Below are 226,437 nucleotides of genomic sequence, written 5' to 3' on the forward strand. Positions count from 1 at the left end.
GAAATGATAATTATTGTCTAAAATAGTAGTGTTTAATGAATGCCAAATGATCCAGACTCCTAAACTCATTATTAATCTGTGAATGATAAAGAAATTCAATCAAAAGACATAAAGTATTTCAGAAACATATGGCGATTTTGTGAACTTAACTATACATTATAAGACATTGGATGATACAGTTTGTACCCATGCACTTATGCACTACCACACACTATACACGTTGAACAATATATTATATTTCAACTTTTCATGTTCAGGATGTTAATGAAGGTACGTTTTGGATCCATACTGTACCTTTCAAATACATGAGGAACTAAAAATTACTTGCATTTAGCTATGTTTTAAAGTACATCTGAAATACACTTTAACAAACTTTGAATAATAAATCTAATGAATAATCACATTCGTTTCTTTTCTATAACTCATGTTGATAGTTTGCGGAAACTCTTTACATTTTAGACTCTCTCTCTCTCTCTCTCTCTCTCTCTCTCTCTCTCTCTCTCTCTCTCTCTCATTGCTTTTTACAAAAATCTTGAATGTTTATATAAGAATTGATACCTTTTTGACTGCATTTATATAAATTTGTTAAAACCCGTAGAGTTATATGAATCACAAGGGCCGTGTTTTACAACTGAAAAGAAATAAATCAATCATTTTTTTTTCATAAACGAATTAATGTGTCGATTACATCTAATAGCATTAAAATAATTTATGTTTTCTCATGCGGCACATTCTCACCGCAGCTCTGTTTTTGCTGTCTGATAAATGAACTCAGCGCTTGTGAGAGTTAAAATATGTCATAAAGAAAAATATAAAAAGAAAATTATAAACAACATAGTATGGGATCAGACCAAAAACAAAATGTTAAATAATTCATCAACATGCTGATCCCCTTAAACTACAGAACAACAATATTGTGGTCAAAATTGTATACGACAGATATAAAACCAGCAATAAGATGGCACCTCAAAAAAATATGCACCAAATGTGAATTGGCTAATGACTTTTAACAATTGTGAATGGTTCGTTCTACAAAAATGATATATAATGAGAACCTTTACATAAAGTTGTATATATTTACAATGTTTTCAGCTATCATTAATTTTTTCCATCTAGATTATATCACCAAAAAATTGTTAGGCGGAAGATGTATGGGGCTGTGTACATTAAAAATTCCTTATTGAATGTCATTCTCATTTTTACAGTCAACTGCCTCATTTTGTGTTTACAGCACATCAACAGAGAAAAACAGTTGTTCAAATGATACATGTACACACTTTTTTAAAGCGTTTCAAACTTTTGCAATTTTGTCTTCCTCAAAAGCGTACAAAACAGGCTCATACGTACATGAATTAATATCAAATATTATAGTGCTTGCGATACTTTCCCGCTGCATCACATTACGATCAAAGCCTGGATGCGTGAGATCTGTGGATACCTCCGTTGAAGAAGTATATTTGTGACTAGGTCTAGAATCATCACTGGAACAGTAATTTTTTGTTGTCTCGTTGTTCGTATCTTTGAAAACTTGTCGTTGCTCTCGTTGTGGTGAAATGTGTTGAGATGTTCTCCGTTTTGTAACATCTCGATTTTTTAGTCGCCAGATGACAAGCGTGATAAAAGCTGAAACAAAGATGGATGACAAGACAGAAACGGCAACAATAACTGCCATAGAACTTCTTTCGGCGTTGTGTTGCGTCATGGTTGTGTATAAGTAGCCAGAGCTCTGGTTAATATCTAAAATCAGAACAATTAAAATTATAAGTACCAGATTTTATTTTTCTCGCTCTGTTAACATCTTATGGTTAAATAAGAAACTTTTATTAATTTTCTTTTTTTATATATATTTGGTAGATCCATTTTGTAATCAGTTTATTTGTTTATCCGTTTGAATTTGCGGTTACATACCTGTAGAAACGTCACATCCAGTGGTGAAATTGCATTTTGGTTCGATACACTGACACGCTTTTTGACAGTCTTTCCCGTAGGTTGGATATCGACATCTGTTTACACATCTGTTACCAAAATACCCATTTCTGCAACCAACTGTTGAGTTGTTTCATTAGTTTATTTCGTAATATTTTTCATTCTATAAATACCCCCCAAAACAACAATTGTTTTCAGAACATTCGATACTGAAACCAAACATTGATACAATTGAATCATCTCAAGATATACACGTTTGAGTTCTTTCTGTCCTTCCTACAGATTATTTTTAACGCATACATGCATGTACAAGTTAAACTTGATCCAGCAAGTTTATTGTGATGTTTCGCAACTTAATATGATAATATACGTCACAAGCAATATGAATGTCATTTCCATAACTACTGTTCTTATCGTTATTGTTAGCATTATGTATTTTATCTTCACTGCGAAACATTTAACACAGTCCATAAATGTGCAATGCAGTCTGGATAATCGGGACTAAATTCAATTAGATAAAACAATCAGGTACCGTCTGGTGAAAAACACCCCGTGGCGATGTCACAAAACTGCTCTTTGCACTCACAGAACCCCTGACAATATGTTCCGTAGTTAGGATAGCGACATTGCTCTGAACAATTTTGGCCATGATATCCAGGTAAACAATCTAAATTCAACAGAAGTTAAAGCAAAGGTTATCTAGTAATCTCGGTCTCAATTAATTTTATATGTTTTATTTTTCAGAAAAAAAATGTTTTCAAATATAATTCAATACAGTTATACTTTTACATATTACTCTTAATTTATATAAATACATAATTGTAAGCAACCATGTACAGTACCGATCAGACTCAACCTAACAGAAAGTAAACCCCAACTAAACCCTGGGTTTACTTTCTGGATTTAACCTGGGTTTACTTCGGGTTTAGTAAAGTGGACCCAGAGTAAACCCAAAGTGGACACAGAGAATAGACCCAGTCAGACATATACCCCTGAAAGCAGACGCTAACTGTGTATTCGGAATATACAAAGGGTAGGAATTACAGGCAGTAGGATGGTAAAATAAAATACTAGTCTGCTTCACACTTCAGTGCATACATTTTACCTCAAAAGCAAATTCAAAGTAAACCCAGAGTAAACACAAAGTAAACCACGAGTGGACCCAAATTTTCAAAAAGTTAACCCAGAGTAAACCCCAAGTAAACCCAAAAAGTAAACCCAGGGTTTAGTTGGGGTTTACTCTGGTGTTAGGTTGGGTCTGATCGGTACTGTACTACGTAATTCATCGAATATAAAATGTTGTGTTTCAATCTAATATCTTATCAAATTTCTTTGAGTAAGTGTATTATCTATTGAAAAAAATGAAACATTACCTTCATTTTCAAGATTTTTTTCTTCCATTACTTTAAAGCAACCAGTCCTTTTTCAAATGAATGAATTTTTAGTTCAAATTAAATTCATCAAAATCGGTAGCCTATCATTTTTTTGCTTTGTCTAGTTTTTACAAACACGGTGATGTTTATAATGGTTGTATATTAGAACAAACTAATATTGATTTACAAACAACTACTACAATGTGAAGGGCAGAATATGGTATGGGAGGCTTTACCCACAAAAGCTACAAAGAGTTTAATTATATGCTTATAGATACTAAATAATCATAATAATAAAAATTAGATAATGAAGTACTCATACGATATAGAAATCATAAAGTTAATGTGAGGTCAGGAATAATATCTTTAGTTAATTTTTTACTTGTGTAGTCATGCAAATTTGAATTCAAAAGGCCAAATACGTCAAACAAAAAAATGTTTTTAATTATGTTCAGTAAAAAAGAAGGCATCTGCTCATGTATAGACGTTATGAATCATAAAAAGTTGTTGGAGAAAAGTATTTTGTGAAAACTAATTTTTTTGTTTACTTATAAAGATATGCATTTGATATGTTATAAGTTATTTATTTTACCTTTATTTGACTTTCCCCTTTTGAATTGAAAATGATTTTTAGATTCAACAGCAAAATTAAAATATTTATACTGAATTGATAATTTAATGCACAACTTCATATTTGGGCATATACATGTAATACATGTTCAGGGGTTGATATAAAATTATCAATGTATATATCATAATCAAAAATACATGTAACAGCCTTACCTTTTGAAGCAAGTATATATGAAAAGAGAACAGAACAACAAAATATGTGTGGTATCCATTTTGTAGAAAAAGCTACCATCTGTTTACGTTATGGTGTCGTTTTTCCTTTTTTAGGAATACAGACCCAAATCTATATCCGTAGGAAACTCAAATTACAGAGTTTGGCAATAATTCAAGATCCTGTTTTTTACTTCATATGGTTCTTGCAAGACTACATTTTAATGTATATTTTCCCTTACATTCTTCTGTCACGTACATGTACTTACATACTAAAATTGTAAACACAATTATTTTTCAATAAAAGCAGCACGTTGCCATGTATATCAATATATTTAATTCAAACATTTAAGAACTGTCTAATTAAAAATCCACACCTGCTGCCAATGGGTTTAACAATAAATTGTTTAAGGAAACCGGTCTAACTTTTTTCCTATTGCACAAGGATATTAGAAAGAGAAATACTCTTTTTTTCCGTAATGACTAATTACAGAGAACTAACATTTGTTCGTTTTTTTCACTTTTCAAAGAGCTACATGTAGCTAGCTAGAAATTTGTTTTAAAAAAACACCCCCAGAAGAACCCCGATGATTATTTGACCCATGTAAAAGGCAGAAAACGTTAAGGCATCTCAAAATGTCATAGTATACAGTTGTTGACTGGGGTCTCAGGCAACAGTTGATCTGTCGGACCGGCTCGCAAACTGTTGCCCAAGGCCGAAGGCCGCGGGCAACAGTTTGCGAGCCGGTCCGACAGATCAACTGTTGCCCGAGACACAGTCAACAACTGTTTTGTTATACCCCTTCTAATCAATAACACGTTTCGCGGAACGTGATGTCACCGATCAACAGTCTTTTTTAACAGTCAATTTTAACAGTTCCAATCTAACAGTTTCAGTCCAACAGTCAAAATGCTGGACTTTTTTTCGTATAGAGTTATATAGTAACTGTTTTACAGGGGTATAACAATCCAGTCTGTTGCTAGTTGGTCCAACTGTGTTAGATTTGTAGCTAGACCTAATCCAACTAAAAGTGTGCAAAAACGTTGACACGAATCTTGGCTGTACCTTTTTATGAAGTTTGACAATTTTTTGCATGTACCAGCAGTACTATTCACAGGTGATATTCACCGATTTATGTACAACTGTATATCAGCGAAGAACTCTTACTCTACTCAGCGATGAAGAATATACGACGACTACACAGGTTAGTTGGCAAAGTTTGGATCGTACACATTAATGGCCATAGATAGTGCATAGATGGGACATTGTTTGGCTTCTAAATAGATAACTGATTTTACCCTTAAATGATTTACAGGGACATTTTAATCGTACGGACTAATAACATTGATTTTTTACTCTGATTTAATAAATCATGGTTGTCTAAAACATTTCTAACCAGAGCAATGGTTGAACCCCAAAATTATTGCCAGGAACATTCTAATCGCCAAGGCTACTATCATTGATTTTTCAATCGGATTTAAATGTCAATAATGGTTGTCTTAGATATTTCGGTCAATTGTTTCTCGAGATATTCGACAATGTTCTATTTATTATAATTACTAAATCTTGATATTATGTTCTATTGTGACACAATAAGACAAAGCGGATGGGTTATATCAAACCTGGAAAAAAGAGCGCACAGCTTTGATTAGTGGCGGAAAGAACTACATCTTAGTCATTTTTTTTTGGTAAATACAATTTGCCAAAGTATCTGATTTTAGAACTTCAGGATGATTCTAGCTAGTCACACAGCTATGTAATTGACTTAATATACTTTGGTTGTAGGATTATGGTATTATATAATTGCTGAACTGGTCACAGTTCATTCTTATGAATTGTGATTTTTTCTTTTTTAACTGATAAATATGTTTTGCATGTATGAAAACATTAATTAGCTTCAAGCAACGCGTTAAATTTTTTCTTAACTTTATTTAAATGAACAGATTTTAGTGCAATTTAATTTGTTCCATGTAATCAAGTGTCTTATATCATTATGATAAAGGTCTTGAGCTTGAGGTACACGTTTGTAAATACAAAAAGGACTTTGTTAGCTTATAGAATGACATAACATGCAAGTTTTAGATTACAGAAGTTTTTTATTTTTTTGAATACAAAGTTGATAGAGTAAAGGCATTAAATAACAAAAATATCTAACACTAATACGGAGTAAAACTTTGATCTTGACACATATTCTTTGTTTTCTTATTAGTTAAAAACGTAAACCACATTTGGTATTCATTTTTACAAATTGACTAGCTTCAAACAGGCTACAAACAGGCTTCAGTCGACGAAGCGATTTCCGTTTGTACATGTAAAAATGCATTTCAATATGCTGCACAAACAGGAAGATTGTGCATTTGAGAATTAAATGACATTTCCTTGTCAGAGTACCTACAACGTCTATAAAACTGCAAAATGCAATAAATGAAGTTGTAAAATACAATTATAAAAACACCAAAATTATGGAAGTACTTATATATTTGTACATATTTACAGCAATTTTAAAATACCCAACACATGTAGAATACCTAAGAAATCGTTGAGTTTCCGAAAAGAACATTGACTTTTTAAGTTAAAAATATTTAGATTTAAGATAATTAAAAGATATTCTGTTTTGCTTGCCTACAATTTGCTACATTAGCTATAAATGTCTCCGACAACTAACTTGGTTTGACTATAAGAATTAATAGAAACACTTGATATGCCTGTCCATGTTGTGATTTATATATAACATTTTTTATTCTTTGGGGCGAAATTAGCCATGAAATTTCAAATACACAAACTTAATTATGACCTTAATCAGCCAATAAACAAATAATTGGAACCTGGTATTAAATACAAGCAGTGTTTGAATAAATTGCAGTAGGCAACATAGACATTATGGTGAAGTAATTCCAATAAAAATGTATTTTGATGCACATTTTAAAGAACATGTATATACATTATTCAAACCCTAGGCCACAAGGTATCAGAGCAACATTAGAAAAAATTATAAATCTATTAATCCTAGAAAATTTCATCTGCATCAGAACAAGCGGCTGATACTTTGGCTCCGTTCAAAATAACAATATGGTATTGTATAATTATCAAATCATGGAAATATATGGAAGAAATTTGTGCGAGTTTATTTAGATATAAAATCTAGTTACCATATCTTAAACTGTATCGAATGTTTTGTGCGATAGCATGTGTTTAACTGCACGGATACACAATATGTACTTATTCATAATTTATCTAATAGAATAGATATGGATAACTGGATCAATGAAAGCAGTTGCAAGATTACGTAATTAAGGGTATGTGGGAGGGAAATTTTATTGTTCGATTCAGGAAACAGGTGAAACCGAAGATTAGAGACTCTCGCGTATGCTACGATTGAAGATGTGAAAATTATAGTTCTTGATTTAACGATGTGAGAGTTATCGTTCTTCCCCATGATTATATGCGTGAAATAACAGGGTTTAGCCATTCTAAAGAAAAACTTCTTATTGATTGTTTGACATTTTTTTTCAAATTCTAATAATGTCATAATGTATAATTTCCAATCTATGAAACTTGGAGTGAAATGTCAAGAAACTTAAATGTACTGCTCTGTTCACAAACTTACTTCTCAAATCAGAATATTAAACTGTTCAAAAACTTGAACTGGTTAAGCGTATAAAGAAAACTGATAAAAAAAAATTTTCTTTCTTGAAAATCATGAGACATACAAAGATTGATACTCATAAAAACTTAAAGTGTAAAATGTTCTTTTTTTTACCCTCCCTACTGTTTATACAATTACTGCCTATTCACATACAATGGCATCAGAATTTTTACATGGGGCACATTCCCGTTGAAACACTCTGAAATGTCATTCTGGGTTATTTAGGCTGGTGGAGAGCTCTTTCGGCGAACTATAGAAATGACTGAGTCTAGCATCGTCATTGAAGCAGTAAGTGTTTGCTGCCCCCAGCGTCGTTGCTTTGTTCGATGTCTGTTGTTCTTGTACTGGAGAAGACGCTCTCATGATTGTTCTATTGGGTCGTTTTAGTCGCCAGATGACAAGTGAGATGATAGCTGACATCAAGACAGAGGACAGGACAGATACTGAAACAATGACCGCCAATAATGTATGTCCTGTTATCTGTTTCACCATTGATTCATGGGATTCTTCCGACTTCAAGTCATTATCTAAACAAACGACAATTGTAACTTTAAAATTACATTCACGGTGTACTTTCTTTGCTTTCTATATATTTTAAATCTTAGACAATTGGCATTTTTTAAAAAAAAATAACTCTACAGTTTTTTTTCTTATTATGTTTTTGTTAAACTTTAAAAATGTTGATAAATGTATTGTTAGTAGCATACGATTGAAAGTGTCACATCCGGTGGAAAAATTGCAAGCAGATTCGACACATTCACATAATTGTTGACACTCTTTTCCATATGATGGATATTGGCAGCTTTTTTTGCATCCTTTGCCAAAGTATCCATCCTTCTGAAAAAGAAACCCATCAATATAAAAATTAAACAACAACTCCCGTTGTAGGTAAAATACATAGATCATTTTTGTTGTTTGTTTAAAGGGGCATGGTCACGATTTTGGTAAAAAAAAAAAATATTTTTCAGATTTTAATGTTTACAATGCTTCAGTAAAGCATTTCTAATAGGCAACCAGTATGCGAGTGTCATTCGTTGAGTTATAGGTGAGTTATATAGCTATAAAATCTTTGCTATGTAAACAAAGATTTTGTTTACATTTTGAATGTTGAAGCGAAAATTGCAGTTTTAGACCTAAAAATAATGTGTCAAACGTTAGGAACTGTTTATTTATGCATAAAATATATAAAAAGATAAACAAATCAGCTTTAAAAAGGTTATTTACTGGTGTAAAGAACCGATGTAAACAAAAAAACAGCGCACCAGCTTTATTTAAATGTAATTTAAATGTAATTTTTCCATACAAAATTTCTTAATTTTGGAAAATACAAGTCAAAATATCAGATTCAAGTCATTGCTAAAAATTTACACGCGATACATTTAAAACTATTTGTATCAAATATGTTCATTTATTGCTGAGAAACACTACACACGGAGACAATGTTTCTCTTCCCCCTCTTTCAAGGCATGAAAGTAACATGAAAATATTCATGAAAAGCTTTACTCCAGATAAGACTTTGAACATGTTTGTCAGTGTAGTCAACACACATTCAATAAGTGTTTTATTCCCTCACATTCTCTTGCAATATAGCTCCACTTCAGATAAATGATCCCAGAGGACAATGATTTTCTTAGTTAACTAAGTATTTCTTGAAGAATATTTGAAGAATATATCATTTATATTTTTTTTCTTATGCATAGGTTAAAAATTTTTTTTTTATTTGACTAATAGGCATAACCAATTTTAAGAATCATGACGCCATTGTTAGCTGTAGCAAAACAAACCAATCCCATTAAGGTCAAGATCTAGTAAATAATTCCAGAGTGTGTTTTTGGTACTTAAACCACTATTATAACACAATAAATTTTTTAAATATTTTCTGTACTTTACAGGTTTAAAGGACTTATGTAGAAAATGTGACAGTTTTTTGTCATTTTATAAAAACATGAATAAAGTAATCCCGATACTCTATATTCGGTTTGACACCAATTGAAAGGAGGGGTTAAGATCTTCTTTAATGCTGTTTTTGGAGAGACTGCAGCCATTCTAGATATATCTCATAAGTCAAAAATGGACAAAACTCCGAGATTCGTTACCATTTTCTTCGTAGTACATAAAATTAACAGTTAAAAACATAAATTGTTCGTTGTGTTAACAAAACGGTAAAGCCCAGGTCGACCCAAACAAACAAAGCTGTTACACATTTTTAAAGCATCAATGAAAAAAACACAGATAACCTGGATTTTATAAACCTGTGGGCATCTTGACCTTAAATGAAAATAATGATATTCAATTCTAAAAACGATAACGTCTCTATAGGTTTTAGGTTAGTTGAAGCTTTCGCATGATCGTATGATAGTGTCATTATTTGTTTCACTTGTTTCAGAACATTATGTTGTACTGAAAGTTTGAAAAAAAAAACTTTGCTGAATTTGGTTATTTTTTATTAAATATTTGGGCGACTTAAATCCCAACATCAAATTTATAATTATACGTTCTTGATAGCAAAGACGTTACAAACTTAAAGTGGATATTTATAAAAAGGTAGCTGGCACAAACTAGTATCTTAAAACGAATCATACTATATAGAGAGTGGGTGAAACTAGATGAAATTCCGCTTCCTTTTTACAAGGAAAAAGCTACATTGAAAAAAAAATTAGCGAGTTTTACAACTTTAACCTCAAATCATTCTATGAGACATGTTACAAAATAATAGTTCACTTAGTTCCTAAAGTAATATATTTTGTATGGCTTTGGTTACACTTTTCATTAAGTAAAATAGGGAAAGCAAAGTATAATTTCTTTTCAAATGGAGTAAATTACGCTAAACGTAAAGTCAAACGAATTAAATCATATTTTTGGAGTCTTGTTTTATTTTGATGAAGGATTTAAACTTTAAAAAGAAAGGAAAGTTGTACCCTTTGGTGAAAAACACCCACTGGCGATATCACAAGACTTTTCTTCACACTTGCAGAATCCATGGCAATGTTTTCCGTAATAAGGATAATGACATTGCTTGAAACAGTTATAACCCTGATATCCTGAATCTGCCTCTAAAAAGAGGAAACAATTAATTTCAATTAATGAACCTCTTTTATTATCCGATAATTAGCTACACTCAAAAGTTTAACTAAATTTTGATTTTGTATTGATAACCAAGGACTTTTTTCTACATATTTGAATAAACCTTTACTTTATTCATAATTACTGTTTTCATTAGAGTGTTTTATAAATGCTGCGTTAATGTACTTATCCCAAAATTCATTAGCAAGTCTTTTTGATAAGTGTTTTGCGCAAATCACAATTAAAACTAAAAATTTATCAACTAAGAACTGATTTTGTATTGATAGCCAATGCCTTTTTCCCTACTTTTTATGAACCTTTAGTTTTTGTAATTCTGTTTATTCATAAATTACATTATAACTATGTTCATAAAACGTGTTTTATGAATGCTTGTTCGAAAACTTATCCCAAAACTTATATACATGTATATTTTTAAGCGTTTTGCACCAATCTTAAGAAAAACATAAGTTTTGTTGATCTTAATAATGGTTTACAGTTAAAAAAAAACCAAATGTACCGTCAGCTGGTGAAATGCATCCAGTGGCGACATCACACAATTTCTCTTCGCACCCACACATGTTTTGACAATCTATTCCGTAGTTAGGACAGCCACATCTCTCTGAGCAGTTTCGACCGAGATATCCTGGAGGACAGTTTGTTTCTAAAACGAGGAAAACAATTACTTGCGTTTAAAAAAAAACAAACATTAATTATAATAAAACTTATAGTAATATCATATCTAAAAAAAAATTCCTGGTTAATATTTTGTTGTTGGTTATTTGTGCATTATAATTACATGTAAATACGTTGAATCCGTGCCCCCGGTCACCGTTTGTGGGTTTATAATTCTTGATTTTTCTATTTAATGTTTTGACAACATGTACATGTAATATATGTATAGATTTTACAACTGTTTATTCTTTTTTTTCTTTGTTATTTTAAATTTAGTTCAAAATGACCTTCTTTTTTTATCTTCCCTCCTAATATTTACTGAACATGCATGCAAAATTAACCTAAAATTGGATCAATATGACAGCAAAGAATGTCTCTTGCTAGTATAAATTAAATTTCTCTATCAAAACCAAAAAAAAGAAATCAAATACATCATCTGAGGCAGGTATTGCAGTCTATACTTAAATTGCTACATATAGTACATGCATTACAGATGTTTGATCCACCTCTAGTTTATCGCGGGGAAATATAGCACGAGAGCACTGAGACGTCATCTATGACCTTTTTTGTCTTTCTTTATTTATCTATTTATCTCGACTCCATACGAAGATATGGAAGCATGTAACAAATCTCTTGGGTCTCGCCAAAGCTTGTGCTGTACTCAGAACGTGTCTTCAAACCTCAAAACACCGTAAATTACGAGTTAAATGTTGGCCATTTTTGGCATTGCACCACGGGTGAAAACATTAGGGAGCATTATGGGACGTAGACAAAAAAATTCGTTTGATGAATCTATAGGTTCAGCTTGTGTTTTTCCTGCGCACACTGGTTCTTAGAGCTCGCCTCGCTCACCAGCGCTCGCTATAATTACTAAATCTTGATATTATGTTCTATTGTGACACAATAAGACAAAGCAGATGGGTTATATCAAACCTGGAACAGAAAAAGGGCGCACAGCTTTAATTAGTGGCGGAAAGAACTACATTTTAGTCATTTTTTTGGGGCAAATACAATTTGCCAAAGAATCTGGTTTAGGACTTCAGGATGATTCTAGCTAGACACATAGCTATGTAATTGACTTAATATACTTTGGTTGTAGGATTATGGTATTTTCTAATTGTTGAACTAGTCACAATTCCTTCTTATGAATGGTGATTTTTTATTTTTTAACTGATAAATATGTTTTGCATGTTATAATAATTATACTTTGTCATTAATTAGCTTCAAACAACGCGTTGTGTTTTTTCTGAGCTTTATTTAAATGAACATATTTAATTACAGTTTAATTTGTTCCATCTAACCAAGTGTCTAATATCATTATAATAAAGGTCTTGAGGACAAGTATAGAGCTTGAGGTACAGGTTTGTAAATCCAAAAAGGACTTTGTTAGCTAATAGATCGACATAACATACAGAAATCTTTTTAATTTTTTTAATTACAAAGTTAATAGAGTAAAGGTATTGGATAACAAAAAATATCTAACACTTTAACAGAGTAAAACTTTTATTACATTAGTAAACTTTGATCTCGAAACATACTCTTTGTTTTTTTATTAGCTAAATCAAAATACGTAAACCACATATGGCATTCATTTTTACAATAGACTAGCTACAAACAGGCTACAAACAGGCTTCAGTCGACGAAGCAGTTTCCGTTTGTACATGTATGAATGCATTTCAATATGCTGCACAAGCAGGAAGATTGTGCATTTGAGAATTAAATGACATTTCCTTTTCAGAGTACCTACTTCTTCTATAAAACTGGAAAATGAATAAATGAATTTGTAAAATACAATTATTAAAACATTAAAATTATGGAAGTATTTATAGATTTGTACATATTTACAGTAGTTTTAAAATACCTCACACATGTAGAACATCTAAGTAATCGTAGAGATTCCGAAGAGAACATTGGCTTTAAAAGTTTAAAAGTAAAAAATAGTTTATATATATATATATATATATATATATATATATATATATATATATATATATATATATATATATATATATATATATATATATATATATATTTATGGTAATTAAAAGATACTTTGTTTTGTATATTAGCTATAAATGTCTCCGTCAACTATCTTGGTTTGACTATAAGAATTTAATAGCAACACTTTAGATGCGTATCTATATTGTGATTTATGTAATTAAAACATTCTTTTTCTTTGGGGCAAAATCATCCGTAAAATTTCAAATACACAAACTTAATTATGACCTTTATCAGCCTATATACAAATAATTGGAACGTGGTATATTAAATACAAGCAGTGTCTGAATAAATTGCAGTAGGCAACATAGACATTAAGGTGAAGTTATTTCAATAAAAATGTATTTTGATGTACATTTTAAAGAACATGTATATACAACCCGAATGCACAAATTATCTGAGCAACATTAAAAAGATTATGAATCTATTAATCCTAGAAAACTACATCTGCATCAGAACAAGCGGCTGATACTTTGATTCCGTTCAAAATAACAATATGGTATTGTATAAATATTAAATCATGGAAATATATGGAGGAACTTTGTGCGACTTTATTTAAATATAATATATAGTTACCATATTTAAGACTGTATCGAATGTTTGTGCAAGAGCATGTGTTTACCTGCGTAAATACACAATATGTACCTATTTATAATTTATTATATAAAATAGGTATGGATAACTGGATCAAAAAAAGCAGTTGCAAGTGATGAAGGGTATGTGGGAGGTAAATTTTATTGTTCGATTCAGGAAACAGGTGAAACCGAAGATTAGAGACTCTCGCGTATGCTACGATTGAAGATGTGAAAAATATAGTTCTTGATTTAACTATGTGAGAGTTATCGTTCTTCTCCATGATTATTTGCGTGAAATAACAGGGTTTAGCCATTCTCAATAAAAACTTCTTATTGATTGTTTGACATTTTTTTTAAATGTTAATAATGTCACAATGCATAATTTCCAATCTATGAAACTTGGAGGGAAATGTCAAGAAATTTAAATGCACTGCTTTGTTCACAAACTTACTTCTCAAATCAGAATATTAAGTGTTGCATATTTTGAACTGGTAAAGCGTATAAAATATACTGATCCAAAATAACAGGGTTTTTTTCTTTCTTGAAAAAACAAATGAGACATTCAAAGATTGATACTCATAAAAATTTAAAGTAAAAAATGTTATTTCTTTTACCCTCCCTACTGTATATACAATTACTGCCTATTCAAATACATTGGCATCAGATTTTTTACAAGGGGCACATTGCCGTTGAAACAATCTGAAATGTCATTCTGGGTTATTTAGGCTGGTGGAGAGCTCTATCGGCGAACTATAGAAATGACTGAGTCTAGCATCGTCATTGAAGCAGTAAGTGTTTGCTGCCCCCAGCGTCGTTGCTTTGTTCGATGTCTGTTGTTCTTGTACTGGAGAAGACGCTCTCATGATTGTTCTATTTGGTCTTTTTAGTCGCCAGATGACAAGTGAGATGATAGCTGACATCAAGACAGAGGACAGGACAGATACTGAAACAATGACCGCCAATAATGTATGTCCTGTTATCTGTTTCACCATTGATTCATGGGATTCCTCCGACTTCAAGTCATTATCTAAACAAACGACAATTGTAACTTTAAAATTACATTCACGGTGTACTTTCTTTGCTTTCTATATATTTAAAATCATAGACAATTGGAAAAAAATTTTAATAAATAACTCAACAGTTTTTTTTTCTTATTATGTTTCGGTTAAACTTTAAAAATGTTGATAAATGTATTGCTAGTAGCATACGACTGAGAGTGTCACATCCGGTGGTGAAATTGCAAGCAGATTCGACACATTCACATAATTGTTGACAATCTTTTCCATATGATGGATATTGGCAGCTTTTTTTGCATCCTTCGCCAAAGTATCCATCAATACATCCTTCTGGAAAAAAAATCAATATAAAAATTAAACAACCCTTACCAAAATGAATTGTTTGCGGCAAATTTGCAGCAAACTTGCCGCAAATTTTCGGCAAACTGATTAGTTTACCAGAAAACTTAAGAACTTGTTTGCCGATCTTTGCCAGTAGTAGCGAACTTCTGGTAAACCTCCTTTATTTTGCCAGAAGTTTACCAAACACCCAATTATGTTTGCAGCTTCTTCACCAGAAGTGGCAAACTTTTGGCAAACTCCTAAAAATTTGCCAGAAGTTTACCACAAACATTTCTTCTTTTTTCTCAGCTTTTTTTCTTCCGGAGCTTGCCAAAGCTTTACCAGAAATAAGACTTATACAATTTCATACACATTCAGCACAACTTTAAGACTGAATGAATTGCTTTTATAATTTTGTATATTTGTATAGAGAAAAAATAAATCTAATTAATATTTTCCGATTTAAGTTTTATTCTAAGATAGTCTCGATAAAAATGTTTATTATTACAAAAATAAGGTCAACTTTAATCGCATGATCCTTCATAATGAACACCCCCCCCCCCCCGCCCCGACCCTACGTATTACGTGAACACCAACCTGTCGTTCTTTTGTTATGCTATATTCTTTTTTCCTACGTTCAAATATCAGTCAACTTGGATTTGAGTATCTAAACCGCTTGATGTTGAATCATGTAGATTAAAGAATTTTCCGTAACGTTATGCTGTTCAGTGTTTGTTTCTACTTTTACTTTTGTTTCAATGTTGAGCTACTACGCGCGCGCTGATTGGTCGATCAATAGCTAGCCGCCAATTTTCACATTCGATGCTGCCATGTTGTCTGCCATCACCGAGATGGTAAAATGAATGTAAAATAAGGGTATAAAGGCTGTGCACAAGGTAAAAGAAACATTGTCAATGGAGTGTTTACTTTTGGAAAATCCACGGCTAAACAGAGGACGAATATAAGTGAATGAATCGAGTCTCAACACCCAAGGCCACTGCATGCACCATCTGTATGCTCATGAGCACGTTTTTGAAAAAAGTAAGTGAAGTAATAAAGACATATTTGTTGAATGGCAGTTTAAACAGTTATTGGAATATAAAACGAAAGACTGTGATCTTTTATAATGAGTTTAACAGTATAAGGCCGTCCCTATGACAATGCGGGGTGGGCAGGGGTGTTAAGGAAGCATATGGCCAATTTAGCGTCTTATTCAAAATCGTGAAATTAAATAATTATTTTGAATAAGATCAAAAACTTAGTATTATCCTTTAAAATAGATGTCAGTGCAATAAAATCGGGTAGTACATAACTGCCACATTGGTGCATTATCACGTGACAACTATGAATAGCTTGCGTATATTCCTTAACATAAAATAAGGTAGAACAACACTACCCCGCGGTTTCAAAAATAAAATAAACATACCAAGTGAAAGCAAAACATCTCAGTTTAATAAAAACCGCTGCTAGAATCCTATGTTTTTCCTTATTAAAAAGTTATTTATCCGGTTCTCGTAAAACCTTCCCAACTTTTATATAGTTTGCACGGAAAACGGCAAATTGCATCAAAACAACACACAACATGGGATTCTAGCAGCACTTTTCAATTTAAGCATTGATCAAACTAACGATACGTATAAAATTTCAAGTTCAATATATACGGGGTAGTGTTGTTCTAGTCGGATTTTTATATCGAAAACAACGACAGAGGAAAGCCTGGCAGAGAAATAAAAGCAAATATCCATACCTTTTAGCGAATGATTGACAAAACTAACATCTCCCCCAGTAATCTTATGTTCAATTCTCAATAAATCACACCACAATACTTTATGAGAGTTCTTAGATTAGTTATATGTTGAATATGTTTACAATGCTTTCCGATCAAATTCACACGACATTCAACTTTTAGTCATGACGTCATCAATGTGTAAACCTACGTAATACAAACTAATTTCTGGAAAAAAATTGTCTTCAGTATTTTTCATTTGTTTTTTATCTACGTTTCGTTGCTTAGATATTTGAATATGTTCATGATAACTAAGATTTGTGATTTCACGGAATTACATGTAACCCATATGCTTCCTTAACACCCCCGCGTGTCGAATCAAGCAAAACGCTCGTTATTGACATCGTTGTGGTGCATGAACAAGTAAGTGAAGTAATGAAAACATGTTTGTTGAATGGCAGTTTAAACAGTTATTGGAATATAAAACGAAAGACTGTGATCTTTTATAATGAGTTTAACAGTATAAGGCCGTCCCTATGACAATGCGGGGTGTCGAATCAAGCAAAACGCTCGTTATTGACATCGTTGTGATGCATGAACAAATAAATTAAATATGAAATTTATTTAAACAACGCCATATTTAGGAAATTTTCATTACATGTATATAGTGTATAAGTACATTTTATATGATTAACATTTTTATTACCTAAATAAAAGAATTCATGTTCTACTCACATAGTCAGAGTTAGAGTAGGCCTAGTGCAAATTTGTAGCTTTATATAGATTAATAGATTGAGTAAGGATATGATAGGTTAACTTGTTTGTCTTAGAAACTGCTTTAAATTTGAAAACAATTGTGCTTATATGAAATCCATTTATCTTCCCAATAGGTGTCTGCCTTGGTGACTGGGTTACACAGACCTAAAGAAAACCAACTAACTCACTGATTTTATGATCAAATGATGCAACCAAAAAAGAGTGAAGACAGAATTTGTGTAAGACTTACGTAGAAAAGCATATAAACAACAGTGCTGAAGTCTGACCATTCCATTGTGGGCATTATTGTGATATTGGGCTATTTGTGTGATAATGTTTATGTGTGAAATTAAATCGGAGAGCACGTACAGGAGACTGTCATAAAAAAGACATCGAGAATGCCTTAAATAAAGAATCCGTGATTAATTGTAACATGACCAGTGACCGTGCAGGGCTTAATTGTGAACTACATGGTTTGAACTTCGCTCATTGTGAACTTTTGTACAAGTCCATCTGTGCATGCATGTTGTGATCAAACTGCATTCAAGTTTATCGATCTGCAGCAACAAATCATCACCTATCGGTTGAGTACTATTTGTCAAATTTCATTATGGTTTGTTCATCATTTTTTTGTTCATTTTTAAAATTTATAAAATGTGTAAAATTTAAAGTTTATAACTTTTGTCCTTCATCTCTAATTTTGCTGAAACTGTTTAAGACTTTAAGTTAAACATCTTTGTTAATCACCAGTAGAAGTTATTTGTTATTTGATTGAAAAGCATAGTACATGTATTAGTAAGTTATTATTAAATGATTATTAGTGTTTATTAATTGTTTTTCTTATGTTGTAATACCTTAAAGTTGCTATGTTTATCTGTAAGCTTGCGGCAAATTTGCCGCAAACAGTTTCCCAGAAGCTAATTTGCATACGAATTCTGTACTTGCCGCAACTTTGCCGCAAACAGTTTGCCAGAAGATAATTTGCATACGAATTCTGAACTTGCCGCAAATTTGCGGCAACTGTTTGTCGCAAATTTGCAGCAAACTCTCTGCAAATTTGCGGCAACTGTTTGCTTGAGGCCTTATATTTTGGTAAAAGAACAACTGCCGTTGTAGGTAAAATACAAAGATCATTTTTTGTTGTTTGTTTAAAGTGGCATTGTCACGATTTTTGTAAAAAATTATTTTTCAGATTTTGATGTTTACAATGCTTCAGTATAGCATTTCTAATAGGCAACCAATATGCGAGTGTCATTCGTTGAGTTATAAGCGAGTTATATAGCTATAAAATCTTTGCTATGAAAACAGTTTTTGTTTAAAATTTGAATATTGAAGTGAAAATTGCAGTTTGAGACCGAAAAATAATGTGTCAAACGTTAAGAACTGTTTATTCATGCATAAAATGAATAAGAAGATAGACAAATCAGCTTTTAATAAGGTTATTTACTGGTGTTAAGAACCGACGTTAACAGGAACAGGACACACGCTTTATTTACATGACAAAGAAATGTGAGCCCTGTATCTTGCGTGCTACTCTATGACTGACTCTCAAATTTCATTTGATTACTAGAAATGCATTCGTCAACCATTGTAAATAATAAAAACAGAAAAATAAAATTTGATCAAAATCGTGCCCTTTAAATTAAATAACTAAAATGAATGAAAAATGAAGATCAGTAGCATATCGTTACCCGATAAAGTACAAGAGAATGTGGTAAAATCGTAAATATTATTTCTCCATACAAAACTTCGTAATTTTGGAAAATACAGGTCAAAATATCACATTCAAGTCATTGCTAAAAATTTACACGCGATACATTTAAAAATATTGGTATCAAACATGTTCATCTGTTGCTGAGAAACACTACACACGGAGACATTGCTTCTCATTCCCCTCTTTCAAGGCATGAAAGTTATATGAAATATTCACGAAAAAGCTTTACTCCAGATAAAACTTTGAACATGTTTACCAGTGTAGTCAACACACATTCAATGTGTTTTCTTTATACCCACACATTCTCCTGCAGTATAGCTCCAATTCAGATTAATGATCCCAGAGGACATTGATTTTCTTTGTTTACTTAGTATTTCTTGAAGAATATTTAAAATCATTTCTTTTTTTTCATATGCATAGGTTAAAATTATCTTTTTATTTGACTAATAAGCTTAACCAATTTTAAAGAATCATGACATCTTTGTTAGCTGTAGCAAAACAAACCAAACCCGTTATTGTCAAGATCAAGTAAATGATTCCAGAGTGTCTTTTTGGTACTTAAACCATTATTATGACACAATAAATTTTCTAATTATTTTTCCGTACTTTACAGGTATAAAGGACTTATGTAGAAAATGTGACAGTTTTTTGTCATTCTATAATAAACATGAAAAAAGTAATCCCGATAATCGATATTCGGTTTGACATCAATTTAAAGGAGGGGTTAAGATCTTGTTTAATGCTGTTTTTGGAGAGACTGCAGCCATTCTAGATATATCTCATAAGTCAAAAATGGATAAAACTCCGAGATTCGTTACCATTTTCTTCGTAATACATAAAAGTTAACAGTTAAAAACATAAATTGTTCGATGTGTTAACAAAACGGTTAAGCTCAGGTCGACCCAACCAAACAAAGCTGTAACACATTTATAAAGCATCAATGAAAAAAAAACACTGATAACCTGGATTTTATAAACCTGTGGGCATCTTGACCTTAAATGAAAATAATGATATTCAATTCTAAAAACGATAACGTCTATATAGCTTGTAAGTTAGTTGAAGCTTTCGCATGATCGTATGATAGTGTCATTATTTGTTTCCCTTGTTTCAGAACGTAATGTTGTACTGGAAGTTTAAAAATAAACTTTGCTAAATTTGGCTACTTTTTATTAAATATTTGGGCGACTTAGATCCCAACATCAAATTTATAATTATATGTTCTTGATAGCAAAGACGTTACACACTTAAAGTGGATATTCATAACAAGGTAACTGGAACAAACTAGTATCTAAAAACGAATCATACTATATAGTTAGTGGTTGAAACTAGATAAAATTCCTCTTTCTTTTAACAAGGAAAAAAGCTACATTGAAAAAATTTTTTAGCAAGTTTTACAACTTTAACCTCAAATCATTCTATGACACATGTTACAAAATAATAGTTCACTTAGTTCCTAAAGTAATATATTTTGTATGGCTTTGGTTACACTTTTCATTAAGTAAAATAGGTAACACAAAGTATAATTTCTAGTCAAATGGAGTAAATTACGCTAAAAGTAAAGTCAAACAAATTAAATCATATTTTTGGAGTCTTGTTTTATTTTGATGAAGGATTTAAACTTTAAAAAGAAAGGAAAGTTGTACCGTCTGGTGAAAAACACCCATTGGCGATATCACAAGACTTCTCTTCACACTCGCAGAATCCATGGCAATGTTTTCCGTAATTAGGATAATGACATTGCTTGGAACAGTTATGACCCTGATATCCTGAAGGACAATCTGCCTCTAAAAAGAGGAAACAATTAATATCAATTAATTAACCTCCTTTATAATCCGATAATTAAACACACTTAAAACTAAAAACTGATCTTGTATTGATAGCCAATGCCTTTTTCCCTACTTTTTTATGTATCTTTAGTTTGATTTATTCTGTTTATTCATAAAATACATTATAACTATGTTCATAAAATGTGTTTTATGAACGCTAGTTCGAAAACTTATCCCAAAACTTATAAACATGTATATTTGTTTTACACCAATCGAAAGGAAAACATAAGTTTTGTTGATGGTTTACAGTTAAAAAAACCAAGTGTACCGTCAGCTGGTGAAATGCATCCAGTGGCGACATCACACAGTTTCTCTTCGCACCCACACATGTTTTGGCAATCTATTCCATAGTTAGGATAGGGACATCTCTCTGAGCAGTTTCGACCGAGATATCCTGGAGGACAATTTGTTTCTAAAACGAGGAAAACAATAGCTTGCGTTAAAAAAAAAACCAAAAATTAATTATTATAAAACTTATAGTAATATCATATATGTTTCAAAAATCAATAAAAGTGTTTCGATTTTGTATTGTTTTTATTTTTTGTTTGTTTGGAGGTGTTTTTTTTTCATATTCTTATTTTCTTACAGTTGCATATAGTAATAAGTTAAAAAACATTTACATTTATTATCTTTTTATGATAGTGTTTTTAAACATGGCTAAATAACAAATGTCCCGGAAAAGTATATGAAAGTTTCTTTTGTTTATTGCACCAATTATAAATTAAATCTAAAATTCTTTTTTAAAAAACCACACAAATTGGTGCGTGTCCAAACACAAAAATAAATTAAAGTGTACTGTCTGGTGCTATGCATCCATTGGCGATGTCACAGAGCTTCTCTTCGCACTTGCACAATTCCTGACAATCCCTTCCGTAATTAGGGTAGCGACATTGCTCTGAGCAATTCCAACCCAGATATCCTGGATAGCATTCTGCAGTATGAGGAAAATAACAGCAAAACAATAGATTGCTAGGCAGTCTCTCTCTCTCTCTCATTTTGGGATGGGGGGGTAAAATACCATTATGTCAATTTTCGATATATTACCTTAATATTGAAACAAAGCAAGCTGATTACAATGTTTCTTTTGGCGGGACGGTAAATTGGAAAACAAATATGTGTGCACTAAAAATTTTAAGTTGAAGATTATTTACCTCGTCTCTGTCATTTTTTTTTATCTAAATGAATAACGGCAACAAACATATAACCTTAAAATATGTAATATCCTTGCATTCACAGTATATACATGACTAAGAAACGTTATAAATTACAAATTAAATCAAATCATTTAGCGGAACCTGCACTCATCATATTTTTTTCAGGCATGAATTATTAGCCACTGATGATACTTATTACAATGTCTTAAGACGTAAACTAGTTACGACGTATCGGCTATAACATACTCAACAAATAAAAATAAAAGCACGGGTCAACATTGTGAATATGAAATACAGTTTTCAAAAGCATAATTTTGCTACGGGTCTTCGTTACAAAATTAAGAAAGTCATTTTGATAGTTTATTTTACGTAAACGTGGATTCAATGAAGATGTATTAATACAGATTAAAAAAAATACGAACAACTTATCTGTTGAAAAAATGTTGAATTTGACTGTAAATTATCTTTTAAAATAATCTTTTTAAACGATATTCCAATTTAAGACTCTTTTTCGAAAAAGAGTTTGATTGATATGGTAATATCCAACTTCATAATAGACATTAGCAAATGACACAGAATTTTCAGACCAAAGGTATAAACACAATTTAATAAAAGAAAAAAAAAAAAAAACAAAGATGCACTTTTCTTTAAAACCATCCTTTACCTTTGCATTGCAGGTGTTTTTCGTCCCAAGTTCTGCAACATTCAGTCCTGTATTTATATATAATGTTCTGTACATATGCTAAGAAATTAACATGTCTTTCATAATCTAAACTGTCATAAACACATTAACATTTTACTAGAAGAAAACTATTATTTAAATTTGTGTGATTTTATAATCTTAAAAAATAACTGGTGTTACATGCACAATCTTACCTCTGACGGCAAATATAAATGAAAAGAAAACAGAAGAATACAATATGACCACCATCCATGTTAATTTTCGGTTCGATATCATACAAGGTTTAAGGCACCTTCGTATTTTATTTTTGTAAGGGTAAGGAGCATCAGAAATATTGATCGTATAATAATTTCCGCAAATATATACAAAATACAATCTGAACAGTGACCTCTTCGATGACGTTTGAATCGATAGAAAAACATTCACTTGTATATCTGATGTTTAATTATTTTATTTTTTCCTGGTCCGCCTGTTGAACCTTTTCCTGCTGTTTAAACGTACTTGAGTAACAAGTTGGGTTGGTGTCAATGTCTAATTAAAATACGTTTCTATACGGTTTTAAATATATTTTAAATTAAATTATAGTTTTACAGTTTAAGTATATGATATTATATTTACTTATAGGTATTTCATAGCTCTATAGAAACAGCCAGACTGAAATCTACACGCCCTATTTATCGATTGGTTGAAATCTACAGCGGCTGAAAGTGACAGGACCGAAATTGACACGCCCTGTTTATCGATTGGTCTGAACCTACAGCGACCTTAGTAAAATCCCGGACTGCACGAAATAATCATGACGATACCAGACTCAAAGTCTCACAGGAGACGATTTGGCTGTTTCTTTTAGCTAACGTACTTTTGTACATTAACAGTAATTTCGTGAATTTTACTAACTTTTCATAATCAGTTAATTAATTAGTTAAAGAAAGATGTTAATAAAAACAATAAAATGCTTTCTTTGATGACTCATGTGGGTTATGAAGGTAGCGATCATTGCAGGAAAATTTTACATAACCCGCTAACGCGGGTTATGTATTTTTCCTGCAGTGTCGCTACCATCATAACCCGCATGAATCATAAAAGAAAGCATTTTATTGTTTAAAGGTAGAAACTGTCCATTCCGGGAAAAAAGAATTGATCATTGTTCAGAATGAACAATTTTGTGCATATATGTGACCTACAACATTCACTTCTGTTATAAGAGTGGAGAGTATAAATTAAATCATCTTTAGACAATGCTGAAAATTCTAATAAAACCAAATGTTGCAAAGCATTGCATTCATGCTGTGAGGATGATGTTTACTCAGAATATAAAAAAAACGTATTGATGATAACGGAAAACCATTTAGTACATGTATATTTTTCAGAACTTTAACCATGGTGATATATTTTACTTTCAAAAAACTAAGTCAATAACCGGTATTTTTAGTATTAAGATATATATTTGTAGATTTTTTTAAATGAAATTGTTTAACTCTATTTATTCACTTTTTTCTTTCAAGATTTAAAGGATAGTGTTGCTTAATAGAGAGAAAATTATAGTTCCGGTGGAAAATATTTCAGTTTAAATACCTCTAAAGAAGTTCTACTCAGCCAGTTTTTACTCAATTTTACAGCAATACGAAAATTGATATAACTAAAACATTTAAAGTAAAACAAAAACAACTTATATTGTCTTTTTCTACTGCCATTTACATGTTTATAAGATCAATGATTTATATTTTGAAATACACTTATGATGACTAATAGATAAAAAAAAATTTTAAGCTTTGTTATTAAATTTCTGATGATTCTCTTATTTTGGAGGGGGGGGGGGGGCAGAGTAAGGAAAATAATGTCAAATTTTCCTTTGTTCTGCCTAATGACTTTTTATTTTATAAACAGTGTGTTTAAAACTAAAAAATTAACATTAAAAAATATACTGATATTTTAATCAAAACATTAATGTTGCAATAAAACAGTATTATAATAAATTATTTGCTAAAATAAAATGAAAATACATTTATTATGGAATGATACAACCTTCATATTAAAATATAGAAATTAATATAAGACATCTTTAATAAACAAAACTCAATCTATTCAAATAATATTTTAAAGATACAGACATTAACATGCATGCTTTGAACAAATTCTTCGATAGACAGGGATCTTTAAAAAATTCTTATCAAAGCCCATTTTCATTATTGACATTTTGTATTTAGCACGACTGTATTGAACTTGGTACATATAAATATTAAAATAAAAAAGAATATAATATCTCAAATTCTTTGTAGTACATATGATCATTTTTGTTATAAATTCTTATTTTCAGATAGAAATAACCACATATAAACTGCCTTAATAATAATATTACAACCTGTTTTAACAATTGTTTTCATTGATACACTTTCATGGGTGGAAAATTTACATTATAACAGTTATATTATCTACTTTGATGCAAATAATTCATTCCAAAAGTTGCTTTAACAATTCAGCAGCCTTTCGATTTGAGCATATGTTTGCTACAATGCATATACTGAATAGATAATTATGCAATTTCACTCCCCATTTCACTCAATCTAATTAAAATTAGACGTTCTTAATCCGCTACCGCTTAAGCGGCCTAATTTTAATTAGATTGCATTTCACTCTCCATCGCCTTTTGTAGACTCAACAGACTTAATCAGTTCAACAGATGATATATTTGCTTCTTCTTCCTCGTCGTTGGTTTCATTCTTTTGTGCTGTAAAATAGATCAATTTATCTTATGTCTTTGAAAACTAGATTTGTTTATGCATGCACTGCTACAAATTAAATAGGGACTTTGTTTTTTGTACTTCTGAACACAAACTCTATTTTTGATATTTCATTCTTTGGTCGATTGATTATCTTTTTTCGGAACGCTGTCAAACGATAATTCATGTTTTATATAAATTATGTACAAAGGCTGTTAAACGGCATCATTCTCCGAAGAAAAGGTAAGGTAAAAGTCAAACCACAAAAATTGCAGGCTAATAATATCACAATTCTGTAAAATAACATAACGTTCTATACTGCATTGCTAAAATATAAGCATTCACTATCCTTAATTTGAGAGGCAGGGGCGTCAGAAACTGAAATTAAAATTATTAAAAAAGAAATAGCTATTGCTATAAAAAGTAAGACAAATTTAAGTTTTATTACGGTAAGATAAAGTTTCAATTTAATTCTTTGTTTAATCAGGATTTTGAAGAAAAATATATTGTTAAGTATATCCCTTTATAAGCTAAGACGGGCTGAAGATTGACTTTATTGTATTATATTGCGACGTTCGATTGAATGTGTGGTGTTAGTGCGATATCGATGCAAACATTTAATAAGTTTTGAAAAGACTTTTAAATCCTGTAGTTTTCCCAAAGCAAATAAAACAAAATCGTCATAAGATGTGTTTGTGCTTTGGATTTCAAACTACATATATGATCACAAGGAACGTATATATGACTCCTAAAATAAGAGATAAGAACTGCTGCCAGTGGACGGGGATATGACTAATACTGAAAGAAGATTTTGGAAAAATTAAAGTACGCGGACAATAGGTTATATAGGACATGCTAGGAATAATCTTCAAATAATCTTCAAATATGTGTAATAGCATGTGAACGTACAACGTAAGGGCTTTTTGAAATTTACGTTTAAGCATAACAATAACACACTATTTGCAAAATAAAAACATAATCATAATCCCATTACAATGTAATAATCAAATTCTATTATTGAACCCTATCGCTCTGATAACATTGTTCGCTATAGCATCATCAATTACGATTTTTTAACAGTAACAATGGCCACTTTTTTCTGTTAGTCTTTTTGTTCTTCAATGGTTTTCTTGTGCCAAGTGCTTAAAACTTCATTAGACCTATTTCTCATTTGTTATTTATCTCCCAATCAAATAATACTATATTTAACTACCAAAGTCGATCTTTCAACAATAATTTTAAACATGACTTGATTCAATATTAAAAATCTTTTATAAAATATAACAATTTAATAATTAAACTACTGAGTATGAAATCGCGGTTCAAGATAGATTTCAATGAATTGATTATGTTACCTCTTGAGTCTTTCTCGTTTCTTTGTGGACAGTTAAAATGTATCCAACCAATCTTGTATCCCAGAAGAACTATTATCACCAAAATCATCGATATGCACGCAAAAATTGCCAATAAAACAATTGAAATAATTGGAGTGGATTCATTTCTATAAAAATGAAAAGAAAATGATTTGGCTTTTAAAGAACATGCATAGAGTTCCTCGTCATGAATCGAACAAATGTAATTATATACTGAAAATATATTTTTAATAAAATTGGGTTTGCTAAAAAATCTTACTTTTGTAGATCAAATCTTGAATGAGCTTCAACATTTTCACCCGCAGTCTTGTAGCACATTTGGTCTAAAAGAAAACATGTCATTTATTCTTTTTTTCTATTTTATGTGGGCAAGCAAAGCACAATCTTCCTTCCACACAAATGATAGACATAATGAACAAACAACAGTAATGTCAGAACTTTTAAGCAAAACGTCACTACGTACACTTGAAAGATTCATTGGATGGAAACCTTGAAGGACAGGGAGGGTCGAACTTTGTACAGTCCAAGCGCGGATCGTTAATGATTCGTTTGTCCACCTCACTGAAACGGGCGCAGTACCCTAAATGTAAAACGTAGAAGAAGTAGAATGAAATGATGCATGTAAATGCCAAATAAAAAATAGATCGGTCAACTTACTGTACTTACTGTAGGTTTGTTATTAAACAGGACATGTATTTTGTGTAAACTATTTCTACATCAGTAAACATGATTACATGTACCAGTAATTTGCACGGAAAATCTTTCTCATAAATCTCTTTTAGTTTCGAATCGCTTATTGAACCATTCAAAACTTAAAACAGATATGGATGAATTAAAAAAGCACAGGAATCCAATTCAACAATATTTATTCATTTTGCTCTGAACAATTCACAAATATATTCATTTGGTATTATGTACGAGAAACAGCTTAATATCTGCACATCTGTAAACCATTCTCTACTCTGCTCAAACTAGGTCAAAACTGCCATATTCATTGACAATTATCCAAATAAAGTAGAAAAAGATAATTTTAGGGCTTTTTTTTATTTTACTTGAACTATATTGAATTATGCTTTATTCACAGCAAAAAGTAAAAACTTTATAACATGTAGCTTTTTTTGTATATGAGTATGTTCTGAAAGAATGTATATCAAGATATATATTAACAGAAAATCTTTATAGCAATTGAACTTTGAATATATTCAGTTTAAATTTTGTTTGCTTTAAACAAAAAACATCAATTTCGGTGTTTTTACATTAAAGAATGATCTTGCTAAGTTTGATATAAAACCTACCAATATATAGGGCTGGTATTTCCAGGAAAATACATTATAATCTCTTTGAGTGAGAAATCAAATTCATCCAAACACAAAAGGTCTACTAAAAATTCGATATACTCACCGTTCATAAAAAGCACTGGTGCACACAATTCTAATAGCATTGTTGCTTCTTTGTTGAGGACACAATGATATGCAAAGGTATCAGACTTTGTAGTACACGTTTGGACCTTTCCTATATCATTGCAACTTTTTCTTCTTGCTGCCGATGACCATTCCATGGCATTGGAAGGACAGCGGGACACAATGGAAACTGTTGATATGGACTCGGGACATATATTCAATTCCAGTGACTACAATTGCAAGTTAAATGTTGCATTTGTGGTTTTTAAACTCAAAACACTCAAAACTGTTTAATTGATTAAAACTTACAACAAGAATAACACTGGCAAAAACTGTAATCTGTAGTGCAGACATTTCTATTAAATGCTAATCATCCTGCTTAATGTGTGCTAAAATTAAAAAAAATTAAAAATAAAAACATGTTTTGAATTTATTTCAAAAATGATTTGATTGTGAAAATTAATGAAGAGTAATAATTAATTATTGTTACTAGTATTCACCACATGCAAGACGTAAGTGAGGAATTAAGCTCTATAATAATAACAAAACCATGTACCTGTATGGTTTGATTCTGGAATCATTCATTTGCTTACGTGCACTTGAATTGGTTTGCACTTCAGAACTTTAAATGTGTCCGAAGATAACAAGTAAAGATATTATGTATAACAATTTTTACTAAACGGAAACACTCTTTTTGTACCTTATCCCTCTATGCTGATAGAATAGAACATAAGTTGAATTAAAACAGTTTCAATACCGAAGAAAATCAAATTGGCATATCACATAAAATTAAACGTTTACTTCAACCTCTTGCTTTGCCAAATTATATATGAATTACATTTGGCATATGAAGTGGACACTTAGGGAATGAACAAATAAAGATTAACGAGCGAGTGTTTTGTTTTTAGTATATTCTACTTGTAATAACGATAATACTTACCCCATTAATAGCAATTGTAAACGTGCTCTGCAAAACCGAAAGTACAAAAATATTGGAAATACCCAGGTACTTTCATTTTCCACGAAATACTGCAATTGAACTAAGATCTCGTTGGTGTTAAGTACAAGTTTTTTTCACATCAATGTTTAAAATATCTTGTGTCTGCATCTCTAAAAAGAGTAATACAATGTACGTATATTTTGGCCAAAATTAGTTTTACCAAATTATACATACATGTATATATTAATATGCTAAGGTTGCTTTTCTAATGGTATGTGTGTAAATGCAGAAAAAACATCTGTCACCTAAATACATGACAATTGCATGTGTTTTTCACATTCATTTTGTTTGAGGCTAAGATTATATACATTAGATAAATTCCCAATCAATTGTTCACTTATGGACAAGGCAAATATCATTAACTAGGCTATCTAGAAATCGAAATATAGAAACTAATCATGAAAATATTGCTGATTCAAATTTTATAGTATTTTATTTCCATCGCGTAAGGTACAATGGCAAAAATGTTCGATAGAATTCTCTATTTTACTGTGCATAGGTATGATAGATACATTATAAGTATTTTCTAAGGAGATTTGATTGTATTCATATTTGTAATGGCAAAACCAAACACTGTTCTAAACTATTGTTTTAAGTACATATTACTATTAATAGGTCCGATTGAATGACTTTTAAACGTATCGTGTAGCACAAAGTAACAAACAATTATTTAAATGTCTATTGTAATTAATGTATGTGTTGCTTACTACATGTATGTCCGTTTTTTGGTGTTTTTTTGAAGCGTTCTATGCGCGAAATATTTGTTGTTAATCAATGGAAACTTTACAAACAAGCAACACGGAATGTCGAGATTTGAATACTCGTAGATAGTAAAAATGTCCATCTAAGAATTGCTTCAAGAGTAACGAACCTATACACCATATGCTATGTTTGTTACCCTCATACCAGCGCAAATTAACAAAAGAGCATTTAATAAATTTCATCGTTAAATTAGTATCTGTTACTGTATAGCTACGTCAAATGATGCATGATTCGACGGAAAGTGTCATGGATACCTAGAGTAATATTAATTTTACATCTATTATGTTACGTAGTGATTGACAAGAACGACAAATTTCATTCTTTTATTCAATATATGTTGATGCTTTAAAAAGACAGAAAGAAGTATATAAGAGTATAAAACTAGTTTTCTTATTCAGTTCTTTGTAGCTCTGAAGGTACATGTAATAAGCGTTACTTAAATACATTTTATTCCTTTGCTTTCTTCAAAACACTATTCATTTGTATATAGTCGTTTCATTGCTTAAATTACACGTAAGGTTACATAGAATAATTATATACAATCATATATATACATTTATCTAATATATACTGGTTTTTGTCACGATTGATAGTGAAGAAAAATGTTCATTACTGAAATTTGAACAGGACGGCGATATCATAATACTATTCTATAATCTAAACGTATACATTCTTTGTGATTTTTACAATCTGTTATTGAAAAATTCAGACATTTTTTTTTCACATAAAGGTTATATACAAAGTAGTTTTGGGAGTTCCTTTTTCGATTACGATGTCATTTCAATACAGATAGTTAAAATTCACCTGAAAACAATAAATTCGGGAGACATTTCCCCACACTTGAGCTAAGATATGCTAACAAACACTTCGTGATCAAACATCTTGGTATCATACCGGTACCATTTTCATGGTCTTTTTTTAACATTTTAGGATATTGTATCTCTATATTGTCGTCATACGTTTTTACGAATACTGCAAACCACATACTTTTAACTAACCAATCAAACTTTTGGAAAAATATTTGCCTACTCTAACAGACATGTACGTTCGAGTCTTAGATGTACTAAAGATCTAAGTCATTTGAGTCTCCATAAGGACCAGCATTTTCAATGTCACGTCTCAATCTCTCTCTCACTGTGGTTAGGATCTCTCCAAGCAGATTTTTTCCCCTCCATGTCAGTTTATTCCAAGCCTTTGGATCGTTTTCGGATAATCCTATCCCCCATATTTGGTCATATGGGCTAGCCTCAACCAGGGTTTTGGGATGTGTCCAAAGCAATTGTTGCTTTAATTCTTCATTTTGTGAAAACTGAAAAAAAGGCAAAGGATTATACATTCCCTGTTTCCTTAAATGTGTTTTCTAGTGATTACTGCAGTTGATGTCATGATAGTATGATTTCATTGTTATGCAATTTAATTCTCATTTTAATAAAAGTAGTGTTTGGGGGATGGGTTTTAAAAATATCTTTGTATCATGAATAAATGATTTTATTTTTAGAAAAATTAATAATAATTGCTTAAAATCTAACAGATAAATTGATTAAATCTTTAAATAACGAATTTCAAAAGCCCTGATATCACCAAAATCGGATTTTAAAGCTTTATCTAATCATTACTGTAAATCCTATCTGAACATATGGCCAAATTGTCCCTTGTTTTGTAAATTTTTACACAATTGGAGTTACGAATAACATCATTTAAGTACGTCAAGAAACAAAATACAATTATTTGTTAGATTATACATATGTATGTGTTAACAATGCAATGTTGTGTATATTTTAACAATACCTTTTCCATGTTTCCTATCTTGACAATTTCTTGACTACAGGCTCCCCATATATCTTGGTCAAAGTTCTTCACACGTCTTCCCCGCTTCTTAATTTCACTGGGGTCATCTAACGTCATGATGGCTTTCGCACTATCTTCGTCACCCATTATCTCTGTTAGTTAGAAAAATATTCATAAAATACTAGTATATGGTTGAGTACTTGTTTCAGAATTTAGAAATAAGTTTTTATGCCTAATCACGGGCAACTTTTAAATTTTCTTTTGACATCATGAAGTAAACTCAGTGAATTCTCTTACTTTAAGGTCAGACGACACGTTCCTCGAGAATTTTTTTTGTATCTCCTCGTAGTAAAGAGTTCAAATAAAAAATATTAATTTTTTAATTATCTTAAAAATGATTAAAATTTAATTGAATGTGGTTATGTGTCTAGATGGCCGAGTGGTTAGAACCGTGGCCGCTTACTGCCAGAAGCATATAGGTTCTAGAGGTCGTGAGTTCAAAGCCCCGCCCGGCCGAGATACAGTTCCAATATAGTGAATTTTACTGTGCTGTACATGTATTTATTTTTATATCAGCAATTCAAGTGTACTTTCAAGAAGATTATATAGGAAATTGCATACTCTAGTATTTTGTAGAAATGCCTGGTAAGGTACCTTAATTTTTTGCAAGAAAGCTTGTCAAAATAGTAGTAAACCATCAACAAATTCCTGGTAAAAATTGCGGAACGTGTCGTCTGACCTTAATTTGATATGTGGTGAAAATCTAAACCATTAGAAATTAGGATAAATTATTCAACCCTACAGCTTACAAACATAATACCAAATATCTAAATTTTAGAAATTGAATATTTTTCCAATGTTTCCTTTCATATCGTTTTCACTTTGAGTGGAAACAGTCCATGAGTGCGCATGACTATCAAAGTAAAAAAAACAAATTGCGGGGACTTTGTATGAACTTCTTGTGAATGTTTTGAGATAGACCTACTGTTTTACTCGGCTACGTTTTACACACCATACAAACCTTTGTATTTAGACTGTTAAGATTAGTTCTTTTTAATGTTCAATGCATTTCTATGAAAAATTGTATGGTTACAAAAGTTTTATTTCAAAACATTTAGCCAAAAGACATTACTATTTTGTAATTGACTTATTTGATAGATAATTAAGTTTGGCATTTAGATGATCTGACAAAATAAAGATGAAATATTTAAATACATATCTACATCCTTTATTATTCGAAAGGTCCCAAAGCATGCATTACTACTACATGTAAGTGGTTTTATGTCTCTACATAAATAACAAACCTGCTTTTTGATGCATTATGTACTGCTCAACACAGTTATATTTGATTCCGTCAATCACGAATGTGCATGGATACCACTGACTAAACACTGAATGTTTCTGCCAAAAGTATTCGTATTTCTCTTTCTCGTCTTCCAACCTATATCTGTCTCTTTCTCTGTCAACTGAAACTATAATGATTATTCATTTACCTTCACAATGAATGTTACCATTTTTTAAAAAAAATTACACTAACTGTTTTGTTCTTACTTACTAGGTTTACTTTCCTTGCTTTTGTTTGCATCGGTTTGGCCACTTTCAACGCTGTAAATAAGTATATATGAATAACAAAAAGGCCAAGGCTGTTTTTTTATTAATTGTATCCTACTTTTTTACGGAGAAATCAACAAGATTACGACTTTCTTCTTAAGGGAAATTCGACATGATCTTGCATTTCTTAGAACACTTGACTTAATAAGTCGGGTAGAACAATGTCGTGGACGTTTCGTTTTTGCCATCCTCATCTACTTAACACGATAAATGGGAAGTTTTACAACAGGATTCTTGAACACAAAGATATCCATTACTATCGAAATTTTTAGTAAAAAACGGCAAAAATTGGAACCTGTGAGATAGTTTTAAAGACAAAACTCCGAAATGATGACTGCACTTGACCCCCTATTTTTGGTCCTTTTTCGGTCACCATTGTTACATTTATTACTCGCTCAATTCTAACTCGCTTTTTTTTATAGAGTTTGGTCAATTTTCAATGGAAAGTTAATGTCTTTAGGGGTTTAAACTGCGTTGCAATAAAATAACTCGTTGATTTGTTACCCATACTGCTCTGCAAATATCTGGAATTTAGACTTGTCTGCCATTGATTGAAAATAAGATTTATAAATTTGCATAGAGGGTGGAACTTATATTGCAATAAGTGGTCTAAAATTAGAAAAGCGATACAGTTACTATAATTGAACTCTCTCTCTCTTTTTTCTCTCTCTCTCTTTTCTCTCTCTCTCTCTCTCTCTCTCTCTCTCTCTCTCTCTAAAAATTCCCCCTATATTAATGTTTATGACACTTTCCCAAATTGCAGTAAATTTCCGTCAACTTCCTATGAAGCAACATTGACAAATATTTTCAATGTTTGGAATATTTTACCCCCTTGAAAGTCTGCGAAGTGGGGAGTGGTTTGGTTGTTGTAGATAATACAATCATGACTCATTTCCTGCTAATTCAAATAATGAACATTACTATTACCTTCATCACTATTACCTAAAACACTAAGGGTATCACCTACATAATACTACCTGATCCTAACCCCACAAATACACTCGATATTAGTATACATTTATAAAGAAAATAAGACGCTTTTGAGATAAATATTATATGTGTATATTTCTGCCATTGGACAAATAATATCATCTACATTTAGCAAAATGTGTGCTACCTTACACGCCACTTGACCGAAATCTAGTAAGTTAAATCTAAAGTTAACTGGGTTAAAAAATGACGTGGTGAATTATGATATTTAACAGGTCAAATATACTTTTTGCAACAAAGAACGCAAACACAAGAAGAAACAGTTTTTCTTTTGGTTAACTATGAGATCATGTATATGTATTGATCTCCTTTTAATATATATCTCTATATAAAGATATACAACTACCTTTAAATGGAGAACAATAGACAAACATGCGCTGATTATGTAAGTATGTATAAGATAAGAAGTGGGCATCCTATGTCAGAGGAAAATGTAATGACCCCTACTCCGCACTTTGTAAATGTGAACTTTAAATGAATGTAAATACATAAAGTTGCAGTTATAAATGTAATGACCAATTCCTACAACCAAAGGTAATATGCTCATTATTTAAAAAAAAATTGTTGCAATCTTTATCTCCTAAATTGCAGTCATTATTTATCGGGAAAAATAACGTGATAAAGAAATGATAAAACGAGAAGTGACAGCGCCCATGATCTGATAATTTTAAGAACATACTGTAAATGTATTATATTTGGTGTGTAAGGTATTTGGCGGAACAAGTTAGCCAAGATTTTAAATAATACATGAATGTACCTAATCTTATATATTTATGAATAGAATATAGTGTTGTACTTGATTTAACTTAAGCGACAATCCGCCTAAAACGCTAAAATCATTCACAGCTAAATACGATCCACAAAAATTATTTCTAAGAGTTCTACTCCGAAGTAAAGTCTCAAATTTATCATTTTTTTTTCTATCAAAACCTTTGGAGAGAAATGTTCCTCTAAAGTTATGGTATCATTAAGTAATCATTCTAAGTGATGGAAGCAAAAACTCGAGAAAGAGTAAAATGTTTACTAATAGACCGCAATTTTTTAATCAAATTTTAAAAAAAATCTGATTAGCGATGTAGATCAACCTAATTGGTCCTTTTCTTTTCAATACATGACAAATAACGTTGAACATTGCGATTTACATATTGTCATATACTTCCATTGTTCTATCCATAATTAAAGCTAAATTGTTCTGCCACAACGGAATTATCATAAAGGGTACAACCATAATATTATACATGTATATGAATGTGAGATATACTTCAATTACCATTTTTCATCAATGAGTCCCTTTCTTTCATAGAAGTTTTCTCTAGTATCTGAAAAAAGACACATTGGCCTGATGAGTGAAGATTGCAAAAGTCCTATTGTTATATTTTTTAAGAATAACATTTTTACCAGTTTATTAAACTTGTTAGACCCCAAATTATATTTTGATTTTAAAAGATCATTCGACAATGAAGAAAAGTGTTAATGCAAGGTTATTCTCATTTGAAGCAAAAATAAATGTTATTTTTTTATGTCATTTTATCTATAGTTTGAGAAGGAATACACGCTCGGATCCAAAATATTTTCCAGGGGGAAGGGGGAGGGGGTGCGACAGTTTATATTTCAATTTTTTGTTTGGGGTGCGGGCTCCAAATCATATATTTGACAATTTTTTGATGTAATTTAAATAAGACTAAGCCATACTACAGTCATGGACATGAATAGTATAGAACAAAACACAAATTAAAACACACACACACACACACACACACACACACACACACACATGTGTGTGTGTGTGTGTGTGTGTGTGTGTGTGTGTGTGTGTGTGTGTGTGTGTGTGTGTGTGTGTGTGTGTGTGTGTGTGTGTGTGTGTGTTTATCGGTTTATATACTTGTCTGACTATGTTTTCTTTCTGTCTCTAGTGAAGTGAATGTGATGTGTATACCCTGTGATTTTAAAAATAAGTTATCATGTAGGCTTATACGGAAGCCCATTTAGGACCTATCCAAAAATATTTTTGAATTTGATATAACGATTTCTTATAACCCAAATATATAAAGTTTATTCAAAGAACTTATGGTACTTATGCATGCATTATAAAATAATATTGAGGAAAGGGATATGCAGAAATCTATGATTTTTGTGAAAGATGAACATTTTAGTCAGTGATTGTTATGTTTGTTTGTTATTTAATGTGTTAATGAGGGAAATAACATTCATTTAGTACCATTTTTAAATAAAAAATTTTGAGTTTTAGTCATGTTAATGAAATAAGTTTATCATTGTAAGAAATATTTGGTTATGAATGATTAACTACTGTCATGATGAATTATAAAGAAAATATTGTCCCATCCTATACCCTGAATTCTTTATCTACATTGTCTCACTCTATCCAACTAAAAATTGAGTACTAGCCTACGCTGAGATGGAGGGGTGTTTCATCCTATTGGAGTTAATTGGGGCTTAGCATGAGGAAAACGGGGTTAAGCACTGACCTTCTGCACCTTTATGCCTCGGACAAGGATTTAACTAACAACCTATTTAAACCCACCCAACGCATCCTATCCCCAAATCGGTATTTTTTCTTAAGTTTGTTAAATAAACTCTTCTGATTTTTATATAAGATTATATGTTTGAATTCTATTTAAAAATATACTACACAATTTCTTATATCTTTTCCAAGCGTTTAATATGTAAAACGAATCCTAGAAATCTGTGACATTTTCATTGCATAGCTTGATATTTGAATTAAATATTTTACTTCAAATGTTCATCATATCATTTCTATCTGCAGATGTTTCTCTGATTTTATTGGTTGAAGCTAACACCCATTTTAATTCCATCTTTAAATATGCATTTATATATTATTTATCAAGTACGCGTACATTCTATTGAAAAGGTACCTGTACATAACATTTCCTTAAATCTTTTTGCATATAAAAATAACTCTTTGCTTCAAAATTGAATTCTTAGTCTTCTTTGGTGAAGATTAGGTTTTTTATGACATGTTGTGTTGTATTGTAGTAAGAATCACCATATATTCTAATTAGAAGAGCTATATAACAGTAAAACTAAAGGTATCATGTTAAGATCTCATGCAAAATGGTGCGAAGAAGGAGAAAACTCAACAAAATATTTTCTATCCCTTGAGAAAAGAAATTATAAAAATAAGCGTATAGATAAACTTGTAGTAAACAATACAATTCTGAAAGATATAAAAGTTATACTAGAAAAAGAAAAAAAATTATTTTCAGAATTTATATAAATCATCTGAAATAAATGTAACTAAAAATGAATTAACCTTTTTCAATAATTTAAATATTCCTAGAATATCTGAACAAGAGACAAAGAAATGTGGGGGTGAAATTAAGGAATCAGAATGTCTTAAAATTCTATCCGACTTCAAACTTAATAAAACCCCAGGAACCGATGGCTTTCAGGTAGAGTTTTATAAATATTTTTGGAGTGATATCAAAGACTTAGTTCTTGAAAGTATAAATTTCTACATTAAAAAAAAGTGTATGTCATATGATCAAAGAAAGGGTGTCATCACTCTAGTACCCAAAAAGGATAAAGACAGAACTAATTTAAAAAACTGGAGGCCTTTATCCCTTCTAAATTTTGACTATAAATTAGTGGCAAAGGTGTTAGCTAACAGAATCATTGACAGTTTACCAAAATTAATTGATCCTGATCAAACAGGTTATATAAAAGAAAGGTTTATTGGTGAAAATATCAGAACCATTTCAGACCTTATTGCATATACAAATTTGAAAAATATCTCAGGCTTGATTTTACTAGTAGACTTTGAAAAAGCTTTTGATACAGTTGAGTGGTATTACTTAGAAAAAGTTCTTAGTATATTTGGGTTTGGAAATAGTTTTAAGTCATGGGTCAAAATTTTATATACTAATATTTCTAGCTGTATAATTAATGATGGATACACCTCAATTTTTTTTCAATTTAAGGAGAGGAGTAAGACAAGGCTGCCCTCTATCACCATACTTATTCGTATTATGTGTAGAAATTTTAGCATTAGCAATAAGACAAAATAAAAACATAAGAGGTATCAAAATAGGTGAAACTGAATTTAAAATCAGTCAACTTGCTGATGATACAACTTGTTTTCTTAGTGATGAAGAGTCAGGTTATGAAGTTCTCAACATTATGCAAAGGTTTTATAAATTATCTGGACTAAAAATAAATTTGAATAAAACAGAAGCAATCTGGATAGGATCAAAAAGAAATTATAAACCAGGCACTCTGCCAGTAAAATGGTCCAGAGGGGAATTTTTCTCCTTAGGTGTTTGGTTCAGCAGTGAAAATGAAAATAACGCTGTCGACAAAAATTTAAAAACCAAATTAGAGGATTTAAAAGTAACCCTTAATCTCTGGAAAATGCGTAATCTATCACTTTTAGGGAAAATTCTAATCGTGAAAACATTAGCGTTGTCAAAACTTGTATTCCTAGCCTCTGTCATTCCAATACCAGAAAACATAATTAATGTAGTACAAAAATAAATAAATTTTATATGGAATTCGGAGATCCCTAAAATAAAATATACTATTAGCTGTCAAAAGTTAGCTGATGGTGGACTAAAAGCTCCAAATTTTGAAATTCAAGTTAAATCACTTCAAATAAATTGGATCAAAAGATTTTTTAGTGAGAGTGATGCAAAATGGAAAAAATTAATAAATGCTTTTTTTAGTAAAATAGAAATTACTGATCTTCTCTTAACAAGATGTAGCCTGCCAAGTTTTCCAGCAAAGTTACCTACCTTTTACAGAATGCTTGTGGTTTAACAATTTTATATGCATCGACAATAAATCAATCTTTTTTTCTGAATGGTATAAAAATGGTATAATGTTTTTAAAAGATATTATTAACAATTATGGTTCTTTCTTAACCTTAGATGAGTTTTACGAAAAATTTAAATTTAAACCCTCTTTTCTTCAATACAACAGTCTTTTTTCCTCTATCCAAAATAACTGGAAAAAACATGTCAAAGACAAAACACATCCTCCCCATAGCGAAGGGAATATAATGCACTCCTTGTCTGTTCAAGGAAAACTTATACCATTGTGTGAATTAAAATGTAAAGATGCATATTGGATTTTAATTAACAGTTGTAAGGAAATTACTCTCTGTATCCAAAAATGGTCAGAAATATTTGAAGTAGAAATTCCAGTCTCTGATTATAAAAAGATATTTAATTTACCTTTTCAGTGTTGCACACAAACTAACGCACACTCTCTTCAGCTCAAAATATTACACAGAATCATAGTACATAACAAGTCGCTTTCTAATATGAAATTGATTCCAAGTCCGAACTGTAACACAGACAACTGTAATGAAATTGACACTATACATCATAGATATTTCCAATGTAAAAGCATACAAATTTTCTGGAAAGATCTAATATATTGGTGGCAACAACATATAGAAAATGTCAATCACTTAACAATGCAAGATGTCATATTTGGTATCTACAAAGTAAAAAATGTTCCACTAAATTATTGTACTTTACTTGGAAAATGCTTTATACATCTAATTCATTCAAAATCTCCTGGCAAACAAATTTAGTTCATTGCTTTTAAAAATTTTCTAAGAAACAAACTTCATGCGAAAGAAAATTATCTTTGTTCGAAGAATCAAATGCTCATTTTTTACGAATTATGGCAGCCAATATTATTTAACTTATAAACTGTAGTCTTTCAGTATTATATGGATTGTCTTGATTGTTTGAAGATTGCTGATCAATGCTTTCTACCATGTTAAAAACTAAGATGCATGTATATTTAGATCCATGTTAATATTTTAGCTCCATGTCCAAAGTACTCGTATATTGATCTGTTTCCATGCTATTTATCATTTATTTTATTGTGAAACGTTTTGAATTATGTTCTAAAAATATATGTACCATAATTGTTGAGCCAATAAAATATTCACTATAAAAAAAAAAAAAAAAAAAAAGAAAAGAATCACCATATATTATCTAACGTTATTTTAAAAAAAAGAATTTAAGAAATCAGTGATTTTTTTGTTTAACTTTTTTGTTTTCGCCCTAAAAATGACAAAAAGGGTGATTTTTAGACAGAAAAAAAACACCAAAAAAAATATCAAAACATGAAATGGGGTTTTTCCTAACCCATGAGTATCGAAAAAATGTAATAAGCTGACAAGACATCTGCTTGATACATACTTATAGATATTAAGTGATAAATCATAGTTTCTATCTTATATTACTGGAGTATTCAATGTTGGGGCTTTTTTTCATGCATACAAGTGGTGCTTTGTGTCAGAGTAATCTCTCCTTTACTTTTCTTTTCTTTTCTTTTTTTTTCACCGGTCGTCTTTGATGATAAACCCAAAGTCATCTATTATCAAGATGGTGTTTGATTGACAGTTTGAAGGCTTAAAGCTGGGTCATGTTTCACAGAAAAAAGCAATCTATGTTAAAAAATTAGGACCCCTGAAACATTTCAAAATAAGGTTTCAGCCCTCATTGTTAGTTTACAATTACATGATTTACCACATTTCATTTGTAAAAAATAAATGTGTTTTCGAAGAATCTTGTGGATAATTTTAATTAAATCTCATTAAGATCTTTTTCTAATAACGTTTGCTTTTTACAAACCTCTATCTCAAACACTAGAATATCATTTGAATATTATTGAAGTTATGATTAAAGAAAACTGAAATTTTTAAAAGACATACCAATAAAAGCATAATTATGTTTAAATAGTTCTTCCGATTCTTATAATTGTAATTCCTTAATAATTCATTTTTTCCCGAATTGTTTTCATCAATACCTCACCGTTGTGTCATAAGAAAACCACTTTTTTTAAAATAAGAATTTTTAAAGTCTTTATTTAATTTAATAAATTAGAATTTAAAACAATCCCATTAGAAACAAAATAAGCTTAATATTTATTGTCCTGGTTTTAGGTAATATTTATTCTTAGCTTGATTTGATTATTAATTTGAACTTACCTTCATGTTTTACCGACTTTTCTCTTTGATCATCAGAATCTAAAAGGTAAATATAAAATAGAGAAAATCAAAAAAGTAAATGTTAGATAGGAAACAATTATATATATATATATATATATATATATATATATATATATATATATATATATATATATATATATATATATATATATATATATTTATTTATTTATTTTTTTTAAAATCTTATATGGTAGGCAATTATAATGGAGCCCATGAGCCACATCGTACATATTGCGTTTGCAGTCTTCGTCAAAAAGTCAGACTGACTATGAATAAGTGTACTTGCTACTTCGACAAATTGTGAATGTAGAATTTTGAGTGACGCTCTGTTACATGTACGATGCCGATCCACAAACATGATCCTTCGTGAGTAGTCCTAAGCCTTGATAGTTTATCAATTATCAATGCTCTAGTGTGACCTCTTGACCCAGTCTGCTGTCATGCAGGAATAAAAAGATTTGCTCAAAAAGTGTTATAGAGGGGAAAATGCTTGCAGTAATAAATATTTCTGTAAAACTGTTGGTTGATTCGACATGGCTTGATGATTTTAGATCTGACAGCGCTTACATTAAACTTGTTATTTAAATGTGATTGCAGTATTATTATGTTATATGATATGTTGCTTAACTCAATGATAAATTATTCTGTTTTGCATAATGTAATTTTGAATAATCTGAAAAACGTTTATACAACAGAAAGTGTACTTTTCTGGACGTAAATAACCTTGTTTTGTCCGTCCTTAACTATTTTTTCTTTTCTTTTTTAAATTAGTTTATTAATTAACCGAATAATTAACCGAAATTAGTTACTGTTGCAAAAGAGAATAGAACAGCAGTTTTTGTTTAGAAAAATATACTTATACTTTCAAGAAACAGATGTTGGACTGCTCATTTGCATGATGGGAAGTTCACCAGTACTAGTGATGATGTCAAACAACTTCAAACAACTGAAATGCCTATTGCGGATCTTTTACAGCAGATGCTTTTATTGTGTCAATGAAATGAAAAATTGTGTTTTGACTTTGATGATGCTAATAAATCTGACAGACACAGACTGAAAGATTTTATTAGGGATCACCAAAGCACACATTCGAGAAAAATGGTACCCATTGGCCTCGTAGTTTACAAGAAGAAGTTAAAAATATTAAATTGTTAACGCATGACGGATGACGCACACCACACGATGACAGATGAAGACCAATTACAATTGCAATACATGTACTTAAAATACACAATTGTGTCAGTACTTCCAGTGACGACCAGCAGTTACCCCGATCAAACAAAACAGCTTAAACACATTTACATACACCGATCTCTTATTTACAGCTATTGATGACATCATATTTAAATATTTAAGAAAGATCTGATGGCTAATTTGTTGACCACCCTGCCTCTATAACTCTATTCCCCATGAAGCGTTTTACCTTTTACCCCCTAATGCCACGATATGACGCGTTGGTCATTTCCCTAATAACGACTTATGCTGCGTCTATAGAGAAACTCAATATGATTTGTTTATTTTACTTGTGTGAATCAAAATTTAGTGGCAAATAACATCTAACAGTGTCTACCTTACACAGACGAGTATATACAGTCAAGTAATGCAAGGGTTTGAAAGATATCACGTGACAAACACACCTATGACGTTTAAAAAATGGCGGCATCAGACGAGTATGGCAAAGATTTGTTAAAGATATTATAGACGATTCTTTGTGCTAAAAATTACCACTATCTGATTATGAAAATGTTCTATCCAGTTCCTTTGAAGTTTATGACAGGAATCTGGTTGATAAGCTGTTAATTAATGCTAATTCAAAACACTTTCATGGCAACAACAATGGCGGCCTCCGAATATCGGCACATGTGCATTGCGGCAGTCAGGGCATAAAGAAGGAACTATTTTGAAGTTCTCAAATGAGAAGTAAACATTTCGGTAAATAAAGTAAGAAAAATACATCAGATACAGTGAACATATTTTAATTACAGAGAAAAGAGGAACGTTCCTCGGATGCTTTATATAGCTTTTATGTGGAAAAAAAAACAAGAGAGAAACTAATGAAAGATTTTACGCTCTTCTGATGCTTTATATAGCTTTCAGATACAATGTACAGATTTCATGTAAGGGAAAATTAGCTACGAACGTTCCTCAGTTGCTTCGTCAAGATTGCTGTTAAGTAAAAAGAAGAACGTTCCTCAGATGAAATGTAGAGATGTTAGTTTTGGTGAAGAGGAACATTATTCTGATGCTCCATAAGGTTTTATAAGGACAAGAGGAACCTTCCCCATTTTAAAAGTATGTTTAATGATTTTTTATTTCTAATTTAAAGATCAATAATTCAAGAAAATTTAATAAAATTCACAGGCCGAAAAACAATCTTAAAGCAAGTCCTTAAAGGTGGCTTAAAGGTGGCTTAAAGGATATACAATCTTTAAGCCACCTTTAAGTCACCTTTAAGCTGAGCTTATAGGTCCTTAATGTCCAAACTTTTTAAAGTCACTTTACAGCCATCTTTAAGCCACCTTTCAGCACCTTTAAGTGGCATTTACGATCCCTTTAAGTTGTCTTTACACCATCTTTAAGTTTCCTTTAAGTCAAGTTTGATCAAGCTGAACAATAAAACATAAATTATATTAAATGCAAAAGCTCTTTTATAGGGATGGTGATCCGAGTGATTTCCAAGGCAAAAGGGGAGGGGGGGGGGGGGGGGGCTGGTGTTACAGGCGATTTTAATTGTCACTCCATTAAACACAGATCGTTATCATCAACACCGCTCCGATTGACACAGATTGCCGCTATTTTTTTTTTTTGGTTTCAAAATAATTGTAGGGGTGAGAGCAGTCTCTGTATTTAAATCTGAAATTATATAAAAGTATGTTTGTTTCCTATTATAAATTAATCGGTGAAATCTCTCTCTCTCTCTCTCTCTCTCTCTCTCTCTCTCTCTCAGTTCATCCGTTTATTAAACAATATTCAGAGAAAATAAACAAAAAATGCATGATTTAATTTAATAATCGGTTTAAGGTATGTATTTTTTTTTTACAATTTTAATTAATTCTAGGTCTAATTCTAGATCTGCTAGATACATGTTAAAGATGAAAGACTCTCAACTGCCTTTGTTATATCAGGCAGGATATTACTGCTTTGTTTGTCTAGACAGAGTTTTGTTCGTTTGTGTATATCTAATTAGAGTCTATTGTTTGTCCTACTTAAGAAAACCCCAGGAACTAACACAGAATATACAAGATATACACAACAGGTGTGTCGTGTGCCCATGTGCACGTCAGGGTTTCTAAAGACGTTGAAATCTTAGTATGTAGGTGTATACAATAAGTCTAGTGAATAAAAGTTTACTTACATTTGTAAATCATTTTGAAAGTAATATTTCCTAACTTTGGGTTTTAAAAATGTTACGTCTACAAATTAAAGATACATGTATGTAAAAGTAAAATCTAGAGGCTAATTAATTACCGTACCGGTGATCATAAATAGGGGTTAATTATTTAAATATATGTATAAGGGTAAATATGGCAAAACCGGGCTGGTACATCATACATTTGTATGTACAAGTATATGTATACATCATTTGCAAGTGCCACATGCAGTAAATACGTCACCGGTAATTGGTAGTATTGTTTGTTATAGAATTGATAGTCTAAAAACCATGTATTCAATTAAATATTTAAACATACTGGAACGGCGCCGTGATCATGAAAACCGGGAAACTGCGTACAACTAATACCCTTATAGTTTCAAAGCGTTTAATAAAAAAAAATGATTTCATCTTCTTCTTAGCATTTCATTTAACGTATATATATACTCAGTTTAAATTTATTAACTAAGTTGACCTACTAGTAAGCCGAACGGTTTCCATTCAGGTATAATATTTTTTTTTCACTGAAGACCTAGTTCCGTATTTCATTCTAAATAAATGCATGCATGTAATTTATAAATATAAATTAGATATAATTGATTGTTACAAACTGAATGGAAGTCAAAATCTTTTTAAGTAAAAAATACACATTCAATACATTGATTCAATATCTACTAATATATAGGATATAAAAACCATTAAAAACATGTAAGTTGCCGTGGCGCAGAGGGAGTGAGGTGATGCTTATAAACAAAGTGTCCCGGGTTCAATCCTCGTCTTGGGCGTTTTGATATAATTTGTTTCATTTTATTTTCTAGAACAAAACCGTTTTCTATACCTTTTCTATCATAAAATTAATACATTTTGTTGGTAAATTAATCACAATATTGAATTAAAGATGTTTTAATGGCTTAAAGGTGGCTTTAAGGTAGCTTAAAGGTGGCTTAAAGAAGTTTGGACATTAAGGACCTATACATTGTCCTTAAAGGTGGCTTAAAAGTGGCTTAAAGATAGGCTGTAAGCTGCCTTTAAGTCATCTTAACGCTTTCTTTAAGCCACCTTTAAGCAACACATATGGCTTAAAGGTGGCTTAAATATCGTCTTTAAGCTAATATAGTATTTCCTGCAGAAATTTGATTCAGGCAGGTAGTTTAATTATAGGAAATTCAGATTTCCTATCGGATTTTATCAAATCCTATCGGAATTGAAATTCCTATAGGAAATTGGAAATTTCCTATAGGAGTATTGTTTTTCCTATGGGAAAAATTATTTTCCTGCAGGAATTCATTTTTAAAAGGTAAATATTTCACCTGACAGGTGAGATACAATGATAACAAAGGTGGTTGTCAACTCTTTAAGCAACGGTCTATCATATGGCATATTTGATTTATGCAGCTTAGACGGGTGCAAAAATGCCACCTTGGCACTGGCATAGCTATCGGGAACAGTGTTATATATATATATATATATATATATATATATATATATTTGTGTGTGTGTGTGTGTGTGTGTGTGTGTGTGTGTGTGTGTGTGTGTGTGTGTGTGTGTGTGTGTGTGTGTGTGTGTGTGTGTGTGTGTGTGTAAGCACCTGAATACCACTACACGAGTATGAATACACAGGTTTTATCCCACTACATTTTTTCTTCCCACTACATGCACCCGTGTAGTGGGAAGTTAAATCGTTCGGAAACGTTATTTCTCATCGTACTTGATTCAAAAAATATAAAATCCTACTATGTTTGGGTTTCCGGTGTGTATGTGAAATTTTTGACACGCATCGTGGAGTCCATAAGAGTACTTTACACACTTTCCTCCATTGGATATAAATAGCGCATGCGCAATCGGAACTTCCTACTCGAAAATGGAAATAATTGTTTACAGTAAGTATCATTTTTTTCTTCGATATCTAGGGAATTATATCATTCTATTCTAATAGATAAATCTGGTAAACGACTATAACAAGGTCAGGCATTGTCTTTCCTGTTAAGTTTTTCACTGATAAGAGAACACGAGATCTAATTTTGACATCATGCGAATGCCATATTCATAATCAAAGAAGGGATCGTAACTTATTTAGAATTAAAATGTGTTTATTTTATTTCAAGATTTATTTAATTATGGAACAGATTATTATTTATATTTTAAGGGATATATCAGTACCTTCTTAGTGGCCGAAATTCGGCCCCATTCCTAATCAGAAATAGGTGATATTTCCTCAATTTAGCGGTTTTTTTTCCCAACTGGTTAACACTGAGTCTATATTTAATTCTTTTAAATAAATACTATGTATTAAAAGCAAAATATGTGATCTTTTAACCTCAATCAGCATAGCTTTTATCATAATACCTGTTTAAAAACATTCTGTAAACATTGCCAACTTTTAATCCTAATTTCCTCTATCTTTCTAAAAATCATAATGCTGTGTTCTGTGGAATCATTATGCTGTTTCCACATACATGTACTTGATTGATATACCTTTTCAATTGTACAATTTCATTAAAAATACGGATGAATTACGTTACATAATTATATTAATACAAACATATTAGGAAAAGTTACTTTAAAAAAGTGATTTAGTAGGAAATACTGATTTGTATCATTAAAATGAAAAGTATGAGTTTTCTCATGGGGTTAAATTTCAAAATAAATGATATTTACTTAAGCTAATGGTGATTATTTTTTAATACATGTATTGGTACGATCTGAGATAAATTTGGGTACAGATAATGATCCAAAAAGATTTAGAGGGTTTCCTAAGTGATTAAGTGTACAGATTGATTTTAGATCGTTAAAATGAAAAGTACATGTTTCAGGTTTGGGGTCTAAGTTCAATAGGAAAGGATTTTTACTTAAACTATTGATGATTATTCTTAACATTAGTGTAGTTTAGGATAAATTAGGGTACAAATATTGATTGAAAAAGATTTAGATGGTTTCCTAAGTGAATAAGTATACTGAATTCATAACGTTTAAATTAAAATTATGGGTTTCTTCATGGGAGTCTAAGTTCAATAAAAAAGAATTTTTACTTCAACTAATGGTGATTATTTCTTAGTATTAGTGTAATTTAAGATAAATTAGGGTACAGATATTGATTTAAAAATTTTTTTTTTTGGGGGGGGGGGGGGGGGGTTCCTAAATAAATACTATATTGATTTTAGAACGTTAAAATGAAAATTAAGGGTTTCCTTATGGAAGTCTAAGTTCAATAGGAAAGGATTTTTACTTAAACTAATGGTGATTATTTCTTAGTATTAGTGTAATTTAAGATAAATTAGGATACAAATATTGATTTAAAAAATTTAGGGGGGGGGGGGTCCTAAATAAATACTATACTGATTTTAGAACGTTAAAATGAAAATTAAGGGTTTCCTTATGGAAGTCTAAGTTCAATAGGAAAGGATTTTTACTTAAACTAATGATGATTAATTCATAGTATTAGTGTAATTTAAGATAAATTAGGGCACAAACATTGATTGAAAAAGATTTAGGGGGTGTCCTAATTAAGTGATCAAGTATACTGATTTTATAACATTAAAATGAAAATTATTGGTTTCCTCATGGAAGTCTAAATTTAACAGAAAAGGATTTAACTTACACTTATGGTGATTATTTCTTAGTATTAGATTAATTTAGGATAAATAAGGGTACAAATATTGATTGAAAAAGATTTGAGGGGTTTCCTAAGTGATTTAGTATACTGATTTAAGAGCGTTTAAATGAAAAATATAAGTTTCCTCATGGGGGTCTAAGTTCAATAGGAAAGGATTTTGACTTAAACTAATGATGATTATTTCTTAACATTAGTGTAGTTTAGGATAAATTAGGGTACAAATATTGATTGAAAAAGATTTAGACGGTTTCCTAAGTGAATAAGTATACTGAATTCATAACGTTTAAATTAAAATTATGGGTTTCTTCATGGGAGTCTAAGTTCAATAAAAAAGAATTTTTACTTCAACTAATGGTGATTATTTCTTAGTATTAGTGTTATTTAAGATAAATTAGGATACAAATTGATTTAAAAAATTTAGGGGGGGTTTCCTAAATAAATACTATACAGTAACTGATTTTAGAACGTTAAAATGAAAATTAAGGGTTTCCTTATGGAAGTCAAAGTTCAATAGGAAAGGATTTTTACTTAAACTAATGATGATTAATTCATAGTATTAGTGTAATTTAGGATAAATTAGGGCACGAACATTGATTGAAAAAGATTTAGGGGTGTCCCAAGTGATCAAGTATACTGATTTTATAACGTTAAAATGAAAATTATGGGTTTCCTCATGGGAGTCTAAATATAACAGAAAATGATTTAACTTACACTAATGGTGATTATTTCTTAGTATTAGTGTAATTTAAGATAAATTAGGATACAAATATTGATTGAAAAAGATTTAAGGGGTTTCCTAAGTGAATTAGTATACTGATTTAAGAGCGTTAAAAGGAAAAGTATGAGTTTCCTCATGGGGGTCTAAGTTCAATAGGATAGGATTTTTACTTAAACAAATGATAAATATTTCCTAGTTTTAGTGTAGTTTAGGATAAATTAGGGTACAAATATTGATTGAAAAAGATTTAGGGGGTGTCCTAAGTGATCAAGTATACTCAGTATACTTGATCACTTTCCCCTGCGAGATGATCATGAACAATTCATGATTTTCCCTTGAATGATTCATGAATTATATTCATGAAATGTTCATGAACAGTTCATGAAGATCCCATGAACTTATTATTGGACATTTTAAAGTCATGAATTTTTGTTCATGAAAAAATGTTGATGAATATTCATGAATATAATTTTTCATGAATAATTCATGAACAGTTATATTCATGAAGCTTCATCATTTGATGAATGTCCAATAATAAGTTCATCGGATCTTCATGAACTGTTCATGAATAAGTTTAATGAATCTTCATGAACTGTTCATGAATATCATTATGAATTTTATCCATGAATAATTCATAAATAAAATTCATGAACTATTCATGAAAATTCTTACCTTCTACATTTTGTATATAAAAAGGTAAAATCTCCTAAAAAATCAATTATAAAATACTTTATTAAAATGAATTGAAGAATAATGAGACAATATCTTAAGTATCACATAATTCTTATGTACTGACTATCACTTTAAATAATCAGCAAGTTTAATAAAGTTGTTTTAAAAAACAACAGGCAATGATATCAATACTAACTCATTAGCTTTAAAGGAATGTTACAATATTAGAATTGACATACCAATATGCAATGATTTGAAATATAAGCGACATTAGAATATGATTACTAGTTGATAACTATCAATATGTTCTTTATGAAATCTTCCTTTGTTGCATCTTCCTTGCCTCTGCTCATGTTGATTTCACTTGTATTCCATATATTGCAATGTGCATTTACTGCATGGTAGGTAAAATGCCCCATCCTTTAAATGATTATTTTCTACAAACCCAGAGTGTCATGGTGACAATACTTCTTGGTGGCAATTCTTCAGGCTTCACATATAGCCCCTTCGGTAGCAGAAGAGTTGTACCTCTGTACTGTACAAAGATAATATGACAAATAGCAGTATAACTAGAGCCGAGCTCGTTGCAAAGCAACGAGTAGGTCTTCCGTCGCAACTTCGTGTCGCGAAAGGATTGTCCATCAGTTTGATTAAAACACCTCCTTCTCCTGACACTTGTCAGAGCCTGACAGACCCTGTATTGATAAAAGGTCATCTTTACACGACCATTTCTTCTTACCAATTAGAGCTTTAGAAAATTGATTGGAACTCTTCAAATGGAGACCAAAAAAAATAATCCATGCCTGTTTTCTATGTAACCTCTAGATTGAGTATTGCACCACTCATTAAACAGATAAAGGCATATCTTTGCTAAGTAGGTGTTTATTTAGATTGTATGCAAATGTGGAGGTCAAGTGGAAATAATCTGTTATTGATACAGGTCTATCAGAACCTGGCGAGTGTAAGGAGAAGGGAAATGGTTTTTAATGATACTGGATTATCAATATGATAATAGTAAGTTCAAGAAATCGAAAACGAGACTCAATTGCAAAGTATTATTTTCATACCAGGCAAGTTCTTCGTTTAACTTACTTTAAGTTTAGGATAACTTTAAAAAGTACATCATTTATGTACATATATATAATTAATTTAATTATAATAAAAGTGTGGATGTGGCGGTGGGGGAAATTTTCTAAGCGTTAACTTAAGGGAAATTTTGGTTGAGAGAAAGGGGGCATTGCTTCCACTGGACCATCTAAAAGGTACTGTTAGCAAGCTCACAAATGATATCCCCGCTAAGAAAGAAGTCATTACTCACGTGTTTCTCTATTAGAGAATAATGGATGGTTCGTTTTCTTTAGTGAGTCAGACAAGGCAGGGTATATTTACAGGTCACAAGTAATCTTTATGTCAAACTCTAGCTTTTACTCATTTCCATTAATACAAGATATGACATATGTTTAATATGACTTTGAACTTGCGCAACTGACCCTGGGTCAAGTTCATGACACATCATCGGTCATCATGAATCTTTACATGAAATAGAAACTCCCAATGTTTCTCCTTAAATGACTTGGGGACAAATCATTACACACCCTCAGGTCATAAGCAATCTTTGTGTGAAGTAAGAAGTTCCAAAGTGGACCAGAAACAAATTTTGCACTTTTCCTGCCAGTGACCTTTACTTTGTCCAAATGACCTTGGGTTTAGGTCATGACGCTTCGTCAGGTAATGAGTAATATTTATATAAAGTAAGAACACTTCCAATGTTTCTCCATCAGAAAGATATAGACCGGACATGACGTACGGACGGACAAGGTGATTTTTATTTACCCCCCCCCTTAATTTATTTTCGTGGGGTATAAAAATCCTTTTCGCCCGTTTTGTGCGGCACAAAAAAAACCCTATATTTTTCAGTTATTTCTATCACATCACATATAAATATACATGTAAATGTATGATTTGTATGCACATTTGAGTTCTTCTCATCATCGTCGGAAAGGATAAGAAACCCTTGGGGTCCAATAATGTCTTTTCATGGGCATTTGTCAATTTGCATCACTAAATGATTTCCAAGCGGTAAGCTATCAAAGCTTTTGAGATGTTACATGTAGATATTGAATTTCTATAGATTTAAATTTAACGTAAGGAAAAACAACACTTTTTATACAAAAAAAATCTAAAATAGCTTTATGTACGCGTACACATAAATAAGAAGATGTAGCGAAAGCTATAAAGACTTTATTTCTTCTGTTCTAGACTTTTTCAGAGTTAACAATCTCCCATTTTGACAAGCTAGATGAAAAATAAAATATTCCGCTGAGTTTTAGGTCACTTAATCTGCATGACAACCTCATACTACACAACTTCAATGATTTTTTTTTATCAATGTGCATATACATGTAACAATAAGTAAAATCCCCAAGAACAAATATCTATCGCAATTAAATGCATACATTTTTGGGAGGCAGAAAAGTCGCTATATTATAGTCTGCAAGTCAATTGAACTACTACAATTATTTTAAAAAAATAAGAAACTGTCGACACTTGCAGTACTCTGATGATTTAATAACGATCGACCGACTTTATTGCTTAATGTAGTCGTATATCATTACTAATCATTCTAATCCTGAGAACGAATTTTATTTAATCTTTGACTTAAAACTGTTAACTTATAAACCCAGAGACATAAATAACTTATTAAGTTATTTATGTCTCTGATAATATATATTTTATTCTGTTCACAACTATAGAAGTTTAGCGTGTTCAACGGGTTAATTGTTTAGCCACATTCTCAGATTACGATATCGCACCTTTAATGTGAGGTTGATTGGCATCGAATATTTAGACACTTATTGTTTAACAATTGACCGATGCAGTGAAAGCACCCTTCCAAATGTTACTCAATTATTTATCAATAATTGCTGATCTGCAGCCCGGGGGCAATATTCTGAGCTATGTGCGCTGACGCGACAGGAGATTTTCGGTCGCACGTGGAGCGGATTGACTTAGCATAGACTGACCGAATAAACACACGGGTGGGAAAGTGACATACATTGAGGAGAAAAATGTACACATGTTAAGTAGTCGCCAAAAATAGGTCTTCGCCACATTTTGAAAAAAATAAAGCCCTTGCACTGTGATCATGAAACCGATAAAATCTAAACAAATCTTGTTTAAAAACTCATGTAAACATTCTAAAAATAATCACTAAATTCCTCAATTCTGGACAATTCTTTTATCGTGTCAGCCTCTACCGCCAATCGCAACTTCTCGGGCCTTTTCGGCAAGCTCGGAAAAACACTTCGAATGTATTACCTAGGCGTCCATGACAACCCCCCCCCCCTTTTTTATAAAACTTGATATAATTACAACACATTTTGATCTGTTGAGATGCGAGCTATACTTCTTTAAAGGTATCAATATACACTAAAATATAACACAGAAACGACATACATGACTTCTTGCCGATACTTTTTTTAATGGGAAGCGACTCCATTTTGTATAAAATTCTAACATCCGGTTATGTTAATACACTCAAGGTGTTTTTCCAAACTTGCCGGAAAGGCCAGAGAAGTTGCAATTGTCTCTACCGCATGTGTTAATTTGATATTTGATTTTTTATATCCTGCCTTGAACGTTTGGGGACTGTTTCGTTTTCTAAATTCGGCTAAATAATGCTTCCAATTTTGAGCTCTCTCTCTCTCTCCTCTCTCTCTCTCTCTCTCTCTCTCTCTCTCTCTCTCTCATTTTATGTGCAACCTTATGAAGACGTCAACTACTTTCTACGATATCTATAAAACATCTCGAATAAACAAATAGTTGGAATCGTACAAAATATCAATAAACATGCACGAGTGATAAAGTACATGTAGAAGAACACGAAGCTACCGCGGATCACTTGTCCACTCGCGCGGGATCTCCTTGGCTATGTTCTAGGGGTGATCATCATTTTAAGGTTTAATCTTTGTGGTTTTTCGTTGTTTATCTATAAAATTATTAGTACATGTATAGTTTTTAGAACATTTTAGAATTACAAATTCACTATTGATTTATGTCTGATGATGTTTCTGATTTGGAATAATATCGCTTTTATCAATTTTTAGAGGGGCTTCTCAATTCACATTCTAATGTTTAATTAAATAAATTGAAGGTGAACAAACTTTAAGAACATAAAATTGAAACAGTTCTTGTATATATATCTTGTTATTAGATAACCGCTGACCTATAGGTAGTGCAGCCGCGACCGATTTCCTCGGCCGCGGATGAGGGATCGGATAACTTACGTTACACACATAGAGAGCTCAGAACCCAGGAAGATTTACAATGTTTGCAGTATGATGAATAAACTCTAATTAATATAAGTTTTTCCCCCTTTAATCCCAGAGTTGATCTATCTGTCTGACACTGCTTCAGTTCGAGAATGGCATTGCTTTTATGATGAAACAGAACGATTTCTTATTGACACTCTATCGTTTAATTCAAATTAGGAAGAGTAAGCTTGAATTTCACTGTGTACGATTCTTGTGTTTGCAGCTAAATAAAATCACATATGACAGACGCGATTCTTGTGTATTAGATAACCGCTGACCGCTAGGTAGTCCAGCCGCGACCTCGGCGATCGATTTTCTCGGCCGCGGGCGAGATGGGTTATGTAATGACGCACACAACTAAGAATTTAGGTCGATTTGAAATGCTTGCAGTAAAATGACTCAAATCTATTTCATGGAAGTTATTTTTTTTTTAAATCTAGTTTATGTATCTCACTAGATAAGAAAAAGAACGTTTATATTTTCTCGTTTTTGTTTTTCTTAACGGTTGTCCACTAACTAAACAGAGGTGACTCCAAAAAAAGGCTGTAAGAAAAACATGTACACGTATACTTTTTAGACACTTTTTCAAATGAATTAAAGCATCCCGTATATGTTGGTACACTTTCAGCTGTTAATTTATGTACGTTATGCGCACGAAGACGATTCGCTTACTTACCAAATGAATACAGGTACATGTTAACAAGACAAGCTTTTTACACTCATATTACGCATTACCGGTACAAAATAATTTTGTAACGACATTGATAACACAATAATGAACAACTTTTATATCGACAGCTATAACGAAATATTAACCATTTTTGAGCTAAAAAACGAAGACTTTTATGGGCTCTAGGCCCCTAATTTAAGGGGCCAGCCCTTTTTCAATGGTGTCAAGTGAAAGCCCTTGATATTTTGCACATATTTTGTTCTATATGTGTTTAGAGAAATTTTTAAACTAAAGAGCTACATAACAAAAACACAACCAAAAATCAGCATTTTTTGAAACACAAATTCAAATTAATTTTTTGAAACTTTAAAGGAGGAAAATTGTAAAAACAAAACTCGGAGGACAACGTTCAAACTCTCTATTTTTAAGATTTGTGACTTTTTAACACATGTTGTGAGCGGTTTCAGAGCCTTTGCGTGCACAAGAATGCCTATATTTTTGGGAAAAAGGGGAATAACTCGGTACCGGAAGTGTTGATTTCAACGATTTTCCTTAGATATTGAGAAATAGTAACTACCAATATGCTCTGAAAATTTGAACTTTATAGGACAATAAACAAGCAAGATATTTGAGTTTTAAAAAACGTCTAGAAGAAAAAAAAGAATAAAAAGAATTACCAACAGAATCAGTACAAGGTCTTCCGTTGAAAACGGAAGACCTTAATTATGACATGTCGTTTAAAACATTTGGAACATCAACTAATCATTGAATCATTTCATTTAATTCTTATTTCAAATATTTTTATCAAATGATAATGCTGAAATTGCACTAGAGCTTAAGAATGAGAGTGCCTACCCTAGAAAAAGTGATATCGCAGAAAAATAAAACAACTCAAGATGAAACAAGATGAAAAATTCAGGAGAAAACATAAATAGGCATTATGCCTGCTGTTCAATCCATTTCAATGTATCTATATACTCGAATAAAATAATTCTTTAATTTATTACGATGAAACTATAACTGTTTTCAAATTTGTAAATGATACTGGCCATTCTATTAGAAATTTTCAATTACTTACAATAGCATTTACTTATTACTTACTGAAATTTATGTTCAATGATCACTATCTTTAGGGCTGTCCAATATTCTGGTTTCACTGCATAATTCTAGAGTAAAAAAAAATTGTATCAACTCAAATGACATCAGCATATAACTTTACCTTGTAATTGCACCGATTTAGGTATATCAAATGTGTAATTTATTATCAATTATGTAGTTAAAACTTATAAGTTAGTCAAAAAAGAATTTCACTACAAATTAAAAACCGCCATTTTGAAATGTTTGAAAAAATGAACAAAACTTAATCTTACGTTTTGACTCCCTCATAAAAGTTATTTCAATATACATGTATACATACTAAATTACCTTTAATACCATTACTTTGAACTACATCTGCTGCATTATCTTCTTGCATGTTTCATGCTTAATTAATCCATCGCTCATGTTGAAGATCCGTCTGCTTTCATTCAAAACGCGTAATCACTGGGCGTAAGTGACGTAATAGAATCAAAACAACTCGCTGACTGTGTATTCTGAGACTCTTTCATTTAGTTAAATAATGTTTTTAACATATGTTAATAATAATCAAAAAATATCTTTAAATGAAACTAATTATAAAATGCTTAAGTTTTCATTGATTGAAGAAACGTACGATTTAATATCGTTCGGTTTACACAAGTTGTGTCTGTTAAACTTCAACCCCCTTCGTTTTTGAACCCTCCAGGTTTTGGAACTTAAAAAATAATTTACACTCAATTAAATATTCTTTCATACTTTATTTCTATAATTTGCATTAATGTTTTAAAGTAATATTTTCATTAATGCTTATCATTAAGTTAATTGACAAATTGAAGTTAAGTGTGTTTTTGTAACGAAGGCGAATCGACATGACACCTCATAAACAATGGCGGACTCCTCGAAACTCGGAGTGTAGTAACGGTAGTTGTCTGAGTTTTAACAGCTAATCATAAATGAATTGTTGGAAGTTCTCAACGGAATATTTACGTAACGGATTTGTAACTTCTTAGAATGAATCGCTTTCAAATGTGTGCAACAGTAATGCCTTTTACAAAGAAACCGCAAAGGTTCTAAACTCGACGGGGTCCAAATTTCAACCGAATGTGCTCGGAACATTTTCTCTGTCGTTCTCCCAGGAACAGACGCACTTCGTCTTGTGTGTATTTATGCTTCTATGATAGACTGACAACCTACCACGTCTTTAATAAACTTGATATACAATGTACTTCAAACAAGTTGGAATTCAACATATACTAAATTTTTTTTCCAAAGAAATATGCAAAGTTTTAAATTATTTCACTTTCTCAGTTTAGTTTACAAGATTTTTAACAACATAAAACAGCCATAATGTATCATCTGCAAAGACTGATTATTCACTAATAAATTATGTCATTTTTAAAAAAAATATAAATTGAACAATGAAGAAATTAAGCGTCAAATTTAGGATCTAGTACTGACCATTTGATCATGATGTCTGAGACCTTTGCTGTTGTCAATGAATTTACATGTTTCTTAGAATTGAATAAATAAAGTATAACTATAATATATCACATCTTTCTTTTTTCAAAATTAAAGATGCCACATTTATATAGGTGTTTGCATGAATACTCATGAATGTTCATGAAGCCTGTGTTTTAATATTAATATTTTAAGATGTATAATTTTTTTTTAAAAGATAGTGTTCTGAATACTAGAGTAAACTATGTTATTTATAAAAGTATTTGAAATTAATTATATATTTCGTAAATTAGAACTTCATGAAAATTCATGAATGTTCAATACCTAGAACTATTGAATACCAGGTATTTCCTGTATTCTTGTATATTCATAATCTGTTCATGAATTACATTTTAAGAATATATTCATAAATAGAATTCATGAACCACCTTTATGAACCAGTTATGAACCAGTCATGAATACATCATGAAACTTCATGAACGGTTCATTAAAGTTCTTAAAATCATGAATTTCATCTCGCAGGGGTAGGAGTCTGATATTATAACGTTAAAATGAAAATTATTGGTTTCCTCATGGGAGTCTAAATTTAACAGAAAAGGATTTAACTTACACTAATGGTGATTATTTCTTAGTATTAGTGTAATTTAGGATAAATTAGGGTACAAATATTGATTGAAAAAGATTTAAGGGGTTTCCTAAGTGAATTAGTATACTGATTTAAGAGCGTTAAAATGAAAAGTATGAGTTTCCTCATGGGGGTCTAAGTTCAATAGGATAGGATTTTTACTTAAACTAATGATAAATATTTCCTAGTTTTAGTGTAGTTTAGGATAAATTAGGGTACAAATATTGATTGAAAAAGAGTTAGGGGGTGTCCTAAGTGATCAAGTATACTGATATTATAACGTTAAAATGAAAATTATTTGTTTCCTCATGGGAGTCTAAATTTAACAGAAAAGGATTTAACTTTAACACTCATGGTGATTATTTCTTAGTATTAGTGTAATTTAGGATAAATTTGGGTACAAATATTGATTGAAAAAAATTTAAGGGGATTTCTAAGTGATTTAGTATACTGATTTAATAGCGTTAAAATGAAAAATATAAGTTTCCTCATGGGGGTCTAAGTTCAATAGGAAAGGATTTTGACTTAAACTAATGATGATTATTTCTTAACATTAGTGTAGTTTAGGATAAATTAGGGTACAAATGTTGATTGAAGAAGATTTAAGGGGTTTCCTAAGTGAATAACTATACTGAATTCATAACGTTTAAATTAAAATTATGGGTTTCCTCATGGGAGTCTGAGTTTAATAGGAAAGGATTTTTACTTATACTAATGATGAATATTTCTTACCATTAGTGTAATATAGGATAAATTAGAGTACAAATATTGACTGAAAAAAATTTTAAGGGGTTTCCTAAGTGAAAACATACTGATTTTAGAACGTTAAGATAAAAAGTATATGGTTTTCCTCATGGGGGTCTAAGTTCAATAGGAAAGAACTTTTACTTAAACTAATGGTGATTATTTCTTAGTGTTAATGTAGTTTAGGATAAATTAGGGTACAAATATTGATTGAGAAAGATTTTAGGGGTTTCCTAAGTGAATAAGCTGTATACTGATTTTAGAACGTTAAAATGAAAATTATGGGTTTCCTCAAGGGAGTCCAAGTTCAATAGTTAAGAATTTTTACTTAAACAAATGATGAATATTTCTTAACATTAGTGTAATTTAGAATAAATTAGGGTACAAAAATTGACTGAAAAAAATTTTAAGGGGTTTCCTAAGTAAAAACATACTGATTTTAGAACGTTAAAATAAAAAGTATGGTTTTCCTCATGGGGGTTTAAATTCAATAGGAAAGAACTTTTACTTAAACTAATGGTGATTATTTCTAGGTGTTAATGTAGTTTAGGATAAATAAGGGTACAAAGATTGATTGAAAAAGAATTAAGGGTTTCCTTAGTGATTAAGTGTACTGATTTTATAACATTAAAATGAAAATTATGAGTTTCCTCATGGGAGTCCAAGTTCAACAGGAATGGATTTTGACTTAAACCAATGGTTATTTTTTCTTAGTATTTATGTAATAAAGTATAAATTAGGGAATAAATATTGACTGAAAAATATTTAGGGGGTTTCCGAAGTGAATAAGTATACTGATTTTAGAACGTTGAATGAAAATTATGGGTTTCCTCATGGGAGTCTAAATTTAACAGGAAAAGATTTTACCTAAACTAGTGGTGATAATTTTTTAGTATTAGTGTAATTAAAGATAAATTAGGGTACAAATATTGATTGAAAAAGATTTAAGGGGTTTCCTATGTGATTAAGTATACTGAGTTCAGAACGTTAAAATGAAAAGAGTGGGATTCTTCATGGGGGTCTAAGTTCAACAGGAAAGGATTTCTACTTACACTAATGGTGATTTTTTCTTAGTATTAGTGTAATTTAGGATTAATTAGGGTACAAATATTGATTGAAAATGATTTAAGGGGTTTCCTAACGTTAAAACATTATAACGTTAAAATGAAAAGAATGATTTTCCTCATGGGTGTGTAAGTTCAATAGGAAAGGATTTTTACTTAAACTAATGGTAATTATTACATAGTATTTGTGTAATTTAGGATAAATAAGGGTACAAATATTGATTTAAATAAATTTAGGGAGTTTTCTTAGTGATCAAGTATACTGCATTTATAGCGTTAAAATTAAAAGTATAAATTTACTCATGGGGGTCTAAGTTCAACAGGAAAGGATTTTTACTTAAACTAATGGTGAATATTTCTTAGTGTTAATGTAATTTAAGACAAATCAGGGTAGAAGTAAAGATCCAAGAATATTTATGAGGTTTTTGGAGTGAATAAGTAAACTGAATTTTTAACGTTGAAATGAAAAGCATGGGTGTCCTCATGGAGGTCTATTTAGTTCAATAGGAAAGGATTTTTATTTAAACTATAATGGTGAAATAGGTTTTTTTTTTTAATAATCAATTACATGTACATAATGTATACTGATTTTTTCAAGTTAAAAGCAAAAGATATTGGTTTCCTCATGGGGTCCAATACTTTACAAAAGGATTATTTTATATACTCACGCTGATTATTTCGTTGCATTAATGAACTCAACATGTACATGTGTAACCAATATTATTCTTCTTTTTTACATTTTATTTTAGAGACTCAAAACCAAAAATTTTGTTTGCAAATAGTGACTGATGTGCCTTATGATGTAGATGTTGGATATTGTGCTTTTCCAGGTAATGAACAATTTTTTTCTTACTGTAAACAAACACATGCTTAAGGGAAAAAAAGAAAGAGGGATATAGAAGAGAAAGAAGCTTTATTTGTACTTTAGTGTCTATGAGTAATACTTTTACATTTGATCTGAGTGAGCTGAATCAAATTCTTTATATATTTATATATTACTGTATACAATATATATGATTATTAAGAAATTAAGAATGAACAATTAATTGTGAATGATACTATGCATATCTGAAATTTTTCTACATTTTCTTTTAAGAGAAATGGCCCAAAATGGAAAGCATATGCAGACAATGACTGATATGTTTTTTGATGCAGATGTTTAAAATGACAAAAAGAGAATTGCTATGTGTGTGTGTGCATGTGAGAGAAAGAGAGTGAGAGAGAGAGAGAATTAGATTGAAGGGGAGAAATAGTGAGATGACTTAATACAACTAATTTGTATAAATGAAGTAATTTTTCTATTTAGATATTTTACCTGAATGTCACTACATGCGTGTAAATAACTAAATATGTCAATTGGAAAGAGAGAGAGAGAAGCTGATAGACACTAAGTTTGATTTAAAGGAATTAGGTTTGAAGGGAGAGAGGAAGAGAGAGAGAGGAATTATTGAAAAAAAAAATGGAAGCATTTTTTCTATTTGGATATAATACATGAATGTCACTACATATGTATAAATAACCAAATGTAATGTCTATTTGAAAAAAGGTCAGAAAACTTGATAGAAAATAAGAAACAAAGGAATTAGATTGGAAGGAAGAGAGGAAGTGAGAGGACTTATTAAAACTTTTTGTTTTAAGTGAAGCAATTTTTTTCTATGGAGATACTTTACCTGAATGTCACTACAAGTGTGTAAATAACTGAATGTTATGTCAATTTGAAAAAGAGAGACAGATAACTTAATAGAAAATATGAAAAAAGAAATCGGATTGGAAGGAAGAGAAGAAGATAGAGGACATGTTTTATTGTTCAAATTAAGCAATTTTTTCTTTAAAAATGTTTGCCTGAATGTCACCACATGAGTGTAAATAACTAAATATGGTGTTAATTTTAGAGAGAGAGAGAGAGAGAGAGAGAGAGAGAGAGAGAGAGAGAGAGAGAGAGAGAGAAGATAGGAAATAAAAGTTGAAGAAATTAGAGTACAGGGATTAAGATAGGAAGTGAGATGACAAATTTCAACTTTTTGTATAAATAAAGTAATTTTTCTATTTAGATACTTTACCTGAATGTCACTACATGCATGTAAATAACTTAATGTGATGTCAATTTGAGAGAGAGAGAGAGGGAGAGAGAGAGGAGAGAGAGAGAGAGAGAGAGAGAGAGAGAGAGAGAGAGAGAAAAGTTGATAGAATCTAAGCTTGATTTAAAGGAATTAGATCATAAGGGAGAGAGGAAGGGAGAAGAATCATTAAAATTTTGTTAAAATAAAGCATTTTTTTTTTCAATTTAGATATTTTACTTAAATGTCACTACATGTATGTAAAAAAGTAAATGTGAAGTGTATTAGAAAAAGTCAGAGAAATAGATATAAATTTAGAGATAGAAGAATTAGATCAGAAGACAGAGAGAAAGTGAGAGGACTTATTACTTTTTGTTTAAGTGAAGCACTTTTTTTCTATGGAGATACTTTACCTGAATGTCACTACATGTGTGTTAATAACTAAATGGAATGGCAATTTGAGAGAGAGAGAGAGAGAGAGAGAGAGAGAGAGAGAGAGAGAGCAAAATTAATAGAAAATAAGAGAGAAAGAAATCAGTTCGCTAGAGAGAGAGAGATAGATAGAGGATGTATTAAAACGTTTTATTCAAATGAAGCAATTTTTTTCATTTGACATTTTTAGCCTGAATGTCACTACAGAAGTGTAAATTACAAAATGTGATGTAATATGAGAGAGAAAGAGAGAGAGAGAGAGAGAGAGAGAGAGAGAGAGAGAGAGAGAGAGAGAGAGAGAATGAGAGAGATGTCAATAAGAAATAGAAGATAAAAAAGTCAGAGTGGAGGGGAGAAAGGAAATGAGATGACTTAATGCAACTTTTTGTATAAATGAAGTAATTTTTCTATTTAGACACTTTACCTGAATGTCACTACACACGTGTAAATAACTAAATGTGATGTCAATTTGAAAGAGAGAGAGAGAGGTTGATAGACACTAAGTTAGATTTAAAGGAATTAGATCAAAAGGGAGAGAGGAAGGGAGAGGAATTATTAACATTTTGTTTAAATAAAGCATGTTTTTCAATTTAGATATTTGACCTGAATGTCACTACATGTGTGTAAATAACTAAATGTGATGTCTTTTTGAAAAAAGTCAGAGAAATAGATATAAATATAGATCGAAAGGGAGAGAGGAAGTGAGAGGACTTATTAGGTACAACTTTTTCTTCAAAGGAGGTAATTTTTTGTTGTTAATTGAGATACTTTACTGAATGTCAGTACATGTGTGTTTATAACTAAATGTAATGTCAATTGGAAAATAGAGAGAGAATTTAATAAAAAATAAGAGAGAAAGTAATCTGAGTTCGGTAGAGAAAGAGAAAGATAGAGGAAGTATTAAAACTTTTTGTTCAAATGAAGCAATTTTTTCTTTTGAATTGTTTTTGCCTGAATATCACTACATGAGTGTAAATTACTAAATGTGATGTTAATATGAGAGAGAGAGAGAGAGAGAGAGAGAGAGAGAGAGAGAGAGAGAGAGAGAGAGAGAGAGAGAGAGAGAGAGAGATATGTCAATAAGAAATAGAAGATAAAAAAGTCAGAGTGGAGGAAAGATAGGAAGTGAGACTTTAATACAATTTTTTTGTATAAATGAAGTAATTTTTCTATTTAGATACTTTACATGAATGTCACTACACGCGTGTAGATAACTAAATGTGATGTCAATTTGAGAGAGAGAGAGAGAGAAAGAGAGAGAGAGAGAGGAAATATAAGATAAAGAAATCAGAGTGGAGGAAAGATAGGAAGTGAGACTTAATACAACTTTTTTGTATAAATGAAGTAATTTTTCTATTTAGATACTTTACTTGAATGTCACTACACGCGTGTAAATAACTAAATGTGATGTCAATTTGAGAGAGAGAGAGATAGAGAGAGAGAAAGAGACTAAGTTAGATTTAAAGGAATTAGATCAAAAGGGAGAGAGAAAGAAGTTGATAGAAAATAATTAAAGCGGAAGAGAGAGAGGAAGTTAGAGGACTTATTAAAACATTTTGTTTAAAACAAGGGATTTCTGTTCTATTGAGATACTTTACCTGAATATCACTACATGTGTTAATAACTAAATGTGATGGCAATTAGAGAGAGAGAGAGAGAGAGAGAGAGAGAGAGAGAGAGAGAGAGAGAAATTGAAACAAAGATAGAGACAAAGACCTTTGCAGAATGTAGAGAGGGAGTGAGAGGACTTATAAAAGAAATGTGTTCAAATGAGAGAGAGAGAGAGAGAGAGAGAGAGAGAGAGAGAGAGAGAGAGAGAGATCATGTAGAACATAACAACAGCAGCAATATTTGAACACTTTTATATAGGTCAATTATACATTTCTAAAAACTTCCTTGTATAACTTAACATAACCCTTTTTTATAAAGAGTGAAACAAAGTAAACAAAATATTTTTGTTATGTTTATTGTTGTCTTATGCTTTCAGGAAAAATATCCAAGCTAAATGAGGTTTCCTGAGAAAAGTGTTTGTCTCACATGGAAAAGTCATTGTCTAAGATTATACATATTAAGGTAAATGTATAAATTAAATGTTATTTCTTAAAAAGAAATAAGCACGAGAGAAGAGAGAGAGAGAGAGAGAGAGAGAGAGAGAGCGAGAGAGAAATAAATAAAAAGAGATGAAGAGAGAGGGGAGAAATAAAAAAAAAAGAGAAAGAGAATACAGAGAAAACTTAGTTTTCATCAATATGAAGTTAATTCATCATTGATAAACCTGAATGTCACTAGATGTGTGTCAAAAAGGGGATAACAGCATGAAACTGAGATAAGGCATTAAAAAAAATGAGAGATAGGGAAAAGTTAAAATAGATAGAGAGGGAGATAGTTTGTGAATTTAAAGTTTAAAGTGAATTTTTAACTTAATGCCTCTACATGTGTTTTTCATTGATAGTTATGAGAGAGAGGGAGACAGAGATACAGAGAGAGAGAGAGAGAGAGAGAGAGAGAGAGAGAGAGAGACAGAGAGACAGAGAGACAGAGAGAGAGAGTGAGTAGTGATACCTTTTAGTATTGCATAAAATCTGAAAAAAGAGATGAAACACATTCTCATATTTATATTTTGACAAGTATTTTTGTGTTGCAGCACCAGTGTTCAGACATAGGTTAACTTCCTAGATAGACGATTGAGGACCAATAGTGTCAACGGAAAAAAATCTACGCGATGAATATTGCTTTAATCAATACTGGTTTAGAAATGATAATGAAACTCTGGTACATTTTTTATTGATCGTGTGGTTTTCATGTATTCTCCCAAAAATGAAGATATGAGAGAATTAATACACTTTTTACGTGTACATGTACGTGTAAATTCAGTAGCATTGAAAGTTGGGTTATACAATGTACATATTTTGCTGTTTTAATGTTCCTAAACGATCATATTGCCTTGTTCATATTAATATTTAAATGTTTTAGTAATACTCAATAAAAAGTCAGAGTCTAATGTAATGTCTTAATTACTTTCATAATCATTGATATTCCTTTTTATTTAATGGATCAACATCACTACGTCAAAAAATACATGCGCGGATCCAAAAAGAATTCCAGGGGGGTCGGACGGTTATTTGAGTTTGTCGTGGGGGGGGGGGGGGGTCTTAGGCATATTTTTGGTAATTTTATAATGTAATTGCATGTAATTGTAATGCATTATCTTGTTTTTGTATATGCCTTGCAATATTATGTAGATATAATCAATGTGATTGAGCATTTTGGTGTGAATAATTGCATGAATATTTATATCATAATCTGTAATTTCACCATTAAAACTAGTGCTCTACTCAGAAGTTGTGCCGTCATTCTGTCTTTAAATAATCATACAGCTTTGGCTGAAAATGAAAGATGATGGATGCTTGTATATGCGTGTGATATACATGTACATGTAGGTTAAAGGGGCCTGTGATAGGATTTCTCTTTCAATGACTAAACTGCCACGGTCCATTAGTTGTTCTAATAACAACATTTGGTTTTAGCTATTCAAAAATCAAAAAAATAATTGAAAAACAAATAATTGGGTTTATTCAAAGATTTATAGGTTTGTTACATGCATTTTGAAATATTTCGCACTTTGAAAAAAATTCAAAGTGTGTTACTAGTAATTTTGGAACCAGTTAAACGCGCTTTTATTTTTTTTTTTTCAAAGTGCGTTGATATCGTCGATATTATAAAAAACTGTTCAGGATTTGGTCCAAATAATTGATACTTTTATTGACATACAATAACTGATTGTTTTATCCTTGGTTTGATATTGTTTAGCTCAATGGGATATATTTAAAAAAAAAGAACCCAATGCATTCTCAGCTTACTTTATAAACAGTTTCTCGATTAGAATTTTTTTTCTCATAAGCTTACGTAGTTTGACAATTTACACAAGAACAAATCAGGAGTTTTAAATTATCCAAATATGACATAAACTGCATCGCGTAGCAATTGCCTTTTTCCTTTTTTGTCTATGCATCAAAACTAATGTACTTCTTATCTGATACATTGGGCTATGTCAGAAACGTTTACTTCAAGTTGCTGAATATCATACGTTTTGGATAGAAAGATAAGGGGTAGGCAACCTTCTTCCTGAAATCAATTACTAGTAAATGATGCACTGTTAATTGACCTGTATGATTGGTTAACCCACACCCACCCCCGTTCTCAAAGACGGTTAATGAGATTTACTAGTGTTAACAACTCATCATACAATCAGCGAATTAGAAATTCAATTCCAGATTTTTCTATTTTAACATATTTTTTTAAAGTGCGTTAAGTGTTTCGATAATAAAAAATGTTGAAGTTCCTTCATAACGCATTTTGAATTTTTTTTTCAAACTGCGTTAACTTAGTCCTAAGTTTAACGCGTTTTTTTTTTTAAGTGTGTACTTTTCTCAAAGTGCGTTGCCACATACGTTATTTAAAATCCACTTTAAATCACAAAACTTGTGTGCTATAATTCTTTAGAAACTGTACAAAGAATGTATGGTGTATCAAATCATTTGATAATGAGAAGATGGGATAAATAAGTAAAATTAATGTAAGTAGTCAGTTTCATGTGTGTATTTCAAACCTGACAATGTAGTGAGAATCATGTGTGTCTAACTGGTGGGTCACGTGGTCTGATGTAGTGGAGTTCAGGGGAAAACCCAAATTTTTAATATAATGAATTTACGAATTATCAGCCCCCTAGGCTAATAAGAGTAGACAGTCTTTTATAAATTTGCTCAAATTTTTTCTTCACGACCCCTAGAAAATAGTGTAGTGACTTTCTGGTGAAAAGTCATGTGTAGTGAGTTTCATGTCTTTACGAGTATGTGTGTGTGTGTGTGTGTGTGCGCGCGCGTGCGTGCGTGCGTGCGTGCGTGCGTGCGTGCGCGTGCGTGCGTGTGTGTGTGTGTGTGTGTGTGTGTGTGTGTGTGTGTGTGTGTGTGTGAAATAGAGAGAGCATAATTGTTTTAAGACGCATGTAAGGTAGCGAGACTGAATAATTCTGTCTACGAAGTTATTTAAATATAATAACCATAGTTTAGTGTGTTATAATTGTAGGCATTGGTTAACTCAAACTATTTATAGTTTTTGTTGGTTTAAAGCATCAACTTGGATTAGTTAGAAAATGTTCCTTTACATTTGGATTTTTGTGCGCTGCTTTGTGGAATCTAAAATCTCAATTAAATCTCATTTAAACTTACTTAATCCAAACCCACAGTAAAAAAAAAAGAAGCTAAAAAAAACTTGCAATTTACAAGAACTAAATTAAAGTGCGTCCTTTATAATCTTACCTTTATCATAACTAATTCCTATGCTTACATCAGTTTTCTCGATGTCAGTCTCTTTTGATTGGTTTATATCCTTACTATTCATCATTTCTGAAGGAATTTTAATTGTTGTTTGATCTTCATCTTTTTCTTCCCCTAAAATTAGAATTTTATCGTTAATACTATCGCATTTAACAAAAAACTCAGATAAATACAAACATGAACAAAAGCATTTGAGTTAGTATGTAAATGAGTAGCATTTTCGCTGAGAAAGTATTTCTGAATATATTTTGTAACTTTCTAATCGGTTAGCCGATATAATGGTAAGCGGTTTCAAAATCAGTAATTTGTTAGTCGTTTTAAATATAAAAAGTACATTTTAACGCAACTTCATTGTAAATTTCATTTTATATCTTTCGAAAAATTTATATCGAAGATACATGTAAATTGGAAACAGTTAAGGCCCTGGGGCTAAGACTTTTAAAACAACCTGTTCCTACCTGTCTGTTTACCATTTATCTAGTCAGCGAATGATATTAAAGTCATTGTTGAATACCGTTACAATGATAATGTAATTATTGTACCGACTTTCTTTGGGTTTAATTTACATGTTTTCATTTACAAAGACATTATTTCATTTAAATAAAAGCAAATGCTTCTGTCTTTATAGAACATTTACACGTAAGTACAATCATAAAAGATAAAAACTTTAAACGGAACATCTAGAACTTTTAAAAGGCAAACTTTAATCGACCTTTGCTGATCACCTTTTACTTTCTAAGTTAAAATCGCCACTAAATTGCAAGGAGGGAAATTGTTTTGCAACGGTTTGCTTGTTTATTTAGATTTTTTTCTTGAAATTAAAATAATGTGAAGTAATATAATTGTCAAATATCTAAAAATATTCCTGTCGTGCTTCTTGTAGCATTAAAGACAGGAACATGTAATTAAAAAATGATAATATTCACAAATTTGTGTACTCGATACGAGTATTCGGTTCATGGGTCAGAATGATTTGTGATTCCGCAATCGATTGCCATCCCTGATATTTTCCTGTGTCTGTTACAGTCACTGTAACTTTTGAGTCGTGACAATTACTTTAAATCTACCAAACTTACTATTTTATTAGTGCCAGTGCATGGAATAGTTAAGGTGTTTAAGTACAGGTTCACGTAAGAATCAGGCAATATCGAAATTTTGTGATAAGTGATAAGACGCAAAATAAAACGAAATTTTACCCAGCAAGAAACTGGGATGTTTAGAATGTATATGCCACATTATTCTGAAATATTCCGTTTCGTTTTTGAATACGGGCCCGATATATTGACAACGCGCTCAATTTTGACCCCGTGCAAGTCTTAGTAAAATAGCATATATCAAATTACTAAAAACAGCAAACCTTACGAGAAAAATTGATTATAAATAGTTACTAAACTCACTCAGCACAATGATTTCCAATTTTAAAAAGTATTGAAAAGTTTGAGTTTCGAGTTTAAATTGCCGTTAAAATTAGCAAATTCGAGTGAAATCTGATTGTCTTTCTTGGTTGATTCATAATATCGTCGCTAGATGGCGCCTCGTTGCTACGTACGCTAGTGCGCGAAAATGGAAGTTCGAGAAGACTACACGGTTTCGGGACACTACGCAAACAGTTTCACAAGTCTGTATAAAGCCGATCCAGGATAAACAACTCCAGTGACCTTTTGTAATTGTTGCAGAGACATAACAAGACATCTGCAAGGTTTAAAACTTAGTGATGGCCGACAAACAACCTGTCAACCCAGCCGCGGACAGCGATGGAAGTCATACCCCAAAGAATCACATTATATACAGGTACATGTATATTATTGCATATCCACGCTATTCATGTTGAATGAAATAAGCTTTTTCAAACAGTGATATAAGTTAACTAACAACTGCAGTGAAGTTTTCGTTTTATTGGCATATTTCACTACATGTATCGGTGATCATAGTGGTTTTCCCCGAATCTATTTTTAGAACATCAAGGCGATTGATTTTGGCAATTATCCGGACACTCAAATATAACTGCATACTTTATGAATGTATGCTTTCATCTGTTCATTTACAAGTCTAATTATAAAGCGTGCGTTGTTATAACTTATATTCATATCTTGATTTGAATAAATGTACTGCAGTAGCCTTACACTGCCCTTTGTTTTCAGATACATTGAAAAATGATGTATCTCTACAGTACATGTGTATTAGAAACTAATATATGTTCATGCCTCAATCAACAATTGAAACAAAACACCAGTCAATCTTGAATGAAAAGTTCCACATTGTAGGTTTTTTTCACAGCTGTTTTCATTGTGGGGTAAAAATAAGGTGGGTTTTTTCCCTCACTAAACTTGGGGGTATGGAACACCTGTCGGTATTGATGTGGATAAAAGTATATTATAATCAAAACAATTTCACTCTTTTAGAAATTTCTTTTTAACAATATTTGACCGATAATACAATTTTATAAAATAATTGCAAAGGTTAAAATAATGATTAGGTCATTTCCACCCCCTCAATATATACCGGTAATTTGCTGTGTTCCAGTAGAGATCCCCACCCCTAAATGTACGGGTACATGTAAATTCTTTGATACAGCTCATGATAAGACGTGGCGATTACTTTGGTATGCAAATGCCCGGGGGTTATCTCTTATCCCATATTTTTATAATTCATTGGTCAATTTACACCCCACCCTTAACAATTATATTTGTTGCTGGTATTTGAAGATCTATTTAATTTATGTAATGGTTTGTCAAGTATCCCCTGTTGTTTTTCCCTATTCCAAACCATTCAGTGTATCATAAATGGTCATGGGTTGAGATCCCATTGCAGAAGTTCAAATCATCTTTGATTAATTCATTTAAGATTACAATGATTTAATAGCGTCTAATAGGGTTCCACAATTGGCCCTACATTCAATTTTATTAACATAGACCAACCCACCCAACCATCAACTTTTCCTATCTACTGATTCTTTCTTCTCAGACTGGAATAGGAATCAATGTTTTATCTAGGCTTTATTGACATAATTGGTGTATTAATATTTATATGTTGTTTTACATTACATATGAAAAGTAACAATATTTCTAGTTTTTAAATCTTTCTATTTCAGGGCTCAGAACTTTGACAATCATAGACCCTGTCATAACATCAAACTGAACTGATGAGGCAGAATATATCTTACGGAATGTTTCAACAAGCGAAAAGTCGAAGAATGTGTTGACTCAGTGCTTAATCTGATTGCACCAGGGCAATCAGAGAAATTAAAACAATTGATTATGTTAGGACCTAAAACAACTCCAACAGATAAAGAGCTTACAAACTACATGTATATGAGGAAATAACTAACATTGAACTTCACACTCAAATTTTTGCAATGTCAAAAAACTATGTTAATATATATAACAGTAATAAGATGTACATGTATAACTAATTTATGTAGAAGATAAGTGCATATATGTATGTCCCTTTCTCACTGATTGTCCATTTTACATGTATAGAAAGAAGAAAGAAATTTTATATCTCATTACTTCTAGAAAAAGTATGTGTAATTAGCATTAAGAAAGACAAATTTAGCTGCATGGTTAATAACCAAGGAAGACAGAACAATAACTAATGATTAAGTTAATTGAATTTCTAATATAAAAAAAAGAATCTCAGAATGCTATGATATTTATATAATAAGATAACTAGTGAAATACTATGTACTTATCATGATATATCATGATTTCATCTTTAATTACTAATATTTGTATTTATGTAATTACCATGATGGTAGCTATACATTATTTGGACTACATACAGTGTTTTCCCCAGAAATTTTTTTATGCATGGGGGGAAATTTGTCAGAGTAGGTGCACGGTGCAGCGTTAAAGGGCCCACAACGGGGCAAAATCACTTTGAGTAAAAATAATATAACCATCTGATGAAATGTACTGCATGATATGCACTATAATTAATGCATTTTCATGAAATTCATATTTTGTATTTATGTAATTACCATGATGGTAGCTACATTTTTGGACTACATATACATGTATATAGGAATATTCTAATAGCATAAATTTGTATACACAGCATTTACCCAACTGCTGCACATTCATATAAATGTATGCACTATTTTTATCCCCCCTTCGAAGAAGGCGGCCAGTCCACCAACAGTTACCATTCATTTTCTTTGCAGGGGTTCCACATTTTGAAATGAAATTTGGTATACAGATTTATCTGAATAAGATCTAGGCAAAGTTATTTTTTGGGTATGATTGAGCAATTTTTGACCTTGGAAATAAAAAAAATTCCAATTATTTGCATTTTCTTCTCAGATGTTTCCAAAGGAGGGGGTATAATTGTTTCACAAACATGTCTTGTTTGTGTGCAATCGTTCACTTAGGATTTTCTTTTTAAAAAATTGTAAACTTTTAGCCTTTCCAGGGTCCAAATTGAGGGAAAAAATCAATATGTAATCTTTTGGTTGATGTTTGATATAGCCATCTATAGTATGTGTGATGCATTTTGACATGTATGGTGTCATGTATATCCAGTTATTCATGTACAACTTGTTTATTATATGTATGACTGGAAGTCAGTTTAATAAAGTACTTGTTATGGTGTCACACGTGTTTTCTACATATGGTTGTTTTTATTAAGTATACTACCTTGTAGTATATCTAAAAATATAAAGGGAGTGAAAAATGCTTATATGTCCCCCCCCCCCCCATATAGTCTACAAACATATTCTAAATGAATTACAGTCAAGTCGTACCCGACTCGCACCAAAACCAACTCGTACTCAAATGATCAGGTCGTACCCAAAACTATGTGGTTCACTCGAGTCCTAGTCCTAGATCTCAGTGTACTTGAATACGGGCAGATCAATATTTATTATAAGAAAATAAAATGAATGGCTTTTATTCGTATGTTGTTATGTTTTGTATATTATCGATAACATTAATTGTATAACAAATTTAAAAGAATTTGTTATAAAAATCTAGTATACTATTGTTCTGTACTTGAATGCAGACGGATCAAAGAATGATTATGAGTAGGTTAACTATCATCAATTAAAAATAAAATTAATTGCTTTATGTGATTCCGTTCAACCGATCAACCAATGAGTTTGTCAGCACAAAATAAACATGCTGCTCATAATTAAAAAGAAACACACATTTTCATAACTTTTGGAAGATCAACATGGTTCGAGAGAGGTGTGTTTCCTGCAAGAAAATGGAAAGTAAATCACTATATTAGATATTGTTTTATAATTAAAACATATTTTTTTGAGTAATCAAATGGATTAGGCAACAGGCAAATTTAATTTAAAGTTAAATAAAACATTATTAAATAACGTAACATATGAATGAAAACTATTGTATTTTATTTTCTTAGTATAAATATATTTTTCCTGTGGGTACGAGTTGACTAGTGAAGTCGTACTCAAATATTTGGGTACGAGTTGGTTTGGGTGCGAGTCGGGTTGGGTACAACTTAACTTGACACCTTCTAAATTTATATATATCAGATATGAGCTAGCCTGTTTTACTGTACATTGTAATAGTATAAAATATATTTATTTTTGATTGGAAAGGCTGGCCTAAGGGTCCAAATAATATGATAAATTCATTTTAATTGCTTAATATGGTGTACATGGTATTTAACAAATCTGCAGACATCTTTGTTAAAAAAAGAATTGTGTTATTTTTTTAAAAGTCAACATCCCTAACAACCTCATTTCAAATTACGTAAAAATAATATGAATTCCTCAAAAGTACATGTAGGTTCAGGTATTATTGACCACCGAGACAAACAATATTGTATATAATTTTTTTAATGGTTGTACATATTACTCACTATAACCATGATGATATACAGCAGGTCGGACAGTTAATATTGTTCCTTTTCCCTGTTAGTTATCGTAAGCCTTGCTAACTTTGGCTACTTCCATTATTTTTTGATATACATACTTATATATTGTTTTAAGACTTGTGATACATCATTAAATATTGTTGAAAACTAAACTTTTGATAACTTTATGAACGTATCTTTTAGAAGTCTGAGAAAATTCGGTATAAATTTGAAACACAATATTTGGTATTCCGATCCCGATCAATAATGATGTAAGATCACATTTTCACAGGTAATGGGTTAAAACAATAACATTTACACATCAATGAAATCAAAGTCTAATCCTTGTTTTAAAATTAAACTATGAATATGCAATATAATTATATTATTACTCTTAGATACATGTAAAAATGATAAAGATTTTTAAAATTTTGTTAGGAATCCCACATGATTGCTTAGATTATGTAAACCGTCTGTTAATTTTTCAAAACTTTTTATTATGTAAAAAAATATTTCAGAATATCCTTTATTCATTTATTTATAATACACAGTCATATATGTTTGTTGTTTTTTTTAAAAAAGACATAAAAGTGATCGTTTTTCTCTAATTTTAAAGACTGTATGGCTCATTATTGTCGTGGTTGCCATGGAAACCAATGGGATACTACATCTTTAACATTAGAAAAAAGAAGAGGGCATTGTCTTCTCTTCATACCAACATTTTTTAATAAATGAATTGACACTGAATTTCTGAAAATCCTGTCAGATCTTCATACCATAGTGTTTTCATTGTGTTTAAAAACTGTGACAGAGTGGATCTATTTTTAGTAACACAGCTTCACAATTATGCACGATTCACTAAAAATTTTATCATTTTTTGAAAACACTTATATATACTGTTCTCAAAGTAAATTATCATCTCAATATGAAATATATGACTTATCACTGTTTGCCTGATTCTTACGTGAACCTGTACTTAAGTTCACAAGTTTAAAAAAAAAATAATATAATCCACAAACTTAAGAAACTTCTTTAAAATCCCATTCAAATCACATATCTTGTATAATTCCTATTTCCAAATGATCAATCACATACTTTACAGTGAAAAAAAAATCAAAAACATATATGGCTTATAAAACTAATACAGCAGTTATCTTTTCTTTAAATAAGGTTAAAAAATGTGTGACAAAAACTTGTTTTAATCTTTTTCAATATAAAGGCGTACATAAAAAATCCTGAGGAGTTATTAATAAATGAATAAGAAAATAATAGCACGATAAGAAGTTACGGTTAAAATCATTAAATAGTACTAGTCAAACAATATCCAAATTCTCTTGACAAAGATATCAAATGAATCAATGTGAAGAATGCATATTTTGTTGTGTAAGGTGTAATAAAAAAGGTTTTCCCTCTGCCTCATTTTCATCATTCTTTATGCAAATAACTTTTCGAACTACAACAAAATTATGATGCTTGGGTCATTAAAATTTATACAAGGAATTGGCCAGAAATATCTAAAATTTACTCTCTGTATTCTGAACTTCAATCTGAATATATTTTAAATAATCGGAAGGAAAAAGGCAAGGGAAGCAGAGAAGGACTGTAATCTGCTTTGATCTCTATAAATAGATTACTCATTTGAATTAATATATCCCCAAAACATTTTTCGGTCAGTACATTGTTCTTAGTTTTCGACAATTACATGCAAAATGCCATAACATTTTTTCTCAAACATTTTGAAATAAATTTGCATGCGTAAAATCATTTTAACATGATAGTCACATTAAAAAAATCTCAAACACTAATGAAACCAAAATTCAAAGTGCTGAATATGTTTAAAGAAATCTGGGAAGTAATGCTTATTATATCAAACTCAAAAGACACTTTCCATGGAAATTAAATAGTTATTTTTTATAGGTTTTTTGATTCAACGAACCAAAAATGCTACCACAATGAACCTTCAATGAAACACAATGAAACCTTAGTGAGCGTTGATGTACCCAAAGTAACACTGTAATATACACTACAAGTACCGATCAAAAGATAATTAATTTTAAAAGTTTGGTATGGTGTTATATAGTGGGTATATCCCTCTGACTTTTTTTAGAATCGGTTGAACAACAAAGTAGTGCCTTTAAGCGAAATAGTTCCTATATTTGCAGAGTCTATATACATTTATTGGGACATTTAAAAGCAAAATACTTGAAATATGTCAGAGAGAGGATTTGCAATTTTAAAAGCAAGTATCAAAATTGAATTATCATTTGAAGGCAAGAGTTGAAATTGTTTGATGTATACCCTTGTGAAATTCACTACTTTTACTTTCATTTTTTTCAATACCGACGCATTTTGCCGGAAAAACGAATCACGAAAGACTTCACACCGAGATATTTAAACAGGAGAGATACAATTGATATGCTGTCATTCAAGAAGTCTTTCGTTGCTGAACAAAAATTAGGGCTGGAAATATGAACCTTAATGTTAACATTCCGGACTATTGAAAATGCATTAGTGGACTATATTCTCGTGCCTTTTCCTTCAAGCCATCTTTCCCCCAGGAAAATGGCTATATAGGAGTTCCCCACCTTGGAAAAATTGCTATATAGCAGTTTTTCTGCCATGGAAAGCTGACTATATAGTGGAATTTCCCTCTCTTTAAATTCAGATTACCCCCAAGAAAAACCTACTAGATAGTAGATGTTACCCCCTGTTTTACCTTCCGGTCATGTTTATTGCGGACACTTTATGGCAATACTTTGCAATATCTGAGATGCCATATGTTGATAATTCATAATAAAGGGTAATAAATGCATTAATACATAGTAAAAAATGCAAGTTTTTCACCCCTGTGGTGAGAAAATGCCTTTAACACATTTCTCTTTTATCACCCTTTATTTCACCCTTTGTTGTACCTTTTTTTGAAAGACCTTGCACCTTTTATTTAGATTTCGGAATACTTCGGATCTTTCTGTGTTTTTTCTTATAATCGATGCATATCTGCACTTTGGACTATGACGTTATAACAAGAACATTTTTTTAAAGAAGACGTCACAATACATTTGAGCTTTTAAAATACGCCGGTTTTGAGAAACTTCACAGAAAATATAAACGAATTATCTATTCAAAATAGGATATAATAGGATACAATGTCTAATATTGTAATCAAGTTTTAATTTTTTTTAAACTAAAGTTTTACAAAGTCAAACGTTGACTTATTTTGTCTTATTTTGGAAGAGAAAGAAGGCACAAGCATCTACTACAAAAAGTTGTTATACGTTTACACGTGAAATTTCAGGTTTAAAAAACTGTGGAAAACACATAAGGTCTGTCGTACGGCAGGCAACTTCATCAGTCACGTCGCTTTATAGGTGGGGGACAGGGGGCCCGCCCCCTCCCCCACTTTTTGGCGCAAATTTTTCTCAAATTTACATATAAAAAATAAAGAGATGAACAGTGAACAGGTATACTACGAGCACACCCCCCCACCCCCCACCCCTCAACGAATTAGGATTTTCACAATATTTTTGGAAAGTTTTATTTTTATTTTGTTAAGATTTTTTAATGTGTCTCCCCCTCCCCCCTTCACTTTAAAAAACAATGCTACATGTACGTTTATTTAATTCAATGTGAATTCATAAGAAACAAAAAAAAAAAAAAATGACGATTCATTTGATTTCGATTGTTGCACATGTGCTCATAATTGCATTTGTATGTCCAAAATGTTAAATGAATAATACTTATCAAATCTTAGTTATGAACAAAGAATAATTCTTGTCCACTCTGATTAAAACCATAAATGCCATTTTTATCTACTTTTAGGTGATACATACCTTAGAATGATATCAACTATCTTGCCTGAAAAAAAGGTCGACACTGTTACGGCATTATCGATCCTTCAGTTCTTCCAAAGACTCTTTAAAACATGGGTTTAGCCTCGACCAAATTGCACTTATTACAATTATTAACCTAAATTAAGTTCCATGTAATCCACAATATGCATGTTCAATTTTCAAAATTGTCTACAGAAAAATAATTAATCGGCAAAACAAAACTTAACCTGTACAAAGGAATGCAAATTTAAATGCAACCTTGAAGTCAACAAACATCGATTTTAATCCTTACTGGGTTTCCTTTAATAATTTTTATAAAAACTGAACCAAAAACGTGAGGGAGAAACCTTACTACGGGGGAAAAAACTACTATATAGTAGATCCCCCTGGGGGGGGAGGCTACTATAGGGCAGGTTTTCCGGGGGGGGGGGGGTACTGGGGGGGGGACTGCTCTACAACTGTATCCTTGCTCATTTTATGGATAACTTTACCTGCTTTATTGAAGATGCATGTTAAAATTTTTGAAGTTTTTAGTTAAAAGTGTATGCTTTTTATATGCCCCATAGCTCCCCCATCATAACACAAACTCAGAATTTAAACCAAGGACTCATGCCTTGCAAAATTTGGTTCATGTTCTATTTTACAGCATGCCTTCTTGATATTGGAAAGGAACGATTAATGTCTACTTGCCATACATGTATGAACAGGCACCACCCTCCCTGCTGCAACCCTCTGAGAATACCCTTTAAAAATACCAACAAATCATCACGGAAGTTTAATATTTTAACAAGAGGATATCTTTTAAAAAATAGTTCCATGTTAACATTCGGACAAAAGGGGTCCTAACGTAATATCAGAATTCCTGACATTGAATGTTGTTAGGGGTTTCCTTCATCATTCTCGACATGTACTTAGTTTGTTTGCTAAATTTCCAGTTCAGCCCTAACCTTTTGCAATTGTGTAAAGATTTCCTGATTTATCCTTGCCATGTACTTAGTTTGTTTGCTAAATGTCTAGTACAAGATAAGAAATTAAAAGAACATTCCATGTCCACTATATAGCCATTAGACATCCGAAGCAATAAAGTTCGGTAAATATCTTATTTTCTCATCTTTATAATATACACATTTCCTGTTGATATATAAGGTTAAAGTATTTTTTTATTTTTCCCACTTGTTGATTATTGATGGCTAAAGCCCAAATACCTCCGACATTATACCCTTAACTTCCCCATTTTGGTTGAGAATACTTTGCTTACAAAGAATAATTAATATAGTTGTTTGGGTTGTAGAGAAGACTGTTTGTGTCTCATAGTTTATGCCACAAGGAGGGGCGAACCCAGATGGAACAGTGAGTTAGCATTGTCCTCGCACTGATGAAATATGACCATGCAGCGGTAGGTTAGCGAATGCAGAGCATGATTGGTACTAATTAGTAATCTAAGTGTGCACAGGATAACCATGACGAACCATACATACGTAATGAACTAGTAATATTGGATATGTCGAATCGATTATTTGGTATTGTTATGCTGTAAATGTAGTTATTATGACAAGTTGAAAATTTGACGATATTTTAGTCAATTAGCGAGTGTTCATTTTGACAGTTTTTCTATTCTATGTAAAAATACTATTGAGATTGTAAAATGTGTCGTTTTATCTGTCAATTAAAATTGAGGTAGTCAATAAACTTACAAAAAATTGTCATGTACGAGGGTCAACCAAAAAATCAAGGATAATTTGGCTACCTCTCATCAATTTTTCATCAAAGTTATAACCAACAAATTACTTTTGTTTAATATTCTAATTAAATATTAACAGATATTTTATCTTTTTGGGCTGTTTAATGTCCAAAGTTTAATTTTTGACATATTTCCACCCAGGAGCATTTTCAGAGTTTGCATAGGCTTTATTTCGCGTTAAATCTATAATGTTTGTAGCTCTCGTTGCGCTGTTACATCCGGCGACGTTAACATTTTCAGTCAATTTAAAAAATGATCATCTGTCTTTAATATATAACTACTCAAAGAAACAATATATCTCGTCATTAATTGGCACATAAAATAACATGACAATAATTCATTTGAGATTACAATATTTGCTTTAAAGCCCAAGAGAGATATTATTTTCGACATTTTATGGTTTATTGTTGACATAACACATTTTTGCAGGATTGAACTTTAAATAATTTTTTGAAAATAAAGGAATATTTTTTTAATTTTTTTTTTATTATTAATATTTTTTTTTTTTTTCAAATTTTTGGAAACTTATGTTAAATTATATCTACGAAATTTATTTACACATGGCGTTATATTAAATGCATGTTCATGTAGCTATGGTGAAAGTTCATTGGACCTCGTACTTGGCTTAAAACGTAAGTTTAAACGGAAAACCCCTCTCAGAAAGTACATTAAAGTTGACGATAAGTTGAGAAAGATCATTGAATTGCATTATATATTTTTGATTTTTAAAAGTCGTTTCTGGTGGTTTAAACGTAATCATGATGAAGTAATTTGCTCCCATGCGTTTCGATTTCATGGAAAGAAATCAATTGCCCGAAGTAGTGTAAAAGTAGTGTTTCTGGTGCAGATACCTTACAATATGCTCCTTAGGAGCTTCTGAGGAGCCTCTGATCTCATTCATAAGCATAGCAACACCAATGACGTCATCCATAACCATGGAAACACAGACCTCAACATTATCCGTTCCATATTTAAACCCCCATCATTTATCGATTAAACGAAGAGGGTGTTACTGTGTACGTCATGGAAAACTCCCATTTGGGGTTCCAAGAATCCTCTTAATAGGTTTGGCGGTCAACTCTATTACTTACAGTTGATTATCCATGGATTCCGGAGCTTTACACATATTTGAAAAATAGAACAAACATGGGGGGGGGGGGGGGGGTTGAACAATAAAATTATAAAGGTCATCGGGTGAACAATAATGGGGGTTAACATATGAAAAAGATGATGTTGGGGTCTGTGTTTCCATGGTTATGGATGACATATCGATATCGAAACACACTCTTACATATATACAGCGTAACTTTTGCATAATCGTTTATGTGTAATAATGCAACATATAGTGCGCTTAAGGTTTTGTTTACTTCTCTTTATACAGGAATCAATTGGAATACTTTACACATTCCTGCTAGTATTCCAGTGTCATAACAAATGCATAGTAATATTAAATTTGATGCGTTTAGTAAGATTATCATTACATGTACACGTTTGGTTCTCCAAATGACAATTTAAAAAACTCTGATCCGTGACAGATTACCGAAAGAAGAATTGAGCGCATTTTAAACACACTGTGAGCAAACTCTAAGCGTTTTAAGAATGGTTAGTGCGAATGGTATTTGAACAGAGGGCGCACAATTGTTAACCATGAACGCTCAAAATGCACTATGAAAAATAATACGGAAAGCAAATGGTAAGCAAACGCAAAATTTTGAAAAGTATATCGTTCGAAGGACTATAAAATAAGATCACCTGGGTGTTTTCTGTGTCTTGAAAATAATTGGACGTTTATATATATATATATATATATATATATATATATATATATATATATATATATATATATATATATATATATATATATATATATATATATATATATATATAACTATAACTATATATATATATATATATATATATATATATATATATATATATATATATATATATATATATATATTTATATATATATATATATATATATATATATATAACTATAACTATATATATATAGATATTCTTTTTTTTTAATATTATATCATAAAAAATATATCATCATATATTGCTAAAAACAAAATTACTTGGAATCATTGTTCCCTCCTCTGTCAACACGAACTTGTTCACATGGACATCTACAAGACCTGTTGACTTAATCCTCTGAAGATCATTATAATTAGCATTTGCCAATCTTTTGAGAGGTGTTGTTTTCCCAGCACCACTGCATCCAACTATAATGCTTCTAGCATGGCGATCAGTTATCTTCTCTCTTCTTAAAAACTCTCTTAGTTCCTTTACAGTTTCACCTTTCTGTTTATTTCTATACTCTTCGTCATCAAGATATGTACCTATTAAAATAGAAATAGTCTATATGATATAAAGTGTGTGTTGAAAAAATATTGATTATGTTTTCCTTGATAAAAAATGTTATATGTTTTATGACACGTGGTGATATATTACGCTGGTTTATACTAATAAAACTAGCAAAAACTATATTCTTTTTAAATATTCATTCGAAAGTCAAAGTATTGTTCAGAAGAAGATATGAACGTAGATTTACATATTCCTAATATCCACATTCAGCCACTTGTGCGGAAATGAAAAATGCAGATTTGACTTTGAGATATTGATTTTTATTTAATTATTTAATGTTTAATGAAACATAAGGTACCTAACTCAAATTCGATGGAATACACCCTTACGCGAATCTATGTCGAAGACCAACTTTCTTGTTGATATCGACAATATCACACACAAAGTGACAATATGGACATCAATATCGACAGACACTGTTCAGTTGCAAGACCAGCACGATATCGACAAACCTATAGATAAGCCCTGTACAAATTTCGATAGTTCTTGATTATGTTGTGCATATATGCGAATTTATATTGACACGATATCGTCGATACCGACACCAAGATAAGACAGCATTATTGCAAAATAACATCTAATATAAATGATGTTATGAAACTATTGTAGGATGATATCGATATCGACAAAAATATAGATGTATTGAACAATTAAATGTCCGATATAATTGATTACAAAATGTACATGCAAATCAATATCGTTACGATGTCGTCGATATCAACACCAAAGTACATGTAAAACAATAGCAATGCCTAATAACGTATAAATAAAGGTGTTTTAAGATTATAAAATGATATATATTGATACAATATTGCCAATAGCAATAGAACATAAAGAAATGCCTAGCATAAATGAGAGATAACTTCATAGCTTCAATTGTGTACATATAAGATTCGACATCGATGCGATATTGTCAATATTGACGATATCGATGGAAATACGAATTACTCATTTGTAAACTATCTAAACATAAAAATATGCAAAATAAAGTTTTCATAATTATGGTGTTTAACGATGGTGAAATGATATCGATGCGATATCTCACAATGTATAAAATGCTTTATACAGATAGAGCAGATAATCATATCAGTTTTATAATATTGAAATTAGTTTTCGATATCGATACAGTATCGTCGATATCATTGATATCGATGCTACATCGTGTCTTGGACATAATGCATCCATGAATCCTTAATATGTTAGCTTTCAGACGGAACGCAATGGGTACTGCGTCTTCCATTTTTTCTACAAAAAATTATCTACATAATTAATATAACATGCTTACATTTAATGCCTTATGTCTGCATAAACAGTATTCAAACACTTTGCATATCGAATAGAAATATCGTTTCACACCACGAACTGAAATGTACGGGTCGACAAAGTGTGCGTCATTTGATAAAGTATTGCATATGGGGTTTACCAAAAGTGGAGTATATCGTAGATTTAATAGGTAAACCAAAGCTTTTATCTACCAGATAAGGTTTTACTCTCTGATTTTTTTTTACATTTATCAGCATACATTAATATAAAGTTGACAATTCCTAAAATTTAAACATGATGCCCATAGGCCGCATCACTTACCTGAACAACAGTTCCTTTTATTATTTTATTGCAGTTTTTAAATTTTTAATTTATCAGCATTTTCCCTATACACTTTTATCTTAAAATTGTAGCATTAGAGTTCTTGAGCAGATTTCAACATTTTCCCTATATATTTCTATCTTAAACTTTGAACTCCTTTTGGGGCCCCAGTATTAGTTCTTGGGTCATGATTTAAACAATTTAGAATTTACATTATTTGAGGATGCTTGCATAATTATCTCACAAGTTGTAGCATTGTATTTCTTGAGAAAAAGATTTTTAAACATATTCCCATATATTTCTATATATATTGAAGTTTTAACCCCTATTGGGGCCAGTATCAGTCCTGGGAGTCACATTTTTAACATTTTAGTATTTTCACTATATTAACAAGCCTCGATGTAAATATTGGCATTTCAGGTGCAGTGGTTCTTGAGAAGAGTTTTAAAAACACTTACTCACTATTTTCATTGTTCCTCAATGATCTCGCATTTAAAAAGGGTTTTACCTTAATTTTATCAATTAAGAATTACTTTCCTATTAGGATATTTTGTACCAAATTTGGCATTATTTGGTCCAAGGGATTATAGAGAAGAAGTAAAAATGGGAATAAATTACAGACGGACGACGGACAACTGTGACAACAGTGGCCCAAGGGTCACATCGCTCAACTGAGCAAAAATAATCATAACTCTTATCAAATCAGTTTTGTCTAATGAAATACAAATTATCTAGACAATTTGGTATAGTTATTCTTGTTTTAAAAAGATCTGTATATTTTATTATATAAATGATGCCTCTTTGGGAGGATAACAGTTGAAATTGAAACCCTCAAGAAACCATTCTTAGCCGACGTGAACCGTCCACCACCATGGCAATCATTCACTGACCCAATAACTTTCCCATCATGAATCTATCGTTTTCAGTCATTTACATTTTTATATACATGATTGGTACAATATGACGCGGTAGTATGCTAAAATATGTCACAGAATTCAAATGCTGGGGTTTTTTTAAAACTTGACTGTAGTGTTACTTATTCCGGAAATATTATATCTGCGCTGTTTGTATTTTGTATTTTATGTTTGACCCACATGTTCCGGATAAGTTGTACAGTGTACATGCAACGGGTAGCCAAGCAGGGCTGCATTTATTTTCACATACTCATTTGTTTGACAAGCATTGGAGCACAATGGAATTTAATCACTCATACACACATCAATAAAGGTTAAACTACTGCAATTGATCTTGCTCAGTTGTTGTGAAGGTCATAGGCAGCATAGTTAAATTCCATTTCCAAATTGCGTCAAACAAGGACGGAACCCCTCAAACCCCCCAAGAGACGGAAGATTCTACAGAACAGGATCGTGTGCGAACTCTTACGGAAAGGGGAGAACAACATTATGAAGACAAGAGGGAACATCATAAGGACAGAGTGGAAAAGGCTTGGACCAGATTTCAAGAAACGTTAAACAGGATTTCTAATTGTGGAATCAATGATGCGAATGACTTGGAGTTGGAGTTACAACAGAACTACCAAGGTTATAATAAGACTTGTTTAGACTTTTTTGATTTTCTGAAAAGAGAGAGAACAAAAGAAAGCATGAAAGAGTGGAGAATCTTTGAACAGTCATGTGCAAACTGTGAGAAGATTTTCAAGGCTGCAACGACGCAGATAAAAATCATCAAAAATGTGGACGCAAAGTCGGTCGCCTCGTCATCTTCAAGGAAACTAAGAGCCACCATAAAATTTGAGGAAGTTCAAGCCAAATTGAAATTAGCAGAGGAAGAGGCATCAATTCAGAAGAAGAAAGCAGAAATAAAACACAAAAAGGAAGAGGAGCAACTTGACGCTGAGCTATCGGTTCTTAAACTGAAGAAAGAGTCAGTAGAAATGGAGGCGGAAGTTAAAGCTGCTTCTATCTATGATGAAGATGAACGTCCTCCCTCTTTAGCTATTCCTGTGGACCAAACTCGTACTGAGCGATATATCACCGAACATTTTTCCCATCAACCGGAGAATGTTATTCAGCCGAGGACTGTGAATCCGGTACCCATCCAGCACAATTCTGAAGATAGGACCGAGCCATATATGGCTGAACATTTTTCCCGTAAACCAGATAATGTTATTCAGCCAAGGACTATGAACCCAGTACCCATCCAGAACAATTCCGTATATAGAACAGTGCGTGTTGTTCACGAACATTCTGTCATTCCCAATCATGACAACAAAGTTGCGTCAGAGTTGACTTCCTTCCTTCTAAAGAAAGACCTACTAATGACAAGGCTTTCAACATTTGATGAAAAGCCAGAGAATTACTCTGCGTGGAAGACTAATTTCAGGAGCATCATGTCTGAGCTACATGTGAGCCCGTCTGAAGAAATGGATCTACTTATTCGCTGGCTGGGACCAGATTCAGCTAGACACGCTAAGACTATCCGATCATCACTAGGCTCTGATCCATCGCAGGGAGTTAAGAGGATATGGGAACGTATGGACGAGCGGTTCGGTGCCCCGGAAATGGTGGAGGCATCCAATAAGCACAAACTTAATTCATTTCCAAGACTTGGGAACAAGGAGAATAAAAAGTTATATGAGTTAGTGGATATTATGATAGAGATTGAATCATTAATGGAAAATCCGCATTACTCCACATTACTATCATATTTCAACTCTTCCTCGGGAGTTTCTCCCATCATCCACAAGCTTCCTTTTAATCTACAGGAAAAATGGACAACGAGAGCGGCAAATTAAAAAAGGCAACACAACCTATCCACTCTTCTCCTTTGCATTGGATTTTGTACGTGAGTTGTCCAGAATTCGCAATGACCCCGCATTTTTTCACATTGAGACTCAAACAACTACAGGTAAACCATCTACCACGTCACGCATGACTACAGACCAGAGGTCAGTGATTGTCCGGAAGACAGATGTCCATACTAACACTTCAGGGCCTCCAGACAAAGTGTGCCCGATACATTTATCAGATCATTCTTTAAACCACTGCAGGGAATTCTCAAGATGGGATATGAAAAAGCGCAAGGACTTGATAAAGAAGAAGGGCATCTGTTTTATGTGCTGTGCATCAAATAACCATCTGATGAAAAACTGCAAACACCCCATACAGTGTGAGAAATGTGACAGTGAACTACACCTAACAGCACTGCACGTTACTGAGTCCAATACTAGAAGAACAACCTTCAACAGTTCAGAAACGGCAAACAATTATGGCGGGGAGGGAACAGAGGTATCCTCTAAATGTACTACACTCTGCGGCTTTGTTAATGGTGGACGCTCCTGTGCTAAGATCGTTCTAGCGAAGGTATTTCCCACTGATCGTCCGCAAGATGCTGTGACTGTGTATGTGTTGCTTGACGACCAGAGCAATCACACCCTAGCGCGCTCTGAACTTTTGAACCAACTTGGGGTCACATCTGACCCTATCCCTTATAGACTTAAATCCTGTGCTGGAGTGACTGAGGCATCTGGGAGAAGAGCAGTTGGATTCTGTATTCAGTCTATGGACGGACTTGCTTATCACAAGCTGCCACCCATTATAGAGTGTAATGACATTCCAGATAATGTGATGGAAATTCCTACCCCAGAGGTTGCCCGTGCTCATCCTCACTTACGACACATCGCCAATGAACTCCCCCCAACCCGCAAAGATGTCAGCATACAGCTCTTGATTGGTAGGGACTTGGTGGACATACATCAGGTGCAAGGTCAAGTGACAGGACCCTCAGCATCTCCCTTCGCACAAAAGCCTTGGATGGGTGATAATTGGTGACGTTTGTTTGGATGGTCGTCACAAGCCGAGTGATCTCAGTGTTCTTAAGACTAACATTCAGCATGATGGTAGAGGGACAATATTTACTCCATGCCAAAACAGTCTTCATGTTAAGGTTCAAGGCCCTCTAAACAACGGATCTTCTCAGACCCTAGATTTTAAGGGGGATAGTGTGTTTTACACAGATAGACATGACAACAAGATTGGAAATTCAGTAGAGGATCGAGAGTTTCTATCAATGATGGATCAAACGTTTCATATGGACTCCAGGGGAAATTGGACGTCTCCCCTCCCCTTCAAGAACACGCGTCCAACCTTGACGAACAACAGGGCTCAAGTTTTCAGACGGGCCATCAACCTAGACAACAGTTTGAAGAGAAATCCTGAAAAACTAAAGCAGATGTGTGAATTCATGGAAAACATATTCAACACAGGAGCAGCAGAGAGGGCACCAGAGATACCAAATGGACACGAGTGCTGGTACATCCCAATATTTGTGAAGGTCATAGGCAGCATATTGACGATGTCAATTACTGACACAAAGTTAAGAAAAGAGACCATTTACTTCAAGGAATTACACACACACACATACGTACGCACGTGCGTGCGTGCGTGTGTGTTTGTGTGTGTGTGTGTGTGTGTGTGTGTGTGCGTGTGCGTGTGTGTGTGTCGGTTTATCGGTTTATACTTGTCTGTACATGTGCACGTTTATCTACGTGTATGTGACTATTTTTTTTTGTTTCTGTCTCTAGTAAAGTGAATATGTGATGTGTATACCCTCACACCGTACAACCGCTTTGAATCATTTCACTCAAGTGCCGTGTGATACATTCAAAATTGTTTGTTTACATGGACAGCAGACATTCACTGGGGAAAGAAATGTTCTTTATTGTCAATCTTAAACAAATATTAATCTCATAATATTTGGTTAAAAGTTTTGTTATATAGGGTTTTTTTTATGACTAGTCTTGTTTTTTCAAAAAGCGTTGTAACATGAAGAATTTCGAGTCATTTTATAAATGCAATGTTGGGGCAAAAATGCAAACTTTGAGGTTTGGACACTTAACAAACTAAAACGGCGTGTGCTATCGAAATAATACAATAAAAGAATATTAGCTTATTATCTAAGCTTTACATTGATATTTGCAAAAGTTTCTATAATTCATTCTTGTAGCTGCTATATTAATTTAAGCAACAAACCCTCGAATAAAAATGATACGTTCAACGTCCGTTGGATGACACAGTTGAAATATGTTTTTAAACCAGTAACGATACAGTCATTTGTTTGTTTAGTTAAAATCAGCCAAAATGACATTGCTTTATCGCCTCAAGTAATACATTTTAATTGGGATAGGGAGTATTTGAAAATTAAAGAGACAACAACATTATATCTAGTTAAAAACTAATGAAAGAATAATTAAACATTATGTACTCCTTTTATTGCCTGTTAATAAACGTTCTCTGTTAAATTAATCATGACCTCGCGAGATGAATTTAAAAAGTAAACAGGTATGGCTACTGGAAGTGTTGACGGCAGAAAGACAGTGCAAAAAGTGAACAAAAAATCGGTTTTTTGCAAGCTTCTATGTAAACAGGTCAGTGACACAACAATGGATTAAGTTGTTTTATTATACTTTATGTAAAATACTGAAATCGGATTGGTTTAGACGCAGTTGTTAATCCGTTCTATTACCCTCAGCGTTAGCAACACACTTGGCAACGGGTAACACAACGAATTGTTACATGCGCGTAAATTATACGCGTAAACTTTGTCGTAGAATTCACGTTATTTCTATATAAAAGCAAAAAAGATTTTCTCTGAAATTGAGACATTCATTTTAATAAATAGATAGTGCCTGTTTGGAAGGGTAACAGTTGAATTTGACACCCCTCATAAACCATTGTCAACCTCCGCTTCGCATCGGTTAACAATGGTTTTTCGGGGTGTCAATTTCAACTGTTACCCTTCCAAACAGGCACTATTTATATAATGGGACACTATCTATGTAATGAGACACTTCCATATGCATGTTGTGACGTTTTATTAAATGAAATAAACAATAAAATTAAGTAAAATTTGATGAATAGTTTCTTTCACAGTTTTGCAACCAAACACCGTAGCGCAGTGGATCAGAGGATTTACAACAAATTTGCATGTCATGAGTTCATATCTCTCTAGGAATTTTGATATTTTTACTTTTCCAAACAAATTTAAACGTATTTTTTACTAAACAGTACAATTTGCACATCTAAATTGGGTGAAAGTATTTTGATTACAATGTACTTCAATCCACATTAATATAGACAGATGTCCCATACAATCTTAAGTTGACTGTCATAGAGGGACCCAGAAACAGCCTTAGAGTACTTTTGGCTGTTTATTTTATTTAGCTGTAGATAAAGTTTAAAAGAGGGCATTAATGTGTTTAGTTTTTAAATTTCAATACCTACCCTATTGTAAGGAATGATGAACTACTCTAAATAAAAACATTATAGCATTTGACATGTTTTTTTGTAAATCTTAAACTTGCTTTTCTTGTACAAAAAACAAATGTAGTATGACTTCCTAGCTCAATTACCTTTCCCGTACCCAATAATTTTACAAATCTGATTTAAATCACATCCTTGATCCGCACCTCGTTTTTTATTGTCGTTACACGTCTAGCGACAAAGAAAAACAGCGGACCCAGAAAGTGGTTTTATTTAGGTTTAATAATTATGAATCCTTAGTACTAAATATGTACATAAGGAGGTACTAGTTTTTCCAGACTTTAATTTTATTCTGCATTATTTAAATCAACACAAAACAGTTGTTCAACTTGCCACACTCTTTTTATTTTTACTTACAAAATTAGGATCCGGGATTAAGGTGGAACGACACATCATCACAAAATGGGTGACATTTGAACGAAACATTATTTCGTTTTATTAAAGTTCTGGGCTTTTGATGCGTACAACCCGAGTTAAAACCCCACAGGGGCTTTTGTTGTTGCTCACTTATTTGAATTTTTAAGATATTATTTTGTATTCCCCAAACTGCAAATGTTTTGCTCATTTGACATATGTACAGTATATTTATCATTATTTCTTTATAATCAAATAATTCACTATTAATTTGAGTGACTTTATCGAGGTGTGTTATTTCACCTTTATTAGAAATCAATTAAACAAGTAAACAGAACAGTGCTGCTATCGTGAAAGTTGACAAAACTATCCTATCCTTTCCTATCCTATATCCTGTATCCTGTATCCTGCATCCTATCCTGCAAAAAGCTATATCCTATCCTATCCTATCCTATCCCATACTTTCAAAATATAGGAATGCAAGTTAAATGAAACGAAATTTATCAATTAATGTAGTACTCAAAATGAATAATTAAATCTTAAAACCGAATATTCATCGAGCGGGATAACTTACTTACCTGTGCTACGGTAAAATTAAATCGTACGCGGAATGGACACAATAACGTAAACAAACAGGTAAGCGATTCGATTTTTGATTTAATTATATTTATGCATAAAAAACAGATAAATAACTTCGATGCTCTTTTTGAGGAACTATTTAGTCACATATTTTTATCAATTTATTTTCTTATCACATATAACTGAGCGTAATTCTCATTATTCGAGCGATTCGTTCGGCGATAAATGTAAACACGATCTGAAAATAAGTAATTCCTTTAGGAAGTTTATATCGTTTATAGTTAAACCACTCGGAGTTATTTTTAAAGTAAAAACTCTTAAGCATTAATAGGTAGCTAACCTTTATTAATTCGATATGTTCAGGTTAATATCGGACAGAAATATGCGTCCCTGGTATTGGGCATCGAAGAAATTATATGAAACGTGAAGCAATGTATGTTTCTTGTATACATGTTTATCTTTGAAAATGCCAAATTGGACGTCTATGAATTCAAGCTTTTATTAATTTGCAGACTTTAAATGAAGTAAATACAGAAATCTATTTCTGACGTTGTCAATTGTTGAAACGAATTCTCCCAGTAACTCCGTACTTGCGTACGAATTGACAAAGATGAAGCGCCGAAATTTTAGCTCGCATTAATGTTATGCACCGCGTTCTTCATATATTAATTATTCCTAAATGGTTTAACTTGTAAAACGTATTAAATTAACATTGAAAATACATTGTTTAGCCAATTTTCGTTTCGCAAAATAACTCTGAAATTTATACTCGAATCTGATTGGCTACAGGATGCAGGATAGGATAGGATAGAACTTAACTTTTACATTTCTATCATGTATCGTGCATCCTGCATCCTATCATATCCTATCCTTGTCAACTTTCAGGATAGCAGCACTGTACGACCGTTCATTGTACTCAGTACGTTTATAGCTTTGTTAACTAAAGAAAGAATGCATACATTTATCAGGTTATTTGGAGAAGTATTTATGTCGCGTTTTATTGTATAATATTTTACATCCACCTAGTATGATTTCCTCTACTTCTTACGGAAATTGATTGTACACTCATAATGTAGTTCTGTACAAACTGACAGGAATGATATCTACATGCCACGTTTATCGATTTGTTGAAACCTTCGGCATCACTGGCTGCACAAGATAATCTTGCTGATGTCTGATTTAAATTCCTATAGAAGACATTTGGTTGTTTCTTTTCTCTAACACACTGATGCACATGAACAATATTGTAGTTAATTTTACAATTAATTTATTAATTTGTTAAAAGAATAATGTTAATGTTAACAACAGAGTGGGTTTTTTTAATTATTCAAGCAGGTTATGCAGGTAGCGATCATCGCAGAAAAAATGCATAACCACTAACGCATGTTAGGTATATTTTCTGCAATGTTGCCACCTTCATATCCCTCATGAATCACTAACGAAAGTATTTTACTGTTTAAATATAAACTTGTCGTTAAATTAATACAGTTATTAAAATTGTATTAAACGTTAAACTTCCTTTTTAAACCCTATAGTAATTTTGTGCAATTTGTCAAAAACACCGAAAATTAATATTTATCTATGTAAAACAGAACTATTTTATGAAACGTTTAGTCATAACAACTTTTGAATGTATCATCATACAACTTTTGAATTGATCATTGTGACAAGGACAACGGACTTTGAACGTTGTTTTTACTTCTTTTCTTCAAGGGTGTGTTGCTAAAATTAAAATAACAGCTACAGGAAAGAATTATCAAAACTTTTGCGAATACCAATTTAAACCTTAAAAAATAGGCTAATATTCTGATATTGTATTATTTCGATAGCACACGCCGTTTTAGTTTGTTAAATGTCCAAACCCCAAAGTTTGCATTTTTGTCCCAAAATTGCATTAGAAAATGGCTCAAAATTCTTCATGTTACAAATCTTAAAAAAAACAAGGCTGGTCATAAAAGAACAACCATATAACTATACTTTAAACCAAATACTATGAGATTAATATTTGTTTAGGTTTGATAATAAAAACATTTCTATCCTCAGTGAACGTCTGCTGTCCATGTAAACAAACAATTTTGAATGTATCACACGGCACTTGAATGAAATGAATCAAAGCGGTTGTACGTTGTGACCCTTTCGTTTAAAAATGTGTTTTCAAGTAGGCTGGTACGGAAGTCCATTGAGGATCTAGCCAAATATATTTTTGAATTTGATATAACGATTTGTTATAACCCAAATATATAAAGTTTATTCAAAGAACGTATAATACTTATGCATGCATTATAAAATAATATTGAGGAAAGGTATATGTAGAAATCCATGCTTTTTGTGAAAGATGAACATTTCAGTCAGTGATTGTTATGTTTACTTTGTTTGTTATGAAATGTGTTAATATGGGAAATAACATTCATTTACATGTGTTATGTATTGTGTTAATGAGGGAAAAAACATTCATTTAGTACCATTTTTAAATGAAAAGTTATAAAACATTTCCGGAAATAATTGAATATTAACGTCTTTTTATAAAACAACCTTTCTCTTTTAAACTGAGTTTTAGTCATTTGAATGAAATAAGTTTATCACTGTAAGAAATATTTGGTTAAGAATTATTAAATACTGTCATGATTAATTATTAAGGAAATATTGTCATATCCTATAAGCTCTACCCTGAATTCTTTATCTACATTTTCTCACTCAATCCAACTGAAAATTAGGTACTAGCCTACGCTGAGTTGGAGTGGTGTTTAATACTTTGGAAGTTAATTAGGGCTTAGCATGAGGGAAATGGGGTTAAGCATTGACCTTCTGCACCTTTATGCCTCGGACAAGGATTTAAACCTATCCAAACCCACCCAACCCATCCTATCCCTAAATCTGTAATTAGGGTCTTCCGTTTCGAACGGTAGACCCTCTTGTTATTCTTCGGTTTCGTTTTATTAGGGTCTTCCGTCTCCAACGGATGACCCTCTTGTTATTCTATTGTTTCTTTTTCACTGTTTTTATTGTTATTATTATTATCATTAGGGTCTTTCGTCTTCAGCGGATTTTGTCAGATATTCTATTTTTTGGAATTTTCATGTTTTTCAATTTTAAAAATTAATCGTACGTATTTTACGGTAATTTTCCTGAGTACGAAACTGAAATCCGTTTGAAAATATCAGACGATGCATTACAGAGATATCGGGTTTAAAAATTGATTTTTCCGGAAATTTTGTTTCCGCGTCCTTGGTTTAAAAAATAGCGTAATGTGCAGAGTGAAATTAACCAGACCAAAAACAATTGTTAAGTCGTACATGAACACATTCGGATTTTTTTTTGTTAAGTCGTTTTTGAAATCGAAAAGGTTTTTGTTAATTCGTACTAAAAATCAATCGGGTTTTCTTAAGTCGTACCAGGAATAATTCGATTTTTTCATCTTTTTATTCAAGTTACTCTTGTTATTGGTTTAAGACCTCTGCTTCTAACAGGAACTTCCAGCTTTACTTCCGACATTATCGGAAGACCCACTCGTTGCTTTGCAATGAGCTTTGCTCTAGTTATTAAGGTATTCCGTCTTCAGCGGAAGACCATTCTATTATTGTATTGTTTCTCTTTCACTTTCTTAGGGTCTACCGTTTTCAACGGAAGACCCTCTTGTTATTCTTCGGTTTCTTTTTAGGGCTTTTCGACTTTCGGTCGAAAAGACCTATTGTTTTCGTTCTGTTTTATTTTGATAATTCTTCTCAACAAAGTTTCGTCATGGATTTTTTGAAAACGGAACAAAAAAATAGAAATTTAATGATAGATTCTTTTAGAAATTGATTAGTTCTCCCGTATGTCCCTTTTTGGACTTCCGGTCTATATACTTCCGGTTTACACATGCAAAAAACAAAATATAAAAAGGACCTTTGTATCTATTTTATTTTTTTGATTATAAACAAAGAAATTTTGGATTAAGATACTTCATAGTATGATATACAAAATCGTAAGCGACAACTTTTTTGTATCTCTTGCTGTTTTTGAGATATAGGCTTCAAACTATGAAAAAAGGGGGGATGAAAAAAATAAAAATTGAAATAACCACCAAATCTTTTAAATGAGGAATGGAAAATATTAAAACGGTCATAATTATCATATATGTAAAGTTTCGTTTGAAACAATTGAGAACTTCCGGTTTTATAAGTTGATAAAAAATCGTATATGGGTGTTTTAATGTTAAACTGAATAAACGCGTGCCACTTTTTCTCAAACAGTTTTCAAGTAAATATTTCCATATTTAATATTTATATTGAGGGCCCTAATTTGCATACCGGAAAATGTTTTGAGATAAAAATTTTGAAAGATAAGGGATCCAGAGGGGTCAAAGCTAAAAACAACCCATTGGCTGTATCTTTTTTATTTTTCATCCGATTTTTAAAATTAAAATCATTCGTATTTTGATAAGTCGTACCGGGAATAATTCGATTTTTTTCATCTTTTTATTTTAGTTACTCTTGTTATTGGTTTAAGAGCTCTGCTTCTTACAGGGACTTCCAGCTTTACTTCCGACATTAACGGAAGACCCACTCGTTGCTTTGCAACGAGCTTTGCTATATTTTTTCTTACGTTTGTTGAATAAATTCTTTTGATTTTTATATGGTTTAAAAAATATTACTACACAATTTCTTATATCTTTTCGACGCGTTTAGTATTTAAAACAAATCCTAAAAATCTGTGACAATTTCATTGCATAGCTTGATATTTGAATTAAACATTTTACTTCAAATGTTCGTCATATCATTAGGTCTTTCCACCTTTCAGGTGAAAGACCTCTTGTTTTCTTTATGTTTTTTATTCTTCTCCTTTTTCTTCTTCTTCTTTTTTCTATTTAGCTCGGGGTGACTTTTTTATTATCAGAGTTATCCAAACAATTTAAACTTTATGTAATTGCTCATTAAAAGTTTTGGTACCAATTGACCCTGTGTCAAAGAACTCCCAGAACTTACAGAGTTATTGCCCTTTGAGAAGGAAATGCTTGTTATCGCTACTCCTCTAAAACCATAAGTGATAGAGATATGGAACTTTTACCAATGTCTTTTTTACACTTAGAGGGTTCTTCAATCTATTCATACCGAAAGGATCTGAATCCGCAGTACAGTTAAGGCGGCCAATAAAAATATCGGCACATTTTTGTGATGAAAACACGTATACTTTAATTCAACTGGCATGTCCTTCTTAAAATCAATTACAGTTTCTGAAATGCAATATATATCAAAAATATATATATAACAGTACAATATTTTATGTTCATAGTGAACACGTGATATGGCAGTCGCATGGTACAAGCATATGTATTTGTGGTTTTGAGGTCATTTAAAAAATTGAATATCGCAAGGGCATAATCATGTCAAAATTCACAACAGAATTATACAATAACTTGATGTTATATCGTAGATTTTGAAAAACGGTGCGAACTTTATAAGATAAGAATATTTGTTAGTAGAAACCGTAATTTATATTGCATATGTTAAATAATTTTGAAGGTCACATGGTTAATTTCATTAACAAATAATTCATTTGTAAGATTTTACAAAGATCGTAGAAGTTTTTAAGTTACATAGCATATTTCAAATTCACATGTAAAAGTTTTTCAGGATCATGTAAGTGTATGCCCTTGCAATGAAGTGATTTATTTAGGTACTCAGCTTAAAGATATACGATATTTTATACAAAACCGAGGTTGCTTCTTTATACGATGCATACTTTTAACAAAATGAAAATAAGACTATATAGGTAGCATTCTACTAAAAAAAATGTTCAACAAAATATCCATTTATAAGTTTCCGTTAGTCTATTAAATTTATTTTTCTTCGCTATAAAACTGCATAATAGCCTTCAATGACTTAACTTATTGCGTCATTTTTAAGCATATGACGTCATATTTTGTAGTACAGCGAGAAAGACATCTCGCTTATTTTTCAGTGTTTACGATATAACGGACATCAAAATTGTAAGTAATAGCATTTGTTGTTCTCAATTAAAAGATTAGTATAAGTTAAATTTGCTAATAAATATATTAATAAGTACTTTCGAGGTTTGTAATATACTGTGATGTCATAATGCACATTTCCCGTACTTTTTGTCTAAACGGAGTTTATTGACAGCCTTAACTGTGCTGCGTCCCCCTTCAAGTAGTTATTGCCCCTGAAAGTATTTAAATTTTCATAAAATCACTTCAAACTTCTTTATTATTTATCATAGAGACTTCGGACCACTTGGGATGGAAGCGTCTACCTTGGCCGAACAAAATGACATAAAGGTCAAAGGTCAAGGTCATTTAAGAAGCTGTTAATTAATGAGTTTTTATATCTCCTTTGTTAAGGATGGTAGAGAAAAACATTTTGATGGATTTAGTAGGACATCTTAAGACAATTTAAAATGTAGCCCCTTGGCTCATACTTTTGAATAATTACAGAGTTATAGCCCCTATTGTACGAAATGCTTGTTATCGTTACTCCTCTGAAACCATAAGAGATAGAGACTTGGAACTTTTAATATTGTATCCAGTACACTTGGAGGGTTTGTACAAAGACAGCAAGCCTCTAGAGCACTCTCTTCTATTGTAAGTTAAATCTATTTCTATAGTATTCGCTTGATAATAATAAAAAATCTCTTTAAAAACCAATTATCAATTAATGGCTTCGTGGTTTTCTCATTTTATAGTACAACATGTATCATAGGTACTAGCAGGGATGGGGTAATTGAAAAAAGTATTTGTAATTGAGTGTAATTAATTACATTTTTAAAGTAATTGAAAGTAATTTGTAATTGAGTCTGTCTTCAATTACAAGTAATTGAATGTATTTAAATACATTCCAAAAATATTGTGTATTTTCAATTACTTTTCAATTACATCTCAATTACTTTTTTTCCAAGTTTAAAATATAAAAAAGGTGTCTTATAATGATAAATAGATTTATACGTGTTTGGCATGAACTTTTGTTTATACAATAATTAAATGTCCCATAATGTTTCATATGTTTAAAAAGCATAACACACTGCCCAGGGCAATGGGTAAAGATCTAATTTTTTGGAGGTGTGAACTCCTCTAATACCCAAGAACCCCCATTGATTTTAGACTAAAGGGAGTCAAAATATCTCATTCTAATTATAATTTATATACTGATATGCTGTACTACCGAAAGTTGTACTTTCTGAATAAACATAGTTTTAATATGTGAATAAATTAATTCACTATAGAGAAAATATTATGCAGAACCAAAAATGAACTCAATGAAACTTAACGAATTTAATGTTAAGGAAAATTGTTCTAGAAATTTTCAAGAAATCTGATCTGAACTGAACTATACAACCTTTAAAAACATAACCGTGCATAAAGCTCTGTATATCTTAATGCTGTTAATATATGTATATGTTCTCAAGATTTAAAATAATAAAACTAAAGTATTTGAAATGTAATTAATTACATTTATCAAAGTAGTTGAGAGTAATTAATTACATTTAAAAAAATCAATGTAATTGTAATTGCAAGTAATTGATAAAATTGTCAATGTATTTGAAAGTAATTAATTACTTTTCAAAGTAATTGACCCCAACTCTGGGTACTAGTATAATAATTTTTTGTATACCTTATTGAGCAATCTAGCAATTCATTAAAAATATTAGGTGGAAAGACCTCTATTTGTTCGAGAACAATTAGCCTACTAGTTTTTATCTGAAGTTGTTTCTCTGACTTTATTTGTTGAATTTTAAACCCATTTTCATTCAATTTTCAAACATGCATTTATATATTATTTATCAAGTACGCGTGCATTCTATGTAAAAGGTACCTGTACATAACATTTCCTTAAATCTTTTTACTTGTAGTAAGAATCCCCATATATTATCTAATGTTATTTAAACAAACTTGTTTTAAAAAAATCAGTGATTTTTTTGTTTAACTTTTTAATTTTTGCCCTCAAAATGACAAAGAGGTGGTTTTTAGATTAAAAAAAACAAACCATGGATGAAATGGGGTTTGCCCTGACCCATGAGTATCGAAAAAATGTAATAAGTTGACATGCCCTCTGCTTATTACATGCTTTTCGATATTAAGTGATAAATCATAGTTTCTATATTATATTACTGGAGTATTTAATATTGGGGCTTTTTTCATGCATACATGTGGTGCTTTGGGTCAGAGTAATCTCTCTTTTATTTTATTTTATTTTTTCACTGGTCGTCTTTGATGATAAGCCTAAAGTCATCTATTATCAAGATGGTGTTTGATTGACAGTTTGAATGGTAGAAGCTGGGTCATGTTTCACAGAAATAGCAAACAATGTTAGAAAATTAGGACCCCTGAAACATTTCAAAAAAGGTTTCAGCCTTCATTGAAAGTTTACAGTTACATAATTTGCCACATTTCATTTGTACAAAATACATGTGTTTCCGAAGAATGTTGTGGATAATTTCAATTAAACTCATTTAGATATTTTCCATTAACGTTTTACGAACTTTATACGAACCTCTATCGCAAACACTAGAATATCATTTAAATAATATTGATCTTATGATTAAAGAAAAATGAAATTGTTAAAAGACATACCAATAAAAGCATATGTTTAAATAGTTCTTCCGGTTCTAATAAATGTAATTTATACTTAATAATTCATTTTTCCCGAATTGTTTTCATCAATATTCACCGTTGTGTCATACGAAAAGAATGTCGTGGTTTTAGTTTTTATTTATTCTTAGCTTGATTTGATTACTAATTAGAACTAACCTTCATGTTTAACTGACTTTTCTGTTTGAGCATCAGAATCTAAAAGGTAAATAGAAAATAGAAAAAATCAAAAAAGGAAATGTTGAATAGGAAAACAATTATATATATATTAAAAATCTTATATGGTACACTATTATAATGGAGCCTATGAGCCACATCGAATATATTGCGTTTGCAGTTTTGATCAGGGTTTGTATAAAAATTCAGACTGACTATGAATAAGTGTACTAGTATTGCTACTTGGACAAATGGCGAATGTAGAATTGTTAGTGACGCTTTATTACATGTACGATGTTGATCCACACACATGATCGTTCGTGAGTCCTCAGCCATGATCGTTTATCCTCGCTAATGATGTAATATTGAAAAAAAAATGAATTGATAAAATTTGGTAAAAATAAACTTGTTTTAACGGAGCTTTCCAATTATGTCTGAATATATGTGTGTTTTCAATACCATACTTGTGTACATAAAAAGGTAGTGAATCAGATTATCAATGCTCTTTTGTGACTTTTGACCCAGTCTGCTGTCAGAGAGGAATAAAAAGATTTGCTCAAAAAGTGTTAAAGAGGGAAACACATTTGCAATAATAAATATTCCTGTAAAACTGTTGGTTGATACGACATGGCTTGATGATTCTGACAGCGCTGACATTAAAACTGCTGTTGAAGGACGTTGTTTACTCAGGGTTTGAGTTCTCAAATCCGGATTGTTAAAAAGTTCAATTTAATGAGTAAAATTTGTTTTAAATACTAAAAGTATTTATGAAATGAACTATTATTGACATAAAAATCGATATTTTTACTAAATTATGGAATTAGGCTCTGACAAAGTTTGACTTTTAGCAAAGCAGAGGAAATTCGGATTAAATTTTTCAGATTTTGTTTTCACTGAAATATTTTTGATAGTACTATAAAATTAAAAGTTAAGATTTTATTTGTTAGTCAACATAATTTTGCATATTTTCTGTTGGTTCATCTTGCTTTTTCGTTTAGATAATCGTATGGCACACACTATAAAAATATTTAAAAATGCCTAAAAATGATAAAAGACACCATATCTCAAAATTTTGATCATTGACCTCATATAGATTTTATGCCAGGAGAGAAAGGTCATTTTACTTAGTTTTATACTATAATGTTTTAGCATTATCATCATTCTGTTTTTTGTTATATTGAATCAAATGTTATATGACATGTTGCTAATCTCAATGATTAAGTAGTCTGCTTTGCATAATGTAATTTTGAATAATCTGAAAAACATTTATACAACAGAAGGTGTACTTTTCTGGAAGTAAATAACCTTCTTTTCCGTCCTTTACTATTTTTATTTTTATTTTCTTTTAAAAAATAATCAGCAACTTACCGTTTTTAAACGGGTCTCCGATCTGTAAATATGAAGTGACGCATGCAATGATAAACAAAATTTGATTCACCAAACATTCATTTTCTAAAGATTTTTTTTATCTATTTGCATTTTAAAACATTAATTTTAGAATTAATTCAAATTTGTGATTTTGTTAAGTAAAGAATAAAAAAACTTAACCTACCCAGCACACTTTATTATCCACTTTATGCCAACCTGCTTTACACGTTCTGCATAGAATTTGTGAATCGGGAAAGCTTTCTTTAGAAAAAAATGATGTGTCATTTTCATCATTAAACACTCCATTCTGGCATTTGTAACCAACTGAACTTGGATACTTTTCAAACGTTTGTATTATTTTACTGACTTCATTTTGTACCTCTGTCTGTGACGTTAAGACACTGGCCTCTTTCTCTAGATCACAGATTTGTACTTGAATCTGGGATTTGCAAACACATAGGACTACTATATGATAATGAAATAAAAAACATGCCACCTTTTCATAAATGCATATCTTGGGGTTTTTTTCGTCGGTTAAAATTGACCACCCTGGTATTTTGAAGCATTGAAATACAACGCCATAAAAAACATGCATTGGAAGTTGTTCCTCTTTGAACTGAAAGCAAAGAATGGATGATTTAAAAAAGTTCTTTAAAATCGTTTCGTCAAACTTCTTTTTGTTCATACTTGGAACCAAATACCAAGGGGTTTCGTTGCTGTATGGTCGCTTTGAATGGCATTTTGCTAATAATCCCAACTGTTCCATATAGGCAATTATTTGGGTTTTGTTCTTAAAATAGTCTTTTCCTTCGTTGGGACATTTTTTCCATATAGCATTCAGTTCTTCGTCTTCTAATTCACCAGTCCATTGGAAATGTTCCCGCTTGTTGTCAGTTGGTTTATCCAGATCTACGTGGTAATTAATTATGCATTTAAACGCATCAACTAACCACTGAAAATCGAGAATAACTGTATCTTTTAATCGTTCCTCTTCAAAAAACAATACAGTGCCAGCTTTATTCAAAAACTTAAGTAACTTTGTAATATCATCATCATGGATTCTATCTTCTTTCAACACTCTTTCATTGAATTTTAATAATTCTGCTCTTGAAATGATCTTTTTGTGTTCTTTCACTTTCAGCAAATATTGTTCAAATATCGCCCACACGGGTTGAATACTCTCTTCTGAATGCTTAAAACTGTTCACAATTTTAGCAATACACTCTTTGAGGTCTTTTAAATCTTTCATTTTTACTCCTTTTGTCGGGAATCCTATGGCATATTTTCGGTCCTTATGCAGATGCCGATAGAGGTGTTGATACACATTATGAGAAAATAAACCGAAAAACTCATCAAAAAAACTTTTGAAGACCTGTAATATAACGTATAACATATCTTAAGACAATCTTTAAGAAAAACAAGTATTTATGATTTGAAGGTTTTCAACTGGCACAACGATGGTTGCTGATTGAATTTGTGTTTAAATAAAAATAAGGCTAAGTTACCCGAACTAGAAATGCACCATAGTGAATTGAATAATTGCAATGCTACACATTTATGTTTGAAGTTTAATGATTGCAAATGATTATCCATATACATTATTGCTTTTATTATTAACATTTTATATGGCACTACATGGAGATAATTTAAGGAAGTATGGGACTCACGATTTTGAATCTACCGCGCAACTCCGAATGACGTAAACCAATTCGCGGTCGTTAAATCTGTTGGTTCAATTCTAAGGTATTAAACAATAAAATTTATAGTGGAAAGGATTTTATATGTTTTTAAAAAAAATAAATCGTGAATATAAATGATAATAAGAGTTAATTTAACCCAAAATTCTTTTTTTACGACATAAATATCGGTTCAGTTTTCGGCAATGCGGAGGAAACGTGGATTTGATTTTGAACGCTGAGAAGACCAATCGCCACATAAAGGTTGCTAAAGCTCAGAAAAAGGATAGTGTAGTGCGAACGTGGACGCTCTCTTGGGCAGACCAATCACATATTTTGATATTACAGCTGAAAAATTCTCATCAGAGATGGAGGAAGATGACTCGACGCCAGCAAAAGCGATCTGTCAAGGTTTGACCTACATGTACATTCATTGATAGAGTAACAGTATTTGGTAATCTCAGCAGGATTAAGTTCGTCGAGACTAAAAGTTTTTGATAGACGTTTCTTCAGGTTTTCAGTTTCGGCAAATCTTGCCGAGACTAGACTAAAAAGTAAAATTGGTGTGGACATCATTGAATTTTTCTTATATAAATGCTATGGCGTTGTAATACACAAGCATTGGTAATTGGTATGTAAGATACCTATGCCTATCAAAGTAGGCATCGTACATATTTGTTAGTAAAGCCCCAAGCACCTGAGATGTAATTTCATAATAAAAAAAATAATTATAATCATTTAAATACAAGTTTTTGACAGTATGCCACTATAGTTCAATACACATATCAGAACACAGTAGAATTCTTTATGTTTCTCATTATTAATAGTTAGATATCATACCACACATACGAAATCTCCTGTCGTCTCTATGCATATTCATTAGTCAAATTATGTGGCATTCAATTTATATTTATACTCTGTCCCGAGTTTTTGCTTCCACTACTTTTCGCTTGATACTTCGATAATCATAAATACCTTTGAGTTCAAACTAAGTTTATCCACTATTATGAAAATGTCCAGATTTTATGTTTTGAAACGCCCCCTCTACCGCTTCGGGTTTCAATACACATCCCAAAATAAAAAGTCTTACTGAGATTTTGCATTGCATTAGCCATTAATAAGCCCTGCATGATGATAATGTTGAAAGATTGTGCGAGGTGTCCGTAGTACTTCCGATTGGAGAAAAGATGTAAACATTTCCCATTATAAATCTCCGTAAGAAATTTGTTTTCGTTCCTGTGAACTTTTATGACTGAAAAATGATAATTTGTCAATTAAGTTATCTAGGATATTTTCCCTTTTATCGACTTCAACAGCATTTCTTTCACAGGTATGTGTATTTTTTGTTAAAAATAATCAAAAAGTGGTGGAAGCAATAACTTGGGACAGACTGTAAGCTACAAATAGAAACTGCAAATGATGATGACTTTGATTTTGTATCAGTAATTTCTGATGCTATATATGGATGAGGTTAAAAATTATTTAGTTTAGATAGAAATTGTAAACTGACAGCCATTATGTGTGGCGTTAAGAGTTAGACTATTAGAAATCCATGACCTCAGGAGATGTATTCTAAAATAGAAAGACAGATTGAATACTTTATGTAATGATATACACTATGGTATACACATTAACTCATAATTGACATACTGACAGCAAAATAAATTTCAAATAGGTGTGAAATAGATGTCAAGTACAATGTCAACCTCAGATGGTGTCTTTTTTTTCGATAAAACAGTGTCTGGAGTTTTTGTGTGACTTGCAGTCTTTCACAATAATGCTCCCTCAAAAATTACTTTTCACAGCCCCATGCCCTTCTCCATGTTGAAATATTTGCATTTATCTGATTGGAGAACATCTAATTTAAAAGTAAAGATTTCAAAAGTCATTGTCTGATATTAACTACTTCTCTCTTAGTAAATATTATTATGTTTGTTAAATCTGAGTTAACCTCAGTGTCTGTTTATGCCTTTATAATATCAAGCTTAATTTTTTTTACTGATCAACTTTGCAACCAACTGGTGTTCCATTTACCGTAATATTCTCTCATGGTGCAAAAATTCCTGATTATGTAACTTAATATTACAGATGTTGACCATGAAGAAGTTTTCCAAATGTCTGGTTGTGGTTGGAGACAGTGGAGGAGTTTGGTGGAATTAGGGATGTAAGCAGATACATATTTAAGAGAGCTCGATGGTCGTGGCCATTTTTAGACTGTATTGATCTTCTAATGAAGAAGAGCTATATATAGAAATATGCTGGTTGGCAGAATAGATAGAGAGAGTGAAGTCATGGCAGTTTATCAGGTATTTGATAAATTACTAGTACATAAACTACTGTGTAATTTCATTTGGTACAGTGTATCACTGTTATTGGTTTAATTTTCATGGATTTCAAGGGTATACTCTTTCATATCAACAAATCAAAACCCACATACAGTAAGGTAAAAGTTAATGTATTATTCCATATATATTTTGACTGAATCCTTAGTCCCAGAGATTATCACTGTGCAATTTATTTTTTGTCATTTATTTTATTCTGTTTAATTCTCTAAGCATGAGTGTGTCAATTGAAAGTATTTCATTTATTTAAAAAGTTTGTTTATTATACATGTATCAGTAAATTCTAAATTATATGATTTTGAATGCCATGGAAATCGGACTATATGTAGTTGAATAAACCCTGAATTGTTGCAGCCCTAGTCTTTGTGAACTATAAATTGTACATCCTAAGAAATCCTTGTGTTTGAATGTCACAACAGTTTTTAGATATTTCTCTAGGTATAAGTATTTAAGTTGATGCTATTTCCCATCTTTCAGGTCATTCATCTATGATCGGGACATTTTCTGGAAAAATAGAAAACTTTTCAACAAGATCAAAATCCTGTCGCACATGTACTTTGTCTCTCAATTCCAAATCAACACCTACTCCACATGAATGCAGTATCAACTGGAACGGAAAGTTCTTTGAAGGCCATGGAGAGTGACATGATAGAAGAGATGGTCAAGGATGTGAATGATGGGTCTGTTTGTATAAAGACAATAGTTGGTGATGAAGATAGCACAATGATTTCCAAAATTTGGATAAACATTGACACAAATATTGGTAAAACATTGGATGCTAATCATGTGAAGGAAATCTTAAGGAACCATCTATACTTTGTGAAAAAATAACACACAACTTTAACTTTCAAAGTCATACAGTATCTCAAAAGATGTTTATACTACATCTTTGCCCAAATAAAAGCAGATGTTGCAAGGATAAGCCAAGGATGCGCTCTTGTTCGCTTCAATATTAATGTTAGGTATATAATAAAATGGTTGATAGCGTTCGTTCTGGAGCGGTAATTGTCAGCTTCATTATTTATGCTCGATTGGTTATACATGTAATAATGTTGAGAGGGCTTTTGATTTGGGTGCATTATTTGTATAAGTTTGTTGATTTATTACATTGTCCATATACATGTGAGGAGTTAAATGTCCAGTATAAACTTGATTAGTATAAAAAAAAATTCATATCATAATATATGGTTGTAACAGTAATGAATGTTGTTCTGCCAAATGGCTTAAAATTATATTCGGCATTTGTACTGTGCATTTTGTACATGATGTAATGCTGATTTCAATCCATTTTTTTTGTTTCAGAGTTGAAAAAAATAATAATGAGATACATGTAGCAAATCATAAATTAAATATTTATTTGTTTATACCTACTAGAAATATTTTGTTCCTACCTGGTATATTGTTATAAGGTGCAAATGGTTTAAAAATTTGTATTTTAACAGAGGAATTTCAAGTTAAGCAGAGGAAATTTGGGATTTAAATAAATAACTTTTTACTTTTTTGGTGAATTTTATAAAGTACTAGCATTGTAGTAAAGATATTATTAATTGACTCAATGTTTATTGAACAAAAAGTTGGTATTGATTATTTCATCAAACCTAGAATAGTGATTAAGTGAAAATGGCCCGATATTGTAAAAACAGACCAGAGTAAATTCAGACTGCAATATCTTTTTATCTAAGTCATTGACATATGAGTTTCTCCTTTTCCAGTGAAAGCATAACATTTGTATATTTCGTTTAAGTTCAAAAATAAAACTTCCAATTATATCAAAACAGATTTTTTGACCATTTTGCATTGAAGGTCAACACAAAAAGCAACAAATTTGAACCATGCAGAGGAAATTCGGTCGCACATTGTATGAGACTGAGGAGGCTTTCAGAATTTTTTTTTAAATAAATTGTTCTTCAGTCAATGTATTATAAATAGCATATAAGAAAAATGAAATAAAATGATTATAAACTATGTAGCATTGCTTCATTTCTGTTGCAAGTGGTGTATTTTGATAAACGGAAGTATTTCCAACAAGGGTATGTTTGGATACCGTTACCATGGAAACAAACATATTAACCTATCAAAAAATTGTTATATTTTGTTAGAAAAAATGCAATGCTATTTGTTGAACCAATTTTTAAATTTTTTTAATTACTTTGGTGTCAGTCCCATACTCCCTTAAGGAATTTTTGCTATGTAAATGGGTCCTCCAATTTTGCACACCAAAATGAAACAATATTGACGGATATTGTTTAGGTGATACTTCTTGAATTTGATATTAAAGCAAGCTTACGTAAAGATTTTGTTTTCAATACCTGACAAATGAAAAACGCAATTGGTTTTTGGCGTTTGATGTAGACTATATATGATAACCCAGAAGATTCAATTAAGATTCGAAATTAAGGTAAGTCCCAACTTAACAAATTTTTGCATAAATCATATACTTTCTAAATTGATGTATTAGTATTATTGCATAAAGTACCCGATTTACACAAAAAAATGCACAGGTTATCTTTCATTTTACCTAAATAATGTGCCAGAGACACAAAAAAAACAAGTCCAGAGTTAATCTGGTACAAGATCTATTTTGAACCAACGCAAAAACAAAATTCACATAATAACTTACATATTTTAAAATTGACTGTGATGTTTTATTCATTTGATACAATATTCATGTTTAAAAAGCATTACACTTGCAGAATGTAGAAAAAATATTTCACATTTTTGCACAAAAAAACAAAAAAACAAACAAACAACAAATTCAGTTTGGTATGATTGTTTTTCTTTTACTTCTAAAAATGGACCTCAGAAGGATACAATAAACCACAAAACACACAGGTTATCTATCATTTTACCGAGTTATGACGTCAGATACGCATCCACCTTCCAAATTCTGAAAGACTATTTTATGGTTTATTTCCTTATAATTGATTAAAATTCAAATAAATATGACAAAATCAATTGATTAATAAAAATAAAAAAGAGATTATTAAATATTCATTTAGAGACATATGTAACAGTTAAAACAAGATATTCACAAATATTACTGATTCAGCAAAAATCAGTATATAGTCAAATGAGTTTCTATATATTGTTTGCATGCCAAGTTTTTTTTAAATTAAGTATCAAATACATGTATCAAGAGTATGAATATTTAAAATGAGTAATAGTTTCAGAAATCATTGTTAATATATACAAAAATGGCAGATCTAACAGACATACATGGTCAGTGAAGATTGATATTCTGTTTTTAGCATCGATATCATTTACAAGTTATTTAAAATAAAGTACATTGAGATCAGTTATCACTCTCAGTTATTCAAATCTTCAACCATCTGATAATTGTATTTGCAGACTTAAAGTGTATACAAGATTACATCTGATAGGGGACCTAATTGTTTACACTGTATGTTTTGGTTTTTTTTTAATTTAAATATTTTATTGTCCCAGACAACTTAAACATTTATTTGATGTCAGGGTTGGGAGGCCCTGAAGTCATCAAATTTACAATATTATTGTGAAAAAAGCTGTACATAGGACATTTTTTGCATATACACACACATTCATCCAGTGTTTATGGTTGTGTACACAGAGTAACTATATATACTAAGATTGTTAACACTGTATGTTGAAATCACTTTCACCGCCACTGCAGCAGCTTGAACAATATCAGATGTTCTCATTGAGGTAAAAAAAACTCAGGTTTTTGAAGTTTTCTCAGTAACATATTCATTTTGCCAGAGTGTTCATCCCAGAGCTGTTCTTTACCTGTACTGCTAGGGTTTTGGCAAAAACATTTTTTTATTGCCAACATAGTCGGAAAAAATCAAGTGGTTGCGTGCAATAGGGATGGGGTAATCGAAAAAAAAGTATTTGTAATGAGTGTAATTAATCATATTTTTCAAAGTAAATGGAAGTAATTTGTAAGTGAGTATCCCTTCAATTACAAGAAATTGAATGTATTTAAATACTTTCCCTAAAATAGCATGTATTTTCAATTACTTTTCAATTACATTTCAATTACTTTTTATTCAAGTTAAAGGTTTAAAAAGGTGTCATATTCAGTTCAGTTCTTTATTACGTTAAGCTTTTTAAAAGCATTACAGCTTATCAGTAAAAATAAATGGAAACACTTATATGTATGTATAGGTATATAAGGTTAACAGGAGAATGACAGACAGAAATTTAATAATAATGTTTAGGTTGCAAACCTGTTTTAAAAGGGCTTGTGTATATACACTAATTAAGTGTCTCATTATGTTTGATGTGTTTATACAACATGACACTCTAGAAAATGTCTAATTTGTTCAGGCCTGATCATGAAGCCCTTTTATACCCAAAATCAAATGTATAGAATAAAAATTTAGTATAAAAAAATCTTGTTCAGAACCAAACATGAACCTAATGACATTGGATTTAATACCCATTTTAATGTTTATATATTATTTTAAAATAAAAAATTTCAATTTTAATGCAAAAATAAAGCAAAATTATGATAAAAAATAAACGCAAACCTTAAACGACATTACCATAAAAATGTTTTGTGGGTCTCAATGCTGTTTATTCATGAATTTATTCTTAAGATATTAAAAGTAATTGAAATGTATTTAATTACATTTGTCAAAGTAATTGAAAATAATTAATTACATTTTTGAAAATCCATGTTATTGTTATTGCAAGTTATTGACAAAATTTTTGATGTATTGGAAAGTAATTAATTACATTTCAAAGTAATTGACCACAACCTTGGCGTGCAATTTATTTAAGATAGTAGGTTAGCTGCTAATGTAAATAAAAAAAACTCCACAGTATGTCTGCTTTTTCGATAACATGCTTCTTCATGTGTTTCTCCCTTTTGTCCAATTCACAAGGAATGATTGCATATGATCATGATGATGGTTCGACCAATATCAACTTGAGAACTATTAACCTAAACAAGACATAGACATGAATATTTATAATAAAGACTCAAACAATGACGAATTTGTAAAAGGTCAGTTTATAATATATAAAGATCAGTAAATAAGAATGAATAAACGAATGTTATCAATACAAATATCACTTTTGTTCCAATACATGTACATTGTTCCAATAATAATACACATGAGACAATTGCATTTCTTAAATTTATTTATGGTTGTGTTTTCATCGTTTGCCGTGTAATAGTTTTATGGTTTTTCATTTATCATCTAGCAGCGGCTATACTTGCTTTAGAAAATTGATTCGATCACACATCAACATATCATAATGACTTACCGATAACTAAAGGTTTAGGCCACACGCAGGTGCAAAAAAATCTAATATTGACTTTGTATCGTCACAGTGGTGTTCTGTGAATGGCGATCTCCTCTTGCTTCATATATTTATCAGCTTAGGACGTTGGTTTTAAAAATATTTCCCTTTTTCTTCTCGAACAGAATATGTTCCATAAATAACCGGTTCTTTTTCGAGCAGTTTGAAATCAAAACAGATAAAGGTATATTTCAGCTTCCGGTTTAACACGAGTAAGCACCTTCTTTAAAAATACGAAATTTGAAATTTGAGATTCACAATCTAATTAAACGTTCAACTCAAGAAAATGAAAAAAATGTATCCTAGCAAAGCAAACTAATCTGAATAAAGAGCATATGTACACGCTCTCACCTACATTTCAATCAGGCATAGGCACGATTACTTGAAAAAGTAATCGATTGATATAGATTACATATAGGAGTTTTGTGTAATCAATAATTCATCGATTACACTCATTTTTGTAATTGTGCTTTGTGCATATCAGTAGTGACAGGAATTTATCAGATGTTTCTTAAAAATTAAATAATAAAATTCATGAGTGAATTCAAATTCAAATTAATATTTATTTTCTTGGGCGCTTTTGCTATAGCTTACGGAATTCTAAAGATATTACCAGTCAGTCCATAACAATTTCGCTAAGACGTAGAACACAACCAAACATGACATTAATTTTGGATTCCCTATCACCAGGAGCGATTTTTTTTATTTGTCATGCATATTTGGTATGAATATTTTTATTAAACGGGTTTTAAGAAAGACTTTATTCATTAAAATATATTCCGAGAAAATAGCAAGTTTTAAAATCATCTGACTGAAGAAGAGTATGAGACGCATACTGCTTACTACTTCCCGAGATCAGGCAGAGGCATATGTACATGGACTACCCAATCTTTGCAGGATTATAATTCGCTCAAAAATGATATAAACCAGAAATTTTGACAAAATGTTATATGAGATGGTTACATATTAGTTAAAGCTAAACTACGCCATAAGAAAGAAAACGAGACCTTCAGGGATTTTGGTTAAGCAATAGAAGATTTATAAATGTGCTTTTCAGAGTAATCGGGAATTCATAAGAGAAAGTCTTTTCTTAAAGTTGCCTTCCTAATAAAGATTTAAGACTTCCCGGGGGTGTTAAGGAAGCATATGAGCAATTTAGCGTCTTATTTTGACTGTTACATTTAAAGTCGTGAGATTGAATAACTGTTTTAAATCAGATCAAATACTTAGTATCATCATTGAGATAGATGCCGATGTAATAAAATCGGGTAGTACATTACTCCAACATCGGTGCATTATCAAGTGACGAATATATATAGCTTACGTATATTCCTTAAATAATATAAAATGAGATAGAACAACACGTTGTAACCCCTATTGAAATAAAACCACTATTGAAATAAATTATTTCAATAGTGGTTTGGAATGTACTTCATTAGTAGAATCACTTTGCAAACACTATTGAAATAAATTATTAGTCCACTACAGGTTTCAACGGCGGGGATTATAGCTTTCCTCTCCGTCCGTCCGTCCATCTGTCCGTCCGTCTGTCTGCCCCACTTCAGTTTTCCAGACTTTTTTTCTCTATGCGTCTGAGGATTAATATGAAATTTGCTGAATAGCTTCAAAATGTCAAACTACAGATCAGGTTTACTTTTGTAGCGTCTGGTTGACATATTTTCGAGAAAATATTTTTTTTATATTCCAATTTTTAATGTTTGGGTTCGTTATCGGGTTTCGAGGTGTATTAAATAAACGAGGAAAGTATGTAGTCAGTAATAATATCGTTCATTACTTGTACCATTATTTTTATTGTTTATAACAAACCAAAAAGTTCTGTAAAATAGTGTCAAGCATTGTGTTGTAAATTTATTTCACATGGTTTTTTTTATATTATTACAATCGGGTTAGTTATCGGGTTGGTCTGTTGATTCGGGGTCCAGAAATGATATTCTGCATTCCTATTAAAAATTTCATTGTATAGTGTTTTTTGTTACTTTTTGAATTTTTTTTTTTGAGAGAGTACTTCTGTGGAAAGTGGCGTGTTTTTCATTTTTATTTCTTAAGGGTTTGGTACAGTGAGCAGTCAGTTTGATGTTTTGCATCAAAACATCTTGTGATGAATGTGTGATGAATGTGTGATTAAAAAAAACTAACTTTGATTTTCTCCACATTTCGATGTCGGCGAAAACTTAATATTTGGGTTTATGTGAGACACAGATAATGACAAAACATCGATCATATGTAACGATGTCCAGAAAAAGGAAGAAAGACATTGTTCTCTCTGTGCGATGGGCAAAGGTCCGTTTGATTGTGCGACTTGCTGTATTGAGAACACCCGATCCGTTGTTATTTGTGAAAAATTTGTTTAAACGACTTAACATTGGTACGACAAAATATAGGGATTTACCCTGATCTAAAAATGTAGGTTTTTTTTTGGTCCTGCTGCCTGCAAGCTGCAAAACATGGAGCCTTGTCGTTTATTAATTGCTGTTTACATTACTTACTGTTTACTTAATGTTGTGCTTCACATTTATTTATAACAGAAATATATACTTAATTATACTGTGGACTCTGTAACAAGAATTTTCCAAGTTCCCATTCAGCACAAATACCTTTTAAACTCTCCTGGCAACGCCTATCGCCAATTTTTTTAAAAAGTTACTAGTCTGAACGTGTAAAATTACATACAATGTACTATTTTTTTTAAAGATTTCTAATTTTTCATATTTTGCCCTTTTTTGATGATTTTTCAGCTTTTTAGACCTCCCTAAGCTTATTTCCTGCAAAGAATTGACAGTACCATGTGTGTGCCACACTTTAACATGTCTAAAACTGTATAGCATAATATGTCCCATCCACCTACTTTTTGTGTTAATTTAACTTTTGTCTGTAACTTGCAAATTCGCTGTGTAAAGTAAACACAACAGTCATAATTGCAAGTATCGTATTTTAATTCTGATTCTCATGTACATAACATATTGACCTACATGTACATATTCCATACCAATGTCAACAGGAGACATCTCTCTAATTAATGATGATCATTAAAAAACATTTCATGAATCTAAGCAACACGTTTAAGCCTTAAAATACAGCAATTCTCAATTTTACAAAAAAAAATATTGACGGGTTCTTTATTCGGGTATTTATTTTTACTGAGCAGGTGAATTGATATTCAAACCACATATTCTAAAGATATAGATCCAAATATACGTCCGGGATCTAGCTGATGAAATATTTAAGAACCAAAGTTCTAAGTGGGTTTTTTAAATAAATGAAATTAACACATCTTTTTGTCTTGATTTCCATCTAACTCTCAGGTGGAAATTAAGAACGATGAAGCGTTCTTGACCTCTGTTTACGACTCTACCTCTTGACGTTTCTCAGATATCACAAACACTTCAGGTTGGTTGAATTTCGCCCAGGGTTTTAAGACTGTTCAGGTTGTCGAAGTAAATAACGATTCATTGATAGAGGAGAAATAATATATAAAACAATGTTAAGAGTGCAATGTACAGCTGACAAGAAGAGATTCACTCGAAAGACCCAGTCAACATTTGGAAATAAGGGAGGACCTGAGGTTTGGTTTGGTATATGAGTGGTATATATCGCTGGAATATTTATTGCATTCATTTTATTAATGAAGAAGCAAGCTCTTGTCAGTTGTATTGATTTATGACACTTTAGCACTGGTAGCACTTTTCATCAAATATGAAATAAAAATGCGAAAAATTTTCACTAACGGTTTTGTGATTTAAAAAAAAAGGTTAGGTTCCGAACGCGAAATGTCACTCAAAGGAAAGGTGATAAGCCATATCAATTAGTTATTATTTGCATGTATTAATTGCATTCACCCTAAATTAAAATTCTATGGTAGTTAATGACAGTTGATAAGGACTCAATCGGTATTGCCCTATTTATCTGTGATATTAATGAGAAGACATATCGGTTATTAAATGCTAAGAAATTCACATTATTTCTTTTGAAATTTATTCTATTTAACAAGCCTAACATCTATACAGCTAGAAATTTATTTCACATTATACATTTTGACAAAAACAGCGTGCACTAAAAGATAAGACTCCTCTAACCGTGCAGTGTATATATTTGGCAGTGTAAACCGAGTTGTATATAATGAACAAACGTATATATTGATGATGTGTACTTACTGTTGTATAGTTTTTAATATATATTTTTTGTCCCTTATATGTTTTATTGATCCCATTTACAAAAATGTGTTATATATATATATATATATATATATATATATATATATATATATATATATATATATATATATATATATATATATATATATATATATATATATATAATCCAAAATGAGTGAAAGGTGATGGTACTGGACGACTTACAAAATTTCCACAAAATTCTTAATTCTCTACATGACAGCCTACAATTTACAATAGAAATTAGTGAAAAAGAATTACCCTTTTTGGACATTTTAGTGATAAAAGAGGGAATGAAAATTACTACGGATCTTTCCTACAAGAAGACAGATTCTCACCAGTATTTGTTTTTTGATTCATGTCATCCTTCTCATACAAAACGAAACATCCCTTTTAATATGGCCCGGCGAATCTTTACCACCGTTGTAGATGAAGAACGGAGAAGAACAAGACTGTCCGAACTTAAAACATTTCTTACTAGACAAAAATATCCTATACAGCTCATCGAATCAGCAATACGTAAGGCGACAGAAACACCAATTGCAGAACTTAGATCAATTAAACAACGTGAGGAAAGCAACAATACCAAAATTCCTTTTGTTCTCACCCACAACCCGAGGAATCGCAACATGTTTAAATCAGCCAAACAGTTTTTCCCTATTCTACAACAATCGGAAAACTTACAAGAACTGATCCAGCCTAATGATATACTTCACAGCAGACGGCAACCTCCAAATCTGAAGAACATTCTTACCAAAGCCAAATTCACTTCAAACCCCGTAAAACCAACTGTATCTAAATGCGAGGATCCACGATGCGGGACTTGTCCTTTTCTACAAACCGGCCCATCCATAATGTTCAAGAACGGTATGCATTTCAACTTTAATTTAACAATGAATTGCAAATTCAAAAACCTGATTTACTGCATGACGTGCCCTACTTGTGGTGACAACTATATAGGACAAACTGGAACCAAACTCGCAGATAGAGTGCGCGTCCACAAGCAGCAGATTAGAGACCCATCTGTGAGGAACACACCATGCAGCGGCCATTTTGATATATGCGGAAAGGGAATGTTTTATATTTTCCCTTTTTATAAAGTGAAAGAAAACAATGAACAATTGCGTAAAGCTAAAGAAAATCATTTTGTTAAACTGTTTAAACCTAAGTTAAATTCTTAAGATTTTGTATTTTTAACATCTGCATATATATACATGTATATAATTATGTACAAGAAACACTGGACTTTTATCATTATAATTGTTTTGACTCTTTTTATGCATTGTATAATGTTTTGACGTCACAATGTTTTGACGTCACTATGTTTTGACGTCATAATCACGTCTTCAACAGTTTGTTTGTATAGCGTTGCCTACCTAACGTCACGAGATTGACGTCATAATGTTCTTGTTTATTTTGGGTTTTTTTTAAATCTACTGAAGAGCCCGGTAGGGCTAAAGCGCTATAGATAAAAGTTGTTTGAGCAGTGGACTTATTTTTGTGTTTATTTATCCCCGGTACCAAGAAAAAGGATTTATTGAATATATATATATATATATATATATATATATATATATTTATATATATTATCATTATTACTTATTAGGTTAGTTACTGACTCACTACGTAAATATATTGGGTTGATCAATCTCATAGATGGCGAGGCAATGTGACGTCAATATTCTAAGGGCAACTACTCTAATTTTAAAGATTTTCAAAGGGCAACTACTCCAAATACTTTAAGAACTTACGGCATGCAGTTTATGTATAAAATACTATTTAATGTCGAAATGAGTAAGCGAAGCGTCGACCAATGACGGCCATATTGCCTAATATTATTTCTCACCGAACAAATATAGAAATATATGAGGCAATCACGTGCTATGTTTAAACCAATGAAAATGTGACATCTTCATGAGCAACGGCTGTTATATGTACGTAATGTTTGTTTATATCTGATTGCTCGTTCCAAACAATCCTTGTTTGTTCACATTGCAGTGTTTCTTTCGATAAGTGCATATTGTCTATGCATCTGGAAATGATAATTGAATAATAAAGATTTCCTTTTGAATTTTTATTATTTATTTATTAGACGTTTTATATGAAATTAATAATTAGAGTTAATAAACTTTAATGTTTTGCTACGTGTATTATTATGAATAAAGGATTGTATCCTTAAATTTTATGTCATAGTGAGATGGGAAATACACACTTTGTTTGATAATTATACCATTGCCAACGTGACATTTTTGCACCCGTCTAAGGTTTAAGCATTGAAAATTCAAATTTGTCATACGATAGACCGTTGCTAATAGGGTATAAAACACTTGTAATTAATGTATTTCACATGTCTAGTGAAATATTTACCTTTACACAACGAAAAAACGAAAAAATTCCCAAAGGAAAAACAATGTTTTATATAACATTTAAAATTTCCCTTTTAATTCCAACAATTCACATGTGTGAATTAAATTCCTGTAGGAAATATTTTTCTCGTATAAAATTTTTTGGAAAATGTAATAGGGTTTTCATTGTTTCCAGTGAGATATTTATTTCTTCTATGGGAATGTCATATTTCTTTATGGGATATTACATTCTAAGGCGAGAAACACTAAAAACAGAAGTAGTTATATCTTCTCCAGACAAGGGTCTATCATTTGATATACATATATATTTTACGAAACTCCGTATAACTTCATAACAAAAATGAATTCAAACTAACATTTTGATTGTTCGATACCAAAGATTGTATTGTTAGAATATTTTTTAAACACACGTGTGAAGAACGGCAGAGTAAGAAATGCAGTAAATTATTTCTGCTTTAAAAAGATAGCTCAGTACATGGTGTTTGGCATTTGACATTATTTAATGTAATCAACTTTCACAAATGATTGTATAAAATAACCCAACGATCAGTATAATGCGGAATGTAATGACAGCCACGTTACATTACGATGCCGTTTTCCTACTTGGGCTTCAAGTTACAGCCAGTGGATAAAGCTTTAGTAGCTCATAATTTGGTTTTTTAAAATACGTATTAGAGCTGCTAGCGCTCATTGTAGAATTTATTAGGTCACGCAAATTTACATTTAAATTCTACAATTTTATTTATTAAATGATTGTTTTTCATAATCATTTTCAATAATGGTAAAAATCTAACTTTTAGTTTCCCCTTTCGCTACCTGGCGGAAGATATCAAAGATTATGTTTTTAATTGCTAGTAAATAGAAATCCACGGACCTAGCAAGTTCATGCGGGGACAATCACGTCAATTAAACTGTGCGCTATTGTTTCAAACTTGATTGACAAGCGGCATTATTTTGGAGTTTGTAAAGGTAAAATGGCGGGCGTTTCGTAAATGTTCGAAAACACAAATGCCACCTTTGCATTAGCATTATTATCCAGCACAGTGTTAAAAACTTATTGTGCTATCAGATATGGAATTTCGTAGATACATTTTTCCTTTCCATCAGATGCTTCAAACCAGAAATGGAAACTATTAGCCTCCCTGTTTATAATAAGTTAAAATTGTCAAACTGTTAATTGGTTAATATAATCAATGTTGCCCAAGAACTCAGTCAAAATTTGTTTTGTTATAACAAACCAAAATTTAAGAAAGTAATGAAAACAGGCTGTAATTTTCTCAGCTCAACAAAGAATTCACGCGTCCGTTGTTTACTTGCTGACTGTCTATTATGACGTCACCTTGTTTTGAAGTCGCAAAGAGTTACTTACTTCATCGTTTACGAATCAACAAATCAGAAGCGATTTATTGAAATAGAAGGAATATTCTTTAGATATTATTCCTAGCCGGTCAATATTTAAAAGAATATTGACCGGTCAATATTTTTCGGACGAGCTTATATTACAATTATTGACTATTCGTATATATAGAGGTATGTAGTGAGAATGTACTGAATATATTACAATACTTCTTATAACACATTCCTACAAAGCTATATTTTATCATAACGTCATAAAAGCACAATGGTAACGCTCACCTACCGTACAACGGAAACATTGTGTAGAAAATAAAATTTTCCTTAAAAAATCTTTATATTTTTATCTGTATTTTGTTTATTGTGTTCACTTTTATAAATGATATCGAAAATATTTCATGAGAAGTATCAATACACTGTAATATACTAAAATGCGCAAAAACATGCGCAATGAAAACTAAAGTCGGCCTCCTTGAAATTTAAGGCTTAAATACATAATTACCGTTTCCTCTATTTTGTCAGCATGGGTGCCTACTACAATCACTGGTGTTGATTCATCGCTAAATCTGTCGATTGACTTTAACCAAAATTCGTAGTAATCTACAAATAAAATGCAAAAGTATACACTATCAAATTGGATACATAATTTTAGATTATTATTACAAGTTTCACAAACGTTCATATAATTGAATACCTTTATATGTCCATGACTCGAATCGAGTACAGCCTTTTTCATCAGTTTCCGGATCCTCAACTATTTCATCCAGTTTTTTGGTCATATCGACAACCAAGATATAAAACGTTCCTGGGCTTAGATAAATTTGATGATAAGAATAGTACATTTTTTGTCCTGCAAAGTCTAAGAATGTAATTTGAGGACCTAGGTAATCTGTTCCAGACATTTCTTTAAGATAATAAGCCATAATCTCTGAGACTGCAATTGTTTCATACCCATCACCTTCCATGCCTTCGTCATTATTAATGTCATTATCTTCCAATAGCATTTTGTCTGGTGATGGTTGCAGTTTCTTGTTTTCCTGCTTACTACGGTTTTGAAGACTCTCATTATGTTCACTCAAAGCTCTATTCTCATTACATTCACTCCATCCTTCTTGTTTTGTATTTTGCACATTCGATGAGAAATCTACGATAAAAGTATAATTTTGTCTGAACTACTTTCAGATGAATCACATCCAACAATTGTATAGTTTTTAAATATGTAATGAAGATTGATGTCTAGTATATCATAAGAATAGACTGCTTTGAAATCTTCAGTTGCTTATTGATAATCAAGAACACTTCAACAGAATTTAATAATAAGTAATGCCATAATGTATGATTATCTACAATGCAAAGACAGATCCAGCACAGGCACGCCGGGCGATCCGTCCCCTTCCACGTTCAAATTACCGATACTTTTATGTTTGTATTAATTTGTTTTGCATGTAAATACTTTTAATTTTGTTTATAATTATTTGTATTTTATAGATTATTTGTTAATTTAAATTTATACACAGTGCAAACGTAATGTTACATGCACATGACTATAAATATAATCTATAATATTGGGCATGGAAATGGTAAGAAAGTAAATACTTTTATCAGGAAAGAGGCAAATGCCTAATTGCTATGCATCTTCGCTACCCCAAAGTTTAACGGTCTTAGCAAACTCTATCTTAATTTCATTTATTGTCAGCTTGGTAAATCAAAACCAAATCTGCTGTGAAAATATAAAAGATATGAATTAAATGTTCTTAACCGATTGTACGAATATGATTTTCATTTATACATATGAAATAAACGTTAATATTGGATTCTTACAAATGTAAAATTGACTTTTACTAATTTAAAATCTTTAAACTTTTTCCTAACGCTATTAATAACGAATGTTATGCTATGGATGTCAACTATCTGTTACAGATTTTAAGTTGGGTCCCATTTTATCCTTTTTTATAAAAGAGTGGGTTTTTTTAATTTTGAAATTAATAGTAAGACATCTTGTGTAAAGATTCGTGTTTTAACATGCTATTCTTCGGACCAGAATGTCCACAATGTGTTCATCTCCTTTACAACATATTTTTCAGCCAGTATCAAACATCTGCAATTTTTGATACACTGTTTCTTGAGAAAATTATTTTGATTCTGTTTTTTTTTTCAAATCAAGAATAATGTGAGAAAAACGCAACAATTGTCATTTGGTTTGTTGAATAATAAAGAAGAAATTTTAAATACAAAATTTTTTTTTAACAAAATAGCACACACTTTGACTTAGCTTAATATATTGGTATTTTCATGGTTTACTGGCATTATTTTCTTTTTAGAATTTTAGAGTGCGTGTATCAATCACTTGAAAAACAATTTCTTAAAAAAGCATGCTTATTTATATTTACACAATATTCAAAACAAGTGTACCTCCATTTCGCTTAGTCAACTCGAATGAAAAAAGAACCAAATAAACTTTTCTTCATAAAATTTTAAGTGAATTGGTTGTTACGTTTTTAACAGTGGTGGAAGTCGTTATATTTAAGAGATAGCCCTTTGATAATTTTTTTCTTTGTAAAAACTGTGTGAACGGTACATGTGGATTCTTAAATGCAAGTTCACGTACACATTTTGAAACCCTGAACCCTGAACCCTGAAGAAGTTAAAGATCAAAACGTGCCTAACATGCACAATATATTATCAATACATGGTCTATACCACAATTTTGTATTTTTGCAATAATGATTAATAAATATTTCTAAATAGGATGATTGATATTGAATAGGTGAAAATTTGGATTAACTATTCCTCTTATTCAGTTTATTATGTTTGTACATTTTGTAGCTATTAAATCTCAAAATTAAGTTACTGTGTGTTTTGTTGTATCATTTTAAACATTTTGTGTTTGTCTTATGTAGTACAGCATATCAAATTACTGAACGACGAACAATAGAAAAAACCAGCAAAAATTGCACTAAAATCTATTTTAGATAGAATATCTGCTTACAAATTTGATAATTGACTTTTTGTAGTCCGAGCAACCTGAATCAGTCTCATTTTGAAAGCAAACGCCCGTAACTTTCTCAACAAGCTCTTTTTTACTCCAATGGCAGTAAAGTAGTGATCGAAACAAGTATTGCGACTAAATGCTTTTTCATGAATTCATGTCAGCTTAAAATTAAATCGCATTATGACCTAGAGTTAAAGAGGTTAGTTCCTCTGTTTTGGAGTAACCATTTTGGATCATCTCTAGTCAAAATATTCTGCATTATGTAATAATTCTACTCGTATATCTATATTTTACAATGCCAAATAAACTATATTAAATACAATAGTTAGAAGAAAATTACATATTTTATAAGGAGCAATATTAAATTTTTGGCGAAAGGTATTAAAAAGAAAATAAACATTTATGCTAACTCAATATTTAGAGTAATGATATTAGTTTCCTAATTTTCAGTGCAGACCAAACTTTTAGATAGTTTGTGCATAACGATAGTTTCAAGTTGTTCCAAAATTCATTTTCAAACATCTTTTTTCAATATCTTTGTTGACATATTTTGCCATATTTACATGTAGTTGATAATAAATAAAAGTCAGGAAAAAATTTACTCAAGTTTTTGCCTAAAATTAGCTTATTTAAAGCCATACATGTATCTCATTTTTTATATTTGTGACCGTTATTATTTTGTTTTCACTTTTACATGAAACATTATATTTTTATTTATTTGTATGCAAAGTTTTGGAAAGATGGCATTACTAAAAAAAATTTTTACTATTAACGTTATAATTTGATTTCTCCAACTTTTTGTAACAATCTCTGTAACAAACATATAACTTTATGTACACAATTCACTTGCATTGGAAGCCACCATCTTTTTAAGACTTTGGCCTAATTTTTTATTTTATACAGACTATATGCGTTTAAAAAAACCTGCATGAAAATCATCTTTAAATCATCATTAAATAGGATTCAAACTATAAATATTTGTTTGATTTCTTCAAATAACAAATTTCAATGCCGTATTCTAGCAATAATTTCAGGACAATTATCATTTCTGTATTTAAAAAAATGTCACAAACAAATGTTTTTTTTTTCGAATTATGGACATTAATTGTATTTCAGGTGCCAACCTCATAATGACCAAAGTGGGTCCGTAAAATTAAGGGTCACTTTCAAAATTTTATATGTCATTGACACTTACTTTGATTTTATTTATATTCTATACGATTTCTCTGAGCATTTTTTTTTTATTATTGAAGTTAAAGTATGAGACTTTTCAATAATGTCATTGTAAGTTAAATATTCAATGTCTGAGAACAGCATTTTAATTGTGCAAAAAGTTCAAAATATTAATTAGGCTCTGAAACTGGGAATTTTTTTATAATCATTTTAATTCATTTCAGATAGAATAAGTTTTTATTTAGTGCCAATCCAAAACAAGAGAAAACAGCCATTGTTCTGCATTTTACACTTATAGTGCAGAAATGCACTACAGTTTAAGATAATTCACCGTAGCGCCAAGAGAAGCATTTAGATACCCATGTTTTGTTTTGAATTTTGGCTAAGCTGTTTGTGTAGAATTTCAGTATACTTAAAGAACAGTAAGACTTTTTACTGCTTGATACAACCCCCTTAAAGCAATATGAGGTGCAATTTCCATGTTGATTTTTTTTAACGAAAGTCTTATTCTATACCAAAATTACAAAAATATCATGGTTTTAAATATCTTTTAACCAGATTTTGGTGTGAAAAGGCCGTTATAAAGCCTTAATTGGACCATAATTAAGTTTATGTCGTCTTCTACAAAATTGATTTGCTGTATATTCCTTAGAAGAAAAACCTTTCCTCTGACAAAAATTTATGGTTTTTTCAAACTTCAAACATAAAAGTTTAAGTTAAATGATATGCAGACTTATATCATACTAGCCGCTTTTTGCAGCAAAATAAAATTCTAAAACATAGAGCTCATTTTGATTTCAGCAATTAAAGTCCACCACTATCTTAATGAAATCATTAGAATGATATATTAAGTAACGTACAAACTTTAACAAAGAGTATATAAATTTCAGCTCAAATTGATTTCTTTGAAAAAAGTTAAAAACGAAAAAGTCTTCGCAATAGCAGCAACACTTTTTCAGAATTCAATATACAGATACGATTTATCATATGAAATTTAAATCTAAAAAATGGTATGGCTTTGGGATAGAAAAATGTGTTTAATTTCCAAATCCGTGAGAATTATGTATTTATTATGGGGCTTCATATGTATTCCTGCATCGTTTTATGAATGTTGAAATCCGTATATATATATATATATATATATATATATATATATATATATATATATATATATATATATATATATATATATATATAAACACACACACACACACACACACACACACACACACACACACACACACACACAGACAATAGTCACAGAGTAATCATCATAAAACGGACTTAGTCTATCTTATTAACATGGCCCCAAACACAAGTGAAACTTATTTGGACAAGCAGAACAAGGAACCTCTATCAAGTTCCAACCTTTTAACTGGCTCGGTAAACGCTTATTACGACTAGTTAACGGGTCATTGTCTCCGTAAAAAAATTGTAGTGGCTACATTAATTATATTATTGCTCTTGACTGGTTTGCACTTACATACCCAGTCAGTTTATTTATACCAAGTTATTTTTTTTTTACCACTGGTGGCGCAGACTATGCCACAGCATTTGGTATAGTCTCGTCATACAAGGCTTTATATTGATGCCTCGGCTCCCTCACTTAAACGGCCATGACCAATTCAGCCAATAAAAAGAATACAGTATGATAGCTACCGGTATTTCCTCTTGTTTTATTTATTGGTATCCTGGCACTCCCTAATTATGTACTTTCATCTTTGAAAAGTATTGTTCATGCATTCAAAAAAATTCAGATAACAGTTCAGTTTTAGAACAAAACTATTCGAATTCCTCGGTCACGGATAAGTGCATTACAAACAAGGTACTGTGGATTTATTTTTATTCGTTGGGGTCAATGTTCGTGGATAGCCAAAGCTTTCCTGGTTCGTGGGGACCAAATTTCGTTGGTAGCAAGATCTATTTCGTAAATGAATATTCAAAAAATATTTGGAAACACGTTGGTGTAGATGTATATTCGTGGGCAAGGGTTACCCACGAAAGCTACGAATATTGCCCCCCCCCCCCCCTACGAACAATGGTGATTCCAGTCTGGCATTTACACAACTGTTCATCAAGGTGGGTTGAAACAGGTGTTGACAACTACATTAGAGATATCATTTCTCAGGGAAATAGATTCCTTTTAAAACAACTCCAGAATGTGTCGACTTCAAAAACAACAGTTCTTCACTAGAAAACGTAAAATGTGTTTCGACAGAAACCGAGCCGTTGTTGGCAAAAAATTGCATTTTTAGGTAAGAACTTAGCCAAGTGTGGTCAACCCACTTACTGTTGCATATAACAGATCAAGTAAGCCTAGGTTAGTCTTAGACTGTAGACATGTGAATTTTCATTTGCATAAATATGTGTATAAATATGAGGACACTAAAGTTGCGAGAGGTAAGTTTGATATTGGTGACTTGGTTTTCACATTTGACTTAAAGTCGGCATACCATCACATTTCTATATTTGCAGAAATGAGGCAGTATTTGGTCTATAGCTGGAATATCAATAGTCGGTAAAAGTACTATGTATTAAATGTTCTGCCCTTTTGTTTATTTTCAGTTGGTTACATTTTTTTCAAAAGTTACCAGGCAGGCATTTTGTTAAGTACATGAGGTCCAATAATGTCAAAATTGTCATGTACTTAGATGACGGTTTCGGAGGCAGTTGTTCAATGTCGGATGTTTTTAGAGTCAGATTGTTTTGTCAGTGATGAGTTACAAAAGATTGGATTTTTGTAAGCTCGTGAGAAATGTCAGTGGTTTTTGTCTCAAAACGTGGGTTTAGAATGGGACTTTCTGTATGGTTTAGTTAGAGTAGTATCTTAAGCTTGAGAGAGGATAAGTAAGACATCTTCTTTAGTAATTATGTCTCCCCTTTCAAAGGGGAGACATATTGTTTTTGTCGACTTTCTTATTCTTCTTATTCTTATTCTTCTTCTTCTTATTCTTCTTCATCCAAATTTGTCCAAGCTGTAACTTAAATACCCTTTGACATTAAGACTTCAAACTTGGAACATAGGTAGATGGTATTGAGAAGGAGTGCACGCCACCAAAAGTTTTGACCTTGACCTATTTTGTTCTTCAAGGTCAAGCTTTTTATAAAAAATATTGTCTGGACCATAACACAAGACTCCTTTAACATACAGACTTTAAACTTGTATCATAGATAGATGGTATATAACCTAGTTGAACCTTACCAAAATTTTTGACCTTGACCTATTTTTTTTATTTCAAGGTCATATTAGAAAAAACTTCATTGTTCAACTCCTGAATATACTTTGACAGAAGGACTTCAAACTTTAGACAAAGAACAATAATAATACACTTAGGTGTACTATTGAATAATATTTGACCTTGACCTTGTTTTACTCAAGGTCAAATTAAGAAAAAAATAATAAAATTTTGTCTGGGTCATAACTTTAATACCCTTTGACATTTAGACTTCAAACTTAGAACATAGGTAGATGGTATTGAGAAGGATTGCACGCCACCAAAAGTTTTGACCTTGACCTATTTTGTTCTTCAAGGTCAAGCTTTTCATAAAAAATATTGTCCGGACCATAACACAAGACTCCTTTAACACACAGACTTTAAACTTGTATCATAGATAGATGGTATACAACCTAGTTGAACCTTACCAAAAATTTTGACCTTGACTTAGAATTTTTATTTCAAGGTCATATTAGGAAAACCTTCATTGTTCAACTCCTGAATATACTTTGATAGAAGGACCTCAAACTTTAAACAAAGAACAATAATAATACACTTAGGTGTACTATTGAATAATATTTGACCTTGACCTTGTTTTACTCAAGGTCAAATTAAGAAAAAAGAATAAAATAATAAAATGTTGTCTGGGTCATAACTTTAATACCCTTTGACATTAAGACTTCAAACTTGGAACATAGGTAGATGGTATTGAGAAGGAGTGCACGCCACCAAAAGTTGACCTATTTTGTTCTTCAAGGTCAAGCTTTTCATAAAAAATATTGTCTGGACCATAACACAAGACTCCTTTAACATACAGACTTTTAACTTGTATCATGGATAGATGGTATATAACCTAGTTGAACCTTACCAAAATTTTTGACCTTGACCTTAAATTTTTTATTTCAAGGTCAAATTAGAAAAAACTTCATTGTTCAACTCCTGAATATACTTTGACAGAAGGACTTCAAACTTTAAACAAAGAACAATAATAAAAGACTTAGGTGTTTTATTGATTTATATATGACCCTGACCATGTTTTACTCAAGGTCAAATTAAGAAAAAGATGGGTCTGGGTAACATAGCTGACATTATTCTTTTTCAATTGTTAAAATTGCCCCATATTACAATCCTTGGGGAGAAGGGGAGACATGTGTTTTTTTTGTTAAAAAAACAATACCCACTAGTTGATTATTGATCAGATCAAAGCGTCCAAGTATGTTTAGGTTTATGCTTATTGCATATCCTACGGGTCAAATCATACGTATGAATGCTGTTTTTGGAATTATGGTCCGAATTATGACTAGATTTTTGCAGTTTTGCGAAGAGACGAGGGCTATCTGGAATAGCAAAGTATTGTTATAAGAAAATGCAATTCAGAAAGTTTTGTTTTGGAAAAAAGCATGAAGTCATGATCAACAGTAGAGATGCGTTGTTTAAAAACATTGATTTATCAGAAACGCGAAATCTTGAGTTATTCACTGATGCATCATGTATATGTTATGGGGGCTATATTAAACCAACAGCACAGCGTTCAGGCAATTTTTTTCTTAGCAGGGTGGGGATAGAGTCCTACAGATGGACAGTTTCTTGTGTGTGTCTTGGAGTCAGAAGGGATGAATTAAGAGTTTTAATTTGACAGGAATTTGAATGAATTCATAGAATATTTAACACGCATTCAGATGACTGAAAAGGTTCGTCTTTGGTTGTTTACAGTGACAGAACAAATGCGTCTAATATTGTAGAGGTTGGCAGTATGAAAACGAATTTGCAACCAATTGCTTTTGGGTTTTTTTCAGTCCTGTAGTTATAATGAAAATTCATTTTATTCCAAAATGGATTCCGAGATGGGAAAATCAAGATGCCGATTTGATCAGTAGGTGGACTGATTAAGATGATAGGGGTATTAAAATTTCAGTGTACAATTATTTGTGTGAAATGTACGGTCAGGATGACATTGACGCGTTTGCAACGCATTACAATACAAAGTGTTCAGTATTTTACTCAAAGTATTGGTGTCCCGGAACTAGTGGCATTGACACATTTAGTTTCTCATGGACGGGATCAAATATGCAACTTGTACCTCTGCCAGTGTTTATTTAAAAAACAAACGACAAATGTTTGTCAGAAAAAGTGTTAGGAACACTAGTTGTTCCTAGATGGATTTCAGCTCCTTTTTGGCCTTAGTTAAAAGGCTGTTCAAATATTTCAGATTCTTTTGTTTTGCATAAAACTCAGGAATTAGAGAAAGGAAGATAGGGATAATTTTGTAATGATCCACTTCAATTTGACATAATTGTTTTCAGATTAAATCATCATATTATTTTATTTTGACAGACATCGGGATACGACAAAAAATCTTTTATAACGTAGCCAGAAGCGGGGCCGGAAATAAAGATATTTTGAACGTTTGGGATCACAAGATGTCTGACTATATTCTTCAGTGGAAAAGGTTTAACACAACGCAATCTTCCATAGCTGCTTCGAGAAATTTCAAAAGATGGAGTCGTTTCATTTGAGTGTTTACCCGCAAAACCTCTTCACGTTGTATTGCATATATTACACATTTTAAATCAGGTTCATCTTCTCATGTGGTCAATCTCGAGATCTATTCCTAAAAGTGGGTTCACAATTTACATAGACTTGCTGATCCTACCAACAATTCATATGTCAAGCTTCTACAAGAGGCACCAAAACGCGTTGCTACTCCAAACGTAACCATGAAGGACACTGCTTTGTTTTTGCAATATATATATATATATATATATATATATATATATATATATATATATATATATATATATATATATATATATATATATATATATATATATATTCTACGGATGTGCTGATCAAAAGAGACTTGGCCATGATTTTGTTATGTTTTGCCGCCTTTGCGTTATGACGAATTCGAATTACATTGTAAGTATCCTTACAAAACATTTTTGAAGGTTATTTATGTGTGTGCATTAATAAAAGTAAAACTGATCAATAAAGGGAAGGAACGAGGTGTTAGTCGCAAACGGTTCAATAAGAGCTTATCCTCTAAAAATGTCACAAAAATATGTTATTTTTGCAGATATCCATTTGCTACCTTCCGATTTTTTATTTAAACCAGTTGTTAGATCACATGGTATTGAAAAGTTGATATATAACACAAAAAGATTAGTTACACTGCTACAAGGGAAATCATTATGTCTAGGCTTAAAGAGGTAAGTCTGGTTTAAATTTAGGCTTACATTTGCTGAGATCAGGCGGAGTTACAGCAGCAGTCGGTTCAAGTGTAAATGAAAGATGTATAAAGGAAGTATGGGACTCACGATTTTGAATCTACCGCGCAACTACGAATGACGTAAACCAATTTGCGGTCGTTAATATGTTGGTTCGATTCTAAGATATTAAACAATAAAATTTATTGTGGAAAGGATTTCATATTTTTGTTTTTAAATAAAACGTGTATAAAAATGATAATAAGAGTTAATTTAACCCACAATTCTTATTTTACGACAAAAATATCGGTTCAGTTTTCGGCAATGCGGAAGAAACGTGGATTTGATTTGAACGCTGAGAAGACCAATCGCCACATAAAGGTTGCTAAAGCTCAGAAAAAAGGATGCTCTAGTGCGAACGCGGACGCTCTCTTGAGCAGACCAATCACATATTTTAATATTGCAGCTGCATAATTCTCATCAGAGATGGAGGAAGATAAGTCGACGCCAGCAAAAGCGATTTGTCCAGGTTTTACCTACATGTACAATTATTGATGGAGTAAAAATATTTGGTAAGGTTAAGTTTGTCGAGACTGAAAATTTTTGATAGACGTCTCTTCAAATTTCAGTCTCGGCGAATCTTGCTTAGATTAGGATAAAAGTAAAATTGGTATGGACATCATTGAATTTTTCTTATACTTTGGCGTTGTAATGCACATGCATTAGTCTCTGAATATATATGTAAGATACCTATGCCTATCAAATTAGGCATCGCATATATTCGTGAGTAAAGCCCCGATTACCTGTGGTGTAATGTCATAATAAAAAAAATTACAAATGTAATTATAATCATTTATACAAGTTTTTGACAGTATGGTTCAATACACATATCAGAACACAGTAGAATTCTTTATGATTCTCATTATTGATAGTTGTTTCCAGTAGTCGATTTTCAACGCATGAGTTCAAAATGATGTCATACCACACATATGAAATCTCCTGTCGTCTCAATGCATAGCCATTAGTCAAATTATGTGGCGTTCAATTTATATTTAAGCTACAAGTAGAAACTGCATATGATGATGACTTTGATTTTGTATCAGTAATCTTTAATTCTATGTCTGAGTAAGGTTAAAAATGATTCAGTTTAGATAGAAAACGTTAACTGACAGCCATTATATGTGGCGTTAAGTGTAAGCTATTGGAAACCAATGACGTCCGGAGATATATTTTTAAAAAGAAAGACAGATTGAACACTTTAGGTATTAATGATATATGCTATGGTATACACATAATGTGACATATTGACAGCAAAATAAATTTCAAATACATGTAGATGTGAAATAAATGTGAAGTACAATTTTGTTGTTATTTAGAACTTTAAATTTAAAACTCATCCTCAGATGATGTCTTATTTCCGTTAAAACAGTGTCCAGAGTTTTTGTGTGACTTGCAGTCTTTCACAATAATGCTCCCTCAAAAATTACTTTTCACAACCCCATGCCCTTCTCCATGTTGAAATATTTGCATTTATCTGATTGGAGAAAAACTAATTTAAAGTAAAGATTTTCGAAGTCATTGTCTAATATTAACTATCCCTCTCCTAGTAAATATTATTATGTTTGTTAAATCTGAGTTAACCTCGGAGTCTGTTAATGCCTTTGTAATATCAAGTACATATGCATATAATTTTTTTACTGATCAACTTTGCAACCAACTGGTGTTCCATTTAATATTCTCTCATGGTGCAAAAATTCCTGATTATGTAACTTAATATTATAGATGTTGACCATGAAAAAGTTGTCCAAATGTCTGGTTGTGGTTGGAGACAGTGGAGGAGTTTGGTGGAATTAGGGATGTACGCAGATACGCATTTAAGAGAGCTCGATGGTCATGGCCATTTTTAGACGGTATTGATCTCCTAATGAAGAAGAGCTATGTATAGAAATATGCTGGTTGACAGAAGAGAGAGAGAGAGAGAGAGAGAGAGAGAGAGAGAGAGAGAGAGAGAGAGAGAGAGAGAGAGAGAGAGAGAGAGAGAGAGAGACAGAGAGAGAGAGAGAGAGAGAGAGAGAGAGAGAGAGAGAGAGAGAGTGAAGTCATGACCGTTTATCAGGTATTTGATAAATTACTACATGTAGTACATAAACCACTGGGTACTTTTGTTTGGTATCATTGTGATTGCTTTAATTTTCATGGATTTCAAGGGTATACTCTTTCATATCAACAAATTAAAACCCCCATACAGTAAGATAAAAGTTAATATATTATTCCATATATTGTTGACTGAAATCCTTAATAGTCCCAGAGATTATCACGGTGCAATTTATTTTTTGTCATTTATTTTATTCTGTTTAATATTCTAAGCATGAGTGTGCCAATTGAAAAGTTTATTTTATCAGTAAATTCTAAATTATATATATTTTTTTAATTTTAAATGCCATGGACATCGAACTAGTTGAATAAACTGTTGAATAATTGTCCCAGTCCTAGTCTTTGTAAACCATAATGTAACCATGTAAACATCCTAAGAAATCCTTGTGTTTGAATGTCATAACAGTTTTTGTTTAGATAATGCTATATGTATACCTATTTAAGTTGATGCTATTTCCCATCTTTCAGGTCATTCATCTATGATCGGGACATTTTCTGGAAAAATAGAAAACTTTTCAAAAAGAATTGAAATCCTGTCGCACATGTACTTTGTCTCTTAATTCCAAATCAACACCTCCTCCACATGATTGCAGTATCAACTGGAACGGAACAATGAAGGCCATGGAGAGTGACATAATAGAGGAGATGGTCAAGGATGTGAATAATGGGTCTATTCGTATAAAGACATTAGTTGGTGATGAAGAAAGCACAATGATTTCCAAACTTCGGACAACCATTGACACAAAAATAGGTAAAACATTGGTAAAACATTGGATGCTAAATATATGAAGGATATCTTAAGGAAATATCTATTTTTGTGAAAAAATAACACACAACTTTAACCTTCAAAGTCATACAGTATCTCAAAAGATGTTAATACTACATATTTACCCAAATAAAAGCGGATGTTGCAAGGATAAGCCAAGGACTTGTGCTCTTGTCCGCTTTAATATTTATGTTAGATATATAATAAAATGGTTGATAGCGTTCATTTTGGAGCGGTAATTGTCAGCTTCATTATTTGAGCAAAATTGGTTATACATGTAATAATGTTGAAAGGGCTTTTGATTTATGTGCATTATTTGTATAAGTTTGTTGATTTATTACATATACATGTGAGGAGTTAAATGTCCAGTATAAACTTGATAAGTATTTAAAAAATATTCATATCATACTATATAGTTTTAACAGTAATGGATGTTGTTCTACCAAATGGCTTAAAATTAAATTTGGCATTTGTACTGTGCATATTGTGCATGATGTAATGCTGATTTCGATCCTTTTTTGTTTCAGAGTTGAAAAAAATAATCAGAAGATACATATAGCAAATCATAAATTAAATATATATTTGTTTATACCTACTAGAATTATTTTGTTCCTACCTGGTATATTGTTTTAAGGTACAAATGGTTAAAAATTTGTATTTTAACAGAGGAATTTCAAGTTAAGCAGAGGAAATTTGGGATTTAAATGAATAAACTTTTACTTTTTTGTGAATTTTATAAAGGACTAGCATTGTAATAAAGATATTATTAATTGACTCAATGTTTATTGAACAAAAAGTTGGTATTGATTATTTTATCTACACTAGAATAGTGATCAAGTGAAAATTGCGCGAAATTGTAAAAACAGACCAGAGAAAATTCAGACTGCAACGTCTTTTTATCTTTGTCATTGACATATGGGTTTCATCTTTTTCTAGTGAAAGCATAACATTTGTATATTTCGTTTCAGTTCAAAAATAAAACTTCCGATTATATCAAAACAGATTTTTTGACCATTTTGTATTGAAGGTCAACACAAAAAGCACCAAATTTGAGCCATGCAGAGGAAATTCGGTTGCACATTGTATGATACTAAGGAGGCTTTCAGAATTTCTTTTTATAAATCGTACTTCTGTCAATGTATTATTCACAGCATATAAGAAAAATGAAATCAAATGATTACAAACTATGTAGCATTGCTTCATTTCTGTTGCAAGTGGTGTATTTTGATGAACGAAAGTATTTCCAACAAGGGTATGTTTGGTTACCGTTACCATGGAAACAAACATATTAACCCATCAACAATTGTTATATTCTGTTAGAAAAAATGTAATGCTATTTGATGAACCAATTTTAAAATTTGTTGATTACTTTGGTGTCAGTCCCATACTTCCTTAAAAGACATTCTTGTTAGGACATGTATGTTCAGTATGATCAGGCGGAGCTACAGCTCCAGTCGGTTCAGGTGTAAATGAAAGATGTATCAAAAGATGTATTGTATGACGTTTTCCCCTATTCATTTCCTCGTCTCAGACTAACTTTTCGTGGTTTTCTATACATTATGGGCTAGTTGGCAAATATAAATTTGCTTGTCATTTTTGTAAGAATGGATAAGACTTGATATTTTATGCGGTACGGAGATACGCGGGAAATATTTGTCTTGTTGATTTGAGTAAAAAAAATATATCCAATGAAATTTCTTATTTACAAGTCTCGTGGTGACGAGTATATGCTTGGTGTTTGATTAGCACGAGAAATAAATTCTATCCCGTCTTCTGACAAAAACGCATCACATTTTCATCAATGAAACAATTATTTTTTAATTTTACTATAATTCAGAAATTAAGAATTTTCATATTTTTGTTACTGCACTATCCGGGAGCCGGCGCACATTTGCAATTTTGAAAAGGTATTGGTCACAGATTTCCAGAGATTTTTCTATTTAACGGTTCTTTATTTCTGTTTTTTTCCCGGCCGGTCACGTCGATCAAATAGCCGTAGGTTTTCTTATATTACTAGAAAGTACCCCGCACAAGCACGGGAATTAACACTTTACACATTATTATCATATAATGTTCATTTTTGTATATATTTTGTCCGATGTTTTGAAATTCGTTATCTTATTCAAAAAAAAAAATACTGGATATGTTGGATATTTAGAGGAGCGAGTATAGTGAAAAATCTTAACTAAAATGGATAATATATCATGTGGCGTCTTCAGGTGAGGCCTTAATCCTGTTTGTTAAAACTGACTAAATAAAAGGTTTACTTTTTATTGTATTTATTTCAAATCAGTGAATGAGTATTCAGTGTATCTCCTTTAAATTTGGTTCTTTTTGGTCAATTTTCAATATTGTTTGTACTACTCTCCCAAATAAGAATTTCAGATAAATGACCGTTTTGAAAAACAATCTTGGGGAGGGGGAGGCATTTTTTTTATAGACGATGAATACAATAATCTGTTCATTAATGTTTACAAATCAATGTCAAATTTTTAAACCAAAGTTGTCAGATTCAAAGTATCTGGCCGATGGTTAACTCGCCCTACACAATTTTTGCCATGACGTCGATTAGTCAACCCCGTCCTGGGCACCCCGTTTTGGAAAGTTCTTACTAAAATCTCATTATTTGTTTCATTTTATTTATTTATTTTTTTGTATAAATAGAAGTCCGATCCAAGGTAAACTATGCATGATGAAGTCGTCCTACACTTTCCGTTAATTAGTCAATCCGCGTTCTTGGGTACCCTGTTCTGTAAAGTTCTCAAGCGAATATATATCAAAACTAAAATCGCCCACTGAAGAAACGAATTTATTCATTTTATTTATTCAACATTTGTCAAATCTTTACTTTTTTGTATCCTCTAAATAGGCTCACAGTGAATATATTCACTTTTTATCACATTGCAAGCATATATTTTGATGCAAACTATCCCTGACTTGGATCCGTTTATTGGGCTTTTTTATCGAAAATAAAAGTAGATTTTTGATTAATTTCGCAATGATAACTTATAACTTAAAATTTAATTTTACCTTACGGAGTCATTACGCATGTGTTGAAATACCAAAGGTGTAAGTAAGTACTCTGGTGCAAGGATTTTGTAGTTTATTTGCAAAATTTAATTTATAAGTATAGATATGTACATGCTACATTTTTGATACATGTTCATAGTTTAAATAAACTTCGGCTCACCTACACAGGATGAACCTCTGCCATTTATTAACTGAAAGGTAACTGAAAAGTGACTGAATGGCATAGCTGTGCCATTCAGTCACCTTTCCAGACCTTTCAGTTAATATTCAGTTGACTGAATGGCAGAGGTTCATCCTGTGCTATATGCATTCTAAGCTAGTCGGCAAATATTTTGCTTGTTATTTTTGTAAGAATAAATAAGACTTCACACTTTTTACACTCTTCTTCCTTTTCTTTTGTGATTACTATCCCTTAGAAATTTCACATGATCGAGACTCTCTGAACCACTTCAAATGGGTTATTTCGTTGGCGTCAATGTATCAAAAGACGAGGAATGGGCACAGGACCGGGAATCGAATTCAAAATTTTTGCAACTCTAGTCAGGAGCTCTACCACTGATCTACACAGACCGGTATCCACAGTCCATACAGCCCCAACTACTACAAATGTTTCTTATTACTGAAGTTTTATGGGGAATATTGATGTAGAAAGATCTGCGTCATCATTTGAACCTTAAATATAGCAAAGTTTTGGTTTAAGTCATCTTTAATTTAATTTTAAGTGATTCCTCACAGTAAATAAATGGAACAGGTTACATGTAAAATCAAAGTACTCAAAGTACAGATATTCGGGCTCGTTTGATGTGTCTTAAAACGTTTCCATGATATGACATTATTATAGACTAGACACATTGAATCATTATTAATGAGTTAATAGTTTATAAGCATGTTCATACATATTTATATTAGTAGTAAACGTTAAAATTTGTGCGAGGGTCAAATATTTTAACTCCTCTATAACTAAGATTAACAGTTGCGTGGTTCACTCTTGAAAGAACTATCTGTACCGCAACAATTTGACTATCTACTCTCCGCTTGATAACGATGTGATTAAGACTACAAGTGAAAACAATGGATTCCGCCTTTTAGCAATTTTACATTGTAAACTCGAGGTATTTAGAATATTACAGAAAAAAGAGTACAATGTATTGTTTAAATATATCAGATGTTCACTTAATGAGGCCGAGTACAGAACGAGTACGCACGCTTTCGTGCAGCATTTCATTTGTATTGTGACGTCATCTTTCTGCTTTGTTGACGCCATTGCGTGATACTTTCAACTGGAGATATTCAGCGTTTGATGCGTAAAATTGATATTATATTGTGGAATAAACATAAATGTCTCGAAGTATAAGCTATATTTGGGCTCGGGTCGAAAACGTGAAGAGGGTTAAACAAGCCTAGCCCTCTGTCACGTTTTTTTTCACCCGTCTAAATATAGCTTAATTCATATATTTCAAAACAGAAACCATGTATTTCATATTAATGACACTTAATTTGTGATGTTTTTTATTTATTTATTACTTAAATATGTCTGAATGTTTAAAAAATACTATAAAGATCATATCTGACAAACTGGGAGATTGGGCATACAAAAAACAACTTTGATAAGATCCCTGGAACAAACCAGGAGGTAAGAGGTTTTTTTTATTTGACCATTTGATGCCTTTAAGCAATAACTTTAATATGTATGACAGAAAAAGAAATCCCTAGGGCAGAAGTTTAAAAAAATTAACTTTGAGATGACCCCTTAGACAAACGGTGTGGTAAATGTCTTATTTTTTTTATCTTTAAATAATAATTATGTTAAAGTCTGTCCCAAGTTATTGCTTCCATCAATTTTTGATGATTTTTAATAAAAATACACATACCTGTGAAAGAAATACAATTGAAATCGATGAAAGGGAAAAATCAAAGATATCCTCACTGAACAATTATCTCTTTTCACTCATAAAATTTCACAGAAACGAAAACAATTTTCTTACGGGGATTTGTAATGGGAAATGTTTACATCTTTTCTCCATTCGGAATACACTCGGAATACATCGTGCAATTTTTTAAAATTATCATCCGGGCTTATTAATGGCTGATGCAATGCAAAATCTCCGTAGACTTTCAATTTTTGGATGTGTATTGAAACCTGAAGCGGTAGAGGGGGCGTTTCAAAACAGATAATCTGGACATTTTTCATATTAGTGGATAAACGTAGTTTGAGCACAAAGGTATTAACTATTATTGAAATATCAAGCAAAAAGTGGTGGAAGCAAAAACTCGGGACAGAGCATAGTAGAAATTCATGTAAAAAATTTCATTCAAAAATCTAGGGCAGAACAAATTAGACCCGGTGTTATATACTGCCATTTTCCCCCTAGCCATCTTTCCCCCCGGAAAAATGGCTATATAGCAGTTCTCCCCCCCCCCCCCCCCGGAAAAATGGCTGTATAGCAGTTTTCCCCCACGGAAAGCTAACTATATAGTGGGCTTTCCCCTTTTTTTAGCCAGATTACCCCAACGGAAAACCTACTATATAGTGGATTTTCCCCCATTTTTACTTTCCGGCCATGTTTATTGCGGACCATTCGTGACAATAATTTGCAATAACTGATATGATGGTAATTTCTCACAAAAAAGGATAATTATGGCATTTATTAATACCTAGAATAAAATACGTGGTTTTTCAGCCCCAAATATGAACTAAGGCATGCGCCTTCATAACATGCATGTGTCATCATCGTTTATTTCACCTGTTCTCCCCCCTTTTTGGAACACCTTTTACGCGGATTTCGGAATACCTCGAATCTTTTTCATCTAATCGATGCTTATCTACAGTTTTGACTTCGGCGTTATGAACACGTAAGAACACATTTGAGTGAAAATACACCGGTTTGGAATTTTAATTTTCCAATATATTACCATCAATGTATAAGCATCTCCCAGGGAACTAACTGACCAATCTTGACTTAATTTTAGGAATTAGGAAAGGAATGAAAAGTGGAAATGTATTACTCCCTTCGTCCAAAAGGCCATCAATTTTAAATTGATACCGCTAGAATTGACGATCTTAAAAACAATTACTAGCATATATTTCTTCTTCTAAATATCAAACGGGAGACAGGATGCAATGATATGATGGGAAAATGAAATGTTTTAGTTTTACTTTGATTGATTGGTTTCTAAATCATGGTTAAGGGGTATTTTAATTATGTATTAAAAGCATGTGTAAAGTTAGTGTTAACCATTTCGTTTTAAAGTTACGCATATTCATATTTTAAGCACATTTCTACGAAACGCGAGATATTATGATGTAAACATTTTAAAAAACAATGCAATGTCTTCACAACCAGAACAATGTCGGTATCTTTGCTGGTACGGTTACTTTGGAAAATGTGAAATGGAACCTGAACAAACTTTATGTTTATATTGTCACTCACTATTTGCTAATTGTTCCCTTTTTAAGTTTGCAACGTGATTTATAAATATACAGTTTTGAAAACGACGCTATATAAATCAGGATATACGATTACATTACCTAAAAAAATTTATACTATTTGTTTCATATTTTTGCAATATAGATTTACTTGTGTACTATATTATTTCTTCGAACAATTAAACAAGGGTAATTAAAAAAAAACAAAAAAAAACCCAACACATACATGTATGTTGTGATGAGCTGACTTTTTTTAAATATAAGCTTGTTCTTCTAATCAACTAACAAGTAAAAAAGTCGTATATGCGCTTAGGTTGGTTATTTATTTTTGATTTTCGGTTTCTCCTTTTATGAATAAAAGTTCATTGATTTATTTATCTAATTATTTATTATATCATTAGTCATCTTATGAATTGATTAAATGTTTTGAAAAATAATGAATTTTACGCGCGTACCTTTTTAAAAAATTTGTTCGTAAATTAAAAAAAAAAAGGCAGCAGAATTAAACGTAATTTTCAATCATTTTGATAAAGATATATATGAGTGATTGTGTATTTTTAAATGATGTTTTTACTTTTAAATGACCGTAAAAATATGTTCATATGGTCATCTATAGTTTTTGAGATATGGGGCCCTTAAAAATACATATTCTTTATAATTGGATTTCAAACATCGGGCTCAAAAACAACAAAGGCTCCTACCCTGCATGGGGGCTTAAATTTCCGTTGTCATCTACTAGTGGTATACCACTATCACTGTGAAAATATGGTTAATTGGTCATCTCTAGAATTTGAGATTCGGGTCCCCACTTATAGAACACTATTCAATCATTAAAATGGGGTTTTAAACATCGGGCCCTGAAACATCAAGTGCCCCTACCCCGAGGGCTGAAATTTTCAGAATCATCTTCAAGTGGTAAATCACTGCCACTATAAAAATATGGTGATATGGTCATCTCTAGTTTATGAGACATTGGACCCTAAACAATATGCACTATAATTATTATAATAGGATTTAAAAAATCGGGCTCTGAAACATCAGAAACAAAATTTCTCTAAAACAGAGGTTTAGCCTGGATGAAACTTTCACAAACACACAAACAGTCTGATAAATTTATCAAGAAATTCTTAAAACATTCTCGTTTAATACAATTTCAGAACACAGAATTATGCATATAAGTGTATAACTTGTAAAACTTTTTTCAATAAATTACCTAAATTAAGTTCTATGTGTAGTTCCATTACACACATGTTAAACTTTCAGCATTGTCTTTAAAAATAATACATCGGCAAAACGAAACTTAACCTGTACAGATGAATGCAGATATACATGTATGCAACCTGGGGGGGGGGGGGGGGAAGGCTACTATAAAGTAGGTTTTCCGGGGGGAAAAGCTACTAAGGGGGAAAACTGCCATACAACACCGGCCTCGTTAAATTGACCAATTGGTATGCCATATATTTTAGGTTCTCTTCCAAGCTGGAACTACATTTTTGTCCGTGAGGGTTTTTATGGGGTAATTTGCGACCCACCTCAAAGCTGAACACCTCCCGTGAAAAAAAATATCCGCCTTATTTCTGTGTCTGTGTTATCGCCCACAACCCCTAAATAAGACGCAAACCTCTAAACAGTTCAAAGTATTTCTCTGTACAGGTCTCACATGTATAGACGTATTTCTTAGTTTTCCACGTTACTCAGCCGACAGGAAATTATAAACTTCTACGCACTTTTTACGCTCGAGCACAAAATCTAAGAAACAAAAGAAGAACTACACGTCTGCCACGAGTTTCAGGTATACAATTGGGTGTAACGAATCATCATTCGAAGATTTATAAAATGAGCACACGTCGGGTGCGATCAGTCGGCAGGGGATTCTTATTCCTTCTAGGCATCTGATCCCACCTCTATCTTTTTATAAGTCCGTGGTTGCTCTGCTTTGGATTTGTATTTCGTTTCATGGATTTTTGAGATTGCTGACAGTTTGTTATTGTCATTTGATATACCTGTGTGACTGTACCTATTTGAATCAGGTTGATCTTAAAGAAAAAAACTTTGTGTAAAGGAATTGGAAATTAATAGCATTTTAAAGCTCCAATATATGACAATTTTCTTTACTTAATAATAGTTTATTGTTTAAATGATCAAAGCTTAAAACTTAAGGTAATTTTTAAATGATCGCTAATTTGTTAAACACCTAGCTTCTTTAAGCAACTTTTGAATTATAGATACATTGTTAGCCGAAATTTTAAAAAGCATTGGGAATTATTGTTTTGATATGACAGAGGAAATTTTGGTCAATGAAAAACAGTATTAGTGAAAGAGCTGTAATTTAGGTAGGTTCAGAATTTTACCTCCATGGGGAAAATGGTTTGAAAGACCGTGAATCTACAGTTTCAAAAATTCCTTGGAGATTTTACTATTGATTCACCAAATTATTTGTTTCAACTTTAAACACCGTAAGCAATCTTAGTAAGTGAAGTATGTTAATTTCACAACGAGTTCAAAAGACGTTATTTTATCCCTTAACAAACAACACCGTTTCACTTTACAGGGGTGGTAGTGGTGTTTAAAGTCCTCACAAAATATATTCCTAAAAAAAGGTTAAATATGTGCAATAAAGATACAGTTTTTGTATGGACGGAACTATAGCTCCACGGTCCGTCAATCCTAATTTCCTTTGGATCTACAGTTCAAAATTTAAAGTTTACATTTTAAAATACAGACCATGCAAAAACAATTTTCGTCTTTGAATTGCAAAAAAGGACGACGATCATAAAACACACGTGGCAAAATTATGAGTCTTTGAAATGTGTGATCAGAGTGGGAAAATAGTCCGACTACAGAACCAAAGTCGAATAAAGAGAATCCACTGTCATAAAAAAAATGAAAGTCTTCTTCATGAAATCTGGACTTAAATTTTACAATGTTTGTCAAGATCCAAGAACATAATATAATATTATAATGGTCTCTTAATTTAGGATTAAATGATAAGAACAATTTTTTTTCTTATTTTAATATTTATTCAAAATTTACCATGGCAGATAAGCGTTAGAAGATTCATCAAATATTAAATTTTGTAATGTTGATACATTGCTGCAACTGTGTGTGTGTGTGTGTGTGTGTGTGTGTGTGTGTAATAGAGAGAGCATAGTTGTTTAAGATGCATGTAAGGTGGCGAAACTGTCTGTTAGTGAGTTATTTAAATATAATAACCATAGTTTAATTTGTTTTAATTGTAGGCATTGTTTAACGCAAATAATTCATATTTTTGTGTTGGTTTAAAGCATCAACTTGGATTAGTTAGAAACTGTTCCTTTACATTAGGATTTATGTTATCTCATTTAAATCTCATTTAATCTTTCTTAATCCAAACCCACAGTAAAAAAAAATAAGAAACTAAAAAAAACCTTGCAATTTACAAGAACTATTAAAGTGTATCCTTTATAATCTTACCTTTATCATCACTGATTTCTATGCTTACATCAGTTTTCTCGATGTCAGTCTCTATTGATTGGTTTAAATCCTTATTATTTATCATTCCTGCAGGAATTTTAATTGTTGTTTGATCTTCATCTTTTTTCCCTAAAAATTCGAATTTTATCGTTAAGACTATCGCATTTAATAATAAAATTCAGATGAATACAAACATGAACAAAAACATTTGAGTTAGTACATGTATGTAAATGAGTAGCATTTTCGCTGAAAGTATTTCTGAATATATTTTGTAACTTTCTAACCGGCTAGTTGATATGATGATAACCGGATTCAAAATCAATAATTCGTGAGTCATATAAAATATAAATTTCAAAGTATATTTTAACGCAACTGGGTATATTCCTCTAACTATCCCCGAGTACCCAAACTCCGTCACCATAAGCAGAAAACCTCCCGCGTTTCTCTGTAAATTATTTTGTGTGGTTTTTATCATTTGCAATCACTAAATATAATCTGAAACAATATATTTTATAAAATTATAAACAAAAATATTTTAATTTTATTCATATAAGCCCTCTGAATACGACGTTTATCACGCGTGCCTATTATATCTTATGAACCTAACTCCGTCACCCACATGCTCTATGATATGGTAGAGAATAAAGGCACATTAACAATTTAGTTAAAACTCAATTTGTATCTAGGCCAAGTTATAATAAGTAAAAATGGTGCGTACAATTTAGATTGTATTTAATTTCATCGAAATGAAATGATCGCCAGAATAAAAAATGGGTCAAGGTAACAACAATCACAATAGCCTTTTCAGAATGTATGGATGCCGTTTGATTTATGTCCTTACTTATTTCAAATATTTTATATCATTAATTAATAAATTACTTATTATTATTTATTTATAAATTTTTTATAAATGTAGCATATTCTAAATAGCGATATCCGGATATATCTATACCCTGTATAAGGCAAAAGTATCGGCATGAGTGATTTGATGTTATCATCAAGAGTAGTGTATAAAGGCTATTGCGGACTGAAAAAAAATGTATTACCTTAATCAAAAATGTATTACATGTGAAATGTTTCATCTTGACCTCTCTAAAAATGGCTGACCACCGTTAATGATCGTATGGGCCCACAGGTCAGAAATCTTGATATCAGGGCCGGAGCTATGAACCTTAACGTTAAAATTACCGCCTATGGAAAATGCATTAGTTGACTATACCCAACTTCATTGTAAATTTCATTTTATATCTTTCGAAAAGATACATGTAAATTGGAGACAGTTAAGGCCCCGGGGCTGAGAATTGAAAAACAACCTGTCCCTACCTGTCTGTTCACCATTTATCTGATCAGTGAATGATATTAAAGTCATTGTTGCGTACTGTTACAATGATAATGTAATTATTGTACAGACTTTCTTTGGGTTTATTTTACATGTTTTCATTTACAAAGACATTATTTCATTTAAATAAAAGCAAATGCTTTTGTCGTTATAGAACATATAATGGTAAGTAAAATCAAAAAAGATAAAAACTTCAAACGGAACATCTAGAACTTTTCATAGGCAAACTTTAATCGACCTTTGCTGATCACCTTTTACTTGATAAGTTAAAATTGCCACTAAATTGCAGGTAGGGAAATTGTTTTGCGACTGTTTGCTTGTTATTATAGCTTCAATTTTCTTGAAATTAAAATAATGTAGAATAATATAATTTGCATATCTACAGTACCGATCAGACCCAACCTAACAGAAAATAAACCCCAACTAAACCCTGGGTTTACTTTCTGGGTTTACTCTGGGTTTACTAGAGTGGACCCAGGGTAAACCAAGAGTGGACACAGAGAGTAAACCCCGATTACAAGAATTCCCTGAAAGAAGACGCTACATGTGTATTCGGAATATACAAGGGGCAGGAATTACAGGCAGTAGGATGACAAGATAAAATACAGGTCTACTTCACACTTCTGTGCGTATAGTTGACTTCAAAAGCAATTCTCGGGTAAACCCAAAGTAAACCCCGAGTAAACCCAAAGTAAACCCCGAGTGGACCCAAATTTTCAAAAAGTAAACCCAGAAAGTAAACCCGGGTTTTAGTTAGGTTGGGTCTGATCGGTACTGTACAAATATTCCTGTCGTGCTTCTTGTAGCATTAAAGATAAGAACATGCAATTAAAAAATGATAATATTCACTTTGTGAACTCGATACGAGTATTCGGTTCATTGGTCAGAACGATTTGTGATTCCGCAATCAATTGTCATCCCTAATATATTTTCCTATGCATGTTACAGTCACTGTAACTTTTCAATCGTTACAATTACTTTAAATCTACCAAACTTACCATTTTATTAGTGCCAGTGCATGGAATAGGTAAGGTGTTTAAGTTCACAAGTTTTTAAGAAAAATAAGATAATCCACAAACTAAAGAAAGTGCCATACAAATCACATATCTTGTACAATTCCTATCTCTAAATGATCAATTACATAATTTACAGAGAAAAGAAAAAAATCAAAAACATATATGGCTTATAAAACTAATATGGCAGTTATCTTTTCTTGATATATAAGGTGAATAAATGTGTGACAAAAACATGTTTTAACCTTTTTTATGATAAAGTCGTACATGTACATAAAAAATCCTGAGGCATTTTCGGTATGCAGAGGACTGTAATCTGCTTTGATCTCTATAAATAGATTACTTATTTAAACTAATATATTCCCAAAAAATTTTTCGGTCAGTACATTGTTCTTAGTTTACAACAATTACATGCAAAATGCCATACCATTTTTTCTCAAACATTTTGAAATAAAGTTGCTTACGTAAAATCATTTTAACATGATAGTCACCAAAAAAAAAAATCTCAAAGACTAATGAAACCAAAATTCGAAGTACTGAAAATGTTTTAAGAAATCTGTGAAATAATGCTCATTATATCAAACTCAAAGAACACTTTATGTGGAAATAAAATAGTTATGTTTTGTATTCTTTTTGATTCAACGAACCAAAAATGCTACCAAAATGAATCTTCATTGAAATACAACGAAACCATAGTGAGCGTTGATGTACCCAAAGTAACACTATAGTATACACTACAAGTACCGATCAAAGGATAATTAATTTTAAAAGTTTCGGTAGGACAACAAAGTAGTGCTTTTAGCAAAATTGTTCCTATACTTGCAGAGTGTATATATTTTATTGGGACATTTTAAATCAGAATGCTTGACGCATGTCAGAGAAAAGGATTTGCAATTTTAAAAGCAAGTGTCGAAATTGAATTATCATTTGAAAGAAAGAGTTGAAATTGTTTGATGTACACCCTTGTAAAATTTTCTACTTTAAATTTCATTTTTTTCAATACAGACGCATTTTCTCGGAAAAACAAACCACGGAAAGACTTCACACCGAGAAATTTTAACAGGAGAGATACAATTGATAAGCTGTCATTCAAGAAGTTGCTGAACGAAAATTAGGGCTGGAAATATGAACCGTAATGTTAACATTACCGCCCATGGAAAATGCATCAGTGGACTAGATCCAAGTGCCTTTTCTCTATACCGACCTTTTCCCCCGGAAAAATGGCTATATAGCAGTTCCCCACCCCGGAAAAATGGCTATACAGCAGTTTTTCTCCCACGGTAAGCTGACTGAATAGTGGAATTTCCCTCTCTTTATAGTCAGATTACCCCCAAGGAAAACCTACTACATGTATATAATAGATTTTACCCCCTGTTTTACATTCCAGTCATGTTTATTGCAGACACTCTATGGCTATAATTTGCAAAATCTGGGATGACATATGTTGATTACTCATAATAAAGTGTAACAAATGCATTAATACATAGAATAAAATGCATGATTTTCACCCCTGATACATGTATGAGCAAATGCCTTTATCACATTCTACTATTATCACCCTTTATTTCACCATGTGTTGCACCTTTTGGGAAGACCTTGCACCTTTTATTCGGATTTCGGAATACTTCGGATCTTTTTATGTTCTGTGTTTTATTCTTATAATCGATGCATATCTGCACTTTAGACTATGACGTTATGACAAGAACATTTTTTTAAGGAAGACGTCACAATACATTTGATCATGAGCTATTAAATTCGCAGGTTTGGAGATTGGAAAACTTCACAGAAAATATAAACGAATTATCTATCAAAAAATTGATGTAATAGGATACAATATATCATATTGTAATTAAGTCTTAAAGTTTTAAAAAGTCAAATTTTGTCTTATTTTGGAAGAGACAGAAGACAAAACATTTACTACAAAAAGTTGTTATACGTTTACATGTATACGTAAAATTTCAGGTTTTAAAATCCGTGGAAAACACATAAGGTCTGTCGTATGGCAGGCAACTTAATCAGTCACGTCGCTTTACAGGTGGGGGGACAGGGGCTTGCCTCCCCCTCCCCCCACTTTTAGGCGCAGATTTTTCTTAAATTTACATATTAAAAATGAAATGAACAGTGAACAGGTACACTAAGAACAACATCCCCCACCCCACCCCCACCCTTCCACAAATTAGGATTTTCACGATTTTTTTAGGGAAGTTCAATTTTTATTTTGTTAAGATTTTTCGATGGGTCTGCCCCCTTTCACTTTTAACAACAATGCTACATGTTTGTTCATTTAATTCAATGTGAATTCATATAAAACAAAAAAATGTGCTCATTATTGCATTTGTATGTAAAATATATTAGATAAATAATACTTATCAAATCTTAGTTATGAACAAAGAATAATTCTTGTCCACTCTGATAAAAACCATAAATGTCATTTTTTAAATCTACTTTTAGGTGATACATACCTTAGAATGATATAAATTATCTTGCTTGGATAAATATTTGTTAAGGTCGACACTGTTACGGCATGAGCGATCCTTCAGTTCTTCCAAAGATTCTCTAAAACAAGGGTTTAGCTTCGACCAAATTGCACTTTTTGCAATCATTAACCTAAATTAAGTTCTATGTAATCTACAATACGCATGTTCAGTTTTCAAGATTGTCTATAGAAAATAATTAATCGGCAAAACAAAACTTAACCTGTACAAAGTAATGCAAATTTTAATGCAACCCTGAAGTCTACAAACATCGATTTTAATCCTTACTGGGTTTCCTTTAATAACTTTTATAAAATCTGAACCAAAAACGTGAGGGAGAAACCTTACCACGGGGGAAAAACTACTATATAGTAGCTCCCCCCGGGGGTTGAAAAGCTACTATAAAGCAGGTTTTCGGGGGGGGGGGGTGTGTACTAGGGGGAAAATGCTCTACAACAACTATATCCTTGCTCATTTTAAGCATATGTTTACCTGCTTTATTGAAGATGCCTGTTAAAAATTTAGACGTTTTTAGTTAAAAATGTATGCTTTTAACATGACTGATATCTCCCCCATCATAACACAAACTCAGAATTTAAACCAAGGACTCATGCTTTGCAAAATTTGGTTCATGTTCTATTTTACAGCATGTCTTTTAGATATTCGAAAGGAATGATTAATGTCTATTTGCCATACATGTATGAACAGGCACCCCCTCCCCGCCCCGCCCCCTCTAAAAAAAACCCTTAAAAAGGCACCAACAAATCATCAAGGAAGTTTAATAATTTAACAAAGGGATAGCTTTAAAAAATAGCTCCATGTTAAATTTCGGACAAAAAGAGTCCTAACGTAATATCAGAATTCCGGACATTTAATGTTTTTAGGGGTTTCCTTCATCATTCTCAACATGTACTTAGTTTGTTTGCTAAATTTCCAGTTCAGCCCTAAAATTAAAACAAAAAACCTTTTGCAATTATGTAAAGATTTCCTGATTTATCCTTGTCATGTACTTAGTTTTTTTGCTAAATGTCTAGTACAAGAGAAGAAATTAAAAAAACGTTCCATGGGTATGTAATGAACTAGTACATGTAATATTGGATATGTCAAATCGATTATTTGGTAATGTTATGCTGTAAACGTAGTTAATATGACAAGTTGAAAATTTGACGATATTTAAGACAATTAGCGACAATTCCAAGATAATTTGGCAACCTATCATCAATTTTTCATAAAAGTTATAACCAACAAATTACTCTTATTTAATATTTTAATTAAATACTAACAGATATTATATCTTTTTGGGCTGTTTAATGTCCAAAGTTTAATTTTTGACATATTATTTCCACCAAGGAGCATTTTCAGAGTTTGCATTAGATTTATTTCGCGTTAAATCTATAACGTTTGTAGCTCTCGTTGCGCCGTTACGTTTTCAGTCAATTTTAAAAATGATTATCTGTCTTTGGTATATAACTAATCAAAGAAACAATCTATATCTCGTCATTAATTGGCACATAAAATAAAATGACAATAATTCATTTAAGATTACAATGATATCTGGTTTAAAGACAAAAAGAGATAATATTATTTTCGACATTTTATGGTTTATTGTTGACATAACATATTTTGACTTCATCTTTGCAAGATTGAAGTTTAAATTAGTTTTGAAAATAAAGGAATATTTTTTTTATTTTTTTTAATTTTTTCTTATTTTTTTATTTTTTGAATTTCAATTTTTTAAATCTTATGTTAAATTATATCTACGAAATTTAATTACACATGACTTTATATTAAATGCATGTAGCTATGATGAAAGTTCATTGGACCTCATACTTGGCTTAAAACGTAAGTTTAAACGGAGAACGTCTCTCAGGCATTTCTCAGAAAGTACATTAAAGTCAACGATAAGTTGAGAAAGACCATTCAATTGCATTATATATTTTTGATTTTTAAAAGTTGTTCCTGGTGGTTTAAACGTAATCATGATGAAGAAATTTGCTCCCATGCGTTTCGATTTCATTGAAAGAAATCAATTGCCCGAAGTAGTGTAAAAGTACTCTTTCTGGACCAGATACCTTACTATGGGCTCCTTAGGATCCTCCGAGGAGCCTCTGACCTCATTCATAAGCATAGCAACACCAATGACGTCATCCATAACCATGGAAACACAGACCTCAACATCATCCGTTCCATATTTAAACCCCTATCATTTATCGATTAAACGAAGGGGGTATTACTGTGTACGTCATTGAAAACTCCCATTTGGGGTTCCAAGAATCCTCTCTATAGGTTTTGCGGTCAACTTTATTATTTACAGTTGATTATCCATGGATTCCGGGGCTTAACACATATTTGAATGATATTCTTTTAAACAAATACTGACTCTTGGGGATGAACAAAAGAACAAATGAATAGGAGGTAGAATAAAAAAATAGAACAAACATGGGGGGGGCCTTATAAAATAAAGGTCAACGGGTGAACAATAATGGGGGTTAACATATGGAAAAGATGATGTTGGGGTCTGTGTTTCCATGGTTATGGATGACATATCGATATCGAAACACACTCTTACATATATACAGCGTAACTTTTGCATAATCGTTATGTGGAATAATGCAACATATAGTGCGCTTAAGGTTTTGTTTACTTCTCTTTATACAGGAATCAATCGGAATACTTTACACATGCCTGCTAGTATTCCAGTGTCATAACAAATGCAAAGTAATATTGAATTTGATGCATTTAGTAAGATTATCATTACACGTTTGGTTCTCCAAATGACAATTTAAAAAACTCTGATCCGTGACAGATTACCGAAAGAAGAATTGAGCACATTTTAAACACACTGTGAGCAAACTCTAAGCGTTTTAAGAATGGTTAGTGCGAATGGTCGGTGAACGGAGGGTGCACAATTGTTAACCCTGAACGCCTAAAATGCACTATGAAAAAAAAACGGTAAGCAAATGGTAAGCAAACGCAAAATTTTGAAAAGTATATTGTTCGAAGGACTTTAAATAAGATCACCTGGGTGATTTCGGTGACTTGAAAATTAATGGACGTTATATATATATATATATATATATATATATATATATATATATATATATATATATATATATATATATATATATATATATATATATATATATATATATTTATATATATATATATATATATATATATATATATCTTTTTTTTTAATATTATATCATAAAAAATATATTATCATATATTACGAAAACGAAATTACTTGGAATCATTGTTCCCTCCTCTGTCAACACGAACTTGTTCACATGGACGTCTACAAGACCTGTTGACTTAATCTTCTGGAGATCATTAAAATTAGCATTTGCCAATCTTCTCAGAAGTGTTGTTTTCCCAGCACCACTGCATCCAACTATAATGCCTCTAGCATGGCGAACAGTTATCTTCTCTCTCCTTAAAAACTCTCTTAGTTTCTTTTCATTTCCACCTTTCTGTTTATTTCTATACTCTTCGTCATCAAGATATGTACCTATTAAAATAGAAATACCCTATATGATATAAAGTGTGTGTTAAAAAAATATTGATTATGTTTTCCTTGATTAAAAAATGTAATATGGTTTATGACACGTGGTAATATATTACGCTGTTTATACCAATAAAACTAGCAACAACTTTATTCTTTTCAAATATTCATTCGAAAGTCAAAGTATTGTTCAGAAGAAGATATGAACGTCGATTTACAGATTCCTAATATCCACATTCAGCCACTTGTGTGGAAATGAAAAATGCAGATTTGACTTTGAGATATAGATTTTTATTTAATTATTTAATGTTTAATGAAACATAAGGTACCTAACTCAAATTCGATGGAATACACCCTTACGCGAATCTATGTCGAAGACCAACTTTTTTGTTGATATCGACAATATCACGCACAAAGTGACAATATGGACATCAATATCGACAGACACTGTTAAGTTGCAAAACCAACACGATATCGAGAAACCTACAGATAAGCCCTGTACAAATATCGATAGTTCTTGATTATGTTGTGCATATAATTTATATTGACACGATAACGTCGATACCGACACCAAGAAAAGACAACATTATTACAAAATAACATCTAATATAAATGATGTTATGAAACTATTGTAGGATGATATCGATATCGACAAAAATATAGATGTATTGAACAATTAAATGTCCGATATCATTGATTACAAAATGTACATGCAAATCAATATCGTTACGATGTCGTCGATATCAACACTAAAGTACATGTAAAACAATAGCAATGCCTAATAACGTATAAATAAAGGTGTTTTACGATTATAAAATGATATATATTGATACAATATTGCCACTATCAATAGAACATAAAGAAATGCTTAGCATAAATGAGAGATAACTTCATAGCTTCAATTGTGTACATATAAGATTTGACATCGAAACGATATTGTCGATATTGACGATATCGACAGAAATACGAATTACTCATTTGTAAAATATCTAAACATAAAAATATGCAAAATAAAGTCTTCATAAATATGGTGTTTAACGATGGTGAAATGATATCGATGCGATAACGTCACAATGTTTAAAATGCTTTATACAAATAGAGCAGATATGCATATCAGTTTTATAATATTGAAATTAGTTTTCGATATCGATACAGTATCGTCGATATCATTGATATCGATGCTACATCGTGTCTTGGACATAATTCATCCGTGAATCGTTAATATGTTAGCTTTCAGACGGAACGCAATGGGTACCGCGTACTCCATTTTTTCTACAATAAATTATCTACATAATTAGTATAACATGCTTACATTTAATGCCTTATGTCTGCATAAACAGTATTCAAACACTTTGCATATCGAATAGAAATGTCTTTTCACACCACGAAATGAAATGTACTGGTATAGAGTCGACAAAGTGTGCGTCATTTGTTAAAGTATTGCATATGGGGTTTACCAAAAGTGGAGTATATCGTAGATTGAATAGGTAAAAAAAAGCTTTTATCTACCAGATTAGTTTTTACACTCTGAATTTTTATTTACATTTATCAGCATACATTAATATCAAGATGACACTTCCTAAAATTTAAACATGATGCCCATGGGCCGCATCAGTTACCTGAACAACAGTTCCTTTTATTATTTTATTGCAGTTTTTAAATTTTTAATTTAACAGCATTTTCCCTATACACTTTTATCTTAAAATTGTAGCATTAGAGTTCTTGAGCAGATTTTCCCTATATATTTCTATCTTAAACTTTGAACTCCTTTTGGGGCCCCAGTATTAGTTCTTGGGTCATGATTTAAAAAAATTAGAATTAACATTATTTGAGGATACTTGCATAATTATCTCACAAGTTGTAGCATTGTAGTTCTTGAGAAAAAGATTTTTAAACATATTCCCATATATTTCTATATATTGAAGTTTTAACCCCTATTGGGGCCAGTATCAGTCCTGTGAGTCACATTTTTAACATTTTAGTAATTTCACTATATTAACAAGCCTCAATGTAAATATTGGCATTTCAGGTGCAGTGGTTCTTGAGAAGATTTTTTAAAACACACACACACACACACACACACACACACACACACACACACACACACACTATTTTCACTGTTCCGCAATGATCTCGCATTTAAAAAGCGTTTTACCTTTATTTTAACAATTAAGAATTCCTTTCCCTTTAGGATATTTTGTACCAAGTTTGGCTTTATTTGGCCCAAGGGATTATAGAGAAGAAGTAAAAATGGGAATAACTTACAGACGGACGACGGACAACTGTGATATATATATATATATATATATATATATATATATATATATATATATATATATATATATATATATATATATATATATATATATATATATATATATATATATATATATATAAGAATTACGAAATACCCGTTATTACCTTTTTTGTATTCTTTTCCTTTGTAAATAAAAATCGCAACTGATCCGGTCAAAATTGCTACGCAAAGAAAACCATACAAGAAGACAATGACAAGTTGTAGTTTGATAGATCCATCGAATGTTTCTGGTTTTGCCTTTCCATCTTTAGCATCATTAAAATATTTGTCCGTTGTAGTCAAAAGTCTGAAAAAATACGCAAATATAAAAGCTGTTCAATGCACAAAATCTCATTATTTCATGACAAAATATGTATAAATTCACCTCTTTTGGCAATTCTTCTCAGCAACAAAGCAATGAAAGTCTAAGTCGAGTTCCAGACATGCAGGATCTAAAAAGAAAAGTATATTTTCTTTCACAACTTTAAGGTAACTCCGTACCTATAAAATTATGGGTTCAAAGTTAAAAATTTAACTTTTTTTTAACTTATTGGACTTGAATTTCATCAAAAAATAAATAAAATATATATGTATCAATACTATTTAAAATGTAAGGTAATGAAAACCAAAGGCTGAAATTATCATCTTAAATCACACTTTTTTTGTTTTAAAATTAAATTTAAGTGGATGGATACTTGTTTGTCTATTTAAATTTTATTGCTTACTATGTCAGAAAACTAAAATTAATTTAAAAAAAAGAAAAAAATGTTTACATTAGAAAAATAATAGCATTTAGATATATCACTTAGAGAAAAGTAGAAAAGAGTTATTTTTCTTTGTCATTATTGAATTATGTTGAATATAAAGATGAAAAACGTTAATTAAATATCTCAAGTAAACAATGATTTGAGTTTTTGATGTGCACCTATGATAACATAGAAATTACAAATCTACTTGCAAGAATTTTATTGAATTCATGGTTTATGTAAAATGTATGACGTCACAGGAGGGTGGATTTACTTAAAAATGTAAACTTGTAAACATATCAATTAAGAATAATTGTAAAACAGTGGTCAGTGGCCCAAGGGTCACATCGCTCAACTGAGCAAAAAAAATCATAACTCTTATCAAATCAGTTTTGTCTAATGAAATGCAAATTATTTAGACAAGTTGGTATAGTAATTCTTGTTTTAAAAAAGTATGTATATTTTATTATATAAATGATGCCTCTTTGAGAGGGTAACAGTTGAAATTGAAATCCTCAAGAAACCATTCTTAGCCGACGCGAACCTCCACCACCATGGCAATCATTCACTGACCCAATAATTTTCCCATCATGAATCTATCGTTTTCAGTCATTTACATTTTTATATACATGATTGGCACAATATGACGCGGTAGTATGCTAAAATATGTCACATAATTCAAATGCTGGGGGTGTTTAAAAACTTGACGATGTCAATAACTGACACAAAGTTAAGAAAAGAGACCATTTACTTCAAGGAATTACACACATATGTGTGTGTGTGTGTGTGTGTGTGTGTGTGTGTGTGTGTGTGTGTGTGTGTGTGTGTGTGTGTGCGTTTGTATCATGCCGACACCTACGACATGTACTAGTTTACACACGTGCAACTTACTACATTTTCAAAACCTACGACACAAATCCGTGTAGTAAGTTTGCAGAACCCCGTAAATCGGGTTTTTCGACCATGATTTACCCAGAAAATACAAAATTATAAAAAGTGTGAGTTTCCGGTTTACACATGAATTTTGTTACACACGATATCGAGTCTTAATGGGGATGTTACACACTTTGCCCCCTTGCCACATTTGCGCATGCGCAAATTCAACTTCCTATGGAAATAATGGAAACGCAAAAGAAGGTACGATCACTTATTTCTTTCATGAAAAATTAATCTTTTGTTGATTTTTACACCAATTTTCTTTCGAATATATAATTTTAGATCATTTGTTTAAATGCGACATCTGATTTTTCGTTATTCTGCAGCTAAATTGAGGAAAATTTACATGTCTTTGTGTGTGTCACCTCATAAAGTTGTAGATGGTTAAGATGGTTTTCTTTTACGTTTAACTGGGTTTAATTTCGGTAGTAGTCAAACACATGTAGTGTGTGCTTTTTTAATTTGTGTTTTAAAGAATCATTTATTTCATTATAATTTTAGTATACCATTGAAATTTTTGATAAACTCTCAAAAAGTTAGAATTTCCTCTAGACTTTAACAAGTTGCATGTAGCACAATCGAGAAGTATGTGCCTCCTGCATGTTCTTCTAAACATTTTAGGGGTTTTAATTGTGAAAATGTGTTGTTATTAGTTCGGGTAATTAAAGAATAATGAAGAAAAAATTAACATTACTTGGAACTTTTCAAATTTAGACTCTCTACAGTATATACTTTTTATCAAGAGGAGAAAAATATGGATTTCCTCAAGGGGGTCAACAATTTTTCATAGGCCTTAACTGGGGAATCTTTTAATTATATTCTCTTTTGGAATTCACAACAAACAATTTATCATGAAGAAATAAACAATATGTTTCTTAACTTTCAAATTTACACCCAACACATTTTATCCAAAATAAAGAAATATTTTCTGTTCAACGGCTTTAATTGTGGAGTTTCTTAGTAAAGTTCTCTTCAATCAATCAAGAAAAATTAGCAAATTGTTGCTCTATATTAATCACATATTAATTCTTTCATTAAATTACACCCTCATGAGAAAACTCTAAGTTTCAATTTAATGCCCCCCAAAAAATCAGTACGGTAAATCACTTATAAAAACCCTTTAATTTCATGAGCTTAATTTTTGCACCATAATTTACTCTTCCTTGCATTAAAACAAAGAAATGATTATTAGAATAATTATTAGGAAAAATCCTATTATTATTTACATAAACACCCATGGGGAAACCCAAACTTTTCATTTTAACGTTAAAAAATCAGTAATGTTAAACCCTTATTTATCCTTAATGACATTAATACAAAGTAATAATCAGTATTAGTTTAAGGGAAAGGCTCATTTACAAATTGCACCCCAAAGGAAAAACCGTGTTTTTCATTTTAATGTTAAAAATCAGTATTAAATTGAAAACCCCTTTTATCTTTTTTTTTGAAAATCCTATTATCATAAACTATGACCCATATGAGGAAACACATTATTTTCTTTTTATCGTTGAAAGATCTGACAGGTATAATTAAACATTTAGGAAACCACATGCATCTTTCAGGACCAGAATGTACACCCTTATTCCCCCTAATGACATTATTACAAACAAATAATCAGCATTAGTTTGAGGAAAACCCTTTTATTAAGAAATTACACCCCCATAAGGAAACCAATAATTTTTAATTTAATGTTTAAAATTTAATACATGCAGTAAATCACTTAGAAAACTCTCTAAATCTTTTTTTTTTATTATTATTATTATCATTTGCACCCTTATTTATCTTTCATTACATTGATACAAAGAAATGGTTCTAATAAGTTTAAGGAAAGATCCTATATGTAGATATATATGAAATTTGATCCCCATGAGGAAACTCATTTTTTTTTCATTTTAAAATTTAATAAATCATTATAAAAACAATATCCCCCCCCCCCAAATCTTTCGGGATCAATTTTTACACCATATTCATCCTCATAATTAATGACATCAATGCAAACTTGTAAAACAAAAACAAAAAACTTACAAGAGAGCTAAATAAATACTGAATCTTGTAAACACTCTCCAAAAGTAAAAAAAAATTCTTTAACAAGGTAATTATTTAAACAATTTTACTCTGCTTCATTTTCAAATTCATTGAAGTTTACCTCTTTTTTTTTTTTTGAAGTTTATTGATTTGAGTGCCTGTAATACATATGAGAACAATTCTTTGTATACGAGTTGACCTGTATACGAATTGGTCTGTGTACGACTTGACCTGACAGTGTTACGACGCGACATATCCGGTAAAAAAATGTCACAAAACAAACCCCTCCATCCTGCATGCTTTATACGAATTACTACAGCCCCCCAAAAAGGAAAAGAAGCTACGTAAGAACTGTAAGTCGTTTGAATAATTAGTGACAATCTTGTAGGAGAAGTTGAACGTGTGAACAAGTGTAGAACCTCTCTGCGTTTCGTCAGCATGTGCATGTGTTTAACAGCTGCACTTGTAATGTAACGTGATCAAGTCCAGCACAATCTCCTAATTTAGCTACATAGCTTGGTTATAACACTTCTTTTTTTTAAATTGACATTTTAAATAACATGTCTTTTTTTCTTGTATTATTTTCATAAAATTATTTTGCTAAATAAATGAGAAATGTTTGGAACATATTAGTATGATTTTGATCAACGAAATCGATGCAATGCAATGATAAACAATAATTATTACCGTCGATTGACTAGATAGAATGGTCTTTTCTTAACATGACACATGTCCAACTAACCCGGTTAAATGATAGAATTTGTGCCCTTTACTGTAATTCTTAGTAGCAAATGAAAAAAGAAATATCTCGGTTGTATCTTGCCTATATTTTCATTTGATTGGTCTCAAATACCTACAATGTTGCTCATTTATAATCCCATTTTACCAAATTAACGGTTTTGGCAATGAAATCACTGGTCGCCATGTTAATGATAAAATCTGAGATATTTCGAGTGCAAAATGGCAGGCAAATTCAAACAGAGACACTTTTTGCCTCTGCTGGGGTTTGAACCAGGGTCCTCTGGCACGCCAGTCAAGCACTCTACCGAGCGAGATAAAGGGTTAACCCACTAGCCAGAGCTAGTAGGAATGCAATGTACCTGACTCTATACCACAGATATATTAACAAAATGCCTTTGTATGACCCATTATATTAATAATGAATATTTTGTGGACTTAATTACATATGCATTTTCAAAAAGGTTTGTAATATAAATGCTGTGTTTTACCCCTGCAGATTGTTTTTAACAGACTTAAAGTCGATGCGAAGCAGATCCGCTTTGCAGCTGCTACATTGCAAGTATATGGGACGAATTCTTACTGTGACCTGAGCATAGCCTGGTCACGGTAAGATTATTCTTTCTATAGAATGACCAGTACTGAATAGGGTATAGATTTGGCGGTGTTCCTGGGTGTTGTTTTGATATCTTTTTTTTTCTTTGGCTGATGTACGCTATATTATTGCTGATAGTAATGCAATATTGCTTTATTTAGAATTTTGTCCTAAAAACTTATATTGGAAGCCATTTTACCATTTACGAATAAATCAATAAGTTCTGAATAGCATAGCTGTTTCCATGGAAATTGAATGCAGATAAAAAGTTTTAGCCCTATTTAAACACCATCAATTGAACCTATTGAAAAAGAGGTTTGATGCATACCAACCAGCTATTGGCAATTCTTTTAACCTATACAGTTAATTTAATTTGCATGGATTTAACAAACAAGATCACTATAACAATACTTTAGACTACATGTAGTTTCTAAATTCTAATATCTTGTCGGAGTACAGTTGCCGCACCTCCATTTATCATTACTGTGGTTCAATATGAATTATTTAAGACTTAGTAAGAAAATTTAATGAATTCCAGAAGTAATTGTTTTAATCTATTTCTTCATATAATCCTGAAACAGACAAAAACAAATTGAGTTTTTGGAATTTGTAAAATGGCAGCTTAATAAGATTTTTCATCCTTCTGCATTTTTTAAAATTTATATCCTGCATGCTTATATGGGTATGTAAGAATAATACCAAAACAACTTTTGATAGAAGAAATCTTGTTACATGTGAAAATATAAGGCGTCAACAGACTATTTTATGCACATAATAACGTTGCAATGACCTGGCAAAGCAAAAGTTTAATATTGGTTGACTAATGTAAGACTGTAGTATTGAATACGTACATGTATATGACCGCAAAAAATGAAACTACTGCAAAATTTAAACAAGCATTATAAGTGTATTATATTAAAGGTAACGATTTTTTCTCCAACTTTTATTTCCATAACTATTTGCTATTCAACATATGAACTATTCGGAACTGGTCAACGACTGTATGAATAAAATTAAAGATTTACTATAAATTACAAAAGAGGTAGCCTAAGGGGACATTTACTTTTAAGTTGAAGTTTCTGACTAGCTTAATAATAATTCGGATGCTAAAAAGTTAAAGTCAAGTGAAGAAAAAGAGTAAAAATAGATATCAAAAACAGTTTCTGTGGTTAAGGAATAAGGTGCACCATCCAGTCTTTAATCTATCTTTCTATAGACTATCAGATGATGAATCAAATTGCCTTAAAAATAAGCCCCTTTCTGAGTTTCACATCACTTTATAGCAAGATACAGGAATGCCTATTGGGGGCAGTCTGCAAAAATCCAACCCAGAATATTGGTAACAAAAAACACTAAATTCCTCTCTGACACAAACAAATAAAACTATTTCAGGGGGAGGGGATTGTAGCAGCTCATCTCATGACTTGAGGGTGGTACATTTAAAGGAAAAATTCAAATTCTAGATGGGGAGGGGGTGGTATATCTGGATGGAACAATGCATATAAAAAATGGCAGGTGAATAAACAAGGATGTTTTGCAAATAGGGCACGTGTTGAAACATTAGATTGAAGTCATCATGGTAATACATGTAATTCATGAATTGTTCATGTCTAGTTGTCTATTTCTTGAACACCCAGCTAGCTACATGTACATCATTTTGACTATGTCTGTGCAGTTATCTGAATCTAAGATCAAGCAAGAGGAGATTTGATATTAGTATTGACCCAAATTGTTGTTTTAAAAATTACAAGAGCCTTTTTTATTTATATTACAGAGATAAAACAAATACATACATGTATGGAGAACTCTCTCTGTAGTGTGCGCATGATGTATGAGTTGTCTAATTGTATGGTCTAATTTCAATTTGGTTGGACTGACAATTTATGAATATGAGCATTAATTTTTACTTTCTAATTTTCTGTCTAAAATGTTAATCAATTAAACCTTAAAATGAGTTGTTTAATCTGCGCAATTCTCATCTGGTTTAAGGTTGAGGCTGACTTTAGTTTGCATGGTTCATGTTTTTGTGCATTCTGATCGAGTAAAATACAGTGTATTTCAACCTTTTATGATTTTTATATAGATATAGACATTTATTAAATTGAATACAATAAACACATGATAAACAATTTTTTTTCAACAATTTTTCTGTGGTTTGGTAGGTGAGCATTGCCATTGATCTTGCTTTATATGTCGACATTATGATAAAATGAAGCTTTGTAGGAGTATATAGGAAAAAAGAAAAAGTAAAAATCGTAACCCTTTGAAATTGTATACACTAAATGATGGTATCTCCAGGGTTATTTTGCTTCATTTTGAATGAATCCATCATAGCAATTAATCTACATTTGTAATACATGTACCCAAAATACATGTATATAGCAAAATTTATCAACTGTTCATATTTTGAGATGACCCTCACTTAAACTAGATGGTTGAATTTAGTATTATTTACATATAAGGTTCAAAATGATATTGCTAATCGCGATATCACAATTCATAGAAAATCTCTATTGTAGTATTTTTTTAAATCTGCTACGAAGTGCGGAAAATGAAAATTCTCTAAATATTCCTATAGAAAAATATACCTGTATTTTGAGATTGCCCCCAAAAAGAACCAGATGGTTGCTTTTTCTTTTTTTAAAAACTAGAGCTGATGTAAATTACATATGGTTAAAAATAAAGAGGTTTTCTAATGGGGTTTTTTTTTATGCACCCCCCGCCTTCCCCAATCGACCAGCTTAAATTATACTTGAGTTCAGGAAATCAGGGACATATACATGTATGTACACTCAGGTGCCAAAAGTAGGTCAATTTATTTTTTCTTTTCACCATATATTAATTGAAATTTTTTTTTTTTAGAATTGTTAAAATGAAACCCTTTGACCATGTACATTGAAAAGACTTGGATTGATACATTAAGAATTTTTCTAGCTCTTTTTGCATCTTATTTGAATATTTTTCCAACCTTCTATTACTGAAATTTAATATAAACAGTTCAAAGTAAGATTTTTCGGCTCATACATTGCAAAAAAATATATAGTAGAGCTCTTAAAAACTATCTCAGTGTTGTGTTTGAAATATTCAAATTTTACAAATGAGTTGTCAAAAACTAATGTACGACAACAAGTGGAAATTGAATCTACTATGCTGGAAATCAATATCAACTTCTTCAAAATCTGACCAATAATCTGACCTGAAAACCTTTTAAAAAAAAGTCTAGATCTTGTTTTCGATGAAATATATAGGGAAAAACAAAAAATTGACATACTTTTGGCGCATTAGTGGACAATCATGTAATAATGCCTGATATTCATGGTCTGTGTGTTGCCTCTTTACCAATCTTGTGCAGTAAGTTTCAATTGAATAACATATACATTATTTTATACATGTGAATCAACCCACCTTGTGTAATGAGTTTTCTTGCAACCAACATTTACCATGGTTGGTTGCATTGCCAACAATTTTATGTATTTCATATGCACATGTAGTGTCAATTCTCTTGCCAATATAATATATATTTCCTAGACACATATAGCAAGTTTCCCAATTACACCAGTATAAATTCACCTCACAGATGTAGTGAGTTTCATTGCCAATTAATGTACATTCCTACACACATGTAGTGAGTTTCTTGTCCATATTCATTTAAATTACCACACACATGTAGTGAGTTTCCTTGTCCATATTCATTTAAATTACCACACACATGTAGTGAGTTTCCTTGTCCATATTCATTTAAATTACCACACACATGTAGTGAGTTTCCTTGTCTATATTCATTTAAATTACCACACACATGTAGTGAGTTTCCTTGTCCATATTCATTTAAATTACCACACACATGTAGTGAGTTTTATTGCCAATATACAGGTAACTCTCAATGGCTCGAACTTTGATTGGATCGAAGTTCTTGATCGCTGGAAGTGAGTCTAGGGTCCCGATTTTTTCCCCTATATAACTAAGCAAATTTACTATTGATTTCTCAAACTCTTGATCTCTCGAAAACCCTAGCTTGATCTCTCTAAGTCAAACTGCAGTCCCGTTCATAATCTATAGTTTCTTACTCTCGATACCTCAAAGTCTCCGTGTATCTCCAAGCGCTATACCTAAATAACACCTTAGACGCGGGACTTGTGTCACGAGTTGTTTGTTCAGGCGGCACTTGTCCTGCAAGGTGATAATTGTTTGATGACTGACTATACCAATACCTAATCTATAATTATCACAACCGTTTTACGATAATTTGGAAACGCAATGAAAATAGAAATTAATTGAGATGAAACGATAATATTGAGCCATGGTCAAATTTTAGAATTATAAAACTGTTAAAAGTATGCTTATCAGCATCATTGTCATTGTAATGATTATATTGCTGAACAAGTTCTTACAGCTGGTGAAGGACCCTTACGGTGGGAACAATGGGTGATACTTAGTTATCACATTTATGACATGTTAATCGTCTCGCACTCCAGTAGTACTGAGCAATTTGGTCTTAATATGATGCATAAAATAAATAATTATATTATGAATTTATTCAATAGTTGTTTGAATTTAGTTTTAAAAACATCCAGTTCTGTATATTTTACTGAAAAGAAAACGTTGTTTAAGCATGTGCGTAAGGTTAGCACTAATTAAATGGCTTAATCATAACATCCGGTAAGACTAATTTTAAAACCCATTGGTCAACCCAGAAAATTCCGAACTCTTGAAAACTCGAACTCTTGAAACTTCAAAGTTTTTCCTTGGACCCATGGACTTCCAGCTATCGAGAGTTACCTGTACAGTCCTACACACATGTAGTGAGTCTCCTTGTCCATATTCATTTAAATTACCACACACATGTAGTGAGTTTCATTGCAAATATACCTTTCCACACACATGTAGTGAGTCTCCTTGTCCATATTCATTTAAATTACCACACACATGTAGTGAGTTTCCTTGTCCATATACATTTCCACACACATCATGTACATGTATAGTGATTTTCACTGAATTGGATTTCATGTGATAAATCAATAGTCATCATGAGGTGATAATGATAATAATAATTAAGGTGAAAAGTTGATAATTATCCACCTTATATACATTTAGTGTAATATCTCATAACTCACATTAATGAAGTATGGCATCTCATATAACTCACATTTTAATTTGTATTGGTATTCATGTACAACTTCTTCTTCTTCTTTTTTCTAGCTTATGTAAGTTATAAAGCAGTCAACTAAAAAGATGGCAGCTTATTCAAGGGGGAAAATTGCAGTAAGTGAAATTTTTAACTTTGTACATACAGTTGAACTTTTAAGGTATATTTCAAACAACAGTACATGTGTATCGAATACCATTGATATGTTAAAGTTATTTGGGTGTGCATATCTCTCATTCTTTAAGTAAACATTTTAACGGTGATATCTCAAATTCTCATATTTAGATGTTTATTCTTGTTTTTGCTTAGTGTGACATATTGAAGTTTTCTATAATTGTCATACAGTCACAATATATGCTCAAATTGTTTTATCAGCTTTTTGAACAAAATCAGTTGCTCGGTCTGTTTTGTTTGGAAGTGAAATTATCACAACAGAAAAGTGAATTAATCAATGGTTTTATCAAATTTATGATCATAATAAAAAAAACAATGCGACAGTATTAAGTATTACAGTCCCTTAAACCATCTACTTTCCAATTTTTTCGTGCATTCACCATGCGCTCATCGTGCATTCACCGTGCGCTCACCGTGCACCCACAGTGCGTTCACTTGCACTCTTCACTCCGCTCCTTTTGTGCACATGCACCGTTCAGAAAGCGCTCATTGTGCGTTCACCTTTGTTCACTTATCGTTCACCGTTCACTTATCGTTCGAATTCAGTCCGTTTTCATTCATTTTCATTCGGAACTTCAAAAATGAAAGAATCGATCTCAGCAAAATGAGGAAAAAAACCTTGCGTTAAGGTGAAAGGAAACTAATATTACACATAAAGCATCATTTTAATTAGAATTTAATCCGTGGAATTTAAAGTACACATTCTTGAGCAGGTCTGTTTTTTGCTGTTGTTGTTTTTTATCACTCTCCTAAACAGGCAGTTTTTTTGTTGATCCGAAAATGGCTTAAGTATGCAGTTACTGTGAAAATTTTATGTTACACAATACAGCGATAAATTGATACACAAATAATATTTAATGATTCATTTTAAGATAGTCATGCAGTCCAGTCGTTTAAAAACAGAAGAATTCAATCAACTAACGATTCGACATATATATATATATATATATATATATATATATATATATATATATATATATATATATATATATATATATATATATATATATATATAATATATATATATAAGAAACAGACATTGTATTTGTGTATTTTTCACGATTCAAATAATAATTCCTTCGATTCCAAATCACAAACATATCCATGTTCGACAATAAACTGTCTTACTGAACAGATCAACTTAAGATAGTAAACATAAATGCGTGTTAATTTATAGATTAACAATGGTTTTATGTATTATTTAGACATTTTTATCATTACATTACTCGATTATCTGTTGATAAAATTAATATTATGGTCTTATTTAACTGTTATTCCTAAACATGCATAAATGGTATAACTTTAAAGATAATACAGGATAGATATTATTTGCAGGATAGTCGATAGGATAGGACAGTTTTGTCAACTTTCAAGATAGCAGCACTGTACGTGTAGTTTATTAGCATGTTTTTCCTGATTTCAGTCAAAATACAATGTAAGGATAACCATCGAAACACTCCGAATAAATCGTTCATCTTGCGTTCACATATCGTTCATCGTTCAGCGCTTCATGTGCATTCTGCCTTCGCTCAACGTTCACCTTTCATTAGTGTTCACCAGATTCCGTTCAGCGTGTGCTTACGTAGAATGTTTCAGGGACTGTTTGTGTAAAATTAGCATTCTAATTTATGTATGTAATATATCTTTTTTATGTATGCACGGTGTCAGGGCTCTACATTAACTTTTTTTCCTTCTTGTCCATTCGGACAAGTGATTATGACCGTGTGCATCATATAAGTAATATTAATAAAGTTTTTATTTTGATCTTGAAATAGTTGAAAAGGAGTTTGCAAACCAAAATGGAAGGCCTTAAGATAATTTGATTTTAAAATCAATGTGATAGTTTAAAAGACAAATTTTGCATATTTTGAAATAAAACTTTTTTCTAATGAGTAATTTATTTATGTGCTAGAAACAACGAATAAGCCCTAAAAGAGAGGCAGAATTTATGTGTCGTTCTGGACTGGACTGTGATGCATTAAAAGTTGAATTGATCAACAGAAGAATTGGTGAGTTGATACACATCTATTACTACGTACTATACATTAAAATAAAAGACTCGAATTTTTGGGCTTTAATATCGAGAAATCAGAAGAGAACTGTCTTTTGTTCTTTATTTTTAAAAATCATTGGTATTTGAAGATTACCAGTTTGTTTTTATTTTTTCTCAATCAAGCTTCGCTTATTAATAATCAACGAAAATTCCTTATAAAAATCCGGAATCATCTGGATTTTTTTTATTCTACAATCTTGCGCATGTGCATTCCATTCACGCTAAATCACGGGAGGCTCTTTAGTTTATGTTTCCACAATATCACACTTGCATGGATAAACTCAGAAACGATAATACACATATGTTTAAATTTTCATTGAAAATTTGCTATATCCTGAGAGTTTGAATGTCAACATGTTGTGTAAATTCGAAGTGAGTAAAAAACATTGGTAAAAAAGTGTTGAATTCTTCATTAATATGAATTAAATTTTTAGAAGAAAGGTATTTACAGCCTCAAAATGGTTTGTTATGAATAATTTGACTGTTAATCACAATGCAGCTTCAATAATTTTCTCCAAAACCATTTTGAAGCGATTATGCAATTTTTTGCTACATTACGGGTATATGGGAGGCATTTCAACTGTGGTGAAGGCCTGTCCCGAGACACAGTTAGATTATTCTAACTAAGCAGAGTGTAGTGAAATTAATAGCATTATTGTAGGCTTAAAGCTTGGTTATGTAAATATGGTGTGTCGATGTATCTATTTCGTGAATGTCCGATATCATATGCAATATGTCAAACCGTGCATGCACGGGTCAGAGTCTAGTGTAATAGAAAATAGTATTATTTCTTTGTTTTTATGTACCAGTCTACTCAGTTTCACACATTTGTTTCCCTTGATTATGCAGATCCTTAAATGAAAAATGTCATTAGTTTCTGGAACAATTTTAGCCCCTTGCATTTGATAATCACAATTATACAAATAATTCCATAATAAAAGGCATTTATAAATAAATTAGGTTTTGTACATGATTTGTGAACACACTGTACAATCATGTAATGCAAAATATTCACCAATATTTTTTTCTTATTTTAAGGATATGGGGTTTTTGCAACTCAAAATTTTCCAAAAGGAAGCTTTTTGGTAGAATATGTTGGAGAGAGAATTGTGCCCAAGGAAGCAGAAGAAAGAGAAAAGAAGCGCAAAATAAAACATACTAGTTATATGTTTTACTTTAAGTGGAATGGTCTGAAGTGGTAAGCAAATATAATATATTTATTGTGATTGTTATGAGAGAGAGAGAGAGAGAGAGAGAGAGAGAGAGAGAGAGAGAGAGATACAATTGTTTTATTTACCTATTTTAGATTTTTTGTAATACAACTTTTTCTGGTTCTTATGAGAATGTGAAATTGATATCCAGACGAATTGTGTTTGAATATTCTCACCACCCTGGCAATTTGTTTTTAGAAATTGCAGTGTTTGCGGCAGGTTATGAGTTCTGAGAATTGGCAAAAAACCATTGTTACGTACATTTCAACTAAATATGGAGATGAAAATGATATCCTGTATAACTATTTGCACTTTATAAAGGAAAGTAAAGTGAGCATGAGATAAAAAGTTTTATACAATGATTAGGTATTTTCTATTACCATGATTACACTATAATTCAGTGAATAAATCATTCTGACATCTTTGCTTGATGACTAAAATAACACTATGCATACGTAACAGGATTGGAAATATAATGACGGCCAAACAGAGATTTGAACCAGGGCATCCAGAATCACTAGATATGTACTCTACCAACTGAGCTATATATAACCACCGATGATCAAACCAGTCCCACTTTCACACATATATGTGTAAATTCATTTTCATTAAATACCGGGTGCAACCCTGCAAATATCTATAAAATTGCTTTTTTTGTTTGTAGCATTGATGCAACTAACACTGAAAGAAAGGGGAAGTATATAAAGGACGAGGAAGTCGGAAGTCCGTTGAATAACTGTGTTATACGCCTTTTGGTTACCGAGAATTATCCAAGGCTCTGCCTCTTTGCAAATAGAGATATTAAAGCTGGAGAAGAGTTAAGATATGATTATGGGGAAGCCAACCTACCTTGGCGACAAGTATGTGACAATTTTAATAATTGTTGATGTGTTAATGTGATTTAAATGTCAAAAGGATTTCAATAAAAAATGCACATGGTTTAACATTTCATATTGTTTTTTACAACAAGAATTAGTATAATCAGTGAATCAATTAATTTTTAACCTGTATAACATTGAGTTTACTGCGCGAGAGTACATGTAGTTCAGAACTGCACAGTAATAAATACTATATAATTTAATAATAAATTGTTACAACTATTGTTCTCTTTAAGATTCACCTGATGATAATCCATTTGATGATAACCCATTTGATGTCAACCAGGACAGTGAGGAGAACAATGAAGGTTACTTTTACTTAATGTTTCTAGTGTTCATTTTGATTTGATACATGTACATGTATTAAAATGTATTGAATATTTATGTGTAACATATGTCATAACAAATACTGGTACACATTTCCTGCACATGTGGTGAATTTCCTTTCCATTTTGAATGCATTTCCCACACATATGAGTGAATTTCTTCGCCAGTGTACATTTACTACACATGTAGTGAGTTTCATTGTCCATATTCATTTAAATTACCACACACATGTAGTGAGTTTCCATGTCCATATTCATTTAAATTGCCACACACGTGTAGTGAGTTTCCTTGTCCATATTCATTTAAATTACCACACACATGTAGTGAGTTTCCTTGCCAATATACATTTCCACACACATGTAGTAAATTTCCTTGTCCATATTCATTTAAATTAACTTTTTCAGTGTTTTTGCTTGTGATAACATATGATAACACAGTTGATTTTGTACTATACAGTCCATTAAATTCAAATAACGTATGATTTGGGCGCAAGCAGGGTTTGCTTATTTATATTCAAATATTTAATTGTACAACTGCTGGAAATTGTCAAATCCATCATAAAGCCCTCGAGCTTCATTGGATTTGATCATGCCCCGACCAAAATTATCACCCCATAATACATGTACGGAAAGAATGATTCCTTATTCCTTAATAACTACCACACACATGTAGTGAGTTTCCTTGCCAATATACATTATCTTCACACACGTAGTGAGTTTTCTTTTCAATATACATTAATCATGCACATTTAAAAAGCAGACTTTGATGAAATTGATTTCGCTGACAAAGGTGTGTTTATAAATCATGTTTTTATTTTCTGTCTATTCCCCAAGAATTTTCAAGGCTGTTTATTGATATGTCTTTTCTTCAATATAGAAACTATTGATACTGAAACAGAGAGTGAAAAAGAAGTTGATGATGATTCCAACACTGCATCCCCTATGGAAGGTAATAACTTTTCATTCAGTTGATTAGATCCAGATCTTTTTTAATATTCCAGAGTTAGGTAGCCTATTAAAGTAGAAGGTATTGCAACAAATGTTTCAAATATAAGTAGGGTGTGCACTGTTCAACCTGCCAACTGTGCAATCCGGTACACTGGACATTCTGACCTCATACTTGTATTTTATTCCCAATTTTTTTTATAATGTATCTAGGATAAAACACTACACTGTAAGTTTCATAACCTGAGGTTTTATTTGGTCAAAGTACTTTAAGTAATTCAACACATTACATAATGTACATGCACAGTAATTGCTTGTTGGCTAGGTTACCGGTACAAAGATGTCCTGTAAGGTTAAAAGTTATGGTCGTTTTAGAGCATAGTTAACTACATTTTCTAGTTAATAGTAAATAGTGTATACTGTGTAATTTCATACCTTTTGTGCTACTTGAGGTGAATTTTTATCGAGATGTAATTAACATTGTATATTGTATTGCAGTTCCATGTAAAAGTAAAAAGCTAAGCACAGAGAGATCATCATGCCCACCCCATGCAAAACCTGAGGCTCAAAGACAAGGTATTATCTTTGATTATATAAATTTAAAACTTTTTACGGACACCACCTGCCAGTTGCCATTAGTGACAGTGACTTAATTGCATATAAATTAGGTATTGTAGATTCAAGTTTGTTCAAATTATGGTCCCTGGGGGTAGGGTGGGGCTTCAATGGGGGATAAATTATATATAGAGAAAATCTTTAAAAATCTTTTTCTCAAAACTATTAGGCCAGAAAAGCTCAAATTAAAATGGAAGCATCCTCAGGTAGTGTAGATCCAAGTTTGTTCAAATCATAGTCCCTGGGTGTAGGGTGGGGCCACAATTGGAAGATCAAGTTTTACATAGGAATATATAGAGAAAATCTTTAAAAATCTTCTTTTTTAAGACTATTAAAAGTATTTGGCCAGAAAGGCTTAAACTTGTGTAGAGGCATCCTTGGGTAACTATGTAAATTCAAGTTTGCGAAATCACAGTCCCTAGTGGTAGGGCGGGGCCGTGATGGCGGTTTGGATTTTTACATAGGAATATATAGAGAAAATCTTTAAAAATATTCTGGGAAAGTTTTCGGTCCTAAACTCAGTACTTAGTGTGAAAGCACGGGTTATGCAGATTTAAGTCTGATGAAACCCTGATTCCATAACGAAAAGTGGTGCCACAAAATGGGGGGGGGGGGCTATTTAGGAATAAAGAAAAATCTTCTTACAAGTACAACAACAAAAGGGGCTTGGTATTTACCAAAAATAAAGAGGTGGATAAAAATTGGCAGATTTTCAAGTTTTTACTGTACTTAGTTGTCAAGATATTTTGATACTGTTATGCTAATTTGATCAGAATTAAGGCAATTGTTGCTCAGGGGAGCGATGTGGCCCCTGGGCCTCTTGTTTAAATTCTTGGATACAGTGAATGAATGAATATCTTTTTACTATATTTCATACAGTTTTAACATTCAAAGGAAGGATACCAATTTTTGAATAAAGACTATACATTTGGGCTGAAGAACAAATAACCTTAATGACAAAAATATGATAAAGATACAGCAATTTTAAAATAATAAAATCTTATTTTTTTTCACAGCCAGTGTTCAACGTCACACATGGACCGCTGTAGAAAGGCATCCTTGGAGCGACATTTTAATAACTTTATCAAACTAGGGAAAACTCCTGGTCAGCTTGACTGTTTAAACGCCATTAGGAAGGAAAATGCATTATCAGGCTTCACTTGGCGCAATGTGAAGTTTGCTGTCGAAAACATAATACCTCTCGTCTGAGGAGTTGCAGAAAATGAAATTCCAGGTGGTCGCAACGTTAAATTTCTATGTGTTATAATTATGTTACCGTAATGAAGTTCGAATGCATACTGTTTGTGCTGTATTATCAATTTGTTAATAACATTATGCCAGTATCTAAATTTAATACAGGGTGCATGCATTTGTGACAAATGCTTATTGGCTTATACAAATGTACATTTATTTTTTTGTCTGTTATTCTACTTCCTATTCCATGAAACATTTTGAAAGGGCAGAAATGGGTAGACATTATTTGATATTTTAATTGATAAAATATGATCAGAAATGTAAAGAAGGGCACGCATCATGCATGATAATGTCAATAATTGATTGAAATTATTTGAATTCATAAACAAAATTCCATATATCATGAATTACTATGAAATTATGTACTTTTAAATTTTAGCTTAAAGTTGTTTGATCCTAAAATAAAATGAATTATAATTAAGATTCTGCAGTTGATTTATGTTTTGTTTGAAGAAGTGTTCAAAGTCCACAGGTCTAGATTTTACAAAGCAAGTGGCAAATAGGAATTTATTTAATTTAAACAGTATATGTTTTTAAAGAAATGAAACACACATGAAGACTTTTCAATTCGATTAGATTTTCTTATAAATTCAGTCTTGATAGGGTGCGTAAAAATTAGCAAGAAATCCTAATTATTTAACTCATACAGTGATAGTGTAAAGTGTCTTTTATAGGCAAAACAGTTAATAAAAGCATACAAGTTGCAATGGTACTAGACTGTGCATGTCCTTTGACAAGAAATATTACTGTCTTGTATATGTTTCAAATTATAATATATATAACATAAAATGTTGAATGAATTTACATAATTGAATTATATATGTAATTAACATAAGATTCTTTGTATCGAAGTAGGGTCTGGTGCTAAATATAATGTAGTTTAAATAGAAAACGTGCATATGTGGAGAAAAGTGTGAAATGCAGTCTAATCTTATTTATCCAGAATTCACTTAGTATATATTGTTCTCCACAAATTTGACAATATATGCATCTTGAGTATACCATAATGAATTGATTAGATTAGCTTGATTATTAGAATTAGTATTAGAATAATTCGTCTTGCAGCTTGCTGAAATTATTAGATCTCTCTCTCTCTCTCTCTCTCTCTCCCTCTCTCTCTCTCTCTCTCTCTCTCTCTCTCTCTCTCTCTCTCTCTCTCTCTGTTCAGTAATAAATGGTTTATGTGGTAAATTTCCTTTGAATCTTCAATCGATCACATGACTAGCTAGATGTATTGACTTTGGGGGTAAATTAGGAAGAAATACACACTGTAGTGAGTTTCTGGTGTGTATTCACAATGAGTCATGTGACCTCATGTAGTAACTATCAGGTATAAAATCATAAACTTTTACAAAGAGATTTTGCCTATTTCAAATAGCAGAATAGTAAAAAGATGTCTTATATTACTTAAAAATATTAATATATATTGAATAGCACAACTAGAACATAGTGTAGTGAATTTCAGGTGTAAAGTCTGATGTAGTGAGTTTCGGCATAATGCAAGTATGTGTGTGTGTGTGTGTGTGTGTGTGTGTGTGTGTGTGTGTGTGTGTGTGTGTGTGTGTGTGTGTGTGTGTGTGTGTGTGTGTGTGTGTGTGTGTGTGTGTGTGTGTGTGTGTGTGCGTTTGTATCATGCCGACACCTACGACATGTACTAGTTTACACACGTGCAACTTACTACATTTTCAAAACCTACGACACAAATCCGTGTAGTAAGTTTGCAGAACCCCGTAAATCGGGTTTTTCGACCATGATTTACCCAGAAAATACAAAATTATAAAAAGTGTGAGTTTCCGGTTTACACATGAATTTTGTTACACACGATATCGAGTCTTAATGGGGATGTTACACACTTTGCCCCCTTGCCACATTTGCGCATGCGCAAATTCAACTTCCTATGGAAATAATGGAAACGCAAAAGAAGGTACGATCACTTATTTCTTTCATGAAAAATTAATCTTTTGTTGATTTTTACACCAATTTTCTTTCGAATATATAATTTTAGATCATTTGTTTAAATGCGACATCTGATTTTTCGTTATTCTGCAGCTAAATTGAGGAAAATTTACATGTCTTTGTGTGTGTCACCTCATAAAGTTGTAGATGGTTAAGATGGTTTTCTTTTACGTTTAACTGGGTTTAATTTCGGTAGTAGTCAAACACATGTAGTGTGTGCTTTTTTAATTTGTGTTTTAAAGAATCATTTATTTCATTATAATTTTAGTATACCATTGAAATTTTTGATAAACTCTCAAAAAGTTAGAATTTCCTCTAGACTTTAACAAGTTGCATGTAGCACAATCGAGAAGTATGTGCCTCCTGCATGTTCTTCTAAACATTTTAGGGGTTTTAATTGTGAAAATGTGTTGTTATTAGTTCGGGTAATTAAAGAATAATGAAGAAAAAATTAACATTACTTGGAACTTTTCAAATTTAGACTCTCTACAGTATATACTTTTTATCAAGAGGAGAAAAATATGGATTTCCTCAAGGGGGTCAACAATTTTTCATAGGCCTTAACTGGGGAATCTTTTAATTATATTCTCTTTTGGAATTCACAACAAACAATTTATCATGAAGAAATAAACAATATGTTTCTTAACTTTCAAATTTACACCCAACACATTTTATCCAAAATAAAGAAATATTTTCTGTTCAACGGCTTTAATTGTGGAGTTTCTTAGTAAAGTTCTCTTCAATCAATCAAGAAAAATTAGCAAATTGTTGCTCTATATTAATCACATATTAATTCTTTCATTAAATTACACCCTCATGAGAAAACTCTAAGTTTCAATTTAATGCCCCCCAAAAAATCAGTACGGTAAATCACTTATAAAAACCCTTTAATTTCATGAGCTTAATTTTTGCACCATAATTTACTCTTCCTTGCATTAAAACAAAGAAATGATTATTAGAATAATTATTAGGAAAAATCCTATTATTATTTACATAAACACCCATGGGGAAACCCAAACTTTTCATTTTAACGTTAAAAAATCAGTAATGTTAAACCCTTATTTATCCTTAATGACATTAATACAAAGTAATAATCAGTATTAGTTTAAGGGAAAGGCTCATTTACAAATTGCACCCCAAAGGAAAAACCGTGTTTTTCATTTTAATGTTAAAAATCAGTATTAAATTGAAAACCCCTTTTATCTTTTTTTTTGAAAATCCTATTATCATAAACTATGACCCATATGAGGAAACACATTATTTTCTTTTTATCGTTGAAAGATCTGACAGGTATAATTAAACATTTAGGAAACCACATGCATCTTTCAGGACCAGAATGTACACCCTTATTCCCCCTAATGACATTATTACAAACAAATAATCAGCATTAGTTTGAGGAAAACCCTTTTATTAAGAAATTACACCCCCATAAGGAAACCAATAATTTTTAATTTAATGTTTAAAATTTAATACATGCAGTAAATCACTTAGAAAACTCTCTAAATCTTTTTTTTTTATTATTATTATTATCATTTGCACCCTTATTTATCTTTCATTACATTGATACAAAGAAATGGTTCTAATAAGTTTAAGGAAAGATCCTATATGTAGATATATATGAAATTTGATCCCCATGAGGAAACTCATTTTTTTTTCATTTTAAAATTTAATAAATCATTATAAAAACAATATCCCCCCCCCCCCCCCAAATCTTTCGGGATCAATTTTTACACCATATTCATCCTCATAATTAATGACATCAATGCAAACTTGTAAAACAAAAACAAAAAACTTACAAGAGAGCTAAATAAATACTGAATCTTGTAAACACTCTCCAAAAGTAAAAAAAAATTCTTTAACAAGGTAATTATTTAAACAATTTTACTCTGCTTCATTTTCAAATTCATTGAAGTTTACCTCTTTTTTTTTTTTTGAAGTTTATTGATTTGAGTGCCTGTAATACATATGAGAACAATTCTTTGTATACGAGTTGACCTGTATACGAATTGGTCTGTGTACGACTTGACCTGACAGTGTTACGACGCGACATATCCGGTAAAAAAATGTCACAAAACAAACCCCTCCATCCTGCATGCTTTATACGAATTACTACAGCCCCCCAAAAAGGAAAAGAAGCTACGTAAGAACTGTAAGTCGTTTGAATAATTAGTGACAATCTTGTAGGAGAAGTTGAACGTGTGAACAAGTGTAGAACCTCTCTGCGTTTCGTCAGCATGTGCATGTGTTTAACAGCTGCACTTGTAATGTAACGTGATCAAGTCCAGCACAATCTCCTAATTTAGCTACATAGCTTGGTTATAACACTTTTTTTTTTTAAATTGACATTTTAAATAACATGTCTTTTTTTCTTGTATTATTTTCATAAAATTATTTTGCTAAATAAATGAGAAATGTTTGGAACATATTAGTATGATTTTGATCAACGAAATCGATGCAATGCAATGATAAACAATAATTATTACCGTCGATTGACTAGATAGAATGGTCTTTTCTTAACATGACACATGTCCAACTAACCCGGTTAAATGATAGAATTTGTGCCCTTTACTGTAATTCTTAGTAGCAAATGAAAAAAGAAATATCTCGGTTGTATCTTGCCTATATTTTCATTTGATTGGTCTCAAATACCTACAATGTTGCTCATTTATAATCCCATTTTACCAAATTAACGGTTTTGGCAATGAAATCACTGGTCGCCATGTTAATGATAAAATCTGAGATATTTCGAGTGCAAAATGGCAGGCAAATTCAAACAGAGACACTTTTTGCCTCTGCTGGGGTTTGAACCAGGGTCCTCTGGCACGCCAGTCAAGCACTCTACCGAGCGAGATAAAGGGTTAACCCACTAGCCAGAGCTAGTAGGAATGCAATGTACCTGACTCTATACCACAGATATATTAACAAAATGCCTTTGTATGACCCATTATATTAATAATGAATATTTTGTGGACTTAATTACATATGCATTTTCAAAAAGGTTTGTAATATAAATGCTGTGTTTTACCCCTGCAGATTGTTTTTAACAGACTTAAAGTCGATGCGAAGCAGATCCGCTTTGCAGCTGCTACATTGCAAGTATATGGGACGAATTCTTACTGTGACCTGAGCATAGCCTGGTCACGGTAAGATTATTCTTTCTATAGAATGACCAGTACTGAATAGGGTATAGATTTGGCGGTGTTCCTGGGTGTTGTTTTGATATCTTTTTTTTTCTTTGGCTGATGTACGCTATATTATTGCTGATAGTAATGCAATATTGCTTTATTTAGAATTTTGTCCTAAAAACTTATATTGGAAGCCATTTTACCATTTACGAATAAATCAATAAGTTCTGAATAGCATAGCTGTTTCCATGGAAATTGAATGCAGATAAAAAGTTTTAGCCCTATTTAAACACCATCAATTGAACCTATTGAAAAAGAGGTTTGATGCATACCAACCAGCTATTGGCAATTCTTTTAACCTATACAGTTAATTTAATTTGCATGGATTTAACAAACAAGATCACTATAACAATACTTTAGACTACATGTAGTTTCTAAATTCTAATATCTTGTCGGAGTACAGTTGCCGCACCTCCATTTATCATTACTGTGGTTCAATATGAATTATTTAAGACTTAGTAAGAAAATTTAATGAATTCCAGAAGTAATTGTTTTAATCTATTTCTTCATATAATCCTGAAACAGACAAAAACAAATTGAGTTTTTGGAATTTGTAAAATGGCAGCTTAATAAGATTTTTCATCCTTCTGCATTTTTTAAAATTTATATCCTGCATGCTTATATGGGTATGTAAGAATAATACCAAAACAACTTTTGATAGAAGAAATCTTGTTACATGTGAAAATATAAGGCGTCAACAGACTATTTTATGCACATAATAACGTTGCAATGACCTGGCAAAGCAAAAGTTTAATATTGGTTGACTAATGTAAGACTGTAGTATTGAATACGTACATGTATATGACCGCAAAAAATGAAACTACTGCAAAATTTAAACAAGCATTATAAGTGTATTATATTAAAGGTAACGATTTTTTCTCCAACTTTTATTTCCATAACTATTTGCTATTCAACATATGAACTATTCGGAACTGGTCAACGACTGTATGAATAAAATTAAAGATTTACTATAAATTACAAAAGAGGTAGCCTAAGGGGACATTTACTTTTAAGTTGAAGTTTCTGACTAGCTTAATAATAATTCGGATGCTAAAAAGTTAAAGTCAAGTGAAGAAAAAGAGTAAAAATAGATATCAAAAACAGTTTCTGTGGTTAAGGAATAAGGTGCACCATCCAGTCTTTAATCTATCTTTCTATAGACTATCAGATGATGAATCAAATTGCCTTAAAAATAAGCCCCTTTCTGAGTTTCACATCACTTTATAGCAAGATACAGGAATGCCTATTGGGGGCAGTCTGCAAAAATCCAACCCAGAATATTGGTAACAAAAAACACTAAATTCCTCTCTGACACAAACAAATAAAACTATTTCAGGGGGAGGGGATTGTAGCAGCTCATCTCATGACTTGAGGGTGGTACATTTAAAGGAAAAATTCAAATTCTAGATGGGGAGGGGGTGGTATATCTGGATGGAACAATGCATATAAAAAATGGCAGGTGAATAAACAAGGATGTTTTGCAAATAGGGCACGTGTTGAAACATTAGATTGAAGTCATCATGGTAATACATGTAATTCATGAATTGTTCATGTCTAGTTGTCTATTTCTTGAACACCCAGCTAGCTACATGTACATCATTTTGACTATGTCTGTGCAGTTATCTGAATCTAAGATCAAGCAAGAGGAGATTTGATATTAGTATTGACCCAAATTGTTGTTTTAAAAATTACAAGAGCCTTTTTTATTTATATTACAGAGATAAAACAAATACATACATGTATGGAGAACTCTCTCTGTAGTGTGCGCATGATGTATGAGTTGTCTAATTGTATGGTCTAATTTCAATTTGGTTGGACTGACAATTTATGAATATGAGCATTAATTTTTACTTTCTAATTTTCTGTCTAAAATGTTAATCAATTAAACCTTAAAATGAGTTGTTTAATCTGCGCAATTCTCATCTGGTTTAAGGTTGAGGCTGACTTTAGTTTGCATGGTTCATGTTTTTGTGCATTCTGATCGAGTAAAATACAGTGTATTTCAACCTTTTATGATTTTTATATAGATATAGACATTTATTAAATTGAATACAATAAACACATGATAAACAATTTTTTTTCAACAATTTTTCTGTGGTTTGGTAGGTGAGCATTGCCATTGATCTTGCTTTATATGTCGACATTATGATAAAATGAAGCTTTGTAGGAGTATATAGGAAAAAAGAAAAAGTAAAAATCGTAACCCTTTGAAATTGTATACACTAAATGATGGTATCTCCAGGGTTATTTTGCTTCATTTTGAATGAATCCATCATAGCAATTAATCTACATTTGTAATACATGTACCCAAAATACATGTATATAGCAAAATTTATCAACTGTTCATATTTTGAGATGACCCTCACTTAAACTAGATGGTTGAATTTAGTATTATTTACATATAAGGTTCAAAATGATATTGCTAATCGCGATATCACAATTCAAAGAAAATCTCTATTGTAGTATTTTTTTAAATCTGCTACGAAGTGCGGAAAATGAAAATTCTCTAAATATTCCTATAGAAAAATATACCTGTATTTTGAGATTGCCCCCAAAAAGAACCAGATGGTTGCTTTTTCTTTTTTTAAAAACTAGAGCTGATGTAAATTACATATGGTTAAAAATAAAGAGGTTTTCTAATGGGGTTTTTTTTTATGCACCCCCCGCCTTCCCCAATCGACCAGCTTAAATTATACTTGAGTTCAGGAAATCAGGGACATATACATGTATGTACACTCAGGTGCCAAAAGTAGGTCAATTTATTTTTTCTTTTCACCATATATTAATTGAAATTTTTTTTTTTTAGAATTGTTAAAATGAAACCCTTTGACCATGTACATTGAAAAGACTTGGATTGATACATTAAGAATTTTTCTAGCTCTTTTTGCATCTTATTTGAATATTTTTCCAACCTTCTATTACTGAAATTTAATATAAACAGTTCAAAGTAAGATTTTTCGGCTCATACATTGCAAAAAAATATATAGTAGAGCTCTTAAAAACTATCTCAGTGTTGTGTTTGAAATATTCAAATTTTACAAATGAGTTGTCAAAAACTAATGTACGACAACAAGTGGAAATTGAATCTACTATGCTGGAAATCAATATCAACTTCTTCAAAATCTGACCAATAATCTGACCTGAAAACCTTTTAAAAAAAAGTCTAGATCTTGTTTTCGATGAAATATATAGGGAAAAACAAAAAATTGACATACTTTTGGCGCATTAGTGGACAATCATGTAATAATGCCTGATATTCATGGTCTGTGTGTTGCCTCTTTACCAATCTTGTGCAGTAAGTTTCAATTGAATAACATATACATTATTTTATACATGTGAATCAACCCACCTTGTGTAATGAGTTTTCTTGCAACCAACATTTACCATGGTTGGTTGCATTGCCAACAATTTTATGTATTTCATATGCACATGTAGTGTCAATTCTCTTGCCAATATAATATATATTTCCTAGACACATATAGCAAGTTTCCCAATTACACCAGTATAAATTCACCTCACAGATGTAGTGAGTTTCATTGCCAATTAATGTACATTCCTACACACATGTAGTGAGTTTCTTGTCCATATTCATTTAAATTACCACACACATGTAGTGAGTTTCCTTGTCCATATTCATTTAAATTACCACACACATGTAGTGAGTTTCCTTGTCCATATTCATTTAAATTACCACACACATGTAGTGAGTTTCCTTGTCTATATTCATTTAAATTACCACACACATGTAGTGAGTTTCCTTGTCCATATTCATTTAAATTACCACACACATGTAGTGAGTTTTATTGCCAATATACAGGTAACTCTCAATGGCTCGAACTTTGATTGGATCGAAGTTCTTGATCGCTGGAAGTGAGTCTAGGGTCCCGATTTTTTCCCCTATATAACTAAGCAAATTTACTATTGATTTCTCAAACTCTTGATCTCTCGAAAACCCTAGCTTGATCTCTCTAAGTCAAACTGCAGTCCCGTTCATAATCTATAGTTTCTTACTCTCGATACCTCAAAGTCTCCGTGTATCTCCAAGCGCTATACCTAAATAACACCTTAGACGCGGGACTTGTGTCACGAGTTGTTTGTTCAGGCGGCACTTGTCCTGCAAGGTGATAATTGTTTGATGACTGACTATACCAATACCTAATCTATAATTATCACAACCGTTTTACGATAATTTGGAAACGCAATGAAAATAGAAATTAATTGAGATGAAACGATAATATTGAGCCATGGTCAAATTTTAGAATTATAAAACTGTTAAAAGTATGCTTATCAGCATCATTGTCATTGTAATGATTATATTGCTGAACAAGTTCTTACAGCTGGTGAAGGACCCTTACGGTGGGAACAATGGGTGATACTTAGTTATCACATTTATGACATGTTAATCGTCTCGCACTCCAGTAGTACTGAGCAATTTGGTCTTAATATGATGCATAAAATAAATAATTATATTATGAATTTATTCAATAGTTGTTTGAATTTAGTTTTAAAAACATCCAGTTCTGTATATTTTACTGAAAAGAAAACGTTGTTTAAGCATGTGCGTAAGGTTAGCACTAATTAAATGGCTTAATCATAACATCCGGTAAGACTAATTTTAAAACCCATTGGTCAACCCAGAAAATTCCGAACTCTTGAAAACTCGAACTCTTGAAACTTCAAAGTTTTTCCTTGGACCCATGGACTTCCAGCTATCGAGAGTTACCTGTACAGTCCTACACACATGTAGTGAGTCTCCTTGTCCATATTCATTTAAATTACCACACACATGTAGTGAGTTTCATTGCAAATATACCTTTCCACACACATGTAGTGAGTCTCCTTGTCCATATTCATTTAAATTACCACACACATGTAGTGAGTTTCCTTGTCCATATACATTTCCACACACATCATGTACATGTATAGTGATTTTCACTGAATTGGATTTCATGTGATAAATCAATAGTCATCATGAGGTGATAATGATAATAATAATTAAGGTGAAAAGTTGATAATTATCCACCTTATATACATTTAGTGTAATATCTCATAACTCACATTAATGAAGTATGGCATCTCATATAACTCACATTTTAATTTGTATTGGTATTCATGTACAACTTCTTCTTCTTCTTTTTTCTAGCTTATGTAAGTTATAAAGCAGTCAACTAAAAAGATGGCAGCTTATTCAAGGGGGAAAATTGCAGTAAGTGAAATTTTTAACTTTGTACATACAGTTGAACTTTTAAGGTATATTTCAAACAACAGTACATGTGTATCGAATACCATTGATATGTTAAAGTTATTTGGGTGTGCATATCTCTCATTCTTTAAGTAAACATTTTAACGGTGATATCTCAAATTCTCATATTTAGATGTTTATTCTTGTTTTTGCTTAGTGTGACATATTGAAGTTTTCTATAATTGTCATACAGTCACAATATATGCTCAAATTGTTTTATCAGCTTTTTGAACAAAATCAGTTGCTCGGTCTGTTTTGTTTGGAAGTGAAATTATCACAACAGAAAAGTGAATTAATCAATGGTTTTATCAAATTTATGATCATAATAAAAAAAACAATGCGACAGTATTAAGTATTACAGTCCCTTAAACCATCTACTTTCCAATTTTTTCGTGCATTCACCATGCGCTCATCGTGCATTCACCGTGCGCTCACCGTGCACCCACAGTGCGTTCACTTGCACTCTTCACTCCGCTCCTTTTGTGCACATGCACCGTTCAGAAAGCGCTCATTGTGCGTTCACCTTTGTTCACTTATCGTTCACCGTTCACTTATCGTTCGAATTCAGTCCGTTTTCATTCATTTTCATTCGGAACTTCAAAAATGAAAGAATCGATCTCAGCAAAATGAGGAAAAAAACCTTGCGTTAAGGTGAAAGGAAACTAATATTACACATAAAGCATCATTTTAATTAGAATTTAATCCGTGGAATTTAAAGTACACATTCTTGAGCAGGTCTGTTTTTTGCTGTTGTTGTTTTTTATCACTCTCCTAAACAGGCAGTTTTTTTGTTGATCCGAAAATGGCTTAAGTATGCAGTTACTGTGAAAATTTTATGTTACACAATACAGCGATAAATTGATACACAAATAATATTTAATGATTCATTTTAAGATAGTCATGCAGTCCAGTCGTTTAAAAACAGAAGAATTCAATCAACTAACGATTCGACATATATATATATATATATATATATATATATATATATATATATATATATATATATATATATATATATATAATATATATATATAAGAAACAGACATTGTATTTGTGTATTTTTCACGATTCAAATAATAATTCCTTCGATTCCAAATCACAAACATATCCATGTTCGACAATAAACTGTCTTACTGAACAGATCAACTTAAGATAGTAAACATAAATGCGTGTTAATTTATAGATTAACAATGGTTTTATGTATTATTTAGACATTTTTATCATTACATTACTCGATTATCTGTTGATAAAATTAATATTATGGTCTTATTTAACTGTTATTCCTAAACATGCATAAATGGTATAACTTTAAAGATAATACAGGATAGATATTATTTGCAGGATAGTCGATAGGATAGGACAGTTTTGTCAACTTTCAAGATAGCAGCACTGTACGTGTAGTTTATTAGCATGTTTTTCCTGATTTCAGTCAAAATACAATGTAAGGATAACCATCGAAACACTCCGAATAAATCGTTCATCTTGCGTTCACATATCGTTCATCGTTCAGCGCTTCATGTGCATTCTGCCTTCGCTCAACGTTCACCTTTCATTAGTGTTCACCAGATTCCGTTCAGCGTGTGCTTACGTAGAATGTTTCAGGGACTGTTTGTGTAAAATTAGCATTCTAATTTATGTATGTAATATATCTTTTTTATGTATGCACGGTGTCAGGGCTCTACATTAACTTTTTTTCCTTCTTGTCCATTCGGACAAGTGATTATGACCGTGTGCATCATATAAGTAATATTAATAAAGTTTTTATTTTGATCTTGAAATAGTTGAAAAGGAGTTTGCAAACCAAAATGGAAGGCCTTAAGATAATTTGATTTTAAAATCAATGTGATAGTTTAAAAGACAAATTTTGCATATTTTGAAATAAAACTTTTTTCTAATGAGTAATTTATTTATGTGCTAGAAACAACGAATAAGCCCTAAAAGAGAGGCAGAATTTATGTGTCGTTCTGGACTGGACTGTGATGCATTAAAAGTTGAATTGATCAACAGAAGAATTGGTGAGTTGATACACATCTATTACTACGTACTATACATTAAAATAAAAGACTCGAATTTTTGGGCTTTAATATCGAGAAATCAGAAGAGAACTGTCTTTTGTTCTTTATTTTTAAAAATCATTGGTATTTGAAGATTACCAGTTTGTTTTTATTTTTTCTCAATCAAGCTTCGCTTATTAATAATCAACGAAAATTCCTTATAAAAATCCGGAATCATCTGGATTTTTTTTATTCTACAATCTTGCGCATGTGCATTCCATTCACGCTAAATCACGGGAGGCTCTTTAGTTTATGTTTCCACAATATCACACTTGCATGGATAAACTCAGAAACGATAATACACATATGTTTAAATTTTCATTGAAAATTTGCTATATCCTGAGAGTTTGAATGTCAACATGTTGTGTAAATTCGAAGTGAGTAAAAAACATTGGTAAAAAAGTGTTGAATTCTTCATTAATATGAATTAAATTTTTAGAAGAAAGGTATTTACAGCCTCAAAATGGTTTGTTATGAATAATTTGACTGTTAATCACAATGCAGCTTCAATAATTTTCTCCAAAACCATTTTGAAGCGATTATGCAATTTTTTGCTACATTACGGGTATATGGGAGGCATTTCAACTGTGGTGAAGGCCTGTCCCGAGACACAGTTAGATTATTCTAACTAAGCAGAGTGTAGTGAAATTAATAGCATTATTGTAGGCTTAAAGCTTGGTTATGTAAATATGGTGTGTCGATGTATCTATTTCGTGAATGTCCGATATCATATGCAATATGTCAAACCGTGCATGCACGGGTCAGAGTCTAGTGTAATAGAAAATAGTATTATTTCTTTGTTTTTATGTACCAGTCTACTCAGTTTCACACATTTGTTTCCCTTGATTATGCAGATCCTTAAATGAAAAATGTCATTAGTTTCTGGAACAATTTTAGCCCCTTGCATTTGATAATCACAATTATACAAATAATTCCATAATAAAAGGCATTTATAAATAAATTAGGTTTTGTACATGATTTGTGAACACACTGTACAATCATGTAATGCAAAATATTCACCAATATTTTTTTCTTATTTTAAGGATATGGGGTTTTTGCAACTCAAAATTTTCCAAAAGGAAGCTTTTTGGTAGAATATGTTGGAGAGAGAATTGTGCCCAAGGAAGCAGAAGAAAGAGAAAAGAAGCGCAAAATAAAACATACTAGTTATATGTTTTACTTTAAGTGGAATGGTCTGAAGTGGTAAGCAAATATAATATATTTATTGTGATTGTTATGAGAGAGAGAGAGAGAGAGAGAGAGAGAGAGAGAGAGAGAGAGAGAGAGAGAGAGAGAGAGAGAGAGATACAATTGTTTTATTTACCTATTTTAGATTTTTTGTAATACAACTTTTTCTGGTTCTTATGAGAATGTGAAATTGATATCCAGACGAATTGTGTTTGAATATTCTCACCACCCTGGCAATTTGTTTTTAGAAATTGCAGTGTTTGCGGCAGGTTATGAGTTCTGAGAATTGGCAAAAAACCATTGTTACGTACATTTCAACTAAATATGGAGATGAAAATGATATCCTGTATAACTATTTGCACTTTATAAAGGAAAGTAAAGTGAGCATGAGATAAAAAGTTTTATACAATGATTAGGTATTTTCTATTACCATGATTACACTATAATTCAGTGAATAAATCATTCTGACATCTTTGCTTGATGACTAAAATAACACTATGCATACGTAACAGGATTGGAAATATAATGACGGCCAAACAGAGATTTGAACCAGGGCATCCAGAATCACTAGATATGTACTCTACCAACTGAGCTATATATAACCACCGATGATCAAACCAGTCCCACTTTCACACATATATGTGTAAATTCATTTTCATTAAATACCGGGTGCAACCCTGCAAATATCTATAAAATTGCTTTTTTTGTTTGTAGCATTGATGCAACTAACACTGAAAGAAAGGGGAAGTATATAAAGGACGAGGAAGTCGGAAGTCCGTTGAATAACTGTGTTATACGCCTTTTGGTTACCGAGAATTATCCAAGGCTCTGCCTCTTTGCAAATAGAGATATTAAAGCTGGAGAAGAGTTAAGATATGATTATGGGGAAGCCAACCTACCTTGGCGACAAGTATGTGACAATTTTAATAATTGTTGATGTGTTAATGTGATTTAAATGTCAAAAGGATTTCAATAAAAAATGCACATGGTTTAACATTTCATATTGTTTTTTACAACAAGAATTAGTATAATCAGTGAATCAATTAATTTTTAACCTGTATAACATTGAGTTTACTGCGCGAGAGTACATGTAGTTCAGAACTGCACAGTAATAAATACTATATAATTTAATAATAAATTGTTACAACTATTGTTCTCTTTAAGATTCACCTGATGATAATCCATTTGATGATAACCCATTTGATGTCAACCAGGACAGTGAGGAGAACAATGAAGGTTACTTTTACTTAATGTTTCTAGTGTTCATTTTGATTTGATACATGTACATGTATTAAAATGTATTGAATATTTATGTGTAACATATGTCATAACAAATACTGGTACACATTTCCTGCACATGTGGTGAATTTCCTTTCCATTTTGAATGCATTTCCCACACATATGAGTGAATTTCTTCGCCAGTGTACATTTACTACACATGTAGTGAGTTTCATTGTCCATATTCATTTAAATTACCACACACATGTAGTGAGTTTCCATGTCCATATTCATTTAAATTGCCACACACGTGTAGTGAGTTTCCTTGTCCATATTCATTTAAATTACCACACACATGTAGTGAGTTTCCTTGCCAATATACATTTCCACACACATGTAGTAAATTTCCTTGTCCATATTCATTTAAATTAACTTTTTCAGTGTTTTTGCTTGTGATAACATATGATAACACAGTTGATTTTGTACTATACAGTCCATTAAATTCAAATAACGTATGATTTGGGCGCAAGCAGGGTTTGCTTATTTATATTCAAATATTTAATTGTACAACTGCTGGAAATTGTCAAATCCATCATAAAGCCCTCGAGCTTCATTGGATTTGATCATGCCCCGACCAAAATTATCACCCCATAATACATGTACGGAAAGAATGATTCCTTATTCCTTAATAACTACCACACACATGTAGTGAGTTTCCTTGCCAATATACATTATCTTCACACACGTAGTGAGTTTTCTTTTCAATATACATTAATCATGCACATTTAAAAAGCAGACTTTGATGAAATTGATTTCGCTGACAAAGGTGTGTTTATAAATCATGTTTTTATTTTCTGTCTATTCCCCAAGAATTTTCAAGGCTGTTTATTGATATGTCTTTTCTTCAATATAGAAACTATTGATACTGAAACAGAGAGTGAAAAAGAAGTTGATGATGATTCCAACACTGCATCCCCTATGGAAGGTAATAACTTTTCATTCAGTTGATTAGATCCAGATCTTTTTTAATATTCCAGAGTTAGGTAGCCTATTAAAGTAGAAGGTATTGCAACAAATGTTTCAAATATAAGTAGGGTGTGCACTGTTCAACCTGCCAACTGTGCAATCCGGTACACTGGACATTCTGACCTCATACTTGTATTTTATTCCCAATTTTTTTTATAATGTATCTAGGATAAAACACTACACTGTAAGTTTCATAACCTGAGGTTTTATTTGGTCAAAGTACTTTAAGTAATTCAACACATTACATAATGTACATGCACAGTAATTGCTTGTTGGCTAGGTTACCGGTACAAAGATGTCCTGTAAGGTTAAAAGTTATGGTCGTTTTAGAGCATAGTTAACTACATTTTCTAGTTAATAGTAAATAGTGTATACTGTGTAATTTCATACCTTTTGTGCTACTTGAGGTGAATTTTTATCGAGATGTAATTAACATTGTATATTGTATTGCAGTTCCATGTAAAAGTAAAAAGCTAAGCACAGAGAGATCATCATGCCCACCCCATGCAAAACCTGAGGCTCAAAGACAAGGTATTATCTTTGATTATATAAATTTAAAACTTTTTACGGACACCACCTGCCAGTTGCCATTAGTGACAGTGACTTAATTGCATATAAATTAGGTATTGTAGATTCAAGTTTGTTCAAATTATGGTCCCTGGGGGTAGGGTGGGGCTTCAATGGGGGATAAATTATATATAGAGAAAATCTTTAAAAATCTTTTTCTCAAAACTATTAGGCCAGAAAAGCTCAAATTAAAATGGAAGCATCCTCAGGTAGTGTAGATCCAAGTTTGTTCAAATCATAGTCCCTGGGTGTAGGGTGGGGCCACAATTGGAAGATCAAGTTTTACATAGGAATATATAGAGAAAATCTTTAAAAATCTTCTTTTTTAAGACTATTAAAAGTATTTGGCCAGAAAGGCTTAAACTTGTGTAGAGGCATCCTTGGGTAACTATGTAAATTCAAGTTTGCGAAATCACAGTCCCTAGTGGTAGGGCGGGGCCGTGATGGCGGTTTGGATTTTTACATAGGAATATATAGAGAAAATCTTTAAAAATATTCTGGGAAAGTTTTCGGTCCTAAACTCAGTACTTAGTGTGAAAGCACGGGTTATGCAGATTTAAGTCTGATGAAACCCTGATTCCATAACGAAAAGTGGTGCCACAAAATGGGGGGGGGGCTATTTAGGAATAAAGAAAAATCTTCTTACAAGTACAACAACAAAAGGGGCTTGGTATTTACCAAAAATAAAGAGGTGGATAAAAATTGGCAGATTTTCAAGTTTTTACTGTACTTAGTTGTCAAGATATTTTGATACTGTTATGCTAATTTGATCAGAATTAAGGCAATTGTTGCTCAGGGGAGCGATGTGGCCCCTGGGCCTCTTGTTTAAATTCTTGGATACAGTGAATGAATGAATATCTTTTTACTATATTTCATACAGTTTTAACATTCAAAGGAAGGATACCAATTTTTGAATAAAGACTATACATTTGGGCTGAAGAACAAATAACCTTAATGACAAAAATATGATAAAGATACAGCAATTTTAAAATAATAAAATCTTATTTTTTTTCACAGCCAGTGTTCAACGTCACACATGGACCGCTGTAGAAAGGCATCCTTGGAGCGACATTTTAATAACTTTATCAAACTAGGGAAAACTCCTGGTCAGCTTGACTGTTTAAACGCCATTAGGAAGGAAAATGCATTATCAGGCTTCACTTGGCGCAATGTGAAGTTTGCTGTCGAAAACATAATACCTCTCGTCTGAGGAGTTGCAGAAAATGAAATTCCAGGTGGTCGCAACGTTAAATTTCTATGTGTTATAATTATGTTACCGTAATGAAGTTCGAATGCATACTGTTTGTGCTGTATTATCAATTTGTTAATAACATTATGCCAGTATCTAAATTTAATACAGGGTGCATGCATTTGTGACAAATGCTTATTGGCTTATACAAATGTACATTTATTTTTTTGTCTGTTATTCTACTTCCTATTCCATGAAACATTTTGAAAGGGCAGAAATGGGTAGACATTATTTGATATTTTAATTGATAAAATATGATCAGAAATGTAAAGAAGGGCACGCATCATGCATGATAATGTCAATAATTGATTGAAATTATTTGAATTCATAAACAAAATTCCATATATCATGAATTACTATGAAATTATGTACTTTTAAATTTTAGCTTAAAGTTGTTTGATCCTAAAATAAAATGAATTATAATTAAGATTCTGCAGTTGATTTATGTTTTGTTTGAAGAAGTGTTCAAAGTCCACAGGTCTAGATTTTACAAAGCAAGTGGCAAATAGGAATTTATTTAATTTAAACAGTATATGTTTTTAAAGAAATGAAACACACATGAAGACTTTTCAATTCGATTAGATTTTCTTATAAATTCAGTCTTGATAGGGTGCGTAAAAATTAGCAAGAAATCCTAATTATTTAACTCATACAGTGATAGTGTAAAGTGTCTTTTATAGGCAAAACAGTTAATAAAAGCATACAAGTTGCAATGGTACTAGACTGTGCATGTCCTTTGACAAGAAATATTACTGTCTTGTATATGTTTCAAATTATAATATATATAACATAAAATGTTGAATGAATTTACATAATTGAATTATATATGTAATTAACATAAGATTCTTTGTATCGAAGTAGGGTCTGGTGCTAAATATAATGTAGTTTAAATAGAAAACGTGCATATGTGGAGAAAAGTGTGAAATGCAGTCTAATCTTATTTATCCAGAATTCACTTAGTATATATTGTTCTCCACAAATTTGACAATATATGCATCTTGAGTATACCATAATGAATTGATTAGATTAGCTTGATTATTAGAATTAGTATTAGAATAATTCGTCTTGCAGCTTGCTGAAATTATTAGATCTCTCTCTCTCTCTCTCTCCTCTCTCTCTCTCTCTCTCTCTCTCTCTCTCTCTCTCTCTCTCTCTCTGTTCAGTAATAAATGGTTTATGTGGTAAATTTCCTTTGAATCTTCAATCGATCACATGACTAGCTAGATGTATTGACTTTGGGGGTAAATTAGGAAGAAATACACACTGTAGTGAGTTTCTGGTGTGTATTCACAATGAGTCATGTGACCTCATGTAGTAACTATCAGGTATAAAATCATAAACTTTTACAAAGAGATTTTGCCTATTTCAAATAGCAGAATAGTAAAAAGATGTCTTATATTACTTAAAAATATTAATATATATTGAATAGCACAACTAGAACATAGTGTAGTGAATTTCAGGTGTAAAGTCTGATGTAGTGAGTTTCGGCATAATGCAAGTATGTGTGTGTGTGTGTGTGTGTGTGTGTGTGTGTGTGTGTGTGTGTGTGTGTGTGTGTGTGTGTGTGTGTGTGTGTGTGTGTGTGTGTGTGTGTGTGTGTGTGTGTGTGTGTGTGTGTGTGTGTGTGTGCGTGATTGTGTGTGTGCGTGATTGTGTGTGTTTGTGAAATCCCTTTTGAAATACAACGTGTGTGTGTGTGTGTGCGTGCGTGCGTGATTGTGTGTGTTTGTGAAATCCCTTTTGAAATACAACCCCCAAAGAGAAGACAACAAGTCCCATTTGTCACTACTTACCACCCTGTCCTTAGAGGTCTAAATGCATTTCTAAAGAAAAACCTGCCAATCCTTTACAGCAATGATAAAATGGTTGAGGTTTTCAAAAAAAAACCAATGGCAGCTTTCAAGCGCCCTAGAAACCTTAAGGACATTGTAGTAAGAACCAAACTAAAGAACCCTCTACCTAATAGTGGCTTTAAAACTTGTTCTGACACCAGATGTCTGTTGTGCAAACACAGCTCTGGTACAGACGACTTTTCTAGCCCCGTTACTGGCCGTACTTACACATTTTTCGCAAATACCTCTTGTCGTACTGACAATTGTATATACCTCATCAATTGTAAATTTTGTCAGAGAAACAATACGTAGGGGAAACAGAAGACCTCCGCAGGCGCATCAATAATCATCGTTCCACCATCAAAACTAAGAAAATTAGAGAACCCGTCGTGGAACATTTTAACTTAGATGGTCACAAATGGGAGGACATGATGGTTTTGGTTATTGATCACAACACAGACTGGACGGATGCGAAGAGAAAAAATAAAGAAAAATAAATTTTGGATGCACAGACTAAATTCTTTCCGCTCTGACGGTATGAACAAATTAAGTGACTTCACTAAAATGAACATCAACTTAATCCAGATTTTTTTTCGTAGCAATATCACCATCATCATCCTTTTGGGTCCATGTACAAACTATCATTCATGTTAATAATTCAACTTATTAGCTCGTTCCTTAATCGGTTTAATCTGTACGGGGTTTTTGTTTTTGTTTTTTGTTTTTTTTGCTTTTTTTTTGCTTGTTTTTTTTTTTGTTATTGTTATTTTTAATTGCTTCTTATCCATTTTATTTTTCTCTTTTTAACTCCAATTAGTTTTTACACTCTGATGTATATTTATGTGGTCTTTTACATAGCCTGTCTTCCCTACAAACCTTCATTACGAATTATCTTACTAGTACAACATTAACAGCAACCCCCAATTAGCAAATTAATTCGTTCGCGTTATCCTTCAGCACTTCTACACAGACCGTCCGCTGCGTCGGACGGGATTTTTCTTTCTCGAGCTTGAAATCTTTAATACAAAGATGTAGTTGCCACGTTCTGATCCGGTGTTTTATATTATTTAGTTTTTATATATTATTATTTAGTTTTTAGCTTAGTGCTAGTTTTACAGGTTTTTTCCTCTTTCATATATAGTTTTTATTTTGTTGTCCTGAAGAAGGGATGATTGTCCCGAAAATTTAACAATATTTTATTGTTCGTGTCGTTGGTTATTTTTAGTGCTTTTTTATATCTCACCTTATAACCGTATATCTTTTGATTCGACACTATAGTAAAAAAGTGTTGTTGGTTTGTTAGTGCTTATATAGTGGGTTGATCAATCTCATAGACGGCTCGGCTTCGCCTCGCCATCTATGAGATTGATCAACCCAATATATTTCCGTAGTGAGTCAGTAACTAACATAATAAGTAAATAATAATAATAATAATAATATATATATATATATATATATATATATATATATATATATATATATATATTTATATATATATATATATATATATATATATATATATATATATATATATATATAGATATATATATGACTTTATAGCGATCGGCGACCGTATCAACACCTTTAAGAATGTGATCAAATGATGTGTATAATGAAGCTGTTCTTTTTCATAATTTCTTAAGTAGTTTAGTAGTAGCTTTAGATTTTGTTTTCTTTGTTTTTTACTCATGTAATTTATTTTTTGGTCCTGAAGAAGGGACGGGTTGTCCCGAAAATTTGACAATTTCTATTGTTCGTGTCGTTAGCCATTTTTAGTTCTTTATATATTCAGTTTACTGGCTTAGTATCTATATATTAGATCCGACACCTTAAAGATGCCTAGTGTTGTTGATTCTATTCAGTGCTTTATATATATATATATATATATATATATATATATATATATATATATATATATATATATATATATATATATAAAAATTAAATAAGAAAACACGAAAAACGTTCAATATAGCTTAACGTAGCTCGCGGGTTTGCTGACGTCACAATAGGAATCGACGTAAAGAGTTGACCGTCATAGTAAACTCTTACATGGTTTTTATTCAAATGACAAATGAGATATTTAGAATCTTAAAAGGAAATATTTCAAAAAGCTTAAATGTAGTTTATTACTGTTTATACAAACATTTATAATATCATGCTGAAAATTTAAAGATGTCACATACTTTGTCACATTTTGTTCTATAAAGGAAGAGTGTGCGTTGGAACTCTTCCATTTAAAATCATGTTTTAAAATAGATAAGTAAATTAATTGAACCGTATGCATTAAAATCGGGGGGGGGGGGGGGGGGGGACTTTCATAATTTTAACTACCGATCAATTTTTAAAAAATTCTTTTGGCTTATATGATTACAAACTTATTATGTCAGTAGTTGACTGGCATTTTTGTTTTGGCATTAATTGACTCAGAATTTCATAAAAATAATAGCAATTTTTTGTATCTTTACAGCCTTACATTAATTGCATTTGTGCATTTGATAACATTCACAATAATGTCTAATTAGTATTTACAAGTTCTAAAATGTGTTAATCAGCTATTCTTGTCAATAAATGCATTTCAATTTTTGGGTTCTCAGACGTAAGGAAATGATGACGTCGGGCTAACGTCGTAATGAAAATATAAGGTTTTGAGAAATCTTTTAAATTTTTAAAGTTGTTTTGCAAAAAATTGGCCGAGAACACATACTGATTATTTTTTATGAATCGATTCATAATTATCTCTTCTGTCATTGTGTTGAGTATAATTAATTTCGTCTGAATCGTTTTAAAGTTTGGAGTATGGTTTTGTAATGCGTTTCTCGAGTAAGATATGCATTTTACTATATATTTCATTGAAATGGCGTTGCTTGATTTTATCAATGACACTGTATTTGAAACACGATAACATTATTACCGCGCAGACGAATCTCAAATAAATTTTAGAAATAAAACTCTGAAACCTATGGATCACGTGGACAAATTTTTAAGGTAGGTTTTCTCACAAGCAGGTAAACCCGCGAGCTACCTTAAGCGCTTTCATTTTAAAATCTTCAGAAGCTATATAATGGTAACATAGTAACGTGACGTCAAAAAGCTTGAACGTTGAACGGCAATGTCTATTATGACGTCATAGCTAGATTTAGCGGAAAAAAATATAATTTGCAACATAGTAGATAACATACAATTCAATACATTATTATTACAAACAGTTCAATTTGGGTTTAAAAATACGGATGAAATGTTTTTCTTTTTCTCTTCTTTGTACATTACTGTCACTCAACAGTTTGTAAAATGGAAATATTTTAAACTGTTTATTGCCGCAAGTGTCCAAATGCTCACTTAACGGTATCTGTCGATATCCCGGGGTGTTTATGTGTTGTTTGTGTACACGCACACGGGCCCGAAGTGGATTGCTTGTTTCCCAAATATAGTACTCGTTGCAGCCTGGACATGTTATAACATACAATACATTCTTAGTGTCACATGACATGTCCGTCTTTACGATGAATTCTTTTCCGCTGAAGTCGTACTTAGATCCCTCTGTAATATGGTCACAGGTCCCACATCGTGGGTTTCTACACTTAGTAACTGTGTGTTTAGTATCAAGATGGGAAGTGCACAATATTCGTTTTAGATTTTTAGGCTGACGTCTGCTGTGAATGAAGTTCACATCTTTGTAAATTTCTTTCGTGGATTGGTCGTTGATGAGGATATTATTAAACTGATGAATTATTGGCGTAATGTTCATATTTCTTGGATTAAAAGTATGTACAAATGGAATAATATCAATGGTTTTTTCCGGATGTTTACTGGCTAATAATTCCGATCTATCATACGTCCTGGCTTTACGAATTCCGTCGTCAATGAGACCTTCGGGATAACCTTGGTTAGTGAGGTAATGTTTGAGTTCCCCGAGGCGTATGTCTTGGGTGTTTTCATCGCTCACAATGGTACAAATACGTCGAGCTAAATTATATGGAATAGCAGTTTTTGTATGATGAGGGTGACACGAATTAAAATGAAGATATTGATGTGTGTCAGTTGTTTTGTAGTATATATCAGTAAAAAGTTTTGAATTCTTCTTTATAACCAGAACGTCCAAAAATGGTAATTTGGTGTCACTACTTTCTAAAGTAAATTTGATGTTGGGATCAAGGTTGTTCACAAGGTGATGAAATATCTTTAAATTTTTGTCACTATTATTCCATAAAATAAAGCAATCGTCTAAAAATCGTTTCCAACTAGATTTAATAGATCTGGCTTCTTCTTCTCCCCAGAGTGAAAGTATTTGTTCGTGTAGCTTTTCTTCAAGGTATCCAAGAGTAAGAGTGGCGTATGTTGGTGCCACCTTTGTCCCCATTGCTGTACCTTTCACTTGTAAATAATGATTAATGACGTCATAATAGACATTGCCGTTCAACGTTCAAGTTTTTTTACGTCACGTTACTATGTTACCATTATATAGCTTCTGAAGATTTTAAAATGAAAGCGCTTAAGCTATATTGAACGTTTTTCGTGTTTTCTTATTTAATTTTTATCTATAACTCGCCGACCACTGTGGATTTTATTGTGTTTCAATGTGTTACTACCAGTGATCGAGATGGAGGCACGGAGAACAGCGAATAAAGAGAAAGAAATGGATAAGGATATCATAGCGGAACTTTTGATGAAAACGGACATTACGAACGATCTTTTAAGAGAACTGATTGATGCAGTAAAGCGGTCAAATAGTGTTGGAACATCTTCCAACAATGTTATCATCGACAATATAGAGAATACAGAAGATACGGAGGAGACATACCTGAAAACAACTGATATGGAGGTAAGCTCATACCAATCACCAACATTAATGATTCAAAGAGAAACAAATGAGCTTATATTACAAAAAGAAGCATATCGGATTAAACAAAGAATTAAAGCCGAATGGAGTAGACTTCTTAACTACAGAAAACAAACATACTACAAGGAAATTAACAATGCTAATCATGCAAACTACTTTGAAAAATGGATAAGTCAGGGCAATCCCATCATCCCTCGAAAATTCAGAATCAAGGAAATTCGTGGAGAACCGAAAAACCAAACTGAAATTCGGATAGAAATGGCTATAAATCGGGTAAACGGAGAGATATCATTGCTGCGAATGAGAGCAGAAAACAATCAATTGAAGGTTTTAAAGAATGATGAAGAAATTGATCAAATGTTACATAAAAATGCCTGTGGATTTATCCTAGAAAAATTGCAGAACATGTGGAAATCTGACTGTCAAAAGGAGGAGGACCGATCGTTCAACAGATGGCGGTACACCTAAGCCTGGTTACTTGATTATGCGAAAAATTACGGCAAAGATAATGTTAAACAACCACATATTCAGCCGACTTCTAAGAAACCAAAACCGACTACAGGCTCACATAAACAAACAACAAAGCAAAACCTAAATGCAAGCTATGCCTCTGTAGTGGGTATGGATTCTGAGAATGCTGAACAAACGGAAACCACTTCTCCTGTAACCAACAATAGTAAAAAACATGGAAATTCCTCAACATCCAATAGACAAGGGCGAGAACAACAATACGCCAGACAGACGCTATACAGGAATCAGAGAGTTGACAACGATAAACTAAAAAATCAACAAACGGATTGCCGCAGGAGAATAAATCAAAACCATTACTGCCAAAGACCTAAACGGCACAGACCATCAAACATCTACAGAGATGGGAAAACAACCTTTATTGGACGTGGAGTACAACATCATTTTTTAGGAGGAGGCAAGCCCAATCGAGGGCAAAGATACATACCAAGGAAACGCCAACAACGGACACAGATGTATTAGATGCTCGTGAAGCTAATATCACACAGCAACCAATGCAACATAATCCTAAAGTGTTCAACCTCTCGAACAGAGTATTGAATGAAACTGAAATAAAATTATTATCAAAAGGTTTGAAATATACACCAACTCCCCGTATGAATAACGAACAACTTAAAACGGATATTAAGGAATATACACGAAAACTTCGACTAAAGGAATATTTTAACGAGGATGATGACGATTCTACACAAAATCTAAATGAGGAACAAGAACAGGATCTCGTCAGAAACAAGTCAGATTTTAATCCAAAACGGGGTAGAAATCAAACTTTAGATACAGTGTGTAATACTCTTGATAATTTCCAACTTTCTAACGTTCCAAGACAAACAAAGTCAAATCTATCGAAAAAAGAGGAACAAGCCTTAAAAGATTTATGTGATGATGACAGCATTGTTATCAAAGAGGCCGACAAAGGAGGCGGAGTTGTTGTAATGAATAAGGCATATTATGAAGTTCAAATATTAGATATGCTTAATGACCCAGTATATTATAAACACGTTGAAGAAAACCAAGAGAAAAAAACTCTGTCAAAAATAAAACAATTTGTGAATGAAAATTTGTCAAATATCACTACAAAGGAGAGAGACTATCTTATTAACTTTGATGCCCGAGAAAGTCAATTCTACGGATTACCAAAAGTGCATAAATCATTACAAATAAACAAGAGGCCCATGGGCCACATCGCTCACCTGAGGAACAATAGGTATGATAAAATCAGCTCAATGGAGTCATAATACAAACTATCTGGACAATATACAATAATTCATGTAAATCCTGTATAAATAAAATCCATTTTCCCCTGGATATTCTTATGTTTATAATCATTAGTCCCTTTTCTAACAGGATGATTTTATAGTCATATCATGTGTTGAGTATTGCAGTTCTCAAAAAAATCCCTAACAATAGTTTATATATGGGATATAAACGTACAGTAAACTCTCAACCTTCTCGTGAGGCCAAAGAATTGTCCTGGGGCCAAAGTCTTAACAATTATAAAGAATCATCTGGCTGATTAGTTTCTGAGAAGATTTTTAAAGATTTACCCTATAAATTCCTTTGTTAAACTTTGACCCCCCCCCCATTGTGGCCCCACCCTACCCCTGGGGATCATTATTTTCACAACTTTGAATCTACACTACCTGAGGATGCTTTCACACAAGTTCCAGCTTTCCTGGCTAATTAGTTTCTGAGAAGAAGATTTTTAAAGGTGACTCTGTTTATTCCTATGTAAAACATCGACCTCCCATTGGGGCCCAAACCTACCCCCAGGGGTCATGCTTTTCACAAATTTGAATCTACACTAACTGAGGATGCTTCCACACAAGTTTTAGCTTTCCTGGCTAATTAGTTTCTGAGAAGAAGATTTTTAAAGATTTACTGTATATAATCATATGTTTAACTTCAATCCCCCATTGTGGCCCCAACCTACCCCCAGGGGTCATGATTTTCACAACTTTGAATCTTCACTACCTGAGGATGCTTCCACACAAGTTCCAGCTTTGCCTTCGAATTAGTTACTGAGAAGAAGATTTTTAAAGATTTACTGTATATATTCCTATGTTAAACTTCGATCCCCCATTGTGGCCCAACCCTACCCCCGGGGGTCATGATTTTTACAACTTTGAATTTACACTACCTGAGGATGCATCCACACAAGTGTCAGTTTTCCTGGCTGATTAGTTTCTGAGAAGAAGATTTTTAAAGATTAACTGTGTATATTCCTATGTAAAACGTCGATCTCCCATTGTGGCCCAAACCTACCCCCGGGGGTCATGATTTTCACAAATTTGAATCTTCACTACATAAGGATGCATCCACACAAGTGTCAGCTTTCCTGGCAGATTAGTTTCTGAGAAGAAGATTTTTAAAGATTTACTTTTTATATTCATATGTTAAACTTCGACCCTCCATTGTGGCCCCACCCTATCCCCAGGGGTCATGATTTTCACATCTTTGAATCTACACTACCTGAGGATGCTTCCACACAAGTGTCAGCTTTCCTGGCCGATTAGTTTCTGAGAAGAGGATTTCTAAAGATTTACTCTATATATTCATTTGTGAAACTTCGACCCCCCCATCGAGGCCCCATTCTCAGGTGAGCTAAAAAGGTTAAATTTACAATTCAATAAGTTTGTTTCTGGAAGAACAGATTTTGAAAATTTTCGTAATAAATATTGACAATTTTTTTACTTTTTAAAGCGCTAAGCATAGCTCAGCCCTTTATTGTCGTTAGACTTCAACTTCCGGTGCATCCAATAACCGCCTCCTCTAAGCAAAAGTATACATCATTTAAACTGGTTAGGGAACCAGGTTCAGGGGTTTATGCACATAACTGCACGGGCTATTGTGAATCTAATTTACGGGTTATTGTGAAATTAATGTATGGGGCTTACATACATCATTGCAGGGACTGCAGTGATGAGGAAATATAGTGCGTATACAGAAGCTGAAATGCTATATACATATATCTGTTATATACATACAGAAGCTGGGTTAGCGCTTTTCAGTACTTTGATTTAATCTTTAGCTTTTAAGATCTGTGTACAAACATAGAATTGTTAGCAAATCTCTGTATCTTGCTTATAATTCGAAGCAAACACTCAAAAATGGTTAGTAAATAGAAATTGTTAACAATTAAACACAAGAAACATGCACTACATGTATAACAAATAAAGAACACAATTTATTTTTTCGAAATGAATCATATATATACATGTATATACCTACATATTTCCGTAAGCGATATCAAACTCTATTTAAACTGAATAAACTAGAGAAAAAGCCGAGCATCTCAACAAAAACCTATTGCATTAATCTACCATTACGCAAAAAATAATGCCGAATTACCGATAGAATGAATTGTATTTCAGTACTCCTACATCAGATTTTGCGCAGGTAAACAGTTAACGTAACTGTTTGATTTACCGAAGTCTCTGTTTGATTTGATACGTAAAAATCACGAAATACAGACGACAGTTTCCAGGTTACAAAGCATAAATAATGAAAACGAAACGAAAATCAGAACAAGCTAACATCAACGTCATGTGTGAAAACTGTCAACGCATTGAAATATTTAGCCTCAATTTACTTCACAAAATCGGCACCAATATATTTTTCATGTTTCAAAAATTTCCCTTCATACGCGAACTGTTGCACAACAAGCAAATTCATCATAGTCAGATCGACCCTTTTTCGTATAATGTCATGGCTGCTTTAAACAAAGAACCTCGTTTTAGAAGTATGGAATACGAGTCTTGGTAAAAGGGGTAAGCAAAACCGGGCCGTGGCAAAATAAAAGCCGGGGCAGATCGGCAATCGTCAATTCCAAATACGCATTATTTTGCAGCAATATTTACAGCAAATACAAATATACTGGTCCATCAAATATCCTGAAATTTTAATGAGATTGGCAGATTAATAACTGCTTATCCTTTGTTTTGCCCAGGCCAAGTCTTGTCTACCCATTTTACCGGATGCCGAATCCGAGGCTATTAAACTGATTGAAACACGCCTTTCCTTTATTATTATTTTCGTAATAACTCAGATTTGAAACAGAATTAGACCTTAATTTTTGCAATTTATATTTTCCTTCCCATAAGGATAATTTATGCTAAACTACGTTGAATTGGAATCAGTAGTTCTTGAGAAGAAGATTTTTAAAAATGCACCCCCTTTTTCTACAGTTTCAAGGTTTTCTCCGCTTTGAATACAGATCAGACTTTTATTTCTGCAATTTATATTCGCCCTCCCATAAGGATGCTTTGTGCCAAATTTGGTTGAAATTGGATAAGCGGTTTTAGAGAAGAAGTTCAAAATGTAAAAAGTTTACAGACGGACAGACAGACGGACAGACGGACGGACAGACGGACGACGGACAAAAAGTGATCAGAATAGCTCACTTGAGCTTTCAGCTCAGGTGAGCTAAAAATGCTGTAGAAACCCAGACTGGAGAATATAAATGCTGCCGAAATCCAGAAGACCTCTCTTTTAGACCTATAGTAGGAGGACCTAATTCATCCACCCAAAGATTAAGTCATTTGATTGATATTTTACTAAAACCCTACTGTGAAAAAGTTCCCAGTTTTATTAAGGATGATGTGAATTTTATAAACCAATTGCCTGAAAGTGTTCAACATACCGCAAAACTTGTGTCATTAGATGTGGTCAGTTTATATTCTAATATACCAACAGAGCTTGGAATAAAAGCGGTGAGCTATTGGATCAACAAGCATCCTGAAATTCTACAAGATCGCTTTACAAAAGAATTCATACTCGAAGGATTACATATAATACTTCAAAACAACACCTTTGCATTCGGAAAAAATCATTATTTACAAGTGAAAGGTACAGCAATGGGGACAAAGGTGGCACCAACATACGCCACTCTTACTCTTAGATACCTTGAAGAAAAGCTACACGAACAAATACTTTCACTCTGGGGAGAAGAAGAAGCCAGATCTATTAAATCTAAATGGAAACGATTTTTAGACGATTGCTTTATTTTATGGAATAATAGTGACGAAAATTTAAAGATATTTCATCAACTTGTGAACAACCTTGATCCCAACATCAAATTTACTTTAGAAAGTAGTGACACCAAATTACCATTTTTGGACGTTCTGGTTATAAAGAAGAATTCAAAACTTTTTACTGATATATACTACAAAACAACTGACACACATCAATATCTTCATTTTAATTCGTGTCACCCTCATCATACAAAAACTGCTATTCCATATAATTTAGCTCGACGTATTTGTACCATTGTGAGCGATGAAAACACCCAAGACATACGCCTCGGGGAACTCAAACATTACCTCACTAACCAAGGTTATCCCGAAGGTCTCATTGACGACGGAATTCGTAAAGCCAGGACGTATGATAGATCGGAATTATTAGCCAGTAAACATCCGGAAAACACCATTGATATTATTCCATTTGTACATACTTTTAATCCAAGAAATATGAACATTACGCCAATAATTCATCAGTTTAATAATATCCTCATCAACGACCAATCCACGAAAGAAATTTACAAAGATGTGAACTTCATTCACAGCAGACGTCAGCCTAAAAATCTAAAACGAATATTGTGCACTTCCCATCTTGATACTAAACACACAGTTACTAAGTGTAGAAACCCACGATGTGGGACCTGTGACCATATTACAGAGGGATCTAAGTACGACTTCAGCGGAAAAGAATTCATCGTAAAGACGGACATGTCATGTGACACTAAGAATGTATTGTATGTTATAACATGTCCAGGCTGCAACGCGTACTATATTGGGGAAACAAGCAATCCACTTCGGGCCCGTGTGCGTGTACACAAACAACACATAAACACCCCGGGATATCGACAGATACCGTTAAGTGAGCATTTGGACACTTGCGGCAATAAACAGTTTAAAATATTTCCATTTTACAAACTGTTGAGTGACAGTAATGTACAAAGAAGAGAAAAAGAAAAACATTTCATCCGTATTTTTAAACCCAAATTGAACTGTTTGTAATAATAATGTATTGAATTGTATGTTATCTACTATGTTGCAAATTATATTTTTTTTTCCGCTAAATCTAGCTATGACGTCATAATAGACATTGCCGTTCAACGTTCAAGCTTTTTGACGTCACGTTACTATGTTACCATTATATAGCTTCTGAAGATTTTAAAATGAAAGCGCTTAAGCTATATTGAACGTTTTTCGTGTTTTCTTATTTAGTTTTTATCTATAGCTCGCCGACCACTGTGGATTTTATTGTGTTTCAATATATATATATATATATATATATATATATATATATATATATATATATATATATATATATATATATATATATATATATATATATATATATATGGGACGTCAAATCGATCAATTTTTAATACTCGGTTACTCGGACGTTTTTTTTCGATCGAGTATCTGGGTCCTCGGTAAAAGTGTAAATAAATATGAACAAGTACATTGATAACTGTAAAACCTTGGTCACTTTTGTAGAAATACAACCACAGAGCGGAATTATGATCTTCGTACACTTTTTTGATGCTAGATTTTATAGTATTACGGGAAGGTATGTTGTAGTTTGGTGCGACGATGGGCATCAGTTTTTTAAAGCCTTTGTCTTCGACCATTTGTAACGGCATGTAATCAAACACAACCATATCAACAATCGCACGTGTAATATCATCTGTCTCTTTTCCCGAGAATTTACGGCTTCTTAGAGAATTGACAAATTTCGATAAAGTCGGTTGTTTTTCTGGAGTTTCTGGTCTGTCAAATTCCTCCTTATGTTTAAGACGAATGTGATTTAACATGTTTGTCTTCCCCCCCGTATAGGATAAGTTTTACTTCGCACAGCTAATATTTTCCGTTTTTTGAATCTTCAGTTCCAGACCTTTGTAGTCAGTGGCGGCTTTTTAGGTATGTTCAATTTCTCTACTGTGATCTAATTCATATGATAAACTATATACGATGTTCAGTGAAGACAAATCATTAAAGTAAGCCAAAAAAAGGTTAGAAGACAGCCAAAGGTCAGAAAAGCTAGGTAACAGGTGCTTGGTCACGATAATTTCTATATAAACACTGCCACAGGCGAAAACGGCCATTAAGCATATTTAGAGGCGTAGGAAATACTAATTACTGTATGTACAATTGCAATGGACATTTTCAGTTTTAAAACCGATGTTTTAATGCATTATGATATCAGATAAACTAAGAAATATTAAAAAATATAAATCCGAGTAACCGAGTACCGATTTTAGTATTCGATACTTGGACGTTCGATCGACTCGTTGACACCCCTAATATATATAGAGTATTAAATTATAAACTTGCAAAGCTTTTTCATTAATTAAGATGAGACAGTATTTCCTTTTCATTTTAAAAAATATCGGTAGAATTTTTTACCATACAACATTTATATAAAGGTACTTCTTTTCTACTTACAGTTATGTCCTGTAATCGCTTTATAATTTTAAGATCATAAGTTTTCAAAACGTCACTGTTGAGAAATTTATAATCATATCTAAATGAAGCAATTTATTGACCAGAACATTTCATGCCTATAACCGCAATGTTGGATGACAGTTACTGCAGTAACGGTCAGTTGCTTAATAACGGTGTTTAAATTCATAAACACTGTTTGTAGGTGTTTTTTTACTACATTGAATAATCTCTTGTACTGTGTTTTAATTTATCTTTTGTACTGTGGATAAGTTCCAAATCAAAATATTTATTTGTTTATGTAGCCTTCAACAACTAAAACATCAATGTTTGCAGCATAGAAATGCAGCACAAATTGTACTGTATCATGGTTGGAACATGGCAGAAAGATTAAACAAACAGTAGTAATAGAATGATCTATAGGGCCTCTCCGAGACCAAATATCTCCCCCCCCCAAAAAAAAAAAAAATTATATAAAAATTTTATCTGAAGAAGATTTAAGGTCTCGTCCAGCATTTGTCCATTCATTGGTATGTCAGTAATTTTTTAACATTTTTTACTCATTCTTGTGATAAAAGCTACCAGACTTTTAGTTTCTCGACTGATATAGTACATGTGAGTATGCATCGTTTCCTTAATCATATGATATTATAATATTTTAACAATAATAACAACAACAGCAATCGTTGATAGAGACAGAATAATAAAATACCCTATTAAATGTAATATTTATTCCCATTCTTGCACTGTTAAAAGACTACTCGTTATTGCTATTTTTTGGAAGGCTTGACATTCCGTTAAAAATACAACACCCACACAATAATACACTGTAAAACAAACAAACAACACTCTCGGAGTTTGATTCTGGGTGCCATGTCGTTTTTCTAAAAAAGGTTTCTAAAAACAAAAGGCCCATGGACCACATCGCTCACCTGAGCAACAATAGGCATGATTAAATCTGCTTCATAGAGTCATAATACAAGCTATCTGGACAATGTGGTATATAACATGTAGATCCTATACAAAAAAATCTGTTTCCCACTGGATATTCTATGTTTATAATCAAGTCCCTTTTCTAACAGGATGATTTTATAGTCAAATCACATTCAGCAATGCAGTGCTCAAAAAAGACCCTTAACAATTGATTATATACAGGATATAAACTTATATCAAACTCTGAACCTCTTGTGAGGCCCAATTATCGTCCAAGGCCAAAATGTAAACAACTTTAAAGAATCAACAGTATAATTATAAAAATGCTTGCATATAAGTAAAATCATATATAATAACATTTCAGTTTTTGTGAATAATTAAAATGTTTTCATTTGTACAACTGAATCCCTAATGTGGCCCCACACTAATCCGAAAGATTGTGATTTTAACAAATGAATCTACTCTATCTGAAGTTGCTTCCATTAAAGTTACAACTTTTCTAGGCAAATGTTGTTGTTTTTTTAAGATTTAATGTAATTTTTCTATATATTCCTAAGTAAAAATTTGCCCCCCCCCCCTCCCCCAGGGAATCATTATTTGAATAAACTTGAAGTATCTTAAACAAGTTTAAGCTTTCCTGCCTAAATGGTTCTTGAGAAGGAGATTTTTAAAGATTTACTCTATGAATTCCTATGTAAAAAGTCGACCCCGCCCCCTTGTGGCCCCACCGAACCCCCGACGGTCATGATTTTTACAACTTTGAATCTTCACTACCTGAGGATGCTTCCATTCAGCTTTCAGCTTTCCTGGCTTAATGGTTACTGAGAAGAATCTTAAAGATCTACTCTATATATTCCTATGTTAAAATTCAACCCCCATTGTGGCTTCACCCTATTCTCGGTAGTCATGATTTTCACAACCTTGAATCTGCACTACCTGAGGATGCTTCCATATAATTTTCAGCTTTCCTGGGCAAATGGTTCTTGGGAAGAGGATTTTTTAAGATTTGCTCTATAGAAAAGTATATGGAAAAAATTTGATCCCCCCCCCATTGTGGCCCCACCCTACCCCCGAGGGTCATGATTTTCACAACCTTGAATTTACGCCAGCTAAGGATGCTTCCACATAAGTTTCAACTGTCCTTGCTAAATGGTTTTTGAGAAGAAGATTTTAGAAGATTTACTCTATATTTTACATATGTAAAAAGTCGACCCCACAATTTGGCCTAACCCGACCCCTGAGGGTCATGATATTTACAACTTTGAATGTACCTCAAGATGCTTCCACAAAAGTTTCAGCTTTCCTGGCTTAATGGTTCGTGAAAAGAAGATGTTTGAAAATTCCTCGAAAATTTTAAATAATTCTTAATTACCCCCCCCCCCTTGTAAAAAGGCGTGGTCCTTAATTTATCACAACTTTGAGTCACCTTAGCCTAAGGATGCTTTGTGTCAAGTTTGGTTGAAATTCGCCCAGTGGTTCTGGAGAAGATGTGAAAAGTTTACAGACAGACGGACGGACAGACTGACGGACGATCGACAAAATGTGATCAGAATAGCTCACTTGAGCTTTCAGCTCAGGTGAGCTAAAACTTTATGGTAGTCATATTGGTCAATTAATTGGTAAAAAATGACTTTTTGTCACAAAAATCTTGATTTCTTGAACTCATCTTAAATTTTCAACAGTAGACAAATCAGTTCTTGAAATACGTTTTTGGGTTTCCTATAAATGGGCAATAATGTTTCGAAAATTCAATTTTGTCAGGGCTTCAAAATTACGGGGTTTTGGTTTTTTTTACACAAAGCTTGGATTCAAAAAACGTCAACATTAATGATCCACCAGAATATGTTTGTTGTGTTTTTTATATGTGTGATCAGGTTTCAGAATTTTTTATATCACGGGGGTCGGTGGGCAACGAAAATAACGTTTTTTTTTCTTTTGCAAAAAAAGTCCGGGGCTGTGCTGTAGATGCGCAATAAGGTTCTAAAAATAAAAATTCAGGGAGTCAAATAGTAGCACAAAGTTAAGGATAAACACTCCTAAAAAGACTTAGATCCAAGAACTCCTCTTATGGTTAACTGAATAGCCGTATCATATGTTGGGATATGAAGGTGGCTGGCCTATAGATGAGCAATTATGTTTTAAAATTTCAAATTATATCCAGGTTGTCAAATAGTAGCAAAAAATGAACGTTAATTCCTCCTTAAACTGTAAATAAAATGATGAGTTTTTTTTCAAATTAAAAGCCTTACATTTACACTCTTCATAATCTAAAAAGAAGATGGGTGGACAGGGAGTGTAAATTGCACATATACGGTCGGACAAGCTACTGAAAAATTAGAATACAGTCAAACTAGATGGGGCTGTTGAAAAAAATATGATTAAAGCATCAATAGTTTGAATGAGCATTGACAACTTTGGATGCAGTAAAGATCATGTGATCAAAATCAAGGGGGATATAAACCCCTAACACGAGCCCGAACCCCTTATCAACGCTTATAGAAACAATCTCTTCTTATTATAATCGACCGGAAGTGACAGATTTTCATTTCCAGCCTTATTACAGAGGTAAATCGATTAAATCATAAGCATTTAAAATTTCAAGCCTCTATCTTAAAGCATTTTTGAGAAACGCCGCGGACAAAATGACTTTTTGAAAATTTTAAAAATGACGTAACGTAAAAACGGAAGTGATGTTTTCAAAGAAACTTCACAAACTTTGAGGTATTATAGTTGCACACAACCTCTGAAAATTTCATCAAAATCGGTTGTAAACTTTTTGAGTTATAAAGCCAAAAAGGAGTCAGAAAAAAAAATAAAAAGAATAATAATAACTAGAGCAAAGCTCGTTGCAAAGCAACGAGTGGGTCTTCCGTTACTACCGGAAGTAAAGCTGGAAGCTCCTGTAAGAAGCAGAGCTCTTGAACCAATAACAAGAGTAACTAAAATAAAAAGATGAAAAAAATCGAATTATTACTGGTACGACTTAACAAAATCTGAATGATTTTAAGTACGAATTAACAAAAACCTTTTTTAATTTTAAGAACGACTTAACGAATGTGTTTAAGTACGACTTAACAATTATTTTTGGTACGAGTTAACTTTACTATGAACATTATGCTATTTTTTAAACCAAGGACGCGGAATCAAAATTTCCGGAAAAATCAATTTTTAAACCCCGATATCTCTGTAATGCATCGTCCGATTTTAAAACGGCTTTCAGTGTTAGATTCAGCTTAATAAGCTCTACAAAACACATATTCGTTTTTGATTTGATCAGAAAATTCATTTTTTCGAAAAATTTGTTTCACTTCCGGTTTCGACCGGAAGTGACAGATTTTCATTTCGAGCCTTATTACAGAGGTAAATCGACCAAATCATAACCATTGAAATTTTCAAGTCTCTATCTTAAAGCGTTTTTGAGAAACGCCGCGGACAAAATGACTTTTTGAAAATTTTAAAAATGACGTAACGTAAAAACGGAAGTGACGTTGTCAAGAAAACTTTAACATCTTTGAGGGAAAATATTTTCACATTGTCTCTGAAAATTTCATCAAAATCAGTTGGAAACTTTTTGAGTTATAAAGCCGAGAAGGAGTCAGAAAAAAAAAAGAAAAAGTATAATAACTAGAGCAAAGCTCGTTGCAAAGCAACGAGTGGGTCTTCCGTTAATGTCGGAAGTAAAGCTGGAAGTTCCTGTAAGAAGCAGAGCTCTTAAACCAATAACAAGAGTAACTAAAATAAAAAGATGAAAAATCGAATTATTCCTGGTACGACTTAACAAAATCCGAATGATTTTAAGTACGACTTAACAAAAACCTTTCTGATTTCAAGAACGACTTAACAAAAAAATACGAATGTGTCCAAGTACGACTTTACAATTATTTTTGGTACGAGTTAATATTACTTTGAACATTACGCTATTTTTTAAACCAAGGACGCAGAATCAAAATTTCCGGAAAAATCAATTTTTAAACCCCGATATCTCTGCAATGCATCGTCCGATTTTAAAACGGCTTTCATTTTCATTTTTTTCAACAAAATAATACAATATTACAGTATGAGAGAATTTGCCATGATGAATTCAAATCTGAAATCTGTTTTAAAATCGGACGATGCATTGCAGAGATATTTGGGATTAAAAATCGATTTTTTCGGAAATTATGATTCCACGTTCTAGGTTTGAAAAATAGCGTAATGTAAGAAGTGAAATTAACTCTAACAAATAATAGTTCGATATTTGTTAAGTCTTACTTTGACACGTTCGGATTTTTTTTGCTAAGTCGTTCTTGAAATCGTAAAGGTTTTTGTTAATTCGTACTCAGAATCATTCGGATTTTGTTAAGTCGTACCAAGAATTATTCGATTTTTTAATTTTTTTTTGTTCAAGTAACCATTGTTATTGGTTTAAGAACTCTGCTTCTTACAGGAACATTTAGCATTACTCTAAACATTTACGGAAGACCCACTCGTTGCTCTAGTTATAATTATATTCTAAAAAAATGTATTTTTTAAAACATTTTAAAAACGAAGAAAACGTACATTTATAGATCTCATCATCGGTATACGGTTCCGTTGGACAGCCACTGACAAATCTTTCTACACAGTTATAATGATTCAGGTTACCTGTACCCTCTAGTCTTAAACAATTGCCTGTCAAAAGATTATAATTATACATGTCGATTATGACCATTGATATAGAAAATGGTCACCAATGCAATTTTAACTGTTTTCAATTTCTCATTTGTCTTTCATTTAACAGAAAGAGGTCAAAAGTATGCGTTTCTAAATACACACGCAATAAAAGCAACATATAGTTTTTGCAATTTAAAAATTTTTAAACTTGATTTTAGGAAATAAATATTGCTTGCCTTTTTGAAAAATAATTTACATTAAACATCTTGCAAACTATATGCTATCCTCTTATTCATTTTATTTATTGATCTTTTTAGATAAATTGTTTATCATAAAACAAAAATTCTAAATATGATTTCAAAACTAAAAAATAGATGCCTTTTCCGAACAGGGATCTACTTGTGTCCGTGCAGAATTCAATCAGACTTGAAAGGTTTCTATCTGGAGCACATAGATATCGGTCGTTTCCAGTACAGTTTCTTCTTTTCGCTGATGTTTCAAACTCAGAAGCGTTCATTGGACATCTCTCAACGCCATTCACACGAAATCGGTAAAATAAAATCTATTTTAAAAGAAATATAAAAGCTAGGTAAACTATACACATATTTAGGAATTTAGGTCTTCAGTATGCAATTCATATTATTCTTTAAAAAGCTACATACAGGACATGGTCACGATATTAAACAAGAGGCCCATGGGCCACATCGCTCACCTGAGAAACAAAAGGTATGATAAAATCAGCTAAATAGAGTCAAAATACAAACTACCCGGACAATGTACAATAATACATGTAGATCCTGTATAAAAAATCCACCCCCCCCCTCCTGGATATTCTTATGTTTATAATCATTAGTCCCTTTTCTAACAGGATGATTTTAAAGTCATATCACATGTTGAGTATTGCAGTTCTCAAAAAGATCATTAAAAATTGTTTATACATGATATAAACCTACATCAAAATCTGAACCTTCTTGTGAGGGCGAAGAATTGTCCTGGGCCAAATTCTTAACAATTATAAAGAATCATCTGGCTGATTAGTTTCTGAGAAGAAGATTTTTACAAGATTTACTTTACATATTCCTATGTAAAACTTTGACCCCCCCCCATTGTGGCCCAACCCTTCAACCGTGAGTGTTATTTTTTTACAACGTTGAATCTACACCACCTGAGGATGCTTCCAAACAAGTTTCAGCTTTCTTGGCTGATTAGTTTCTGAGAAGAAAATTTTTACAGATTTACTCAATATATTCCTATGTAAAACGTCGACCCATCATTGTGGTCCCACTCTACCCCCGGGGGTCATGATTTTCACAACTTTAAATCTACACTACCTGAGGATGCTTCCACACAAGTTTCAGCTTTCCTGGCTGATAAGTTTCTGAGAAGATTTTTACAGATTTACTCAATATATTACTAGGTAAAACGTCGACCCCCCATTGTGGCCCTACCCTAACCTCGGGGGTCTTGATTTTCACAACTTTAAATCTACACTACCTGAGGATGCTTCCACACAAATTTCAGCTTTCCTGGCCGAATGGTTCTTCAGAAGAAGATTTTTGAAAATTTCTCATTTTTTTTTTATTAATTTCTAATTATCTCCCCATGAAAAAGGGTGTGGCCCTTAATTTTCACAACTTTGAATCCCCTTTGCCTAAGGATGACTTGTGCCAAATGTGTTTGAAATTGGCTCAGTAGTTCTTGAGAAGATGTTGAAAATGTGAAAAGTTTACGGACGACAGACAAAATGTGATCAGAAAAGCTCACGAACTTTCAGCTCAGGTGAGCTAAATATAACACAGATTATTTACATTGTAGATAAGTGATAAAGTTGTTTTTTATATTTTTATTCGATTTTTTTTAACTCTTCTGTATGCAGAGGCGGTATTGTTAGAATCGTATATCATAGCATACAACAGCATACCATATAATTGAGCTTTTCATTTCAATTTCTCATAGCATACAAATATCATAGCATTGCACACAAATTTGTGTCTCTGGGTTGCCAATTGTTGTATCAATGGAAGCGCTTTATTTAGAAACAGGGTGGGAAATTTTACAAACCAGACGATACATCGCTAAGATGATAACTATGTTCAAATTTAACATGAGGAGTCTGTCTGATTATTTGATATTATTCCTAACAAGCGGGAAAAATATATCGCGATACAACACACGAAACACGGATCAGTTTCATGTTCCTAAGTGCAGGTTAGATTTACTTAAAAAATCATTTGTACCCAATGCCGTCAATCAATGGAATTTACTAAATATAGAAGCCACAACAGCCACCTCAATCAATTTGTTTTGCAAACATATGCCTAAAGTTACGAAACGTAATGTAATTTTATAAATAATCCGTTGTGTTTATGTGGTCAAACAGAAGATGTGTATCATTTTTTTTTTCTTGTAAAAAAATACTCTAGAGCGAGAAACAACATGTTTGATAAATTGTTTATGTTAGATTTAGTCAATATTGATACTGATTTACTTTTATATGGCAACAACAACCTACCTTTACATATCAATAAAAGCATTTGTGCTCCTGTACAAAAGTTTTTAGGCGAATCCTTGAGATTTTAATAATATCTTGAGATTTAGAAAATATTTCTCTGTATATATCTATATTATATTTTCTTTTGTTTTATATTCATATGCATGACAACTGTTGTTATATTTAAGGAGAGAAACTTGAAAGTTGTTAGAACTTGTTTCTGATCCTTTTGTTTAATCAATAAAATATGTTCAAAACAAAACAAAGGACTCTGGGCGGTATGGTCTCATATCTGCCCCCAATTTTAGCAGATTTTTAAATAGTGTCGTATAAAAATCAAATCTTCATAAATCAGTGTACAAACGATGCCTATCACTTTTATCTTGATTTTAACCGCCATTGCGCATTGGCTATTTATCTATGACGTCAAGTTTATGAACTTATTCCTGCAAATTTGCAAACGGATGAAAATATTTTCCTTTTTGCTTTATATTTTGCATTCGGAAGTATAGAGCGCAGGTCTGCTCAAGTAAGGTCTGCTCAAGTAAGTTTTTAACATATGTCTTTCTTCAGATAATTATACACATTAAACAAAAAAATGGTACTTAAGCAAGCCTGCGCTCAATGTTTCCCAGTCGAAAAACAATCGGAAAAAAACCATATTTTGCTTCAAAAAATCAATTTACTAAAATTAGGCAATCTTCATGACGTCATTTCTACATTATGACGTCACTATGGTGATAACCTTTTGCACACTTATTTTTTAAAATAACTATATTAATGATTCTAACTATCTTCAGCCTTATTTTTAAAGCGCTTTATTAATCTTTAATTTTGGGGGCAAAAAATGCATAAAACCGCACATAGTCCTTTCATAGCATAATATTAAAATCGCATTCCATAGCATAAAATTGTAAAAGAAAATTATGACTGAATATAACAAATTAAAAAGTAACACTTGAAAAAAAAATGTGACAATGCCTCTTAGAACCGATTTTTATCAATATATTTCTTAAAAAATTAGAAACAAGCATGCTTTGTCTATCCCATCGAGCTCTGGATACATGTATGCAGGTCGATTAACCGGTTATACATGAATGAAGTAAGATTCACAATCTGGTTGCAAAGAAATGATGTTCTTTTTTCAGTAAACAGAACTAACGTGAACAGCAATTTCATTGAAATACAGCCTCTTATTCATCATTTCAATGGCGGGTTAAAAACAAAACATTGTTATAAACGGATCTTTTAGTCTCATAGATTGGCCTTTTATTTATGTACTAGACTTTAACCCGTGCGTACACGGGTTAACATTACATATAAAAATCGGACATTTGAAATAGATACATCGACACACCGTATTGTTGACATTTACATAACCAAGCTTTAAGCCTACAATAATGCTATTAATTTCACTACACTCTGCTCAGTTAGAATAATCTAACTGTGTCTCGGGACATGTCTTCACCACAATTAAAATGCCTCCCATATACCCGTAATGTATACAGCGGAAAATTGAAGAATTCCGTGATTTAGCGTGAATGATGCGCATGCGCAAGATTGTAAAAAAAATTGAGGAATTTTCGTTCATTATAAATAAGTGAAGGTTGATTGAGAAAAAATAAAAACAAATTAGTAATCTTCAAGTACCAATGATGTTAAAAAATATATAACAAACGACAGTACCCTTCCGATTTAACGGTATTAAAGCCCCCAAAATCGAGTCTATTATTTTAATATAGTCGTATAGATAGCCCCTCCCCTTTATATGAGAAAAAATGTCAAGATACTGTATCCGATAATTTCTTGAATTTTAAACGCTTTAGAACATTCACGTGCCGAAAGTTCTTCTATATAACTGTTTCTCATTTAAGGATGTTTTTTACTTACGGTTTGAGTTCTCAAATTCGGATTGTGGTAAAGTTTAATGAAATGAGTAAATTTTGTTCTAAACGAAAAAAGTATTTACGAAATGAATAATTATTGCCAATAAATTCGATATTTTTACTTTACTATGGAATTAGGCTCAAACAAAAACAGACTTTTAGCCAAACAGAGGACATTCTGACTAAATTTTGCAGATTTTGTATTCCGCTAAAACATTTTTGGCAGTACTGAAATATTGAAATGTAAGGTTTATATTTTAGTCTATATAATTTTGCATATTTTCTGATGGTTTTACCTCACCCATTCATTAAATTATTGTATGGCACGAATTGCAAAAATATTGAAAAATGCTTAAAAACGATGAAAGACACCATATCTATAAAACTTTTGATCATTGACCTCATATAAATTTAATGCCAACAGATTAAGGTCCATATAATAAGTGGTTCAATTCTATCAATGTTTTTGTAGTATCATCATTCCAATTTTTGTAAAATTGGATAAAAAATGCGTAGGGATTTGAAAACTGATAGAGGAAATTCGGACTTGAATATTTTTTAAAGATTGTTGGTTAAATCTTAATGTTTTGTACCTATTTAGTGCCAATAACGTTCATAAACTGTATTTAATTTTTTTTAAGTGTTTGAATAATTGTATTGTTTGTATAAGTAAGAAAATTTCAATCGAAGTGTAACATTTTATGGGATTTTTCTTGATTTTTCAAAAATATTCAATGGCCAACAACTCAAAAAGTAGGTCATTGACCCACTTTTTTACAGAGAAAAATAACACTACAATCAAAGGTCTATAACATACAATAGATGGCTTTTCATTATCATCAGTGGATTTTTTTTTCATTCGAGTAAACGTCATCCTTAAAGCAAAACTTATTTTTTCTAAGTTTCTTTTGCTATTTGGGTTTGATTTTAAAAAAATGTATGTATATTGAATGCATATTGATGTTACATTTTTAAAAGAAATGCATTTGAATATTTGAATAGGTTGGGGGGTTTTTTTGATTAAGTTTTTGGTCTTTTTTTTTTTGGGGGGGGGGGGTTGCGGGGGGGGGGGGGTGACAACCTTGTTTTCAAATTTAGTATTTCAAACACAACATTACGGTTGTTTTAGCTCTACGTTATATCATGGTTCTTGAACATTCCTGAAAAATGCTGGTTTAAAATGAAAGATATTGTGACAATAAAAAAAAATTAAGATAACTCTGGCACCTAAATGTATAAAAAAAAAAAGTAGATAAACTTACATACAAATTGAAACATAATTCTAGAAAAATTTATTTAGTTTCTTTGAGATAGAATTCAAAAATTTAATAACAGAAATTCCTTGTATAAACATGTACATATTTGATCATAATTATTATCCCTATGAATCAATATTTTTAATTGTTGTGTTTTTATTAAGCACAATCCAGGCCTTTGAAACCCTTGCAAGTTGCTCACTGACTCGACGAACCTTGTTTTTAAAATTGTACCCTCTTTTTTAACTATAAACATAAAAAAAAATTAAATCAGATGAAAAAATTTAAGAGTTACAACTATAACACTGTTTTCAATTTTGAACGTTCCAAATCCCTTATTGTTAAAATTATTTTCCAGAACGTTTTCCGGTTTGAATAAACTGTCTCATATATTAACACTAAAATTGATAACAATTGCAGTAAACATTACACGCTTGATATTTAATTCAGCATGTAACCTCCAAATAGACAAAGGACTGCGAACGATAGCATTGTTAAGCCTAACTAAATAAAAGTCCTTTTTTTTGAAAATTGTCTAATTAAAGTTATTTTTATATATTAATGTAAACATTTATGTATATTTTCATTACGAATAAATGATTTGGTCATAATCCGTTGTGTTTATGTGGTCAAACAGAAGATGTGTATCATTTTTTTCTTGTAAAAAAATACTCTAGAGCGAGAAACAACATGTTTGATAAATTGTTTATGTTAGATTTAGTCAATATTGATACTGATTTACTTTTATATGGCAACAACAACCTACCTTTACATATCAATAAAAGCATTTGTGCTCCTGTACAAAAGTTTTTAGGCGAATCCTTGAGATTTTAATAATATCTTGAGATTTAGAAAATATTTCTCTGTATATATCTATATTATATTTTCTTTTGTTTTATATTCATATGCATGACAACTGTTGTTATATTTAAGGAGAGAAACTTGAAAGTTGTTAGAACTTGTTTCTGATCCTTTTGTTTAATCAATAAAATATGTTCAAAACAAAACAAAGGACTCTGGGCGGTATGGTCTCATATCTGCCCCCAATTTTAGCAGATTTTTAAATAGTGTCGTATAAAAATCAAATCTTCATAAATCAGTGTACAAACGATGCCTATCACTTTTATCTTGATTTTAACCGCCATTGCGCATTGGCTATTTATCTATGACGTCAAGTTTATGAACTTATTCCTGCAAATTTGCAAACGGATGAAAATATTTTCCTTTTTGCTTTATATTTTGCATTCGGAAGTATAGAGCGCAGGTCTGCTCAAGTAAGGTCTGCTCAAGTAAGTTTTTAACATATGTCTTTCTTCAGATAATTATACACATTAAACAAAAAAATGGTACTTAAGCAAGCCTGCGCTCAATGTTTCCCAGTCGAAAAACAATCGGAAAAAAACCATATTTTGCTTCAAAAAATCAATTTACTAAAATTAGGCAATCTTCATGACGTCATTTCTACATTATGACGTCACTGTGGTGATAACCTTTTGCACACTTATTTTTTAAAATAACTATATTAATGATTCTAACTATCTTCAGCCTTATTTTTAAAGCGCTTTATTAATCTTTAATTTTGGGGGCAAAAAATGCATAAAACCGCACATAGTCCTTTCATAGCATAATATTAAAATCGCATTCCATAGCATAAAATTGTAAAAGAAAATTATGACTGAATATAACAAATTAAAAAGTAACACTTGAAAAAAAAATGTGACAATGCCTCTTAGAACCGATTTTTATCAATATATTTCTTAAAAAATTAGAAACAAGCATGCTTTGTCTATCCCATCGAGCTCTGGATACATGTATGCAGGTCGATTAACCGGTTATACATGAATGAAGTAAGATTCACAATCTGGTTGCAAAGAAATGATGTTCTTTTTTCAGTAAACAGAACTAACGTGAACAGCAATTTCATTGAAATACAGCCTCTTATTCATCATTTCAATGGCGGGTTAAAAACAAAACATTGATATAAACGGATCTTTTAGTCTCATAGATTGGCCTTTTATTTATGTACTAGACTTTAACCCGTGCGTACACGGGTTAACATTACATATAAAAATCGGACATTTGAAATAGATACATCGACACACCGTATTGTTGACATTTACATAACCAAGCTTTAAGCCTACAATAATGCTATTAATTTCACTACACTCTGCTCAGTTAGAATAATCTAACTGTGTCTCGGGACATGTCTTCACCACAATTAAAATGCCTCCCATATACCCGTAATGTATACAGCGGAAAATTGAAGAATTCCGTGATTTAGCGTGAATGATGCGCATGCGCAAGATTGTAAAAAAAATTGAGGAATTTTCGTTCATTATAAATAAGTGAAGGTTGATTGAGAAAAAATAAAAACAAATTAGTAATCTTCAAGTACCAATGATGTTAAAAAATATATAACAAACGACAGTACCCTTCCGATTTAACGGTATTAAAGCCCCCAAAATCGAGTCTATCATTTTAATATAGTCGTATAGATAGCCCCTCCCCTTTATATGAGAAAAAATGTCAAGATACTGTATCCGATAATTTCTTGAATTTTAAACGCTTTAGAACATTCACGTGCCGAAAGTTCTTCTATATAACTGTTTCTCATTTAAGGATGTTTTTTACTTACGGTTTGAGTTCTCAAATTCGGATTGTGGTAAAGTTTAATGAAATGAGTAAATTTTGTTCTAAACGAAAAAAGTATTTACGAAATGAATAATTATTGCCAATAAATTCGATATTTTTACTTTACTATGGAATTAGGCTCAAACAAAAACAGACTTTTAGCCAAACAGAGGACATTCTGACTAAATTTTGCAGATTTTGTATTCCGCTAAAACATTTTTGGCAGTACTGAAATATTGAAATGTAAGGTTTATATTTTAGTCTATATAATTTTGCATATTTTCTGATGGTTTTACCTCACCCATTCATTAAATTATTGTATGGCACGAATTGCAAAAATATTGAAAAATGCTTAAAAACGATGAAAGACACCATATCTATAAAACTTTTGATCATTGACCTCATATAAATTTCATGCCAACAGATTAAGGTCCATATAATAAGTGGTTCAATTCTATCAATGTTTTTGTAGTATCATCATTCCAATTTTTGTAAAATTGGATAAAAAATGCGTAGGGATTTGAAAACTGATAGAGGAAATTCGGACTTGAATATTTTTTAAAGATTGTTGGTTAAATCTTAATGTTTTGTACCTATTTAGTGCCAATAACGTTCATAAACTGTATTTAATTTTTTTTAAGTGTTTGAATAATTGTATTGTTTGTATAAGTAAGAAAATTTCAATCGAAGTGTAACATTTTATGGGATTTTTCTTGATTTTTCAAAAATATTCAATGGCCAACAACTCAAAAAGTAGGTCATTGACCCACTTTTTTACAGAGAAAAATAACACTACAATCAAAGGTCTATAACATACAATAGATGGCTTTTCATTATCATCAGTGGATTTTTTTTTCATTCGAGTAAACGTCATCCTTAAAGCAAAACTTATTTTTTCTAAGTTTCTTTTGCTATTTGGGTTTGATTTTAAAAGAAATGTATGTATATTGAATGCATATTGATGTTACATTTTTAAAAGAAATGCATTTGAATATTTGAATAGGTTGGGGGTTTTTTTAGTTAAGTTTTTGGTCTTTTTTTTTTGGGGGGGGGGGTTGCGGGGGGGGGGGGGGGTGACAACCTTGTTTTCAAATTTAGTATTTCAAACACAACATTACGGTTGTTTTAGCTCTACGTTATATCATGGTTCTTGAACATTCCTGAAAAATGCTGGTTTAAAATGAAAGATATTGTGACAATAAAAAAAAATTAAGATAACTCTGGCACCTAAATGTATAAAAAAAAAAAGTAGATAAACTTACATACAAATTGAAACATAATTCTAGAAAAATTTATTTAGTTTCTTTGAGATAGAATTCAAAAATTTAATAACAGAAATTCCTTGTATAAACATGTACATATTTGATCATAATTATTATCCCTATGAATCAATATTTTTAATTGTTGTGTTTTTATTAAGCACAATCCAGGCCTTTGAAACCCTTGCAAGTTGCTCACTGACTCGACGAACCTTGTTTTTAAAATTGTACCCTCTTTTTTAACTATAAACATAAAAAAAAATTAAATCAGATGAAAAAATTTAAGAGTTACAACTATAACACTGTTTTCAATTTTGAACGTTCCAAATCCCTTATTGTTAAAATTATTTTCCAGAACGTTTTCCGGTTTGAATAAACTGTCTCATATATTAACACTAAAATTGATAACAATTGCAGTAAACATTACACGCTTGATATTTAATTCAGCATGTAACCTCCAAATAGACAAAGGACTGCGAACGATAGCATTGTTAAGCCTAACTAAATAAAAGTCATTTTTTTGAAAATTGTCTAATTAAAGTTATTTTTATATAATAATGTAAACATTTATGTATATTTTCATTACGAATAAATGATTTGGTCAAACAAAGAGAGATAACCTTGTATTGTTGGTTCAAATATCTCATTTCATAATAGAAAATAACGGAAAACGGAAATGTTTTTTTAAACATCCCCCCCCCCCGTGAAACAAAAATTCCTTTAAAGGGGTTTTATATATTGTTATTTAGCATATCTATACCAAAGGATTTGTTGTGTCACGGGGGGAACATATGTCTACAGACCGAAATAAATTCTAAAAATAGAATTTTGCTTTGTAAATTTTTGAAAAATAATAAACAGATATGAATTTAATTGAAATTTACTTTGATATCTAACGTACATGCGTATTTATTAAATTTCTATGCATATATCGGCCGCTAAATAATATTTCCCTCACTCAAAGAGACCCAATTCAATGACACTGTTCTAGACCCCCCCCTCCCCCCCCCCCCCCCCCCCGTAAGCAAAACTTTTGTTTAAAAAATAAATGATTTGATTACAATTTTTATTTTGATATAAATCAATTAGGATTTGATCATACTTTTTAGTAGATAAATTTGTTTTTGAATATGACAGAAGTTCCGATATAATTGAATCTAAAATGTAGGCGGGAAACGGGTCTTCCATTTCCGACGGAAGACCCTCTTGTTATTCTATTGTGTCTTTTTCTTTATTCTTTCTTCCGTCTTCAGCGGAAGACCCTCTGGGGTTTTTTTCGGATTCTTTTTCATTATTATTATTCTTCCGCTGACATTTTTGGTGGCTTATATCTCATTAACTTTGCAACCGATTTCCACGAAATTTTCAGAACTTGTTTGGTATTGTAAATTATACTCGAGGTTATTAAACTTTAGCTTATTACGTCACTTCCGGTTTTTGATATTGACAATTATGTTAATTTTCATGGGTCATTTTGTCCACGCTTCTCCTCCGAAGCTAATCAAGATAGAAGCTTAAAATTTACAGGTATTGTAGATGAATATCGTTTATTTGATATCACGAAAAAGGGGCTGACATCTCAAATTAGGGGCTAAAAGGGCTACTAAGTCTTTTTATAATAACTCTTTTCTGAGCAAAAACTTGATAGGCAAACAAAGCAATTTTTAAGCTTAATCTAACGCTGAAATTTGTTTTAAAATCGGACAATGAACTACAGAGATATGGGAGTTTAAGAACTGATTTTTCCTGAAATTTTGATTTCGCATTCTTGGTAAAGAAAATAGTATTATATTCACAGTTAAATCAACTCGTCCCGAAAATATTTCAATAATTATTAAATCCTTCTCAAACACATTCGGATTTTAATTACATAAGTAAGTCGTTCTAGAAATCGAAAAGATGTTTGTTAATTCGTAGTCAAAATTATTCGGATTTTGTTAACTCGTACAAAAAATTATTCAATTTTTTCTAAGTTACTCGTGTTAATCCTTTAAGAACTCAGCTTCTTACAGGTACATATAGCTTTACTTTGAACATAAGCGGAAGACCCACTCTTTGCTCTGCAACAAGCTTTGCTCAAGGTTTTTTTTGTTATTCTACGGTTTCTTTATCTTTATTCTTATGTTTTTATCCTTTTTTCTGACTTTTTTACAGCGTTACAGTACAGCTCACGAGTATCCCGACACCCACCGTGTAAAAAACACGGTGGAAAACGGTCTGTGTCGCACCGTGCACACGGTGTGACACCGTGTATGTGTATTGGAAAATTCAAGAAAAAGCACCGTGTCGCACCGTGGCCGCCTGTGTAACTCCGTGGCCACTGTGTTACTCCGTGGATATCGTTACCTGAGACGTTGATAGAAATAGCGTATGTTTAGAAATAAAGAAATTATGGCTTAACAACGGTTGAAACATATATATCCTTTTCATATTAAAAGAAAAAGAATGTCGACTTAAGTTGCACGGACCCAGAAAATTGTCGAGGCTGTCAACGTGAAGTTAATTTTTTGTGATCTGAAAACTCGACGTAAATGGATACCTTTTAATTCATTTGTTCTTAAATAAATTGAAATAAATTCACCAAAAATATTTAATAATCAATTAATATATAATCAGAATTCAAATCAATTTAATTCATCTTGTTTTTTTTCTAAACACACGTGATGTTGTAACTGACGATCCTATTAAAATGTCGGGAGCTTAATCATCTTATTTCTGTTATCTGTAAACACTTAATTTATTTACAGCCTTACTTTTAACCAATTAAAAATGAGAAATGAAAACATTTCAGATCATGTTTTTCTAAAAACATGTGCTGTTGATGTGCTGTAGTGAATAACAACCCCATATTACCGGTGACTCGAATAATTTGGACTGCAGCTATTTATGTAGCAATAAATAAACAAAAAATCACCTTTATATTATAGAATATAGATAAATACATGTACAAACTCTTTTTAAATTATATTCAAGCATTGTACATGTATCAAACATATACCCGCATTTCATAAAATAATTTTCAACTTTATTTCCGTATAGCTCGTAATGGCCTCGTGATTTCACATGAAAAAATCACTCGTGCGATGTACGGAAGCTGATCAGATACACAGCATTGTCTTTCATCTTGGGTTCTATACACAACAGGTGTTATTGTCTGTCTTGTTAGGTGTCATTGGAATTTACAACTAACTGTGTGTATATTTGGACGTCTGAACAGGTGTACTCGAGATGCCGTTATTCACACCTTTCCGCGAACATCTGTTTGGTAACTCATCACAACCCGTCGTGTGTATGGTCTGAATATATCTTACTTCTACTTTGTTAGTTCAATGATTTTTCCTAATCTCTAACAAACAAAAAAATTGTTTGTAGATATGTACACAAACAACTACACGTAAGACTATCGGCGCGTGGATCCGGGGAACAATTCAGCAACTCTATAAATGCGGGAATTTCACAAAGTATTAACTTGCGATAAGAAATTATTTACCGGGTACACATACATGTATGTACAAAAAAACCTGATTGATTAAAAAGATGAATGAGATAATACCGGTAACTTTTTACAAGCATTTATAATAAACACAACTTTATTGATGTGAAATAGCGTCGAAATTTTAACGAAAAATCTTATTACATCGTGAACTTTACAAACTTTTAGTCATTGTGTTGAAATCGTTATTAAAACCAAGGATCTAAAATAAATGAATTAAATTCATACGAATAGAACTCTTATAATTCAAAAAAAGTTGCACAAAAGTACAGAGAGAGAGAGAGAGAGAGAGAGAGAGAGATATTTTACAACGTAATATTCCAACCCTCATGCATGCAGTGTAAGAATGAAGAAACTTAACATTTCAAACACTGAATACGTCATTGTTAAACATTTTTCTATTTTGCGGACTTAAAAAAACAATAGAACGACATTTTTCCCATATCATGGAAGGAGCACGTGGTCTATCTCGCGGGCTGATTTGATTGACATGGATAGCACGTGGACCCTGACTGCATATATTCTATCGAAATTTTAGGGAAAAGGGTTCAATATAATGGAAACTATAAATCTAACTTATTACACTGAATTACAAGTAAAATGTACTTAAATTAAACTCATACTGGTATTCTCTCTCTCTCTCTCTCTCTCTCTCTCTCTCTCTCTCTCTCTCTCTCTCTCTTATATATGACGATCATTAAACAATCAAACAGTAATTATTGCAATACTGAGTAGTTTCTTGGAACACAAATAATTTCTAAACTCAAATTGCTATAAAGATAAAATAAAAAATTTTCAAGAACCGATCCACGGATTCTTAGCGCTATGAATATGTACCGTGCGGTACTACATGGACAAGTACATCACACATGTGTATAAAAGAAAGAAAATTTGAAAATATATTAGATATAAAGCTGTATAATTATATTACTTACAGAAACTGCATTTGTTTTCAACAACCCGTTAGATTTGTTATCGTTGAATAGAGTATAAGTGAGAAAAGATCACAGTTATGGTTCTATGCACTATTGAAACTGCCAAACTACAGTAACTACGATTACTACTACGTTTAAAAACGGACTGAAACAAAAACTTATAGAACCGTTTATTTGAATTTTAAAAAGGAAAAGAAAGTGTTAGTGTTTTAATTGATCAAACCTTTATGTGGGCGATATCGATTTTTGATATTAACTAAAATCAACCGTGTCAATGACATACGTCTGAAAATTGCGTGCATAAAAATTTTATTTATTTCTATTTCTTTGTCTTTCTTTGATTCTCTTACGTACATCAATAAATATTTTATTCTTTATAAGTTTCATTCCTAAATCCTCCTTTTTTCACAGGTAAATACCGCGTGTTACACCGTGTTACTGTCCGTGTTGCATCGCGTTGCACCGTGTCGCACCGTGTTTTTTCTCGTACTGTGGCCGTAACAGAGAACAATAGATCAAAGGTACCGACACTTCCACGCTCAGCGTGGACTTTCAAACACGGTGGTCGGTGTTTTTGTCGGGATACTCGTGAGCTGTACTGTATTTCTCAAAAACTATTCCACCGATTATCACCAAATTTTCAGGACTTATAGAGCTTCATGGTTGCTACAGATTATAAATCTATTAAATGATGACGTTGTTACTTCCTGTTTTTAATATTGACGATTTTGTAAAATTTTATGGGTCATTTTTTCCACGCATCTCCATCAAAACTAATAAAGATCGAAGCTTGAAATTTTTAGTGATTGTAGATGAGTGTTTGTAGATGTCTCCCATCCTTCCAAATGAGAAAAATGGAAAAGGCATCGAAGCTCGCCTGAACCTGAAAATTAGCACCAATTGTGCTCACGAAATTTTTGCATTTTTTCTGTAATATCTTTCAAGGTAAAGACATTTTGTTTAAACATGCAATGCAAAAGTTGTTCCAATTTAAACGGGCTTTAATTTGATATCAGGCAAAAGGAGCTGGCCCCTCCAATAGGGGCCAAGAGGGCTCTAAAAAAAATTATAATAACTTTTTACTGCACAATATATTATCAATTATAGAAGCAAAAATGTTCACTGTACAGCTTTTTATCTATACAGTACTATATCTAAGTCAGATGTTAAGGAATTAGAGATTTCAAGGGGCAAGAAGTCCAAAACTTTGATCATTAATATCTAGAAAAGGAGAGATATTTTAAAAAATGAATTGTAGAACAAAAAATACTTATAATAATATTTTCAACAATTTGCTACGTAAAAATTTATTGGTGGCACCACTAAGGAATTGAAGGGTAGGCCTCTAAAACACAGTTGTTCAGATTTTTTTTTGAACGGTCAATAATTTATGAACACTTGTTGAACAAAATGTGTTTATATTTACAAGGCATTTTATTGATATCGAGAAAAAAGGACTGACCCCTCAAATTTGGGGCCAAGAGGGCACTAAAGTCTTTCTATAAAACATCTTCACTGAAAAATTATTTGTTATCAATTATAGAAGCAAAAAGGTTTATTGTACAGTTGTTTGTCTATACAAAACAATACCTATATCATATGTTACGTATTTAGGGGTTGAAGAGGGCCAAAAGTCCAAAACTCTGATCATTGATAAAATTTTGCATCAAGTGTCTGCACATAAATATTCATTGCTCTTGTTTATCCTCTTAACTTTCGGCCGCCCCATATGTATTTTTTTCCAATTATGTACCGGCCGCCGAATAAAATAATTCTCTTACGTGAAGAAAAACTGGCCTCTGTAATAAACATTGTACTGTTCACTGTTCACAATTTAAAAAACCCACTTACTTTATCAAAGGGTTAGCTCTTACAGATAAAGACTTTTTACATTTTTTTTTTAAACAAATAAACAAATTCGCTTTGAAATGTTTGGAAGGAATGTATATTAATGGCATTTTTTAAAGACAAAGTATATTGAGCGAAATAGGGGGCTTATGTGTTCTGAAAGATGTGTATAGAAAATCCAACTGACTCATATTTTTCGTAGTTTTCTCATGTGAAACAGATATAATTTTAACATTGAAAAGAGAAAATAAGTCAATGACCATCTAATACGAATGCATGTCAAGATACATGTAAGTCTAATTTTGTATTAATATTTTTTTCATACTGTATTCATTCCCTTCAAAATCTATTCTTTCCCTTTAAAATGTATATTTTTTGTCAGTTAAATACATGAATTTGGGGGGCTTTATTTCATACTGATGTGACCGCGGTTATTTGTTACGGTACTAAGGAACTCGTCTGTAACTGCATCCGTCGTGTGCAGTACGATGGGGGTGAAGGAATGCTGACGTAAAGGCTACTAGTTGAGAAACCACTACTAAGGTTGAGGCGCGCTGTGGGCCGTGAGGCAAAAAACGAAGATTGTATATAGGTATGCCGTATTCCCGAAGGAATGCAATTCCAGAGAAATAGAACCAAGTGAGGATGGATAACGCATTTATTATCAAATTGTTAAGATGGTCAATAAACCAAACATTAAAAGGGACACAGACAGAAGTGGCCGGTAATGCGTCAGGCCTCCGAACTGAAGATTGATAAATATGATTCAGTATATGTAAGAATCTAATCATTGAGTAAAAATGACAATTAATAACATCAAATAAATTGAGTAAAAAATCACAGGTATTAGGTAAATGAATAAACTCAATGAGTCTTTGATGACCAGATCATAAAAGGCGTATAATTATGCAATGTTGTTTCAAGAGATTAAGAGTTCTTGGGTACAGATTAAACGCAGAGTCTCCAAGTGGTCAATTGCTAATTCACTTTGTAAGTGTGTCAAATATTATGTCAAAATAAATTTTGTATTTGAAAATATAAAGTCTAAATTCAGTTAATTATAGAACACTCAATTTTGTACAATGATACCAATACATTCTAGAGAAAAACATTACGTTAACGAAAAATGCTTATCAAGGGACCCACTTATAACAACACAATCAAACCACAGCATTGCCTAGCTTATCAATTGATTAGAACAAACACATCTTTATCTTGTATGTAATCATTGCATTTAAACTGTACACCAATCTAAAAAAAAACGGTTTTGAATACTAGATTAACCAGCAATTACAACCTTTCTTATAAACAACACCAATATACTAAGTTTTAAAGCATTGTACTTACAGAATTTTCTGTTGTCATGTCAAATGCGTTCATGAGGAAAAGCAAGTGTAACAAAGCAAAGTCCATATTTTATCAGCTCTTTCAACTAAAAAGTGTAAATCAAATGTCAGTTAAACAAAATAAACACTTTATTCGCAAATTTCAAAAAAATATAAACTTGATAAAGTCAAATAACTGGCGTAATTTAAGCAATGTATCAATAACATAACTACATTTTACATTAAACGGAAATTTATATCATTAAAATCCTGTTTAAAGTTACCATTGTCGAATGTTTATTGATCAATGACGTTACTATAATGGATGAATTTCAACTCCCGAATCTTAAAAAAACGATGAGAATGGTCAAGAATATGCTAAAAACACCAACAACACAAAACAGAAAAAATAACGTAAAAATGAGAACGTGCGTTCTATAAAATGACCTTTTGAAAACCAGTTATATATCACTACGTACAACCTACTTCGTGGATAAGCTTGCCTCAAGTGAGGCTCCCGTGACCTCCAAAGCCTTGTATCTCCAATCTGTGCACTTGATCTTATCTTGATTTATGTCAAACTTAATTGTAAAAACTGTACGTCAAAAACATACTTCCAATATGGCCGACAAGGAAAACTTGTTTCGTTCTAATATGGGTCACTAGTTCAAATGTGTGGATAGTTTAAATTCTCGTTTTTTAGCTATCGATAACATTTAAAACAGAAATTTAAATATATCCAATTCTTTCTGCATTAAAAGTGTCTAAACAGTGTTCTCCGACTGGAAAAGTCGTTTCAATCCACGAACATCTATGTACTGGTCTCGGGCTGAATCACGTATTGAAATTTTATGAAAGTTAAAAATATCGATGATTACAATTTGTAAAAATAAAACTTCAATGTGTATCTGTTTGATAAGGTGTAGTTTTTTGGAATTCACTATGCTTATTATTTTTAATGCTATGCTAAGTATTTGCAATGTTTTAATACATCGCAACTTCTTAAAAGGTTTTTGCATTATGTCAGGGACTTGTACATACAGGTTTGTGATATGTCTAGTCAATGAGCAGTGTCGCCATTAAAATCACGATAGGGTGTATACTATGTTTTGCATGGGGTTTATACTTTTAAAGCAGTGAAAAAGTGTCCAAGCGTTGATTTTTGTTGTTTTTATTTGGACTTATTTCAAGCATATATTTTATATATTATTAAGCATATATACTTAAGCAAAGAAATCATTCATTTATAAATATCAATACTCGTCTGATTCAATCAGACACGCTTTAGTTTTTTAAACACCTTAACACAATGCCAACAATCAAAGTGCGTTTGTACATGACACAAGTTAATCGACAAATATCAGAAAAAATATTTCATGTATCATCACTGTTATTTGACTTACAAATGCACTTCATCAACTTAAACAGAATATTCCTAAATTGTTGGTGAATAAATTAGATAAAATAAATTGTATCCATGTGTTAATTTAAAAAAAACCTGTACATAGTGTGTATACATGTATACCTGTTGTAAAAAAATGAACAAATATTATTTATTAAAGTTAATGGCGAAAAGACTGTTAAATAACCATAATCATGGGGTCAGTTTAGACAAGAGCAGATCAATATTTAAGGTGTTTTGCAATACATTTATATGCAGTTTGCTGACCCTTAGTAAAGCATTTTATAAAATCAAGACAGTGATATTCCAAACATTAAAATCTTGGATTAAAAACAACACGCCAGATACACGTATATACATATATGAAAATTGAAGAAAGAAAAGTTCCAAAATATAGCAGAAGAGAGGGGTGAATGGAGGATT

General features: G+C 31.8%; 8 protein-coding genes and 1 long non-coding RNA gene across 16 annotated transcripts; 4 read left to right on the top strand and 5 right to left on the bottom strand.

Moving 5' to 3' along the window:
- Positions 1-463: 463 nt before the first annotated feature.
- LOC105329731 (multiple epidermal growth factor-like domains protein 11) lies at positions 464-3,427 on the bottom strand. Its single transcript, XM_020067848.3, has 4 exons — positions 3,300-3,427; positions 2,459-2,593; positions 1,909-2,046; positions 464-1,737 (listed from the first exon to the last, which is right to left on the bottom strand). Exons 1-4 carry the CDS (start codon positions 3,325-3,327, stop codon positions 1,292-1,294), a joined length of 747 nt encoding a protein of 248 aa, XP_019923407.3. The 5' UTR covers positions 3,328-3,427; the 3' UTR covers positions 464-1,291.
- Positions 3,428-13,534: 10,107 nt separating this feature from the next.
- Positions 13,535-23,631, bottom strand: LOC117692059 (cell death abnormality protein 1-like). The gene is made up of 7 exons (XM_066070876.1): positions 23,424-23,631; positions 23,212-23,258; positions 22,190-22,324; positions 21,662-21,805; positions 21,211-21,351; positions 15,243-15,380; positions 13,535-15,061 (listed from the first exon to the last, which is right to left on the bottom strand). Exons 1-7 carry the CDS (start codon positions 23,480-23,482, stop codon positions 14,742-14,744), a joined length of 984 nt encoding a protein of 327 aa, XP_065926948.1. The 5' UTR covers positions 23,483-23,631; the 3' UTR covers positions 13,535-14,741.
- Positions 23,632-25,146: 1,515 nt separating this feature from the next.
- LOC105329729 (uncharacterized) lies at positions 25,147-29,731 on the bottom strand. Of its 2 annotated transcripts, XM_066072248.1 has the most exons (8): positions 29,663-29,717; positions 29,279-29,344; positions 29,032-29,111; positions 28,724-28,952; positions 27,786-27,902; positions 27,582-27,645; positions 27,305-27,450; positions 25,147-25,957 (listed from the first exon to the last, which is right to left on the bottom strand). In XM_066072248.1, the coding sequence occupies exons 3-8, from the start codon at positions 29,074-29,076 to the stop codon at positions 25,860-25,862; spliced, it is 699 nt and encodes a 232-aa protein (XP_065928320.1). In that variant the 5' UTR covers positions 29,077-29,111; positions 29,279-29,344; positions 29,663-29,717; the 3' UTR covers positions 25,147-25,859. The 2 variants fall into 2 exon arrangements, with proteins under 2 accessions (XP_065928320.1, XP_065928321.1); XM_066072249.1 differs by lacking the exon at positions 29,279-29,344 and having other exon boundaries at positions 29,663-29,731.
- Positions 29,732-30,792: 1,061 nt separating this feature from the next.
- On the bottom strand, positions 30,793-81,995 carry LOC136271863 (uncharacterized protein F44E2.8-like). Its single transcript, XM_066072426.1, has 9 exons — positions 81,977-81,995; positions 81,501-81,764; positions 68,011-68,142; positions 41,859-41,897; positions 36,144-36,192; positions 33,828-33,877; positions 33,577-33,744; positions 32,273-32,424; positions 30,793-31,793 (listed from the first exon to the last, which is right to left on the bottom strand). Exons 1-9 carry the CDS (start codon positions 81,993-81,995, stop codon positions 31,548-31,550), a joined length of 1,119 nt encoding a protein of 372 aa, XP_065928498.1. The 3' UTR covers positions 30,793-31,547.
- Positions 47,031-65,693, top strand: LOC136271260 (uncharacterized). Its single transcript, XR_010709171.1, has 4 exons — positions 47,031-47,129; positions 60,953-61,033; positions 64,680-64,765; positions 65,337-65,693. It is a non-coding gene; the product is annotated as an uncharacterized lncRNA (long non-coding RNA).
- Positions 81,996-86,264: 4,269 nt separating the features above from the next.
- LOC136271864 (uncharacterized) lies at positions 86,265-87,932 on the top strand. Its single transcript, XM_066072427.1, has 3 exons — positions 86,265-87,160; positions 87,267-87,644; positions 87,917-87,932. Exons 1-3 carry the CDS (start codon positions 86,265-86,267, stop codon positions 87,930-87,932), a joined length of 1,290 nt encoding a protein of 429 aa, XP_065928499.1.
- An 11,393-nt stretch (positions 87,933-99,325) lies between these two features.
- Positions 99,326-225,459, bottom strand: LOC136271865 (uncharacterized). The gene is made up of 13 exons (XM_066072428.1): positions 225,099-225,459; positions 224,635-224,719; positions 207,867-208,050; positions 207,396-207,506; positions 152,337-152,403; positions 152,077-152,258; positions 149,398-149,661; positions 141,325-141,453; positions 118,603-119,052; positions 118,411-118,508; positions 100,880-102,067; positions 100,696-100,717; positions 99,326-99,369 (listed from the first exon to the last, which is right to left on the bottom strand). The coding sequence occupies exons 2-13, from the start codon at positions 224,698-224,700 to the stop codon at positions 99,326-99,328; spliced, it is 2,805 nt and encodes a 934-aa protein (XP_065928500.1). The 5' UTR covers positions 224,701-224,719; positions 225,099-225,459.
- Positions 153,511-170,016, top strand: LOC117688769 (N-lysine methyltransferase KMT5A-like). Of its 4 annotated transcripts, none has more exons than XM_066071158.1 (9): positions 153,511-153,834; positions 162,191-162,253; positions 164,224-164,320; positions 165,403-165,562; positions 166,240-166,435; positions 166,690-166,761; positions 167,657-167,728; positions 168,223-168,300; positions 169,356-170,016. In XM_066071158.1, the coding sequence occupies exons 2-8, from the start codon at positions 162,224-162,226 to the stop codon at positions 168,244-168,246; spliced, it is 651 nt and encodes a 216-aa protein (XP_065927230.1). In that variant the 5' UTR covers positions 153,511-153,834; positions 162,191-162,223; the 3' UTR covers positions 168,247-168,300; positions 169,356-170,016. The 4 variants fall into 4 exon arrangements, with proteins under 4 accessions (XP_065927230.1, XP_065927229.1, XP_065927231.1 ...); XM_066071157.1 differs by lacking the exon at positions 153,511-153,834 and adding an exon at positions 155,888-156,011; XM_066071156.1 differs by lacking the exons at positions 153,511-153,834; positions 162,191-162,253 and adding an exon at positions 155,912-156,011.
- Positions 171,194-187,707, top strand: LOC136271331 (N-lysine methyltransferase KMT5A-like). 4 transcript variants are annotated; one of them, XM_066071162.1, is made up of 9 exons: positions 171,194-171,517; positions 179,878-179,940; positions 181,895-181,991; positions 183,074-183,233; positions 183,933-184,128; positions 184,383-184,454; positions 185,350-185,421; positions 185,916-185,993; positions 187,047-187,707. In XM_066071162.1, the coding sequence occupies exons 2-8, from the start codon at positions 179,911-179,913 to the stop codon at positions 185,937-185,939; spliced, it is 651 nt and encodes a 216-aa protein (XP_065927234.1). In that variant the 5' UTR covers positions 171,194-171,517; positions 179,878-179,910; the 3' UTR covers positions 185,940-185,993; positions 187,047-187,707. The 4 variants fall into 4 exon arrangements, with proteins under 4 accessions (XP_065927234.1, XP_065927233.1, XP_065927235.1 ...); XM_066071161.1 differs by lacking the exon at positions 171,194-171,517 and adding an exon at positions 173,575-173,698; XM_066071160.1 differs by lacking the exons at positions 171,194-171,517; positions 179,878-179,940 and adding an exon at positions 173,599-173,698.
- Positions 225,460-226,437: the final 978 nt, after the last annotated feature.

This window comes from Magallana gigas, chromosome 9 (assembly GCF_963853765.1).
Source record: "Magallana gigas chromosome 9, xbMagGiga1.1, whole genome shotgun sequence".
Classification (NCBI taxonomy): Eukaryota; Metazoa; Mollusca; class Bivalvia; order Ostreida; family Ostreidae; genus Magallana; species Magallana gigas.

Coding starts and splice junctions, on each gene's coding strand:
- LOC136271864 (XM_066072427.1), top strand. CDS start 86,265: ATGACTACAGACCAGAGGTCAGTGATTGTCCGGAAGACAGATGTCCAT. Junction 87,161..87,266: donor CCTTGGATGGGTGATAATTG/GTGACGTTTGTT, acceptor ATGCCAAAACAG/TCTTCATGTTAAGGTTCAAG.
- LOC136271863 (XM_066072426.1), bottom strand. Junction 68,143..81,500: donor GGAGGGAACAATGATTCCAA/GTAATTTTGTTT, acceptor TTCTAATTTTAG/GGGAAGAAAAAGATGAAGAT. Junction 36,193..41,858: donor AAAGTCGGTAAAACATGAAG/GTAAGTTCAAAT, acceptor GTCTTTTTTCAG/ATACTAGAGAAAACTTCTAT.
- LOC136271331 (XM_066071160.1), top strand. CDS start 173,642: ATGCTTTATACGAATTACTACAGCCCCCCAAAAAGGAAAAGAAGCTAC. Junction 181,992..183,073: donor ATTGATCAACAGAAGAATTG/GTGAGTTGATAC, acceptor TCTTATTTTAAG/GATATGGGGTTTTTGCAACT. Junction 184,455..185,349: donor CAGTGAGGAGAACAATGAAG/GTTACTTTTACT, acceptor TCTTCAATATAG/AAACTATTGATACTGAAACA.
- LOC105329729 (XM_066072249.1), bottom strand. CDS start 29,076: ATGTCTGCACTACAGATTACAGTTTTTGCCAGTGTTATTCTTGTT. Junction 27,903..28,723: donor ACCAGTGCTTTTTATGAACG/GTGAGTATATCG, acceptor TTTTACATTTAG/GGTACTGCGCCCGTTTCAGT. Junction 25,958..27,304: donor AAACGAGAAAGACTCAAGAG/GTAACATAATCA, acceptor TCTATTTTACAG/CACAAAAGAATGAAACCAAC.
- LOC105329731 (XM_020067848.3), bottom strand. CDS start 3,327: ATGGAAGAAAAAAATCTTGAAAATGAAG. Junction 2,594..3,299: donor AAAAAATCTTGAAAATGAAG/GTAATGTTTCAT, acceptor TGTTGAATTTAG/ATTGTTTACCTGGATATCAT. Junction 1,738..1,908: donor TGGATGTGACGTTTCTACAG/GTATGTAACCGC, acceptor TTCTGATTTTAG/ATATTAACCAGAGCTCTGGC.
- LOC136271865 (XM_066072428.1), bottom strand. CDS start 224,700: ATGGACTTTGCTTTGTTACACTTGCTTTTCCTCATGAACGCATTTGAC. Junction 141,454..149,397: donor GGAGGGAACAATGATTCCAA/GTAATTTCGTTT, acceptor TCGAATTTTTAG/GGAAAAAAGATGAAGATCAA. Junction 118,509..118,602: donor CGAGTCATGGACATATAAAG/GTATTCAATTAT, acceptor TTTTATTTGTAG/ATTACTACGAATTTTGGTTA.
- LOC117692059 (XM_066070876.1), bottom strand. CDS start 23,482: ATGGATGGTGGTCATATTGTATTCTTCTGTTTTCTTTTCATTTATATT. Junction 23,259..23,423: donor ATTTATATTTGCCGTCAGAG/GTAAGATTGTGC, acceptor ATATAAATACAG/GACTGAATGTTGCAGAACTT. Junction 15,062..15,242: donor CGGATGTGACACTCTCAGTC/GTATGCTACTAG, acceptor TCGTTTGTTTAG/ATAATGACTTGAAGTCGGAG.
- LOC117688769 (XM_066071156.1), top strand. CDS start 155,955: ATGCTTTATACGAATTACTACAGCCCCCCAAAAAGGAAAAGAAGCTAC. Junction 164,321..165,402: donor ATTGATCAACAGAAGAATTG/GTGAGTTGATAC, acceptor TCTTATTTTAAG/GATATGGGGTTTTTGCAACT. Junction 165,563..166,239: donor AAGTGGAATGGTCTGAAGTG/GTAAGCAAATAT, acceptor TTTTGTTTGTAG/CATTGATGCAACTAACACTG.